General features: G+C 39.6%; 2 protein-coding genes and 1 long non-coding RNA gene across 5 annotated transcripts in view; 1 reads left to right on the top strand and 2 right to left on the bottom strand.

The window, feature by feature from the left end:
- Window positions 1-122782: 122782 nt before the first annotated feature.
- Window positions 122783-236807, top strand: SLC24A2 (solute carrier family 24 member 2). Of its 3 annotated transcripts, none has more exons than XM_018080958.2 (11): window positions 122783-122843; window positions 124687-125754; window positions 181871-181909; window positions 182975-183083; window positions 199151-199201; window positions 204837-204932; window positions 206602-206690; window positions 219740-219868; window positions 227008-227097; window positions 227545-227711; window positions 229755-236807. In XM_018080958.2, the coding sequence occupies exons 2-11, from the start codon at window positions 124822-124824 to the stop codon at window positions 230002-230004; spliced, it is 1953 nt and encodes a 650-aa protein (XP_017936447.1). In that variant the 5' UTR covers window positions 122783-122843; window positions 124687-124821; the 3' UTR covers window positions 230005-236807. The 3 variants fall into 3 exon arrangements, with proteins under 3 accessions (XP_017936447.1, XP_017936446.1, XP_017936448.1); XM_018080957.2 differs by lacking the exon at window positions 122783-122843 and adding an exon at window positions 122936-123049; XM_018080959.2 differs by lacking the exons at window positions 122783-122843; window positions 199151-199201 and adding an exon at window positions 122936-123049.
- Window positions 129297-133958, bottom strand: LOC108641093. The gene is made up of 3 exons (XR_001921752.2): window positions 133889-133958; window positions 133266-133384; window positions 129297-129397 (listed from the first exon to the last, which is right to left on the bottom strand). It is a non-coding gene; the product is annotated as an uncharacterized LOC108641093 (long non-coding RNA).
- Window positions 236808-259309: 22502 nt separating the features above from the next.
- ACER2 (alkaline ceramidase 2) overlaps window positions 259310-272746 on the bottom strand; it is a 16568-nt gene continuing 3131 nt past the window's right edge. Inside the window, exons 2-6 of the mRNA XM_029962932.1 lie at window positions 268969-269083; window positions 267943-268084; window positions 263877-264014; window positions 260612-260749; window positions 259310-259794 (exon numbers count right to left, since the gene is read on the bottom strand). Coding sequence (XP_029818792.1) covers window positions 259608-259794; window positions 260612-260749; window positions 263877-264014; window positions 267943-268084; window positions 268969-269044 — 681 coding nt within the window. The 5' untranslated portion in view covers window positions 269045-269083 and the 3' untranslated portion in view covers window positions 259310-259607. The remainder of the gene's footprint in view (window positions 259795-260611; window positions 260750-263876; window positions 264015-267942; window positions 268085-268968; window positions 269084-272746) is intronic.

Genomic DNA, 272746 nt, shown 5'->3' with positions numbered 1-272746 from the left:
CAAACCTTCCCAAACCTTCCCTTCCCAAACCTTCCCTTCTCTTCCCTTCCCAAACCTTCCCTTCCCAAACCTTCCTAAACCTCCCCTTCCCAAACCCTCCCTTCCTTTCCCAAACCTTCTCTTCTCTTCCCCCCCCCTCATGTCTTTTTTTGGGCAAAAACCTGTTCTCTGTTCTTTTTGCCTGTTTACTGGAAGGTCCCACTTTCCTGCTCAATTTTTATTGATTCTGTTTATTCTTCAAAGAAAACCAACTTCTGCAATAATTATTTGTTTGAGGTGCTTTTGGCTGTTAGCATTTTCTACTCAAAGTTGCCTTATTCTTTGAAGCTGACAAAACAATACAGTATTGGGAAAACCTGCTTCAAAAGAAATAGCTGGAAATCATACCTTTCTGGTTTTATGTGGTACTTTTGGTATGCATCTACCACTGGAGAAGAGCGGGCACAGACAAGTGAAAATGTTCTGTTCATGACCTCCTGCCAGGCTGATGGCAGAGCATCAACAATCAAAGAGCTTTTTGAGTAACAGACCAGCCCTGTTCATGCTGCTTCAAGGAACTTTATAACTGACCTCTTATCTAAGAACCTCTAAAGTCAGAGCATTAGTGAATTGAGACTGGATTTAATTCTAAAACTCATTAAATTTCATGAAACAGTGACCTTTACCAGAAGATGTCTGAGAAGATGAGAATAGCACACCAGTGTATATATTACTGAAAGAAGTACTGTATACTGGACTACGGAGCCTAAGTACATCTTTCCCTGTTGTCCAACCAAGCACATAACTTCTTATGTGCTGCCTAGATATTTCCTAAAGTCTTGCAAGGTCATGCCTCTGTGCTTAAAAATCTGGTCCCCATTAACTGGTTGTCACTCAGATCTGGGACTGCCTTGCTTAAAGGGCTGTTACCTTGTCTTGTAACTAGTCATCCCTAAAGAATACAACCAAAAAGTTATTGATGTTGAATTGCTCTTGCTGCTCTCACATTAATGACAGTGCTTTTATTTAGATATATTTTACACAGTATAATTACTTTGACTTGTAATTATCTTTCTGTTGTCATGAATTATTGTTTATTAGTTATCAAGAGGACAAATGCCAGTATTCATTAGAAGGAGCCATGACTGACCTGGTGGGAAGGCCCAGGGCTGACAAACCCATAATCATCTGTAACTTCACTTCAGTAACAGGCTTTGTGTCATCAGATGGACCACATAAATGTGTACAAAGCATTTCCCTTTCTAGGAGAATGAATGAGCTGTTACATTTATAATGCAACTTCTAATCCAGGTATTTTTAATAAAAAGACAGAGCATTTTACTGAGCAGCTTTATGCAGTCGTGTGCAACAGACAGCCTTGGGCATCAGGCTGGGTCACCAGGTGATGGTGCATTTTAGAGGCATGCATGAAGCTGGTGTACTGGGGCTGTCGTGCTGTGGCCAACTGAAAGGAGGAACACTCAGGAAAGGATGATTGCTGAGGTGAAAGACACAGGAGACACTGTATTCTAATGGCCTCTGGAGAGAGGGGGCAACGGTGGCATTTCCAAGCGTATCATGTGGCATCCGCCCAGGTCTCAAAAGGCGTGGTGGGCTTCAGGAGGCATAATGGGCTGCAGTAATGAATCCAAACTTCAGGAGAGGGCAGGCTGAGGTGACCAAAAGTGGTTGTGAGGAGTACTTGGGAACCGCAGTGGTGGTGAAACAAGCAATCTGTCTTTGGAAAGAAGGCAAAATTACTTCTGCTGAGGTCTTAACTTCTGAAGAGAGACCACCAAGGGGCAAGTCAGTTAGTGCTGTGAATGTTTTATTGTGTGATCCCTCACAATTTCAGATAAATAGTGCTTATGTAGGTTGGAATCTAGCAAATGGATTATTTATGTCCTTCTCATGCCAGCTGAAATTTGGAGCAACTCTGTCTTCCCAGGAACTCTTTATTCCTCACCCCTCTCTCTGAGTGTTGGCTAATGAGGTGTCAATCAAGAGTTGCAGTCTATTTATTTTCTTGTAGTTTCTTGAAATGCTTTGCCTAAAGAAGCAGGTATACCAGTTCCACATGGCATCATGTACCTATTAGACAACTCTGGCCCAAAAGTCTCTCCTCCACATCTGCTGGATTTGTCTTCTCTTACAATGAAATTTACCCATGTTACCTTTTGGCCTTAGGTATCTGGCAGTAGAAAGGAGCTTTCTTCTTAGTAGTTTCTGACTCTGGAAAATATTAGGCACTGTTCAGGATACTCACCTCCATAACAAACTCATTTGTATCTAGAAAGGAATAGGAATATTGGATTGCTTGTCTAGTGTATACAGTTCTGGTGTATACTGGCTTTGGACTAATAACCCCCTTCCAAATCTCTTGAACAATTTTTCAGATAATCCATCAGCTACTACTGTGAGCTTGAGTATATCCCAAGCTGCACTGGTCAGCATGGGCTTGCAAACAGAGGAGCTAATGTGCAAATAGTTGAGTCATGCTACATCTCTGCTGGTGAACCTTGTGAAGAAACTGCAGACAAATTTAGGAATATCCCTTCAGTCTTCCATGAACTCATCTTGTCAGGGCATGTGCTGCTGCAGGAATCATGAGGTAAGAGGCTGGACTCACCACCAAGACTGTCCGTTCTGCTGAATTCAGCCACGTAACACACTCTGAATGTGATATCAAGAGCTGTTTTGTTTTCTTTGTAATGTATGTTGTGTGGCCACATGGCCTGCAAGTCCAGACTGAAAAAAGATCTTTAAATATATGAGACAAACCACTTGCAAGCAGGCTGCAATTTAAAGCTCTGTATAAATAAGTGTAACTTATTGAAACAACTTCACATACCCATTACAATGAGAAAACTGTTGTCTTATAGACAGAAGTTCAAAACAGGTAGAGATTGAATGAATATTGTTACGGGTTAGTCACTTTGTCTTATTGCAGACACATTTAGTAACTAGAAATAGAAGAGGCTTTGACATGTCACACACAGAGGCAGTATCTTGAAATAACTCTCAAAATAATACTTTAGCTTTGATGCTGCCAATATGAAACAACTCCAACTCATTTCCTAAAATATTGGACACTGCATGACCTTGTTTATGTAAGCCACAAAACATAACTCTAATAAGTCCCGTGGGCAACAAAAGTAATTTTGTTACGATTTACAGATTTACAGACATTTGTCATGGCTTTTATTGGAGAAAATTAGGATGATTTATGGAGATAATTCCACATGCCCTATGTGTCAGCTGCATGTATTAGTGTATTAGCAAACTTTTTGAAGCCTTACCTAATGATAGAAAGACCACCTGAAGTGCAGTGCAAGCAAACACTTTCCTGCCCTCTCCTGCTGAGTCAGTGCACAGCATTTGTTTGCATATTTGGAGTGTGTCATGGTTTAACAGCAACTAAGCATCATAAAGCCACTTGTTTAGTCCTCCCTAGTGGAATGGGTAAAGTGAAAGAACTCCTGAGTTAAGAACAGTTTAATAGGTAGAGCGGAGTCTTCCCATAAAGCAAAGCAAAACAAGTAATTCAGTCCATTCCCGTGGACAGGCAGGTGTTCAGCCATGCCAAGAAAGCAGTACACCATCATGTGTAACTGTGACTTGGAAGACAAATACCCTCATTTCAAATGCCCCCTTTACTCCTTCTTCCCCTCTCTTTATATACTGAGCACAGTATCATATGGTCTGGGATATCCTTTGGGCCAGTTGGGGTCAGCTGTTCTGGCTGTGTCCCCTCCCAACTCCTTGTGCACCCTCTGCCCATTCTCTGGTGCAGTGGTATGAGTAGCAGTAAAGGCCCTCACACTGCTCAGCAGTAATAAGAACATCCCTGAGTTATCAACACACTTTCCAGCATGAGTCTAAAACATTAACGCTATCCCAGCCAAAACCAGCACAGGAGAAGAACCTGACCTAAACACGAAGCACTAATCTTAAGAGTTTTATGTTCTCACTGCAAATGGGGCTGTGGTGAGAAGTCTCTGCAGTGGCTGAATCTTAAACATTCTTACTTGGCAACATCTTTGGGAGAGATTGTCACAAATATTGTCCAAGATGCCACTTTTTTTTAAAAGTATATTTGGGTAGATAGAGGAGGCCCTTGAATTCTGGAGAAGAATTATGGCTTTGAAGATGCTTCTTGAGATGTAGGAGATATAATGAGAAATTTTTGACATGCAGCATGGCCCGAAGTGCCTACTGGTCTGGGCAACAAATCCTGTTTTAAAATAATTCTTCTCCTGACTCAGGTCTGAGAAGCTCTATCAACAGTAGCAACATTGGGAGCTCATTAGTGCTATCTATTATTATTCTTTCAATATTTGACAAATAAAAGGGTTCAACAAGAAATTTTGTTGTGTGTGTCTTGTAATTCCTACAATAGAAACAAATGAATAATAAATGAATAATAATAAATAAATGAAGCAGAAAAAAAATTTGTTCTCACTTGAGCCCTTAATGCTTTGCATAATGCTTGAATAAGGAAAAATATTTTAAAAAATTGTAGCTCTAAGTGAAACAAATATGTTCACTAACAGAAATACTTGATAGTTAAGGGCTGAATCAGAACTTCTGAATCACTATCAAGGGCTTGAATAACACTTGTGACAATTTAGGGGCTACTCCTTCCCAATTTAAACAAATTAAAAGCCAAATCTTTTCTTTGAGTGAGGAAAGTCTGGCCTGTAAAGCAAGCCATTACTTTTAGATAAAGTGTGACATGAGAAATTCAGATCTTTAATGAAAAAAAAATGTGACTTTTATTTGTTCTTGTCTGGTTTAAGTTTGAGACTGCTTACACATTGGTTCTTGCACTTCATTTTAAGCAAAGAGGCTGAAGTTTATATGCTAGCCTACATAACAGTAGCAGGTCAGTCAGATGATTTGCTGAGAATCATTAAGCAAACATTCATGAGTAATAAATAAATTGTTTCTTCCAGTAATAGCACTAAAATTCACAGTGTGAAGCTAGAAGGAAGCACCATATTCTCAGCAAAGCATGACACGTGTCATGCTTTTTAGGAGTTCTGGCTTCATGGTTTAGTGAAATTATTTAATGAAGGGAGAATGGAGAAGTCTTCTGGCCTCTGGGCATCTGGACAACTACAGACTTGGCAGTGCAAGGTTAATGGTTGTACTTGATCATCTTAAAGGTCTTTTCCAATGTAAATGATTCTTATTGCATGATACTCTGCATCATCTGTTTGAAGAAAAGATACACATAACCATTACAAACACCATCTTCATCTGCCATTTTCACAACATGACTTGAAGTCTCTCTGCCACTGTTGATTTTCTATAAAGCACAAAGATCTGAGCCAAAACTGTGTCTGAAGCCAGAGCTTAAACAGAGGATACTTGAGGCCACTGCCTCTAGCTTAAGTCTGTGACTCACAAAGGCATGGCTGACCCCTCAGTCAGAGGAAGCTGATCCTCATAAGCCACACCTCTGCCTGGAGCCCAAGAGCTTAGCTTCAGAAAGGTCTCCAATTTCTGAGAGAATTTCTGGGGAGAGATGCCCAGGAGGAGGCCATATCCTTGGATAGCACTGCTTCCACAGTCAGGGTCTGGTTTTGGCTGGGAAAAGGCTATCCCAGGCTCAGGTGCAATGAAGCTGCCCTACGGTTTGTACCTTCTCAGCCATGTTGTCCAGATGTGAGCAGCAGGTGCAATGGACAGATCCTGAGAGCTCAGTGACGTGTATGGAAGTTTCCATAAGGTTGGACGTGAGCTGTGGCTGTCTATGGAGCACAGGCAGGATGGGTGTTGCATGCTTAGGAGGACCTGCTTGTCAATTGGGCTGTTCCCAGGCAGGTCTGTGAGGGTTGAACTTGAAGTGCTGGGGTAAGGTGAGAGCTGTAGGGAAGGTCTCTGCATGGTTGTACTGCAGAGCAGAAGCCTTACCACCATTTAAACCCTTAGGGAGATTTTGCACCTACTTATGGGAAAATGCAGCAACTAACTCTGAAATTGCCTAACATCTCTATTGTCAGGGATGAACTGCAAAGTCCAACAAAAAGGGGTGATGTATTCTGGAGGGCAGTCTTGGGAAAGATGCTTCTCACTCAGAGGAGCTGTAAGGAGGCCATGTGTGGTGGGGGAAAACAGTTTTCCCCCTGAAGTTCTATAATGGTAAACCCCCAGAGGGGGTGGTGACCCTTGAGGTTTGAGCCAATGAGCGCTTCTGCAAAATATAAACATATCACAAGCAGACCGGAAGAGAAGGTGATGTTGTAATAGTTAGTTGGAGAGGTGGTCATGTTGTAGAGCCACGAGGAAGGGGCTCAGAGCCCTGCGGGGGGGGGCTGCAGGGTCTTGGAACAGCGTAAGACTGGGCTAAGTACCTGTAGCTATGAGCTGGAGGAAGTTTTCTCCACCGTGAGCAGCATAAGCGGCAGCAAGAACAGCACGGAGGGAAGGTGGCAGAGAGCCAACAGATAAGAACTGAAGAAGCAGCAGAAACAGCACGTAACCAAGGAAGAGAGACACAGAGTTGTCTGAAGGAAAGAGAGCCAGCAGCAGAGAGAGCAGAACTAAGCTCTACAGAGAGAGAGTTCTGGGGTAAGAACTGAACCAAAACCCCCCAGACTCCTTGGAGACCCCTCCTAGAGAGAGGAGGATGATGGACTCTTACTTGAAAGAGTCTTGGAGTGCTACAGCACTGCCGAAAGGAGCTGAAAAGCTCAGAGAAGGAATGCAGAGGGGGTGACCTTGCTACTGCCCGCTACTGCCAAGCTGGCAGTTTTGAGTCAGAGCACGGGAGCTCTGCAAAGGGGGCTTGAATCCCCTGAAGATACAGACCGTCACAAAGGCTTCTGTACTTTGTTAATACGACCGTGGTGAAGTGACCTTTGTCCCGGTGAACACAGCCCATGGGAGAGAAGACCCTCGCTTGGAGACAAAGGGCCAAGAGGGACTTGGATACCCCCCTCGTGTGTACTGGCAGAGATCCAGCTACAGCTGCTGCATGAAGTGAGACAGGCTGCTGCCCTGAAGACACTGCTGCTCTGAGAGTGGAAAGAATCTTTTCCTTCTTCCCTCCTGGACTTTTATTTGGAAGGGAGAAGAGATTTGATCCATTGTAAATACTGTTTTGTCATGGTAGAGATAGTTAAGATTGTGTGTGTAATGTATTGTAATATTTATTTTGTACAGTCATTGTATATATATATATATATATATAATATATATATATATATTCCCTTCCCCCCATTTTGAGTCTCGTGTGGTGTCTGGAAAACCCATCTCACACTGGGTTGAGATGTGGGAGAGGGGCTAGGATACAGAACTGGATTTTGGGGCACTCAAACCATGACACCATGGGAATCTTGAGCACTGGGCCAGCTGAGTGCAGAAGCTTTCATGGCAGTGCTATGTGAGAAATGATGAGATCTGCAGAGTGCTGCGCTTTCCCACCAGCATCAGTTCAATCTCATGATGATTCAGCTTAGTCAGGGCTCTCTGTGTTTGGGAACAGTGCTGCTGCTAAACAAAATAAACCTAATAAAACACAGGCATTGTCTGAACAGATCAAACTTCAGGTCCATCTATTCCAGACTCTTCTCTCTCACATCAGTGAGACCATTCAAAGACAGTGGTGGAAAATAACAGCAAGCAGATGTGAAATAAGCTGCCCTGTTCCTTCCTTGCCACTGTATTAGGTCTCATTTTGGCCCATAGTAAATATTGGCCTGAGCACTAAAGTATGAGTTTTAATATTCCTTTCAAAATATTTTTCACAGATTATAACTCCAGCTGTTGTTAGAATTTCTTTATAAAAGTCCACTCTTCTATTTAAGGCTTAATTTGATTCTTCTAGGTGATTTAAAAACAAATTTCACAGTGATCTTACTATAATTTATTTTTATATTTTTGTAACATTTTGACAAAATGCTATATGTGGCCTTGACATAGGAGCAGTAGCTAATACACACAAAAATCTTTCTACTGTCCCCACAAAATTAGTTTTGAATCCAAATTATAAACAGTAAGTAATAGAAAAGAGTGACAGCAAAGCAGAGGGAATACAAGTCTCACTAACTCTGTCATACAGACAGCATTCTAGGTCACTTTTTTTTTTTTGCTTCTAAGACATAGCTTACTTTTTTGCTGTTTTGCTTCTCTGAGTCCCTGAGTGTTTTAGGGGATTGCAGGACTTTTTAGTTTCCTGTTGGTGGATACTATAGCGTGAAAAGTACAGAACAGTTTGAAAAATACAAGAACATTTACAGAAAGCATGATTTTTAATTGTTCTTTGTGGCTTTACTGCTCCCTTTTGTCTGCCACCATGTTAGAGGTATACTATTGTCAGGCTTTCCACCAAAAAATTCAGTTTTTCCACATTTTTTATTTATCTATGCAATAACCTAGCAAAGCTGACTTCTTGTCTTGCTTGCTTGCTTGCTTTCTTGCTTGCTTGCTTGCTTTTCTGTATTCCTTCTTCTCTCCCCAACTTTCCAACCACAAAATCTCTCTCTATGCCTACATTACATTCATTCCCCCGATGGTAAATTCACATACAGAATTCTGCGTGGCAGGTTCTGACCAGGGCTGCATACAAATTAGCTTGTAGAATATTGCATCAAGTTAGGTAAAGAACAAAAGCAAACTGACTTCAAAGGGAATGCACCAAGTGGAATCTACAGTTACTATACACCAGCGGTTTAACAGACCCCATGTTAACAAAAACAGAAACCACCTACGAAACAAGCAGTAATCAGACTCTCCTTTCTTTCTGTGATACATAGAAATTCCTTTTAGAACAAATCACAATGAAAAAGTAGCTCTTTAATATGTGTTTGGGTTGCAAACATTGCTAACAGTGCTTTCTTCTTCCTGGTATTCCACAGTAATTCACTGTGACTCCCTGACTCACCATGTCTGGACCAGTTTACAGACACAGAGAGGGAGAGAGTCTCAGCTGGCAAATCTGAATTGACTGGCTATAAATGAAATTTGGCTAGCATCCCAAGGATTAGGTGCCTGGACAGTCTTCCTCTTACTGTTTTTGGGGTTTTGTGCTTTTTTTTCCCCCTTTCCTCTTTTCTAGTCAGTCACTGATGTGTGTATATCTAGAAAAGACACAGTGAACTCACAAACTGTCTAGCATGTTCTCATGCTTGTTCTTCCTGTTTCTTTTTCTTCCTTTCTTTTGAGAGAATGCAAAGGAGTTTCAAAACAGAGAAAGGGTTAACAAGACTTTTAAAGTCATTTCCCCTCTCTTATGCTCATCAGCTTAGTTGATTACAATAAGAAAGATCTTATTAAAACCATGTCCACTCTTCTTTATGAGATGGCGTGTATTAAAATGCTATTGCCACTTCAATGAGGTCTGTCCACTTGCGAGTTTTATTATAATTTATAAGATTCTTCCCTTTTGAAGGCAAAACAGCTTTACAGACTGGAATTCAGAGGCAGCCGTTACTTGTGGATGGGTCTTGCTGGCTCTTTTAACCAGAGGGGTCATGCACAGCAAGTCAAACCTGTATCAGACAACGGGAAAGCAACTACTCTTGCATACTGAAAGTTCTAGGAGAGAAGTAAGAGGAGATGGAGGAAACAAAAGGAAACAAAGGACAATTTATATCCTAAATATGGAAAGGAGTGTTCACAATGTATGCCCTAGATCTGAAAAAGGCAACCATCGAGCAAGTTTGGACTTGAGTGCCTGAGCTATATCACCATCACTTCATCTTATTTTACTTTTACTATTTTACACAGGCATTCTCCTGTGTGCAGGGTATTAAGCCAAATTGCTAATATGTTAGTCACAGCTTTTATAATAACATTTTAGGGGAACTTTTTTCTCTCTCCCTCCCTCTTTACTCCGTCCACAAAACCCATTAAAATAGTTGATTGTCCCAGGCTTGTCAGGTGCAAAAGAAATGAGTTGTATTGCTCTGGGAGATGAAAGGAACTCAGTTGTTTGATGTGGGACTCTGCGAGGGGTACCTCACTGTCTGCATGAGGTGCAAACACAAAACACTGTTCCCAATACAGGTTGAATATCCATTCTCTGCCCTATGTGCAGCAAATGACAGTTTTTTAGACTCCTGTTTGTAGCATGGAGATGTGAGGGAACATATGTCCGTTGCAAAAACCCTCTCATGTAAGTATGTAGCCACAGGAATATCAAATAATTCCCTCTTTGTCCACTGTCTGCCTTTTTCAGCTTTCCCAGATGAGTCTGCCAAACCTTGCTTTGGATACTTGTTAATGAGTACAGAGTAAGCAGGGAGAAAAGATTAAAGGAAGAATACAATCTGTGTGAAACAGTGGCCCTGACTCTAAAGAAGCAGATGATCTCAGGGAAGGAAGAGCTTCCCTTTAAACAAGAGACTCACATGCAATGCAAATGATCCCATATGCAGCTGCCACTGGCAGGCAGCCACCCGTCCACAGAAGAATAAAGTCAAAGCAACAATTCCCCTGAACCTTGAAGCTCAGTGACTTCAAACAAGAGAAAAAGTGACATGTTTTTTTCCAGTGAACTCTTTCCATCTCTAAACTGTATTGATGACCTCATCAGCTACAGCTGTCAACTTGGAGCTCAGCTTCTTTCTATCCAATGGTCAACATCTGATACCATCTATATATTTGTAGCTAGGATGGGAAACATGTGGACCATTCTACCTCAAAAATATGTAATAGGATCTTAAAAACAAACCTTAGCTTTTGGTCACAGCAGCAAGCACATGCAAATCCATTGACTTAGTGGGAACTACATACAGAGGGGTACATTGACACAGATAATTCAGGAACTATTGGCTCATTAGGCAAATTTTACTGACAGCTAGCTGTGATCATCTCAGGTTTATGTACTTGTGTAATCCCTACACAAAGTCATAATGATAAGGAGTCTCTCAGTAAATGAGGTAAGCTTACCATCCCTACTGGACCCATCTATCCTCAAGAAGACTGAGAGGTCTTGGTAGTGCATCTAGATGTTTTCATGGACATGTTGTCCACCTTGAAAATGTGAACCTTGCCTTCCTTTGGAGGCAATTTTTCAAATCCAACAGTGTACTCCAGTTTGTAATGTCTCTTGCTCCCCAGACATGAAGATACAGATGCTTGGAATAAGCTGGGACTGTAATACCCCCGGTGCTGGGAGCACGGTAGGCTGCAGGGGGCCTTCTCTGTACCATATACCAATGTTTATTTAAATGTGCCATATTAGACTTCATGACTCCCCAGCAAATGTCTTCAATGTATAAAGACATCGTTGGATGCCCCCTTAGTTGCATGTGGCTGCCAAAATATGAAGGTTGGTAGCTCCTGTCACTTTGATTGCTGTTTGCTGAGGAGCACCTTCAAGTGTCCACACAGGCTTATGTCTTTGTGCCAAGTACTTTGCAAATTCATGGAAAGAGTGGTGCCTCCTCAGAAAACTTACAGTGCAACATCCCAGTTTGGCAGAAGACATTTTACCGTGCACTCATACACATGTGCGTTCGTGATGGGGAGGAGGCCACTTGAGGATTAAAACCACATATTAAAGTCAATGGCAAGTTTCAGTGCTTTGCTGAATCAAAATTTAATGGGATACAAGGAAAAGGAATAAGAGAGAGAAAGTGAGAAGCCATGTGGCAAATTTAAAAGCTGCTTGTGTGTTGTGTCTTGCTAGTGTGCAGCTAGAAAGCACAATTTGTGATATCTGTCTGCTAGGTGCTTGGTTTTTATAGTACATGAAAATGCATTTAATGGTTGGATTTGAGTTCTGGAAAAATACACCCTGTGGAAGCAGCTGATAAGCTCACAGCTGAGACTGATACTACAAAGTGGAGTAGTAGAAATTGACTTCTGAAAATACAGAAGTGGATAAAAGGCACACAAAGCTGTGGAAGCAGCTTGGGAATGAAAAACACTACTGGATTTTTCTCTCCATCTGTTGTGGGACATGTGATGCCATCTTCCAGAGGAGTTAAGTCTTTGGAAGTATCTTTGCAAAATAATTTAAATATTATCACATTAGTTAGTGTATCTAGCTGTGAATACCACCCTTCTTCCTCACTCTCTTTGTAGTGAGTGACCCTGGCTGAATGCCAGATGCCCACTAAAGGCACTTTATCACTTCCCTCTGCAACTGGACAGAGAAGAGAAAATGTAACAAAGGATTCATGAATTGAGATAAGGATCGGGAGAGATCACTCACCAACCACTGTCACAGGCAAAGCACTCAAAGTGGGGATATTAATTAAATTAATTACTGACAGAATTAGAGCAGGTGAATGTGAAGTAAAATAAATCTTAAAAACACCTTCCTCCCACCCCTCCTTCCCTTGCAGCAGCTCAGGAAGATGGGAATTGGGGTTACGGTCACTTCACTGCGGGTTGTCTTCTGCTGCTGCTCAGGGAGAGGAGTCCCTCACCTACTCTCTATGGGCTCCTTCCTATGGGAGAGAGTCCTGCATGAACTTCTCCAGCGTGAGTTCACCACGCTGAAAACAGTTCTTCACAAACTGCAGCAATGTCTGTCATTTTTCCACAGGGTGCAGTCCTTCAGGCACAGCCTGCTCCAGTGTGGGTCCCCCACAGGGCCACAAGGTCTACCAGGAAAACCTGCTCCAATGTTGGCTCATCTCTCTATGGGTCAGCAGGTCCCTGCCAAGACCCTGCTCCAATACAGGCCCCCCACAGGGTCACAGGCTCCTTCAGGCATCCACCCGCTCCGGTGTGAGTCTCCTCCACTGGCTGCTTGTGGATCTATGCATCCCTGTTCTTCACATCCATGGGCTGCAGGGGCACAGCTGCTTCACCATGGGCTGCACCAGGGGCTGCAGGGGAACCTCAGCTCTGGCACCTGGACCACCTCCACTCCTTCCTTCTCCAGTGACCTTGGTGTCTGCAGAGTTCACATGTTCTCCTTCTGCTCTTCTCAGCCTGCAGCTTTCATCTGACCAACAACTTCCCCCCCCAAGTCTTAAATAGGTGATCACAGGCATTACTGCAATTCCTGATTGGCTTGACCTTGGCCAGCAGCAGGTCTGTCCTGGAGCCAACTGGCATTGGCTCTACCAGACATGAGGGAAGCTTCTGGCAGCTTCTCACAGAAGCCACCCCTTTAGCTTCCCTGCTACCAAAACCTGGCCATGCAAACCCACTACATTTGTCTTTTCAAAGATCTGGATTTCAAGCATTTCGGATGAATGAAAAATCAGCACTAAAAATAAGTGAGATAAGCAATAAAGTGAAGGAAGGACATCTGATAACTTTGTACCTCCTTAATATTCCTAATCTATAAAATCTATAAGTGGAGCAAGGAGCCTTCAGTTTGTGAGGATGGAATTTGTTTGAAATGGTGGATGAAGAACAACTGAAAATTATTATATCAAGATTTACTCATTTACTCTTCTCTACCGTTTGTCTTATATCATGGACCCTCTGTTAGACTGCTGAAAAAAAAAATAGCAGAAACAGGTATAGCCACAAACACAACCCCAGAATCTCTAATTGCTATCCTTGCTCACAAAAAATGAAACCAAATGTGAGCACAGATAATCTCAGACTTTCTGGCCTGCTTTGTTTTTCACAGGCCTTCATTTGGACATCAACAGACTTCAGTGGACGTTCTGTTGTCTATGAGACTATTTCACTGCTCTCCACACGAGGATCCAATGCATTAAGTCTGGGAAGTGAAGGGAATTCATGAATGCAGCTGAAGACAGAATTTGGTCCAAAAGCCAAAAATATAAGTCTGGATTCAATCACTCTTAATTTTTCCCATTTTTAGTTCCTACAATTACAAGGAAAAAAGTAGTGTCTCATAAAAAGAAAATTCAATGCCAAGAGCACCATTATCAGTTTATCAACTGTTTAGAAATTGTGTATCTCATCTTAAATTTTGTGAGATGTTGGTCAAGATGACAAACAGCTAGTTGAATTCAGCAGAACAGAACTGACCCTAGAAGTGTCTAAATTATACTAATTTCTGTAGAAATTTTTTCTATTTTGTCTTAGATTTCTAGGATTTTCTCATCTCATCTCATAGCTGGGCTTTGCGAACGAAGATTTGGGAAGGCTCTATCCACATTTGTTACAGGCACACTGGTGGCTTATGAGGCCAATACGTGACAGACATATCTGATTGCAAAAGGCACAGCAGAAAGACTCCTTAGATGGTATATTCTGCAAGACGCGGTTCTTTCTGCGTTGCCTTTTCTCCTCGAGAGTGATCCTGCGTGTGTTCTCAAAGGAGACAGCAGCGTTATAGATGGTGTGTCTCCAGACCTCCCAACTGGAGGCCAGAGTAGACCAGTTATGGTGGTCAGTATGGCCAAGGCTGAGATGTTGTTTCAGGGAGTCCTTGTATCTTTTCTTCCGGGCTCCTCTGTTGCGGCAGCCAGTGGCAAGTTCACCATAAAGCAAGATCTTAGGGAGGCAGTGGTCCTTCATCCTGGAGACGTGCCCTGCCCAACGCAGCTGTGTTCTTGTCAACATGACCTCTATACTTGTGACTGCTGCTTGTTCTAGAACAGATGTATTGGTCACATAATCTGACCAGTGGATGTTTAGGATTGTACGGAGGCAGCGTTGATGGAAGCATTCTAGGAGACGCAGGTGGTGGCAGTAGATGACCCATGATTCAGATCCATATAGGAGAGTAGACAGCACTATGGCTCTGTAAACACTGATCTTTGTACTTTTCTTCAAGTATTTATTACACCATACTCTTTTGTGGAGTTTTCCAAAAGCACTACATGCCTTTGCTAACCTGTTGTCTATCTCTCCGTCAATCTTACCATCTGAGGAGATGAGGCTGCCTAGGTAATTAAACTGCTGGACTGATTTGAGCTCTGATTGGCCAATGGTGATGTGGGGATGATGGAAGACTTCCTGAGGTGCTGGTTGATGGAGGACCTCTGTCTTCTTTAAGCTGACTTCCGGCCCAAAGAGCTCAGCAGCATCTGCAAAGCAGGATGTTAAATGCTGCAGAGCTGCTTCTGTGTGGGCAACAAGGGCGGCATCATCAGCATAAAGCAGCTCCTGGACAAGGTGGTTTAAGGTCTTGGTGTGGGCCTTCAGTCGCCTTAGGTTGAACAGACTTCCATCAGTATGATATCAAATATAGATACCATCCTGATCCTCGAGGTCTGCTGTGGCCCTTTGGAGCATCATGCTAAAAAAGACTGTGAATAGGATTTTCTAGACATATTAGAAAATAGGAGTAAGGTCACAGTTGCTACTCATGCTAATACGCAACTTGCTAAGTATGTCTTCTGTGGCACAGATGAAATAGTCCACTGAATGTTTTCCTCAGCAATGTTAAGAACTACTTAGCTTTGAAGTTGTTCAGTACATGTATGTGTTCTTGCTGTTCTATGTAAATCCTGCCTAACTAAATTCAGTCATTAACCTACCTGTATATATTTTCAGTTCAGTTCACAAACTGAATTAGTTTCAGCTCATACGCTAACACACATAATCTGTAAGTATGATCTGTTTTGTATAGATGAGTGCAAGTTCCGTGCTTTTACTGTATACCCTGGGAAAGTGTGCAATGATATTCTGAAATTTAGAGTAGTGACTTGACATTTGTTTTCACAGCTTTGCCAAAAAACTCTCATATCTTTGTCCAAGAGGAACGTCTAGGGTCAAGAGCTCAGTTTAAGTCTTTTTCAGGTGAAAATGTCTAGCTTCCAATGGAATTGTGGGGTCATCATACAGACTTGTGTTTAAAACGTGCAATCAATCAGACATGCTAATATGTTTATCAAGAATGATGGGAATTACTTCTGTGCTGATATTCTTATTTGCCTACAGTGCCTCATTTGAAATGTTATTCTGCTCCTACTACCTCTTTCTACTCATAGCATTGCCACAAAGGAACCTGCTTTCCAGTGTGTCTGTAGATTTCCAGCTACGATTTTATGCTCAGTATTAAAAACATATATCAAAGGAGCTATATTTTCTAGGAGGAGCAGATGAGATTCAAAGACTATCTGCAGATGTGCGCCTCATCACAAACTGAGACAGCTGTGAGCAACTTATCTGTGATCTGAGGTAGAGCGGAAATGCAAAACCCAAGTCTTGGGGTTTTTTTTCCATAGATGGAAAGGATGTAGAGGTCTTTTTATCTTCTAAAGATAAATAAAAAGTTCAGATGGGAACAACGGTATTTGTTCCTTAGTGAATTTTTTACTGGAGTCTCTGGGAAATTTGCTATATGTTATACCAGTCTGATAGAGAAAATACAGTGTTAATCAACTGTATGGGAAATAGCCCTCAATACCAACCCTGGTAAGAAGAAACAGTTTTTCAAAGAGGAGCTAGAAATATGTATACATAACACAGTCTGGTTTCAAGAACTGGGCTTTTGAATTTCAAGAATGATTTAGGAAGAAATGTGAATATAATGTTAATTATACTGATTTGGTCAAAAGACTGAAGTACTGATCTTTCCACAAGATGTGTCATGCTGTCTTGTTATGGACAATATCTTGACACACAGATTTTATTATTATTTTCTGTCATGTGAGTTTATGAGCCAAGTCCACAGTTTTAGGGCTAACTTGTGCCCTAGACTGTGCTATAGACTTCATTGATGTGTATTTTTGTTTCACAGCAAAACAAAGTCTAGTAATGGAGTGTAATTTCACGCAAATTCCCTAAATCACAAGAGAACAAATAGCATTTTCTTTCTGAAAATGTCTTTGAGTTCCTATTTGAATGTTATTTATTACCCTATTTGCTTGGGCTTTTAAAATTTATTCTTCTGTTTACCAGGAAACACCAGTTTAGGTTCTTCTTCATCCTTCTGCAAGATTACTGGTTGTTTTGTGCTACCAGTAAATTGTATTTCGTCCTTCAGTGGAGATGGTCAGCAGATTAGGGAGACAGAGGGTGGTAGCACACTGCATTTGGACACTGCAGTCTACACTGCCCCTCTGGACCAGCAATGTCTAGTACATGCACTGGTGGAAGACTGTTTGTGTGATCATTCTTGTAGAGCAGTAAAAGCACGTTCCAACTCTCTCTGGCTTATAACCTGGTAATAATAGTTGTAGAACTCACAAGGCCCACAAGTTCAGTCTCAGAATATATATTTGAGTGCTGTAAGTAAGTTATGAAGGCGAGGACAAGGTAAACTATTTATGAGCACCATGTAGTGCTTCTCTGTGTGTGATGTCTGAATGGTGTCATTAGGCTGATGAAAGGTTTTGACCAGTGTCACGCACTAAAGTCAAAAGGATTGGATTTTTTGTAAGTCTTTCTAGACCAAATGCCCACTATCCCACACTGTGGCTATCTGTGATGAGGTTGCAAGAGAAGTTGCTCTAGGAGTTCCTCTTGGTCTTGCTTCTCCTACATGTTATCATAGAAATATAGAATCATGGAAAGATGTGGGTTGGAAGGGGCCTTAAAGATCATCTGTTCCAAGCTCTCTGCCATGGGCAGGGACGCCTCCCACTAGACCATGTTGCTCAGGGCCCCATCCAATGTGGTACTGACCACTTCCGTTCAACTTCTCTTGGACAACCTGTTCCCGAGCCTCACCACCCTCACAGTAAAGAATTTCTCCCTAATATCTAATTTAAACCCACTGTCTTTTAGTTTGAAGATATTCCCCCTTGTCCTATCACTACATGCACTTGTAAATAATCTGTCTCTATCTTTATTGTAGGCTCCCCTTAGGTACTGTAAGGCTTCAATCAGGTCACTAGAAAGCTTTCTCTTTTCCAGGCTGTACAATCCCAAGTCTCTCAGCCTTTCCTCATAGAAGAGGTGTTCCATCCCTCATCATTTTCATGTGTATGGGTGAGACTGATTCTGAGAAAGGTGAGATACGATTCTGAACTCCTTTAGTGTTAAGTGGGGTAATCATACTAAAAAATTGGAATTAAAGCAGTGTGAGATGGTTTGCCTTACAGTTATGATGAGTGACAGACACATAAGTTGATTTCATTCCCTGCATGAGATCTAATGCTGGATATACTGTGTTTTAGTGCAGCTGTGAGCCACCTGAAGATCTCATAGGAAGTTGCATTGCTGTGAGATTTGTTAACCTGTATCACTGCTGCACAGCAGGGGCTGTGATTAAGTGTAATTCTTCCGAAACAATTTCATACATCTCCTTTTGCAACCATCATTAATTCTAAGGCATGGCTTTTCTGACCTTAACCCTCTCTAGACCCACAGAGACTCCACTGGGTAGGACTTTAGTATTTTAAAAAATCCGAGACTTCTTTTCCTAGTCAATCAGTCCTTCTCGAGGCACAATTTTAGGGTAAACTGAGCACAGGACTTGCACTGGAAAATGAAGAGGAGTTTTTAAGGGTATGTCACTTGTATGAAAAGCTGAATTATATAACAGCTTTACTTGGGGAGATAAAAGAGGTTTTGACTGTGGATGCAAAGGAGAATATGTCATATTCAAACACTTTAGGACTCTGGTCAAGCTCATTGTTAGCTATTCAAAGGAAGTATCATGCTATGTTAAATGTAAAGCCTTTAAAAGCTTTTCTTTTGATGAGATCTTTCAAAATGGGTAAGTCAAACAATCTGTAAGATTCATAATGTCAAATGAATTTCGTGGTAGAGATAGATCTAACATCACTTGTTAAAGCTTCCCCATAAATCAAGACTACTGAAAAGTTCTGAATTTCTCATGGGAGGGGACTGACTTTTGTATTTTTATATTTTTTTTAGTGCTTTAGTGCTTTGAAGATAGCAGTATGTTTACTGAAGTGGTGGATTACCAGTATTTCCACAGCCTGGCTCATTGGAGAAGATGCTTAAATTCAGATACCTGCTGCTAACAAACAGCAATAGTCCAGACCACAGGACTAAATCCAGACTTGGTGACAGGTTGTTTTTCACATAATTTCCCAAAGAGAAGAATAGTTGCCTTGGTATGGTAAGCATACCTATTTTCATTGGCATGAATACAGAGATTTGTATGTTCTTGAAATATTTCCTGATTTTACTTTCAAGTATCACTTAGAAAATTAACTGTTTTTCGTGCACAAATAGATGGTTTATTGCTCTGCTAGTAGTGAGAGGTCTTCCTTCAATACCATGAGTCTTCAGGACTCTGGAACAGGTCTACAGAGGGACTGTTAGCTGTTTAACTAACCCTCAGGAAGGGAGACTATTCTCCCCAGGGTGAGCCACACAGATAAGTTTGTGCTGTCAAATATGTGAGACTTGGTACTAAAAAGTTGCATCTAGGTTATGACTTGTGACTGTTTGTCTCTTTAAACTCTTTCCGGGTGCTGGGAGTAAATCAGTCACAAATGATGCTGGGAGCCTTGTGATGAGCTCACTGGAAAGAGAACATGGTTAACTGTAATCTCTCCTAGTCACCTAGATAATTGTGCTCAAAGTAAGATGAAGCCTTGTGCATCTTCTCTATATTACTGGATCTTAAGGACACACAGATATGGACAAATAGGGAAAGAGGAGAATTTATGTTGTTCAAACTGTAATTCCCTAGGCTAAACAGAGAAGTTTATTCAATAAATATTGTTCATGTCTCAGTTCTGTGTTCACTGGTTACCAAGATGTTGTCAATAATTTGCTGAAATTTTTGCCTGGGTGTTTGCAATCAGAAAAGTTTTTTCAGTGATACGAACACATAATAAATTACTTAAGAGTATTTGACAATTTCCAAGGAAATTTCAACTGGATATAAAAAAAGTTTTGACCATTTTAGAGTACAAATGAAACATTCAGTGAGTGCGTAGAAGAGAAGAAAGGCATTCTTATGCCTTTCTGACAGTAAGAAGCATAAGTGTACAGATGTCTCAGTGCATTGGGGAGACTAGAGAGGAAAACAAAAAGGGTTTTGGTAGTCAGGAACTGCAGGAAAAAAAATTAATTACTTTTATGGAAATTACTGAAAGTGTACTGTGGTACCTATGTTTTCACAACACTACCCTGGAGTTTTACCCTGTAGTCCTATTCCAGGTACCATGCTGGAGAGAAAGTCAGTATGACTCTTCCCTCAACTAAAAATAATCAGGAAAAAAAACTACTTACCTTTCCATGAGATGGAGGATTATAAAAAGACAAAGATTTCCAGCTAAGTCAGTTTTATCCCGTCTATGAATTTCCTGCAAAGAGAATAGTGTCAGCACACAGGGTCTACCACATGTAAATACAGCAAGGACCATATCTTGGGGATCTCCTTGTGGGCATTTAATATGCTATTGGTCACTGGGAAGGACCTCAAGTTCAAAATAAATTTTCGTCAGAGTGCTTTGAGTTTTTCCAGAACCTGTTTTCAGAAGGCATTTGGACTAAATTCTCTGACCTCTTTCTCTATATATATACATATAGGTAGAATTAGGATGATTATATAGTCTCAGCTTTATCAAGCATTGTCAATAACACTTACCTGTTGTTTTTCTTGCTATTTGAAATGGAATAATTGAATTCTTCAAAGAATAATTTGTGTCTTCAAGACAAAATGCTTTTTAGGTGTCTATACTGGGACTTCCATAAGTACCAAAATTTGACTTCTGAGACAACAAGGCCAGTTCACACTGAGCCTCCTCAAACATTTTTACTGTCCTAAATGAAGGATCAGATTAGTAGACAAGGAGGGAAAGGCAGGAGATCTCGAGTGAGGGAAAAATCTTTTGTTAGATTTGCCATGAAAAGAAATGAACCTGATACAGAGAATATAGGATTTAGGGAATCCTAATCCTATGCTCCATACATTGATTGAGTAGTTTGTCTGTTGAGCTCTTTCCCTTCTTTGTACACATGTGAGAACCAAGCACTCTTTAAAAAAAAAAGCATGGTAAGAACTTAATAACTTCAATTTTCTAGAAAGTAGTTCCACAGTAATCTTAATACACCTCCTATAGGAACTCTGAATAACTGAACATATTTTATGATTTGAACTGTGACAGATGTACTGCCTTTCACTGTCTTACAGAATAATGTCACGTTATAGATGGTGTCAGCAATGTGGGGACAGACTCCTTTAGCTTACTAATACTGTACTTATGATCTCTTTTTTTCCAGAATTTTAAGGCAAATACAGATTTTTCTCTCTACATCTTTCCTACTGTGTTATTTCAGGACCAACTAGTCCTTGTATTAGCAAAGCATAGCTAGTCTCACTTGGTGATGGTCCTGGAAAACCACAGATATGTAAAAGAACACTCAGATAATGACACTAATAAAGAGTGAATGTGGTGGCACATTTTGTGCTTTTGTTCTTACTTTTTGACATCCACAGCAATTTGATTATCCTTTTTGTTTTCTTGACATAAACTGTCAAAGGGTGATGTAATGCAACTAATGCACCCACTTTTAATATGTCCATTTGTACTCAGCTAGCAGTAGAGATTATGAAGATTTTCTTTTTATGCAAACTATGAATTAATAGTCTTTTGATATTTCTACTTTCTTTTCACCAATATTGTGGTGTTTTCATGAAATTATTTACTGATTATAACAATAAAAATCTTATTTTTATTTCCCAAAATAGGAAGCCATGTCGTCAGCCTAATCAAAATTTCATTTTCAATATGAAAATGTCTGATAGCATCCCTTAGAAATGGGAAGTCTTTTATGTTCTGAAAGTGGAAACCAGAAAAATGTAAGGGAAATATTTTCTATTTCTTTAGATTTTTTTTTCCTCCAGATTTCTTGTTTGTTAGATTTGGTAGGCAGTTGAACACATTTGCTGAAGTTTCTAACAATCACTAAGACTTACCTAGCCCTAGAGAGGGATGGCATGTATTCGTAAGATCTGTTAGGCTAGACAGAACAGCAGCAGATGTTGTTTTTTTTTAATCCATGGTCATTTAAACCACCTGAGTTCTAGTTTCTGTAATAAATATGCTTCCAGAGCAAAACTGAAATTTACAGAAGTCCGAATTTTTTCTGTTTCCCATGTTCTGAAGTTAATTATCTGGTGAAACAAATGAAATCTGTTCCTCACATTCTGGAGGTCTAACAGAAATAGTCATAGAATCATAGAGTGAAAGAAAATGCTGTGTTGGAAGGGACCCACAAAGATCATCAAGTCCAAGTACTGGCCCTAAGCAAGATACCCAAAGAATTACACCATGTGCCTGAGAGCATTGTTCAAATGCTTCTTGAACTCAGGCTTGCTGCTGTGACCACTTCCCTGGGCAGCCTGTTCCAGTGCCCAACCATCCTCTGGGAGAAAAAATTTTTCCTGATATACAACCTAAACCTCCCCTGACTTCACTTCATGCCATTTCCTTGAGTCTTATTTCACATCAAGAGAGTGAAGAGATTGGTACCTGCCCCTCTGCTTGCTTTCACAATAAAGTTGTAACTGCAATGAGGTCTCCCCTCGGTCTCCTCCAGGCTGAACACATCAAGTGGCATCAGCCACTCTTCATACAGCTTCCCCTCAAGGCCCTGAACCATCTTCCTCGTCCTCCTTTGGACACTCTCTAAGAGCTTAATATCTTTCTTATATTGTGGTGCCCAAAACTGCACACAATATTCAAGGTGAGGCCACCCCAGAGCAGAGCAGAGCAGGACAATCCCCTCACTTGACCATCTGGCGATGCTGTGGCTGATGCTCCCCAGGCTGCCAGGGCACTGTTGACTCATGTTTAACTTGTTGACCAGGAACCCCAGGTCCCTTTCCATTCTGCTGCTTTCCAGCATCTCATTCCCCAGTCTGTATGAACATCCAGGCTTGCCCCAACCCAGGTGCAGAATCCAGCACTTGCCCTTGTTGAACTTCATCTGGTTGGTGATTGCCCATCTCTCTAATTGTGGCTCTGCAGAGCCACCAGCTCTGCAGGTTTCTCTGCAGAGCTTCTCTGCCCTCGAAGGATTTGACAGCTCTTCCCAATTTAGTGTCATTGGCAAATTTACTTAATATCCTTCGATTCCTGCATCCAAGTCATTTATGAAGATGTTGGAGAGAACTGAGCAGAGGATGGAGCCCTGTGAAACCCAAGCAGTGATTGGACACCAGCCTGATGTTATCCCATTCGCTGTAGCTCTGTCTTCTGTGATTTTTCTGTAATTGTTTTGTGTTTCTTTTATAGATAGATTTTAGAAACTGGATTATTATCTTTCCTGGTGTGTGCTGGAAAGCTGCCAAAGAAAATAGGTGCAGATGCAGTGCGATTACATCACTAGGCTCCAGATGCCTATGCACCTGATGTGAAGGTGTAGTCAGGCAATTTAATGACTGTATTACCTGAACTGTGTCCAGATATATCAGCCCTTGCTGGGTTAGGGGAGGGAATACCGATTACAAAGAATGATTCTGTCATGCTTTAACTCCAGCAGACAGCTGAGCCCCACACAGCCATTTGCTCCCTCCCTTGTCATGTAATGGGGGAGAGAACTGGAAAGGTAGAAGTGGGAAAACTCACAGATTGAGACGAAGACAGCCTAATAGGTAAAGCAAAAGCTGCATGTGTAAGCAAAGCTAATTAGGTAATTCATTCACTACTTTCCATAGGTAGGCAGGTGTTTGGCTGTCCTGAGGAAAGCAAAAGAGCAAAGCAAATTAAATGATTACCTGTACAAATACAAAAGTAGATTTATTTCTTGCATGCAGCATTAGTTTCATTGGGGATTTGCAAAATACATTGGCTGGGTATTTCAGAGCAGCCATTCTCATAACATGAATCCATAACAAATACCTAAAATTATTACATGTGTGGAATAAATGGCATTGCATTTTTCTCACAAACACCCACTAAAACAATAGTAATTTGTTGTTCAGGGAGACATACTGAATCGCACTTGAGGCAGCTACCTTGGCTTTTCATGTGCTGCCTGTCATTATTATGAATTGTTGACCAATTGTTGAAATTGTTCACATTTCTTGCTAGTGTGTGAATTTTTTTGTTTTTATAGGTGTGTGCATATATATTTATATTTACTAGAGAAGTCCATGGTAACATTCTGTTACTGGAATGGAAAATTTGAATAGTCTGTATTTGATTGACTGATTTGAATGACTCTGTACAGCCTGTGTTGGATGAGCAAGACCCTTGCATGTTAGCACTTTCAGTCTAAATAGCATAGCACTGTATTCAGACTAAACACTATAACAAGGGAAAGCTACCACATCCTTTATAAGAAACCAGCACAACTGGCTGTCTGTCAGAAGTGTCTGTCCTCCCATAGGGTGGGGTACACATAGGTGGAATTAGAGGTCTGTCTGCCTCTGCAGGTTATGGTTTTATTGGAGTCAAAAAGATGTGGTGGGATAGTCCACATGACAGGATCATTGCCATGGGTGAATACAGGCTTTTTAGAGGGACAAGCCAGGAAGATTTTGTGTAAGAAGTTTGTGTAAGCCCTTTTTGTGAGACAGTGGTGGGAATGAGTGGAACTCTGCCTTTACAGATGGGTGGTGGATGGGCAGTGAGCCAGCTGGGAGCTTGTGATTCGAGGTTATCGAGCGCACCAACACATGAGCTGTGTTGCAGCTCCAGATTGCTTGATTAGGAAGTGTAAGTAAATGAGGCCTTCAGAGACACCTGCAAGAAGCCTCACATTCATAGGTCCTGGTCCTCACTGAGGACTTCAACCGCCCTGGTAACTGCTGGAAAGACAGCCCAATAGGGCACAAGCAATCCAGGAAGTCTCTTTCTGACAGGTGATCAAGAAGTGGTGAAGGAACATTGTCTGCCTAGCAGCTGACCTTGGGGAACCTTTTGTGTCCTTCTACCTCAACAGCACTTTGGTTATCATTTCTATTCTGCCTGGTGTACCAACTCCTTCTAGGGACATCAGTGTCCAAGCATTGGCTTTTACCTGAGAATACATTTCATGTCGTGGTGACTCTAAGTGCCACAGCTACAACATGCACAAAATAACTTTCTTACAGTCTTTCTTTTGCAGCCACTTATATTTCCTCCCTGTCTCACAACATCTTATCCAGAGCAGATGGTACTTTGTCTCATCAGTGAAGGGGCCATCTTATGACATTGGCTTTTTAAGCAGCTGGAGCTCTCAACTGCCTGTGATGAGCTCCCTGCTGAGATGATGACTGATATAATCTCAGGTCTGTCAGGAGTGGACTGAGATCTTCTGTTGTTCCAGAATGTAGCAGGAAAGAGAAGCAGCTGTGCAATGAGCCATTGCAATTTACCTTCACTGCGTTTCATTAAGCTTCCTCTGTAGTAACGTAGTAACAGATTCAAAAAATGGTTTAGTCAAAAGACGAGAAGAATTCCTTTTCAGTTCAAATCCACTTCTTGTAACCTTTATTTATTTCCCAATTACCTGCAAGCTTAAATTTCCCAGATGCTACTAGAAATCAGCTTCTACTGGACTTACCAATGGCTTATAAGACTCTCAATAGCTTGAAAGCTCACCCACACAATTGGAATGTCATTGTGGAAAGTAGATTTCTGTCTTACATTGCATGTAAAAAACAAAGGTACAATTGATTATTCTCATTTCTTTTATAATGCTCTGCTGTGTATTATGTGAAACAGATAAACTGTATGCAGAAACACTGTTTACTTTTCCTTATTAGAAATTTGGGATTTCCAGCTAGGCAATGTTATTTACATGGTGTTCTCCAGCATCAATCTGTACTGCTTATCTGAGTTTAAAGGCTGAGTGTGTATTTTATATTGTGAACTGAATAATCGGGTTTGCAAAATAAGGATTGTCCCTTGTGCCTCATTAAAATGAGGATACCTAATTAAAATGCTCAGTGAAGACATCACTTGGCTTTGCTAGTATGGTTCATATAACTCCTGTTGGGTCCTCTGACAGAAAGTGAAAACTACACTCTCTGAGGTTTCCAACCTGCCACCTGCCTTTTGGGACATCATCCTACTATATTGTCTGTATTATTCTTGGAGAAAGAATTCTGCCCATTGTATTTAAAAAGTAAAACAAAACAAAAAAATAGTTTCATCTAAAATTGAAACTTAGGAGGGTTTTTAAGTAGGCCAGGTAAACACTGTGAGAGGAAAGCTGTGCAGAGGAACAAGGTTTCAGGCTATGCTGTTACACCTAATTTCATGGCAATCTTGGTATGAGAGGCTCTGTTCTGCCTGCTCCAGCTCAAGCAAACGGAATGCATTGTCTTGTATTGACTTTTCATTGCTTATAATTTCTGTTCTGCATAATGAAATATATAAAAATATTACCAAAAATTTTAATTCCTTCTGGAACTGGATGTGTTCATTCTCTGAAGCTGTTCGGAGAAAGGAGCTTTGGCAGTGTATCAGTTGTGTTCAATGTTTGATGAAATATGTCTTGAGAAGGCAGACAAAAGTGTCCTTCATCCTCTTTGTTTGGGCTCTGTCCTGTCGTGAGGTGGACTGATACAGATGGCTGTACTGAAGTGTTACCCAGGTTTGGGAAAGGCCCATGGAAGTGCTGCATTATTCCAGCATGTTTTATGGAAAGACGGATTCAGATTACTTGTACCATAAGTCAGCACCACATACAAAGCTTTGAGAAGCTGCTGCCTAGCTACGTAGAGGGCTTTGCCCAGGGATCTCAGCCATTGAGAGGGAGTAAATCACCTCCCTCATCTCCCTTCAGTACAGGCTAAAATAGTAATAATGAGACTGGAGTACAGTAATAAAGAGGATTTCTTTCCTCAGCACTTTCCAAGTGCTTGGTAGACAATGGTGCGGGACTGGCTGTGATTTCCAAGTGTGTGCACAGGCATCAATTTTAAACTTAATTCTTTTTTTGAAATTATGATGACTTTTAGCAAATGTACATGAGATAACACTAAAATTAATTGATGTATTATTTCTTAATTTAAGCATGTAACAGGTCTCTTGCTTGGAAGAAAAGTGCACTGTAGACCCCAGGGTTGTCACATTTCCAGCCTCCTGAATGTGCAATGGCCAGTCGGTTTTTGTCTCCCTCAGCTGCAGTTCTGCATGAGGTCCTGCAAATCATCACCTGAGATGCATGAGCCCCAGTAGTGGAGCTACCCTCAGAGATATCAGAGGCTCCACCTCAGTGGGTCCCAGTTTTCAGTGGGTAAAAAACAAAACCAGCAGCAGGCAAAATTGATTCTTCTGGGCCCACATTTTTATTGCCCTGAGGGGTAGTGGTATGTAACTTTCAGACAGAGGGAGTAATGTTGTTCTTTACCTCTAGGACCCCCTTAGTCACTTGCATGACTGGATAAAAAGTTTTCTGTCACTTGGGTGAGGAGGGGTTTCACTGGTTTCAGAAACAGAAAATTTTCTATTCATGCTATACTTCTATTTTTGCTTGGTTTTGCTTAATTTATTTGCTTTGGAACATTTTTCATCTGGGACAGTTAATGAACATGAAAGAGATTGTATCTGTGTTGATTCAACCAGTCCCTTTATAAAGTGATCAAGACAGCTTTAATAGCTAAAAATGCAGCTGTTTTTCTTCAACTACAAATGGTATCATAGCTGATAAGTCAAATTAAACCTGAACAAGAAACTCTAGACTACATCTCATCTAGTTTAAAAATCAGTTTTAGAGACTTAGGATACCACAGTGGGTACTATTCTGTATTATCTTGATGTGCCATGATTTACACATTTACTAACTATTTACCATTAATAACATAGACACAGAAAATCCCAGTGAAATACAAAGTATGCAGAGTTCTCAGTAGTGTCATGGGGCCTCCACATAGAAAGGAAAGAAACTGAAGAAACTAGTTTTGCATGTGTATAACTGTGCAATGGCAGTCCTTCTAAAATTTTTTGAATATAGGAGGTTTCCATTATGAAGCCATCAGTATGGCGGAGGACAAGGACAAGCACAGATAAACAGAATTTGCCACTGTTTAATATAGTCAGCTTCTCAGTTACCTCCATTCTACTGTTCACATCAGGAACAGTGTGATGTGAGCTTGCCTGTTTTTCTATGCTTAACAGATTATTTGGTTGCTTATAAGCACAAGAAAACTGCATTTGATGCACAGATAAGCTGAAATTTAGAGACTCTTAAGCTTTAATTGCACTAAGCATGCTCTGTATACAGACACATATCTGCAGGTAGCATAGTTAGGCTGCGAAACTGTGTGTTGCCTCAAGAAAGGGAAGGACTCTCCCCAACAGAAATTTTACATGAGTTCATTCAGTGTACTGGCTGCCACTGTAGCAGAAGCAGCCACTCCTGTGCACTGCTCTGCAAAGGATTGGCTTACTGCTCAGGAGGACCACTGAACACACACAACCCCTCTCCATCACAGGGGAAACCCACCTGGAAATTTTGGAGCTCAGTGGTTTGAATGGTAATGTGTTTGGAGAAAGGAAGTAACTGCTATTCACCTTGTTCCCCCCTTGCCTCCCACAAATGAGCCTCAACATATATTTAAATTATTTAAAGAATTATTACTCTTGAATGAAGGGGATGGGGAAAGGCTTCATTTTCTGTTGGTCACATTATTTGCATATTTTTTTCTATAACTTGGTACACTGGATAGCTAAAACTTCTAAAAATAATTTTTACAATTATTAAAAAATGTTTATAATTTTTCTAATTTTGGGTAGTACGAATGCACCCTTTCATTTTCACATTATTTTCTCAATACTTTCTGCACCCTTTCATTTTCACATTGTTTTCTCAATACTTTCTACACTAGAAAACATTGCCTGTATGACATAAATGTGTTCTCTACTATGCCTTTTTGCAGTTATTTACTCTAATCCTGTAAAACACAATCTATCAAAGATTTTAAGGGTTTTAAACTCAATTTCACGGGGATATAAAAAAAGAGAAACTCCCGTCTGCCCATTCACCACCTCAGTAGCTTACAACACATAGGTAACACAAAGAATGTCCACAGAGGACATGTGTGTACTCCAGAGTGGAGCAAAGCTCTGCAGGGTTCAAAGGGAGCTGGTGCAGTCATGTGCTGCAGACATGTTTGTCTGTGTCCTAACAACATGAAAACTGAATTGATGTGGGGTTTTGCTTGGTCTTGTTAAGCCTGCCACAGACACTGGACAGTGTCTATTCAAAATTGCATATAAGTAGTACATGGAAATTCACTGACGAAAGCAGATACAGGCATAAGTGAAGATTTCTAATTTTGTGACTGAGAAAGGAGCCACACTGAAGAAAAATCTGGTCAGTATATCAGAGGCAGACAAGATAGACTGTGCTGTTTTATGAGAGTTTTGAGCATACAGTTCCAGCAGCAGGTTGCACAAATATCTGAGAAAACAGTTATAAGGTTTTTTTACAGGTCTGTTCAGTACCTTTTAATCTACTGATTTTTATTAGTCTTACATTGTGTCCCAGTACTATCTCTGCCAAAATGTGCAATGACACTTGCTTTACAGATTCCTTTCTAGCCCTAAGACAAACAGGTTTTCAGCAGCTAGTGATGTCCCCTGAATAGGGAAGGAGCTGTAGGACACTGTGTGTAAGCCTAGCCATTAACTAGGGCACCTTTTTTTCTCTCCAGGAGTCTGTTTGTGCTGTAGTTTTTCCCTTGGAAAATTTATGGTAATGTTACTTAACCACAGACCTAGTAACCTGGGAATGCCTAATAGGAGAGGTGGGAGCTGAATAGCAGTAATACCACCCTTGGGCATAATCAGTTGCTTCTGTTTTAATGAGGAGTACAGAGAAGTAAAATGCTTTATTAATGTGCAGAAATATGCCAGTTTTATGAAAAGAGTGTTCAAAAAAGGCTGAATGCTTATATAAATAACCCCAACTAGGGTCTTGCCCTACACATTGTCATAAAGGGCTGGCTTTTTCAGGCCTCTTCTCCCTCATATCAGTATTTTACCTGAGGACAAAACTCTAGAGAATATTCTTGTCACTATAATGAATTTCTAAACATAACACTCTTTCACTCTGCAATCAACTGTAAAAACTAACACCGTGCTGCTCACAAACCAAACTTCATCAATTTAAATAAAGGAATTAGGAATAAATGATACTCCAAGGGCATGGAAATGCCTTATATGATGCAAGATGGTCCACTGAGGGATTTCAACTCAGCATGGAGCAGACCTGGCAATTGTATCTAGCTTATTCCTTTGCATTGTAATTCATCTCTTATTTCTTCATTAATTGTAATGAGGACAATGAAATGAAAGAAGCTGGAGGCTTGATCTAGAGCAAAAGTATATTTGTCGCATTATGCTGTAACTAATTGCCTATAAAATACAAGCCATGTCTGGTCACTGTTATGAAACTGTTGTAGGCTTCTTTACAGCAGATTTGTGACTTTACAGCTTATGCTTACTTAACAGCATGCGTATACCTGTAGTATTCATTCTTAAACAGTTATAAACCATTTTAAGCCATTCCTCAGTGGTTTGCTAAATCTACTAAAATTCAGATTGAATTTCTTTCTGCTATTGTTTAATGCAAGTCCACAACATTGCCCTCTCATCCTGTATTTTTAAGAACACTTTAGAAAAGAACTGATCATTACCTTGAAGCATATATTTTATTATATATATTTGTTTTCAGAATAGCTTTTGAAATTGACCATCAACAGAAATAGGCCTGCAATGTTCCTGTGTCCTAGAGTATAGCTGGGCTGTTCGCTCCCACTGAACATTCACAATCTTATTTATATGGGTTTTTTTTAAACTGTCAGGAGACAGAGAAATAAACCAGTTGTGCTGTTCCCTTACAAGCTGCTGTTCAGCAGTGCATATGAGACCTTTAGAGATCCCATGCTGCAAGTTCTAATATGTGTGCTGCTCTTTGTTCTAGCTCCACATCGAAAACCTGGTTAACTTCCAATAAAAGGTACTTGAGTAAAAGAAGTGTAGGTGCTGTTAAGAAATATTAAGCAACATGTGAGTGATTAGAATGGCCCTTTTATTCTTTCAATCTTATCAACTGGCCTGAACTTCCTATCATGTGTTCCTTCCTCTGTAAATCTATGCCCTCTTACAGTCCACATACATCTCTGATTGCCTGGACAAGAACAATGAAGAGGAAGGCCTCCTGGCATAATAACCATCAAAGTGATAAGGTGATTTTTTTTTTTCATTTTATATAGCAGGGAAGATCAAACAAAGGCAGTTTCATTTCCAGCACTGGTGCCTGATTTTAAAAATAAATCCTCTTACTCAGAATTATGTTAATTTCACGTAGCTCTACCTTAAATCCCCTGCTTTTTGTAGATCTATAAAATAATTTCCTTTTTTTTACATGCTGTTGGTTGTGAAAGGTGAATATTTTGATGTGAAAAACTCCCTTTTTTATTCTTAGTAAACAGAAAGCTACAGAAAACCAAATTTTTACTTTTCTGTAGAATTTCTGTAGAACTAAATATTGCCTATCAATCACACAAAGCTACATTAGAACAAATGTAAGGACACATGCTCAAAATCCTTTCTAAACCTTTCTTCACTCAGTTATATTAATAAACATTGTTTTCCATTAGTCATAGTCAAGCTCTGAATAAAGCTTCTCATCACTGAAGAAGGAAGAATACTCCTTTTCACAGCAGTGGTCAAGGAAGTGAAGGACTTGGGAAATAAGATAGGGAAGCTGTAACAGGAAGATGAAATTAGAGACTTGAGAAAAGAAGAAATTGAATAAAAAACAATCTGCTCTTAATTTGTGTCAATTGGCAAGTAACAACCATGAAAGCTATTTTGGGGATGAATATTCCTTCTATAAGTCAAGTAACTGGAATCAATCCAGCATGGTTTTCCCATATTCTAAATTCTGAAAACATGTTCTACTTGCGGGCAGGAACACCAAAAAATATTATTTTTCTCCCTTTGCTTTTTTTCCTTCCTTAAGGCCAAATTTAATTAGAAGAAGGACAGATTAAAAAAGAAAGGAAATCTGCCTCGTAGCTGCCTTGAAGAGCTATTTGAGAATGGGAGGAAAATGTGAGACACAAAACAACAACACCTAAACATTGAAGCAAATTCTGCTGGTGTGGCATGAATAGATGACATCAGTGTCCCAACTCTAATCATTAGTGTGCATACTATTATGGTTGGCCTTTCCTGAAGAAAACCAACATATTTCTCAAATAAAGACAAACTTAGGTATTAACCTATATCAGTTAAAGTCTATTCCCATTTATGGAAAGAAACTGGGATAATTTTATCCTTTAAATGGAAGGGAAAATTATCTGTTACTCTTTCAACTAAATGAACCTTTTCAATTGAAGTATCAAACAAATCCTCAGTATGAAAATGCTATTCCATATTATCAGGTAAATCAGGTATTACCAGGTAAATTTCATATTATCAGTTATTACCAAGTGTGAAATGGAAAGTAATCCTTAATGAAAGTAGTTTAAAGAGAGGTGGTCAACATTTCACTGAAAAGAAAGAGTACAAACAGCACCTTACATATGTACCTGCCACAGTGTTAAAATGCAAATAACATCAAATTTGAAATAAAATATAAAATATAAAATTATAAATATAATTGGATTCCATGTCACCATTTTCTGGCTATCAAAACAAGTTATATGAATATATATATATGAATTCAGGGCACCCTTGGGTCCAGACAGCTTTAATAGTGTCATTAGATTTCACAATCACTTCTTAACTAGCTAAAAATCGCCTTTACAAAATTTCACCTCTTGGTTTCTTCCTACTACACTAGTATAGTCAGCTTCTTTTCACATATTGGCAAACAATAACAGGTTTTTTATTAATTTCAGGTTGCTGAATGAGCATTTGTCACTTTTTGTGTTAGTGGTTGGCAATATTAGACCTTAAAACCTTTGTAACATTAATGAAATGTCATGCTAACTGCATGTCATCCATGGCAAACTGTGCTTTGCTCAGTTGTAACAATATCAGACAAGACTGCCTATCAGTCATAAGAGCCCAGTGGATTGGGATCCTATCTAGTCTGATACAGAGTATTGCCTGTGGTTCATGGGGTTCAATGGCTGTTACTGGAGGCAGTAATGACCCCTCCAAACCTAAAAATAACCCCACAGGGCCAAAGTAGCAATGTCTGAGTAAACAACAGTTGGCATCAAAACCTGGGACTGCTTCCTTAGTCACGGTATGTCAATTGCCATCCACTACAGGTTTGGGTTTCCTGGGGGTCTTTTGATTGTGTTAAATCTAAGTGCACATTCCTGTGCATTAGTGCCTCTTCTAAACTCCTTCTTGGAAACTCTTCAGATTGTCTGTATTGGTATAATTTCAACAGAAATAGCAGAGTCTGTGTACCAGGAAGAAGGTATTTAAAAGGAGTAGGGTCTTGTGTTAGCTGTGTATTTACATTGTCCTGTGGGACCACATTTGCCTTGCTTTTATTATATGCAATTTGTGGGGAAAAGAACCCCACTTCACTACTTGTTTGAGAAGTTTTGGGAAGGGGGAAAGTCTAGCACTTGTAACGTGCATTTCAGTAACTATGAAAAATTAAACTTCTCTGCGAAAAGCCTTATGTCAGGATTCATTTCATCTGATACATTAAAAAAAGTGTAATGCAATATTAAAATTGTATTACAAATCATAGACACACTGTAATATTTATTTCAGGGGTAAAATGTAGGAGGTTTTTTCCAGGAAAACTAACTCAGACTTTTACAGGAGATCAGAACCCCTCCATCTCCAAATGCACATTTTTGTCTTGTATACACGTGGTGACTCTTTGTCTGACCAGCTAAGTTGAGCTCTATCAAATACTTGTTGACATCAAAGAAACTGAATCCATTACTTTTCAGCAGGCATGTGTGTCAGAGCTGTTAGGTTGTCCCTTCCCTTCCCCCAGTCTCTTCAAACAGCAGTACTGGTGGTCTGCATCAGCACAGCTGGTCATTGCTCAGAAGCAAATTAACCATAAGCTCCAGGCTTACATTAATGTCAATGTTTGCTGTGTGTTTAGAGGTTCAGAATGATTTTAATGTCATAGCACTGGGGAACTTATCCCAAAGCAGTGCTTTTGCAACAGCAGTTTAATCACATGAGCTTCCCTGAACTTGGAAACAATTGTTTTAATGAACATGGGTAAAGAAATACCTAGTCTTTTCTCCTGGGGGGCAGCCAAGTGAGAGTAAATTCTGTAGCACAGCTGACTACAGTATTATGAATTTGATTATTAGAGTCAGTGAGATGTGTTATGCATGTCTGTTTATCTTCATTAATGCACTTAGTTCTTTCGAAAGACTTTTCATTTTTTTCTGCCTATTATCTAGTGTAAGCCTCTGTAAAGGTAAACAGCATATAGTGTCACCAGTTCCACCATTCCCCACTATACACCAAGTGTCAGGTGTGCACACCCACACATAATACAATTCTCTGGCAACTACAGTGCAGTGCTTCCTTTGCAATTTTGACGAAGTGGCTTGCAAAGTCAGAGCGATTTCCATCATGAATTTCAGACGACAACTCACGTCACTCTGCCTTTATAGGTGGAAGCACATACAGCTTTGCTTTTTTGCTCAGTGTTGCTTTGGAGTGGAATGTGGAACAACCTGTGCCTCACAGTGACTTTAGCTTCATGGCTGAAATTAACAATAATGCTCCTAGCAACATGGTTTTTGCTATAGCAGTGGTAGACTATCTGTTTTGCAAAGTGTATTGAGAGCTGACAGTGACTATCTGGAATTGCCATGAGAGAAAAGCAGTGCAAAAAGATGACCAAAACTGTCCTCTCTACTGCTTCAGCTCAGCCTTTTCTTTCTAATCTAGTAAAGTTTGTGATGTACTATTCACAGCCATGAACACAGCACTCCCTGAATTGATGATAACCAGCTAGTGCCACTGGAGTAGGGATGGCAAGAGAGGCTTAAAAATTAAGTCTCCATCTGCCCCTTATCTGCCAGGGCTGCTGCTGTCATGTAAACAGAACCTCTGATGCCCTTGAAACCTTGAGCTGAAACTGAAGGAATCCCAGCTCCTATATCCCTGTTGAAGCCCTGCTTTCTCAAATATTCTGATTGCCAAACCAGTAAAATCAGTAAAGAGTGGCAGTTGTTCTGTTATTCCAGTCCAAAATCTAATGTAACCTCATGACAATTCTATTGTTTTGTGCCACTTTCTCCTGAAAGAAGCTCACATGAGTCCAGTTCAAAAATAGTTTCTTATCTTTCTGTATGCCTTGTCATTATCACCAACAATTATAAAATTTTACAGTTTTTCCCACTTTTAAAACTTTGAATGTCTGCTGATCCTGAACTAAGAGTCTTCATTACCAAGTCTTGGAAAAATGTTTTTCTCTTTTTTTAATCTTTATGGTTCTGTCTACTTTTGGAATCTTTTAATTTTCCTGCTTTTAATCAGGTTTGTGCAATCAAAATGATGTTCTGCCTGCTGGCCTGGATTTCTTTTCTAGGTCTGGTCTTCCACAGAGTTGACAAGAGATAAAAAAGCTTAAATGATGAATTGTTCATGGAAATTAAAGAAAATAGCATCAGGTTTTCCTGCATACAAAAAGCAATCTTCTGTTTCTCTTCCCCACCCTCTGCTGAATGGCCTTTTAAAGGCTATTCCTTTGTTTTCCTTTAATCTAAAATAAGTTTCCATGACCAGTTTAGCATCTTCTTTTGTAGCTGATTGCATTAACCCAGTTTCACAGTCCCAGCTGCCGAACAGATCCTTTAGTACACAGCAACATAATCACCTCATGTGTTTCAAATAGGTAGACATTTTGGAGGAGATACCAACACTCTGCTCACCTCTAATTAATTCAGATATAAACCATTAATGGTTTGTAAGTCTGGACCAAAATCTATGACCTTTGTGAAGTAAACCAAACCATCCTTTCAGTGAGAGATTTGAAAGAGTTTGAACTGCAAGATTTGGGATGAAAGAGGACTTCTGTAAGTTAGAAAGAATAATTGTGGACTATTCTCATAGTGAGCTGGATGGGGAAAGCATGTGGATGGGACTGTTGCAATGTCTTTTCACAAAATTTCATTGGATAGCATTTTATGCAGGTTAGTTAAAAGATGCACAATGAGTAGACATAGGTAGATCTCTTACATGCTGTAGGCAATTTAAATTATTGTACTATAGTACACCTAAACCTGTCAAAGTTAGACTTATCTAGTCATGGTTAAGATGTAAGGCAGGTCCCAGTAGCATTAGGGACTGATATGTTGTCAATATTTCAGTAGTATTGGCTCTAACCCATGCTGATAGGATTTAATATGTTTCCTGCCCTTTGAAGCAAAGGTGATCTTTTAGGGACAGGGAAGGAGGCTTTTCTACTTAGCAAACAAACTTCTAGGAAAGAAGTCTGGTTCGCAGTGTTTCTCCTTTGCTCTTGAAAACCAACAGTGGCTTGTTAGATCTGCATGTTTGAAATGGATGAAAGAGCAACCATGGCCAGGGAGAAGAGAGGAGGGGAGTAACACTGAGAGTTTGGGACTTGAGTTCGATTTGGGAAGTTCTGTCAATTAACAAATCATTGGTCTGAGTGTGAGTTTCCTCAAGTCACTGGTTTCCGTACAGTCACCTGGAAATATCAGATGTGGATGTATAGGTATGGCCGGGGGTAGCTGGATTTTGCACACCTTTTGTTACCCATGGAGAAGAGGCTTTTTCTGCCCACAGATGGCTGCTTCAACTCTCCTCCTCTTGTAGTGCAGGCTCAGCTGAAAGGGTGGCTGTTTGGCAAGCCCATTGCCCTCACCCAGGAGTCAAGATGGTGGGGTATCATAGTGCAGGTCCACCCAGGAATAAGGTGCAGCCCTTAACTGAGGGTTTGCCTTCTGCACCCTTACCCTTGTTCTGTGTGAAGTCCACCATGTTCAAATCAGACAGAAGAAAATTGTTACTCTGGGCTAGCTGGCTGAAAAAGTTCCTACTTATTCTTCTTAGGAAAAATCCTACTAAACTTTTCCTCAAGAGCCAGACAGGTGATGAGTTAAAGATATCTGTATCTGGGGCACTTTGTATTTCTCATCCTAAGAAGTCAGCATGTCTCATTAAAATGAGACAGTCTCAGCAAGGTATCTGTCATTAGACAGCCTGGCAAGAAAACATTTGCGTTTCAAGTTTCTCATCTATTATCACTGCTGAGGTCAAGTTCTACCTTTGTGTCATTGTACCCTCAAGAAATATGCCATTTCTTCTCACGCTCACGAAGGTATTTTGATGGTGTGCAGTTTTGGTGCTGACCTTGTTAGGAATAAATTCTCTTGTGGAGCATAAGTAACACATTTCTTAAAGAGTGAAACACTTTAACAGCAAGTGATAATTCTTATATTAGTTGGCAGCTTTTGAGAAAAATTATGTGTGCTTCCAGCACCTTCATCAGTTTTGGGTACAGTGGGAGAATATTTGTTCTTGTAACTGAAGCGATATACTGTTTGGAGTTTCAGGTTCAAAAGACTTTCCCTGTGACCTTGTGCAGCCATTTGCCTTCTCTGTTACTCACTTCCGTTCTGCAAATGGATTGCATACTGTATTCTCTACAAGGTATATTTTTTTCCAAAAAACTAATTCTTTTTTAAAAGCACAAACATTTTTGCACCTGTCATTTATGATCAGATGTTCAACAGAAACAATTTTGACATGCTGGTCCTATCAGTACTTTGTAATGAGAGAAAAAGAAGCAAAGGACTTAAATTAAACACTTGTTATTTTCTATCTGAAAATGCAGCTTTCTTTACCATTGTGTTTCACAGAAGCTTTTGAAAGCTGTTACTTTTGTGTCAATTAAGAAAAATAGCTTTTGAAACATGGTGACTTACACAGAACCAAATTGTCATCCTCTAATTCATTCTTAATATGGTATTTTTTTCCCACTTAGTCCGTCTTGATATTCTTGAGTGGGAGATTTTCTCCCTAAATCAGTCCTTGTCTTTTATCATAGTCCAGATTCTGATAAACTGGCATGACCATTTCCATGTCTCTTCCAATTATCCCATTTCCTTCAACTTTCACCTTACTTGTGGAGTCAGATCATTTAACATGACTGAAAATGTTTGGAAATATACTTCTGTTGTGCATATGGAGTATGTCAGTATGAGGATAGTATTATAATAAAACTCATAAAATTTTAGAAGTCTTTAAACCTGATTGCTTTTCTTTGAATTTGGTAACTATATTTTTATACTGGTTTTAACATCACTTTTATTTGTGTTTTAACATTCAATGTTATTTGCCAACACTTCTACCTTCCTCTGTGTATGTTTACAAAACACAATTGTTATATTAGGTCATCTTTAATGCTTCTCTTTAAACTCCAGAAAATATGAGATAAAAATTAAAACCACATTTCTGAACAAATAAAATCAAAACAGCCTATTCTGAGAGGAGTATTTCTGAAAATGCAACATCTGTAAAGAATGCAAAGGAAAAAGAAGCAATACAAGCCATGTATGTTTATGTCTGGAATTTGAAGAAAAGATGATGTTGTGCGATAGATAGTACCCATTCCTTCTGATATTTTATTGGAATGCTATGAGACAAAAACTGCTACGAGTTTTCCACTAAGAGGCTTCACAGGGTAGACAGTCATTCTCTACGTCCTCCTTCCTTGAAGTGGTACAGGTGAATGTCTACATGAGGTTGCAGAAATAGTGTTAGTGAAATAGTTCCTTTCTCTTATGGCCCATTCGTTGAGCTGAAAAGGATTTTGAAATATAGGAGAATCTCAGAGTTTCAAAACCTGATTTGGGTAGTAAAATTTTTTTCTCAAAGGTTTCTTATGGAGTGAGGAAAAAAAGGTAGAATTTGTCCACCTACACCATTCATATTGGAATGTGTTTTCAGAACTATATGTTTCGCTTTATTTTTATAAAGGTTTTCCAAAGGTGTCTACTGAAGTATTGTCTTTAAAGTTTATCTATTTTTCTGTTCTGCAGATATCTATGTTTCTGTTCTGTTTTGTGCATGATATAGTGCTTTTATATCAGACAAAAATCCTTTCTTTTTTTTCTTAATGATAATGTTTTCAGCTCACTGATTGACAGTGCCCATGCCACGTGCATGAAAACACTACTACGAGTTCATATTCATGGGTGTTGAATGTCTGAAACATATAAACTACCTAAAAAACAAAGCCAGGGCTGAAAAACAGACAAGCAGCTTCTTTGGATGATGGACTTGAGATCCACCTAAAGACATCCATATTTACTACAAAATCTCTTGAAATATCAGGGTGGGCTCTCAACTGTTATAAAACTTATGTGCTAACTCACAATCTGACCAACCGCAGTTTTTCTGTTTGTGTGTGGTCAGGATGTACTTTTAAAATATATATGCCACTAACTGACTGCAGTTGTAGGTTCTTTGCTCAGCATGTTTAAAAGTCAGTTGTGGGGTTTTTTTAATGCCTAAATATAACCTTGGATATCAACTATGAGGCACCTGGGTTTTCAAAAACTTTGCCAATTGTTTAAAACCATAAATAGAACTCAAGATTGTGTATATACTTCTGCCAGTGAAGATAGCATAGCTTCTACCAAGAACCCTCACAGTCTGCTTTTGTTGGACACAGAATATGGGTGACAATATTAGTGATGCATTCCTGACCAAATTACCCTATTAACATAGAAGTGTTTTCTCTGTGATCAGTTTCAGTGGGAAAGTGATTGCATTTCCTGTCTCAATTTTTAGACAAAAATTACTGTATACTGTTACTTAGTCAGAACCATACTTCAAACCTAGTTTATTGCACTGTTGATGGATACTTGAATTATTTAACTCTCCACTCATAAAATTCTTGCACAGTACAGTCTAGACATGTGAAACTCCTATTCTCTCTAATATAGGCTTAGAAGAGCAGCTCTGCCACTGGAGTGAAGCTTAAGGAAGCTTAAGGAAGTGTAGGCTTTTCTGCTGAGATCTTTTATTAATAACAGATTATAATAATGTAATTATATCCATTTGCATAGAAATAGCAAGATGATTCTCATTTGCTGGTGAAGTAGCCTGCAGAATGCTGCCACCATATTCACGGTTCCATATGAAAAGAGGACCTTAAAAGTAGTAATGCAAAGGTAAGCTAATGTTTGGGACAAACTCAGATCTGTTAAAAAGGGTATTAGGAGAGAGAGGTTTGTTACCCATGTTCTTCACCCAGTCTTTCTGTGGTCAATGCACTGGAAGAAAGCTTGTTCAAAAACTTCCTGATGTACAGTGCAGAAGATGTGCTCAAAGAGTTCAGACTGGAAACTCCTCAAAATGCTTGCTTGTTCTCAGTCTGGGAGTCAACTGACAGCTATAAAGTTCCAGTGGAAATTAATAATAAATAAATACAAACAAAATAAAGATAAACATAGATAAACAGGATAGAAAGTCCATCTCCCTCATCCTAATTGCTTAGTCTGTTTATAATGCTGTGTAGTGAGAAAAATGTTTCAAACAGGTTGGGCAGGCTGTAAGTGACCAAAGGAGCTTGCACTCAAGGGAGGAATGTGAAGAAGAGGTGAGTAAGACAAACACTAGTAGTAGCGGGCAGCTCAACTGACTTCCAGGTTGTGTGGGCAAATGATTTTGGTAGGAAATCTTGGGAATGAGAGGGAAAAGACCACTTCAGGAAGGCCATAAAAGACTTGAAGGCTGGGCCGAGACAGACAGGAAGGTGGTTGTGTGAGAAGGGAACAGAGAAGCAGTCAATGCTCTTGTCCTTTCCCTCTTCTGGAAATGTAGGGGTGAAAAAAGGACTGCTTCTGTTGAGAAAGAGTTTTTCGTCCCCATTTTCTCTTCAGAAAAAAAACTCTGCTGAATTAGTAGCAGAGGTAGCACATCTCCTTCTTAACTAAAAAGAGACGTGAATGAAGCTCTCACTTAAAGATCTCAGGCATCTGGACGTAAGTGCCAGCCTTGTGAGCGCTCAGACTGCACCCTGGTGTATTGGCGAGCAGTATCTGGAGACTGCCAGCAACCTCTGAAGCCTAGTCTTAAAAACTCTCCACTGGCTGGTGTACAGAACAAAATCATACTGTAAAAATTCTCTGTGGTGTAATGGAGAATTACCATGGCTGGACTTGAGGTGCTTCAGCGTGGGACTTGGCAGTACCATTTATAAAGATTTGGGAACCAATATACGATGCAAGTTGCTTTTATGTAATCCTGACATTTTAATAAAACTGAGTGCTTACTCCCCATTGTAACATTTTAACACCGTTTCTACCAGAAGCATTATTGGATGCATTTGCTCATTATCAAGAAAAACAGACTGGAGATTCATTCTAAAAGGATTAAGAGGTAACTGAGAAAGAAAGGAACTTACTTCTGCATCACAGCAAATATTTGAATAATGTCACTCTCCTTAAGGAATTAACCACACATTGCCATGTGTGAACAAAAACCTTCCCAATCAAAGAGGATATAATGATAGTCTGAACTACTCAATGTTCAGTTCTCAATAGAGTCCAAATTAGTTAACACAAATTTATTTGATGGTTTAGTGCACAACACGTTGCTCCTAAGTGAATAATTGCTAATGGAACAATCACAAGCATCATCTTTTGCAGAAGATTACTGTTCTTTCTTCACAAGTCTCTGCAAGTATGAGTTTAATAATAATTTGAATGGGTACCATACTATCATAAAGCCATCAACATGCCAAATTAAACTTAAAATTCTTCCTAGACAATGGGATGCTTGAATTAATTACAGATTTGCTGTTAATGCATCTATAATCATGCATTAGAGAAGGAATAATAACAAAAGCAGCCTAGAGCAAAGTATTCTGGTAAGAAAGAGTAAATTTTTACCCTGCTCTCTCTGCCAGCATTTCCCAGAAGGGTCGTGATTCAAGACCAAGTTGGATGGGGCTCTGAGCTGCTTGGTCTAGTGGAAGGTCTCCCTGTGCATGGCAAGGGGGTGGAACTAGACAATCTTTAAGGTCCTTTCCAACACAAACCATTCTAAGTTTCTATTGTTCTATGATTAATGTTCTATGTCTCCAGAATGAAATTTTTATCTGTAAGTAAATTGGCGGTAACCGTTTGGTGGTTCTCTCTGGCTTACTGCCTTTATGGAGTCCTCTTTTCCTATGAGTTATTAGCTACAGTTCTGAATGCTCATACTGTGTTTTCTGGGCCTGCCAAGATTATTACTGAGAGTGCTACATAAAGGAACTGTTAAGTATGGTGCTAGTGATAACATTGGTTCAAAACTCTGAAATCAGGAATAAATTGCTTTTCAGAACATTTTCTCCTGTCCTCAACTAACTTACCTGGAGTTTTACTAACATTAGCAAGCCTGATCTGACAAGAGTTTCCTTTAGATTCTACATCCTAGTAGTGAATCCCACCCTTTACCCTACCAAAAGAGATAAAAACGTGCAAGGTGATTGGAAGGATAAAATTAAAAGAGATTTGACTGTTGATCTCACACTCTTCTGATACCTACACAATCTCTCCTTTCTTTCTTTTTTTTTCCCCTCCACATCTCTATGTATCGGGAGCTCCTGAAAAGCTACAGGGGTCAAATGTTCCAGTTAGGAGCTGCATGTGGGGTCTCACGAAAGACTCAATCACCTGAATATTGAACAAGTCCTTTGGCATACCAGCAATTAGTACAAAGACAAAGCCATCCAGCTCAGAGTAGCTATCCATGAGAAGATTTTGATGTTGCAGAAGGATGAATATATCAAAAGAAAATATCTTTAACACCCATGCCCTTTCTGGGTTTATGCTTCCTGATGAAGAGTGAAGTGCAAGCAATGGAAGAATATGTGCTGAAACCTGAATTATGTTATCAGTGATGCTGACGGAAGAAGTCTGCAGCCCCTTCCCTAGAATGTGTTCCTGGCACCAAAACTCAGCTGCAGCTCCAAAGAAACCTTGCTGAGAAGGAGTGTGGTGAAAATGTGAATGAACACTGTCAGAGAGGAGAGCAAGCCCAATGCTTTGAGTTCTGGTCAGTCTGATTCTTTCCTGCTCACAGCTACTGAATGTATCTCTTGTCCAGGGCTTTTTTCATACAGGAATTTCCTGAGTATTGTTCCTTCCAAGCAGCTGGGTCCTTTACAACTGCTTTTACATGCAACACTACCAAGAAAACTACAAAACTACAAAACTGCATTCTCATATATGACAGATAGTTGTTCAGTATGTGGATTTGCCACAGAATGAATTCCTCTGATATTAAATGATATCCATTCACAGCTCATCTATAATGAAATAGTTGGTTCCGGTAATGCTGTTTAGGAGGTGACAGGAACAGCAGTGCGTGAAAAACCAACAGTGCTTGAAGAAGCTATCTGATGGATTAATTTTTGTTCTCTGAGAGGTGGGTGGAAAATAAATATTAGTCTTGAGAGGAGATCAACTCAAGCTCAGTTTGTAATGTACACATAAAACAGGTAGCAGTGCACTGCAACTATCTATAACTGCAGTCAGAAGGATAATTTCAGCCCTTATAGGCTTGGCATTACTTGTTTTTCTGTAGGCAGTATGGATTGTACAGCGTCACAGACATGAGTGCAAGCTAGTAACGTAAATAACCACTCACAGTCTCTAGATGACTTGTATCGCATTTGCTGAAGTTCATCATAGTGTTCCTATACCTCTTAACCAGACTAAAGTGAATCTGTGTGTTTCTATTTCTGCTGCAATCATACCTTTGAGTGCAAAGCAGCCTTAATGATCTGTCTCTAGGGGACTGCAGAGCCAGCCAAGAGACTACAGGTTTTGTTTTCAGCTCCATCATGATTTTATATAGTGAGTTGGGGCACATCCTGTATCTCAATGTCTTTACTTCAGTGATTAGGGGAATACTGTAATTACTTCCCTGATTCTTTGGAGTGGTGTAAAGTAAGTGCTGTTGAGATGCTCAGAGAAATGTTTGATAGTGCATATAAAAAAGACACAGATTATGTCCCAGTACAGTAGTATAGAAATGAGAGTTCTGAACTAAATTCCCTTTGAGAGTAAGTATTGAAGCAACAATGACACATTGTTGTCCAAGAACTATTGAGGGAAGTTGATAGCTGAATAAAAGCGATATCGGTTATGATTGGGCATTTAGAATCATGTTTCTAAGTAGAAGAATCATGTTGTGTCTGATTTTTTAGATAGGCATCTTGAGCAAAATCTATGTGCCAAAGAACTTGTCTGTAGTTCATATTCTTCCTCAGCTATTTTGGTGTATCCAATAAAAGATGCTATCTTTTGTCTGTAAACCATGCCTTACTAGGACAGAGTATGTTATTTTAGCAAAAGCCAAAGGGACTTCAGGGTTAGAGTGCCTGTAAGAATTGGAGCAGTGGGGTGTTCATAAGCAAGAATGTTGAACAGAACCTTTTTCCAAGACAAACTGTGTGTGGTGGAGATGAGTCTTGTTAGAATTTATAACATCTGTGATTATTAGAGATAATAAAATGTAAAGCTACCAAGCCAAAGAGCCAGAAGTTGGAGAAGGACTCTTTTTTCAGTGATAACAGTTAGCCTAACAAAATACTTACCTAAAATCCTATTTTTGCATGTTTCTTTGGATCATTAAGTCTACAGCACAGCTATAACTGAGATTTATTCTCATTACTGATTAAACCACAGAGATTGACTTAGTGAGTGTTAATTGCCACAACAGTCTTGGTTTTATGTGCTGCAGTGAGCAATTGCAGTAGGTGCAAAAGGTAAGTGCAACCTACTGTAAGAAGCAGCCTTGTTAATAATGCTATACCACTCTACATTCAATGACATTGTGTGTCTTTCTTTGAGAAAATACTTAAAAACTGAAATATCCCACCTACTCTGACCTGGACTGCTGGATGTACTACTTAAAGCATGAGTCACTTGAAACATAATGCAGCAGACTGCTGAGGGAGCAGCAATCCTTCAGTGGAATGGATTCTTTCAGGACAAAGTAACTGGGGCAGTCTAAATGGCTGCACACTCTTTTGAAGACAAGACTGTCCTCTCATGGTGGAAAGTGCCTCCTATTGCCAGCTTAAAGAAAGGAAAAGCTGGCAAGTCAAAGGTCACAAAAACTAAGAAGACGAAGTTGTAAACCGATTTCAGCTTACAGAATCACAGAATGTTCTGAGCTAGAAGTAACTTATAAAGTTCGTCTTAGGCATGATCACCTTAAGTGCTGTCATTATCTGACACCAGAAGAAGATTCTTTTATGAAAGTAGTAACAAGATTTTAATTTTTTTTCTATTGAAAGAGTGGACTAAAGTGTAACATCAAAGATGGTAAAATATAATAATGAAATGATATACCTGTATGTGTTTCTGTAATGTTTTATGGCACTTCTGTGATTTGTTATCTGCCTATCTCCTTAATACTTTATCTAAGTTAGCATTCCCACTTACCTATTAATTTTGTGTTGCTGTTTTTAAACATCTAACACCCTGATACCAGTTCCACTGAAAGAAATCAAGACAGGTTGGATACTGTGCCAGGCAGGTAGGACTTGGACACTGTACCACAGTGTGCCTATGGATGCAGATTAATAAAAACGTATATTGTTTGTCAGGATAACGTATGCTTTTCCAGTTATATAAAACTCTGAGGGTGGTAAAAGCCTCCAGATTTAGAGCCTTCTGAACTGATAATTTTTTCTAGCAGCTGTGGAGCAGAGCAAGCACCCTTTAAAGGCACAGTGTGAGTATTTTTCTAGAGCATCGTCAAGAAGAATGTTAGGTCTCAGTGCATCATCAGCATGCAACACTGCTTGTGAGGTACAGTATATACATACTGAAATGTTGCTATTGACTCCTCTCAGAAATATCTAATTACATTTGAATGATATCTTTGTCAAATCTCTTTTAATTGGACATTACTATAGTGCTGAATATATCCACATTGCCATCCGTGCGCCTATGAAATCATGTAATTCTTGCTGTGGTGAATAAACACAAAGCTTTGTATTAGTTTGGTTTCACAAGAAACTTTGTCCTTCCCCACTAGAATTTGTAACTCCTTTTTCACTGTTCTACCTATCTGGAGCTTTTTTCTCTACTCATATTGGTGTCTTTGAGTGCTATTATGTGGAATGCTGCACCAAAATTAATTCAATTGGTTCATTTTCAAAAATGCTCTAAACTCATTTACTTAGAGACTGGTTGCCAAAAGTCAAGAAAAAAAATCTTTCTACTATTTCTGGCATGTAAATATAACTTTTTTATTTGTAGGATACTGAAATGAACCAAGATAAGGCAGCTCAAAACGACATCAGGATAATCTTATATTCCTCAAGAGAAAGTATAAAATTTATGTCCTTTTTGTCCCTTTGTTCTCATATGCTGTGTTTTGATCCAAAACCCTCTGCTCTATTTCTCCAACAAACTTGCTTATCAAAGAAAAATGTTAAATACTACTCCACACAGATGCAGGCATAGAAGTGATTTATGATTCTTAGATTTCCAAAGTGCTTTAGAAAGCAAAATTGTCCAAAGGACAGTTGAAGAACTGTTTGAACAAAGAACTGCTCCATAGAACAGTTAAACTTAGAAATCCTTCAGTTCAGCAGTATCCACACAAACCAGAATGAAATGTTAATATTTATGTGGCCTGAAAGTCTGCCTATTGGGGAATGTCATCAGCAATAGTCCCATTCAGATACATTTCAGGGTTCTTTTCATGTACCTGCCAGGTACCTTAAGTGCCTTTGTAGTTGCATATTTGTCACTCTTTATCCTGTTTTTGTTCAGGTCATATGTTCCTTAATGAATTTTTTTGGTGTAATTCTGAAACTCTGGAAACACTTAGGCATAGTCTGATATTCTGCATTCTGACTTGTTATACCAACTAGAGACGTACCTTCCTGAAACTTAGGCTATATTACCAGACTCGGTTTTGGTGGAATAAATCTAACAGACTTTCTCATTCAATAGTTAATGTTGAATATGAACAACAATATCAACTGAATACAACTCACCTTTTTCTTTTTGTTTTTTGTTTGTTTGTTTTGTCCCATGGTATGCATTTCTGCAAGGTAGGAGCATGTGTATGTCTCTGTGTGTGTGTATTCTTGACGGAGCACAAAGACTTCCATAAATTTTATTAACTTCTCTTTGAGGCATTAGAATCTCTGTCATTCTGAAAAATATCTTGAAAATTGTTCAAAAGCCAAGAGCTAACTTGTTTTTGAAATATCACTAGAGACACCAATGATACCTCTTTCTCTGAGAAGAAAGGAATATATATATATAAGCTGACAGAATTCCCCCAAACTGCACTTTTCCAAAGTATAGAATTTTAGAGTGAAGAATAATTGGAAGGTCAAGTGTCACAGCAGGTCTCAGTCAATTCTGAATATTTCAGAATAAATATACATGCATTTTAAACAAACATGTTGATTTGCTTTTCTCCTCCTTTTATGTACTCCTTCCTTCTTGTCTTGCAAAACTCCTTATTCATTTCCTAGGAAAAGCCCTTCTTACAAAAACGCATTGGGAAGCAGGTAGTCATTCTTAGAGCTGTCAGCAGCTGCAACTCTGAAACCAGAGCTGAGAAATTCAAAGGAGAGAACAAGGAAAGGAAAGGAACCCTATAAACAATTAATGTGAAATTATTTTTTTTTTTAAATTTGCTTGTGCAAAGTCAAAAACATCCTTTTTTTTCCCAGGACAGCACTGTATTTCCAACTGCGATTCATGACATTTCTCACTGTACACAGGTTTATTTATTTCCCTTTTCTTCAGTAATATGTGCCCAGTGTTTTTTCCTCCCACATGTTCACCAGCTATGAACAGCAGCCTGAGAGACTCTGCAGCATCCCTCACCTTCTCACTTGCTAAGGCCATCAACCACATTCTCAAAAGGCAAAGAAGTTGTTGTCAAGGCTACCTGTGATAAGATGTTGTTTTTCTTTCCCTGCCTGGTTTTCTGTGTGTAATGTGTTAATTTGAAGGAGGATTTGTGCCCTGTATTTATCAAAAATATTACAGCAGGGAGCCTAGATGAGCTGTCACATGTCTGCTGCGTTTGGGTTATGTGAGGGAGTAAGCAGCTGGAAGTCACAGTGTGCAGGCTGGTCCCTAACCCCTATTTCCATTCTTACTGTCTCTGCCTCTCCCAGATATTGAGGAGGTGCTCAAATGTGTCATAAATAGCATACAGGTGCTGCACAGTGTGCAGGCTGGTCCCTAACCCCTATTTCCATTCTTACTGTCTCTGCCTCTCCCAGATATTGAGGAGGTGCTCAAATGTGTCATAAATAGCATACAGGTGCTGCACAGAGAAAGAATTTTGCATACATTTAGGGTTTGGTTGGATAGATCATTCCCAAATCTGGTTAGAGCTTTAGATACTCTTATTTTTGGTCGTGGTTCTCCTGTTACCTTTGAGATGCAGCACAATGTGACCTTATAGTGATAAGAGCTCACTGTGGCTTTTACTTAGAAGCTGAGCTGGTGGGCTGTGTGTGACCTTTAAAACAATGAAAAAAGGTTTTTCCCTCATTTCTTTGGAAAGACATACCTGTTGTTGATGTCAATATCAACTTAGGTTTGGGCTAACTGCAGTTCCACGGATAAGTACAGGAAGGCCAGTTCCTACTTTTTGGAATCATGCTGGCAAACCTGTGATGAAATGGGCTCATTTTCGTTCTTCAGTTTGACTAATCGGCAAACTATTTATCTGTTGTTTTTCCTTTAATCATTCCTCATTCTTCTCAAGACCAATCTAATAAATTCCAGTCTTCATTTTTGTTTCAGGTTGTTGGGCTTATTTTGAACTAAGACTTGGGCTGAAAATTTGCAATAATATGGGTGGAGAAATTGCAAAGAAAACTCTGTAAAGCTAAAAACCTCTTTTACTCTCAGTTTTTCATTAAACTAACACTTCTGTCAGTATTCAGCAACTAGATATCACTTCTGTAGGTGCTTAAGTAGAAGAAAAAAGAAATCTGGTTTACTTTATCTCCTCTCGCACATGATTCTTCTAAATTTCAGTGGTTTTAATTGTTTATTTAAGATAGAAAGGTTTTTTATTACTGAAACTGCATTTATTTCTTACTGATCCTGGGGGAAAGAAGGAAGGATTGTTTACATGTTCACTTGCTTCATTCTATACACAAATTAGGTTTCACTTCAGAGATGCAAGTTCCCTGCAGTTAGTGTGCATATCTTTCTACTCTTGCTATTTAAGAGATGAAAAAATAGTGGCAAACCTTCTCCCACAATAAGAAATTAAAAACAATCCATGTCCTTAATCTTCTGTTCAATTTCCAGGAGTTAATGCAATCCAAAGGCTACAATTGTAACAGAATTTTAACAGAGACACCTTGTTCTCGCATTAAGTTTTTCTGTTTCTATTTACTTTCCTTTATGTAAACTCAGGTTCTCTATTGTGTTCTGCCAGCCAAACAGTGTAATGCACCTGGAAAACAGTCAGTCATCATATGGGGAGCTTTCGTTCTAGTTCCACTTCCTGTACTTGGTCCCAGTGCGGGAGCAAGTTGTGTTAGCACAGGAACCTCCTCTTACCACACAGAGGCAACTGCTGCCATGCAATGTGCCATGTAGTGGAAAATGGCACACACATGACACAGGGCAGAATTTCCCAGCTGAAGCAGAGAGTAAAATGCAGTAAAATTGTGTTTAATGAAGCATGTTCTTTGCAGGTAGATAAATGGCTTTTAGCACAGAATCATAGAATTCTTTACATTTGAAATGACCCTTACGATCTTTAGTCCAATCATTGACCTAACACAGCCAGGTCCACCACTAAATCATGTCCCTAAGTGCCACATCTACATGTCTTTTAAATACCTCTGACTCTACCACTTCCCTGGACAGTGTGTTCCAATGTTTGTTAACTCTTTCCATGAAGAAATTTTTTCTAGTATCCACCTTGAGCCCATTTTCTCTTATCCTACCTAGCTACCTGGGAGAAGAGACTGACTCTCGCCTTGCTACATCCTCCTTTCAGGTGGTTGTAGAGATCATTAAGATCCCCCTGAGCCTCCTTTTCTCCAGGCTAAACAAGTCCAGCTCCCTCAGTTGCTCCTCATCAGACTTATGCTCCAGATCTTTCACCGGCTTATCTTTTCCAAAGATGATGACAAAATTTTATGAACTAGAAGATTTTATAAATCAAAACTCACAATGACCATGTCTTATGCAAAACCCATAAAAAGACTCGGAAATGCTTAAACTAAAATTGTTAGTTTTTCAGAACTTCTGAGCGCCCTCTTCTATCATAATTTTTTTTCTTGTTTCAAGAACCACAAATCATAACAAAGGAAACTAAAGAACATGAAGTAAGATCAAGTTTGCAGAGTCCACAAACTTCCTCAAAAAATGATTTGCTGTGCAAAACCAACAAGGAATTGAAAATCACTGTTCTAATTCTACCACAGATTGTGACAAAAAAATCTGTCTGTGCAGGAAGTCCTTCAAAGAAGGAGGAAATTTTTGCATTTTCCTAGTCTTTTTTATTTCTTCTTTTAATTGATACTGTGAGTTGATTGGGTGAAAATTCAGATATGTGGATCTTTCCCATGTAGATGATGTTCTTAAAGATAGACTTTTCCTCTTCAGAAGACCCATATTGGTATTCCTTGTTGATTTTGTTTGTTCCAACTTTCCTGGGGTACCCAGCAACCTACAGAGATAAACAGAAAGCTAGAGCCTGCAATCCCAGCTTTCTTTCTTTCAGAGCGCTTGAACTCAGTAATGTCCAAAGTCCTGCCAACCTCTTCTGACACCTCTTCTCTCAGGTGGGCTGCAAAAGGCCTGGAAGCATAGAAAACTGACAATTTGATTTTCTAACACCAGACAGTGAACAAATAGCTACAATGGAAATAACTGCAAGAGAAACAGCTAAGATATTTTCATGCAGATTCTTGTTTTTTTTCATTGTATCTTTGGTAGTGCCAGTGCTATCTTTTCCTAATGGGTGAAACACAACACCCTAAAAGCTTTGTTCAGATTTGAGACTTTCTTTGTGTCTCTAAAACAGCTGTTTCAAAGTGTTTTAAACCATTGGGCTGCTGCCAGTCCTCAGTGTTTTTCTGGTTTCAAACACAGTTTTTACAAATTTAAAATTGAATGCCATTTCATACATTTCTGTGAACAGCTCACCATGACCTTAGACTAATGTTTTAGTGGAAATGTCAAACAGGAAAGGATTGTACTCTATGAATCTCTGCATTGAAATGCTCTTGGCACATATAGTAAATAATAGGGAAACAAATTATTTGCAGCATAATCACTTATCCTTTGTAGGAGACAGACTGGATTACAGTTTGTCTGTATAACTGTGATAGTGTAGTTGATTCAGTTAGTAGAATCGGCATGAATATTACTGATTTACATGGATATAAAATTATCGCTGATCAATACTCTGTGTGTTCCATAAATTACTCTAAAATCTACTCCCAGGACAATTATGAAACTTGAATGCTATGATGTTTTTTAACAAGCAGCTTTTTAATGACTTTGTCCAAGAAAAGCAAGTGTCTAGCACCTGGATGACCAGTATATTGCAGGATGGCAACGTCTTTAGAAAATCTCTGCACTACTTCACACTTAAGAGTGCAGAAGAGTTCAGACTTTGTGGTTGTTCTCCTCCTGCAGGTAGTTAAAATCAAAAACTAAAAATACTAGTTTTTATTTGCAGATGCCTGAATTCATTAGTGAAGAGGGAAATACAAGAAGGTGCGGCATTTTAATACTGTTAACAGGGTCTGTGATCCCAAGTCATTTTAACTGAATTGTACCAGCACAAGCCCTGACCTGCTGAAAGAAAAGTGTCTATTTTATGTGTTGGAGCAGTCTGAGGTGTATTTTAGGTGGTGATGTTTAGAAACTGTCTGTAAAAGCAAGCAGTGCTAATTGCACAGTGAAGTTTGCCAAGGTTGCAAGGAAATTCCCAGTGCATGTTACAGCAAATACCATCAAGACAATTAATCAGTGACTGGATGACAAGCACAAATAGGGTAACATTTTGTTATGTTAGTAATGCCATTTGCCAGAACCAAAATGGTCTGTCTGTTTGCTTCTCCCTGTTCTTGTGTAGAACACCCACACTTATAGTGGGAAACATTATATAGAAACTGAGAATGTTCACCACTCATGTTAGTGTGCAATCCCTTCTTCCCTATTTCAGTATCTGCCTCTGTGCTTTGTGCTCCCTTTCATTGTCCCCGTCAACTTAAAGAAATACATGCAGCCTTTGTCCTCTGTGCAGCTCTGTATGAAGTGCAAGTATGATACGGAACAGTTTTTCTGATTAAAAGAACAGAGTGTAAAAAGAGTTTAGGGAGGTAAACAAAAAGACCTGAAACAATCTCTACCCCTGATGACTTTATCAAAAGGCTTAAGTTCAGTTTTCTCACCCTTGCCAGGGATTGCAGCCCTGTGTAGAAGAAAGATCTTTGTCCAGTGATGTATGAGCAAGTCACCTGATTCATTTAGTTCGAGATTCTTTCTCTGTAAAACTAACTCAACACGATATGGGCAACACTATGAATCCTTTGTGCACTGTGACTGAGGGAGAGTAGAGTCAAGTAATAAATCACTTCTCCAGTGTTTACCTAAATCATATGATAAGTCAATGCAAATAGAAGCATAAAAATAAATTAAAGATTTTAATTTTAAAATAAGAGCAACAACAACAATAAGTAATAATAATATCATCATATGTTCAATACCAAAAAACCTATGGTGTCCTAGTTCCAGCCAGGGCAGGGTTAATTTTTGCAGTAGCTGGGAGAGAACATGGCCAGGACATGGAGGTTATTCTATACTACCTCACATCATTGCTGGGGGGAGGGGGAAAGGACTCTCACCCAGGTAAAAGGAGTTCCTTCTGGTAGAGAAAATGTGGTGAAGGGAGACGAACAGTATTGTCTGTTATCAGGTTTTTTCTCCATGTGAATTGTTTCTCTTCTTATACCCTCTATTATTAGTATTGTTGCTGTTACTGTTCATTTTCTTACCTCATTGCTATTTCCAGTAAATTGGTCTTGTCTCAACCCATGATCTTTGCCTTTTGTGCCTCCAATTCTCAGCTGCAGCAGGAAGGGGTAGCGGAAGGGAGAGCAAGAGAGTGTGGCGTGATTTTGTAGAGTCTCAGTGGTGGCTCTGAACTGGGGAATACCATTCCTAAACCACAACACACTGTAATTCTGACATTTGAATTATATTACCTTCAGATCTTATTTGATTTGTCATACTAGTTGTCTACTGGTCTTCTCTATACCTTATTTGAATATGTGTCACATGTCTGTCTCTGTTTTATCTGTATATCAGCTGTGGTGCTTCATGGTGAACACTGTTGTTCAGCATGGTTTGTCATTATAATATTTCCAGTAAATAATATTTTATTTTGCTTACAGATTAAATTAGCCTTTCTGTCTTGGCATTTCTACTTTTGGAATTCTGCACTGTAAGCCATCCATCTAATTATTTTAAATAAAATGAGCCAGAATAGCCTCATTCTGTCCTTTCCTAAATGACAGACATAATGATTGAAGAGTAACCAGGTAATTATGATTTGAAATTAAAAAAGCTAATAATTTTTATCCTCTGTGATTATTATTACTTACCATCAGCCCACCTCATTTTCATTGTAACACTTCTGTTTCCATAGAGCCATCCTCTAGAGAAGTAGTAGAATTCCAAGAGACAGAAAAGGCAGGACAGGGAGTGGAATTAAACCTGACAACATTATGCTTCATGTCTTTACTTAATTTAGAAGATTAAAGTGAGTACTTTTAAAAATAAATTGACAAATTCAGTGTGTTCGTCCCAAAAGAAATAGTTTGTATTGATCTCTTTGGAGTCTACTAGACAAGAACCTGGAACTGTGTCCGAGAAATACTGTTGCCTACAAATCAGGAGGAAAAAAACTCCAGGTAAATTTAGTATAGATAAGATATAGAGCAGGTCTTTAATGAAGGCCTTCTGGCGCAAGGAGTACAAAGGTGCACACGTGTCCAGTGGTTTTACAATTTTGTGTATTATCCATCCAATCTGAGAACTCTCTGCTCTGAAATCTGCCCCCCTGGCACTCTGCCCCTGAATTGAATTGGAGGTCCTAAGACACTTTTCTTCCTCATCTTCACATCACGTACTGTCTTTGGAGCTTCTCCAAGATTCCAGGCTTGCAGGTTGCTTTGACTGTGATGGTATCTGGTTGTTCAGGCCTGGGGTGAAAATGTTCTTAAAGAGAAGGTGTTTACTACAGTCATACCTTGAAAGAAGCCTAAACGAGCCTAAAGAATTTAGAAAATTCAATATGAAATGGGAGAATAGGGTTTGGTAAGTGTTGACTACTATTCTAAAAATGTGAAAGACTATACAATTATACTAATAATCTATATTTACTATACCACTACTTTAAAATCTACAAAAAGCTAAAAATCCTAAACATTCTGAGCCATCAATACAAAATAAAGCTCAGCAACTGAACTTACACTCCTTTTTCCATTCTTGATGATGATACCAATGCCGTAATAAAAATGCAGGAGGAGATCTAGTTAGGATCTCTTCTGTCGATTCAACACAGCCCATGATAACAACTCTTTCTAGGCAGAAAAAGATGGGAGACAAAAGGCTTATGAGGACCTATGTTTGAATCTGGGACCTTTTGCTGATGAGACAAAGTCTCAATACCTTGCACCACCAGCAACTTCAAGCCAGGGTGGGCTATAAAGGAGAGATATTAGAGAGAGGGCATCTCCTTTCTCTTTCAGTCATACCAAGCCAATCCAAAAAATCCCTAGCAACAGGTAGTGGTGCAGCCCATGGCTACTGCACCATCCCTTGCCTTACAGAAGTTGCAGGGGAGCCCCCAGCCCCCCTTTACACCAAGGATGGGCCAGATTTCTCTGCCTGCCTAGGTGAAACACCAAGTGGAGGAAAACCCTCTGACATTTAGCCACTCCACAAAAGTGGAAAGCTTCCCAAGCCCTCCACCAAACAGATCCTCATACTGGCCTGCCTAGCCACTTCGGGGTCACATTTTTGCCCACGACTGGGGAAAAACAACTGACTTTCACAACACCAAGGGATCCCACAAGACAGTTGCACCCCAGTCTTAAACAAGTACTTCCTATTTCCGGAAAAAGACTTTTTACAGTTGCTAGCAAAATTAACCAAAAAGAGCTGCTCTTTAGCTTGCCTCAGTGAGTTGTTCCCAGAAACTGGGCTTCTCAGGATCGGTGTGCAAGGAATTCTCCAAAATATGGAGGCATAAGAAGAATTTCTAGCAGGATGAAATTTCCTGATCTGAAGAAATCGCAGGTCCCGGGTTTTCCACCTTTTGGGTGACAGCTGTTGCCTTAAGATTGGGAACCAAAAAAAGACTCACCATCTAAACTGGGTAGAGATAAGACAAGAAGCATGTCTTTAATGAAGGCCTTCTGGTGCAAGGAGTATGAATGGTATGCACACCCTGTCTCCAGGGGTTCCACAATTTATGGTATTATCCATCCAATCCCAGAACTATCCACTTAGGGTGCAAATGTTCTCAAACAGAATGAAGGCCTGCCTTAAAAAGAAGTCTAAACAAACTTAAGGAATTATACTGGTTTAAAGGTAAACCGACAGGGGAAATGAACCCAACTCAAAAGAGAGATTATAAATCAGAATAACAATTTAATAAAGTAATACAATAAGTATGATTATACAGACAAACAATTGGTTTTAATCCACAAAACCCAAATGTATAACCCAGCACCCTGGGGCATGAACAGAGTGGTGTTCGTTGGGCCCTCTGAGTCCACCGTAAAAGGAGAGGGAAAAACCTGTTGGTGAGAGTGCTGTTGCAGTTTGCTCAAGAGTGGTGATTGCAGTCCGGTCGAGAGTGGTGGTCTCAGTCTGGTTGAGAGTGGAGGTCGCAGTCCTTCTCTGGATCCCACAAGTGGTTAAAAAAGGTCCTAAGACTCCAAGATTATATATATCCTCTGGTTCAGGCAGGAATGCCCAGTACCTCCCTCAGGGCGGGGAGTTCCACAATGGGTATGAGGACGGGAGCATCCTCTTATCTCGCAGGCCTCTTAACACCCAGTTTATAGCCTGAGGAGTCAGGCCTGCTCTGGGCAGATGGTGTAAATGGTCTATTGATAACAGTTTCTGGGAAATGGCATGGAAGGCTATAGAATACACAGTTTTGGGTTACACCCATCCAGTGAGGAAATGGTCCCAGCTGTTCTAACTAGGAGAGGAATTTAGAAAATTCTGTATGAAATGAGGAAATAGGGCTTAGTGAATGCAAACTACTATTCCAAAGTGTGTGAGACTATACAATTATATTAAAAATCTATATTTACTACACAGGTACTTTTAAAATCTACAAAAAAATTCCTAAAAATCCAAAGGCATAACTTGTGATGGACTCTGGATTTATTACATCACTTGGATCACATACAGTCCTCTGGTGGTGGAAGGCCTCAGGAAGGAGTCTGGGAGGCACTTTGAGGGTCTTTAATGGTTTATGACCTCTTCTCACCTGGCTCTCACATGAATGTCCTGTGTGTATGTGGTCTTCCCAAGGGGTGCGGGGTTTAGTCCTTCTGTTTTGTGTGGAGAGATTTTGCCATCACACCCCCAAAACCCTACTCCTCCACGACCTCCTGAGCTCAGCTAGGGCCAATTCTTAGCACAGCTGCTGAGTTTGGCTTTATTTGTAGGTATATTTTTCTTCCCTGAGCCTTGTTTACTTCTCCTTAGATCTGAGATAATTGGACAATAGTCTTATCCTAAGTTGTTGTCACAGTCCAAATTCCAGGCAGGAGGTGTATTTGGGGTGGGAAGTGGGAGGAGGATGGGAAGAGGGAGGATGCATTTCAGTGGTCACAGAAGGGCAGTTGTTCCTGTGCAGTTTGACAAAAGGTCTTTCTATAATTTTGACAATTTTTAAGACATTCACAATATTTCAGTCTCTTACAAGGATGAGGATGGTCACTTCACAAACAGGGACAGAGACAAGGCAGAGGGGTTTAATACTTTCTTTACCTCTGTCTTCAACATGGATGATGGACTAAGGGTGTCTCAGTGCCCTGAACTGGAGGACCATTACTGTGAGAATGATCAACTCCCAGTCGACCCCGAAATTGTGTGGAATCTGCTGCTCCAGCTGGATCCCTACAAATCTATGGGGCCTAATGGGATTCATCCCAGAACCCTCAAAGAGTTGCTGATGTCATCTCTCAATGATTTTTGAGCAACCTTGGGAACCTGGAGAGGACCCAGCTGACTGGAAGCTGGTGAATGTTGTCCCAGTTTTCAAGAAAAGCAAGAAAGAGGACCCCAGAAGCTAGGGGCCTGTCAGTCTCACTTCAGTGCCTGGTGAAGTTATGGTAAAGATTATTACAGGTGGTATTGAAAAACACCTGAAAGACAGCACAGTCATTGGTCACAGCCAGTACAGCCTCATGAGAGGAAAAGTCCTACTTAACCAACCTGCTTTCCTTCTATGACAAGGTAATCCACCTAGCTGATCAAGGGAAGTCAGTTTGTGTGATCTTTTTGGATTTCAGTGAGGCTTTTGACATTGTCTCTCACAGGATCCTGCTGGACAAAATGTCCAGCACACAGCTGAATAAACATATCATGCAGTGGGTGAGCAATTGGCTCATGGGTCGAGCACAGAGGGTAACAGTGAATGGGGTGACATCAGACTGGTGACCTGTCACTAGTGGGATTCCACAGGGCTCCATCCTGGGCCCTGTGCTCTTCAACAATCTTCATAAATGGCTTGGACGCAGGACTGGAAGGGATACTGAGCAAGTTTGCAGGTGACAGAAAACCGGGAGGAGCTGTTGACTCCCTTGAAGATGGGGAGGCCCTGCAGGGAGATCTCAAAAAATCAGAGGACTGTGCAATTACCAACCAGATGAATTTCAACAAGGGCACGTGGTGGATTCTGCACCTGGGTTGGGGCAAGCCTGGATGTTCATACAGACTGGGGAATGAGATGCTGGAAGGCAGGGCTGTGGAAAGGGACCTGGGGATTGTGGTCAACGGCAAGTTGAATATGAGTCAGCAGTGCCCTGGCATCCAGGAGGGCCAACTGTGTCCTGGGGGGCATCAGGCAAAGCATCACTAGATGGTCGAGGGAGGGGATTGTCCCACTCTGCTCTGCACTGGGGCGGCATTATCTTGAACACTGTGTGCAGTTTTGGGCACCTCAATATAGGCAAGATATTAAGCTCTTAGAGAGTGTCCAAAGGAGGGCAACAAAGATGGTGAAGGGCCTTGAGGGGAAACTGCATGAGGAGCAGCTGAGGTCACTTGGTGTGTTCAGCCTGGAGAAGAGAAGACTGAGGGGAGACCTCACTGCAGTCACAACTTCCTTGTGAGGGGAAGAGGAGGGGCAGGCACTGATCTCTTCTATGTGGTGATCAGTGACAGGACCTGAGCAAACAACCTGAAGTTCTGTCAGGGCAGGTTTAGGTTGGATATTAGGAAAAGATTCTTCACCCTGAGGGTGGTTGGGCACTGGAACAGGCTCCCCAGGGAAATGGTCACAGCACCAAGCCTGACAGAGTTCAAGAAGCATTTGGACAATGCTCTCAGGCACATGGTGTTACTCTTGGGGATACTCCTGTGCAGGGCTAAGGGTTGGACTTGATGATCCTTGTGGGTCCCTTCCAACTCAGCATATTCTCTGATTCTGTGATTCTGTATCATAGAGAGTGGTATCAATCCAGTACCAGACAACTGCTTATACTCTCTGTTTTTGTTACAAGATTCTCCCAGCACTGCAGAAGTCATCCTCTGGCAGATTGTGAGCCCTTTGTCATCTCTGTGATCACTGCCTTGCCTCAGGGGCACACTGCAGCTGCATTGCAGTCAAAGGTGATCCAGAAGTGGCTGTTGGTGAGGAGGAGCTCTACAGTATGAGAAACAAGGGGAGGTAAAAAGGCTAGGAGTTACAAAAATCTGGATTAGGAGAGGTGTGAGGAGTATGTCAAGATACTCATCTAGTTTCTAACTTTTTATCCATTAGTCTCCTGATTTTCCCCTTCCTGTGATTCCATGAATAACTATGAACCTTTGTTCTGGTTACATGTTGGCTCTGGCCCACACTTTTTTCCCTCTTCATAGGTGTTTTCATGCTTCTTAGAAACCAGTAGAGGCAACTACAATAACTTTATTATCATGTACAAACATTTCATAGAATCATAGGGCATCCTGATTTGGAAGGGACCCACAACAATCATCAAGTCAAACTCCTGGCCCTGCACAGCACCACCCCAAGAATCACATCATGTCCCTGAGAGCACTGTCCAAATGCTTCTTGAACTTTTGCAGGATTGGTGCTGTGACCACTTCCCTGGGGAACCTGTTCCAGTGCCCAACCACCCTCTGGGTGAAGAACCTTTTCCTAATATTCAGCCTTAACCTTCCCTAACATAGCTTCATGCTATTCCCTCAGGTTCTGGTCACCCAACAGAAGAGACCAGTGCCTGCCCCACCTGCTTCCCCTCTTGAGGAAGTTGTAGATTGCTATGAGGTCTCCCTTCAGTCTCTTCTTCTCTAGGCTGGAAAAATCAAGTGACCTCAGGGGCTCCTCATACAGCTTCTCCTCAAGGCCCTTCAGCATCTTTGTTGCCCTTCTTTTCCTTATTTCCCTCATTGCAAAGATGATCAACACCTCTGGACTGTAATGCAGCCTTGCTGCTGTGATAATCCAGGGCGGGCCTTCCACAGTCCATCTTTCCACAGTGCCTTGTGAAGACTTGTCCTCACCCAGTCTTTGAGTGGATTATCCAAAAGCCGGTAAGGTAAACAGGGTTGGGAGGACATATCATTTCAGGGCTGTTCTATCCCCAAATTCACACTGGTGGAGGTAAGGACCAGCCCTGATATTCCTGTGCAATGACTCCTACAGTGCTCCAGATGGTTTACATAGAACCAACTCAATGATGAAGACTCCCCAGGCCTGTATTTGTATAGGATTCCTCAGCAAATGTTTTCTCTGACTGTTAATGTGAGATCAGATCCATTCCTACCTCACTCAGCACAAGCACTCACTGTAATAGCATATGAGCAATTCTTTAACTACAGCAGATCCTCTTTCTGTCTGAATCAGGCTAATGTTGATTATAGTTCATACCTAAATAGTTTTCCACAATTGACAGTGATGACCAACTAACAAAGAAAACTAACGCAAAAAGAGATGATGTGAAACATGTCACTGAAGGTGACCATGTCTCCTGTGTCATAAGGAGACTAAATGCATAGCTTCCTGGTACAGCTGCATTCACTTCAGACAATGATAGCCACTCCAGCATGTGCTTTGGTGTAGCAGATACTGAACACTGCAGGTCTGATCACAAGACAGACAGAAATTCATGGGAAAACCTCCCATTGATTTCCAGAGCTTTTAAACAAGTCACAGCAAGCAAGGCGGGGGTGGAAATTAAGCTGCTGTACATGCAGCTCTCACTTGTTTCATTAGGAAGGGCAGGAGTGTATCGGAGGTAGAGTTTGACAGATAGCATCAACACTGCAACAATGTTTATTTTACTATGTCAATATAAATCTTATTGCTCCATTTAGAGAATGAAGTGCAAACTGCCTGATGGCTGATTCAAACACTACAATTTTCCGTTGCTTTTACATTGCACGGAGGACAGGGGAGAGCACATTTTCTTATATCTTCCCATAGGGCCTACTTAAAACAAGCAGTTGATTTAAACTGTGTCTTGAAGTCTTCCTCTGGGGCTTACAGACGCAAAATAACTCATCTTTGTGGGACACTCTGTCTTGAGAAAAGAGGTTCAGTGCTCTTGTTCAGTAGTGACACATTGCCACGGAGTTTAATTAAAACCAAATGCTTTCTCATTGTAGTCAACAGTCTGACTGCACCTGTCTATGTGCAAGAGAGTTCCTGGTAATTATCAGAATGTTACAGTATTCCTGTTACACCTGTATGAGCACAAGATAGTATCAGAGAAAAACCAGAGCATAAAATGTCTTCAATTCCTTTTTTTCTGTGCTTGTGAAAAACTCAGGGATCTGTACAATGTCTGTCCTGATAGCACAATTTAATCTCTGAAAAAGGAGTGCTTTTTTTCCCACCACTCCTGATAAGGTATAATTAGCTTGTGGTACTCACTGCAGCAAGATATGATTAAGAGTACACACTTTAGTAAATGGACAATGAGAAAGTCTCTAGTTTCAGAAGATAGGAAATGCATGCATGTATATATGTGTTAAGAGGGAGAAAAACCTGCTTTCCTTGATAAATTTTAGCATAAAATCTTACCCATATAGGTTATGCTCCAAAATTATTTCTATCTGCCTTCAGGATAGCCAGTGCCATCTGCAATCAAAAATATTCTATAGGAGATGGAATGTATAATATAGTCCTCTGTATTACGTTATACCTGAGCAGTTAGAAAAAACCTACAGTCCTAATAAAATAAGTCCAGAAAAAATATGCTATGAATACTTTACTATTTGGCAGTATAAGTAGGCTAATTGTAGGCTAAATTAAACAGACTTAAACAACTTGCAGTTGACTCAGATAAGCTTCATACAGAAAATTACAAAGCAGTCGCCACAACCGATGTAGAATCACAGCCCAGTTGTCCTAATTCTCTAGAGAGAAGATACAATTTCAGGAGACTGCTTTGCAAGCATTATGCAGGTAAGACATACAGTTCCACAGACTGGTATAGTTAAAGAAGAAATTGAAGCAAAGGAGACTGAAGGAGAGGACTATAAAATGGCAAAGGGATGAGGATGGTGCAGGTTTCACCACGACAAGATAGCATATAATGAATGTGTGCATGGAGGTAGAGGGTGAGAGGACGTGTGCTGATCAAAGCAAGGGTGAACTTGAGAACTGGGTCATGTCCAACTGTTAAACACTGAGTCTCAGGTCAAAGTTATGAAAATTCTTTTCCAGCCCCACTTCTTTCCCTTCACACACCCTGTAATTGTTGGCCACCTCTGCCATTCCAACACTCAAGTGCCTGACAGAAGGTTGTAGTCATACAGACCTCGCTTTCATTGTAGTGAAACAGCAGCTGTTGGTAGCCCAATATTTTACACTTCCTCTTCCTTTCCGTTAAATCACGGACCTTAGTTAGAGGAATAGTTCAGGAAAAAAAAGTGGAAATAGCCATATTCTCTGTATATGGTCTGTTTTGGCTCAGTTTTATTCAATCCTATTTATAATTCTGGAGTTCAGAGGCTCCAGCTGGGAGTGGTTTATCTCTGACTCCTGTGAGCTTTATTCAGTCTGTTGAGCTGTATATGAAAAATGACTTTAAAATTAAACCTTTGAAGGAGAAACCCCTTTGCCTCATATGGCATTACCAAGACAAGAAAAGCATGCCAAAATAATTCTTAGAGAATCTTATTTCCTCTTGTCAAATATGGTGTCATGGGTTTATTTGTTCTAAAACACCAAAAGGGAATTTTTCTTTCCCCTGCTGCATGTGGGGGAGGGATGCTGAATGGAGGGGACAGTTTTCTGCCTTGGTGATTGCCTACACAAAGGAGCTGGCTGGCAGAACTGATAGCCTGATAGCCCTCTCTGGGGCTGGGTAGAGGGTGGGGAATTTTTCTCCCCTCCTCTCCTTGGAAAGCCTTAACGGAGGCGGGGTGTGTGTGTGTGTGTGTGTGTTGGAAAAAGCTCTGAGGCCATTTTGCTCTCGACCTGGTCATCTGGCTGCTCTCTGGCCTTGGCTTGCCTGTGCGCTGCCCTGTCTCCAGCCCAAATCTGCCCAGAATTCATCGGAGAGTTTGTGCTCATCAATGAAAAAAGGGGAGTCCTAATCACAGTGAGCCGCAGCCAACGTGAGTTTAGTGGGAAGGAAACCACCCTTCTTTCCCCTTTTTCCCCTTCCCCTCCTCGGTGCGGGGGAAATCTCCACTTTCGGCTTCTCCCGCTCCAGGCCCTCACGCAGCGACCGCCAGAGCCCAACAGCGCCCCCTGCCGACCAACGCCGAGCACTGCGGGCTCTGCTCCTCCGTGACCCAACAGCGCCCCCTGCCGGCCGTGGTTAGGATCGCGCCAGAGGACAGAGAAGTGTCGAACTGTTTCCTTCTGAAGGGGACTTTTGGGTACGGGATTATTGTTTAGTTGTTTTTGTGTTCCTTCGCTGTTTTTGCCAATGCACTTATATCCTTTAATGAAGGGTTGTTATTTTTCCTTTTTTCCATGCTTTCTCAATTGGAGCCTCTTAATTTCGGATTGACAGTTGCTGAGAGGGAGAAGTTTGGTCTACCTCATAACTCACTCTCCTTACAAAACACTTTCAGTCTTATTAAACTGAGACATATGGGAAATAAAGACATCCTGGCATGAGTCTTGGAACATCAGACCTGTACCATGGAGATGTCTGCCTATATAACTGGATTAACAAAGAGGTCTGTTAGAGAGAGCTGCATGCTGATAGATCTTCTGCTTATCAAGGTGGGAAAAAGCTTTGCTCCTATTTCAAAAGTGCTTGGAAAAGCATCTCATAAGTGATCTCTACCAGTCAGGATAAAGTTTCTGCAGGAATTCATGCTCACCCTTTCTTAGTTTGGAAGCTTTTATGGAGCAGCTATGGATCAGTCAGTATTACTGCTGGTTTAACACTGCATGTAGAATGCAATGACAGCTAAGAACTTTCCTGTGAGAAGGAATTGCCCAGACATACAAATCTATTTAGACCACATCCTTCTCGTATAAAACCATCAATTGATTTAGTCTTTTGTAGATTGCTGCCAGTAAAATGATATAAGTAGTTTACCCTGACTTTTCTTCCCTGAAGTATTTATTGTAAAGCATTAGATGCTATGGGTTACCCCCTATATATCAAGTTATCACTGCACAGCTCTCTAACAGCTAATATAATTCTCTGTGCTGTCCTAAAAAGACATATCAACTGCCTAAGAATGTAATTACTACTGAACTCTCTTGCCTGCGTTTTTGATGTATAAAAAAATCACCCCTAAGAAGACCACAGAAACCACTCAACAGATCAAAGATTGATCATAATATTTCACATGAAATCACAAACCGATATGGGCTGATTTTCAGTTTACAGATATCCCCATGTTCCCTAAAAGCTCTGGGTCTGTAGTGGTCAGGAATACATACCTCACAGTGGCTGAACATGTATAGATGGTGAAGATGGCTTGATTTGGGACAAGGGGTGGGATGTTTTGGTTCTTTCTCTTTCTTTCTCTCTTTTTTTTTTTTTTTTTTTTTGACTGTTTTTGGTTTCTGTTTTTATCTTCACTTGTTGTGAAGGAGAAACTCTAAGCACACTGGACTCCCTGTTGAAATTAACTGAATCTCTCTCTTGCTGGTGGTAGGTTACATGGATGGCTATATGTTACAAATCAAGTTTCTGAGGTCATGGAAAAGCAGTGCCATTACTGTTAAACAAAAATGATAGTCACTATTTAAAAGCAAATATTTCCAGCTTGTCATCAACAAAGGTCAAGAACACGAAATTTGAATTTGGAAAGTAACTGGAAAAGATCTGAGGGGCCTGGGAACTGACAATTAAAAATGGAAAAGAGGAAGTAAGTGTAAATTACATTTTAAGTAAGGCACAAAAGTTTCTAATCCTGTGTTTTTAGTATAGTCTGTATAATATGATTTATAACAACTTGTACTGCATGAGATATCTTGCTTTGTAATTTTCAAGACACAAGATGGTGCATGATTAGGTAGCTTAAACATAACTGAAACTGTGCCACTTTTGGTCTACCAGCTAAGCAGACTGGCAGAACATTGTCCACACAAGGCCTCAGCTAGGTAGGACAATATGACAGACTAGGAACATTAACCCAAGAGCAGGATGGAGATGGGATGTGAAAATGCCATGCATTAACCTGCACCTGTTGACGCTGATGGGATTTTTGCCTTAGGTTCTACAGAAGCAGAAACAAGTACTTAGCATAAGCTTGACATCAATTTCTTCAGTGCTTTTGAGAGCTAAGATGAGCTCTGAGAGCAATTTGTAAACATAATTTCATTTTACATTCATATCAGTTTCCTTTAATGAGATTCCACTGTGTCAGGAACCAGATGTGTATATCACAGCTGCATGGCAATGTAGGCTTTTCTAAAGATTGTTTCATTGGGAAATTTGGGATGCAGATATTTAAACTGAAACCAGAAAACCAAGGCAACTTGATGGATTGAAAAACTACTTCTGGTCCCAAAGTCTTTTCTGATGTTGTTTCCACAGGGCTTTCCTCAGTGCAAGGCTGTCAGTAGCTCTGACCTGGAGGTGTCGAACAGAAGTGAATGGATATCTCTGAGTTCCCCAGGATCAGAGAAGGATTGTCAAGTGACCACAGCATTGGTGGGGGCTCTACACCTGGTTTCTACTTGGCCAAAACCTTATATTCAGAAAATGTGACCAGAGCCCAGCTCTGGATTTCAGTGGGACTCACAAGCTCAGTTCCTCAGATCTCAGCTCTCATCTCTCCAGTTCCAACACATGCTGTGGCTGTGCTTAAGCACTTTGAGATAGATTTTTGGGCATTAAAGTGAGGTATCAGTGGCTGAATTCAGACAACTCTGGTAAAATTGCTAATAGAAGAGAATATGGCGTCTTAGCTTTAAATATACCAAGTGATAATTTTGTTTCAGTGCAGGCACAGCTGCATAGTATAAATAGGAAAAAATGCTCCCGCTGAAAATGCAAAATTTTATTATTCAGCACAAGCAGTTTCTTATCTTTTTTCCTTCCAGATATAGAAAATTTCATTCCTTATTAAAATGCATGAATTTCATCTTCAAATGAGCCTGTGGGTAACCAAAGGCCTTGATTTGCTCAGTCAGGTCTGTTTAGCTGTCTTTGGAAGTCTCCATAAAATGTGAATACATTCGGTCAGAGGATCACACAAGAAGACTTGTTATTTCATTTCCATTTTCCCCATATTTTACACCAGAACATTATTGGCATTAAATAGATTATCCTGAGTCCTGCAAAAAGCTGTACTTAGGAAGATTAATGATAGCTACTATTATTACATCCATCATTAAGTCACTTTCTTCCTCATTCCAGAGGCCAGTCTCGAGTAAAATGTGGCCCACATCAGCTCTGTGCCTAGTATATTCGGGAGTCTGGACAGCAGGGATTTCAATTTTTACCTGCAATGAAAATCAGAGCTTCCTGAGAATTGGGATTACAAAAGGTGGTCTACGTTTTGAAACCTTGCCAGGGTTCATTGGGTGGAGAGTCACTCTAGAAGTTCAGCTTGGATTCATATTCTGAGAAAATTCAAGACCTTTTAAGTATAACCAAAGCCTTTTTCAGTCCATCTAATTCTTCTCATTCACTAAATGAGCAATTAAAAGCCTATTACTGGTTCCTGTGGGGGACCGAACAAGAATTGAAGTGGAACTCAATATTCAAATGGAAACAAGATCTCATGGAATCATGGAAAAAGCAGCAAGAGCTCAACATGACCAAGAGTTATGGGGAGAAAGATAGGAGCTCTAACCCCATCATGGAACCTGCTGAGAAGCAGTATTGCTTTTCTTTGTGCTGCTAATTCTTTCTCCTCTTCAGTCAGTGCAATTTGCTTGTGCAAATTGGCCCCTCCATCAGAAAACAGAAGCATTTTTCTGGCAGTTATCCCTGCTTCTGCTGCACCCAGGCAGAGGCCTCTCCTCCAGTCCTGCTTATACAGGGTTTGTAGAAGGCAGTGATCTTGTTTGTTTGTTTCCACTATGCAGCTTTAATGTCTGCACATTTTTTAGAACATTTCAGATGAGATCATAAAAAATTTGGAAGAGGCATGTTTGACAACTGAGGACAAAAGATGCTGAAATAGGGATAACTTACATGTTCACAGAGTTGACATACGCGTGATATGCACCTAACATCTGCTGTGTGTAGAAGTTGGTAGAGCAGTTGTGGATCCGTTTAAACAGGATGACACTAAAGAAAAAGCAGACATGCTTGGATTTCAAGGGAGTTTGCCAGACCACAAAAACTGCTAAATGCCCTTGTTAAAGACCATTCTAAATCACACTGAGGAATAGTAACATTTTGTGGTATGTATTAGAACGACAGATATCTCACCAACTGCAGGAAATTCTTTAAGGCTTCTCTGCATATGGAGCAACATTATTTGATTGTCACCTTTGGTCTACTAACAGCGTGTGAGCAACAGAAAAGAGCCTGGACTGCACCTGAAGGAGGAAACTGCACCTGAAGGAGGAAAGCACTTAATTGTTGAACTGTAAGTCATCATTTTTCTAGTATAACTAAATTCTCAGCAGGGATTGTCTGATCAAAGCTGCTAATGAAAGCAATTTGTTCTGTACTTATTCTGCAAATATTGAAATTAACGAGCCCTCTTTTTCAGTGGATTGATATCTTATCCCCTTGCCACAATAAGTTTAATTCCTTTGCAAGCTTCCTTTGACCTCAAAGGCCCTGTTTCTCCTACCATGGCCAATTCCTTCGCCTGTGTCCTCTGCATTAAATGCTGATTAAGGGTGCTGGTAGTCTGGACCAGTGCAACAGCAACAGCATTGAAATCTGTCCTCCCTCAGTGGAGGCATTTAATCGATTCTTTCTAATTTTAACAACTGCTGATCTTCATGGTATTTGTAAATACTTGATATTCCTGAGCCTAGTATACCTCTGTCACATTGGTCAATGGACTTTTAAGGAGAAAGTATATCTGTGCATATCTCATTTTTTAAGGAAATGTGGTTGAAAAACCATACTCCACAGAAAGAAAATATTGAAGTTTAAAGATTTCTTGGTACTATACCTTAATTTCTCATCAAATACTTTTGCTGCATTCCAATTTTCCTACACACTCACCATTACATTGCCTATTTTAGTGTGCTGTAAAAATGCTCCATTTTTGAAACAAAGGAATAGATGTTGATATTCTTGAATTTTTGTCACCATTTTGTTTTGTAATTGTCCCTCTCCTACCCCCTTCCCCCCACACCCCTTTCCCTCCCTGCCCCAGCAGAGAAAATATATACTAAGATGAAATTATTGTTTGGCACTACTTATATAGTGAATATCTTCTGCTTTTAATTAAAAGCATAAAACTTTTCAATATGATACTAGAAAAAACAATCCAACCTCAATCCACGTAGTATCATTTCATATTCCTATAATTGCAGCCCTCGGGGGGAAGTTATTTAGTGATTTGCTTCCATAAGCATTAAAGAATTTCACATACTGTGTAATATTTTTTTTCTTTTTATTTATTTCTTTTTTTAACTCGTGACTACGAGTTACAGAAAACTGACTACACGTTCAGAACTAACAATGCTTCAGTTTTGATATTGCCACAAAACTATCTTGTTTTGAGGTCAAATCTCCCTTTCTTTCATTTTCTCAACTTCAAGAGCATAAATTAGATGCAGATACCTATTTGCCTACATAGTACTAAAACTACCAAGTCAGAATGAGCAATAAAATAACAAAGATGGACTTCCTACTGGTATATATCTATATCTACATCTTCTATATCTAAAAAATATATATATTTTAAAGAAATATCTGTAAGACAGTTGTGCACAGTCAAGACAGTCAGTACCTTGCAGTATACCTACACTTCCTCTGTGCCGAGCTTATACTATCTCTTTAGTTTCTATATTTTGCACAAAGGCAGAAAGGGGTGATGAATTTTGCTGTTGTTGGCATAGACTAAAATATCCAGGAGTACTTTCATCACTTTTCTCTTTCTTAGACCTTGTCGTAAGCATGTCCGCTTTCTTTCTTCATCTCCTTTCATACCACTTCCTATTCACATATGATTCTCCCTCCCTTGTCTAGTTCTCAGTCAAGCATAACATGGCCAGCTGGCTTTATCTGTGCTGCAAACAATGGTACCAGACTCTGCTGAATGATATTCTCCCAATGCCAGCCATGGTTCCCTGTGTCCTTAGCTGGTTTCAAGTTGTGGCCCAACTTTCTTCCCATATTTAAATACTATGTTTATTGGGGATTAAAATCTGTGAATGAGTGGTGATGGGGGTAGTGGGAGGAGAAGGTCAGTCTGAGTCCAAAGGGAATCAACACAGTCTCTTTGAAAACATCCGTGTCTGTTTCCCAGACTGACCATCTGGAACACTGTGTGGCACTAAATCAACTACAAAGACGAAAAGGGAAACAGGAAAATGTAATTAAATTAGAAAAGGGAAAAAATTCCCAGGAACTGCCATCCAATGAACCTCATTAAAGAGAGAAGATGGTACATATATGTTTCAGGATAGTGAAAAAGGATGGCACTAATGGAAGTCCACTTCCATCAGTAAACAAATATCCCTTTTACTGTGAATGTGTCTCTTCTTTCATTTCTAATTACTCCTCTATTTTAAAGCACTTCCCAGTGGCCATGATGTCAAGAAAAAGAAATATGCCTACAAACACAGAAAGTAGTGGAAACATACTAGGTTCAATATCTCTTCATGAACCCTGGCAAACTCTGCCACTTGTGATGTGTCGTGTTGTCATTTGAGAACATCAGATTTTTCTGGTTTGGTATTTCTCAGAGAATAATGGCAAATTCACAGGATGGGTTATCTGAGACACTCAGGTTTCAATCCATGTGGAATTCTGTGTTCTGTGTTTGGAAACTAGTTGGGTGATATACTTGCTTCTTCAAGTGACAACAAAATCTATCCATTTCCAGCACTAATCCAAGACGATAATAAACATCAACTTCCGAAGTCAAACATCTTCTATCTGCAGGAACTAACTTGATTACTCCCAAGAGTTTCGAAGCAATGTTGCTGAGGAGCTGTCTAATCTACTGAAGGTGCAATGTAATACATCTTGAGTCATTAGGGAAGATTCAGAGTATGGGGAAAAAGCCAATATTGTACCAGTATATAAAATGGGGTTTAGAGTCTTGCATAAAATGATGAAAAACCTCAGAAAGGACGCTGTCAATAATTAATTTCCATTTTGTGCAATTACTGAGGGCAACAAAATGATTTTATGGAAAGTAAGTATTGTCTGGCAAACTTGAAATCTTGGATAAGAGTGCAAAAATAAGCTTCCTCTAATACATACAGAAGATCATGTCGTGTTACAGGAGATTTATCAAAATAAAAGAACTATGTCAAATGAATGTAGTGTATTAAATATATTAAATAAAATCTATTGATAAATTGTAAAAGTTACTTGTAGGTGTTTAGTTATTTGTCATTTTTCTTATGGATGAAAATGCAAAAAATGTCACTTTTAAATTTGGAAGATTACACCAACATAGAGATTACTCATCAAGCAATTCCCTGCAACTGTTGTTTCTTACTCCTTTTTTTTGCATAAATTTATGCAAAATTTAGCTACAGATGTAGCTTCTTTAGGGCTTTGATCTTCACAGCTCTAATGAGAAGACTATTCCCAGAGACTTGTTACTCAGATTATTAGGACTACTGTAATTCCCAAATGACTTGAGGGAAATGACTCATAGCATTTTTTTCCTCTGAGCTCTTCTCCCTCAGATTATGTATACACCAGCTACATCCCTCTCAGCTTTGTTCTCATATTCTTGCCTACTTCTGTTAGAACCCTTCTCTCTGAACCTTTTCCAGTGTGAATTCCCCTCAAAATAGAAATTCTAGATGAGGTTTTATCAGTGATTACCCCTGAAAACTATGTGTCATGAGGAACATATACTGCAACACAGCAAACATGAAGGAGTGAGGTGTTTTGTTACAGAAGTAAGGAGTTGTAGTGGGTTGACCCTGATTGGATGCCAGGTACCCGCTAAAGCCTCTCTCTCCCTGCCCTCTGCAACGGGACAAAGGAGAGAAAATACAACGAGGGATTCATGAGTTGAGATAAGAGCTGGGAGAGGTCACTTACTGATCATCATTGTGAGCAAAACAGAGTCAAAGTGAGGATATTAATTAAATTTATTACTGACAGGATCAGAGCAAAAGGGTGAGAAGTAAAATAACCTTAAAAACACCTCCCCCCGACCCTCCTTCCTTCCAAGTTGTACCTCCTCCCCCCCAGCAGTGCAGGGACACAGGAATGAGCGTTATGGTAGGTTGATGTTTCTGCCACTGTTGAGAAGTCCTTCCCCTGCTCCCATGGGATCCCTCCCGTGGAAGACAGTCCTGCACAAACCTCTCTGGCGTGAGTCCATCTCTCAGGCAGCAGTTCTTCATGAAACTGCTGTCCCGTGGGTCAGTTCTTCATGGGGTGCAGTCCTTTAAGAACAAGCTGCTCCAGGGTGGGTTCCCCACAGATTCACAAGTCCTACCAGGAAAATTTGCTCCAGCATGGGCTCCTCTCTCCACAGGCTGCAGGTCCCTGGCAGGAGTCTGCTGCAGTGTGGGCCTCCCACAAAGTCACAGCCTCTTTAGGGAATCCATCTGCTCCAATGTGGGCTCCTCCATGAGCTGCAGGTGAATCTTTGCACCCCCATCAACCTCCATAGGCTGCAGAGGCAGAGATGCTTCACTACGGTCTTCACCACGGGCTGCTGGGGAACCTCAGCTCTGGCATCTGGAGCACTTCCTCCCCCTCCTTCTCCACTGACCTTGGTGTCTACACTGCTTTTCCACATGTTCTCACTCCGCTCTTACCTTGCTGCAATTTTCATCTGTGCAATAACTTTCTTTCTGTTCTTAAATATGTTGTGACAGAGATGTTACTATTATGCCTAGTTGGCTCGGTCTTGGCCAGTGCAGGAAGCCTGTCCTGGGGCCAGCTGGCATTGGCTTCACCAGACATAGGGGAAGCTTCTATCAGCTTCTAACAGAAGCCTCCCCTATAGCCCCCCCTTGTTACCCAATATCCACAGAAACCCAATACAGGAGTGAATACTGGAGGACTAAGGGATTGTTGGCATGTGATAAAGTAATGCAGTATGGAGGCTCAGAGTGCAGGCAGAGCCTCCAGACGTGGAAGCAGGAGGAGAGGTTAGTCTGGTGAGAGCAGGAGGTGCCAGCAGCTGGTGTAACTTTTTTTGAATAGTTCAAGGATAGATTTAACTTGACTAAAAAATGTATGGGCTCAGGGGCTGAAAATTGACAATTCCTTGTAGACATTTGTCTTTGCTTAGGACTACAGCGGTAATCTTGGATGTATGTAAGTTTGTAAAGCATGCCTTATAACAAAAGCTTTTGTATTACACTTCTTTGCCTCTGCCTTTACCCTCCCTCTCTCTTCCAATGAAGTACAGTCTGGGATTCATCCACTCAATATTGATAGAAAATCCTTTCCTAGCTATACCACCTATGCTTGACATCGAAATCTGACCCTCTCTCCATCTCTCTTTCAGCTTTCACTGTACCTTTCCATATTTTTCCTTGTGCCTTCTCAGTTTCATTCTAACTTCTCTTCCCCTTCTCTATCATTTTTTACTGCAATTCATCACAAGAAGAGGAAGTCAGAAACATTTAAACATAACATTTAAACCTTTCAAATGTCTGATTTGTAAGATTGTTTTCAAAAGTAGACAAATCAAACTCATCTATCCTCAAATACCATCTGGAAAAATCAGACCAATTTTCATAAACTTTTGGCATCAGCAGTTTGCCTGCGGGGTTTGAAAAAAAAGCATTCTCCACACAAATTATTAGGTAGAAAGCAAAGCAAGCCCACAGGGTCTTTGTGTCAGGCTGAGACTACAGTCACGTTGCAGAGGAAGGAGTGGAGAAGAAATGGCCAGGGGGAAAAGAGGGCCACCTCTGAGTAGAGGAACTGTTCTGTTTAGAAGGCTCAGTCTGAGAAGAGACAGCTTGCTTTACCAGCACACCTAGATAATAGGAAAGTACTTTGCCCTACAGCATAATAGAATTATGAGTTTGTGCATTAAGGGACAGACTATAATTTTGAGGCTCTTGTTTCACTTGTTCGTAAACTTATTGTCACTATGCTGACCAATACTCCTTGCTAGATTTCATCAGAAAAGTAATCTTGGTAAAAACACAAAGAACTTTAGAACTTCAGAATTTTGGCTCCTGTAGCTAACACTTCTAATGTATGATTATCTGGGAAAATTCATATTTGAATGCCTCATTGAGTTAAAAACTTTCCCTACAGACAAATGATAGATATATCTGTCCTACTTTTTGGTTTTGGTTGGGCTAATTTTGATTTCCCAAATGACTTTTCAACATTTTAACATGTTGCCCATACTGACTTCTTCCAATTGAAGGCAGGAAACTTCATGCTCATCCTTTGATCATGCTGGAAATAATTTGAATTGTTATTTCGTTTAAAAAAAATTCTAAGTGTCAATCATTTGATGATGGCAACATTCCTCTGAAAATCCATTTTGAACATGAATATTTACTGACAAAATAAAAGTGATGCAATATACTTCAAAGCCAAATACAGCTTTGGCTTGGGTTTGTCTCTTTCTTAAGGTAACTTAAAGTACTTAAGACTATAGTACAAGCATAGGTGTTCTCCATATGAGCATGCATAGAAAGTGGATATAAATGCTGTGCTGAATTAGGCTAGAGAAGTTCTGTACCAATTTATTTCTGAGTATTTCATACCCCTTACCTGTTTATCTTGCCTTTTGAACATGTATATGAATGGTGGACTTGTCCTGTTATGAAACTGCAGATGGAGGAAGCTGACATGAGAGACCCCTAGAGCAGAAAAGGTGAATTAACAAAAACTGCTGTATTTTTAAGAAAAAAAAGAAAACAAAAAAATGAAACAAAAAGCATACCAAAAAAAACCCCTTCACCCCAAACTCACCAAAAGGCATCTCTGCTCCTCAATTCTAGCAGCAAACCTACTGCTACTTAGTGCACTTGGAAGCATTTCAGATGTGCAAAACATATAGATTCATGAGTTTTGTTTTTCATGAGGTGCTCAAACGCGCTAGTTAATACCAGATTGTCCAACCTCACTGAAACAGAGCTATAACCAAAATGGCAAGGCTTCAAATGGATTGTAAATTGGATGCATATTTCTAGATTTGCTTTAGGTAATGTTCATCCCTTGGGACAGGACAGTTAAAAAGGGATGCTGTCCATAACAAGAAATTGCATGATGCAAAGCTGTCTCTTCCTTACAGGGTCAAGAACAGTACAGTTATCCTAGCCTCCAACAGCTTTTATGCCTCTCCTGCTTCTTTCTGCTACCCTTACCTCCCCTTTCCTATGTCAGGAATGCCCCAGACTTTCTTTCTGGGATCAATCATAGAATCAAAGATTATGCAGAATTGGAAGGGACCCATCAAGATCATTGAGTCCAACTCCTAGCACTGCACAGAACAGCCTCAAGGATCACACCATGTGCCTGAGAGCATTGTCCAAATGCTTCTTGAACTCTGTCAGGCTTGGTGCTGTGACCACTTCTCTCAGGATTCTGTTCCAGTTCCCAATCACCCTCTGGGAGAAAAAGTTTTCCTGATATCTGACTCAGCTTCCCCTGACTCAACTTCATGCTGTTTGCTTGAGTCCTGTCACTGATCATGAGAGTGAAGAGATTGGTACCTGCCCATCCTCTGCTTCTTTTGAGGATATTGAAACTGCAATGAGGTCTCCCCACAATCTCCTCTTCTCCAGGCTGAACACACCAAGTGACCTCAGCTGCTCCTCATACGGCTTTGCCTCAAGGCCCTTCACCATCCTCGTACCCTTCCTTTGGACATTCTCTAAGAGCTTAATATCTTTCCTATATTGAGGTGTCCAAAACTGCACACAATATTCAAGGTGAGGCCACCCCAGTGCAGAGCAGAGTGGGACAATCCCCTCCCTCGACCATCTAGTGATTCTTTACCTGATGCCCCCCAGGACACAGTTGGCCCTCCTGGCTGCCAGGGCACTGCTGACTCATATTCAACTTGCTGTTGACCACAATCCCCAGGTCCCTTTCCACAGCCCTGCCTTCCAGCATCTCATTCTTCAGTCTGTGTGAACAAGCAGGGTTGCCCCATCCCAGATGCAGAGTCTGTCACTTGCTCATGTTAAACTTCAGATATGGTTCGTGATTGCCAAGTTCTCTTATTTGCTGTCTCTATGCAGGGTCTCCCTACCCTAGACGGAGTTGACAGCTCCTCTCAATTCAGTGTCATCAGCAAACTTAGAATTTCAGTGTTTCCTGTATTGCAAAGGAGCCTGAAGTAGCCTGATTTCTTAAGTGGCCTGATTTCCTACTACCCAAGGGTAGTATTTCTGACATTTTTAAAGAGGAGATTGTTTCTTTGTATTTTTATTCAACCATCACCTTCTAGTTGGCCTCAATTAGTCAAGCTGAACACATCTCACACACTACCTCCCTCAGCAATGCTGACTTGAATTCAAGTAGGAAAACTTTGTGTTTCACAAATACAGTTCAACTATCAGAGACAGTTCAGTCAGGGTTGGAATGTTATTTTTTTTTAATCTAAAATTTATTTGATATCTCCTAGTGGGAGTGTGCTGGTTTAAAAGTTAACCAGCAGGGGGAATGAACCCAACTCAAAGGAGAGATTATAAGTCAGAATAACAATTTATTAAAATGATACAGTAAGTACAATAATACAAACCAACAATTGGTCTCAACCCACAAAAACCCAAATGTATAACCCAGTGCCCTGGGGCCTGAACAAAGTGGTGTTCCTTGGGCCCTGTTTGAGTCCAAAGTAAAGGGAGAGGGGAAGAACCTGCTGGTGGGAGAGCTGCTGCAGTCTGGGCAGAACTGGTGATCGCAGTCCAGTGGTGGGCTAAGTCTGGTTGAGAGCGATGAGATGCAGCCGTCCTCTGGATCCCACGAGTGGGTTGAAAAATGTTCCAAAACTCCAAGATTATATATCCTCCAGTTCAGGCAGGAATGTTCAGTGCTCCCCTCAGGGCGGGGAGTTTCACAAAGGGTGTGAGGACAAAAGCATCCTCCTATCTCACAGGCCTCTTAACACCTAGTTTATAGCCTGAGGAGTCAGGCTCTATGGGCAGAGGGTGTGAATAGTCTATTGACAACAATAGTCTAGTTTCTGGGAAATGACATGGAAGGCTATAGAATACAGTTTTGGGTTACACCCACCATGATGAACTGATCTCAGCTGTCCTAACTAGGACATTATCCACCCCTTATTCTATGCCATCCATGTCATGCCCAAATTAACCCCCTTTAAAAACTATATCCCTTTAAAACTATATACACCTATCTATCTATCTATATATATACAATGAAACATTACAGACCATTCTCACTCAAAATTAGGTCCCCTTGTGGTACACAACGTGTCTCCCCATCTTTTTGCATTATCCACCAGGTGGAACCAGGTCCTTGAGCAAAAACAATCCCTCGGATGGGTTTGCCTTTGCTTGAGGTGGGACTAATCCAAACAGTCTTCCCTAACATTCCTCTCATATGTACCACGGGGACTTTATCTCCATCTACAGTATGCAAAAGTTCTGATTGGGCAGGGCCAGCTCGATTGATGGAACCTCGGGTGTTGACCAACCAGGTGGCCTTTGCTAAATGCAGCTCCCAGTGTTTGAGAGTCTCCCCACACAGTGCCTTCAGGGTGGTTTTCAGCAGTCCGTTGCACCGCTCAACTTTTCCAGCAGCTGGTGCATGGTAGGGGATATGATACACCCACTCAATGCCGTGCTCTTTGGCCCAGGTGTCTACGAGGCCATTCTTGAAATGGGTCCCATTATCAGACTCAATTCTCTCCGGGGTGCCGTGTCGCCACAGGACTTGTTTTTCAAGGCCCAGGATGGTATTCCGGGCAGTGGCATGAGGCACGGGGTATGTCTCCAACCATCCAGTGCTTCCTTCTACCATGGTCAGTACGTAGTGCTTGCCTTGGCGGGTTTTGGGAAGCGTGATGTAGTCAACTTGCCAGGCTTCCCCATACCTGTACTTCGACCACCGTCCACCATACCATAGAGGCTTCACCCGCTTGGCCTGCTTGATGGCAGCACATGTCTCACAGTCATGGATGACCTGTGAGACAATGTCCTTGGTTAAGTCCACCCCTCGGTCACGAGCCCATCTGTATGTTGCATCTCTCCCCTGGTGACCGGAGGCGTCATGGGCCCATCGAGCCAGAAATAATTCTCCTTTGTGCTGCCAATCCAGATCTACCTGAGAGACTTTAATCCTGGCAGCTCGGTCCGCCTGCTCGTTGTTACGATGCTCCTCATTAGCCCGTTTCTTGCCTACATGAGCGTCTACGTGACGGACCTTCACACTCAGTTTCTCTACCCGGCCAGCGATGTCCCGCCACATCTCCGCCGCCCAGATGGGTTTCCCTTGGCGCTGCCAGTTGGCCTTTTTCCATCGCTCCAGCCATCCCCACAGAGCATTGGCCACCATCCATGAGTCAGTGTAGAGATAGAGTCTTGGCCACTTCTCTCGTTCAGCTATATCCAAAGCCAACTGAACGGCTTTAAGCTCTGCAAACTGACTTGACCCACCTTGTCCTTCGGTCGCTTCTGCAACTCGCCGTGTGGGACTCCATACAGCTGCCTTCCATTTTCGGTTTGTCCCTACAATGCGGCAGGAGCCATCCGTGAAGAGCACATATCGCCTTTCATCTGCGGGTAGCTTGTCATATGGTGGGGCCTCCTCAGCCCGTGTCACCTTCTCCTCCTCTTCTTCAGAGGATAGTCCGAAACTCTCACCTTCGGGCCAATTGGTGATAATTTCCAGAATCCCAGGGCGATTAGGATTCCCTATCCGGGTTCGCTGCGTGATCAGAGCGATCCACTTACTCCATGTGGCATCGGTGGCATGATGTGTGGAAGGAACTCTTCCCTTGAACATCCAGCCCAGCACTGGTAGTCGGGGTGCCAGGAGGAGCTGCGCTTCGGTGCCGATTACTTCTGAGGCAGCTCGAACTCCTTCATAGGCAGCCAGGATCTCTTTCTCAGTTGGTGTATAGCTGGCTTCAGATCCTTTGTATCCCCGACTCCAGAATCCCAGCGGTCGTCCTCGGGTCTCCCCAGGCACTTTCTGCCAGAGGCTCCAAGAAGGGCCATTCTCCCCGGCTGCGGTGTAGAGCACGTTCTTCACGTCCTGTCCTGTCCTTACTGGCCCAAGGGCTACCGCATGGGCAATCTCCTGTTTAATTTGTTCAAAGGCTTGTTTTTGTTCGGGGCCCCACTGGAAATCATTTTTCTTCCGTGTCACAAGGTAGAGAGGGCTTACAATCTGACTATACTCGGGGATATGCATCCTCCAAAAGCCCACAGCGCCTAGGAAAGCCTGTGTTTCCTTCTTGCTGGTTGGTGGGGACATGGCTGCTATTTTGTTAATCACCTCCATTGGAATTAGGCGGCGTCCATCTTGCCACTTCACTCCTAGGAACTGAATTTCCTGAGCAGGTCCCTTGACCTTACTCCGTTTAATGGCAAAACCGGCTCTTAGGAGAATCTGGATTATCTTCTCTCCTTTCTCGAAGACTTCGCCCGCTGTGTTCCCCCATACAATGATGTCATCAATGTACTGTAGGTGCTCTGGAGCCTCACCCTTTTCCAGTGCGGCCTGGATCAGTCCATGGCAAATGCTGGGACTGTGTTTCCACCCCTGAGGCAGTCGATTCCAGGTGTACTGCACACCTCTCCAAGTGAAAGCAAATTGTGGTCTGCACTCCGCTGCCAAAGGAATGGAGAAAAAGGCATTGGCTATGTCAATGGTGGCATACCACTTGGCTTCCTTGGACTCCAGCTCGTACTGGAGCTCCAGCATGTCCGGCACAGCAGCACTCAGGGGTGGTGTGACTTCATTGAGTCCACGGTAATCCACCGTCAGCCTCCACTCTCCGCTGGACTTACGCACTGGCCATATAGGGCTATTAAAGGGTGAGCGAGTCTTGCTGACCACCCCCTGGGTCTCCAGGTCACGGATCATCTTTTGTATAGGGGTCACAGAATCTCAGTCGGTGCGGTATTGCCGACGGTGCACTGTTGCTGTGGCTATCGGTACCAATTGGTCTTCAACCTTCAGCAGTCCCACAGCAGAGGGGTCCTCTGAGAGACCAGGCAAGGTGTTCAACTGTCTAATTTCCTCCGTCTCCACAGCAGCTATGCCAAAAGCCCAACGAAGTCCTTTTGGGTCTTTGAAATACCCACTCCTCAGGTAATCTATGCCAAGGATACACGGGGCCTCTGGACCAGTCACGATGGGGTGTCTGTGCCATTCCTTCCCAGTCAGGCTCACTTCAGCTTCCAGTACAGTCAGCTGTTGGGATCCCCCTGTCACCCCAGAAATGGAGATGGATTCTGCCCCTACGTATCTTGATGGCATTAATGTACATTGTGCGCCGGTGTCCACTAAGGCCTTATATCTTTGTGGCTCTGATGTGCCAGGCCACCGAATCCACACAGTCCAATAGACTCGATTGTCCCTCTCCTCTACCTGGCTAGAGGCAGGGCACCCCTAGTCCTGGTCATGGTACTCATTGTGCTCTTCTTGTGGGTATGACCTGGAGGTCCCTTCAAGAGGATCATTCCTGTACCGTCTGGAGTCTTGCCCACGAGAGACTGGAGCAACGTTTACTCTTGAAGAGTTCTTTATGGTATTTGTTCCTCTTTTCAGTTCACGTACCCGGGCTGCTAAGGAAGAGGTGGGTTTCCCATCCCACTTCCTCATATCTTCTCCGTGCTCACGGAGGTAAAACCATAGATCGCCACGTGGAGTGTACCTTCTCTCCTTAGCTGGGGGACGCTGGCTCCTGATAGCAGAGACTCTTGTTTGTCCTGGCGAGATATGGGAAATCCCTTCCTTAATTTCTTCTCTTAGCTTCTGGTGTCCCTCTTCAATTTTCTCTTCCAGGTTTCGGACGTGTTCAGCCAGTTTGGTTTCCACAGTTGAGACGTGGGCTCGTAATGGGGCGGTGACAGTGTCTTCATAAATCCTGAGTTTACTAACCAATGCTCCCACCTTGTCCTCTCCCTCCCTCCATTGCAGCGTTGCTAAGTAGCGGGAATACATTTCTGGCCCAAGTCGTGCAAACTTTAACCACATTTGGGAGGTGCACTGTACGCCATCTGGACTCTTAGGGAATCTTTCATCCTCTGAAAAGATTATCTCCAGTACAGCTAACTCCCTTAAGCACCGGATACCTTGTTCCATCGTGTTCCACTGTCCTTGCTGTACGTGGAGGTCCTCCTTGCAAAGGTATCTCTCCCTCACACTGGACAACAGTCGCCGCCAGAGGCTGAGAGTTTCCTGCCTCCTTCCAATCCCCTGATCAATGACTACATCTCGAGACAGGGATCCCAGCTGTCTGGCTTCACTCCCATCTAGGATCGTATCATTAGCTGCGGCATCCCAGATTCGGAGCAGCCAGGTCAGAATGGACTCGTTCACCTGTCGTGTGAACTCTCTCCGGAGCTCACGTAGCTCACCCAGGGATAGGGACCGAGTGATTATTTCTGGCTCTGTCTCCTCCGGTGGATGTGAAGGTCCCGCCTCTTCGTCATCATTTGCTATACGGACTGATTTAGTCTTTGATTTCCTTTTCTGGACAGAGGCGACTGCTATTGGTTTTGCTTGTTCTTCTGGCTCCTCGATGGTTTGTGTGGACACGGTGCCGGTTGGTTTATTTCTTTCTCCCTCTGACTCAGCTGTGGTTTGGGTGGACGTGGTGTCTGCGGATTTGCTCCTTCTCTCCTCGCCCTGACAGTGCTGTGCCATGTCAAGCAGTGCCCGGTAGGCAGTGGCCAGGGCCCAGCAGGTTGCTGTGAGCTGGCCGTCTCTGGAGCTGCCAGAGCATTTTTCCTTCACCAGTCTTATCATGCTAACAGGATCCTGCAGTTGTTCAGGGGTGAATTTCCAGATCATTGGAGGAGAAAACTTTTCCAAATACTGGCTGATGTCCTCCCACTTCCCGTGCCACTCAGCATTATCTGCTCCCAGGGCAGGTGTCCAACCAACCTCCCTAAAAGGCACTTTTCTGACCCTAAACATGGTGTACACAGTACAGAGCAGACAGAGCAACACTAACAATAACATTATGCTGTCCTTAACATCAAAAGGGAACTCAATATTTTCAAAAACTGTTGTAGCAGGTCTGAAGGGGAAGAAGGAGGTGGGAGGCTGGAAACCATCCACCCCTGTTCCTCCAAAAAGCTGGGTACGATTTTTAATGAGGCCCCAGAGGTAGCAACCCAAACCAGGACAGGCAAACAGGACTGAATACACATTTACAATGAAACTCATTGCTTCTGATGTTAGAATGACATAAACATAATATACTAATAAAACAATTTGGATCCCTCTCCCTGGTCTTAAAGAGAGCATCAAAACAGGCAAATAATACCCCATCTGTGGAAATATGAACAGGCTCAAATACAACATCCATGTGAGTGCATCAAACAACATGGTGATCAGGGAGTTTCTATATTCAAATAGACAAATGCTTAAAATGAAATTGTGATTCTGACTTCTCTCTCTCTGCCCGACGTTTGGGCGCCAAAATGTGCTGGTTTAAAAGTTAACCAGCAGGGGGCATGAACCCAACTCAAAGGAGAGATTATAAGTCAGAATAACAATTTATTAAAATAATACAGTAAGTACAATAATACAAACAAACAATTGGTCTCAACCCACAAAAACCCAAATGTATAACCCAGTGCCCTGGGGCCTGAACAAAGTGGTGTTCCTTGGGCCCTGTTTGAGTCCAAAGTAAAGGGAGAGGGGAAGAACCTGCTGGTGGGAGAGCTGCTGCAGTCTGGCCAAACTGGTGATCGCAGTCCAGTGGTGGTCTAAGTCTGGTTGAGAGCGATGAGATGCAGCCGTCCTCTGGATCCCACGAGTGGGTTGAAAAATGTTCCAAAACTCCAAGATTATATATCCTCCAGTTCAGGCAGGAATGTTCAGTGCTCCCCTCAGGGCGGGGAGTTTCACAAAGGGTGTGAGGACAGAAACATCCTCCTATCTCACAGGCCTCTTAACACCTAGTTTATAGCCTGAGGAGTCAGGCTCTATGGGCAGAGGGTGTGAATAGTCTATTGACAACAATAGTCTAGTTTCTGGGAAATGACATGGAAGGCTATAGAATACAGTTTTGGGTTACACCCACCATGATGAACTGATCTCAGCTGTCCTAACTAGGACAGGGAGAAATACTGAAGTCTCTCTATCCCAATTTTGAACAAGAGTGACTTCTTGAGATGCCACTTCTCTTGTTATATCACTGTCTGTGATACAGTTCTGCGGAGTGTTTGACCCATTGTCACTGAAGTACCTCAATTTTCCTGAGTTTTTGGTATGATTATTTATCCTTAGAATCTGTTCACAACTGTTTTAATTTGATTTTATTACAGAAAATGGAGCAATTCTGACATGTTCTTTTACAGATTTATAGTAAGGGTATTAGACCCTTCTTAGGAAGGATTTGCCAAATACTTGGCCACCAAATAATCTGTGATGACCAGATGTTTAGGAAGAAATTGGTAACTGCCTTATTTTATATTATTTTAATTGTGTTCATTAAAAGAGTTTCCATGTTTAATAATTGCAATACTACTTATCAAATCTCACTCATTTTACAGCTCTGGTTTTTGGCAATTATATTGTGAAAATAAAAACTATCCACAACAAATTGTGATGGGGTATTGTGTTGAACCATGTTTTAGAAAGAAACTGGAAGATAAAGAGATTGGAAATAGTGCCATACACCTTTTTATTTGTAGGTCTGAATCCACTCCAGAAGAGTTGCTGTGTTTTAATGCCTATAAATTTCCTTACACAAAAGCTGTTTGATCTCAGTCCCATTCCCAGTGGAAAAATATGTTTGTCACAAAAAAACTCTACGAGTATCACTAATTGGTGCCTTTGTTGCTAGTTTCACAAGGCTTAACAGACCCTGAATGGCTTTAGATATTCTCCCCAGACTGCAGAAACAAAGCAATTATTCCTATTCGTATTTGATACTTAGGTAAATGGAAACTCTTGCCCTATGAATTCAGTAGCTTTTATGTAGGTATGCTGAAAATACATACAAATGAGAAGAAAATGTGATTTTAATTTCATGCTATTGCAGAGGCACAATCTGTATTCTTCATTCAGAAATAATTCTTAGTACCATCGATAGGACTAATGAGGAAGGAATGAATTCCACGGCGCTTTGAGTTTGTACAATTATTTAAAATGCATTTATCTCAATAGCTTTCCTTGTACGTGATTTGTGATATATTCCCATACTCTATCATTTGGCTCCTAGATCTTCGTTCACGAAGCCTAGCCATGATCATTTGGCTTGATTGGCTAAGGCAACTTGCATATATCAGGCAATTACTAAAGAAATGTTTGGGTAGGTCTGTGGTAGCATCTGGTCTGGGCCTCAAAAAACCTCAGGCTGACTGTTTGCAGCATGACAAACTTCCTGTGAGTTACTGGACAAGGCAGTTTTGGTAGGACAAATATTGCCTATTTTATGTGTTTATAAATGAAATGTCCAGACTGAGTGAGCTGTCTTGGCTTGATTTTCAAGGAGGAGAGTGTGAAAAGCAGCTTCAGAGAGGAATTACTTCTACAGTACAAATGATTTGTACCATGAGTCTGAATTGAAACCTGAAAATGACAGTTACTTTCACTGGAATAGGACAACGCTAGTTTTTGTACAGCTGTTGTGAAGTGAATCCCACCTTAAGTTATGCCTGAGTCAGCTCCCAGGTGAGTGTAAGAGTACGTTTGTCACACACATGTGTTAAGAAGCATGCCAAACAGATAAATATGGGCCATATAGCTATGGTATGGCTGAGAATGATCATCTGATTGCAAAGCAGCTGGATGAAGTGATGAATACATGCATAGTATAAAATACTGCCCAAAAACTATTAATGGTCCTATCGCTCCCATGGCAGTGCATCCAAGTGCTTCCTCAGAACTGGACCCCAAACCACAGCTTTTATGGTCTGTGCCATCACCATTCTGTAGAGAGAGAGATCAGTTTCCATACTGTCTAGTATTTAATGCACTAAATTCATAAAGGAAAACCTTCCATGGAATAAATGGAACCCTCTACAAATAAATAAAGTAAATTAGATTATGGTCCAAGTTAAAGTGATATGAGGTAATCTTGCTGCATTTCTTTCTCCTGAAGATCTAGAAAGCAGAGCAAGTATCACCAGTTTGCAAAGGAAATCTGTGATCACCACAGTAACAGGTCTCACTTGAGCAGACGAAGCACCGTCCTCTGCTGGAAAAAGGAGGCAATATTGGCTTGGCTTTTTATGCAACACAATGTGATGGGGAGCCTGAAAACATTTGCTACCTTGCCTCCCCTGATTCTATTTCTGCGTATACATAATCTCATGGGGAGGTCACTGAAAAGATGCACTCTGCATACCTAATTTATGAAAGAAAATGAGAGCTACAATGGGCTGGGGGACAAAAGAGAAGTCTAAATGCAAAGATACAGGAGAATGCAATGGTTTCCATAGTTTTAATTCACTTCAGTGCTGATCTGGGGAGAATGCCTAAGTCTGTTTGGGGTTTGTTCAGTCTCAAGAAACTAGTAACAAAGGCACCAGTTAATGATAATTACAGTTTTTAAATTTTTAGCATTTTTTATTTGTTTGTTTCTTTGTGGTTTTTTGGTGGTAAAAACATTTTTCCGCTGGGAATGGGTCTGAGATTGGTGAGACAGTTATCTCTATGCATCATGCCATCACCAGTTTGTTTTGCACCTATACTTGCATTGTTTAAAGGCAGAGTGGTACACGGTTTTTGAGACATCTAACACTTACTTCCTTGATACAGAAGGGCTTGTAGTAGGCTTTGCTTTGCTACTGTGACACATCAAGCCAAACCATTGTCAAAATCAGCTGGGAAAGTGGAGATATGGAATTTAGCCCTGTCAGTGCATCCTGATGCACAAATGGGTGGAATACAGCTTTTTGCCGTTTTCTATCCAAAATCATGAATCAGTTTCTCAGGCCCCCCAGGTGCTTATATTTGTTCAACCGCTAAGTCCCATGGTTGGGGTTTCTCCCCTGTTGAAATTCAGCAAGAGACAAAGTTGGGCTTATTTTGTCCAAAAATATTCTGTGTTAGACTTTATGTGTTTATTGGCAAGTACATGCCACATGTAAGCGCTAAAAGTGTGGTGTGCATATAGTCATCACAATGAAGTATTTGGAAGGCAGCTTCCTGGGGGCTTTTCTAACAAAGAATACAAACCACTTTGTCAAAAACATAAAGCTATGGCATTGGTTAAAGTAATTTCTTATAATCATGCTTGCAGTATTCAAACCCAGTACTATTATATGAAAACAATTTCAGGCCCCAGCTTCAGAAGACCCTTTATAAAAGACAGATGACGGTGCAGTCAGATGTTGTGATGCAGCACAAGATGCCTGAGCGAGCATTGCACACATCAGTTCAGGACTGTGTAAAGCCGTGGAATTGTTACTGCATCCCTTTCGACTACAGCCATGAATCCTGATATGGTACTCATCAGGCTGAAAAAAAATCCATTACCAATGCCATCTTAGATCACATGAAGTGTCACTAGTTGTGGAAAAATGCTTATGAATTTTAAAGCTCTTGGGCCACAGTCATAGGTGGATACTAACACTTTGAAACTGTTGACTGCCTTTCCCCTTGCTTGTGAGCTTGCATTGGAAATTATACTTACCTGTTTCTATCACTGAGTTTGAAGCACTAATTTGAAATTGATTAATCATAGTTGTGCTGTGAGCCAGTGGTGTCCCCCTCAGCCTGTGGGGTCAAGGGGGGGGCGGAAATTGTCCTCTTCCAAATAGGAAGAATGCCCTCATCCATCCCAACAAAAAAATCTGTGACAACTGTCTTAACCTACAGCAGATGAGTACCAGGTGCATATGTATTCTCTTTCTGCTTGAAAATTTCCCAGTTGTGTCTCCAAACAAGGTCCTGGGAAGTACAGATTTTTTAAAATGTGTCCCAAATTTGCCATGTTATTCTGTGGTTTGCTCTTTCTCACTCATCATTTCCTCACTCTTGCTTCACCTCTGCAGCTAACGCTTGACCTTGTCAGAGAGCAATCCCAAATATTTTTAAATGTATATGGCTGATCTGGAAGAAACAAGCACTGGTCCTTGTACGTGTTGAGAAATCAAGAGGAAGCAAAGCAAAATTACAAGCCCAGAGATTTCACAAATATGAAATGACTGAAATGCTCCCTTGTAGGAACACATTCCTGTTATTTCTGAAGATGACTGAAACTTTGCAGATACCAGCTTCTGAAAAAATCAAAATCAAACATAGAAAATACAGATCAAGGTAGTGTATTTTCTTGTAATGCTAAGACTGGTTCCTAGAAAAGATACTGAGCAAGATTTATGGTATCCTTCTTTGACTGTTATGGTTTTTAAAGGGGCTTTTGCACAAGCTTGCAGGACTGGCTGATGAGCTGGTACTGACTTAAATGCATTTTTAAAGAGATCACAGATATTCTAGGAAAGTAAAAATTATCAAAATATAGGGCAGTGTCTGGTAGGATTAAATTGTTTGGGAATCTGAAAACCTGAGTTCAATTTCCTATTCTCTGTATTGTTTGAGTCAATTTTTGGAGAATCTCACAATTCTTTCTTAGACTCAGTTGTACAGTGAAAAATGGCAACCAAACTATTTTGGTGGCTAGCACTTCAGGATATAAGATGGAAAGTGTATTGGGCCCGCTCCATAGACCTTGAAGTAAAAAAAAAGGCTCTCCATCTCCTTGTGTACAAAATATTTCTGTTTTCATTGCAGTTCTTCAATATATATATTATTGCCTATACATATATAAATTAGTTTTAAATATCCAGTATTATTCCATGCATAGAGAAAAGATATAAATATTTTATTCTTGTATATCCAGGTGAGTTAGTCAATGTGGCTCATGGTCTGCCTTACTGTGTTGCTATAGAAAAGGGTCCCAAAGGGTTTTCTGACAGGAATAGTTTTATTAAAGGTAAGGAGTTAACACAGCCCGGCTAAGGGAAATGGGGAAGTCCACTCAAAAGGTCCAAAACAGGTTGTAGGTGAAACAGGAGTGAACACTTTATTAAAATGGCTCCCCCTTATATAGGGGAAACCAGAGAACTTTCTGGAATACTACAAATAGAAGGAGGAGCTTGCCATGGGAAGGATTACAATTGGACATGGATAAGAGGGGAGGGATTACAATTGCATATGTATAAGAGAGGAGGAGCAACAATCGTATAAGGGAATCAACCACTGTAAGGGTAGATTTTTTACCAACATTACAAAATACAACTTGACAACTCTAATTCAACATTAAACACCAACTTAATTCATAAAGTCCCTTATTGGAAGGTAAAGTCTTCTTCCTCTGTCGATTCTTTCAAAGATGTGATCCATCTCCAGTACTGTTCTTTTTCTTTTTGCTCATCTTCCATAAGGAATAACCTGATCTGGATTCATAGCTCATGAAATAGTACTTCTGTTCCTAAGCAGAATGAGACTATGTATTTCTTTGGGCCTGTGCCAACTTTGATTTGGAAGCAGAAAGTAAGGAACATCCGGAAAGGAAGTATGGTGGGAGTTTTCATCAACATGTCAGTGACAAAATGCCTCTTCTAAAGGCATTGCATCAAAATAGGTAGTGACAAAAGAGGAATAGGCATAGATGAAGAGGCTGAAAGAAAGTTTTTTCTTTTGCCTTGGTGGATCACTTGTATTCAATGCATTAATATCAAGTGGCCTTCTATGTATCCCTTCAATAAAATAAAATCCACATAGGCAAAATTCTTCCTCCATTGAGGAGACTGTACAGTCTCCTTAAAAACCCCTCATTTTTATGGGAGTTAATATTCTGTTCCCCTTTACAATTTAATATTTTTTATCTTTCTCCCTGCACAGGCAGAATACACCCAATCTCTAAATCTTCCTCACTCACCTTTGAAAGTTTATAGGGGCTTTCAGGTGGACTTGCCTGAGTGTCATTGACTTCTATGGCCTTTGTTATTGACAAGAACACAGACTCTTCTGCCCTCATAATATATGCCTCTTTATCTCCCTGAAAGACAAGGAAATGACTTTTAGAATGACCAGGACCACAGTAAAACTCAGAACTAGTTTTCCAGCTTGCCTTGCATTGCTGGACTTTGCAAGAATGCAATCACGTAAGGGATCAGCATGCTTATAAAGGAACACTTTGAACTTGCTGATTAGATGGTCATTACTTTCCTGATGATCAGCTTAAATAATAACACTACTGGCAGCGTAATCTACTTGCCTATTACCACAGTGAACACTGTTCTTGAAGAATAAGCCACATCATAAAACAGGCAATGGCAATGTCCAGATCACTAAAACAGTCCTTTGCAAGATGTGATCTGCTGTGAAGGTTTTCTAAACTAAGTTTGAAATAGATAAAGTCCCACATGTGCGATTACTAAGCTTTCAGAACCGTCAGCTAAATTGTTGTCTGATGGCTTCAATTTTCTCTTAACCTAAGGATTCATGTATATCCCTCAGAACTGTCATCGCCTGGGGTCTTCAAGAAAGAGCAGCTCTCAGTCAGTTTCAGCATTTGTTCAGGAAGTCAGCACCACAGAGACAAAAAAGACAACATAGACAGGTGTGGTGAAATACATGTTGGGCGTTCTAAGCAATTGTCATGAAAGGATGGAGATAAGTTAACCATGAATTGACTCTTCACAAGTTAATGTGGGTAAAATTTTCTTTTAAGAATTCATTTTCTAGCATAACAGAAAGCCTGCCTGAGTGTTGTCTTGATGTCAAAGCAGCGTTTGTAAGAGTGAGAATAATCATTAAGGAGTATATAAAATTGAAAAAAATATCGTGCCACTGAAATCATGCAAAGATTTTTCACACCCACGTATAAAGGATGAAGTTTACAATGAAGTTACTGAGACATTATTAGCATGGCAATACTTTTCAAGTAATGTGAAATATACATAAATACAAGATTTTAATCTTACTAACATGCGGTATGTATTTGTGGGTAGAGGTATGTGTGCACGCATTTCTGTACCTGTGTGTATGCATATAAGTGTCTGCTTATGTTTTCATGTAACTCCAAAATCTCTCTTGAATACTTGATTTTAGAATATCTTAAAACTGGTGGGAGAAAGTCAGATCCTGTCTTTTAGTATCTTAAGGGATCCTTTTGTTTAAATATAGAGAAAGCTTCATTGTCTCTCTTGCTTTATGTATGAAGCATAGGTACGCACAGAATGAAAACTGACACATAAGAAAGTGCTAAAATCACCATTTTTAAACCCCTACTTTTATTTTAAAAACATGGATTTTTCAACTTCTGCCAAAATCCAGTTTACAACAAAATGGGAAATTTCAAAGAAAGTGTAGTAGATTTTTGCTCTTTTTTAAAATGTCAGAATTGAAAGCATCATTGGTAACCATACTAGCAATAAATAAAATCTTGTAATTTGGTCCCAGTTGCACAAACAGTGAGATATTCAGAAACTTACAGTGGTAGGCACCATGGGTGGGCACAATGTACTGTTGTTCCTTCTTTCATGGTGTCCTGGTTTTGACCGAGGACAATGTAAATTTTTTGCAGTAAATGTAAGGGACTGGAGCCGGGAGCCATGTTGGTGTGGCCAAGACCCCAATGTTATTTGATACCACCTTACATCATTGCCAGGCTGGGCAGAAAGAGCCTCTCACTCACTTCTAAGAAGGGGGGCATCCTTTTCTAGTCAGGGAAGCAAGAGTGTTTGATGTAGGGTCTGTCCACCAGTGTTTCATTGTCCCAGGCTTGGTGAGCATTTTACGTGTAAATCACCCTTGCTTCACACACTTTTGTTACTATTATTGTTGCTGTTACCTTTTGTTTTCTTATCTCATTACTGTTTCCAGTAAAACTGTTCTTATCTCAACCAATGATTTTTGTCTTTTGTGCCTCAAATGTTCAACTCCATCTCCAGAGTAGGAAGGAAGAGGTGAAGGGGGGAGAGTGAAGACTGTCTAGTTTGGAGAATCTCAGTGGGGACACTGAATTGGGGAATATCAATCCTAAACGATGCCACATGATCACCATAAAAGAAACGAACTCTTAGTTTCAGGTATATGGCTGTAACTGCATCAAGCAATTGTGCAACTGCCTTACTTTTCTCCTGTCCCTGTCCTCTTCTCTGAAGAAGCCATTGCTCACTGAAGATTTTTACAGCCTTGTCCCCAGCCACCCTGACTGCTCCCCACTGCTGGATCACACCTCCCTTGTGAAAGCCCGTTTTATGTGTTTTTATGTTAACCTTGACACTTTCCCTGCAGACCTCTGAAGGTAGCTATCTGAAGGTGCTCTGGTAGACAGGGTTTGGTGGCCTTATGACACTCGGATGGCTCACAACAGGAGCTCACAAGTGCTCTTAAGGTAACAGGAGCTTTTTACCCTTCCTCTGACAGAGATAAGAGGAGAGTCACACTCCGACTCGCTTGTGATTTAAGTCAGGCACAGCCTTAATTGAATAACAAGCATGGTCCTTAACTCGATTACAGCTGCTCTAATCACCAAAGCTGTTAACCTTTGCACTTTAGGCAGGTCTGCATACCTCTGGGTAGCACAGGCCTACCTTATGAGGCTTTCCAAAAGTGATACGTTGTAATCAATGTGCCTACATCCCCCAGGCTGAGTGGGAGAAGATGCAACAGCTGTGGCAATAGGCCTTGGCACAGGCTATTCTGGTGACAGGTACCTCTGCCTTGCTCAGGTCTTATGCAACAAACGTAGCACTGGAGCTTCTTAGCTGGCATTAACAGCTCTGCTTTTTATCCTGCCTTCTCCTTTTGTTCAGAATACCCTGCTCTGGCATCTACTGACTTGCAGAGCCAACATGGGATTCCTGTGACACTTCTTGGGTCTTCATTGTGCTACACAGTGCTTCCTGGTAGGGTGTGCTGAGAAACATGAATAACTCACATAACATACCTTTTGTCTTTATTGTGCAGCTTCTGAACTATCAAGATGAAGGTCAATAAACGTCTTGTGCTGGGAGAGGAACTCATTCAAAATCTATATAACACCTGATCAGTTGGTGGCACTGAGGAACTGAGTTCACTTGCCCTTCAGTAATTATTATATATGTGTGCTACACTAGCTTGAGTCTTGGTGAAAAAATAGCAGTTAACAAATCTGTAGGGGTGAGTCCTTGGCTTACAATGGGGTTTATTTCTTCACCCCCAGCTGGCAATTCTTAAAACTTCAATCTGCCATGTACAGACCCCTGGAGATTTTGTTTGTGTTTTAGACAAGCAGAATCATATTTCAGGATACCCTTGAAGACAAAGATGAGGACATCTTTTACACAAAAATTCCTAAAGTAAGACAGCACAGAGAAGAGGGGGGATTTGGAAGTGCTCATAATGAACTTTTTTTAATGTCTTATTCTGTTTTATCTTTTGCCAGGTGCCGAGTGAAAAGATCCAAACTAAATTATCTTTTAAATCAGTCAGGATATACATTTGTTTGGCTGTAGACTCCCAGACAACATAAAGCTTCTTCCCCCTCCTTCCTCCTCCTGCCTAAAATGCGCTGAGTCTTCCCTAAACACCGGATAAGAACTGGATTAGGAAAGTTGCATAGCACAATTGCAAGTACAGGCTTATTTTGACATTCCTTTTATCCAGAACTTCAGAAATAAGTGTCTTAACATCATTACTTATGAATCAAAAAAAGTGAACTATATGCCCTGCCTGTACGGATAGTACCTTTACACATAGTGGTCTGTTTTGGTATAAGATGTTAAATTTTTTGAAAACCACTGTTTTAACACAGACAGTTAAGCATGCCAGCGATATTACCCATAGTACATCTAGCTTATTTATCAACTAGATTGAATACATTTAGATGAGTACTGGAATGAAAGCTAGAATTCTAACACCTTGCAGGCTTGACTGCCTATATGTATTTTATCATTTTTACATAATTTTTACTCTGTTAATTCTCCCACCTTTCCATGTGACTAACACAAATGCATTTTCGAGTTGGGAATGTTGATAATGGACATAAAGAGGTTAATCTGTAGTTTCAAAAGAGATCAGTTTCAACTCCCTAATTTTTCCCTGCACCCACAGAGCTTGCAAAATAAATCTTTCCATTTCCAGGCCAGCAGCTGGAATGCTACAAACACAGGAAGAAGTACCATCTTCTAGTTCTCTCCAGACAGAATGTGGCTTCTGTTCTTTGCTAGTGCTCCCCATGGCCTCACTAGAGTTCATAGCTCTTTGGCTGCATGGACTTCCTTCAAATAAACTTATTTAGTTCAAGGGAAATCAGTGAAAAGACTGAGAAAAAGATACACAGAAATCACTTTTCCATTCATGTCTCTGGGATGTATATATATAGATGTAGATATAGATATATATGCCCTTTCAACCACTCCTCTACCCTTTTTTATTTTATTTTTTATTTAAAATTACGTTGCTTTTTTTTTTTTTTGCAAGATGAGAACACTGAGAGTTTATTCTCCACACTGCAAAATGGTGGCAGTTGAAGTTATGACCCTGGATATTAGATGTGAGCTAGTCTTGACCTTCCACATGGTATTAAGGTTGTTTTATTATCTAACTCATCTCTCCAATACACTTCTGTGAAACAGCTTTTTCTGCAAGGTACCATGTTTCTTGTCAGTGGTGGTTTTTAGCTACTGTCTAGTTTCTATCTGTTTTCCCAATGATATTAAGTGCCTGTTTTCTTCCACACCGTCTCAAATCCCATAGTTAAGAAAATCATGTCTGCTTCTTCAAGCCCTTAATACCTTACCTCAAATACATCTTCTTATTAACTCTTTGAGCTCAGGTATTTAATTTCTTAGTAGAAAACATTTCTGAAGGGTGAGAAAAGGAAGGCAATCTTGTTATTTGGATATTTTTATAACAACCTTCCCTAAAGTCCCTGATTTTGCACATATGACTGTAGGAATTACAACCTTTCCTTGCAGATGTTAGAACGATGGAAACAGCATGTTGCTTCCAAAAGGCTAAATCATGTAGTGTAACACTGACATGTTGACAATATTAAGCAGGTTTCTTAAGCCAAAAGTAATATGTATAAGATGTCTTTCTTGAGTTACAGTCCAAGGCAATTACGCTCTTCCTTACATAGTAGAGGTCTACTTTTTCAGAATACAGTACTGATGCTTTAGCTGATGTTTCTTTTAATAAATAAAAGGAAGGAAATGTGTAGGCATAAGTGCAACTACCCCTGTAATTTGAATTTTCAAAGTGGGATATTGCTAGGTGCCTTGGTACCTATCAAGAAAAAAAAAGAGAACCATCTTTAGAAATAGCCAGTACTTAAGGAAAAACGGTTTCAATCTGTGCACAGACAAGTTCTTATCTCAAGAACTATGGTGCTCCATTTAAAAAAAAAATACCATGAAAAGAAAGAAGTTTTGAACTCATCTGCATAAAAAATAAGTAACTCCTGTCTGCTTCACTGTGTGTAACTATGTTCTGTCAGATGTTGTGGACCTGTAGATGTGTTAACCTGCTAAACCTGAAGTGGTGTCATAATGCAGGCTTGAGACATAAAGATAGCATTCCAGAAAATAGTTTTATTGTGTGTTTTACCTTCATTTTTCAGTAGAGAAATAATAGTAAAAAAATAAATATCTGTATTCTGTGTTTCTTCTACACTTACTTGTGAATTGGAGGCTTTAAGCCACTGTTACACCTTCCAACCTTAAGCTGTGGTTTAATATCTGGAATACTGGATTGGCCCCCATGTCAGTTTTTTTTCTTTTTTTATTCTTAACCCAGCACATTCTTTCATAAAGGAATAGGTTCCACTTTTTGCATGCAGCTCATTCATTTGGACATAGTCCTAATGACATTTCTGATCTGATCCAGAGACCCCAGCTCACAAAAAGGTATAGGAGAGCTAGGAAAATTAAAACAAAGTGTAGCAAGGGTGATCCCAGGTATGATGTGGAAAAGTTTTCCATGTGTGGAAAACTTTTTCCTTAGGTGCTTCACTTCATAAAGGAAGGAAAAAGGGAGTGTAAAAGAAATCTGTAATATCATCTGTGGCTGGAGAAGCAGCTGGTTTGATGTATTTTCTAAAAATGCAGCAGAGGGAGCATCAAATGCAAACAGGAACTAAAGGGCTTCAAAGAAAACAGAAAACAATCGAACTGGAACTCCATGATTCAGGCTGCAAGGGACATTAAAAGTTTACTCATGACAGAGAAGAGAAGCTGAAGTACAGAGGTCTACAAAATGCCAATGTGCTCAGTTAAGGTCAGAGATCAGTAAGATCTGTGGAGTACAAGATCTATGGAAAAGTAGCTGTACATTCTTGCTTTTTTATAGTCTGCTTGAGGCATCTGATATTAGTTCTACTTGGAAGCAGAATCACTAAACTGGATAGACCTTTGATCAGATGGGATATGATCATTCTCATGGTCCCCATATGCTGCTGTAACATCTGGCCAGCTGGATATCTGTTAGCTTCATTTTAAGAAGCCAGGAGAAATCTGGCTGATAGATTCTTCTATTGCTGCAGCTACCAAGCTTTACATACAGACTATGCAATGTCTTTGGCGCAGCCTACTGCGAGGTAGTACATCTCCTGGTTTCAGGGTTGAGGTGCTTCAGTGAAGGAGCAGTGTTTTGTGCAGACTTAGTATTGTGGGAGCTCTGTGCAGGATGCCCCAAGCTTATCACTGATTTTCACTGTTTGCTACAGCAAAAGAGCTGTTGTGGGTGCCTTAACCACCAGAGAATGACTGCAACCAAGCAGAAAATACAGTACACATGGCTTCCAGATGAGACAGTTGAAGCTGCTATTTTACAGTTTAGACTAAGAAGGGGCTAGAAAATGAATAACCATTAACACAAATTCAGTGCTGAATAACTGAAAATTTCAGAAATCTCTAGGCCAACTCACCATGTAAAGTTCCAAAGGCCAGTTACTTTTTCTGTGAGGAAGTACACAAGTTACCACCCAATCCCCATCCAAAAAACCCACCACAACCTAACCACAACCAAATCAAAATAAAAAAAAAAAAAAAAAAAAAAGAAACAACGAAAAACCGAAAAACCAAAACAAACCCCAAACAAACAGGTAATCTTTTTGGATTTCAGTAAAGTTTTTGATACTGTCTCTCACAGGATCCTGCTGGACAAAATGTCCAGCACACAGCTGAATAAACACATCATGCAGTGGGTGAGCAATTGGCTCACAGGTCAAGCACAGAGGGTAACAGTGAATGGGGTGACATCAGACTGGTGACCTGTCACTAGTGGGATTCCACAGGGCTCCATCCTGGGCCCTGTGCTCTTCAACATCTTCGTAAATGACTTGGACGCAGGACTGGAAGGGATACTGAGCAAGTTTGCAGGTGACACAAAACCGGGAGGAGCTGTTGACTCCCTTGAAGATGGGGAGGCCCTGCAGGGAGATCTCAAAAAATCAGAGGACTGTGCAATTACCAACCAGATGAATTTCAACAAGGGCACGTGATGGATTCTGCACCTGGGTTGGGGCAAGCCTGGATGTTCATACAGACTGGGGAATGAGATGCTGGAAGGCAGGGCTGTGGAAAGGGACCTGGGGATTGTGGTCAACAGCAAGTTGGATATGAGTCAGCAGTGCCCTGGCATCCAGGAGGGCCAACTGTGTCCTGGGGGGCATCAGGCAAAGCATCACTAGATGGTCGAGGGAGGGGATTGTCCCGCTCTGCTCTGCACTGGGGCGGCATTATCTTGAACACTGTGTGCAGTTTTGGGCACCTCAATATAGGAAAGATATTAAGCTCTTAGAGAGTGTCCAAAGGAGGGCAACGAAGATGGTGAAGGGCCTTGAGGGGAAACTGCATGAGGAGCAGCTGAGGTCACTTGGTGTGTTCAGCCTGGAGAAGAGGAGACTAAGGGGAGACCTCATTGCAGTCACAACTTCCTTGTGAGGGGAAGAGGAGGGGCAGGCACTGATCTCTTCTATGTGGTGATCAGTGACAGGACCTGAGCGAACAGCCTGAAGTTGTGTCAGGGCAGGTTTAGGCTGGATATTAGAAAAAGGTTCTTCACCCAGAGCACTGGAACAGGCTCCCCAGGGAAATGGTCACAGCACTAAGCCTGACAGATTTTGAGAAGCATTTGGATTATATTCTTGGGCACATTGTGTGACTCTTAGGGATGGTCTTGTGCAGGTGCAGGAGCTAGACTCATTGATCTTGATGGATCGCTTCCAATTTAGGAGATTCTGTGATTCTGTGAACATAAAACCAAACAAAACTCCCCACAAACAAAAATGTAGTATTATTATTGAAGTTGTTCTCATAATAATCGTCATCATTATTATTATTATTATCATTATTATACCAATAATAACAGTAACAATTGACAGTCAAAACTTGCATCATCAACTACTGCACATAAAAAAAATACATGGAAAACACATTTTCTAATTAAGAGCCCCCGTGCTCTCAAAGTGCGTGTACAACCAGTGAATACTGACGGGAGCTACGCGTTCCCAAGGCGGGTGAACAAACTCCTGGCTTCCGTTGAAGGGGGAGCTCTGCAGGGATGTACCCGGGCCAGTGGAAGGGGGCTCTGCAGCGTCTGAGGTCTGGGGCTGTCCCCACGATTCCCACTGGGTGGTGGTAAAACGCTGCAGATGATCTCGCTGCATGCTGCGGTCTGCAAAGTGTGCGTGTCTGAACAGAAAGTAGTTCACGAACAGAAAACTTTTCAAGCTTTTTTTAAATTCCGAAGAATTGGTACATCTTTACAGCCTGCAGTAACACCCTGCTTATATCCCTGGTGACTGAAGGACCTTGATGTCTACAATAGCTGTCCGCTCTGTACCCAGAGAAACCCTGGTGGTGGATGCTTTCTGGACACCTACATAGTGCTCCATAGAAACATAGAATAGCCTGGGTTGGAAGAGATTTTAAAGGTCACCTAGTTCTAAACCCCCTGCTGTGGACAGGGACACCTTCCACTAGACCAGGTTGCTCAGAGCTCCATCCAGCCTGGCCTTGAACACTCCCAGGGATGAGGCATCCACAGCTTCTCTGTGCAATTTGTTCCAGTGCCTCACCACCCTAACAGTAAAGAATTTCCTCCCAATATCTAATGTAAACACACTCTCTTTCAGTTAGAAGCCATTCTCCTTTGTCTTATCATTATGCTTTTGTAAATAGTATCTCTCCAGCTTTCTTGTAGGTTCCCTTCAGGTACTAGAAGGCTGCAAACAGGTCACCTGAAGCCTTCTCTTCTCCAGGCTGAACAAGCCCAATTTTCTCATCCTTTCCTTATAGGTGAGGTGCTCCAATTCTCTTATCATCTTGGTGACCATCCCCTGGACTCATTCCAACAGGTTGATGGCCTTCCTGTGCTGGGGACCCCAGAGCTGGATGCCACACTTCAGGGAGAGTCTCACCAGAACAGAGTAGAGGGGGAGAATCATCTCCCCCATCCTGTTGTCCATGCTGCTTTTGATGCAGCCCAGGATACATTTGGCTTTCGGGGCTGCAAGTGCACATTGCTGGGGCATGTCCAGTTTCTCAGCCACCAGCGTCTTCAAGTCCTTAGTGAAGCTAGAAAATTGCCAGTGCAGAAGGGATTTCCAGCTTGCACAACTGTCATCCCCATGCTCTACCCCAAAGCAGCCAGGAGGGTATGGTGGCTCTTCCTGTGTGAGGAAACAGCCCTTTTGTCATGCCAAGGGCTATATGTGCTGCCATTCTGCCACTGAAAGAGACAGACACACTTGGGCAGCCTGTATGCATGCAGAAATGGTGCAGCATTTGAAATGCTGCCTGGCAGAAGCATATACTGTCTCCCATTTCTATAGTTAAAGGATTAGATGAAGCATATTGTGGGACACATAACAACAAATTATTCAAAAGCACAATTTTAGTTTAAATCCTTAACTTTCAGACCTAAGAATGGAAATATGAACAAAAGTTTCCTGAAGTCTGAGAGAGTCAGGTGGAGGATTATCCAGATCCAGCTTAAAGCACGCAAAGATTTTTTTTAACCTGTACTTTTCTTGACACAGTTGGAATTTCTCAGCAATATTAATCAAAACCTAAAGATGTGTAAAACATACTTACACTTTCTCCTTCCTTATCTGTTCCTCATTTTCATCATTCTGGATTCCTCATACCTCCTTGGGAATGTAAGCTTTCACAGTGTGCCAAGAAATGGGTTGTTCAGTGGGAACTGGAGTGTGAATACCATGTGTGTAATGAATGCACACATTACTGTGCAAATATGTCAAACCAAAATAGCACACCAACAGCAATACTGCCTCTCTCTTTAAAAGTTACCATTTGATCTAGGAAATAATGTTAGAAGCATGTAACATGTAAATCTACAGACATAGAAAGAGAAAACAGTGAATGTGTGGCCAACATTTTTGTTACAAATAAATTTTCTTATGAACAACAAAGTACTTTTACTGTAGTTTCACAGAAATGCACTATGGATTTTGTGCCTGAAATTTTACTGATTTAAGCTGTAGACTTTCAGAAGGCCACAGTTTATGCCTTCTTGCAAGGTGCAGTGTAACTGAATGCTGATGGCAAATTTTGTTAGCAGCCTGATTTGTTTCCTGACTCATAGTTGATAAGTTATTTGCCAAATAAGCACTTTTAAACTATCACATCAATGGATTCAGTTCGGCCCAGAGGCAAGAATTGTTCTGCCTTCAGTCAAAGTATCATAGTACTGTAAGGTAACTGAAGTGCATGTTTTCTAACCACTACATCTGCATGAGACTGGCCATCACCTTGAGTAAAGAGTACAAGGTCAGTGATGAAATCTACAACAGCTTAGTACCAGAAGACTGAAGAAGAACACAAAGAGGAGCAACATCTCAGTATCAGGACACACTCCAGGTCCCTGTGAGCTGGACCAGATGTGAAAGACTAAGCTTGTAAATATGAAGCTGGTTCTAGACCAAGAGCATTCTCTTCTCCATATGCTCAGATTGTTATTTATATCCCTGGGATAAAACAGCTTGTCCCTGTGTGGTAACTGACACTTCCAGATCAATAGCACAGACTGAATTGTTGTTGTCTGAAAGCGGTGGGGTCTGTACTGTTGGAGAGGACAGGTCGTGTCCTTGTTAGCACCTCAGGAAGTGCAATCCCATCTGGCTCTGTTTAGCTGAAGCTTTACAGGAAAGAAACTGCCTTCTGGAGTTTGTCCTTCTGAAACAAGACTGAGAAAATACTGAAGACAACTTTGTCTAGCATTTTCAATTTTATCCTCTCATTGCATAAAGAGAAACTTTCCCTCTGCGAGATTGTTGAAGGTAATATCTTGTGCTTCAACCTGAAAAAGAGATGACTGGGGACACTGTGACAGGGTCTGCATCCTTGAGGGTGATACAAAAGGCAGGTATCTACTTCTCTTCTGTCTAAAGAGGCTGTGAAACAGGAGACGTAAAACTGAAACCTCACTTATACATTTTTTACCTGTCTTATGAATGAAGCTGTGTACAGCCACAGGGTAATTTTAATGGGTTTAGGGGAAGAATGCAGAAGTTCATGGAAAATAAAATCAGCAAGGCCCTTAAATGGGAAAAAAAAATCTCTGGTTAAGTCCTTGATCATGAAAACATTGCAGTCTGGGAAAGCATACTGGGGAAACACTGCTGTGAGCTGACTCTTCCTTGGGCAGCACCCTCCAGCTGCTTGGATCAATGAACCTTTAGTCTTTCATGTTGTGGTTGTTTTCTTCCTGTACCATGAGGGAATTTACTTTGGACTGTCTTGGCAGACTTCTCAGTTGCCTCTCTAGCAAATTGGTGTGATTATTAATCTCACTATGTGCTATTAGCAACTTTCTCACATTTATTGCCATTGATGAGAATCAGGTGTACTTTGTAAGGTTTCTGAAGCTTCAAAGAGTAAGACTGAGAAGAGAATGATGCCCCATCAGGCAAACCTAAGGTGCTGAATAAGATATAGGAGATGGAGTCTCTGTAGCATTCATAATAGTTTAAAAGCTTAGATGCAGTGTATGTCACCTACAATTATGTCTTTGTAGTATTACTTATTAACAATGATCATAAAAAAGTAATTGGCAAAATTAAAGCATCGTGCTTCCCAGTGGTGGAAGAGAGCTAGGGCTTCTGAGTTCAGCTGCTTAACACTGCAAAATGTTTTTTCCGCCAGTACTCTGCTGGCAAACTTTGAAGAGGCACAGGTGATAAATATCAACATTCCACCTGCAAATATTTTATCTACTTGCATTTCTACAAGTAGTTTGGGTCAACTGGGAACAAACATATACTAAAAAAAAAAAAATCTACATTTTTCTCCATTTCTTTAACCTTATGATTTTGGAAGCTCTTTGTGTATTTTGGGTTATTACCTTGAAACCATGCACAATGGTCACACTGCCAAAGGTCATGCCTCTGCACTACATCTGTTCTTCACATTTCCTGCATATTGCAAGGCTGCCTGCCTTATAAAAATGTTGTATATATGTGTGCTTTTAGCTGTAGAGGCTTGAAGAGAGCTGAGCTGATCTGACATTTAATCTTTAAACGTCAATGACATGAGTTTGTTCTGCACTGAATATATAGGTCCCACAGGAGTCAGAACCTCAGTGTAATCAGTTATGGGCTCAAAGCCCTGCAGTTTTTTCAGTAAATGACTTATCTACTGATTAAATGTCTTCCTGAAAATTTATGTGGCAGTGTTAGAGAGCAGAGTTTCATTTTCTCTTGTCCTGGCTTTCAGAGGTGAGTGTCTGAAATGCCAGCCCAGGCCCTGTCAAGGAAGTAGGATGCTCTTTCACAGTCAAGGTACACATCAGGTTAGACCCAGAGTCTTCTTCATCTTCATTGTCTTTTGCATCCTGCATCTTGCACCTTTGTGCTGCTAGAGGTGTTTGACTCTGTGATCTCCACTGAGCCAGCCCATACTAAATTGGAGGAAAAGACAAGGAGGCAAAAAATGAAATAAGTCAATTATTGGTTCCCCAGATGAGATGTAAAGTGCAAGTTCACATTAGCAAGTAAGAATTGATTAGCTTGAAGTAGCCTCTTGTGAGAATGCTTGTGCTATCTTCAGCCTGTACAGATGGGCTTCAGAAACAAAGCAAATCATATAGCAGCCTCTGTTCCTTCAGACGTATGAAGGGCTTAATCTCTTGATTAATAAACTAACTTTTTAATCAAGACCTTTGTAAACAAATGTATGTGGAAGACTGGGCGCTTTCATAAGAAATAGTCCACACAAAAAACTGCCTGGCATAAAGGAGGTATATTCCTAGCTGCTGTGCTAATCACCTCCCACGACTCACAGATGCACTTAAGAGTCCCAAACTTCCTCTATTACCTCAGCTGTGAGAATGCAGATGCCACTTGAGTGAGGAAGAAAGCAGCTAAATATACAGCTGCAGCATGAAATAATTGCTTCTCCAATTCTCTTCTCCATATTCCCTGAAGGTATTCCAAGAAAGGTATTCCAACCCCATTTTTAGCTCAGTCTTAAATTATTGAACATGCTACATACCAGGCTATTAACCAACAAAAAAAGTGTTTAAGAAAAAGACTTGCATGTATATAAGAACAGGATATTTGTTAGAAAAAAACAATGTATTTCCTCTTTTTTTATGCTTGCATGTTAAGACAGAAAAATCATCATTTAAAAAATAAAAGTTTTTTCATCCTCTGAGGATCTAGTTCTCAGTATGCGTAGAATCATTACAGGGATGGCAAACACTGTGAAATAAATATCTTTCTTTTAAGGTCTCTTTATCCTAAGAGGATCATCTAAAATTTAATGTTAATTCATGCAGTGCATGGAAATGCTAACAACTCTGATGCCTCTCACAGTAGAGATATGTCTGCACTGCAAATCCAAGGCATGACTGCTGTTCACAGAAGTATCTGTCTCACAGAGAAAGCAGTAAGGTACAACTGAGCAAGATGCATTCAGTGAGTACCCAAAAGCTGAGATGTATGGTAGAATAACTGCTGCTAGTGGTCTGCAAAACATTCAGTAAATCTACATCTAGATATACTGTAAAAACATCTCTGCATACATTATCCCTAGTGGTATTAGTGAGCTACTGATCTTAAATCATACTGGGCTAAAAGAAAGGAAAACAGACCGAAACCTGTGCCCATGAAAGTACTCCATGGCATAGCTGTCACAGGTGTACCACAGTACAGTGCCACAGTAACTACAGCATGGCATCTGCCCTGCCCTTCCTCCAGCCCACTCTGTCTGCTCCATGGTTTTCCTGGGAGCCCCAGGAGCTCCAGGAAGAATGGCAGGAAGTGGTGGGACACTGGGAGAGAGAGGTACCTCCACTTGAGGGTAAAGACTGAAACACCAGAATTAGTTTGCTTTAAAAGAGATTCAAACACGTGCAGCGGACATCTTTCCTAATGGTTAACATTCAGCTAACGGCAGCAAAAAGAGCAGTGAAGCAGCAAACTAGGACCTTAAAAAGCACAGCTAGTTCCCACCACTGCGAGCTGTGCTGATCTGCAACCAGATGAAGGTTGCTGGCAGCTCAAAATCCAGCCTGACCACCTGGACAATTAACCCACAGTACTCCCACATCACTTGCAAAAATGCCATGTCGTGTCAGTGCTGTCAGAGCTATGCATATGAGAGGATGAATGAATTATACAGGGCTTTTTGAATGCATCTGTGCAATCAGTGAGGAGGAGTTACCTAAGGCTCCTCTTTCTGATGAAGGAGAAAATACCTTTCTTCAGTACAGTTCATCCAGGGAGAGGCTCCACACAGGAGAGCACTGACAGGCTCCCTTGTAAAAGACACAGAAAGTAAGGTGACAGTTCTCTTTACAACTCTCAAAAATTTCTTAGAAGAGCCAAATCCTAGGTCCTGTGGCAAGTTTGAGCAAAACAGCTTTTAGGCAAAGGACCTCATCAGGCACAGGCAAGACTTTGAAAGCATTGCAACTGGAGGTCAACCTGCAGTTTGTGCAGTCCATAGGCCTTTTTGCAAACAAGAAAGCCTAAAAAATAGACATATATACTTACAGATCGCCAATCCCATATTTACATGATTTCCACTCTGGCAGGCAGTGTATGATCCCCTCTGGTATGCAGGAGTGGTGAGCCACAGCTCCTATGTTAAGCAATCTTCAGAAGATCCATTTTGGTACAGCTGCCCACAGAGCTTCCTGAATTCACAAACGAAACAAAACTTGTCTGATGGCTTGCAGACACAGGAGGGTAACTATAAAAGAGCACCTACAGTGTGAGGAGCATTTCAATGACTGCTTCCCAGTGCACAGTGCACAGAATAGTTGCTGATACCTCATGGCTAGTAGTGGGGACACATTTTTTCGAGTTGCTTTAAGAAGCTATGAACACATGGACAGAGAAGTGGGAGACCTCTCCTTAGGCCTCTCTTTAATATTTGGGGGAGAAGGGGAAGATGCCTCTCCCAGAGATGCTAGGGGGAACAGTTTTATCTTTGAGTGAAGAAGAGTCGCTAAAATAATTCCCATGCACACACTGAACTGCAGATAACAACATGCTGTTTATTAGAAGAAAATTAACTGCAAAGCATGCTGTCCCAGTGGAAGGCATTTTTTCCTTCATCTCTGCAGTGGATTAAGAGCACCAACATGGACAATTACCACAACTCAGATACTTGTGGCGGCTTGATTTAGGAAATCAGTTTGTGTTTTCCAAAGATAATCTGCAGAAGAAAAGTTCTTTCTTATTACGTGTGTGTGTGTGTACACTTTTTACGATACCTGTGTGACAAAAAAAATCATTACCTCCAAATTCCTACCTGAAAGTCAGTGTGGTTTCAGAGCCAACAGAAGTACCACAGACATGGTATTTGTTCTCAGACAACTGCAAGAGAAGTGTAGGGAACAGAACAAAGGTCTTTATGTAACCTTTGTTGATCTCACCAAGGCTTTTGATACTGTGAGCAGAAAAGGTCTGTGGTAAATTTTGGAATGTTTAGGTTGCCCCTCCAAGTTCCTTAAAATGATCATCTCACTCCATGAGGATCAGCATGGCCAAGTCAGATATGGCAACACACTTTCTGAGCCCTTTTTAATTAAGAATGGTGTGAAACAAGGCTGCGTTCTCACTCCTACCCTATTCACAGTCTTCTTTAGCATGATGCTCCAAAGGGCCATCGCAGACCTCGAGGATCAGGACGGTATCTACATTTGATATTGTACTGATGGAAGCCTTTTCAGCCTAAGGCGACTGAAGGCCCACATCAAGACCTTAAACCATCTTGTCCGGGAGCTGCTTTATGCTGATGACGCCGCCCTTGTTGCCCACACAGGAGCAGCTCTGCAGCGTTTAACATCCTGCTTTGCAGATGCTGCTGAGCTCTTTGGGCTGGAAGTCAGCTTAAAGAAGACAGAGGTCCTCCATCAACCTGCACCTCAGGAAGTCCCCCATCATCCCCACATCACCATTGGCCAATCAGAGCTCAAATCAGTCCATCAGTTTAATTACCTAGGTAGCCTCATCTCCTTGGATGGTAAGATTGACGGGGAGATAGACAACAGGTTAGCAAAGGCATATAGTGCTTTTGGAAAACTCCACAAAAGAGTATGGCATAATAAACACTTGAAGAAAAGTACAAAGATCAGTGTTTACAGAGCCATAGTGCTGTCTAATCTCTTGTATGGTTCCGAATCATGGGTCATCTACTGCCACCACCTGCGTCTCCTAGAACGCTTCCATCAACGCTGTCTCTGTACAATCCTAAACATCCACTGGTCAGATTATGTGACCAATACATCTGTTCTAGAGCAAGCAGCAATCACAAGTACTGAGGCCATGTTGATGAGAACACAGCTGCGATGGGCAGGGCACGTCTCCAGGATGAAGGACCACTAATCTTGTTTTATGGCGAACTTGCCACTGGCTACCGCAAGAGAGGAGCCCTGAAGAGAAGATTCAAGGACTCCCTGAAACAACATCTCAGCCTTGGCCATATTGATCATCATAACTGGTCTACTCTGGCCTCCAATCGGGAGGCCTGGAGACACACCATCTATAACGCTGCTCTTTCCTTTGAGAAAGCACGCAGAATCACTCTCGAGGAGAAAAGGCAACGCAGAAAGAACCGTGTCTTGCAGAATACACCATCTAAGGAGTCTTTCTGCTGTGCCTTTTGCAATCAGATATGTCTGTCACGTATTGGCCTCATAAGCCACCAGCGTGCCTGTAACAAATGTGGATAGAGCCTTCCCAAATCTTCATTCGCAAAGCCTAGCCATGATGACCTCCAAATGTTCCAGGTACTAGTTAGAAATTTCCTACACAAAACCTCTGGGATTGTCACTGCTCTTGCTGATTACGAGCCTTTGTTCTGATCCCTTTCTGTACCTGAATGCCTGCTTTAACCTGCAATAGCTCTTCTACCATATTCTGAATCAAGCTTGTAAGAAATCACATTTCAGTGTTTATTTACAGTGCTATTTAAAAATAAGAGATTGAGTAGAGATGACTCTGTTGCATGTGCCTTGTTGTAGATGGACTATCCAGCCACTGATCAGAAGCCATCTGAGCAGCAGATGTGGATTGCTAAACAGTCTATTCATATTTCATAACTGGGAAGATGCAGCTTTCTTCCTATGTGTTTGTAGCCTAAAAAGAAAGATCCAACAACAGCAGTAATAGTAATAGAAATACCCTAATATGAACCAGAGCCCTATTAAAAAAAAAGTTTTAAGTTACCTCTGTCTCACACCTTTCTTTCTGTCTTGAATTCCTTGTTTCTTTTTTTTTGTCTACTAACTAGACAATCATTATCACAACAATATCAAAAACCAATAAGAACCTAACTCACAGGGAGCAATAAGAATCCAGCCACAAGGAGTTTTATTGGTTGTTTTACATATTTCTAATTCTCTGGAAAGAAGACAGAAACATTTCTCTGTGTGATGCTCCTTTTCCCTTACTCTTCAACCATTGGCTCAGTGGATCCTAACCTGCAAAGCCACCCTGCTCATTGCACTGCTGATAGACTTACAATCAGCAGACCTGTTCTCAACAGAATTAATGCAGAGCAAGGGGCTTGTGCTGCTCACCTCTGAAAAGGCAATGCTCCCCCAGGTAGGCACAAGGCTGAGTACCCAAGGCACAGCTCAATGTGAAAAAAACACATCTGTCAATGATGAAATACCATTCTGAAGAGGTCATCTGGAATAACAAGCAATCTGAGCTTTTGAAAGGGTCAGAGAAGAACCAGATCTTTGAATTGCAGTTGCAAGCTGTAGCTTACACCCCACCACTCCAGAGAAGACATGCAGAGGCTGGGACAGCTTCTAGTTGAGCAGACTATCTCTGACATAAAATTGCAAGACAGTATCGCTGCAGCTCCTTGAAAAAGAGGTCAGACAAGCATATGAGCAGATAGGTAGATGGGATGAAAAAATACTGTCTATCTTGGATGAGTGTCTGCAGAGATAGGAACATGAGAAAATTCTTTTAATGTAGTAGGCTGACAGGACAAACCGTATTCTGGTTCACAGATATCAAAGTTATTTTATTTTTCCAGTTAGTCTAGTAAACCTTCTCTGTCTCTCTGTGTTGCTTTTTCAGCAGTGATACATCTCTCAAAGCTGCTAACACTGTAAACAGGCTAATAAATTTGCATGTGCAAAGACATTCTCATTAAAATAAGTGAAAGACTCATTAGTGAAATCAGCAGCAGTGAAGGACTTGAACACATAGTAGGCCTGACATTTTTCTATGCCTAAACTTCTAGGAAACGGACAGGACCTTACTGAAGAGATAAACATATGGAAAATCTGTAAGAGTGACAGAAAACATGAAATGAAAAGGGACGAGGGAAAAGGGGAAAGGGAAAAGGAAAAAGGAAGAGGAAGAGGAGGAGGATGAGGAAGAGGAGGAAAAGGAGGAAAAGAAATCTGCCAAACATGATTTATACTAGTCTGGTCAGTAACAAAATTAGAATTGCCAAAATTTGAAGTAAGTTTGAACTTTCAAAGAGAATTAAAGTTCATCTGCAGCTATATACAGAAAGAAAATAGCAACATCAAAAAGACACAGGGCATCTCTCTGCGAGGCTGAAGTAAAGATTAAGGTGATTCCACATATGTTCCAAAACAAAATGAGTATTTTTAAAAAAGATGATGATGTTGAACACAGAAACAGAGAATGCAAGTAAGAACAGAGAAAGGGAAACTATAGCCCAAGTGTTAAGGTTAGAGCTCAATACAGAGTATTTAATAAATATAATTTTGAAGATACTTATTATTTATTTACAAAACGTGCTTTTTGAGGTTGATACTATGCAACTAGAAAGTAGTATCAATAGTACCTGTATTTGAAATAAAAGAAAAATGCAGATCCAGCAACTAGGTTGTGGTTATATTATTATTAAAGTCATGTTTGCACAGTAGCAGATCATCTGGCAGAAAAAAGCTAAGTTGGACCAGAGGAAACACAGGATTCCCATTTCTGTTGAATTAGCCAGCATATGTGATACTGTGTTATGTCAACTACACTGTCTATAGAGGTCAGATCTGGTGGAGAGACCAAGTAAATTCTTTGCTTTCCATGGATAAGGTTTCGAACTAGTCCTTTGAAACTGTATTTATAAAATGACCACTGTGTAACAAAACCTTAATAACACAATTTTAAATAAGAGAATAGTTAAAAACTTGGTTGCAAATGGGACAAAATAAAGACCAGTTGTACAAACTGCAAATGAAATGAAAACATGGTATCTTTGTTTAACAGAGTACCTGAATTTTCCTGTTTCTCAGAAAAAATCTCGTAGAGCTTCTGTGAGTGAACTTTTAATAAGCTTTTAATATACTGCCATATGCAAAATTATGTGATAAAGCAGAGTATTGAACTGGAGTTTATCCACAGTCATATGTAGCAAGTTTTGCAGCAATAAAAATATAAATGATAACCAGATGATGAGTGGCTGCTTGAGAGAGTTTCTGCTGAACATCATCATTAGTCTACTGAGTTTTAAAAAAGTGTTATCCCTTATGCAGTCTATGATGGCATTATAGAGTTTTTACTCACTCTAAACACTTAGTCCTTTGCAGCCCTCACCTGAGCTTTCTGTCCTCACCCTTTCTTAATACCTACAGAAAGATATTTTTCTTCCTTAAAGAACAATAAGATATGTGGTAGAGAGAGGGGAGCTTACTGTGAGCTGTATGCTCTTCAGCACAATTTAGCAGTGCAGTGGTTGCTGTATTTTCTCATTTGCTCTGTAGTACAAGGAAGTTTTACTTTGTCCCTGTATCACTACCCACAATACATCATTAGAAGCCCTGGTTGATGGCAATTTATGTACACCTGATTACTTATTAAGTCTGATCTCACTGAGGTCAAGGCTAATCTGTTCTAACATCCAGACCTTCTGCTTTTGTTTAATATAGCCCACTGAGATTAAAATAGGATTAGAGCTCATCTGATTGGGAGAATAACCTCTGCAGATGAACTCTTCTACCGTTCTTCTGCAAAAATCATGACAATGTCTTGCAATGATTTCTATATATAAATAGACATAAGATATTTGTTAATTTTTTTTGTCTCTGTGACAGTCAAACTAGACTTTGAGTGTATTATTTCCTAATTGTTACTCTACATACAACATGCACAAATATGGATATCAGAATGGGTAATTTTCTCATTCATCTCAATTTTTTTTCAGCTTACTAAGCAACAAAACTAAACCAAATTTAATTAACTGGAAACTATCAAGAGGTACATTTAATAAAGTTTAATTTTTCACCTGCTTTATTAAAAAGTTTTCATTTAAAAAGTTTTTTTCTTCTTTAAACACATGCAAACATTAATTTTGCAGAACTAAGATATTTTCAATTCATCTTGGTTCAACATCTACATTATATATAAACACAGAAATAACCATGTCTATCTTATCCAAATGATATGCCTGCAACCTGATTCGTGACAAAGCCAAACATAAGGATTGCCAAATAAAACTAATAGTACTCTTCTATGTGGGGTTTTTTTGTCCCTAGTATTTTCAGTAAAGCCATTCTTCTGCAGTATTTCCAATCTTGACACATTATTTTTATGTTAAAGTATAAAATTTTTATATGAGCCTAAAAGTAAAGTAAAGCAAAACTAAAAAGAACAAAATTGTTTGGTCAATGTGTTCTCATTTTCCAGATTCTAAGAAATGCAAAAGAATGTAACAGTCAATGAACATCACAGGTAGCATGCAGTGAAAAGATCTACAGGGAGAGAGTTTTGAAAGTGTTATTTTTGCACAGATTGGCTGCTTGGCTATTGTCCTAGATTTCAGCCTGCTCTAGGTGAGGTCATGCTGTGGCTAAAGTGATCAGCAAGGTCAATCTGACCAGCTCAGTATAAACCTGGAATAACTTTACTCAAGTGTAAAACAAGAATAACTGAGAAGAAAACCTGGTATTTTTGTCCTTGGTTGCAGTACTCCCCATGTTAGCAATGATACCAGGTTAAGCTGCAAGCAGATTTCAGGACTTCTTGTCTTTGGGATGATCCTTGGCCATTTCACTCAACTGATGCAGGTGGATATCTTTTGGATGATGTTAGTTCCTAATAGCAGTCTGAGAATCATCTAACCACCAAGGTTTGATCCTTACCTTCACAAGCAGTTAAGGTTTGGTTCTGTTTGAGTATTGAAGAAAAACCCTCTTAAAAGACAAAAGTGCATGATAAAGAGTCGTTTGAATTCCTAAAAAATTTTCAGTGGGAGAAACAGAAGATACTTTTAGTAGTACGTGTAATTATGTTTTCTTAACTATATGGAATGAGCTCCCATGTGCTTTTTACTTCAAGAGATAGTACATCAATTGAGAGTATCATCTATGTCACTAAATGAGAATGTGTGAAGATATCAGTATCATTTCATAAACTTTCAGATTTTTATCTCATCAGCAAGTTCATAATTTATAATCTAAGAGCATGCAACTGCAAACACATGAAGATAAAAAAGCAGCATTATTGCAGATCTGGAAAACAGATCTGAGACTGCTACATGTTTGTTTATCAAAGTTTTTCTTGCCAAACACTGTGCAACTCACCTTATTCCTCTTGTCTATGTTTCTCATGTAGGTATAAGTTTGATTTCTTAATCATTAAGACAGAAGAGCACATGAGCATTGGATATGCATGTGTATGTAGGGAAAATACTGTTTTTTAAAGGCCAAAGTAGTAATCGCCTTTATGATCTGGTGCTGAAGATGCATTCTGTGTTGTACATTGCCTCTGAAATTATTTCCTAAATGTCATTTCCCTTTCTTGATTTCTTCCTGTGTGCTAGGTAAAGCAACACAGTTTTGTTGATTAAGAGGAAAATTGCTCTTCTAAGTTAACAAATACAGTCTTTATTTTTTTTCATACTCACAGAAAGAAAAATTTACTTTGCAAAAGCAAGGATTGATATGCAGATGATGTTGCACAACTACTACTAAAGTGAAAGATGTCATCCACAACTCCGTTTTCAGTTAAAAAGTTAAAATTTGTCCTGCGTGTCAGAGGTTCAGGCCAAGACAAAACCATGAAAGTTTACATTGCAGATCAGGAAAAATTTGGCCCCTTTACAAAACCTGAGTTTTGTTGACTGGGAATTGTATTATTATTCTAACATCTCAGAATCTACTTTTCTGGAAAACGGGTCACAGATCGTTACATAATTTTTACCAAAGTCTTTCTTGCCAGATACTATATAACTGATGATGTCTGACAGTGGGATATTGTGCAATAGTCATCAGTTTAGGTAATTTTCATGAAGGTATATTTTGTAATTGACAGACCCTGCAAAAACTGGTTCAAAAAGTTGGTGCAAAATGATATAATAATAATAATAATAATAATAATAATAATAATAATAATAATAAATTGACCAACTCAAATGGTATTTGATGTCAGACTTCGAGGATAGTTAGTACTGTTAAATGGTAAGATAGTATCACTAAATCAAAATTTGCCACTGCAGAGATTTTTTGGTGACAGCAATTTGAAAATGGGAATATGTTGCTAAACTGAGGGCAGGAATCTGACATGATGAAATGGGAAAAGCTGCACTTAAGAAAAAACAAACTATTTGGAGTTATGAGAGCTGACACATGTTTATCTACTTTTGATGCAAATTAATGATTGGAAACCATAGGAATGTCATGGTGTTTGAAAACGTGCAGCCCTCCTCTGGGACTTCACAGCAGTGGTATGGACGGGGAGACCTGGGTCCCTCTCTGCCTGTGGTAGCCTCCAACATATCATGCATCATCTGTGGGCCGGGGTACCTGTGAGGAGCAACTGGGAAGTAGGGCTGCTTTCTGCCTTGTGCCTCCCCTCTGCAAGACACGTGCCTGCAGGCTGCACCAAGCCGTGGCTGACCAGCTGCCTGCGGATCCTCACAACTGCCCCAACAGCAATGTCTGACAAGACTGTCCCAAGACCATCTGTGCAACACCATTTAGCAGGTCAGCCTAAGTTTCTATTTAACATTTCCTCCTTCCATCTTCAATTCATCCTTCACATGTTCATATGTGAAAACAGGTGCACCCTAGCCATCATCTCTCTCCTTGCAGTCTGCTTACTACATTTGTGTCTTTCATTCCCTCTAAAACTCATGGCACACCACTCTGCTTATTTATGGGAAACCAAAGTTTGCTGGAGAGCAGAGAGATACTGTTTGGCTCTGAAGTGTGTTGATTTATTTAAAAAAGCATTAATTTCTTTTCCAAATAAAGTTTCAGCAAAATACCTTTATAGCATCTGAGTTTAGTATGCCTACATGAAGAAGAGTGTATCCCATCTGCATATTTAATTTTGTTTTTTTAAAATGTATTAATCAGCAGTTCAACAAAATTACTGACAGAATGTGACTGGTGAGAAAACAAATAAAATAAATAATTACACTTCCAGTTTCTGCTGCCAGTGAAGTCCTTTGTTTTGAAGCAGCCAACCTCTTCCCTCTCGCACCCCCAAAGAAACCTCAAGTTGGAATAAAACTGAGTTATAACTAGACTGGTAGGATTTCAGATACCACACAAAACCTTGGCAATTCAGGTAAATCCCACAACTGATTCATCCACTTTGAACTCTTAGACTAGCTAGGCCACAGATTAAATAAAATATATTTCCAGCTTTAGGAGGTGGCAAAAATCACTTACAGATGGAACAATTTCACAAAAGTAGATTCAGTTTTCACAGTTTGCAGGCAAGCCCACACAAACCAGGTCAGTGGAGCTAGTTCCGTTCTGAAAGCACCTAATACACACATTTTTTATTTACTGTATAAACCCCTACACTGACCCAAGTGACTTCAACCCTGCATGTGTCCATCATAAGCTTACTTCCCACTCCCTGAAATGTTCCACTAGCAAGGTACAGCCTTTGACAAACTATGTTACTGCTAGTCCCAAACCTTTTTGCACTGGTGCGTCTCTACATTGATACAACACAACAAACAACCTGTATGCAAGGATAAGGTTTGGAGAAGTAAATATCCATGGAAACCATGCTCATACTAGCAAACGCCACACAGATCTCTGATACGCCTGTAGGGCAGCTACAAGTAATGACAGACCCAGTGCTTTATGCCTGAATGCCAGTTTTGAACTGCTTGATCCTATACCTTCTTGCTCTACTTGAGGAATGTCCCCTTAAAAGACGAAGAGAAGGAATCTTTCCAACAAGAATGGATTAACAATTTGGTCTTCTTTTACCATGGGGGATTTCCAGGCTTTCACTAGAGCTTAAACACACACAATGTTAGTATGCAGCCACCCTTTTCCTCGAATTATACAAAATTACCATTTAACGTGGTATTCCGTTCATTCACTGTTCTTCAGAGAATGTCTGACAATAAACCAATTGCAGAAAAAAAAGTCATATTGTCACAGGCTGGCCTGCTGGATCTGTGCTCAGTAGATGCATGAAAATCTGCAACACCGTTCTGAAATAGTTGTGTATCACCACACTGATTTCCAGGGCTGTTCTTCCTAAAGAAATATCAAAAGTGTGCATTACAGAAGGTGAGAAAACCTCAAGAAAGAGGTACAGCTTTCATCTCTAAACATCCTGTCATAGATCTGAATATGCTCTTTAAGGTTTTAGGTAGTTCTTCTCTTGCTCTGTGCCAAAAAGATCACTAGAACGAGCTTGAGGCCAGCAAGGGCTGTCAATCATGTGCTCTATATGTTTAGGGAGCATGAATAAGTTTAATGGACTCTCACTACCTGGGCTCTGCTGGAGCAGTTGCCAGGTGCACGGAGAGTACCACAAGGCATCAATTCCCTTTCTTGCCTCTGTGTTTCTCCCCAGGCACAGTCTGCAGAGGCAGACTTCTTTCTCCTTTTACAAGTAAAAAGATGCCCTCAGCTCTAAGCTTTTGTGTCTCAAACTGTTTATACAGCCCATACTGAGAAAAACTGCTGTTTCAAGCAGTTGAAAGCTTGCCCTTGTAGCATCAGCTGCAATATCACTGACAAAAAGGTTGTAAAGTCACTCTCCTTTCTCCCACTGTGTAGTCACCTTAGTTCAGCAATAGCATTGATAAGTCCCACTTTCATCTTGTCAGTGTTTTTACAAATTTAGCTAAAATGATGGACAAATCTGGATAAGAGGGAATCAACCTGCATTTTATACTATAGTTATAATGCTTGGTTTAATTTTAACTGTGTGTGTAAATGGTAAGTCTTCGTCGACCTGGGGCATGGTGCATACCATTTACTATTAGATATAAAGAAATCATTATAAGGCTACCCTTTTCCAGTGATTACAGAAATCAGTGATCTTTACTCATTTGTGGCATTAAAATAGAGTTATGTGGAATATAATTTGCCACACAGTAAGTATTTGAAAATACTGTTTATATTTATATGTAAATTTCATGTCTTTTAAACGCAGATAAAGAGATAAACTAAGATGCCATAAGTCAGTAAAAAGTCAATGAGACAGTCCAAAACTCTTTGAAAACACTGATAAGCCAAGTCTGAGCTGCACCTTCCCAGATCTTCTGGCATCAAGCACTGATCACTGGAGATCGCATTCAAGGTAGCCCTGGCCATTTGGTATTTGGAGGGAGACTTTAAGATTCTGCAGGAACTGATGCTGGTGGTCTAGCTGCAGAGAGCTGCAAAAGTCAACATTTAGATCTGACATAGAGCAGAGGTTCTTAGCATTAAGGATCACATATCTGGAAAAAAAAACCAGGTAAAGTAACTGCATCTGTCTTCTTGAATTGTTCTTAATGTAATGAACGTATTACAGTGACCTTTAGAATGTCTAATGGGTGATGCATTTAAGCTTTTTGAATATTTAAGCCACCTTCAGATTATGTCTCATTTGCTTATTTCTGTCTTAGTCTGCACAATAAACTGCACCATAATCAAGATGGATTAAAAAAAAGCACAGCCCAACACCTACATATGGATAGTTCCTGATTCCGTTATTGTATTTTCTCTTAAATCTCAACTATAGAAATAATTCTTTGCTGTTTCTCTTGAACTTCTGTGTTGGTCTGGTTCGTTTTTCTGATTCTTAGAAAAGTTACAATGGTACACTAAAAAGATAACTGCACTTCATCCGTGATTGGAATCATCTTACAGAATACAGGTTTGTAATCTCTGGAAATTTGACTAGGTTTTGGGATGTATTTCTCTAAAGAGCTCTTAATGAATGCATGAAGATTGCATACAGTTGAATTATTTAACTTGTGATAGAGAGTCTTCCATTTAAAAAACCTGAGAGTCTTGCCTTCTGAAAGCTTCTTAAATAATCAATTTATTTCAGTTCCAACTTCCCTTTTATGTTCTGGTACCAGATTCCCTAATTAGTTTGAAAGGTCTGGTTTTTTTTTTCTTTTCAGGGGACCTAATGCTTTCATGCTACTTTAAACCGCTCTTTTCATCTTATTCTAAAATTCAATATACCACAACTGAGTGCTGTGACTACTACCAAATACAAAGCCCAGTATGTCAGCTATTCTTTGAAAGATTTTTGTCTCTGTTGCAACCACTGCAAATTTTGAAATTCTGCTGATAGACGGGGTTTCTGGTCTACTGACCTGGACATATTTGAGCCCACGGTATAAGCACTTTCAGTGCACATGTACAGGACTCTTTAACTGAGCAATACTAATTGGTACTGAGCATGCAAGGACCTAGAAATGTTAGTGGGAAATGACTCATGAATTTCCTTTCCTTTTATTGGCAATGTCAAGGGGTTAGCATTGACTTCAGTCCTATATTTTTCTTATATTTTTCTCTTCCATTGTGCCTCCTCTGCACACCAGCTCTGTGTATAGTTAAGTGTAGTTCATAAATTCTCACCATTTCACATCTCACTATTTAAGGACAATTTTTACCTCATATTTATTTCCCTGAAAAATTCCACAAGGGTGGAGGAGTTTACTTGAAAACTAGGTTACAGCAGAGATGAAGACAAACAGCTTGTAATTCATCAAGTGCAAGAAATATAAGAAGACTGAACATAAGGATAGAGAAAAGGGAGAAAAAGGTAATTGCTGTGTGATGGTAAAGCAATAAAGACAATTTAGTTTGTGAGAGGAGTATGGTCATTGGGAGACACTGCATTCCACCTTTGTCTGGAAAATGGCCTAGTCAAAAAAAACTGTGTAAGAAATCCAAAGTTGTAGCTAATATCAAGTTCCTCTATCCCTGAGGAACTCCTTAGTGTTGCAAGTCACTGGGAGCAGAGGGTTTCGAGCTGAGGCTCCAAGCAATATGATGTGTGAAACTTCTGGACAATTGGCAAGGATGCTGGAGTTCATCCACCAAACCAACAACTGTTCCTAAGGCTGCTGACTTGCCAGCTTGCAGGTGTTCTTATAAATGAGGCTGGTAGGACATAGATTATGGTGAAATAAACATTCTCATTGACTTCAGGGCAGCTCACTGGGGTTACATTAGATACAAGGAGCTTCAGAGGAACAAGTTAGCACATCTGAAGGGGAAAGTAATGTGAAAGACATATTGCTCCATCCTGCTGGTTTTTTTGAAAGTGCAATTACATCAGTAAGTAAAAATAATTATCTGTTTATTTATAACATACCCAGACTTTTAAGTGGATTTCAGTAATGATATCCCATAGAGTATTTTCTTCTGCCATAGCACTAAATGTTAGGTTGTGATGGTTCTACTCTGATGTGGATTTCTCATGCCTAGCTCAAAAGAAGGAAGATTTGTACTGTCATTGAAGCAGACTGTCCTTTAAAGAGACTGGCATGCAATAATGACAACATTTATAACTGCCATATGTTTAATGACTATTGTAAACATTACATTAGAAAAACACGTTATTTAGTATTCTGTAAACATGGCCAAAAAAGCTTTTGTCTTTTAAAGGTATACTCAGTTTATATTTTCCCATCACTGTATTCACTAGCAGAAACTGGAATCAAAAAAGCAGTTAGCTTTAGCCTCCTTAGTAAAGGTGCTAACAATGCTCAGTGTAACTGAGGTAATCAGGTAATATAAGCAATTTCTGCTCCTCAAATACTATGATTATATGAAGTGTGATTGCTTATTAATACAAGTTAATGTTAAATACAAACAATTAAATGATTCAATATATTTTAATTATAAAGACCGTATCAGTGTCATGCTGGTTTTGTCTGGGATAGAGTTAATTTCTTCATGTAGCCAGTATGAGCTACCTTTTGAATATGTGCTAAAATCAGTGTTAATGACACAGGGAATCTTTCATCACTTTTGAGCGCCAAACAGTGCTCACACAGTGTCAGGGCCTTTTCCCCTCCTCACCCCACCTCCCCAGTGAGTGAGCTGCAGGTGCACAAGGAGTTGAGAGGGGACACAGCCAGGACAGCTGATCCCAACAGACCCAAGGGATATCCCAGACCATATGGTGTCACGCTCAGCTTACAGAGCTGGGGGTAGAAGAGGGTAGAAGAGGGGATGGTTCCTCACCCACAGCTACAGTCTCTTAAGGAGCAAACATGCTCCAACATGGCCTTACCCATAGCTGTAGTCTGTCCAGGGGCATATCTGCTCTGTTGTGTCTTATCCATGGCCACACATATTGAGGTGCTTTGGCATGACCTAGTGTACAGCCTCTGATGCTTCAAGTCCATGCTGCAGCATGGACTTATGCCTGGGCCACAATCCTTTCAGAGGTGTACCTGGAGTGGCACAGACATAACCACGGCCACAAATGCCTCGAGAAGTATGTGCTCTGGCACAGGCATATCCGTGGCCACCCCACTTTGGGGTGTCCTGCTCCTTCCTGCATGCATTCCACAGGTACTCCCTTTCAGTCAATTTCACACTGGAGTCCCAGCCTGCCCAGTACAGCAGCACAGAATGGGCAGTGATGCCCTGGCCATCTGCCAGCCCAGGCACATCACCACTGGCGTTATCAGAATGTTCCCAGGCCCAGCAGAATAAGAGGATCAGCAGTACAGCAATACGGCAAGCAGTGAAAGAGAAAAGCAGTCACTGACGAGCACTAGGCTCTAATAGTCTAGGCAGGCAAGTGAGCCCCATGGTAAGCACAGGAGCCGGCTAAACAGCATAACTTTTATAAATTTGATCTAGATAATCCCAATCAAATGTTATCTCAAATGCTTTAAGACCCCAAACTTTTTTGGGTGAAAAAAGGACTGTTGTGGTTTAATCCCATCCATCAGCTAGGCCCCTACATGCTCACTACCCCACAGCAGGATAGGGGACAGAATTGGAATATTAAAAGTGAGAAAACTCATGGGTTTCCAGTAAAACCAGTTTAAAAAGTAAAACAAAGGCCACACATGTAAGCAAAGCAAAACAAGGAATTCAGTCATCACTTCCCCTGGGAAGGCAAAAGCTCAGCCACCCCCAGAAAAGCAGAGTTCTATCATGTTTCACGGTGACTTGAGAAGACAAACCTAGTCACTAAGAACATTTTCCCTTCCTTGTTCTCCTCCCAGCTCTATATGCTGAGGGTGATGCCATATGGGCTGGGATATCCTTTGGGTCACTTGGGGTCAGTTGTTCTGGCTGTGTCCTCTCACAGCTCCTTGTGCACCTCTAGCCTTCTTGCTAGTGGGGTGCTGTTAGGAGTAGAAAAGGCCTTGCCCCTGTGTAAATGTTGCTCAGCAGTAGTAAAAACATCCCTGAGTTATAAATACTGCTTCCAACGCAAATCCAAAATATAACCCCATACTGTCTACTATGAAGAAAATGAGCTCCATCCCAGCTGAAACCAGCACCAGTGTTTTAATTTAACTCTATGTTGTCATCTTTTCCACACTGTTTCAGTTTTTATACATTGCAAAGTGTGAAATAATTTTGATGTTTCAAATGTCACCTGTTCCCAACTGCAATTAGCATTTAAAAGCTTAACATCCATTTTCATTCAAATATGCCGCCTCTGTAGTCATGGTAACCTCCTCATCAGCTTTATCTCCCAGCTTTAGAAGGTACTGCTGTGGTACTTGGAGGTGTTGTTATTTAGGATTTTTCATTTGACTCTCTCCTCCTTCCGTCTCCAGTGCAAAAGCCGCCTCTGTGCTTGCTTTTACCAAGTCAAAGGTCTACAACAAGAAAAGAGCTAAAATGAAAATACTGTTAGAAAAAAAAAGTTATATGTCATGGAGCTTCCTGGAAACAGGAATTGCTGAAGAATAGTGGCTTATGATTTCAGATGGCTCCTCACAGATGATGCAGTAAACTACAGATAAGGTATTAAAACCCACATATTCAGGATAAATATAAATAAATATAAATAAAAATTAAAGCCTAGTCATATATACAAATGTGTAGGTGTAGAATCCAAGTACTTAGCCAATGTGTCTTCTCTCTTAAGAGGAGAAATATTGAACTAGCTGTGAGCCAAATATTGTTTCATTTAAAGAATGTAATTATTCTGTACTTAACCAGGATATAATCTGGTGTTAAATTTTATGAGAAAAAATGGGATTTAATCTATTGTTAGTTATCCTTCTTATACTAGTTTAACTGTGGATTTTTTTGTTTCTGCCCTGTTTATTACATGGGATTTATATGACAGTGGGTCAGCTGATTCAAAGTGCTTAAGTTTGGTAGAGATACCTGTCTGTGAACCACATAATTCTTGTGACAGATAGTGTTGTCCTTGGCTTGTAACACATATTTATTGTCAGCAGAAAAATCATTGCAAGTACAGAGAAAAAGATGGTTATTAGAATTCAGATACATGGACTTTTGGCTAGTAGATAATGTAATTATAGGCACTAAAATAGCATAATTACATGGGATTTTCTACATATTCTCCCTATGGCCATTTGTAAAACTCACCTGCTTCCACTTTGAATTCAGAAATTGATAGAAACTGAAGTACTACACACATATTCCAGCCTGTCCCTGGACCATTTGTGAAGCTGTGGGATCATTTTTGGTATCTTTTTCAAGTGGCCACTTCTCAAAGACTACAAGCCAACAATTCAGCAGTCACAAGAAATGTATAAGCTTGCCTACCCTTAATCCCTATCACCACTGTACAACAGGCACAGATTGAATATTTAAGATGTAGGTGCTTCATTTAGGTCTTCCATATGTGGATATAGGCAGTAAATTTGCATTCTAACTAAATCTTATGTGGGGGCTTTAGAAGCATGGTTAAAAGCAATCTCCATGTCTCCTTGCATCATCCTGAGCCTGAATATGGAAGTCTTGATAATCAACAGGCACCCTCTATCAGCTGTCAGCCAGTAATGAGAACCTCCCAATACGTAATGTGAAATGAATGTACTCTGCCTGTGCAAACTCTGGCCTTGAAAGGCACTTTGTGTGTGTGTCTGCCATGGTTCTCATTGGAAATTATCGAAATTTTGTAAATATCTTCTTAACCTTTTTCATGGCCACATAGTCTCTAAGATGCCTGATCGTACTTTGGTGTATCTGGTTTTGCCATTTTATAAGTCTTTAGAGGAACTTATGGATTTGCAGTCAATGCTGAGGGCAATCCAAATTACTCAGGTGCTATAAACTGGCAGTGTGGAAATACAGAATATGAATCCCAGGCCTACCCCTACAATCCTTATTTTTCCTGTGATACCCTAATGATTCCTGCAATATCTCTGTTTTATCACTTAATAAAAACTCTTATAGTATTGTATTCTTCATGAAGCACCAAGTAACACTTATTTTCTCTTTGCCAAGGGATGAAGTCAGAGTTCAAAATGAAAAAGGTAGAAGTTGTAAAAAATCAAAGTTATTCTTTACGCCAAAGAGACTGAGAGTTCACCTCTTACTGTAGGATTTTTCAGAATGTGAAAAGAATGTCACTGAAAGCAGAGCAACGTTAGTGAGCTGTTTAACAAACTCTTCCCAGATCTCAAACACTGTCCCTCCCAAACCACCTGAATCTCTGTGCTCTCATCTGGGCTCTGCATTTTTTAAGGATTTCCACATGAAGGTCTTTCCTAAATGCCATGCACCAATGAGGGTCTTCCTGGGGTGTTAGTTCACCTACATCATCATCATCATCATCATGGCTAGGTTTTGTGAATGAAGATTTGGGAAGGGCTCTACCCACATTTGTTACAAGCACGTTGGGGGCTAAAAAGGCCAATACGAGATAGGCACGTCGGGTTGCAAAAGGCACAGCAGAAAGACTCCTTAGGTGGTATATTCTGCAAGGCACGAGTCTTTCTGCATTGTCTTTTCTCCTCGAGAGTGATCCTGCGTGCGTTCTCAAAGGCATCAGCAGTGTTATAAACAGTGTGTCTCCAGACCTCCCGATTGGAGGCCAGAGTAGACCAGTTATGTTGATCTCAGCCAAGGCTGTGATGTTGTTTCAGGGAGTCCTTGTATCTTCTCTTCGGGTCAGTGTAGAGTCGTGATGGCCGATAAAGATACAAGGAGTCAGTTATGTGCAGAAAAGATGTCTTCCTCTTCTTTATTTTCTCATCTGCTTTTTTATACCCCTTGCTAGCAGCAAGCAGTATCCTTATTTTTAGTAAGCAAGCAAGAACATTTCATTGGCTAGGTTCTACGGGTGATACATTTGGCAAAGCTCAAGGCCTTATTGCAGTTCCCACATCCTAGGCCTACCAACTTTACAGCCTGCCTTTGTTTTCTCCATTAGGGCTGCGTACTGACTTCCTTATCATCAAGGATACACCCGAAAGTTTTTCCAGTCGATATCTCCATCCTGGGAGCTAATAGACCTGCTATTAACCCCTTCAACTCCTCTCTTGCAGCAGCCAGTGGCAAGTTCACCATAAAGCAAGATCTTAGGGAGGCAGTAGTCCTGCATCCTTCAGACGTGTCCTGCCCAATGAAGCTGTGTTCTCAGCAACATGGCCTCAATACTCGTGGTTGCTGCTTGTTCTAGAACAGACGTATTGGTCACATAATCTGACCAGTGGATGTTTAGGATTGTGCGGAATCGGTGTTGATGGAAGTGTTCTAGGAGACGCAGGTGGTGGCAGTAGATGACCCATGATTCGGAACCATACAAGAGATTAGACAGCACTGTGGCTCTGTAAACACTGATCTTTGTACTTTTCTTCAAGTGTTTATTCTGCCAAACTCTTTTATGAAGCTTTCCGATGGCACTGTATGCCTTTGCTAACCTGTTGTCTGTCTCTCCATCAATCTTACCGTCCAAGGAAATGAGGCTACCTAGGTAATTAAACTGCTGGACTGATTTGAGCACTGACTGGCCAATGGTGATATGGGGATGATGGGGGACTTCCTGAGGTGCCAGTTGATAGAGAACTTCAGTCTTCTTTAAGCTGACTTCCAGCCCCAAAAGCTCAGCAGCATCTGCAAAGCAGGATGTTAAACACTGCAGAGCTGCTTCTGTGTGGGCAACAAGGGCGGCGTCATCAGCATAAAGCAGCTCCTGGACAAGATGGTTTAAGGTCTTGGTGTGGGCCTTCAGTCGCCTTAGGTTGAAAAGGCTTCCATCAGTACGGTATTGAATGTAGATACTGTCCCAGTCATCGAGGTCTGCTGTGGCCCTTTGGAGCATCATGCTGAAAAAGATTGTGAATAGGGCTGGTGCAAGAACGCAGCCTTGTTTCACACCATTAGTTATTAGAAAGGGCTCAGAAAGTGCATCACCATATCTGACTTGGCTGTGCTGATCCTCGTGGAGTGATATGATCATTTTAAGGAACTTGGGAGGATATCCTAAACATTCAAAAATCTTCCGCAGACCTTTCCTGCTCACAGTATCGAAAACCTTGGTGAGATCAACAAAGGTTACATAGAGACCTTTGTTCTGTTCCCTACACTTCTCTTGCAGTTGTCTGAGAACCAATACCATGTCTGTGGTACTTCTGTTGGCTCTGAAAACACACCAGCTTTCAGGTAGAATTCCTTCTGCTATAGTGGGTATTAGTCTGTTCAAGAGTATTCTTGCCAGGATTTTGCCAGCAATGGAAAGCAGAGTAATACCACAGTAATTTGAACAGTCTGACTTAACTACTTTCTTCTTATACAACGTGATGATGACTGCATCACGAAGGTCTGATGGTAGTTCACCTAGTTCCCAACAGCGTAGTAAGAACTCATGAAATTTAGCATGGAGTGCTTGGCCCCCATGTTTCCAGACTTCAGGTGCACCAGATTACTTAGTTTTATTCATGAATTACCATGCAGGTTTTTCTAACAACAGTATAGAGGATGAGTGCAAATATGATTTCAAAAAAGCATTACCTGTGTAACTCTTAACTGATCTCCAGCATGTGCCACCGGGAATTACCTTTGATAGAGTTGCATTGTAACAGTTCTAATGCATGTGAATTTTGAAGCAATTACTAAACAAAACGCAGTTTCTTGGAGAAATAATAATGCTGAAAGATGAAGACCAAAATAGAGGGGGATAGTTCTGGCTAAGAACTTAGCCTGTTTTCTTGTATGTTCAGTGCATCTTTATTGTTCTCTGTGGTGACTTTGAATTGCAGTTTGAAGAAATCTCTGTTCAGCAGTAAATGAATCATGATTAATAACTTTATCGTGGGCATGTCATCTTCCTTAAAATTAAAACCAAGACTAAATGTCTTTTTCTTTCATGTCCTGATTTCCCTTCAGAAAACATTTCACATAAAGGATATTTTAATCAGAAGGCCTTAAAATTACCTTACTCCTCGAGGCTTGTGACCTTTGCTAGAAACGCTGAATTTTACAAAAGTTAAACCGTACCTGCTAACTCACGATGAAGGTGAAAAGATAAAAAAAATAGATTCCTTGCCAGCCTTGCTTGGCCTCTGATCAAACTCTCGTGGGAAGCGCGGCGGGCGGGGGGCGGGGGGCGCCGCCTGCCCCGGCCTGCCTGGGGCGGACCGCTGCCGCGCCCGCCGCAGTCAGTGCCGCGAGGACGCGGTCGGATCGCCGATCCCTGTGCACATCCGGCCTTGTTCCCGCGCCCTGCCCAGCGCCCGCGGGCGGCGGCGCGCAGCGCAGCGCAGCTCCGGGTGAGCGCCGCCGCGGGTGCGCGGGGGGGTTGGGCTGCGGCGATGCGGGGACTCCCAGCCGCAAATTCCGCCTCCATGGGCGGGCACGGCTGCCGAGGGGTGACCGGTGCCCCGAACCGCCCGGTCGGTGTCTCCGGGGCTCTCCGCGTTTGGAAGTGGACCCACTGCCCTTTCAGAGGGGGAAAAAGTTTGTGCGGCTCGGATCGGTGCGAAGTTGGGCTGACTTAGGCGAGCGTCTGCGGCATCTCTGCGGGGGGACGAGGGAGAAGGCGGGGCGGCCGGGATGCTGCGCTGCGCTCCACCGGGGTCTGGGGTCCGCTGTATCGGGAGCGGTCTGGCACGGCAGGCCGTGCAAATTCCAAGGCAGGAGAGAGCCCAAGCGCTTTTCCCGTACCCCGTTCGTGTGATGGTCAGGAAGCGCGGTCATCCGCCCGTCGCCGCCGGCTGCGCACAGCAGCGACGGTGCCATTCCGGTGACTTTCCAGATTAATGTTTTTGTGGCAGTCCGTCGAGTAGTAACTCTGAGATGGAAAATAAAATATCTCTGCTGCGGTGCTGTATCTTGAGGATAGAGCTTAATGACATCTGCTTAATATGGAAACTGTTTGAAAAAAAAAATCAGGAGAAACTGCAAGTTACTTAATAACTTTTATGGAAATAACTGCATGTAATAGCTGAAATCCTGCATTTGAGAATACAAAATCAGTCTTCTACTGACTAATAGATTGTTCAGTATTCAGCTGTTGCTACAAATTACTTGAATAAGAGATGTAACAAAGTATTTTTTGGGCAGTAATACTAATAATCACTTCTATTAAGAGAGTATCTTTTATCTTGTTTCATATAAAATGCACACTACTGAACATGATGCATATGTAACTAATTTCTACATTACAAATATTCTTCCAAATATTTTGGAAGTTCAATAACCGAAGCACTTGTTATTGTCTAGAGGGTTTTTTTTCCTGTTTTAGAAGTGCCGTTGATCCAGTATGCTTCTCTCTGGCATACATGAATAGTCATTCTCACAGAATTTCTCACCATTTCGTTTGTTTCATTATCAACTCTTTTGTAAATCTAAACTATTTTCTTAAGGATCTGTAAGAGGAGTACTTTTAAAAGGTACCACATAGGTATTCTTAGTAACATTCTACATTTATAGCTGAATGCTTGACATAAACCCAAACGAAACCATGGGTGATTGAAAATTTTGTCTTGACTCATCCAAGCTAATGTCCTAGGTCTGATTAGAAGCAAGTTGAGTTCTCTATAAACCTGAGTCGATTTTACAGAGGAGCTGAAGACACTGCATTTCGATCCCGTTCCAACAGCATTGTGTTTTATGTACATATCAATGACTGTTGCTCTATGCATACATAATATTTCAATTAATGCTGCCTCAGCTGCCTAAAGGTCTGATGAGATGCTTGTTAGCATATTGCTTTTTTTTCAGACATTATTGCCCCTGCATTTGGGATTTGGACATTACATGATCATAGTAGAAAGTAATTACATGAGGTAATAATCTTTGGTAAATAGTAATTTCTTCATTTTTATGCAAGATCTGTGGACAGTTTTTACCTTCCACTAGGATTTTTTTTGTCAGCAACCGAGGAGGGCAGTGGCTCATAGGCATATGAGAGGCATAAAATGATCAGAGTATTGATAGACTGTTATCCACAGTTACTGCTTAAACAAAAATGTCATTGCTGTGTCTGGTGGGATGTGACAGGTCTTTATGCTACAGTTGGTAGTATTCTGCTTTAAATTTTAAATCAGTCTTTTAGAAGCTTCTAATTACATGCCCTTTCACTAATATTAATAATATGTTTGTCCTTTTAAGACTAATGAAGAAAATACATCCTGCGAAGAGTAAAAGTACTTGATTCTGGGAAGACTCTTAAAGCACCTCTAACTTCAAAGCTGGAGAAAAGTATGAAGGAACAGTTCATCTGACTCCTTCGGCATCTCACACAAAATGGCTCTTCAGAAAAAAACTCTTGCTGGTGTCTTGGAGGAATGGTGTTTGGAAGAACCACTGTTTGGTTGCAGACGGCACCAGAATGTTTGGAAAAAACTGAGACTGATACGAATCGTTGGGCTTCTTGTTAGTGTAGTGGCCATTAGTACTTTCTCACTTTCAATGAGTGCCTTTTTCAAGATGGAACCACATAGCATGGCACTGGTCAGCAACCTAGATAGCCAAAAGCTGGTGCGTGGGCACCAAAGAACTCTTTTGGATTTCACTGAACAGAATCAAAATGGCACTCTAGACCCACATGCTTCTATGAAATATGAAGCTGGGCATGACAATGAAACAGATGATCATTCAAAGGGAGAGTATCCCACAGACCTTTTCTCTCTTGAGGAGAGAAGACAGGGAGCAGTGATCCTGCATATAATTGGAATGATTTACATGTTTATAGCCTTAGCTATAGTCTGTGATGAGTTCTTTGTTCCTTCCTTGACTGTCATCACTGAAAAACTGGCCATTTCTGATGATGTGGCAGGGGCAACCTTCATGGCTGCTGGTGGGTCAGCCCCAGAACTCTTCACTTCTTTAATAGGAGTGTTTATATCCCACAGCAATGTTGGCATTGGTACAATAGTGGGATCTGCCGTGTTCAATATCCTATTTGTTATTGGAATGTGTGCTTTATTTTCTAAAGAGATCTTGAACCTTACATGGTGGCCACTCTTTCGAGATATGTCCTTTTACATCATTGACTTGATCTTGCTAATCATCTTTTTTCTGGATAACTTCATAATGTGGTGGGAAAGCATAACACTCCTGACAGCATATTTTTTCTATGTGACTTTCATGAAGTTCAATGTTCAAGTAGAAGAATGGGTGAAGAAATTTTTGAACAGGAACAAGGTTGAGAAGGTAACTACAGATGCTGAAGGAAAGGTTGGTCAATTTTTATTGAATTATATGTAATAATGTCCTTGTGAGTGCTGAGCCCTTTGATATCATAAGGATCCTAATATAGTACAGTAACCAATATAGTACAGTAACCAATATAAAATAGTTCCATATTTCACTCAAATGTCTTTTTGTTTAGTCAAAACTGACTGAAAATAAAAAACAAGAGTAGCCTTCTAGTGAATCAATTTAGCTTCAGAATTATCCCGATCACACAGAAAGAAGGAAAAAAAAGCCAGCAAAAAGACACAAACCTTTACTCAGCAGTTTGGCACATTGATGAGGTCTTAAATATAGCTACTTTTTTTTCCCTAAGCTTTTGGATAAAGCAGTAACAATATCTGGAGAGAATCTTGTGACAAAATTTGGGTTTTTAAAGACTTTTAATGCACTTTCTTACTGAAAACCCCCCAATTACTCAGAACAGTATATGAAGGTATTTTTAAATGCATTTTTCATCTACCGATGCTGATGATAAAATAATATCTTCCTGCTGTAATTAGTGGCAATTACATGAAAGAAATCTCTCGAAAAACAGTGACCACAATGGCAAAACTCATAGGTCCTCTGTTTAAGGAGGATGTTTCCCATTTATGGTATTTCCAACTATGCAAAGTAATTTTTGACCTCAAGTAGAGAATGAAAGTTATGCACAGAGGGCTTGGTGGGTCTTCAGCAAATATTATAATCTTTTAACAAGCTCTCTTTTTAGAGCAGGCAATATTTAAGGGACCTATGAAGCTGAAGTCATAAATACATATATATGTAGTAGTATTTTAATTGGATGCTTAATTCTGAAATTGAATTGCCTGTTTTTATATGACATTGGGGTTATTCATCAGATAAGGTTGTATTATGCAGTAATTACTCAAAGTATCAGGCAGTTAGCTGTTCACTGTTTTGTTTCTTTTGTTTAACAGTCCTGTATGAAGGGTTTGGAAGAGACACAATCCACTGATATAAATGCACAAGCATATAAACAGACCACATATAACTATAGAGAAGACCACTCGTTTGTGACTCATGGAAGCCTACTTTTGAAGAGAGAGCTGGATATTTTAGCAGTTATGACAGGTGCATTCAGTTTTAGGGCAAGACACAAAACAAGTCCACCAAAATTAAAATCCAGAAATTCTCATTTATTTATTTTATTTTCTAATTGGGCTTAACAGCTGTACACTTACTTGTAACTTTATTTTTTTCACTTTTGTTCTGTTTTTTTTTTTTTTTTTTCAAAAATTAGCATACTCATCTTTTTCTTTCTCAAAGTGCTCAATTGGGATTTTATAAGTAAATGAAAAGAAAGGTCAACAGCAACAAAGTACTTGCTATAATTAATGAAGGGCTTCTTTAATTATGTTATTTGGTTTCTAAGTAATGTAAGATTTCACAGGGCATTGTAAGTACTTTGACAGTTTGTGCTAAATGTGTGTAATGCTAGGAAGACTATGGTATATGAAGCAACCATTTAATGCACTTTCATCTGCCCATAAACTGGACAGAAAATGTAAATCTATAACTGGTCTTAAACAATTATCAATATGAAAAGCAACTGCCTCGTGTTGTTCAGGCTATAGGGTGAGGTAGAGTAGCTATATACCAAAGTAAACGCTCAATTATGAACAGAAGAATAAATCATTTGCAAGCCATTTTCAACATTATTTATATTTGAAGTACTCTAGATGGACTTGATTTTTAAAGATACCTTTAGGACCACTCATTGTTTCATATTTTAATTACTTAGAGTTTGTTCATAATATAGGTACACAATTTCAGATAGGGATGAAAAAAATAAGAAAACTGGCTACTTTTCCTAAAAACACAAGCTTTGCGTTGTATGTTTCATGAAAATGTTTTTCCTGAATTATCTTGAAGCTAATTAAAATGATAAAATAATGTGTTCACAAATCATTTAGGGGTAAAGGGAGATTAAAGATGCTCTAATTTTACTGCAATTTAGCTAAGAAATATTTTCTGCTTCCTGGTGAAAACAGCTTCTGAAGGTGTCAAACCATGGTTTTTCTCTTTAAGTCATGCTGTAAAGACATATTTTTGAATATTCCATTGACACTTTGAAATTATAAGTCATTATGAATTATTTTATTATTCGGTGGAACAGCATTTAGCAAGATGAATGAACTCATGATTTTCTCATAGCAAAAATTATGTTACAGATTATGCTCTTTGGAAAGAATCCCTGTGAAGTTCTGTGTTCATTTATTTACTATTATTAGACACTTGTTTTTCTTGCTTTTAAATTAAAAACAAACAAACAAAACAAAACAAAACAAAAAAAAACCACAAGGAAAAAACCCTATCACATATCCTAGGCCTGATAGAGATGTCTAGGTTTTTTAGCTTAAAAGTTACTGTCTAATGCAAAGGATAAAATCTTTTTATAGTCTGAGATCTGGTGCCTAGTACCAAATGCAATACACGTGTGTTTATTTCCTAAACACTGAGGGTTTTAAGTATCATGGAAGTAATACTCTTGGCTATTGGTGGCAAAGGATGCTTAATTTCTACAGTGTTAGCTGTTAGCTTAGAATGTTCCAAGTCATCAAGATTGTGATTTGTCAATGCAAAATAAAATTGTATATAATCAAGTTGGTATACTAAACACATAATTTGCATTCTCAGGGGCTTTCTCATAGAAGCTTTTTCACTCTCTTTTCCCCAGTTAGGGCAGAGAATTGCTAGGCAGCTCTCTGAAACTGGTGGGTTAGTGTGTCTTGGAATAATTTTATTTCAGGAGAGTGTAGAAAATTCTCTTTCCTCTAACCAATGCTCCCTCTGCCTATCTGTTGTTGATTCTGCTGCTGCCAAACTGGCAAGTGTTCTGCTAAAAAACTTATGTGTCGTATTTATCTTTAAGACTGTTGTAATCTGAAAGCAGCTCAAGAAATTTGAGAAGTCTAAATAAGGCATCATAAAGCTGGATAGTTGAAGGGTTAGGTTGCTTATTAGCAAGCAAGTATCAAAGAGTAAAAATCTGATCAGTTAAAAAACCTCTTGAGATAGTAAAATGTGTTTTAATGTTGAGTATTTTTATTATCAGTTGTCTTGAAGGGTTGAAGAAAGTTTTACATTCTCAAGGACAGTATTTCCCATGAGAAAAGGTCTTAGATATGAATGATTTTTCTACTTAGCTTTCACCTGCTCTAGATGTATTCATGAGGTTGCTCGAATGCACGTGTATCTCTATAGATGCCCTTCAGATTCCTTTCCCATTTTTAAGAATTAAAGCACTTTTTTTTTTTACTAGAAAAGTGTTACTATTTGAACTTAGCTAGTTTTTCTGATCTTATTTTCTTTAGTATGTTGGTTACTTGTGCAAATGTGAATGTAGACAGAGTACTCTATATGAATTTCATTGTACTCACTATTTTCCTTTACAAGCTTTCAAACAAATACAGTCTGGACTATTAAAGGGTCCACGCTGAGAAAATCTGGTAACTTGAATTTTCTGAACAATATTGTGACACCGATGAGAACAGACTACAAGCTTTGTGCATTTAGAGTTCATAGGGTGTATTGGCAAGATCCTGTTTGAACTGTGGAGAGTTGAAGTGTGGAGAGCCCCATGTAACCGTCAAGGAAGCCTGATACTGAGGAATGCCAGAGATCACTGTGAAAAGGATGAAAAAAAAGGAGAGTAGATGAAAAAGCAAGACAACATGAAAAGACAAAAAGCAGATTGTTTTTAAGTTGTACAATGTAGGATGGCATATGGCATATGCAGATCAAGATGTCTCAAGAGACACTGAGCCCTATGAGCTGCTCTGAATGTGCCATACAGTAGGTAGTATGATCCCACCATCAGATATACCCACAAGTTCCTTCCAGCCTAACTTATTCTGTGGCATGGTTTTTAGGTTTTATGTAGCTATCCTGCAAAGATGATTTTTTAGGACTGAGGTAGAAACTTTTAAATTAATTTTACATCTTCCTCAGCTGAATGAAGGTGTTTAAAAACAGAAGCCTGAAATTGAGTATGACAGACTGGAAGGGGAAAATGGGAAAAGCTGATGTTCAAAGTTCTTAAAAATTAGACTTTTTTGACCCTCTGCTAAGGTTTCAGCCTTTTCTTGTTATCTGTCCTGGTGAAGATACGTTGAATATATTATGTTGCAGTAAAACATCATGTGAAACTACATTTCAGTTGTTAAGTACTTTCTTTAATGTAGCATGGAGATCACAGCAGAAATGCTTGAATCTGATGATTCAGGAAATAACTCAAAACAGTTCTGTTTGGCAGCTAGAAGAACAGAATGTGGGTGGCACAAGGATATTGTGCAATGACATCTGTTTCACTGACAGTAGCATTTTAGATAAATAGCTTATGGTATAGTTAAGACAGTTTTTCTACATTTATGGAGAACTACATTTGTAAAATGAGCTTTTTTTACCAACAAGGCATAGTTAATATTTTATTGCCAATTTTGTTGTCTTAAAAGACTCAAATAGCTTGTGTGTGATATTTTAAGATCCACATTGATCTCAAGTGTTGCCACGTTGCATTTGATGGCAGTGTTTGCATTCTAAAGGAACGGTTGTTAACAGTATTTTTAGGTACTTCTCTGCTTAGTGGCTGTATTAACTCTACATATGCACAGTCACTATAGTAATGTATGATCTGTGTCTGTTACAGGGAAAATATGAATTATCTGCATGCATATAGGAAAAACTGAAACTCCTGAACCATTCTTTTTCAGGGCTTCTTAATGTTGAATCCACAGTAACTGTAACTCTATCTATAGAATAAGTTTTCTTCTCTCACTACCAACAAAAGATTTTTTTCATAGTTTTCATAGTTCATAGTGTTTCATGTTCTTAGGGAGATCAGAGTCTTATTCTACAGACATTTCACAGTTGGTCTACTTGTGCAAGCGTGTGTGTGAATATAGAGCTATGATATCTGGATCTTGCAAGATAGCTACATTGTTTAAAATACACGTTTGGAATGTGAGCATCATCATTGTCATTGTCCATCTTTTGCTTTGATAGAAGTCTGGTTTTGTGTCACATTTTATCTGTTTTTATTATATAAAAAATTTTTAAGCTACTTCTGTGTTAACTTAATGTTACTCTAGTAGCAGTAACTGTTAGTTTGCCTTGGGTTTTTATGATTGCTGTTTCAGTTTAGGGCTATAAAGTGACATAACCAAAGGCTGGCACTTTATATATGCAACTGTTAGTATAGTGAAATGGATACTATTCTTTGTTTCTTTTAGCACCTCTCAGTAATTTGTTGACTACAAAACAATGATTATAGTTTTCACTGCTGAGTCTCTTGTTTTGTACATTTGAACCCTGGTAATGAACAAAAGTGACAGCAGGCAAATGTAGTGTAGATTAAATGCTCTTAAATCATGGGCATCCACTAGGATTCATTAGTCAGCCCTTATTAATTATGCTGGGAAAAAGAAAGCTAAAACTGTGCCACCTTTAATTAATAGCAAAGGGAAAACATACTCATCAATATATTAGAAAAATAAAGAGCATAGGTAATTAAAAAGAAGTCAGATGATATTTCTTAGAGACTGCACAAAACCAGCTGTGTTGGCAACTGTTCGCCATGCTGTATTTCAGAACTGCAGACGTGATTGAATTTGTTGTGCCAGAAGCTGTACAAGGAGAGGAATATGAAGTCCCAAAGTCTTGAGAGTTTATAAATGTTTTTCTGTGCTTTAGTCCAGATTGTCAACAGAATGTGGGAGCTACAGAAGACTGTAGGTGGAATTTCAATCCCCAGATCAATATACCAGACCTCAAAATATCTGCTGATTTGGGGTGCTTAATCTCTGAAGGAGCTTTACTTTAAAACAGAGAAAAACAGAGAAGATGTTCAGATGCCATTGTTTTGCTTCCAGGCTTGTTCAGAAATGCCAGACCTAGGTACAGCAGCATAATACATCTGCTTTTCCATCTGACCCATATTCCTCTACTTTTTCCCCCAGTAGTTCTCCAGATTTACCTCACAAATAAAAGTTTAACAAAATCCAGTGGCTTTTACAAGTTCTTCAGATTTTGGTGATGAGAGGGCTCCACTTCTGTGCCATTACATACAGATCTCCCACATTCATTGCTCATTTTCAGTGGAGCTGCACTCATTATATTTTGAGTGGTAAGGCACAGCTGACTCTCCTATTTTTCTTGTCTTGTTTTGAGTGGCCGTAGTGAGCCTTCCACAACATGTGTTTTAAAGTGTGTGTATGGGATGGGAGTGGTGGAAGCTGCCCTACAGCAGTGCTTGTTGCAGTGTTGAGGGTGCCACACTTAGAGTGATGCTCTGGGCACTGCTGACTTTGGGGTGACCTTGGCCTTTCTGAGTGGTGACACTCCCCAGGCAGCCAAACAGTGCACTACCAGGGCCACAGTACAAAAAGATTAGATTTGATGAAGTGCTTCTTCCCTGCTGATGATCTGGGGTTTTTTTGGTTTTATTAGCAGGAGTCAGTTTTCCACTGCCAACTGCAGAGGTGAGAAAAGAGATTCTTTTTTGTCCTTTCTCCTCTGATTTTTTTCCCCCAAGAATTAATGGATTTTGCTTTTGCAACTGTAGAATAAGATTATAGCCAATTCAATTTTTTTACTGCATAATGGATATTATGTTCAGGCTGAAGAAAGTCCTACAACAAAAGAGATGTATAAGTGGAAGTCAGGAAAGTTCTGAAAAATAAGGTATGTGCCCCTACTTGTCTTAAAAAGATCTGTGTGAAATAAATGAATATTAAGTGTTTTATACACAGGATATAGAACAGATGGGAAAATATATTAGAGATGAGTGTAGGTAAACAGCTGTAACATCTGTAACAAGACATATCTATCTAGCAACCTCTTTTGCTCTTTATGAAATAATTTCAATATAAATAATATTTCCTAGTTTCTCCCTAGACATTTACCATGTTTTACCTAACCTGCAAACTCTGACCAGAGTGGTGTTCCTAAGTCTGTAGAATAAAGAATGGAGTTTCCTTTGCCTTAACCTAGATTAGCCATATTCCATTTTATTTCAGCCAACTTTTATTTAAACATTGTTTTTTATTATTTATTATTTAACTTAATGGCTGGTTCCATAAATCTGTGTGGCAGTAAGTATGCTATTGGCACAAACTAGAGATTCAAATTATGTCAGGGTGCTGACAATTATTTTAGAACCTACAATGACAAGATAGAGCAAATACTGGGTAATTGTAATGAATTTATTATGCACAGATATGCATCGTAAGAGGAGGCATAAGAGGTTTATAAAAAGAAAGGTGGCTGGTTTTGTGATTAATTTTTTTTTATTCAAAACCCCTTATTAAGTACTTATCTGAAAATCACTATCTTCCTTTATCAGTACAAACCAAATATCTTAGTAATACTTAGCTGTGCATTAAAAAATTCTGGAAATTTGGCCTGTGAAATAAAACTCCTTCTTATAGAATGCTCTTGACACCGTACTGTTCTAAGACAAGCATAAATGTTTTAACTATTATTAATTTTCTTACCAAAGTATTGAGATGATAATCTGGTCTCCATTAGACTAGGTCCTTAGACAATTGTATGAAATCACAGTTCCTCCTCTCAGTAACTCATGGTGTAAAAAGATAAATACTATTCAGAGTACCTGATGAGAAGAACATGATTTATCATGTATATAGTTTTATTTACATTGATATATGCTTACTCTTCTCTACAGTTAGCATACCATCAGTCTTCTCCTTCTCACCCAAGCTGTGACTGAGTTGTTGATTATTTATTAAACATAAATGTTCTAGAAATAATTTAAAGAAATAGTTTATTTCTCCATGTGATCTAGCAATAGATCTTTGCAAGTGTTAGTCAGCATCTTTTTGTATAACAGGACCTAAGTCAAAGTAGTACTATTGTTGCTCTGTTTTGCTTTTGGAGAAAACAGGCAGATCAGATGGTATGGGTTTAGTTTGGTTTTATTGTAAATTTGTGTGTGTGAAATTCTTGCAATTGTATTGTTAAGTGCAGGTCAGTGACACAGGCAAACTGAAAATCCCAAGTTACAGCAGCCTTAGGGCATGCTCTTGGCAAACAAATTACATCTAACAGACAATATATTGTACTATGTTACCACATTTCATTATTTTGCAGGCAATACCTGTATCTTAGAGGAAATACAGTTGGTATTTGCTGTCATTGGTCGTTCACTGGTTTACATGTGTTCCTATCTGAAAAAAGGAAACGAAAAAAAATGCAGTATTGGAAAAACATCATTGCCTTGCTGGGTCTTGGGTCTTGGGAAAGCAATGTGAATTTTATGTGTCGATCATGTACTTGTTTCTTCAGCAGGTGGAGGGTTCAGAGCTCATGTTGCCTCCAAAGCATCTCTATCTAGCAGTATAACTACTGCTCTGCCTTAACCAACAATGGCTCACTTTGGGTGATTTTACTGTCCCTGCCAGATGCAATTTCATCAGGGCAGTTCAAAGAACAGCTACTGCTCAGTTACTGTGTTTTGCACTATTCCATTACTATTCCTATGTTCGCCGTATCGTGATTTACATGAATAGCTATAAATAGCTATGTTCTTGGATGACTTCCTTTGTGCAATGATATTAAAATAGCTATGAAGCCCTACACTTAAGGGATTAATAAATTGGCACAAAATTTTTTCTTGTTTGAGGAAGAATAAAGATAGCAGGGAATTTGTACTACAAACTACACTGACAAATTAATAAAAAATTTTCCTCAGGAATTAATCCTGCTTTATCACTTCTTAACTGCTTAATGCTGAGAGTCTAGTCTGAAGTCAGCAGTAATACCAGTGACATTTATTGCATAACCAACTAGTGTAAACTTTTCACCCTCTCACATTACTGTAAAACAGCTCTAGTGGATATAGAACACTAAGGAAAAGGCACGTCTGCTGTCACAGCCTGTGTTGGGTGACCTTCAAGGCTTCATTCAAGACCTGTCCAGTTATGTAGACTTACCCAAGGGAGAAAGTTGAAGTTTGCAGGGTTTGTAACACTAGAGGATGAGCACCTCTTTTGGGATCAATCAGATGTTAATTTTGGTGTTTTGTGTTTTTTTAATTTGTGCTGCAAACTTTCATCAAGTTACTAATTGAAGTCCTTTTGCTGCTGCCATGCACAATCACCAAGTTAGCTAAAATTTATGACAATCAAGTGTTTGAGTGGAAAAAAATCAGATTTTGGAACTCCAAGAATTACTTTGTTCCGAAGTAGTTAGAAATAATTCATATTATTACTTACAGGTCATCTGAAGTAATTTGAAAGCATCAGGCTCTCTGGCAACTACTCTTTTCTGTATATTTTTATTTAAATATTCCAATTTTTCTACTTTATTCTTAAATTCATTGTCTTTATTTACTACACTTTTAATTTAGAATGTTTCTGGTAGAAACATATTCTGTTTGAAGTCTTGATCTGGGCTGGATTTGTAGTGCTGCAGTGATATACATAATTATTAAATACTCCGCAAAGCTTGGATTAAGAAGTTATTATATTCTCTCTATATTGGAAACCATGAAAAACTGTTAAATTCTCCAGTTCTGAATGAGTTTTTTGGAAGCAGACACAACAATCCTAGTTTCTCTCTAGAAGTCACAGACAGAATACCTGAGTCTCCTCTCAAAACCAGTGGCAAAATTCCTTTAAAATTTAGTCAGAGACTGATCATGGGCTGCATTTTGGAGGAATATTGCCACTGGTTTTTGTGTTCAGTTTTTGAAGTAAAATCACTACTTGCTGCCACTCAGAATCTTCTCTACACATTATAATGAAGTAGTTTTGTAACCTCTTGATTGTCTCATTCTCAGTCTGTACTGGAACCATTAACCATCTGTGTGTGTGTGTGTGTGTGTGTGTGTGTGTGTGTGTGTGTGTGTGTGTAGGCCCACCTGTGCATACATGTGCATATATGCACACATAATTGTCAGTCTGAAAAGGTAAGTGAGAAACAGTACAGATCCATAGGATGGTAATTTTGCATGCTTCCTACACCATTTTACCTGTCTTCTGCTTCATGACCCATTTCCATAAGACCTACTCAATTATTTAAAGTTTCTGAGCAGCACATTTCTCATAGGTTTTTTCCAAATTAGGTATTCAGAGAAAAATGTCTGTTTTTCTCCTTAAATTTGGACACCTAACAAACAAAAAATCATTCCTGCCTGAGGCCAAGGACATGATGTACTAAGCTATTGACATATTTTATTGTACCTTAGTGTATCATATTAGTAATTCCCTATCCTGTGTCTCTACAGAGAAAGAAACAGGAGGTCTTTTCACTGTAGTGGGTTGATTTCTTGCTTTCCAGTAAGGTAATGAGGACTTGATTCTATCATGGGAATGGCCCAGAGTGCTATTCTTTACAACATGACATTTCATGCAGAAAAAAAGGCCATTTCTTATACAGATGAAAGGCCAACAGCTGCAATTACAGTTACTAAAATTTGTTACATAAGCAAGAAACTGTGTAGTAAGTTGGGACATGAATTTAAGATATTACTTTCTTCACTTAAATTTACCCAGAAAGCATAAGTCTTTTTAAGCAAAGGATTAGAAAAATTGCCAAAACCATTCCCTACTTAGTTTACAATATATTCATACATATATTTGTGAATATATTAGTAATTATTTGCAAATATCAATATTGAAAATCAGTATTTTAAAATATATTACTATTGGAATTACTTATTTTATTGTTTGGATAACTTCCTGAGTCCTTTTTTTGCTTGCAAGCAATGCCATAAGGGTATTTAGAATGTAATATAGTGTATATGTATTTAGCATTTAAAAAAAAAAAAAGGGCATGCAGGCCCTTCTTTTTAGAGCTGTGGGAAATAAATGTTGATTTATAATCTCATACATGGACATGTCTGAAAAAATACAGACTTTCATTTTAAAATAACAGCAATAGGCTCAGTAACAGGCATGGACTGAACTGCAGACTCATGTCTTAGCTTTGGATTTAAGGGTCGAGATGTCGTTCTCTCTTTCATTTAATCGTCTTAAAAAACCTGTGGCTTTCAAGCCTTCTAGAAGATTGTACAGTGTGCTGTAGGAAAGTTTTATTTCTGCTTGCTTGATTGGATTACTGTGGGCAAGAAAAAAAAGGTCAGCGTATTGACAGCAAACCGGTCTTGAGGCAAGGTAAGAACATGTGACATCTGAGAGAAACATGGTCGGGCTTGGTGGAAACAAACCAGATAGCATACATGAGGCTGTCATTTAGTGGTGTGCTGTTTTTGAAGCATCTTGGTAAGCATAATCTTTCTGCCAAAGTTTAAATGTTAGTAAATTTTCTTTTTAACATTCTTCCCATGATTAACATTATTGCCCCTCCTTAAAATTTTAGGAGTAATAGTAAGGAAAAAAACTGAAATGAAACTTGAACAAACCTGTAGGTGTAGATTTTTATAATTACACTGAATAAAAGGTAGTTTTGAAGTGGATGACAAGTTTTGCTGTTGATTTTGTTGAAAGTGAAATTAAACCCAAAAGTTAGGGTATTGAGAGTTATGATTGTGCTGCTTCTCAAATCTCTATGTGCAACTATATAATTCCAAACCTCTGAGCTGCTCTTGTTCTCTATTAAATCACCCTTAGTAAACAAAGAAAACAATTTCTTTTGGACTTGTAGCAAGCAAAACGGGCATTATCAGTTTCCTGTGCCCTTGGACTCAAAGTGCAAAAGGGCACTCAGTGTTTCACAGCCTGATCTGTCCTGTCTGTGGTTAATTTTTGGATTATTGATAAATATCAAAGCAATTATTGTATGCTGGGACTATAATAGTATTTTCACGGACACATCATCCCTAGAAACCACAACTGCCTTAGTTGTTTTTAGGGAGTCTGTCTCTTAAGGGAAACACTGGATATGGGTAAAGTCAGTTAATTACTTTCTGAAAGGTAGGAAAAGCTAATGCTCTACAATTTGTTAATTAGTGCACATGCAGGCACATTTTTGTGACTGATACAGTGGAGGAAAACTTTTCTCTGGTCTTCCTATGGAGAAATACTATACAAAAATAAAAAGACTAATTTTCAGATTTGATTGATCTGCATTCAGAATTGCCAACGAGAAGCTCAAGATGTAGACAGTTGCAGAATCCAGTTCTTGGCCCCATATTCGTTTGGCTTAGCTGTGCTGCCTAACCTATGAACATAGCCTCCACTTTTGTGGAGGTTACTTTTGTGATCACTACAGAGAAATGGGCATTTTTATAAAATAGATTCATTGAGTTTGGAAAAGATACTTAAGATCATCAAGTCTAGCTGTTAGCCTAGCACCTCCAGCTCCACCACTAAACCATGTCCTTAAGTGCCACATCTATGCAGCTTTAAAGTACCTCCAGGGATAGTGACTCAAAGCACTTCCCTGGGCACGCTGTTCCAATGTTTGACCACCCTTTCAGTGAAGAAATTTTTCTTGATATCATAGCTAAACCTTCCCTGGTGCAACTTGAGGCCATTTCCTCTTGTTCTATCCCTTGTTACCTGGGAAAAGAGACCGACACCGACCTGATAACAACTTGCTTTCAGATAGTTTTAGAGAGCAATAAGGTGCCTCCTTAGCCTCCTTTTCTCCAGGCTAAGCAACCCGGGCTCCCTCAGCCTTTCCTCATAGTTCTTGGGCTCCAGACTCTTTACCAGCTCTATTGCCCTTCTCTGGACATGCTCCAGCACCGCCATATCTGTCCTGTACTCAGTGAGGGGCCTAGAACTGAAAATGGAATCTGAGGTGTGGCCTCACAATGGATGATCACTGTCCTTGTCCTGCTGCCCACATTATTGCTGAGAAAGGCCAGGATGCCACTGGCCTTCCTGGCAACCTGGGCCAACTGCTGGCTCATGTTTAACCGGCTGTCAACCAATACTCCACCAATAATTCTTTCTTGTAAGGATTAATCCTCTCCTGACCTGAAACTGGGCAAAATTAATCAGGGCTATCATCTGAAGCAATAGGCTGATAAAATTTGAAAAACCATCTCCTGTGCTTTTATTGCTATACCCTGAATACTTACCGCAGTGTTGCCTTTTCTAACACCTGGAATTACGTCAGGTTGTGTGAGAGTGACAACCTGATGTCATTTTGCACGGGGTCACCTTTCAGATAGAGGTAATTAAAAGTTACTCTTTTTCTATGCCACCAAGCAAAATGAAATGTGTATTCAACAGTTAATCTAATCTGTGAATATTTCATTTGCTCCCTCTCTGCTCAGGTCAGTATGTAGGTATCACGTGTGGTTCCAAAGCAGTACATAAGGCAAATAAGCTATTAAGTGAGGCTTACTGTTATTTATAGAAAAGTTACCGGCACTGCAGCCAGAGACACTGTTAACATATGTGATTCATAGCAGATTTTTCTGGGTTATCTTTTCAATAAGACAAGGTATAATTTTAACTTTCAGAGAATTACAATATTGGTTAACTACTTAACCCAATTGTTAATTAATTAATTTTTTACTAGCCTTCCGTGTGCACATCTGAACATTTACAACAAGTGAATTACATTGTTTAGAGCTCCTAAAATAACAAGGAAACCCTTGCTAGGATTCTGCAACTCCATCTTCCAAAGAAAAAAGAGTGATTAATTATGAAAATCCAGTTTTTCCTGCCCATCTGCTTTTAACTGTTTTTAGACGTTTGTTCTTCAGATTTAAATGGTAATTATTATTTTCAAAAATTTCACAACACAGTGAAGGAATAGAGCCTGCTGTAAGAACATACGTGTACACACAGGCCTTAACAAAAGGAAATCACTTTGCAGTCATGGCTCATTCAGAACTATTGGTTGAGTTTGGGCAAGTAATTTATTTTACAGTGTCTCAGATCTCCTCAGACTTGCAAAATCCTATGCCTGTTTTATTAATTTGTGGAAAAAAACCCAACCCCTGAATGCCCTTGGAAGTCACTCCATTAAAATAACCAGTGCTACAACATCTGTGTGTAGCATTTCACTCATTAAATATAGAGCATCATCTGTTTCTTCCTCTTTAGTAGTTCTGACCATCACCCTTTTTTGACACTGTCAATGAATTGCAAAGTAATGATTATCACATCATCATGTATCAACATAAGGGTAGAAGAATAAGGCCTAAGGGTAGGAAATTGATAATGAGAAATGTGTCTTTTTAAAAAGGCAAAATTCCTTCCATTGAGGATTTGATGCCACACCTCATTGTTATACCTATGTTACTTCATGTTAATCAGTGATTTGTACCAAAGATACCACTATCCATTTGCCATGGAAAATGAAAAATTTACTGTCTTGCCTTCACTGAGCACACCTCTGAGACATGAGTACATTCTTTCTAAGTGTAGAGGATGGGGTGTGGAGGATTGGCCACTGCTAAGCCTTAGTCCATGCTCCCTGACCTCTTCTAGGGCCAACTCTGGTTGCAGTTTGTTCACCAAGCCTCTTATATCAAAGGAAGAATAAGCAAACCCAGCAGGTTTTGGTTAAGGAGCTGACTTACCTGATTTCCTAATATCTAGACATTTCTGTTCTGATGTGTCGGATTTGTCAGATGCTGTCAGGGACTGAGATCATTGCATAACCGTTTCCTTAAGTATGGGCCAAGAAATCCTCTCTGGCAGCCTGTGAAAGACCACGTAGCAAAATACTTCCTGATATCAAGAGCAGAAGGATCTCTTCTTTCAACTCCAAACGTCAGCTTGGGATTGTGCGTTGCAGAGAGCTGACCACATGCGTGGGGCTGGCTTTCTATTTACAGTAGATGGATATTGGCATTGTTGGTTTTAATGAGTTTTGGATAGATTCAAAGAGCTAAAGAACTTTATGTAATTGCAGCATACTCTCTGCAGAAAGTGCTGACCATTATGATGTTGCTTGGTATCAAACATGGTAAAAAAGGGAAGCAGGACTTTGTAACTCTTGATGACATCCTGTACCTTGCTGACTTTTTGTATTAGAGAGGGGCTATATTGCCTGATATTAACCCCTCTAACAAGAAGAACTTTGACAGAAATATCAAAGCCTTTCTAGTTTTTCTAGGCTTGAGAAAAATAGAGCTGTTACTATAGGATGCCGATTGATAGAGAACTTCAGTCTTCTTTAAGCTGACTTCCAGCCCAAAGAGCTCAGCAGTCTCTGCAAAGCAGGATGTTAAACGCTGCAGAGCTGCTTCTGTGTGGGCAACAAGGGCAGCGTCATCAGCATAAAGCAGCTCCTGGACAAGATGGTTTAAGGTCTTAGTATGGGCCTTCAGTCGCCTTAGATTGAAAAGGCTTCCATCAGTACAGTATCGAATGTAGATACCGTCCTGATCACTGAGGTCTGCTGTGGCCCTTTGGAGCATCATGCTGAAAAAGACTGTGAATAGGGTTGGTGTGAGAACGCAGCCTTGTTTCACACCATTAGTTATTAGAAAGGGCTCAGAAAGTGCATCACCATATCTGACTTGACTGTGCTGATCCTCGTGGAGTGATATGATCATTTTAAGGAACTTGGGAGGATATCCAACATTCAAAAATCTTCCGCAGACCTTTCCTGCTCACAGTATCGAAAACCTTGGTGAGATCAACAAAGGTTACATAGAGACCTTTGTTCTGTTCCCTACACTTCTCTTGCGATTGTCTGAGAACCAATACGATGTCTGTGGTACTCCTGTTGGCTCTGAACCCACACTGGCTTTCAGGTAGGAATTTGGAGGTAATGACTTTTTTTGTCACACAGGTATGGCCACCTCCTCCGCATTCCGTCCTGGCTCAGCTCTCAGGACGTCTCCGGGGTTTTTTTCCTTTCTCTCTCTCTCTCTCTAGCTGCTGCTGCATTTTGGGACTCCCTAAGGGTTTAGAAGTCCACCCCTCCTCTTTCAGGGAGTCTCTGGGTTTTGGGAAAGTAATACAGTCTTACCCCAAACCAGCTCTGTTGAGTTTTCCTCTGTTTTGTTGCCAGCTCTCCCTCCTGCAGGAACATCTCTGCGTCTTTCAGCTGGCTTCACGTTATCTCGCTGCTACTGGCTATCTTTTGGCTTTTAGCCACCCTTGTCTCTGTTCAGGACTGCTCCGCTGCCACTTTCAATGTCTTCTGCTGCTGCTGCCAGTAAGGAAACTCTTCCAGCTCTTGATTATGGGACCTGGTCCAGCTTTGACACTATACTGGGTCTCCCATAGCCTCAGCTGGGGGCTGGGGGCCCTTGGCCCCCAGAGGGGCTCACTGGCCCCCTGCCTCCTTGTGGCTCAGATCATGGCTACCTCTCTTCTAAAAACTATCTTCACCACCTTCTCTTCTGTTTCTGTGGGCATGCAATTTCCGTAGGCGCACGTGGACTATTGATTGGTCCAGTATTATCAGTGGGGCAAACCATTACTACCTCAAAAAAAAAAAAGGTTTTTCAAACCACCACACCAGGATTTTGCCAGCAATGGAGAGCAGAGTAATACCACAGTAATTTGAGCAGTCTGATTTGAGCCTTCCATCATCCCCATATCACCATTGGCCAATCAGAGCTCAAATCAGTCCAGCAGTTTAATTACCTAGGTAGCCTCATCTCCTCGGATGGTAAGATTGATGGAGAGATAGACAACAGGTTGGCAAAGGTATATAGTGCCTTTGGAAAGCTTCATAAAAGAGTTTGGCGAAATAAACACTTGAAAAAAAGTACAAAGATCAGTGTTTACAGAGCTTCCATCAACGCTGTCTCTGTACAATCCTAAACATCCACTGGTCAGATTCTGTGACCAATACATCTGTTCTAGAACAAGCAGCAGTCACAAGTATCGAGACCATGTTACTGAGAACACAACTGCGCTGGGCAGGACACGTCTCCAGGATGAAGGACCACCGCCTCCCCAAGATCTTGCTTTATAGTGAACTTGCCACTGGCTGCCACAAGAGAGGAGCCCTGAAGAGAAGATTCAAGGACTCCCTGAAACAACATCTCAGCCTTGGCCATATTGATCACCATAACTGGTCTACTCTGGCCTCCAATCGGGAGGTCTGGAGACACATCATCTATAACGCTGCTGATGCTTTTGAGAAAGGACGCAGGATCACTCTTGAGGAAAAAAGACAACGCAGAAAGAATCGTGCCTTGCAGAATATACCACCTAAGGAGTCTTTCTGCTGTGCCTTTTGCAATCGGATATGTCTGTCTCATATTGGCCTTTTTAGGCACCAACGCACTTGTAACAAATGTGGGTAGAGCCCTTCCCAAATCTTTGTTCGCAAAGCCTAGCCATGACAGTGACTATAGGATACAGAACTATTACTATAGGTGCTGTGCTCCTGATGTAAGAAGCTTACTTAAGTTTATGAAATTACTTGGGATTAATATAAAGCTCAAAGTTGAGTGGAAGTGCTAATTTCTATGATCAGAAATATATATGGAATATATCTGTGTTTATGAATTCTACTTTTGGTAAAATACTGCACCATTTCCTGTGGAAAATGCTGGTGCCTTATTTGTTCTACTTCCAAAACACAGTGCTGCTATAGACAAAGTTGTTTGTCAGCTGGGTGAATTTATTCCTTGTAAAATACATGAAACCTTGAAAAAGAAATACAGGAGAAATATTTTCCATGTGATTGAACTGTGTGTCGTGACTTCTGGCAGTGCTCCCCTGGGCCTGTGCTGGTGTTCTGTTGGTTTTGAGTTCCACTTGGGTATGGGATGTCCAGGCCAGCATGAACTCTTCAAATTGGAATTTAGGAGGAAAACTTTTGTTTGGATCATAAGTAAGATTAGATACAATACTGAAAAGGGTCCTTGTCAGCAGAGGTAGTCATGTTTCTGATGTTAGCCATCTTTAGCAAGTTTGCTAGCATTTCCAATGCAGCATATATTTCAAAAATTCACTTGTCATGAAGTAAAACTCTTTTATTAATTCTGCCATCACATGGATCCCATTTAAGATTATGGAGGAGTGACTGCATTTTATCAGAGACAGATTTCGTCAACCATGTGTGGTTTAGGACTTTTTGTGACAATTGGGCATTTCAAAGTTTCCTCACCTGATTTTTTTCACTGTTTCAGCAGTTATGAGTTTATTGAATTATAAGATATAGTTAACAAAAAATGTGTATAATGGGATATGTGAAAACAAAATAATAATTTACTGATTCTATTTTTTTGTCCTGTGAGTCAGGAAAGAACTCATAGGCAATTTGTATAAGCTTTCAACAAAGCTGTATCTGAAGAAAGCTAAAACCCCCTACAACCTCGAAGCATTAGCAAGTCTAAATTACTACTCCGAATTACTTTTCTAACAAGCTATAGAATTAATCATGACACACATACCAGGGGGTCACAAATTAATAGCCACAGAAATGAACAATGGTTTACTATTGCTCAGGACATTTGTAAGTGTTGTGTCAATTAGGAATCTTGAGGTTAATATTTATTCTCATGTTGTTAAAAGACAAGCTGAGGACAACTGAGATAGATTCAAATGTCAGCTTTCATTGTATGCAGTATTTTTCTGATAGGAGTGCAGAGGCATTTTAATTGGGTCCAAGATGCAGCTTGGATATGCTAGCTGTCTGTTAGTGTAATTGAGAAAAGTACATATTAAAAGTATGCCTAGGGCTTTTAATCTCTGTATAATGATAGCAGAGGGTTTCTGCTTACCAAAGAGGAGAAATCAGCATAGGCAAATGTGTGTGCATTCCTGCTGTGATGTGTTCCCATTGCAGCTACATGCTAGTCCTTTAGCAGAGAAAGACATAAATAATGGAACAGTCCATCCCTTCACTCTTTTTATGTCTGTATTTAAGTCTGTGAAAGAACATCTGGTTTTCAGAGGACAACTCCTCTGGAAGAATTTGTTAAGGCTGCAGAGATTAAAACAGAGATACTACTCATCACACTTGTCCCAAATAAATGTAACGCTGCAGTAATAATACCACCAGTTCTTCCACAATTAAAAACTTGTGTGTATTAAGAGCCTGAAATCGGGATGACGATGTGTAATAGTGCCATCTGGTGACCTTCTTGTTATGTGATTCAACATAAGGCATCTCAGTTAGAAACACAAAAAACCTTGATGTTTAAGTGTTTTTAGATTCAAATTCCTTCAAAATTTACAGTTATCAGGAGAGGTTATTGTTTCAGCCTATTAGAGACAGATGAGGGCATGCTGTTTCAGTGTGGGTATAAAACACTGGAGTGTTTGTTTGTCTAGTGATACTGACATTGAAAAAAATACAACAATTTTTATATATCCTGATAGGCATATATGGTTTCTCATTTCATCTGAGAACTGCAGTACCCATTGTTTGATGAGGAAGTCAGGTCATTATCCCACTTGCTGGAGAAACACTGCTTCTCCAGTAAGGGGGATGACACCTTCTGTAACAGGCCAGCATTGCTGATGCTGATCAGAGCTGTTCTGTCATGCCATTTGTCATAAGGCGCTGTCTCCAGTGGGAGCAGCAGATTCTCCATGCTCCTGCAAGCTGTGGCTCTCAATCTCTTGCTTGATCCTGAGCTAATGGGGCTGGAGATCCTGTTCAACTTCTCAGCTGCAAAAAGGAGAAATAAAATATAAATATAGCCTCCTAGCTTTGCAGATGGATTGCTTTGAGGTCTCTGTGCCGCTGCTGGGTCTACTCAGAGATAAGACAAGAAACCTGTTAAGGTATCTTGCTCAAAAGCAACTGGATGATGAAAGATCATCTTAAACTATTTTTTCTAAATATGTCTTCCATTTTCTTCACCTTCTGGTGTTACAGCAGGGCAGGGATAAAGGAGATACAGCTGAGACCTCAAGTAAAAGAAAACTAATGCATGTACACTGTTGTAATCAGAAACACCGTTCACCTGACTATACAGTTGTTATCCACACTTTAGGCCATAAAGTAATAAATCTTGTCACAGGTCAGTCATCATATCATGTACAGCAAATATGTTCATGTAAAGGCCCAGATGTGTGTGGCATGATTTTCAGTAAGTTACCAATGTTACAAGTTTAAACATAAAAGTACAAATAAATAAGTACTTTTAACAGGCAAGACTATACTCACAAATACTATGATTTTTGTAACTGGCAGTAGTAAAAAGAAGGCACACATGAGCAAAAGGTTTTTGTCCTCCAAGTCCTTAAATTCTGGAAGTTAGTTGCCCACATTGTATTTTGTGAGCTAGAAAGACTAATGTAAGTTTTCAGCTTTCTTTTGTTATTGAAGAAACTTGATTGTATATATTGCTCCTCCGAGCACAGAGAATGTAAGCAAGCTTATTGAAATAAACAGCTTTCATTAAAGTACCTCTAATGAGGTTCTGCATTTAGGATCACACCAGGGCTGAGGCTTATGCTACCTCTGGAGATTGTCCAGTCTCACCCCACCTCAGGCAGCTCAGCTCCACAGGTCATGTCAGGGCCATTCATGGTTGGATTTAAGTATCTCCAAGGAGGGACACTCCACACTGCCCTGAGAAACCTGTACCTGTTTGACTACCCTCACAGTTCAAAAAGATTTTCTTCCAAAGGTTAAGAAGAAATGTCTTCTATTTCAGTTTGTGCTATTGCTCTGGGCACTACTGGGAAGGGTCTGGCCTCTTTATACCCTCCTGTCAGGTATTTATGCACATGTGAAAGCTATCCCTGAGCCTGCTCCAGACTGACCAGCCCCAGCTCAGCCTCTCCTCCTATGACATGATCTGGCCTGCATACTACCCTGAATGCTGAGAATGGTAACAGGCAATTATTTTTCTTTCCAATAGGCAAATTCAAGAGTTCACTGTATTTCCTGTGACTGAAAACTTTCAGTATTTTAGGTCATTATTTTCATGTTGATTATTAATTTTCTGTGGGTTTTCTGAGATCACCAAGAATTTTATGCAGAGCGCACTCACATCTGTTTTGTATATGAAATGAAAAGGAAGGAAGAAATGAGATTAAGCTCAGTCACATGCACAGTCCCTGCATCAAAGTACCTAATTGTGTATCAGGCAAAATTCTTGTTAATAGCCTCCGAGTCCGATTTTTAGCCAGGGCAATAAGTGTTTGTATGCTGTGTATTAAGCGTTATAGATACTTTTGTCCCAGATAAATGTTTTAGATTTTGCAGAATAAATTCTTTCTGATATGTTTCAGCTTAAATACTTGTTCAGAAGGGGTTACCTTGGCTCTACACAGAACTAGGTTTGATGGAATTATATGTAATTTGCTTTAATGTTGATTTCCTAGACTCCTTGCTGCCTATTTAAGATACCTTAGTGAAAGCAACAAAAAAAATGGATATATGGAGAGGAGATAAACTCATTAACTGATGTCCATGAAGAACATGATATAAACCAAAGGAGAACAACCTGTCGTTCTGGTGCAGATGGAATGTGAATGAGTAGGAAACAGGACACTTCTTATGGGGCTAAAAAGTAAAAGATGCTGGAGATATGCCACTTCATAATAGCACAAACCTGTTCCTACAGATCACGTTGCCTATCTTGCCCAGGACAGCCTCATGGCTTCCTCTTACTGGAAAAACCCTGAGTAGTGCAGAGCTGCCAGAAGAAATTAAGTTCAGGAGAACAAAAAGCAAGGTGCCCTAAAGCACCACTAAGACCAAGCTCTGGAAAGCTGGTGTACATTACAGAAATTCTGTCATCTCACTGATTTCTGTTGGTGCATGAGCTGATATCCTTGCAATTATGAAGAAACAAGTTTAATTGAGACAAAACCTACTTTTATTTTATGCGTGATTATATTTTAAACCAGGCAGCCTAGTGGTAACGTTTCTGAAATTTTGCTTTCTTAATTGTAGACTCATGTTTTAAAGACGGAAAGTTTTTGAGAAGTTTTGGTAACCTTGACTTATCAGGGCAGGTACATTGTCCATCACAGTAGGAGCTTTGTGATCTGGCAACAGAAACAGGAAGCTATACATAGTCACCTGTTTTGTGGTAAGTAATAGACATATGTAGTTTTAGTATATTGTTTTTGTTGTTGTTTCAATTCATATTAAGTCTCTTGTGCAAAGCATGTAGGATTTGTGTTTAAGTAAATGCGTTATTCCAATAAAACATAGGGAAAAGCAGTTTTAATGATAATAAAGTATGACACGTGAAAAATATTGATATGCAATGCAAACAGCTAAGATTTTGCCTGCAGAATCATACTTAGCTGTCCAGTTATACAAGAAAACAGATGAAACGATGTGACTGTGAGATTACTTTAAGCAATTTTTTTACGGACTGTCAAGTCATATAGAGAAATGTGCCAATTTCTGATGAACTTTTATCCGGGCACAACATGAAGAAGATCAAAATCAGTTGTTTGATTGCTTTAGACTGCCATGATGGGCTGTCAACACTAACTGGTCACAGCGGTAGCCAAAAGCCTTCAGTATGAGCAATCTCTGAAGTATTAACTAGTCCTACTGGAAAGACTCTGTTTACCATAGGAGTGACTGCTCATTGAGAACTTGGACTTCAAAGCAAGTCTAAAGAGCATTAAAATTCAGTTGTCTCCCTATTTTTTGTTGAAATTACTACTAACAGATACTGTTCCTGAGCAGCTGTTATCTCTTCTCATGAATTAAAATTAAGGTTATTATCACCTTTATTTTACCAACCGTTTTATCCTCAACACATTTATCCTGTGTGCCTCACAGATTAAAACCCCCCCCACCCTTGTATTTGCTTACAGATACACTAGCATTTAGTTCTGGAGGGCAATAAAATGCATAGAAAGTCATATCTGCTTTCTTGCATGTACAATGAGGTGACATTATCTGGCATAAGACTCTTCCAGTAGGGCTGTTGTGATCTGACTCTCTTTACAAAAAGGTGTAGATGCAGCTATAGAGGCTATCTAAGACAAAAATTCCTCTGTTGCACATCCTTGTGGTGTGCGGGGCGAAATTGTAGAACCCAATCAGAGTTAGATTCCTATATTTAGAGTGATGCACCCCATCTCAGTCACCTTAACAAAATTTGTCTTTAATTATGTAGTCACTGCAAGAAATAAGGTTTCTGTTAATTTTAGGGCTAATTTCAACTCATTAAACAACCCTTGTGTCAGCTGATTTTCTTCCAGGTATCAGATCATATCTGACAGTTCCTAAATGTGAAGATCTTTCTGAAAGAGAAAAGTAGCTGAGCAGGTATGTGAGACGTGAGGTGAGATACAGTGTGGGGCTGCACCCCACCATTTTAAGGTCCACCTTATTCACTACCCCAGTAAGACTCTTCACATATGGCAACACAGACAGTCCTCAGAAGATTGACTGATGTTGCTAGTACAGGATTGATCTCTATCTGGGAGCCTTTAGCTAGCAATCATGATGGGCAGGTAGGACATGGTTTTCTTCCTAATGTGTGGCAGGTACTAGGAGCGCTTTGCCACAAAGTACAAAATCAGACTGAATTTCAGTTATGTCAAAAAAGTGGTGAATACCTTCAGTATCAAAATGAGAGAGTCACAAAGATTTCGAGGATTCACAGAGATTTACCACCCTCTTCGTTCTCCCGCAGTAAGCACATCACCCCATCAGAAGTACAAAAGATTAAAACAATTGAATAATAATGAGTAACTGCCAAATGCGCTGTAAATGATCAAGAGGCAGAAGAGGAGTAGAAAAATCAGCTGGCAGATGTTGTAGCATTGCTATTTTCTATCTACCATGCACTGATGATAGAAAAATACCCTAAATCTTTATAAAAATAGAACTAATTTACTGAAGAGTTAAACAAGATGAATGGTAGCTGTGAGCAAAAGAGTTAATTGCAGTTTTTAGTGAGTTGCTTAGGAATAGGCAAGAACAGGGATTTGCAGCTGTGGGCTTTACTGAAATAGACATATGCAACTGTTTACTTATTTCAGGTTTCTCTACTCATAGTTTTATGCCCATGCGCTAAACATAGAAGTATTTATGAGAAATCCTCTTAAGATACAGCAGTGCTTAAACTTCCGTAGGTATCATTGCACACTCTGTCAGCACCAGGACATGGTGCAGAGGGCAGTGAAAGCTGTGGTTTGCTAATGTCTGCCACACCAATATTCACTGCCCTGTAGTGGTCTTAGCTGTCTGCAGGAGCTAATGTGGCATTGTGGTGTTCTTTGCATTCAGTAATCAAGGGGCAATTTTAAAGTAGTTGCATAGTTCAAATGTGATAAAATTTAAATTTTTCTTGCAAGGAGATTTACCTGTGTAGGAGTACTCACTGAATTGCAGTTAACTAGGCACTCTGCATAAATTACATTGGGAGTAAGTAGGGCTCTGTGGGGTTGTTATTCAACAAGAGTGGCAGAAATGTATAGTAATATGGTTTGTGAAGCTAGAACACTTTGTGACTAGACAGACTTGCTGTTTGTATGACCAAGTCCTTCTACTCTGGTGGTAATAGATGAGGGTAATATTCGGCTAAGACTATGTGATACCTGACTGGAAATGTCTGGGGAAAATTAAATCTTGGACAAGACCTAAATACTGCTGGATCCTATGTTTATTTCTTGTTTCATGAAAATGTGCAAAATGTCTGGGAAGCAGGTTCTTACAAATAGGATGGCTATTTTATGGTTCTCTGGGTAGAAAATAATCTTTGTCTTCAGAGGCAGAGAGTGGTCTTTCATGCTGTATACGGAAAAGAGATATGAAAACAGATACATTCAAAGGAATACTACAAAGCCTTCCATTTGTGACCCTAATACAGTCCCTCCTAGACTTTAATCTTTTTAGATTCTTATAGGATGTTATTAAGACTTGTGTGTGATAGCTTGGGTATAGAATGAAGAGAAATATAGCAGTGAAGACAGCTTCATTTTGAAAGTCCATAGGGAGTCCTCATCTCTTGGTACAGGAAAGAGTCCTCAAACCCTACCTGCATCATCCTATTCTATGCAAAAATCTGTGGAACAATTGTGAATAATATGCAATTAATTTTAAGGAAGCTAACCAACAAGAATAATGATCCCTCTGTCATATTAAAAGCTCAGAAAGCCTAGTAATTACTTGAAGTAAGTATTTACATGACAGCTAGAAATTCAGAGCTGATATGTTTTATTAACCAGCAGGTATCCGCATATCTATCAGGTACCTGCTGGTTAACAACACAGGGAAGGGAGAGAAAATCACATTACACAGAATGTTCAGTTCTAAACAGGTCGGTGGATCCTAGTGGTTCGAAGCAAAGCTGTCTTTTAACAAATGTGCCTGTATCTTTCTGTAAAAACACCATTTCTTCCAGCCATCCAGCAGGAAGCAGAAATACTTGATTCAGTATAATTCTGCTCTCTTCCTACTTCAGGCACTGTTCTTCACCTTACATAGACTTAGCATTCAGCAGCACTGTTATGTAAACTGAATTATATACCATTTTTTTTGAGTGGAGCTCAGCAAAATAACTTGCAGCCCCAGTTCCTGGTACCTAAACAAAGCATTCTGTAGGTTTAGCTTGGAATGGAGTTGTTGACACCATGAGGAGTGGTTATTTTTTTTTTAATTAAAGTCTATATGTAGCAGCACTGTTAATTGGCAAAGATGATTCTCTGATAAAGTCAACCATTTGTTGGGTAATTATCGAGTCTCTCAACAGAAACAATAAAGTTGTTAATTATTAAATTGCTACCTTACAGTATCCATCGTCTCATTTAGGTACTGTGCTGATTCTAGCCCTCAGATAAGCCAAGAACAGCACTATGATTCCTTTATATTCATGAGTTGATTTTTCTGAAAACTTTAATATAATTTGGTCATTCTTTGGTAAGTGACGTTAGCCAAGAGTGAATTTCTGAATTATAGTGTATATTGTTAAGAGAGTTATTTATGTAGAAGTGTCTGCACCCCGTCGAATGGGGACTAACTTGCATAAAGTGTAGAATTTTGATAATCTGGAAAATGTTTGCTAATCTTGGAAGGACCTAACACCAGCATTCCTGAAGTGTGAATCTGCACACATATGTAACACTTCTTTATTGGTAGCCTTTGATAGTTGAGCAGCTAGCTTGTACATGACATGATGTCTTACACATTTTTGTGAATAATATTGAAATGATTTTTGAATTCTTCATTGTCATGGACCTGGACTGTGCTGTTTGTGGGCAAGGGAGAGGCAGAGGAAGGGGAGAATCAGTGAGATGAACACAAGGTCAAGGGACTATACAGGCATTTTTACTGGAGACCTCAGCAGCAGCAGTGGTGGTTGCATGATGCTTGTAAACTCTAAAGTGGCTTGCTGCACCACAGTGTGGGTGCTTCTGCATGGAAATGTGGGCAGCAGTAAGAGAAGTGGCTTTTCAGCAGGCAGGAGCAATGCCTGCCCAGCTTTCTCAGAGCAATTGCTGACATTCAGGAGCCAACCATAAGCTGGGCACAGAAGCAAAAAGGTGCATCTTCTTGCCACCTGTGGTGAGGTACTAAAACTCTGTCTGTGTCACCATGCTCATCATGTCCTACTGTCTGTCTCAGTAGGTTCCCTGCTTGTGAACATGGGCTGAGCAGGATTCGATTTTGAAGCATTTGTTCCATGCACTGAATGGGAAGCTGGTGGGCCTCCATTAGGCATCTGATTCCAGGTTCCTGAACCTAAGATCCTCCGCTCTTGTGACACCTCACCTGTGGTTAGCTCTGGGGTCATCAGGGAGGACATGGACCTGTTGGAGTAAGTTCAGAAGAGGGCCACAGAGATGATCAGAGGGCTGGAGCACCTATGAGGAAAGGCTGACAGAGTTGGGATTCATCCTAGAGAAGAGAAGGCTATGAGAAGGCCTTTTTGCAGTCTGCCAGTGCCTGAAGGGGGCTTGTGAGAAAGATGGGGAGAGACATTTTAGCAGGGTCTGTTGTGACAGGACAAGGGTTAATGGTTTTAAACTAAAAGAAGGTAGATTCGGTTAGATATTAGGGAGAAGGTTTTTTTACAATGAGTATGGTGAAACACTGAAACAGGTTGCCCAGAGAGGTGGATGCCTTATCCCTGGAAACATTCAAGGTAAGGTTAGATAGGACTCTGAGCAACTTGATCTAGTTGAAAATGTCCCTGCTCATTGCAGGGGTGTTGGACTAGGAGATCTCTTAAAGGTCGCTTCCAACTAAGACTATCCTATAATTCTGAGATGTGTTCAGAGGCCTGAAGACTTTTCTTGGAGCTGTCCAAAGGTCTGTGTAGTCTCAGCTGTGTTTTTGCTCAGTGTGTATTGGAATATAGTTCCTCTGCTATGCCCTGTTAAGCAAGAAATATTGACAGGATGGTAAGGGAAGATGTAGAAACAGAGGTTACTGAGGGTTACATTACTTTCAGTGACTGATAAGCCTGCAGAGAAAGTGACAAACAGATTGTTTTTTATTCCTTATTCATTTCAAATAAGATGGTTTAATCAGGCCTCAAGGAGCTCACAGTGGCATTTTCTGCTACAGGGCTACTGGCAGGATGGTTTAAATGAATACTCCTGTTCCAAGAAAATAACAAGATGGCATGTTTAACTCCAGAAGTTCTTGGCTCACTTGTAGACTAGATTTTTAACTGAGGATTTTCCAAATTCTGGAAAGAATTATTGGTATGCATCTTTATGAGTAATTTCTGCACATCTGAAGTATAAGCAGAATTCTTTGTAAGATGTGGGGGAAAAGAAGCTATGCTTATAATCTGTTTATTGTTATAATTTGTCTGATTTTATAATGTTTATTTTATTTCTTGTGTCTTTAAGTTTTCACTTATAATTCATGAACTCAAAATTGCAATTGAAAAGATTTCAGTTATCTAATGTTACTGCATACTCACTTTTTATATATAGAATATTGTAGATGTTAAGTAAAATGATTTATTTCAAAATCAGGTTGCTCAGAGCCCCATCCAACCTTGCCTTAAACACTTTCAGAGATGGGGCATTCACAACTTGTCTGGGCAACCTGTGCCTCACTGTCCTCTAAATAAACAATTTCTTCTTAACATGTAATCAAAATCTCTCCATTGTTAGTTTAAAACCACCACCTTTGTACTACCACTATTTGCCTGTGTAAAAATTCACTCTCCTTCTTTTTTATTAACTTTATAAAATTGTAAAATATTGATGCTATTCATATTACAACCACAGGAGGGGAAATTATTTCCTATTAAATGTGACTAAGCTGTGTCTGTGCATTATCAGATAGTGCTTGGAAATGATCATGTTTCATCTCAATCCATGCTTTCTTACATTCAGATGCATTGATATGCAAGAGTTTTCATGACCACATTTTATATTCCTTTTATAAAATAACACTAATGAATGATTTGTTCCAGTGATGCAACATTCTGTGGGTTTAACAATATTAAGAAGTTGCTACAGGTGATATTGTGTGTCTGCCTGATCCCATATGAGGTCCTAGAGGAAGGGCCCAGAGCAGCATCAGAAAGCTATTGCACAACGGCTAATTTGTGTCTGAAGCTTGCTGTTAAAGTTATGAAATATGAAATAAGGATCTGTCTCCACACATTGAAAAAGAAAATGTCTTTGTAAAAAAATATTCATAGGACATAATTTCTGCCCTGGAGATTTAATTCCTTCTTTCTCCTTGCTCTAGAGAGATGACTATTCACTGCTACAAGCTATTCTAGCTTTTTTTCTTCCATCTCTGTAATAGCTCTGATACATGTTTCTTGGCATTTTGGAAGATTAAAATGAAGGTCACAGTTTTCTTGAAGTCCATGTCTCTGTCTTAGCCAAACATTAACTTACCACTGTGTCACATTATCATATTGCAATGCTATTGCTGGCAAAGGAATCTAGGGGCAGTAGTAGTGAAAGAAGTAAATTTGCTATGCTTTTTTCCCAAGACTCTATATATACATTTTAAGGAGATATTTAGTGGCTATTCTTGCTTAAAGTAATTTTCAGTCAAAGATTAAAAAGAAATTATGCATTGAAATAACTCCATAGGAATGCCATGAGCAAGTGAGTAGATGCCATCATCAGAAAAGATTTTTTACTCGTCAGTAACTCCCTCTTCAAAAAAAACCCAACCAAACAAAAAAAATTGGAAAAAAGAGGTAGACGCTGCTACACAGAGAAGCAGCGCAACAACTAATCTCTGAGTTGCAGGGACTGAACTTCTCCATCCCTCTGGGGCGGGGTGGAAGAGGGAAATAAAAAGGAAAATTTTAGTCATAGTTAATGTCTTTCCTGATAAAACTTAATCCTTATCTTCTTTTGGTCTGAGAGATAAGACCTAAGAGAACAGTCCTTGAAGAAGTGGACTGGGACAGAAGAACATTTGGCCAGTTTTTCCCAAAGCTACATCTGCTTGAACTTTCATTGATCCCATTTCTAAGGGTTTAAACTTCTGCCTTATCAGCAGTTTTAGGGGAAATTGAATGAAATATTTGGGAGATAGGAGGTTTTCTGAGTCAGTTTCCTAACCTGTCTACTTCTTAAATGATGAGAACCATGGATGAGACTGCACAAATGGCTGTGGAGGAGTTTAAGATCTCTGTTATGCAAGGCAAAATGGCACAATGGGTTTAAGGTATCTATAGCCACCCAGGCTCCTTAAGGAACATGAGCTATGTTTGTAGTTTTAAATGTCATTGGCTTCCACAGGTTGATGTCTGCCAGACCCCAGTGGTATGACTCAAAACAGTGCATCAAATGCTTGCTTTAAAATAGGAAATTGAAGTTGGGGGGTGATGATGGGATTTTCAAATGGAAAAAAAATATGAAGAAATGCTGATATCTTCATCTTTTAGCATTGTTTTAAGGTACATTTTCTTAGCATCACTTGGTCTTTAATCTGAACACTTTGTGTTCAGTTAAGCATAAAAAGGTGCTTCCATATTTTAGCATTAGTGGTTTTGAATGATGTTTCATAAAATCAGATAAAATTAATTGAAGTGGAGTTATGTGAGTTTGTTTTTTTGGCTTTGCTATTTCTTTTTAAAATTACAGACAGCAGTGTGCCACATGCCTGTGTATTACACCAGGAATAAGGGGTTGCTACATCAGACTTCCGGCTCTTAGAAGGGTTACCTAAATATTCTCATGTTCAAATATGGATATTCAAGGCAGTGTTCTCTCCTGTTGTTTTAGTAAAATATTTTAATTTTTATTGCATTAGAAGGTCATTATTTTGTATCACAACATATCATATCACTATGGTAATTTTGTTGTGTTCTTGAGTATTATAGGAACTAAATTTCTTTTTACAACCCAAATTAAATAATCTGGGTTTAGATTGAAGTGTTAGAGTAATATTTATTTGGACTTCCTGTCATATAATTTTTATTTCTTCCATGGGGGTTTATTTCACAAAATATGCTAAGTGGATTTCTCATTTGAAAAAAATAATTCAGTACTATATTGTCAAAGTATAATTTTTAAAGTAAATCAGATTTATCTTATTTTTTTTGTGATTTTGTAATATTTTATCAATATGGATAAGTATTTTAATGGATATATGTTCTGATAAATTAAATAGTCTATTAGATTTACATACTAGACTTAGTCAACCACATGATTTCCATGGAAATTAATGCCATTGCAACATATATGTAAACATATGTACTGCCCTTAATTTTAAGTGCTAGTATAACACAGTACAGGTGGCTTTTTACAATTGCTAGAATGGAAGGATTTGAAAGGCAGTGATATGAATATAGTCCCCTGCTGAGTCCTTGAAATTAGTTGCTATCTTCCATGGCTTAAGCACAAAATATCCCATCTCGGTAGCCATGAAATTACATATAATCTTGAATTAACTCTGACTATCACTTCACATCTTGTTCTAATTCGCTCATAGTAGTTCTGACTATAGTAAAAACCTGCAGAGGTGTTTGTTTCAAAATTTTCATTTAATATGCACATAGAAAGCAATTAAATGAACCTTCTTGCTCTTCCATGACAAAAATAAGCAGATTTCTCAAAGTGACACATGCGTATCACTGAGATGCAAAGATTTGCTCACTTTCTGTCATTGAGATTTATTTTTGTAGAACACTACAAAGCTTTCTAAAATATCTTTTCTGTCCAGAGTTTCTTCCTGGGAAATAATTTACCCTAGTTTTTCAATCTTCCCCATTCCCATGTTTGAAGTGGGGAACACTACCCACCCATCTTACCATGATTCTGCAGGAGTCTATCAACTGTTGAAGTGATGAATCACCAGTGAATCGTGTTGGCTAGAAGACAATTCAGAAAAAATACAGTTTCCTTATTAAAATAAAATAATGTAGTAGTAGAAGTAGTAGCAGTAATAATAATAGCAACAACTCTGACCACCACCACCACTATCATCATCAAAACAAAACCACAAGTTCTGCTTCACTCTAAAGTGTAGTACTTTTGGGGGTGGAGAGTATGTATTTGTGTGTGTTGAATTTGCTGCTATGAATATCAACCATTTTCATTTTATAATGAAGGAGAATTTATTACTTGCATATAATCACCAAATGGATGAAATACTGTTTTGATAGATCCCATTAAAATTAGAATCTCACTCTGGTTTTTCATCAGGATATGCTGCGAGTACTCATTGCAGAACCTGACAAGATAGCCCTGGAATGGGCTTCTTTGTCCTGGTGCTTGCAACCAGAGGCAATTACATTATGCCATCCTTTGTATACACTTGTCAAAGCCACAAGAAAAAAGCAGATATAGGTATGGATGCTCAGAATTTCACCATTCCCATATATTAAACACCTTCTTATTTCAAGAGTGATTGTTTCCATAACCAGTTAATAATCTTTTGTTCCATCCTTGTTTCAGTGATAAATTTTTTAAATGCCTTTGTGTTCCCATTCTCCTATTTTTCCTATATAGAGAAATCAATCTCTGAGGTCTTCTCTTTTCTCCTAATCACCTGTGGGTCCTTCCCAACACGTGTCCTAGTAAGAACCCATATTTCCTCTTCGCATTGGACTAGATCTGTTGAGCCTTTGTCAGTGCCTTTTTGAAGGGCTGCCAGTCTCTACTGAAAATACTTTTATTGGCACATCCTAGCATTTAGCTTTGCCACAGTGGAAACATGTACATGGCTCATCATCATCCCATTACAGAATATGACCTACCTCCCTTTTCATAATTTCTTACTGGTAGTTCCTTGAAGACGGACGAAACTATGGAACAGTTATGTTACTACTTAATGTACTGTGGGAAACATGAAAATTCCATCACCGTGGTAATGAATATCTTTATAAAGCACCTTTCTGTATATGGACATAATTGTAGAGACCTATGCAAAATATGCAAACTATTGCTTACTTATCAATGTAATGTCAGTGATTTTCACTGTTCAGTTATGGTAGGTGGCTTCTGAAATCAGATGGTAATCCTTATTTTAATAGCAAGCTTGTGAAGCTAATGAAGTTCGTCTATGGATCAGAATGTCATTAGAAATCATGCTAAAGGATTCCATTATAATTTTGTTAAATTTGAACAATGTTTTAAAACAAACAAGAATAGTGAGTTCACAGATTTGATTAGCATCATGTTTGGCTTCATCAGTTCAGAAGGGAGTAAAAATGCTTAGGCAGTGAGATAGGGACAATATACCTTGATTTGCAGCTTTCTGCTCCAGTAAGTGTCTAAGAGCAGACAGCTTGCACAGAATCATAGAATCATAGAATTAACTGAGTTGGAAAAGACTTCCGAGATCATCAAGTCCAACCCTTGACCCAACACCACCATGGTTACTAGACCATGGCACTAAGTACCACATCCAGTCTCACCTTCTAGGGATGGGGAATCCACCACCTCCCTGGGCAGCCCATTCCAATGCCTGATTACTCTCTTTGTAAAGAATTTCTTCCTAATATCCAACCTAAACCTCCCCTGGCACAGCTTAAGATCGTGCCCTCTTGTCCTACTGCTGGTTGCCTGAGAGAAGAGACTGATGCCTTCCTGGCTACAACTTCCTTTCAGGTAGTTGTAGAGAGTGATGAGGTCTCCCCTGAGCCTCCTCTTCTCCAGACTAAACAACCCCAGCTCCCTCAGCCTCTCCTCACAGGTCCTGTGCTCGAGTCCCTTCACCACCCTCGTTGCTCTTCTCTGGACCTGCTCCAGCACCTCAATATCCTTCTTGAACTGAGGGGCCCAGAACTGGACACAGTACTCCAGGGGTGGCCCCACCAGCACTGAGTAGAGGGGAATGTTAGATTTTTTTTCCATTGTCTTCTCATAGATATTGTTACTGCTGTGTATTTTGTAACTAACATATACTTTTTGTAAGATTGTAAATTAGATCCTATGAAATTATTGAAAACTTTACAAATAATAAAAAAACCTGAAGTCGTCTCTTAATTCTTATGCTCCCTTTATCATTGTCACAAAACAATTCAAGTGAAAGTACTAAAGTCTATCTCTTTCCAGGAAACATTCAGTCTCTTTCTTTGACCTTTTCATGACTGCTGGGGAACATCTGCACTGTTTTCATCAGACAAGAACAGACTGCAGTCAGTGTTGTCAGCCTGGCTGCCTTATCTGCACAGTAAGAACCATATTATAGCACATGCAGGGAAGGACATGGACTGATTTCCAGTGCATCATTCAGGAACTCATCAGTCAAATAACTCATATTACCAAATGCACTACTTAAGGCTCAACATTCTTCATGAAATCCAACAAACCACAAGATGATAAAAGATAGTTGAAAAAAACTTTGTCTGCCTTACACTATTTCTGAAGAATGCATAAAATATGTACTCAAAAAACCCAAACCAAAAGAAAAATAAAGAAACCGTTATTCCATTGCAACTAATGCAGTGGAAGATACTGCATCAATTAAAATTCTGACCACTGGGACTGAAATCAAGGACAAAAACAGTGGATGGGAAGGCTATATAAAAATGACAAGAAAATGACTGTTTTGAAGAAATCTTTCTCTGTAGGCTTCATAGACAAAAAACCCCCAACGTGTTGTATACATTAAGGTTTCATTTTCCTTTGAGCTGTATTTTGTATCTCCTTGTCTCAAAATTGGTCAATAAAGCCAAAGAGCCACTCAAACTATTGGAAGATACACTATGCATGCACCTGTAAGTGTAGCCATTTTGTGCAGAGCAAGAAGCAGCTGTGACAATGCACATACATTTTAGTAAATGAAAAGTATATATAAAAACTGCTGATACAGCAACATCAGATCTGGAAGAAAGATTTAATTAAAGGTAAAGACAGAACAAATCTTGAATTGAGATTAACAGAACCTACTACTTTGACGGTCTGGCCTCGTGTACAACAACTAAGAAAATTTAAGCTATTTGTGGCAAGGTTAATGCAATGTCAATATCTCTCCCTCACACCTCATAATGCCTGCAATGTCTGTGAAAATACAGGTCTGTACAAAAAAGTCTGTGTATTGGTAATGCTATTGTTGTAATGACTAAAAGTACCTGAAAGCAGTGCATTTTTAGAGCTCTGGTATATCACACAGTTTCAATGGTAACCACAGTGAAAACTGTGGTATCTGAGCTTAACCAGCATGTTTACTGTGGACTCATTTCCTTGTTTATCATTAATTGCATAAGCAACAAAGATCCAAGACTTTTAAAGGAACTGGTGTGTGACTTCTACTAAATCTGAGATGTATAACCGTCAAAAATAGTACATTGGCCCTGGTAGGCTGTTGAATGCCAAAACTCCTTCATGTAGTTTGTCAGTAAGATTTAATTCTTGTTAATTCTTAATTTTGTTCCAAAACTTCAGAAACAGTACCAGCAAATGTTTACCCAAAGGACAGAATCCTGCTCTTCTGCAGAATTCCTGAATGGGTACAGAGTGATATCAACTCTGGGAGGTCTGTCCCTACTCAAATCAGCGGATATTTTGCTGTTGATTCCAGAAACAACAAGTTCATGCCTTCAGTTTGACTGGAAGGTCTTGCTCATTTCATTATAGTTTTGCCAGTATCCGAATAAGAGTGCTCTGGCCAAGGACAGAATAGGAAAGAGTAGAAGCTAAGGGCTCTCACCATGGCCTAGGTGACTGACAGAGCCTCACTGACACAAGGACCCATCTAGATCAGTGGAAAAAAGTACACCAGAGAAGAGTTTTTGGGTGGACCTGATCCAGTTTGTCAGCAGACTTCCCTTTTGCTCTGCTTAGAAGATTCCTGCCTCATGGAGTATTAACTGTAAAATTTATTGGCCATAGCAGCAGAAACCTAGAAACTATGAAAGGAAAGTTTTACACATTCATTTCGCCACTCTTCTGATGGTGATTTGGTCCAAATCTGATACTGATTTGGTCCTTTCTTATTACAGGTTAACGTGTTGGTACATACTTGCTGCTGGGCTGACTTACAGTACAGTGTTGAAAGGATGTTCTGTTTTGCAAATCTCAAACATGAGAAGTAAATATTTCTGAAAATATTTCTAAGACATACTTTGAATCTCTTGTTTGAATTTATATATGCATTGCAACAATAAAAAGCATTCTGAGCATCACCTAGAAAGAGTAGCTCTTCAAATGTTTGTTTTCATCAATGACCAAAAAACATTGCCCAAGATGCATGGGGTTAAACTAGAAGGATATGGAAGTACAAATATCAGTTGGCAAGGGAATAGTGAAGATCCTGGGTGATAAAACCAAATATTTAGCTCATTCTTTGAATTTTCCATGTGTGACTAGCAAAGCACTTTGCAAAAAGTCCATATTATTATCTTAATTTTGCAGATGGGGAAACAAACAGCAATACAGTACATCAAAGGAAGTACCAAGAATACTTAATCTGACTGTTTGGTCTCAGTAAGTAGTGCTTATCTGTAGGAATTTAAAACTCTGGAGTTTGTTCTAAAGGTACAGTAATGGTGCAACTCTCTCTAGAAGGAAAATCATCATGGAAAAGACCATTTTATCTCTCTGTGGGTTGCTCTTGTTCTTTTCTTATTTTCTTTGGATAATCAAAAAGCTGCATATTCACTGCAGACCTGCTTAACAAAAGTTCTGAAGCACACATTTTAGTGGCATCAAAGATACACTTAATAAGATTTTCAGTTTCAAAATAGGCCCCTCAGTTTTCAGCATCTGAAGGAAGAATTCTGCATGGCTGCAGAACCTGCACAGGGGGAAAGGAATGTGCTGGTTATAGGCAGAAGGCATATGTGGCTTTAGCTTCAACTAACATTGTAAAATTTCAACACTAATGTCTTACTGTCTTTTGCTAGGTATGTCAAAGAAGCACTTGTAAACATCTCTGTTCTCTTTTCTCCTCCACCTCTACTAGGACTGTCCAGGTCATCCAAGTCTTACCTATCTTAATAAACAATAAAGATTTCAGTAATGCCAAGATTCTCCTACTTTAGGTCACCATTCACAGGACTAGAACAAGTGGCTAGAGAACATTTTTAAACCTGCCCTTTATTGGCAAATAAGAGTTTAGATCAGCTCCTGCCTTAAAGGAATACAACTATATTGCCTCACACAGTTATGATCATTGTTGGATCAATACTATTTTTCATATGTTGTATTTTAAATTATTAAATAAAGCAATATACAAATTCTACATTGGTGTCTGCTTAGCTACTTCCAAGCTATAACATGAGAACTTTCAATACCTTGTAGGACTGTTTCCTGCCCTTGGAATTGTGGAAATTCTGTCCCTGCTTTTAGTTATAAAGGTTGAGAAGTGATAGGACGTATAGGATTCAGCAGCACTAACTGGTGCTATGAGGGTCTGTTCCAGCGTTTAAACCAAGAATTCAGGCACAGTATAAATAATTCAATTTTCTGTCTAGAAATAGGAAAACTAGACCTAAATCTAGTTAAAGAAGTTGACACCTTCTTTGCTAGGACTCATGTTTCTTTCTAACTCTTCCTTTTTGTTCATAACTGAGATCATTTGCCTGTCCAAAATGAAGGAAATACTAAAACTCAAACCTACAAAGCACTGCTATGAAGTGCTGTGGCTGCAGGGCTTTTTCTGAGCACTCCCCTAGGTGACAAATCTGTGATTCTGCCTTCACTTGGAAACAGCTCTGACCAAAGTGTATAGATTGGCAGGTAAGTAACCCCATTGTAAAGAAAATGTCAATAAGATACAGTGTACTGAGCCAAATTCTGTAACTATTATGTGGGAAATCTGGAGCTGCTTTACTGAGGTAAATGGAGTTCCTCAGGTGTGCAATTGTTGATATCTAAGTAAACTTGTGATTTAACATTGTTTAAATAAAAATGTAGATATATTGAGGGAAAGAGACCTTTCTTCTTATGGAGCTAGGATTAGGCTATTTTTTCTCCTATCAGAGCAGAAATCTAGATACGTAGGGCCGTAAGTAATGGATATTCTCACACAGTGTGGGAATAATTTTTCTCATTAAAAAGTGTATGAATGAGTTCTGAGGCTTTTAAGAGAAAAGTGCTCTAGTACCCAGAGAGCTATGTTAGTGCAAGCAGGAACTGTCCAGGGAAGAATGCATGCTTGTTCCCAATAGAAGAAATGGAGGGAAGGTCTTGTTTCCTCTCTTCTGCTGGGCAAAGTTATGCCCCTGCTCTGTTCCAATAGATCGCAGGGAGGAAAGAGATGTCACAAATTTGTCTGGTCAAATGCCAGATCCTGATTATCCTTTCCATTTGCATAAGGGACAGCACAGCTGATCTAAGCTGACTGTAAAGCACCTCTGGTAAGAGCGATTTGGATAGCCTAAGGATCCTATATTTAAATGCGACTTAAGTCCAGTACTAATTTTATTCCATTTGAAGCAAAGATATTTCTGCAAAGTTACTTAGAATTTATCTAACTCATCAGGCACGGCAAATTCCATGTACAGATGGAAGTGAGATTTCATCATTGTTTCTGTAGATCCTTCAAAAGACTGTAAAGACAGTTTGCAGACATCTGCACTAACCTGCTGTTCCTCTTTGGTGCTTATCGTCTGTGTGGGATAAGCAGCATGTCAGTGTTTGCCCCAAATCCACAGAGGACTGCCCTTGTTCTCACTTCAGTGGTTTATAGTCAACTGCAATAGAAGGCCCAAGAAAATTTCTGGTATGTTAATCTAATCTGCTGATTTACGTGGACATTCATTGTATTAAGATGTAGGACAGGAGAACAGGACACAACAAGGAGAAGTCTTCAGAAATTATGGGACTCCTGCTTTTGGTTGTGTGTAGCTGTACAAGGGATGCTATGAGAATTGGTACACAGCAAGGAAAGAAGCCTCATTTATCACAGCACGGGTGTGGCCTTCCACTGAGATTTGGCTTAATCTTTCTGGGATTTATGTAAAATTCTTTTAATAATAAAACATTGGAAGGAGCAACTACTGTTACCTGTTATCCAGAAAAAGATTTTGGATGAAGAATACTATAAAATAGATGGACTACTTCACAAACCACTTGACAGATTTGTGAAATGCAGGTGAAACACAGCAGCCATGTGGTAACATACTACAACAGGCTGTTGCAATGTAAATAAAAATATAGAAAAATATCACACTCTTCAATAAATATTTGATATAAACCAAATAGCCCCAGTTTTCCCAAAAGGTTTCTTGACCTCTCCCTGTCTCAAATTAGTGTGTTGTTTTACAATGAACTGTCACTGTCTTTCAGCCAGAGAGAAATAAAGGGATTTTCTTTAGTAGACTGAGAGAACTAAAGGCATTAAAATCAATAGAGGTTTAATTTTAACACTTCAGGAGCAGACTTAGTCATTTTCAGTCCACTTTTTGAAAAATGCTTTGTAAAATAAATACACAACCATTACAGTTATTTACATAAGGGTTAAAATAAATGAAATTACTGAAATTTCAATGTAATAATCTTTCCTCCTGCAAGCCCTCTGACTGAAAAAAGCAAAGGCTTGGTGTTTGAATAAGGGTACTTAATTTTAGCTTGCACTGAAAAATATTTTTATTAATTTTGTGTCATTGAGACAAAACCCAGAGTATCTAATCTGAAAAAGGTGGAAAATCATGTAATTGTATACTTAACAAGTGCTTATAACATATTCTCTGGAAATTCAAGCTCACCGGGCTCTTTCATTTTGAATACTCCTCAAACATGCAGACAGTGAGCGCTGTTTGATGAGAACAAAAATTATAAGCATGGTGAAGATATTTCTGTATCCTCTGAATTCATCCTCCAAATGACTTTCTGAACCACCAGTTTTTGCAATCTAAGACTTTCTGACACGTATCTTCATTTGACGTGGTGTGTGGTAATTAAATAACAGCTAGCATGAAAAAGTAAAGGGGAAAAATAATAAAATCAGCATTACTTAAGATAAGCCCTGGCCTGTTGTTGGACTCGGGCAAAAGATGTCTTCAGTGCAGGTTCTGTTTATTGGTGCAGTGCCCATCTCTAATACAGTAGTTACATTTCACTATGGAAAAAGACTCATCTTTTTATTTCCTGTTATAATCACTGTTGTTTGGTTGGCTTATCTATCAAGCTTTTCTAATTGCTATATATATTATACATATATATTGTACATAGTCTTGCAAGTTAAACTCTTCCAAAGCTGGAAAAGGAAATAAAGTTAAAATTAAAGAAAATGCAAAGAAATAGTTTGTCAAAATGGGGACTTGGCAATTAAGTGAGAAACAGTACATAATCTTATTGAATGGCTTAATTTTAACCACATTTACTAGAAGGGCAAAAGAATGGTATTTTTGTGACTCTGGAATAGTAAAGTTTTGGAGATGAAAAATAACAAACACGAATGTTGGAGAAATTGACGAGTGTTGGAGAAATTGACGAGTGCCGCTACAGCATTATGAATACATGGTCATTTTTCCTGTCATTTGATTACGATTATTTTGAGATATGTATGTGAAACCTCATGTCTGAGAATACAATGCCACATTTATAAAACCAGTACTGTAAACTGTTTTCATTCTGAAGAAGGAAAGCTTGTTTTTCAACATAGATTAAATAGCCTGCTGTTGAGGGCAGCAAATGTGCACCTATTTGCTTATGGCAAAAAAGCTGGAATTATCTCTTGAGATGTTAGCACATGAGAAATATATTCTAAGCTAGCTATATATACACCTGTGTGTTTGGCCCTACTTGATGTACCAAAAGAATATAAAGTCTAAGGATATTACGACTTCACTGAGCTAAAACCATATAGCTAGGATGCAAAATGGCAACCTCCAAAGAACACTAGCTAAAAAGTTCTGTTAAATTTAATTTTGTTAGGTCATGAACTTGCCTGTTATGATGAGCAAAGAAATGTGTCCTTAAGCAGATTCTGAATGAAAGTGAAAAGAATAAAAAAGAAACAAATGTTTGTGGAGAACAAGCCAATTGCATGGAGCAGTAATAAAAAGTAGTAAGTGGAGCAGAGATGGCCATGGGAGTAGTGTGGTTGATGCATTTTGCCGCAGATGAAATACTGCAAACAAGTAAAAATATAAATAGGCTAGAGGAACCAGTGTATTTTAACCTATGTCTTAAAGAATGAAAAATCCTTTTACTAGAGAAGACATTTTCAATATTTAAAGCATGGCACTGATATAACATGTTGTAAGAGTGGAATAAGTTTCTGGGATTTATATTCTTTTCTAACAGAAGCTGAAGCATAGAACATTGTCTTATAGAGAATGATTTCTTTAGCCTTCTTTATATCACTAAGGAAGCTTCATGCTGAGCATTTAGACTGAAGACAGATCAAAATGCAGATGCTTTATTTGGTTACCTTAATAGCTTAATAGGCTTTACAGATTATTACTCTCACAAGCCTGTTTGAGCTTATAAAATCCTGATGTATTTGCTATTAGAAATTATGAGCTCAGTCCCAAAAACTCTTACTTGCATGAGCCTCTTGGTGAATTGCCTGGCCTTTAAGGGTTTGCAAGACTGCCATCCTGTGCTTACAAAAAGACGGAAGTGCAAGAAATTCCCAAGGAGAACCAGTTATTCCACTCCATTTAGTCCCTTCCTAAAGATTTTTACTCCATTTGCATTCATGCCATAGCTAACCAAAAAGTAAATGGATTGTATGTGGTAGACGTTAATCAAAACCGTATTTATTTAAAAACCGTGGGGTTGGATGACACTGGCAACGAACAGAAGCCCTCACTTAGAGCAGGCACAGGAGTTAGTTCTGTAGGAGTATCAGATTACAAAGTCTTTTCAGCTGCATTCAAATTCAGAAATCTAGCTCCTCATAAGCAGGCACAAATCTACTCAACAATACATCTCCTCTAGTTTGCCACAGTTTTCCCAGGGATTAAGTTACACTGCTGTTGTCCCCTAAACTGCTGGGTGACCATCCCCTTGGGTGTTCTAGCCTTGCTTTTTGTTTTGCTTTATGATGTTGATTTTTTCATATTAGACCAAGTCTTCTTGACCATTAAGCTGATATTAAGTCTCTTATGTTGTCATCCTTGGTCCAAAATTAATGCTGATGGAAATTTTGCTGTCTGACCACATTTCTGTCTGGAGCTGTTACAGCTATAGCCTTAAAACATCTGTAGTGTTACTTGAAAAGGTATAATGAGGAGTTTGTTACGAAAACTATGCATAGCCTGATAATTTTTCAGCATCCAGGGCTCTCTATTTGACAGGCTACTTTTTTTTTAACAGTGAAACTCTTTGTTCTTTTAATATTTCTATAGCTTTTCCTCCAGATGTTTCTCTCATTCAGTGGTGTAGTTCAGGGAAGAGATAATAACCAACTATTATTGCAAGAATTTCTATCTTAAGTAGCATAAATGTGTACAATTGGAGTGTATCGACAGGAGTCATAATTGCATCTCTCCATGATACTTACTCAAAACTGAGAGTATTTCATCTGCAGTAGACAAATTCACTGCCAGCATCATGTTTTTTAGTAGTTATGTTGATCTCTTGTGAAGAAGTGAGATTTGCACTGCATGGCATTTTCCACTGAGGTATTTAAAAATTCCGTCAGATGTTTCTGACCACAGCAAAGGTCATATGTAGCTTTTAGTCCTGAGATCAGTGACAGGCCTTTCAGAAAAACTGGCAGTTTTACAGAAAAATGCAAGATATGAATATGTTAGTGCTATAAATCTTTTCAAATTAAAAAAAAAAAAAAAAGAAAAAGAAATCAAGACTGATTCAGAAAGTGTTGGGGGAAAAAAATTGCACAATCAAATGGTCCTTCTGAGAGTATCAGTCTGAAGACCAGTACAGAACCAGAGTAAGAAACCATGATCAAACCTTTTCTACAGGACATTCTGAAACCTTGTTCATTAAGTGGGATTATTTCTGTTTAACATCCTGAAATTGTAATTACGTTTCAAGGACTATTATAAAGGCATAGGAAAAGGTTTATTTTTGTTCATATGCGTGAGTGAGTCACCTACCACTTAAAGCTGAAGTTTCACTTAGAAGAACCTAAGAAACTAAGAAAGAGCAATTATGAAGAAGTCAATACCTTCTACCTGTAACTTTATTAAACAACTCTTAGTCTTTCTGCAGCCATTGCTGAAAATTTTTGCTGATGCCTTGGGGAAGATAAATAAAAAAATATGGGGTATAATGTATAAGAAGAAGGTTTGGTTCTCACTGTATGCTAGACTAGCTCTTGCATGTGACTACACTACCACTCTCAGCTCTTTAATGCAGAAATGAAACTTGCTTACTTTAACTTCTTTAATCCTAATAAGTGGCTCATGTCACTCTACGTTTCAAGGTTTTCTTTACAAGGATAAAGCAGCGAAAATAGCATTTTATAAATAAAACTGAGATTCATCTTCATGGTTTAGTTTCCTTTTGGAATCAGAAGAATTTGTAGGTATTATACACTAGGCATTACTTTGCGTAAATAGTAAATAAGGCATATTTAGAGGAGATAAATAACCCAGGAGATGAAATCCTTTTTGTCATCAACAAAAAACAGTTCATAGAATTTAGATCACAGAGCAGATTTATCTTCAACTAATTAAAGAAGGGAGCAACTGAATTAAGAAAATCTAATGTATTTTTTCTAAAAAACTCAGATATACAGACATCACAATAAACTGTAAGGTCCTAGATAACAAAACAAAGTGCAGAGATTATTCTAATTCTCCTTTCCGTACAGGGCTACACATTTTGAGAGACAAAATACCTGAAATAATTAACCAAATTAGTACTCCAATTTACCTGTTGAAAGAATTACATGAAAATTGATGATGAATTTGCTGCAAAGGCTTTAAATCACTCTATTTCAATTAAATACCAAGCAGGGTGTGATTATAGGGAATTCATAGTGCAGTAATGCCAGTGAAGAAACTTGCCTTTCTAAGTAAATTTTATGTAAGTAGAATCCACATTGTCACATCAGATTTTCATAATTCTGTGCAACCCAACTTCTATTTGCAGAACTTGGGATGAAAGTGATTGAGTTTTGTTTGTTTGGAATATTGCTGCTTCTAGTTCTTTGGTGTTTTGAATTACTTAATTGTAAGATGCACTGTCTTTCTATCATTAGGTTTTCACAGTATCTTCATTAGAGACATATAAAAGTTGCTTTGTTGGGTATTCTTTCATGGTCCTGGAAGGCATGGTTAATTTGTGCCACAAATGTTTCATGATCACTATGATTTTTATAGAAGAAGATGTAGTCTTAGATCTAAAGATTAGTTTTACATGTTTAGTAGTTTAGACATGTTTAGACTACATGTCATAGTGGGAAAGATTCAGCCGACAGGTCTACATTTCTCTGGAAGATTTCTGTCCTGTTTTCCAAGAGGTGAATAACATATATTCAGTGTATTCCCCCAAAAAATCAATAGTTAGAATTCAGTCTGCCCCTGTAACTGCTTCTTGGGCAGAAAAGAAAGCCTTTATAGATAAAGTTTTCAGGCAATCATTTGATGTTTTATTTAATCAGAAGATAGAGAAGAGAAAATCATCACTGATTCTGTGAGTAGCACATTTTCTTCAGGCTCACAAAAATTTTTACTTTCTGTGTTTTGGTAGCATTTTTTCCTTTTTTAGTTTTACATTTCTTGACTTGTTTTCATCCAAGATATCATGTCATTGTCTGTGGTCTAAACCAAAGGATGGAACTTTTCTGTATTAATACAATTGTAAGTAAAGCTTTTATAGTTGTGTTAGCCAACTTACTTGCATCAGTGGAATTAATATATGTAGCTTTTCCACAGGACTGATAAGAATCTAGAGAGCAGTTTTTCCATAGGATATACGAAAACTTTGACTCTATGCTGGCTTTTTGGTCCAAGGCCTTTGATGAAATGGTTTTTGGTCTTTGCTAGGGATAGGCAATGCTGCGATAGATTCTATTAGTACACCAAAATCTGCTATGACACTGGTCAACTCTGCAGTCCTTTTTTTCACAGATGGCACTATTAATCCAGCAGACAGGAGCAGCTCTTGTTTATACCCAACTCGAACAAGCTTTCTTCTAGAAATGAAGCACGAAAGGGTTTGAATCCTATTATAGTTCCTGCTTTGCCATCCTTTAATGAGCTCAGAGAGTAGTTTATAATGTTGTCCTTACTTGCCTGTGACTGACTGTGGTGGAGTGAAAACAGTGAGTGGTGTGGCGCATGGCTGAGCCACAGCGTGACTGCTCTCGTGGTGTGTAAATCTGCTCTGGATACTGCTAAAACAAGAGTGGCCAGGCAGTCCTTTATCTGGCAGAAACAGTGGCACAACTTACCATGATTTACTATGGCATTAGGAAAGCAATTTTAAACATGTATTATTTTTTCAAACAGCTGTTCATGTGAGTGCTGACTAACATAGGTGGCATATGAAGTGACTTAAAGGCTTTTACAAAAATATTCAGGCAATTGATCTTGTTGGAGCTGTTGAACTCCCTAGATCATCAATGCAGTCTGATACGGTGTCAGGGTGAGTAGCTGGATCTCAAGCATCCATCTTCTCAGCTCTGAGTGTTGCGTGTCAGAGATATGTGACTTGAAACTGCACCAAAGTCTCGAAATCTTTGCATCTGGCTGTTTCCTGGGAGAGACTCCAGGCTGAGCTGGCAAAATCCTGTCAATTGTCAGGCTGGAGGTAGAACCTGACTGTATGACTGCAAAAGCCCCTGTCAGGAAAGGTCCAGGAGAAGGTGTAAAATAGAAGCACATCCTAAAGATAAATCATAACTCAATATGCAGTAACATCCAGAGAGAGACAATTTTTATTTAGTAGCTTATGATAGTTAGTACTTTAGTAACTCTTAGAGCTGCAAATGCAGTAGGATCTGTTAGCCAGTAGAGTCTTGAGAGTGGCAAACATTTGTATTGCAAAACACATTTTATTTTTACTGTATTTTGCTTTGTATGTAACAAATTAAGAGGTGGACACCTTGTTTGAGTGTGCTGTGGAATAAATATCACATCTCTTCCTACATGTGCACTTGTAGGAACTTGTGCACACTGTTTTACAAATGGAAAGAAACATTACAAGATTCAAATATGTTTATTCTTTTTACTCCCGTGGTCAGCATTGCAAGCATAAAAGCTCATTATCATAAAAGACCATATATATACATATAAACCCCATATAATAAAAAGTGACTTAAATTCATAAAATCCTGATTGGAGACTCACAAACTCCCACATGAAAGAACCATGTTTACTGACAATTTAGCTTGACAGAGATGCAGTTACTCGAATTTCAAGGGAATATTGTGAAGAGAATCATGTGCACATTGTTTACTGAAGTTTTTACATACTTGCAGAATGATTACAGAATCATGTTAAAATAGAAATGTGTAGATTCATAGCAATGGGAATTTTCTGGTTTATGGCTTACATCCAGACAGATTAAGGCTGCAAAGCATATTATGTTTTCTGGCTTACCTTGTCCTAAGGTTTTCTTTTTATGATTAATTTAGTTGTATATAAAGTTTATCTTAGGGAACTAGATTGTTCCCTCCTGGAGCAGCCAGATTTTTGTAGATCCAGCCATATGTGCATTACCTGAAAACAGGGATTTACTTTGAGATGTCATTAAAGCCAAAAACATGGCAACCTAGCAGGTAGGCACAGGAAATATTAAACAATCAGTAAATATTTATAATAAGGCACAGAAAGTATTCTTATTTGTTTTAATGGAATTAATACCCAGTATATTTCATTATGAGGGCCCAGCTTTGCTGTGCAATTCAAATCTTAGTTTCAAATCCCCTCCGTCTTGGTGACTTCACTTAATGCAACGGTGCAGTTTTTGTTAAAAACTTTCTCTGATCCTTCCATTTTCTGTACCTTTTACACTGAAGAAAGCCTAGCTGGGCTGAACGGTATTGAAAGCAGTGGGGTGTGACAGTGGTAAATGCAGAGTTATGACCACACTTCTTATTGAAAGTGGATAGCTGAAACACTAGGTGCATCCCTCTCAGATACAAAGGTGTGCCGGTTCCTGAAATAGAAGTGTCCTTGGTGGGCTGGGTTTCCATGGGCATTGTGTTATGTGCTTGCCAAACAGATAGGAGAAAAAAGGCCACAGGAAAGTCCAAGATGAAAGAACCACAGATTCTGGGAGAAAAGTCATGACAGGAAAAGACCTCATTGCAGACACAACTTCCTCGTGAGGGCAAGTGAAGGGGCAGGCACTGATCTCTTCTCTATGCTGACCAGTGACAGGACCTGAGGGAATGGTGTGAAGTTGTGTCAGGGCAGGTTTAGGTTGGATATTAGAAAAAGGTTCTTCACCCAGGGGGTGGTTGGGCACTGGAACAGTCTCCCCAGGGAAGTGGTCACAGCATCAAGCCTGCCAGAGTTCAAGAAGTGTTTGGATGATACGCTCAGGCACATGGTGTGACTCTTGGAGATGGTCCTGTGCAGGGCTGAGTTGCATTTGATGATCCTTGTAGGTCCTTCCAATTCAGGGTATTCTGTGATTCTATGATTCCATGACAGAGGCAGACTGCATTGGGGGAGTAACTATTTGCTAAAAGGAGGCTTACAGCTGAGTAAGGGCATAGTAATTGTGCTTGTGACTCCTGCAGTCCTTAGAGAAACCAGACTTTATTTTTATTGTAGTGGAACAGAATTACATAAAAGATGGATGGAGTTACTATGAGTTTCTCTTCTGTCTCTAATTGAAAGACCTTGAAGACTGTGATTTTGACTGGTGTCTAAAGTAACATTATTCAGCAAAAGTTTCAGAGAAATTTCATTTTTGCAATTAAGCTCTCCTGGCAGCTTAGAGGTGAAGAAATGCATTTGTCATAGGCTGTAAATAGGAGAGAGAGGTAGAAGGCAGATACAAGCCTGAGGTACAGCCACTAGCTGCTTAGGCTGCCACTCTCACTACTTCACCATGAACTGTCTCATGCTTTCTTGTAGCTATATTCTTCTATTACACCCTTCCATGATTCTGTCCTCCCTAGCTCTAGCACATCTGCTTCCCCCAAAGCCTTATTCTCTTTGATCACAAGGGGAATTATACTTGAAGCTGTACTTTTAACTTAAATATTAATTAGGAAGCTGTTCTTGGAGGATTGAGCTTTGCAGAGGAGAGCAATAGAGCTGCTGCTCCTGCATTGGCGTTAGGTTGCCTGCAGGCATCTGGTTCATAGCTGCAAGGACAAAGCAGCAATATGAAAGGCAGTGTGAGACAGCAGACTGATGGAGGAAAGTGACTGCAAAGATTTTCTGTCTATCCTTTGCTATGCCATGTAGGACATAATTTCTCAGATGAGGTGTCCAAACACTGAAAATCAAAGTGAGGAAGGTCTGGTTTAAGGTCTTAGTGTTGTAAGTTTGCATTTAGAACAGTGTTATTCAGGTCTTTCTGCCTCAGTTCCACCTTTTGGCTCCAAAGGAGTTAAAAGTAACATGGTATGCGTATACTGCAGATTCTCCAGAACATATGCCTGGTGGTCTCCAGAGTCCCAGCATGCAGGGATGCTCTTGATTTCAGAGCCACAAATCTTAGATCTCTTTCATCTCAATGCCAAGCAGAACATTATAGAAAAATAGTTAAAAGGCAGGAATAATCAGAATAAGATAGAAGCTGATGTAGTCCTCTTTTTCTTCACTTAGTTTGAAAAAAACTGTTTGGTTTAATTTATGGTTGCAGGTGAAAGTTGGAAATTCTGACTTGCTTTTCTGTCCACAGCTCTATCAGGCACACTGGCAATACAGTGCTGGTTTCCTATCTGCAGGTTGTTCTGTAAAATTTCTTTTCTGTTTCTTCTTAACAGATTTTCTCTCTACCATTTCTCACACCCCCAGCGGGTATAAGACAAACTCTTAGATGTAATTTCCATGTTTCATATGATAAAAAGGACCTAGGAGGCACTTGTAAAAACGCTGAAAATGGTTATCTGGAGGATGATTATGGAGGCAGATGGTATTCAATATCAGTTATAAGGACAGTCAGTCTGAAGTACTGTTGAGTCAAATAGGCAAAATTAAGGTATTTTCTTTTAGTAATACTTTGTTTTGCCTGGGACTTAATGTCTAGTTTTACAAGAGAGACAAGTAATATAATCCAGTTAGTGGGTGAATAAAAAAGATTAAGCCATCATATTTTATTGGTTATTCTTTTACAATGTTGAACAATTAGTCTAATATCCTGTGGGATGTAAAAAGCACAGATGTTCTGTGTGCTTTGGTTACATGAATTCTCATATAATCTTGTAAATCCATAGTCTCAGATCTGTTAGAAATATAATAGTCCAAAAATTATTTTAAAAATCTTTGATGTTTCTTAGCTAATTGAAACAGTGTCAGGGGTACTTTTCAATCCTTTACCTTCAGCTAATGAAGATACTGCTCTCAAAGAAGTTCTGCTTTGTAGCTTACTGGAGTGAACATCTATGTTGTTTTCAGTAGGAGATAAAAAGCCCAAAGAGCACAGTTAATTGCTGAGGAGCGGGCAACCGTACCCAGTAACCTGCCCCTAAAGCAGTCAGCCCTCTCCATAAGAACCAAGTTCTTTACAAACAGTGTCTCTATTCCTAGTTTACAAAGGGAAAATGAAGGAACAGAAGCCATCTGCCAGATTTTGCCTATGATGTAAAATTGACACCCATAATTCTGCAGCCTATAGCTACCAGTGTGCTCCCAGTGGATGAGGATTTTGTGTTTTGAAGCACAGTTATTTGAAACATTTGTACCTTAATCCTAACTGTATTTATGATGCCTTCCTTTATCCCTGCTTTCTTCTTTTTTAAAAAATATGTGAATTAGACCACCTTAAATGTTACTAGTGTTTCATGGAAAAGGCAGTCCCACAGGATAGATACAGCATGCCAAGGCTTTCCCTTTGTCTCATTTAAGGTACAGTATTCTACCTTCTATTCTCTGTTCCATTCTGACACTGTGGGAAACATCAACTCTTAGCAATGCTCAACTAGCTTTCTGGGTATTATTTATTATTTTATATGTCACTCACACATTTGATTATATTCTTCTTGCAGTCACTATCCTGAGAGCTAGATCAGGTGTGACTTTTTGCCACCTGACAATGAAGTCAGCAGAGATCCTGGTGACAAAAAAGGCACTTGGAGGGGAAAGGCAGCCACGACATAAGATAAGTGAGCAGAGCTTGGTGAAACAGAGACATGACCAGGATGGCTGAGGATGTGCTGTTTTGGCATTTCCTCCCTATGGGCAGTGCAGGCTGGTTTCTTCTCTGCAATGGAGCTGCCTCTCTCCTTCTGGATCTCCAGGGTGTTGGAGGTGGGAAGGCAGTGAAATTGCAGCCTTTTTGCCCTTGTGATGAGTCCTCTGCAGTATACAGCCAACTAACTGCAGTGAAATTTATTCAGGAGTTGCAAATCAGCATAGCAACAGCCACAGTTGAGATTTGTCAAACACCTTCCTCTCTGGGAATTGGTATGACTACTTTTAAGGCAAACTCTAAAACCTGTCCATAATCTGTAGTATATTTAGGTAAGCGGAAGTCCTAGGAAATGCTTTTTTTGCTAGCTTCTTACTACACCATTGACATTTCACTGAGTTGTAAAAAATTAAGAGCAGGCATCTCCTGTCAGTAGTCTCTAGGGTGTAGTTGGAATTCAGCTGAAAACCTTCCCAGCCCCCTCCATAGAATTTGCACCTTGTTTCATGGGTGATTTTAATGCCAAAATTTCTTAAATTTTGAGAACCTATTCTTGGAACACTCACTAATGCTTTCCCGTGTAATGCTGTTGATGAAGTAGCAGCATATTAAAGACTTAAAATCCAGGTGTTTTAAAGTTAGCCACATAAATCCATAATGAAACCGCCACTTATGAACAAATGTTTTGTGTGTATCTAATGACTACGAAGTACCTAGCTTTAGATTTTTTTTTAGTTTATTTTTTTAAGGATTCTTTTGTCCTTCTGAAAGTTACACAGGCATACAGACTGTGGTGAAAATTATATGACAAAAAATAGCAAAAGGTCACTTTGTTGGTAAGTCTTGAGGATAAGAGAACAACTTAAAACTGCATAATTACTTCTGACACTAAGGTGATTAAAAACTCATGAAGTCTTTAAGCTTGAGCTATTACATTGCCACCCTAAGCCAAAGATACCTGACTTTAAGCAAGTTCAGAGAAGGTAAGAGACATGGGACAAACTCTTTCTTACATATGTTGAATAACTAAATACCATATGATTGGTCCTACAGACTGACTGGGAAAGCCTTATTTCATACAATGGGATGTACAAATATCTGGAATTAAATCAATTGACCTGACTTTAGCATGTGATTTAGCAACTGATGGCTTAAACCATCTATTTGTCACTGCTTGAATCAGTTAAGACGCATCTCTTCTGAACACTTATGAGGATTCACTGTGTGTCTGCACATTAGGTAACAGCATGAACAGACTGACATAAAAGAGATAACTGATCTGAATTAACAAAGCTATTCTGCTTTATCTGGTGGTACAACTTTCGCACTCAGTGCCTGAAAACGAGCAGTTGTAAATGGAGCTGGATATTCCAATTTCATGGTCCAGGTTAATGTCTTTGGAAGTTCAAGTTCTAGTTTAATAAATTCTTCATTTTTGTGAGTAAAGCAAACTTACAACCTCAATTTCATTTTGGATGTGGTTCTTGTGAATCATATTTATTTCTTCAAGAATACAAAAATCTGTTTCTTTAGGTAGAACACTCTGTTGTATTTTACTTTTAGGAAAGAGGTAAAAGGAAGAAAGAGGGCAAAATGAACGAGAATTTTAGTTATTATTCTACAGTGTGCTTAATAAAGCTTTTTCTTCCCCTGTTTTAAGATCCAATATCCTGTGTTAGTTTGCAGTCTGGATTCAGGTAATGATCTACTAAGCAGTGATATCTAAGCTGAAATCCATACCATCAAGTTTACTATAGGTTAAATATAGAAATATACTCCTACAGTTACTTGCAGCCTTTCTACAAAAAGAATCTAGAGAGTGGGGTAATGAGGTACTTCACCTTCAGTTAGAAACCTGTACTGGCCCCATTGCAGCACCTGACAGAGCTTCTGTAGACTGTGATAGTGTTGGTCAACTTTTATTTCCGTGGATATCTAGAAGAATTTTAGTTTAAATATATTAAGACCACTAGGATTTGCTTTTTTCAGCCAACTATATAAGGTCTACACATCAAGTAGGCAAAGGTTACAACTTTGTATTGTTTTGGGATATTCAAAGAAGGGAGCTCTAAGGGATTCTAATTTGGAAAAATCTAAAGATGTATATATTAAGAGAACTAGATAAAATAATATCTTCATTTTTTGTTCCTTCTCTGAGCTTATTAGGCTTATTTCTGAAATCTGGCTGGATAAATTTATTGCTCAGATTTTAGTTATACCTTAATCTGATTTACCATATAATTTCAAATAAATGCAGAACAGTTCTATTCCATGTACATTACTAGCACTCTTTAGGATACTGCTTTTTAGAAATTACCTACATTGTTGTAGGTTAACTAGATTGACTTCAGTGGCTGTCCCTTGAAATGTATCTCATTCTTCTGTGGTTCAGTCTAACAAAAAAACCCCAAACCTTAAGTGTAAGGGTCTTTCAAAGATTAGATAATCCTAGAAAAATGCTCCAAGAAAACTTATCTCCTGTAATTTACTTCAGGACTGACGAGCAGTGACTCACTGTTAGGTATGAAGTTTCAGTGTCCAGATTCCACTTTTGAAAACAAGCAGAAGAGAGAGCAGCAGAAGTACTTCACTATAAAGCATCTTGAGACAATTAGGCAAATCCCTATCTGGTCTCGTATTATATGATAATTGGAGACACGATACTACATTCAACATTACACTGCCAGCCACCAAACATCATGAAATGCCATTATTCCCATAGAAGCATGTTGGTTTTTGTTTCGTTTTGGTTTGGTTTTTTAATATCTTTTAGTTATTATAGTTGGAAAATATTTGTCAAGCAGAAAAGATATGTGAACCACACTATAGAAAGGGTGTTGAAATCCCATTACACGTTTATCCACTGTTGTTTGACAACCTGCTTTTCTCATGTTAGGAGAAGAGAATGGGCAATCCAGTTCACTGATTATTTATGGCTATTGAATCTGTAACATGGAAGCTTCATCTAGAGCAACAAGTGCTAGACCTGCAGGCAGTCAGCTTTCCAGTTCTGGTTTTGGATACTCAGTCTAACAGATGATTCAAGTTGCTAGCTGTCTTTTACTAACAAAGATAATTCTCTATCAAATACCTAGAGTTGTTTATAGATTGTGCTCCTCCTTTGGCTGTCATGATGCCCTTTATTTCAAAGAAAAGCATGGGGAGACTCACCAGATAGTTGGTGAGGCCTCATCCCTTGCATGAATTACTTCATAAGCTTGTTTTTCAAGAACACATATTCCGAAACAAGGCAAGGAAGTTGTCAGGCTCAATCTCTGATGGACTTAGGTCACTAAGGAAAAGAAATGTGTGAAAAGGATACCAGAGACCATTTCTCCATAGCAAGTAGACATTTTTTTATTATTATTCCTGAAATAAAATGTTTCAAGAGTTTTAGCTCAGGTGAAGCAAACTTGAATACATGATTATCAATAGAGGCAGGGGGATGGACAAACTCTTATGTGCTATCATGGCATACAGAAGAAACAAAAAATACTTTGTTGAATTCTCTAAAAAAATTAGTGATCTGTCTAATGATTAATCATTTTATTATTCTGATAAAAATGTAATAGTGGATTGTGCCCCAGACACCTTTGAATATGAAAGTATACTAGAATGCATTATTTTCACTGTGCAGAATTATAATAAATGCCTGGTCTTAAAGAAATTATAACATGTAATTGCAAAAGATAATTTTTATTAATAAATCCTAGAAATATATGTACTGCATATATTGTATGGAAGTTTTATCTCTTTTTGATCCTGAGGGAACTAATATGCAACAGTTGCCATGATTTAAGAATAACCTTAACTTACAGGAAATGTGTATTTTCTTTAAAAAATCATTATTGAGTGTGTCCAAAAATATAGTATTCACTCCCAAAACAAAGAAACACCACTGTTGTAACCTTGGACCTGTTTTTAAGCGTTGTCTTAGATTAAAAAAACGAATAAAATGCCTGAATACTAAATGTTTCTGTAAGGGAAAAATTATACTTCAGAATACTTTTCCATGCAGTATATGATACCAAAATTAAATAGCAAAGACGATGTAAATTCAAAACTTGCTGTAAACAATAAGAAAATAATTTAATTTGCCATCAAATACAAAGTGTAAGCAGCAACACAACTGAATTTTTCACTGCTATAGTTTAAAACAGTATTTTAAGGTGTTATTATTCTTCTTCCAGAAAGTAATCCAGAAACTATAATTATTCAGCATCACAAAAATGTCAAACCATTGTTTACAATCCTGATTTTGAAATGATGGAGGCATTTCTATTTTTATTCCAGTCTTGAGCAGTTTTGCTATAATGTAACTTAACTGGCAGGTTAAACTCAGAAACAATTGCACTGCTAATATTATGTGGAAAAAAATATTTAAAAAATCCATTTCATGGTGTATACCCCATTCTGTACTGGCAAATAAATTATTTCACACTTTTATTTCCTTAATGTATATACAAAATGTATTTCATTATTCTTTATCTTTAGAATATAATTATCTTCTACTAAAGAAATGATATGTTAAACATTATTGTCTAGTTGTTTTTATACGTTCATGGTGCTTCCCCCCATTCCTTTTCAAGTAAATGTTTCAGCATGTTTCTTTTTCTTGGCCATATGAAAAGAGATATTCTTCAGCCCTTTGTCAGGTAGAAACTATAAATTAATCAGTTTTATCAATTATATATTCTCATATCTTTCAATATTAAAAATAAGAAATAGATTTCATATCTTCAGAAGTTTGAAGCCCTAAATAGTAATTTTTTAAAAACTTTTATTAAGGTTCCCTTTTTGCACATTTATGCAAGTATCACAGACTTTACTTCTGTAACTATAGCCACTGATGGTTAGGAATCTGCTGTACTAAACTGCTTCTTTGGAGACAAGAAAAGCTTTTCCTGGCTTGTCCTTTTTGCTTTCTTGCAAATTTTGCTACAAGATGATTTATGTTTCCTCTGAAGTTCCCTCAAAATATTCACAAATAAATCATGGATTTGCTAGTTTGTGTGGATTTGCATCTGAAAGATACATGAGTATGTATAATATATAAGTACATATACATATTATGCAAACACTTTTTAAGATGCATCTACTGTTTTAATGACATTTTAGAACACAGGTTTTGTATTTTCTGTTTCCCTTTTATTAATTTAAAAGTTCTTTCTGTGATACCTGTCTTCAGTAGAGGCATAAATTTTTTTTTTCTAGCATTTTCTCCCATGAGGGCAGATTTATTTTAGAGGTGACAGGTAGTTCCTTTATCAGAACAAGGATCTTTTTGACGTCTCATTATCTTTTCTTCAGGTTAATATTCACAGCTATGGCAGTACATTTTTGAAAAAAAGTTCAGTTCTCATTATTCTTTTCTTTATTACGGAACAGCAAGGATTCACTCTGTCATCAGTACTTGCTCATAACTGCTTGCCTTCCACTTAACCTTCAAGGTTAATTAACTCAAAAGGCATGTCCAAAAATTTAGCATTGATGTGTGTCAAAAACTAGGTTTCATTGAATGGGGGAGATTGTTCCATAGAACAGTTGTGTTGTAATTTGTTTTCTGTGTATTACACAGTGCTAAACAGGAGTCTTCGAGAGGGAGGAAATTATTTAAGAGCCGTTCAAAGTCTCATTTTCCTTCATGGCAGAGCAGTGTGTGCCATTGTGGTAGTTCAGTCTAGGCCTTCCTTGGTGACTAGTTTGTAACCAAGGAAGTGCCCAGATTTACCCGGTATTCCCTACAATTTTTACGTAAGACAGGGTGTAAGAAGAAAGGAGGAGAGGCCTTCTCCCTCTTTCCTTCCAACGGCTTTGAAGTGCGGGTTTCCCTGCTGTTGAGTCTGTTGTGTTGGGGAGTGAGGCCTGGTGAGGCCTCGCCAACCTTGGGAGACGGAGGTTGCTGGCAGTTGTTCCAGCGTGACTTTCTGTTGCCCCAAGGAGGGTAGTAAGATTTTTTTTTTTTTTTTTGCTAATTCTTTTAGTTACTAGATCTTGGGCTATTGATCGTGTATATTTTATTTTGTGTTCCTTTTTCCCTTTCCCCTTCCCTTTCCCTTTTCCTTTTGAAATTATACATATATTTTCAATTGTATATAAATGCAATATAAGTGTAAATATAATTACATGTATTGCTTAGCTGCCTCTCTCTCGTTTTGGTTCTCTTGTGGTTTTTTTTCCCCTCTTCTCCCTTGCTTTGGGGGGGAGAGGGGAAGTTCTTGTGGTGAGGTTTTGCAGAGTTGGCAGGGAACCAGCTTCAAACCATATCAGCTATGTTTCTTGCCCTTAACCAGAGCTGCCAGTCTGGGCTAAAGGTTGTTTGCAGGGAGTGGTTAAACTGAAAGACCTTTTTTCATTTCCTTGCTTAGTCTCTTCCTGCAAAATACCAAGGTTATGTTACTCCTTTTTAGGCTTCTCATGGAACAGTTAGTTGATCCTGAGTTTCTTACTGCCTTTTAGTCTTCAGTCCTCACTGTCTCAAACAGATTGGCACACAGGGAGTTTGCTTCCCTGCATAATTTGTATGAAGTGAACATTGTGATCTGCAGCCTAGCTGCTGTGTGCCAGGCCCTGAAATGACAACAGTTCCTGTCCAAGAAGCTGACAAGAATAAAAGACTTCTGCAACACTGCAGTGTGAATTTACTCTGATTTGTGTAATTACTAGGATGCTTTAATTTGAGTGGTTCAAAAACCTATCAAAACAGCATTCATAGGATCAGACACCTGTGATGTTCTACTGCCTTTCTATTCTATGTATGCTCCATCTGACATTTCTTTTTGTTCTTTTTCCCGTTCATGCAGTCACCTAATGCTGGAGACAAGGATGACCAAACATTGACGGTAGGCAGCAGTTATTATGCAACTGAGCATTTGTTTCTCTGGAGGGGGGTGAGGCAAACCTTACCTTGGTTTGGCACACATCAACATTTTTCTAAATTACTGGGATTTCTTTCCCTTCCTGTGCTGCTATAGAATTTAAATAATTTATTTCCAAAGATAAAGCATTGAAGTAATTTTTTTGTTCAGTTTCTATAATTTCTCATTTTGTATGTGTATGACACCACAGATTAATCCATGTGCCATGTATTATTGCAAAATATTATTTTCTTCAGTGTTGTTTTCTTCCCCTCTAATTGGATTTCAGGATCTTACTAGTCAGCAGTCTGTTGGCTCTCACTATCCTTTTTATTGGAACAAGCAGCCAGCCAGTCATGAAGCAGTCTTACTCTACGGCATATATCAACGGCATCGATTATTGTACTAGACAATTGCATGGGGAAAAGAACCTCAGAGTATATTTTACATTTCTTTAGAAGGAGAGAAAAGATACTTCTACATTAGATCCATTGCTGTAGATGTCTATACTGCCTTACCACACTCACAATCTGTTTTCGCAGTGAGTGCTTAATGGATTGAACCAAAGAAAGGAGCATATTTCACTCTGACTGCGTACTATTAAAAAAAAGTACTCTCTGCCTTTTTTCTCCATAATTCTGATCATATCCATATTTGCAATGTACTGAGGCAATAAAAATTATAACTTACTTCAGGGATTCAAACACAATGTTCTACAAAGAAACAAGTTATGCATTCTTCCTTATGCAAGTGTGAGGTTTTTATTTTCTTAATACTTTATGAGTTTTTACAAAGAAGGATTCTTTTTTCCTGAGTCCTGGGAGCTAATAACTAATCTGGTGATCCACCATGTCCAGAGAAATTGTCTATACCTATGGCAATGTTTGATACATTCTGTAGATTAATATAGATTAGTATAATCTGCTACAAGTGATAGTTGAAAATGTTTCACTGTGCAGTGTCATGTGAGATTAATTCATACTGTTTCAGACCTCTTTCGACACAAACAACAGAAAATGCCTAAATTCTTTCCCCTACTTTTCAACCTAGACCAAGCCACGTCTCCAGCGGGGAGGAAGCTCTGCGTCTCTCCACAACAGTTTAATGAGGAACAGTATCTTCCAGCTCATGATTCACACACTTGACCCACTTGCTGAAGGTATGCTTAGTTTTGGGAGGTTTTTTTGCTTTTCTGATGCAAAAGTAAATGTTTTCTTTTTCCCTTCTATCCATGGAACTGTTTTTTGCATTTCTCTTGCTTTCATGAGTTCTTTCTGAATGTGTCTGAATTTCCTGAGAGAGTTCTGCGCTCTTATGATGTGATATACATACTCCCACCAAGACTTTCAACTTAGGAAACTTGTTTGTTGCAGGGATAACTGAAACTGATTATTTGGTTGATGCATATTATAACTACTGTTTCTTTCAGCTTCTGGCTTCAGCAGCAATATAAAAGTTACAAAAACTCTATTTCCTTTTACTTTTGTGAAGTTTTTTTTTTGTTTTGTTTTCTTTCCTAGTTTTGATTTTAGTAAGTCAGAAAAAAAATGTCAAAATGTTGAATAATTTGTCATGTGGACTACTGAAAAGAATGAGACTCTGCTGGATTGACTTCAGGTGGTTTAACACTGACAAGAGAAAAAATGCAACAAACATCCCTGTGTGTTACATGTATGTTAACAGGTTGGTTGCTTTATCCAAGAGTGATGTAATTTATTTTTTTATTTGAGAAATTAACAGGAAGACCACGATTGCTTTGATGTGAGAAGCTGGCAGGAAAACCATGATAGTTTTGCATTTGTGCGGTGATTTGACTCTCCGCTTCTGGTAGAAGATCCAAAAAAATTGAAGGCCAGGTGTTTATTTGATGTCTGTGTGTCTGTAGGACTTTTCTTCCTGCTGTAATAAATGTCTTGAGAAATAGCACTTGTGAGGGAATTGGGAAGGACTAAAGAGACGCAAAATATTACTGACAGACCTTTCAAACTTCAGTGACCAAAAACTATATATAGCACTTCACAGAAACATTCATGGCAGATTGAAGACCACAATAAGGCTAGAATTGTTGACTTGAGCTCAATTTGAATCTAACAGAGATGGAGAAATAATATCATCTCTCAGGTATTTTTCTACTGCTCAAGCTATTTCACTTGTTTCCCAGATGTAACTCGTTCAGCATTAAGACCTCTTCTACTTTTCCCTGTAGCAAGCTTGCACCATGTAGTGTGATCCAGAGGCTTCCCCCTTCACTACAGTGCAGGACAAAAAGGGTTTGAAATCAGAAATTCATCCTGGGGATCAGCACTTATGAAAATTAAGTATTAATTATAAGTAAGTTTATAAGCTAACTCGATCCTGCTCTTCATTTTGCCAGTAAAATGCTTGAGATCAATATGGATTAAGAGAGATGTTTGCAATGCATACACTGTATTTAAATTACTCCAGTAGCATTTTCTTCAAGGTTTCTTTGTTCATAATACTTCACCATTTGTTTATGGCTTTTTTCCTTTCCAAACTTTTACATGTGTCCTGGAATTAATGTTCTTAAAAAAATGGAATATAAATATCTTGTGGCCTTTGAATAAGTGCAAGGCCATAGACATCTGTTCATCTGTACATTTCATTAAAACTGGCATACTGAGTGAAAATTTACAAAGGGAAAAAAATCTACCTACATTTACAGAAAATATTTTTTAAAATGAAAAACTTTCATGAAGAAATGGCCAAGAAAACACTGGAAAATAGCCTAGGTATGTTCAGACATTTAAGTTGGTGTTAATATCAAAGGTGCCAGTATTTCAAGCTTTTGCTGACTTCACGAAATTCAAATTATAGTTCATGGGAGTGTGTAAGTGCAATTCCATAAAGTTGTTTTGCACATGGAACTCTGATTTTAGCTTTTTATAAATAGGCCGAGATGTGTAGGAAAAATGTAAAAAAAAAAAATACACCCATGTTTCTCTCACACATTGTGGTTATTAACCTTTTCTGAGGCTCTTTTTACCTCATTTGTATACTTGGCTTTCAAGATGTTTTATGCTGTAGGCAGTTTGGGCAGACATGAGGAATACTGGATATCTCCACTGAACACTCACAGTGTTTCCCGAGATTTTGAGCTTTTAAGTGTCCATAGTCACTATTCAGTATTCAGCTAGTTCTGAAAACCTCTATAAAAATAAAGGTATTTTAGTTTGATGTAACTACTGTGGCTGGTCAAGGTAGGTAATACTAACTAATAAATTTGGATGGCATTGTACTTGAATCTTGCATTTAATTAAAAAAAATGTGTGATAATGGATATAGGTACCTGCTTTGTAAAATATTCATTATTTATTTGGCTCTATATTTACCTACCAAACTCTCACCATGTTTTTGTACTTTAATCTGCCTTTGTATAATGACATTGAACAACTGAATTGGTGTATCATTTTTATTTTAAGAGAGTTTTATCATGCTAGCTAAGTAAGTTTTTTAAGTTAATAGCATTTGTTACAAATTAAGAGATAGTATTTATTAAAAGTGTCTGAGAAGTGTAGTCCTTTGCTCTATAAACCTGTCATTTGAGGGGATGTAGAAATGTAAAGGATCCCCTGGTGCCTTCTCTGACCTGTGCAGCTTTGTCCACTTCACATGCCCTTTCATACTCCAAAAGAAAACCTTCAACAGTCTTGAGTTTTGTGTGGGACCATGGCACATGGCGCCATGGACCTGGCGCATGACCTGTGAGGTTAAAGGATTTCTTCCGAATCATTTGGTGTGAGTATGGATCAGACTTGGAATAGCAAAAAGAAGTTCTGAGCATTTTTCAGTCCTATTTTAGTCAGCTTAGATTTCCTCAGTATTTCTGCCAGATGATGTCTTAGATCAGTAGGTCAAAAACATTGCATCATTTGCTGTATTTGTTGGATTTGCAGAAAAAGAACAGTTTATGAGAACATTACAAAGTGCCATTCTCAAAGGAAGAAAGTTTGAAAGATGACACATACACAGCAACTCTGGCACCGCCTGCTCTTGGGCATACTCCTTCTGTCCTCCTCCCCCTCTCATTTCCTTTTTCCACATTTCACTAGCATATACTTCCTCATACTGCGTCTCAATCACCTGCACTCACTTTCTTTCAGCCTCTTTCCATAAGATGGCTTCTTCAGAGTTTGCTCTCTTTCTGGACTGTTGGGTCCATTAGTCCTATTACTTCCTGATAGATGCCAACAGTCCTACAGCTGTCATAGCCAAGTGAACTGGGTTTTCAGTCTCTGGAAAAGCATTCATAAAGTCTGGGAGCTCTGTGCTTGACTCTTCATAGCTTCCAGATCAAATATTGCCTTTAGAAGTTAAATTTCCAGTTGTTGCACTTTGCTGGGAGATCCAGCTTTTCTTTCTATTTAAGTCAGTAATAAAGTTCACTGTTACATTCTCTTGAATAATTGCAAGGGAAATGGGGACATAAAAGACAGAGTGCTCTGTCATTTGGAGTTCTGTGGGCTTTGCAAGGCTGACAGAGAAGTCCCATCTGTGTTCTCTTGATAGCATAAGCAATACAGAATGTATAAACAGGCTGTGAGACTATTAAAGGTCAGCTTGACCTACACACTGTTATTATTGCATTAGCATTCAATGTATTTATAGAAAACCAGCTCATCAAACTTACTTCTGAATAATTCATTTGTGAAGTCAGAACCAACCTCTACTGGAATTGAAAGCATCTTAAAAATGCATTTGATTGTAGGTAAGATAATATGAAATGAGAGAGTAAGATTTACCTTCCACAAAATGTGGATAAACAGAGCAATCCCAATATACAATTATACATTCATGAACCTGTCCTTCCTTTTCCCTTCCCACACAAGTGTTGTTTTGCATGGCTTGTGCCTGTCTTGTGAAAGCCAGCTTGTAAATGCTTCAGAATCAGTGGGCTTGCAAGATGTTCAGCCCACCTCTGACAGATGAGTAATATCTGAGATCAGTTGGAGCTGCTGGATATTTGGCACTTTGTATTCAGGCAGGTGTGCAGTAATGCTGTGGATTTAACAGTCTAGACAAGGAAGGCTTCTCTCCTTCAAAATCTTGGTCTCAGCATAAAGCTTCTAAGAAGATAAGAGTTCAGCCACTCTAACAGGCGAATGTGTAGGGTATTTGTTAACGGGACACGAACTTTACATTACAATTGAAAGCTCATAGTTCATTAAGAATATAAATATCTGTATGACATTAGGTTTTTGTTTGCTTTTATCTTATTACAGAAATAATGACCCTGATACAGATCATTTCCTGAGGATTAAGATTAATGACTGCCTGTGCATCAGGCTATCATCAACTCCCAGCCAGTCACTAATCCCCAGGAAATCCTATGCTGTATTTGCCTCTGCTTAAGCACTGGTCTGGCAATCCAGCTGAGTAGTCAGCTGGTCTGTTCATAACAACATTGCCCATATGAATAAGTTTGGCATCATCCAACCTGCTGTGTTGGTCAGGCCCAAATCCAAAATCCAGGTAACTTGAACATAAATCATGGCAATCATTGATCATTTCTGGCTGTTTTCTTCTGAGTCCTGTACCTCAGATACCTTTGTTCTGATTTTGAAAGGGACATTCTTGGATTATTAAAGTGTAGAATTTGCAAAGACCTCTTTACATTTTTTGATAGAAGAAGGCTGTTATGCAGTGAGAGCAGCGCAAGGAAAAGCATGGGAAGTATTTTGCATGAAAGTGTCTGCCATGCACAGTAATCCTACTTTCTCCCTACAAGCTGTAGGTTATTTTGAAGGGTGATTCCTTCAGGATTGTGGAGGGAGCATTTTCTCTCTGGAGACTTCTATAGGTACTCTGTTGAAAAGGGAGGATACCAGTGGTAAAGTGAGGACTCAGAGCACCAGTGCAACCAGAGGCTACCTTACTTTTCTTGCTCGGTTTTATCAGGGTACAGGAAGAATGACATTTTTTCATTATGGCACCCCGTTTCTGCCTGCTGATAAGGTGCCACAGGCCAACCAAACATCTCCCACAAGTGAGAATTTAGCTAGCTGCTGACTTTCTTACTCCTGTGTGACAAGGCTATAACTCATGCAAATGCCATTCTCTGTGTGAAAATGAGTGTGATATAAATCTCTGTCATGGCTCAGTCCCCAGTCAGAAGTAGGTATCTTTGGCAATTTTCTCCTATTCCCATTTTGGGTCTTATTTCCAAAGTGGAAAATAGGATGTACTTCTGCAGATAAGGTATTGTGTATCTTATATTCTGCACTTTTTTTTTTAAAATGTAAATATGGTGCATGTTATTTGTGAGAAAAGTAACTTTCTGTTACATAAAGCTGAGCTTACCATTCTGTCACTTTCTTCACTGAATGCAGAAAAATATAGTACTGTCACTGTTCTGACAAAAAATGAAACCTGCATTCATGCTTCTCAGGAAAATAAAGACAAACATGATCATTAAAGTTTCTGACATAGTAGTGAATTATTTAGAATTTAGAATTACTTGCTAGATCTTTTTGTGTTCCTAGATACCCATCTTAAGATGATATTAAGAATTTCCCAACTTTTTGATTCACCTAAACTGTTTTGCTTCTTTTACTGATGCTCCTAGGGTTCTTTTCTTATATGTCATGAAAAATGTCAGCTTGCCCCAAAGACAGCTGGCAGAGGCTGCGTAACCTTTGCCTGTCTGATCACTCAGCAGGCTCCCAGCTTTGGTCTCATTTTGCAAAAACCTTGTTCTTCCAGTGGCCTTGATGAACTGCATCATCATGTCTGTGCTCACTGACAATGGAAACCTTGTTTGACTGATACTGTTTATTTTTTATATCCTCAGAGAAGTAAGGCCAGGCAGCTCAGTTTACACCAACTCAGGGGTAATGCTCGGCTCCTGCATTGCCAAAGTAACCTGAGCACTTCCACTTTCCTCAGCTAAAGAGTGTGGATCTTAAATGTATTTTCCAGCCTTAACAATTCTTTGATTCTGTGATGCTGCAGGGCTTGAGTGCATTTCCTAGCACCATGACAGAGAAGAAAGAAAGAATTCTCTCTTCACAGCTTTTTAAGCACAACAGTATTTTATCTAACATGAGGAAATATACAAATCTAGGCCAAATTGGTAAAAATAATTATGTTATTAACTATCTCTGCTCCAAATCCTTCATCATTCTTGAGCATCCTCTGGGCATAGCTGTGGGCTTGCAAAGAAGCTCAGCATTCTTTTTCTTGCACTCTTGTTCTTACACAGCTTGTAACAGTTCCTCTTCAGGCCCACCAAGGAAAAACAGCCCTCTGAGCACAGTGCTTGGAGCATTTTGGTTTTCCTCTCTGCTGAAGACTGAAAAGTTATCAAGGGACTTCTGCCAGAGAAGATGGGGGCTCCCTGCTAGGCTCACATAACAAATGAGTAGCTGTTATTTATAATGTCTTCCCATTAACTCCATCCCATTATTTCAATCTGATATGAAAATGGGAAACCAATAAAAAGGACAATTAGGCTTACCTTCAATGTGGAGTGTCATGTCTTAGGCAGATACTCATACTCTATTTATGCAGCTAGCTTTCACAGAATTGGTGGGGTGGGTTTTTTTCATGTAGGTTGGAAGGGACTTCTTGAGTTACAGAATTCAGCTAGTCCAATCCCCTGCTCAAGCAGGATCATCAACTCAAGCAGGTTGCCCAGGCCAGTTTCCAGTCATGTTTTGAAAATCTCCACAAATGGAGACTCCACAGTCTTTCTGGGAGACCCATTTCAATGTTTGTCCATCATCCCAGTAAAAGCTGTTTTCTTGTGTCCAGATGGAATTCTCTGGCTTTTAGTTTGCATCTATTGACTCTTCCCCTGGCACTTCTGAGGAAAGTCTTGTTCCCTTTACTTCTTTCTCTTTCATCAGGTGGGTAAGGTCTCCCTGAGCCTTCTCTCCTCGAGGCTGAACCGTCCTAGCTCTCTCAGTCTCTCCTCTTGTGAGATATGCTCCAGTCCCTTAACGATCTTTGTGGCCCAGTGCTGGACTTGTTCTGGCATGTCTACAGCTGTCCTGAATTGCTGAGCCCAGGACTAGTCCCAGCACCCAGATACGTCTCATGACTACTGGTGGAAGGAAAGTATCACCTCCCTTGACCTGTTGGCAGTGCTTTCCCTAGTGGACCCAAGGGTGCTGTTAGTTGCCTTTGCTTCAAGGGCACTTTTCTAGCTCAGCTTTCAGTAGTGTGAATCTGTGCACAGTCATTAGCAAGAAGAAAGCTTTTTCCTGTGGAAGATTTCAAACGGCTAAATGGGATAGGTGAAGCAATGAGGCGCATCACTCTCCAGCAAGGTCTTCTTTCACCTTTCTGTACACTTCAGCTACAGTAGAGACCACCAAAATTGTGTTCCTAATTTAGATGCCTGAGATTGTCTGATAAATGTAGATGAGATGAATATTTTTAAAAATATCTCCAGTATCAAACTGAATTCAGAAACTGTAAGTAAAACACCCTGCACTGCCAGAGTAAGTAACAGCATAGATAGGGTAGAAACCTTTGGTTATGTGCATCTAAGGGCAGGTCTACTTAAATAGCCAGAGACAGTTTTTTAGATAGCCCAGTTAAAATCTGTCAGAAAGGTAAGAGAGGGAGAGAGAAATTATGTATCTGTTTCCCCCAGTATACTTTTGTAGGAGTAGCTAACGAAGAAGAAAATACTAAAGCAATAATATTGTGGTCCTGAGCTATCCAGAGCTAAGATTAGTGCGTGTGTGAAAGGAATCACAAGGTCAAGCTGGAAAGCCACTTGAAGCATGGTTGTTCTCTGTGACTGGAAGCAGTCACGTGAGTGTGTGTGGTATGTGTGAAGATTAGAAACACTTGGCCTGGCTAGAGAGCTCAGACTCAAGAGTCAGTCGAGAGTCTGTATATAGTTGTGGAGCAATAGTTACAGCAGAGTTCTATCTGGACTAAAGTCTGTCCCGCTTGAGTTCATTCACTGCAAATGGTGCAGAGTGAAGATCCTTTTTCGGCAAATGGTGACCCATGTGCCACATATCTTAAGACTTCAAAGCCGAAAGTGGATAGCAATTGTATTTAAAAACTTCCAGATAACACACAGAAGGTATAAATGTCACTGTAACAGCTGTGCAACCTGAGCTGTCTACCAAAACATATGATTTTGACATAGAGAAAATGATGTGTTAGCCTAATGAAGAGAATTTTATTATGAAGTTTTGGTTCAGCTGATTTTTCTGTACATCAGTCATCATCATCATCATCATGGCCAGTCTTTGCGAACGAAGATTTGGGAAAGGTCATTACCCTTTGAGCCTGCGCAGTGGATTTTTTAGGTGAGACACAGTGTGCGCTGAACTGAGCCCACCCTTTAATCCTGAGGTTCATCTGCCGGGGCCGAGCGAGCTTGGACGGTGGCAGCGAGGTCCTCAGGACGTAGGTTTGTTTAGAGTGACCTTCTCTTAGATGGGTGGCCTTACAGGGCTGACGAGCTCCATCTGCCTGGGGAAGTCCCCTGACTGGGAATCGAACCCGGGCCGTGGCGGTGAGAGCGCCGCATCCTAACCACTAGACCACCAGGGGGCCCCACGCCAATCATAAATGTATACTGACAGCCAAAGAAGTAGATTTTGAAGTCTATATTATTTTACTGAGTGGTTTAGCATACATACAGGAACTATTTCATTCTTGTCATATTTGAGGGACGTTGATCTTGCTTGTTGTGTTAGTTTTTGCAACAATTTACTTCTGCATGCCCTGTTTTGTTGTTTTAACTAGAACCTATGCAAGCTGCTCACTGCAGGCAAAACTCTTGTCTCTCTTCTCCATGATATTTTTCAGTGATGCCCTGTTCTTCAGACAGCATATTCTTCTTGAGTTTCCCTACCACGTACGGAAGGAAGATATGAATATTTAAACAAAAACTTGATCCCAGAGCAGGGTACAGCTGTCCTGACTATGTATTTACCAGCTTAATGGCTTTAGCTTCGATTTAAGTTTCTTCCTTACTCAGAATCTTCTTGTTAAAAATATGAACAATAAAGAACACGAATAATTTATAAACATGTAAATCAGGGAATAGTAGTTGCTGTGAGGGGCTTTCCATTGAAGCTGGAAGTGGGAGATTTCCTTCTATACAGTTTGCACATGACAGATAACTTCATTCTCCACAGATTGGTTGGATTTTACGACTGGATAGTGAGAGAAATGCATGCTGTTTCCTTTATTCTCCTCGGTCATGCTGAAAAACTGAACAACTGGAATTTACTTAGTTGGAGTTGTAGGTGTCTGGTACCCTACAGTCCCTAGCCCAACAGACACTCAGGAAAATCCTGATTCCATCAGAAGCAGTGGTAAAGCTCCCAGTGTCATCAGTGTGATGAGGTTTTCACTTCTACACCTTGGAATTCCTATTCTTTGAATATTTGAAAATTCTTTGAGGATAAATACCATCTTCAAAGGCAGCAGGAATTGTGTTTGATCCAGGCAGTTTGATGGCAGATGGCACAAAGGTAACTTATGAGTGAAAACTCTCAGGAATAAGCACTTTCATGTTTTTCTAAAATTTAAGAAAAATAAAATCTCCTAAAAATACCAAAATCTGTATCTGACACATACTAATAATGTAACTTAGTTTCTGCTCCATTGCATATTTTTGTAAATTACATGCCATTGATCGTCTCCTTAAAAATATTTGCTTTTCAACCCCTATCAACTAAAACCTTAACAAATTTCCTTTTGTTACCACAATTGAAAACAGTGGGTCATTTTAAAAGTTGCACTAAGAGCAAAATAACAGGCAGATCTAGCTTTCAGGTTTTGCGACTAACCTGAGCTGCCCAGAACTCTACTGATATGATTGTATAAAATTTTAATTATATTTCTATTCACACTCCAATTTGATAAAATTGCAATAAACCAATTATATAAAAGCAGAAAACTCTAATAAGATTATTATCAGGAAAAAAGTACGTACAATAAAAAACAGGGTAAGAAAAGTGAGGAGACAGAACAGGAACAGCAGGCTTGCAATTAAAAGACAAGATGAAAGGTGGCCATGTGTGTTTTTAGAGCTCAGATGCACAAAATAGTAAATAATTTAGTTACTTCTAATGTATTGCCTACTAGCCAAGTAACTGAGGGACTTCATTTACTTTTTTTTTTTAAGGAGTGTTAGTAAAGCAGTACTGGTAGTAGTATAATCAAAAAAAGATGTAATTCTGAAATGCAATGCAATATTTTACAGTATTACTCAGATGCAAAAGAGGTCCTTTTGTATTTTTCACAGCAACAGTTCAGTGGCAAAGCTTCCATTTTTGAAGAACTGGCAGTTGGAAGGTCTACAAGTAAAAATATGGGCTACAATATTTGATTATCTGGAGGTAGTAGGAGAAAAGGTATTTTGCTTTTTAAAAGAACATTTGTTTTTGCTCCTCTGCTTTCTGCGGTGATATTACATACAAACTCCCACAGCAGTTCCAGTCCATCCCAGATGGAATTTAAGTGCTCAGTAAGAAAGTTAAGCGGTTCATGAAGCCTATAAAAGGTGGGAGTCAGAATAAGATGAAACTTGCTCAAAGAAAATTATTTCAAATAATTCTTGCTTTTTAAAATTCACAATTCCTGATAGTTTTCAGTGGATGGTATTTTTGTGTGTTTTGCTTCAAATAGTGGATGGCATTATCTTTCATTAAAATTCTGCAAGGGGCTAGGACTCTTATTTTATACCAGTAATGTTCATCTTCACTAGGTTTTTCACAAGTTTATAGCACTGAGAGATCTTTGTTCCTAATCTAACATCATTGATGAAACTGAATCAAGCTTTGATTCAAATTTACTTTGGATAGCCACTACAACTTATTTAGCAAATCTTTTAAAGTATTCTCCTTTTTCTGTTTATGGATGAGACTCTGATCATCTAACTGAATTTTCTCAAGACCATGACCACTAATTCCTTTGGCCTATTTCCTTGGTCATCTTTTTATAAAAATACAAATGAAAAGAGGACATCCTGATAAGCATGATGCCAACAGTAAGTGCAAATTAGAGGTCATATCAGAAAAATGTAAAGGAGAAGAGTGGGTTATCAAAGTAATGCCTTTGATTGTCAGGAACTTGTTGATTTGCAGAATTATGTGTGCAACTTCTCACAGAAAAATTCTCTTCAGTCTCAAATATTCAGTTAGGCTTTATAAGTTTACAATCTTTTCATAATTATTTACTTGAAGTCCTTGGCTGCATGCATATTCTCAATTTCATTATGAATTGAGCCCTTACTTTCTCATTTCACTTCTCTCTTATGTCTTAGATATTCAGCCTTTCGGCAGTTTGAATTTATGGGTATGAAAACTCAGGAAAAAATGTATGGTCTCCATCTGCTTGTTCCAGAATGCCTAAAAATTTCTTTTAAGCCAAGCTCCCAGTGATGCTGACATCTTCACGACTGTGGAAGTCAAACATGAGGACTGTCTAGTAAATGCAATGGTGGAATTGTACTAAAAATTCAGGGATTGTCACCAGTAGTTTTGTTTTGAATAAAAGTTATATCAACTTTGAAGCTGTTTAATTGTGACATGAATTCTCATAGAAATATATTTTTATGCAAAGTGAAAGTCTTACGCATGTCACAGAAATCCACAATGCGTTTCTTTTCTTTGAGAGTCTGACTTCATATTTTTCATGAAGGGATACATAACCTTAGCAATGCAAGTTGCTATCTCTAAAATAGCTGTATGGCTTGTGACTAGTTTGAGAAACTCTGAGACAGGCTCATTTCTGACATAGCTATGGACAACTGCAGTCTGTATCAGAGATCTCAGTCGCAGGAGAGCAAAGAGAAATATTGGCTCTGCTTTCCTTCTGTGGCAGGCTATACAGTTAAGAGATAGAAATGAGTATTTCATCACAGACTGTATGTACATTACTTAGTGAGTAAACACTGAAAATAAACTGAGTAAATAGCCATATTATTTAATAAAACTGTGGAATAGCATAGGTTGGAAGAGACTTTTAAAGGTTATCTAATCCAACCGCCTGGCAATGAGCTTCAACCACCTCTCTCTCTGGGCAAACTGTCCCAGTGTTTCCTCATTCTCCATACAAAAAATGTCTTTTTTGTGTCTTGTCTGAATCTACCCTCTTCCTACCACAACAAGTCCTACTAAAAAGTTTGTTGCCATCTTTTATATAGTTCCCCTCTAGGTATTGACAGGCCGCTCCACAGTCTCTTCAGAGTCTTTTCTTCTACAGGTTGAACAAACCCAATGTTCTAAGCCTGTCTTCGTAGGAGAGGTGTTCCAGGCCTCTGACCATTTTTGTGGCCCTCCTCTGGACTTGTCCAATAGATCCATGCTCTTCTTGGGGACACCAGAGCTGGTGCAGTACTCCAGGCGGGGTCTCACCACAGCAGGAGTAGAATCACCTGCTTTGACCTTCTGGCCACTCTGCTTTTAATGCAGTCCAGAATACGAGTGACTTTCTGGACTGCAAGTGCACATTGCTGGGTCGTGTCCAGCTTCTCATTCACCAGCACTCTCAAGTCCTCCTCAGCAGGGCTGTTCTCAATCTGCTCATCTCTCAGCCTGTACTGATATTGGTGGCTGCCCCAACGCAGGTGCAGCACCTTGCACTTTGTCCTATTAAACCTCGTGAGATTCCAATAGGCCCACTTCTTGAGCTCGTCCACATCCGTCTGGATGGCATCCTGTCCTTCAGGTGTGTCAACAACACCACTCAGCTTGGTGTCATTTACAAAACTTGCTCAGGGTGCACTTGATCCATTCATCTATGTCATTAAAGAAGATATTAAATAATTAAATAACACTGGTCCCAAAACAGACCCCTGAGGGTCACCACTTGTCATGATGTCCATCAGGACTCTGAGCAGTTGACCGCTACCCTCTGGATGTGACTATCCAACCAGTTCCTTATTCACCCATCAAATTCATCTCTCTCCAATTTAGAGAGGAGCTTTAAGGGACCTTGCAGAAGTCCAGATAAATGACATCTGTAGCCCTTCCCTTGTCCACTGTTGTAATCATTCCACTGTAGGAGGCCACTGGATTGATCAGGCAGGACTTTCTCTTGTTGAAGCCGTGCTGGCTGTCTTGAATGTAATTTGAAATCACAAATAATGTAGCCCCATTGACTAGCAACATTATTCTTTCTGTTTGCTTTGATGTGGTGTGACACCTACAAACACAGCAAAGAACAGTAGGTAATAAGTCAAATGTTGTTGTAATCCTTCAGGAATGTTCGATAGGATTACCAGGAACCTTCTGTTCTCTTATAGTGTAAAAATATGCAGAAGGGAACAAATTATTAAATGACTCTCTAACTATTGAGGATCAGCTGTTAAGCTGCATCTCTGCATGCTCTTTGTTTCATGCAACCAGTAGGGATGCAGATACTGGCTGTCATCCAGTCTGTCTGCTATGACCTCACCATGGGAGTTGCATAGCACATTCACAAAAATGGAATTGTTGTTGAATTTGAGGATATTTTTTCAAGCACCCTTTATCACAATATTTTAGATTTTCAATTCCATTTAAAATAAGTTTATTTTAAAAGCTGTTAAATTTTTCCAAGACAGTATTTTTAAAAAAATACTCCATTTTGAGTTTACTTAAATTCATATTGAACAGAATATGTCTTATTATAACAGCAAAACTCTGAACCAGACACCGAAGAGCAGATTTAGTCCAAATCTTACAGCAGAAGCCAGTGCAATATATTGGAGGCAGACTATAGAGAGGCAGACCTGTCATGCTGCTGAGCAGCACTGGCCCAAGTAATCTTGAAACCCACAAAAGTAATTCAGGTGAATATGTACAGCTGATATTTTCTGGGGTCATTGTTGTGCATTGCAGTCAGTGGGCTGATGATTGTATAAAATGTTCCACTCTGAGTATAGGACCATAACCTTTGGATAATGTAATCTCACCAGCAGGATTAGAGTTTTCCAGGAAATAATTTTGCTAACTGCAGGAATTAACCTAGTTTAATCCTTGGTGTGTTGAATTGCTGAAGTGCCCAGTACATGATTATCATCAGCAACATGCACTGTCATTCGTCACCTTGTTTCTCTTCTTTTTTTGGTCTCTATAAGGTCAGATTCACCTTTTTTTCTTTCCTGTTTGTCTTTCATCTCACTTCAGATGTAAGCAAATAATCTAAACATGAGAGCCAATATGTGGTGGTTTGGTTTGGTTTGGTTTGGTTTTTTTACATTTGGAATCCACCACTTTTGTTGGTTTTCTCTGAAACCTCTTTTGCTTCATCCATTAGGTCAGAAGCCTCATGTCTGCTGTTCTGTTAATTTGGAAGTTTGTTCCTATGCTGCAACCTTCTTCTCTATTTATGCAGCTCCTCTCTGTCAGTGTTGTCTTCCCCATGTACCTCCATTTCCTTTTTTAGACTCCTTTTAGCATCTCTTTTCCAGTCCTGTGCTCAATCTCCAGTGGAAGCCTCAGCCCAGGTTCTAGCAAAGTGAACCCCAGGCACATCAAGGCAGAGATAAGTGAGAACAAGTATAAGCAAAGGTGCTGGCTAATTAAACAGGACAAGTGGTTCCAAATGCTGTATGCAGGGTAGTCAGTATTGAAGTTACTGGGGGCTCTTTCCGGGTAAGGAATTTAAATCTTTAGGACTAAGATCAAGATGGTAGAACAACAGCATCTTGTATGTACTAGCACCTACAAAGATTATGTTGCAACCCTAAAAACATTTTTACAAAACAGCACATGCAGTATATGCAATCTATATTATTATAAAACAATATATCAGATTCTGTCTTTAAATTACATCTTTCTTTACTTTGAGAGAGACTTAATGTCCCTATTCTATGGGACACACTTATGCACATACACTGCATTGTACAGCAAGAATATGTGAATAATTGTAACTGCTTTTGACAAACTATGAAAAATCATTACAATCCAATCATAGTCATTAAAAAATCAGCAATTAGAATATCCTATATTTTTTAGTTACATGGCGTATGGTGTCCTCTGTCTCTGCAAATGATTTAAGAAATGTTAATTTGGCATGTTCCAGTTTTTTGTTTAAAAAAGGGATCTTTCAAAAGGTTTGCATATGATCACAGTATTTTTCAGTAAAAAACTAATAGCCAGGCCTCTACTGAAATCCACCTCTGTGAAAAATTGTTGAAAGATCATGAGGTGCATCAGCTAAAATCAGAATAATTGGATATCATCTTTATGTTTAATTGCTTAAGCTGTTTCATAAATATGAAGAGAGAATATTTCCAAAGGAAAGAGCACTACCAAACTGTTAGGCATACATTTTTTAATGGTAATATTCTGTCAAAGGTTGGATGTTCAGATGCTCAGTTGTAAAATTTTAGGTAAAAACGATGAGTGAAATCATCCACAAATTCCTCAGCCAGATCATTTACAAATTCCTCCTTGGGCTTAATTTTTCATTGGCCTGTTTTGTAGACTTACATTATTTATTGTTGTTATACATATATTCACATATATGCTAAATTATAAGAAAAAAGCACTTAAAGAAAAGAAATGTAAAACAACATCTGCAGTAAAAAGGTGATTTCATGCAAGATTATATCACACACAAAAAAATAATAGTAGCCATAAAGATCTGGAGATCTCTGCATTCCATTCTTTTCTCTGCCCTGCTAGAATATAGTAATGCAATATGTACAGATCAATTTAATGATATAATAAATGTAGGTTTGATATCACCTGATGAAGTAAGTACTTTTTTTCTGATTACACAAGTGATAAGAGAGTGGTTAAAGTAAGTAACCCCTCTAAAGCAAGCCAACATCAGCACTGGTAACAAAACAATGTTTGTAGGACAACATTATGAACAGTTTCTTAAGTTATGTGTTTTGAGACTGTTTTTTTAATTTTTATTAGAAGTAGTTGAATGTCTGACTTGGGGAATGACAAAAAAGCTTAGTTTGCAAAATTACTGATGATTAGGTATTATCAAAGTTTATTATGTTTTCCCAAATGCAGAGGCGCCAAATCAGCAATAACTGTGAAAAGGCTGCGTTTTAGATGTAAGTGGTTCTCCTACATCTCACTAACAAGTTTAACATTTACCTAAAGTCAGTGACTTGTGAAATTTCTGGGAGGAAAGGCACTGCTATTTTTGTAACCTGTGTTTTGTTGTCCTGCAGAATGTTTTGCATAATCACTCCGAGTTTATGAAGCACATGCAAAAACATGTACATTTCTTGAATGTCTGCTGTTCCTTATCTTTGTGTCTTTTACTGTGATATTGTAGAGCTTGGATCATATGGAAACCTAAAATATTATGACACAATGACTGAAGAAGGTAAGAAATATTTTAGAATTGTTTGTATCAGCTTTTTTTGAAGCCCCTTGAGCTTCTGTTATGTATTAATTTTTCCTTTGTTTTTCTTAGTCCTATTTTCAGTTTCTCCATTTTTGAATAACTCCTTTTTGCATGTCTTCATTGACGACACAATCCATTATGACTCTTTTTTAAGGTTTTTATTTTCAGTTTTTCAGTTCTGCTATTTCAGATAAGGAAATACAATAGAATGCTTTTAGTGAAGAACATACATGCAGAACCATACTCTCAAATTATGTGGTACTGAATAATATAGATTGTAGATGCTTATTTGATGCCATGGTTTACAATACATTCAAGAAGATTGATTAATTTACGGGTGTTTAAATAAATCACTTGGAGAACAATTGCTAAGTGACTTCAGTTTACTGTATTATTCAAAAGTAATGAACAAACTTTAAAAACTAAGCATGCTTATTCCTGGAGTATGCTTAATTGCAATGCAAAAAATATGTGATTTTAAATCCTGATTCTAGCAATACAAGAAGGAAGTAATTAGGGCCTGAATCAGGGCTCAATGAAGTCTTGGGAGATTTTTCTGCTGACTCAAAAGCATTGCAGTTTTGTTATACTAATTCAGGAAAGCAGTTAAATGTGCACTAAATTTCCAACACATGCTTTTAGTCCTAGTGCAGTCAGCATTACTATAGTTTGGAATTATCCCTGAACTGAGACCTGATTGTCTGTAGGATCAAGGCCTCTTGTCCAGCTCTCTGATTATAATGCCAGACACATGTTTTCATTATGCTAAGTTTATAGTAATTAGCAGCATGTTTGCAGATGGGGATAAGTTTTAGCCCTGTAGAGAAGTTTAGCCACCTATTCCTACTTATTTTTAATATTGGGAATTTGAGGCAAATAGTTTAATTCTCTGTTTTTGAATACACTGTTAATAGATTAATCTTGAAGATTTTAAGAGAACCTTCATTACATGACTTAATCATTTCTTGTGTTGGAGTCGGAAGAGTGGGAAGTAATAACTTCTATTTCCCATCTTCTGTATCTGTTGTTGATACACCAATATAACCATACTATTCTGGGGCTGTCTGTGGAAGACAATTCCTTTTACCTTTGTGCCTGTTGTTGGAAGATGCTGTTTTCTCCTGAGGCAGGCCTGAGCTCATAGAGCAGTCTTGCCTCGCTGCCCTCCATTTTCCAGATTAAGTATCTAGTACATAGGGGTGGCACCAGTATAAGAAAAGATATCTGAGAGAAGATTTAACCAGGCAAACAGTGATGTCTATGTTGTTTAAATATACTTCTGGAGAACCTGAAATGAGCCATTATCCTGGGCCACTCAGATACGGCTACCAGAGTTAAAGCTTTTGCAGTATGTTTCATCTCAGTCTTCCCTTACAATCACGATGCAAAGGTAATTTCTCTTTGTAACCTTAAACCTGGATATTTTAAGATTTCTAATTTTTATGGTGAAGTATTAAATCTACTATTTCAAAAGTAGTCTTCTGAAATTCATAAATACCTATTGACAATTACATGTATTTATTTGTGAGGAAACACCTACCAAATTATGATACATACATATATATCTATTATTACTGTACCTATGCAGAAGTAATGCTGTTAATATTCAATATCATCTCAGAAAGCACTTCTCATGAATAAATAATTCAGGACCATACTGTAGCAACAGCAAAAATCAGGAAGCAAAAACAAATAGGAAGCTCTTTGTCTTTAGAAATACTAACACAAGAGTCTGTGATAGTTTACCTTCTCAAGAGCAACTATTTTCATCATTTTCACTTGTCTTTCATAGATTAAGTAGTGAATAGTGTATCCTAGAAGTTGTATTTCGATCAAAGTGTGCTACATTTTGTACTTTGTGTTTTGATTTTCAGAAGTATAATCGCTATTACTCTGCATCACGCTTATTTGCATTACCCCTTTTCTTCTTTCTCTTCCTTTTTGGACTGAGGTTTTTACGTATTTTGTACAGCAACTTAGTCACAGGAACACATAAATCCAGTTACAAACCCACTGGTTGTTTTTTTTCTAATAAAGTACATCCTGAAGTCCAGGTCCTCAAGCCCTGAGTGGAGATAGAGAGTAATCTTTCTGTCCTCCAGTAGAGAAACACAGGCTCATTTATTCTTGCTGCTATATCACAACAATCAGGGACAAAAATTAATGATTAGGCTGCAACATGCAATTAGATAACAGCCTAATGGCCAAGAGTAAATTTCTGAAGACTATTTTCTCATCAAATCAAAGACTTTTCTGACCCAGGGAATTTGCAGTCTGCAGTTTAGGCTGTAGTTAAAGGATTGGCTTTTTAATATATCCTTTATCAGAAGGAGAATCTCTGTCAACTGATGCCAGCTGGAGTTACTCATGCAAATCAAGGCATATCTACATTACACAATATTGATTTGTTTGTATATATTCAAATAAAATTAATTGAGTTTTAATTTACTTTCTTTGCTTATCACCTGGCCTTGATCTCCTCTTCCTTCCACTCCATTCTTTGCAAACCAAAATGAGCTGCAAAATCTGTTGGAGTTCAGCAAACCTAGATTAACTAAGAATTTTCTATAGCAATCTTTTCTACTTTAGGTCCATGGGATCCAGCATTTTCATGCACCTAAACTCTCACAGTAACAGCTACTATGAGAATTAGGTAGTCAAACCCATAGTACATAGGATTATTAAAGAAGACTGAAAATAAATTATTCTAGAGTTGTAAACTACAAAGTTCCTGTGGATTATTTTAGTTACCCCAGCTAAAGATAAGGAAAAAGACATGAGAGAAGATCTGTGCCTAAGATTGACCTTAGTGGCTTTCTGAAAATTTGAATTACTTAGAAATATCCTCAACTGGTCATTTCTCCTGGTGGCTCTGTGCTTCCCCTTCAGTCAACAAGTTTTGATTTGGTTTAAAGGAGGAAAATGGCCAAAAAAGGGAAGGAGAAAGCATAGCTCTGCTGTCTTTTTATATCTTGCTGTCTTCATGCAGGCTAGTACTATTACTTTCCTTAGTTTAATGTTTTTGATGGTCGATAATGTCTTTAAATCATTTCCTCTCACTTTTGTAACCTACACTGAGTGAAACAAATAGAAGGTAAGATATAAAGCAATGTAAACTGAACGATGCATGTACTGGGAAATAAAAATAAACCAAAATACATCTTCCATTTCAAATGTTGATGTTAATTTCCATGACAGTGACTTACAACTGTGCAACAGTGTCTTGAATGAAGTGGTGTAACTTACAATTGCTAAAAGTCAATGTAAGAAATTCTTCCTAAAGATGGTGAGAGGTCTTTGTAAATGTGAAAAAAATGGAGGACATATTCAATTAAGCTAATCTAAACCAGTGTGAATCTCTGTGGAGGCATTTTCTTTTCAGTTCAATAATGGCTAACCTAAACAGTTTCAAACAATCTCAAACAAAATACTAGAATATCCTTATAGAATTCTGCATCATATTAATTAACTTTTAAAATTCAACCTTTAATTGAAAGGTTCTACAGCATCTTGGAGTAGTTGGATAGCTCCACAGACATTGGATGACATGGATGGCTCCACAGACATTTCTTAGAAAATGTCTCAGTTGCATCATCTTCATTGTTTGCAAAAAATGCATTTGTGTATTTGGGGCATCACAAGCCGAATTCTCAAACATATGAAGCTGAGTTGGAGTCTAAAAGCACAATCCTTTAGCAAACTGACATTACAACAGGCACCTGTTAGTATTTACACACATTCTTATGGATAAGCACTTTTTAAATGCCCCCAGTATTTCAAAAGAAGTGAGGAGCAGCCGTGACTCTTAGCATTTTGGCTTCAAATATTTGGAAATAATGATGTGCATTTTTTCTGGTTTTTCTTTCTCTTATCTGATATCCCAAACAATTCCCTTTCTTTCTTCCTTTTCTTTTTCTTTCTTCCTTCCTTTCTTTCTCTTTCTTTGCTTCTTCCCTTCCTTCCTTCCTTCCCTCCTTCCCTTCCTTCCCTCTCTCCCTTCCTTCCTTCTCTTTTTCTCTCTTTAACCCTTTGTTTCTTCTTCACCTTCTAACTAAAACATCTGCCTCTGACCCTGTGTGCTGAAATAACGAGATGCCTTGCTATTTATGATTGTGCTTAGATATTCTTCTGCAAGTGTTTTACTCTAGGTGCCAAAGAAGATTAATATTTGCAAAATATTGTGAATGGCTAATTTATTTTTTTTTGGAGCACGATGTGTTTGTGAAAAGATAAGGACTGCAGAAAGGAAGTACTGCTTGTTAAATATTTGTGGTATTTTTATTACTTTCCAAGTGGTTTGCTGTTGAGAAATTAATTCCACTTCCCAGTGAATAATTCCTGGCTGCTAGTCCCTGGGTATATGCTTCTTCACACATACAAGTATGGGTATAGGGGTTTGAAACTTCCATTTGTGGGGAGGGATTTCTTTCATGACTAATGATTTATTCTTGTGTATCTTTCATTAGCTTGGAAACTAGTGACTGTTATCTGCATAACTGAATTCATTCATGACTTCTTACTTCTCCTTTCCAGTGTTAGTCTATTATATGATTCTACTGAAATATCTTTTGGTCCTCAGTCTGCGCTGGTTTTGCTGCAGGGACACCAACAGTTTTCAGGGCATTTTTGTACATGGAGATGAAGAATTAAAAGAGCCACAGACCCTGTGTTGTAATAGTGTTCTTAATTAGAAGCATACTGTATGATAGCCACCAGTCAAACTTTCGAAAAATATTTTAAAATATTAAAAGTACAATAGCAATGGGGATAACAATAAATGAAGGCAGATACATCATTTTTATACAAAATATAGGCTGTCATAAAGGTGTCCAAAGAGTCCTTACACAGAAAGATCAACCAATGCAGAGAAAGGATTCATTTCACTTAATATTTGACATCTTTGACATTGCTAAGTTTGAACATGTCATTTGGACTCAGTGGTCAATAGTTACAGAAGCTGGGACCTCTGTTATGATAGGATGTGTTGTCCTGGAGACAATGTAGAGGATGAGCTGCATGGTTAACCTCATGGAAGACAAAAAAACCCCTGGCAGGTTTAGAAGAAAGTTTACTTTTGAGAATCTGATATGAAAATCATGTATTGTGAAGGTTTGTTCTTCCTCTTCTGAAGTACCTGTAGAAATCACATAGAGGAGTACAAAGTGACAAATTTGACCACAGTCACTATGATGCAATATATGGGTTAATCTGAAATTTTGTGTTACTATCCTACTAATTGAGAAGTGAAACTTTGTGTTTGTTTATATCTTTATTCATCTGTATTCATCTTCTATTTGGACTGAATTCTTACACCAACATGTTTATAGGTGGAACTTTACTCACTTCTTCCAAAGAAAAATCATAGCTTTTGTTTTCAATTTCTTGTTCTACTTGTTACTGAATTCTAAGAAAAAAAAGACTAAATTTTTATTTCCACTTAAAAGAAAAAAAAAGCCTTTAGATGGGAACATGAGATAGTGTTTAATAGCATATTTGCTGTTTGAGGAGGAACTGAAATGGATTGTCAGCACTGATCTCTGGAGTCTACGCTATGGCAAAAAAACTTTGCTTCTCCAAATGGCTGCATTTTAATAATAACAATGCTTTCTTTTAGGAAAGTTCAAGGAAAGGGCCTCAATTCTGCATAAGATTGCCAAAAAGAAGTGCCAGGTGGAAGACAGTGAAAGGCAGAATGGAGCTGCTAATCATGGTGAGTGCAGCAGTAAAAATTTATCACCTGTTCCTGAGAATTGCTTTCACTGCTTTATTTTGTTTGAAAATCCTTAGTCATTAATTTCTCCTTCTACATCATTTGTGCTATTCTAGTAGAAATATTCTGATTCTCTGTCCCATTTATGGATGGGACAGGAGTTGAGTACAAGAAAAGAAAGTCAGTCAAGGCATATAGAAAGCCTCCTGGTAGGTTGAAAACAAAAAGCAATGCTGATTTTGGATATGTGTTGAAGTGACAGAAATAGACAGGCAAAACTTACTTGCAGTTTATATATGGAAGTTTAATCAATTTACTGAGCTGCTCTAGGAGAATATGTGTTTTATGTAGTACCAGCCTTCTGGTCACAAAAAGAATCAACCTTCATATTTAAGATTTGATTTAAGATACTGCTGGCTGGGAGTCATTTAGGCCCATCTTTGCTAATGGTGCAGAATTGGCTTAATGTGGTTTTCCATTAAGGTAAGAATTTGTATTTTAGTTCAGAAGTTCCTTGGCTAAAAGCAAATCTGTACTATGTCACATTTTCTCTACCTCAGCACAATCTCAGCCTTAGAAAACCACATACAAATGTGTCCAATAGAATCTGAATTATTTTATTACTTGACACTTTTTCTGACTTTGTGTGTTATGTTTACATACTATTTGCTTCCAAAATCAGGCAGTTGAATGGTACAGTCTGTTAATAAACCATAATGCTGACTGTGAGGTTAAGAGACAACACACATATACTGAAATAATTACAGATAGTCTGGCACTTCGCTGTGGCTGTAATCTCAGATTTTTAATTTAGAAGAATCTCAGGATAGCAGTAATGTAACTAGACAGCTTTTATGCACAAGAGCATACCATAAGGCATGTTGAACTTGAGTTAGAGATTTCATATTGCTATTCTGCTTTACTTTATATTGTCCAAGGGATTTTTGGCCATTGACATTTTTATGTAGTACCTACTTAAAGAGGTAATTATTGCTTAGAGAATTCCAAGATAGTCAAAGTAAGAATAAATTTGAATAAATTTGGCATCAGAAATCAAAGGCCCAACTTTATCCCTTTAATTCCAGTAGAAGTTTAGCACAAGGACTACAGGATTCTGCTTTAAAGATCATCCATTGTTATTGGATGTTATTATAGCATCTGTTTACTTTTTTCCCACATTTTTGTATGAGAGACAGCATGATTACAGCTTGGAAGTAACTTTACTAATTGCAGGGGTTAGTGTGTTACAGAAGTTATATCATTGAACGTATCCCCTCACCTGTAAATGCAACGTGTTGCATTCTAGAATGTCTGCGGTGAGTGCTATATGTCAGTTTTTACCTCAAGTATTAGGCTCAGTTAGTTTATGAATAAACAAAGAGCACTGAATATTGCAATGCATTTAAATATTTCTAGGGCACGAGTGAGTGCCAATAAAATAGTTTCTTCAAATGCTAGCTCACCCCTCATAAGATTTTTATTCAAAATGTGTACTAATCAAATGAAAGACAAAATTTTTGTCTCTCTCCTTTAAAAGCAGATGTTGGCCCACCTTTAGTATTTGATGATTTACTCAGACTAGACATATCACAGCTGTTTCACCAGCAGATTTGTTATTTAATATTCTGATCTCTTGTTTTCCCACTCTTATTTATGGACGATGCCACAGAAAAAGGTGCAAAAGTGGAAGTTGCAGTAACACCACCGAGTGATTCAGGACCAGTGCAGAATGGAATCGCCCATAATGTTGAAGAAGAGGTTAATGACTTTTTTTATTCTTTTTATTCTTGTATTGGTAAACATATTGCATGCTTGATTGTGCTTTTCACTGAAAGTAAACATCTTAATAGAAAGAGGCTGTTAGTATGAACTGTCTAAAATACATTTAATCTTCATTTACAACTGAACCAAATGTATGGTTTGCCATATATAAAAGTTCTTCTGCCCCTGCCCTTCAGTGTAAGGTAAGATGGTAATCTAGAATGCATTCTTTTAGGAAACGTATTTTTACTTATCAGATATGTCTGCAGTCCTAAATATAGCTAATAGAAATTGCACAAAACACACACATGGCAGAAAACATGTTCTTCTAAGAGAACCTATCATGATGTGCATCATGGGATGGTGAAAATTCATTGTAAAAGAGGAGCTGTAAACAAACTTCTCCATCGTGCCTTCTGTTATCTTGAGACAAATAAAAAATTAGGCCGAATGAAATAGCAGTATATTACTGTTTCTATGACTCGTATTGCATATAGTTAAAATGTGCAAAAGAAGTAATCAAACACTTAAATGTATTTATTTTAACATATATCTTTTGTAGATAATGAGTAACTATGTCTTGACTTGCACAATGGCTACTGAAATAGCTATACAGTTATCTTCTTTCTTAAGTAAGAAATAAGTTGTAATTCTCAAGAGTACCTGGCTGCAAAATTTGGTCTTGTCAGGCTCTTTTTAATGTCTTTTAACTTTAAAAAAAAATTATTAATACCACCTCCTGTAAGTGGAAAAAAAGGTAATGATTGATTTTTATAAACTTGACCACTGCTCTTTTAGACTCAGACATCAAAAGCTGCGTAGAGAGAGAAAGTTTTGTAAAAAGAATCCTTGACACATAAACTTTTATAACAGTTTAGTTTATACACTTTACTTCTTAGCCTTCTTTTTAGGCTATAATGACAAAAGACAGACTGCAGGAAATGGCTGAGCAGTGAACTATGACATAAAATGAGCTTCCCCTTTGATATGGTTTGAAGCTGGCTCCCTGCCAAGTCTCCAAACCTTACCACCCTTATCTGGTGTTTCCGCCTGGTTCGTAAGCTGCTGCAGTGCAGCTTATCAAGCATCTGTGCCCTGGAATGTTCATTCCTCCACGTCAGCTCTCAGCTGCCCCTGGTCAGCTTTGGCAGGCAACTCTCAAACTCTTGGTTCGCCTCCAATTTCACCCAGGACTCCTCTCCCGAGTGCCGGGCCTACTCCCACAGCCTGTCTTTTGGCTCAGCTTCAATGTTGAGCCTCTCCTCCACTGACAGTGGAGGGAAAGGAAAAGCCCCCCTCTACAGCTTCACTGCAGAAAAGGAGGGGGAAGAGGGCTTGGCTGCAAAGCCTACCTCTCTCCTCTTACCTCAGGTGCTGTGAATTCTTCTTCCACAGCACACACTCCAAATGCTGACTAACTCTAGCCAAAGGCTGAGCTGGGGGGTCGCAGGGCTCCCCTCTCCCTCCTGGAGGGGAAGAGAGGGAGCCCAGCCACCCCCTGGCCTTCTCCACCTACACACAGCAGACACCAACAGCAAAACAACCAAGACAGAACTGCCAACAGCTTCTGGTGCTGTGAGATATGATTTTGAGCAGAAGCGAACAACGTGAGTGGTGACTGGCTCTCCAGGGAACACTGTCCTGGCACCAAATCACCTCTGAGCCCCCCCAGCCTCTCAGGGGGGCCAATTTCAAACTATGACAACTTATTAAAAGTGGGATGAGCTGTGTAATGACCATGGTTTGTTTTGAATCATACCAGGGTTAGATTTTGATATTTTATTTAGTTTTGTTTATTTATGGTTTAACAATATTGTTAGTTCAAATCAGAGACCATATTGCCTTCTTCATGATCTGAGCAAGTAACTGAAATTTTTTTCTTGAAAGGTTCTGCAAAGGAAAAATCAGGTGTGTATAAGTAACAGAGTGTGTTTATGTCTTTTGGCTTCTTAAAGACAATTATTCCTCACCAGGAGCTTATTTTTTACTGAAACATGCTTAAAATAGGGAGAGGTTATCCATTTTTTTTCTGCAATACTGGGAAAAAATCACACAGCAATGTGTACTAGGGTGAATGTTTGGGAAAAGATTGTATTTGCTTTATACAGCTGGAGATGGGAGAAATGACAAGATGATTTTGGCCAACTGGTGTGTTAGTGCACCAAGTATTAGCAGATGGCGTTAATTCTTCACTGTTTGCAGTAATTTTGTCTCTGGAAATAGAAACTGAGAATCGGAATCAAGGATCTAAAAGAGATGGATAGGTTTTGATATCATGAATGATCAGTAATTATAATGAGTCACTCAAGGAAAGGAGGGCATAGTAGAACATTAAATTACCTTTTCTGTTAATCTAAATTTTGAGACTATCATGACACTTAAAGATCCTTGTCAGCCCAACAAAACATTACTCTCATATAAATGAAGTGAGTAAAATCTATATAATAGAAACTCCCAGCACTACACTTCAACATAACATTTTACAGTAAGGAAAGATCAAATTTCGGATCCATTTGGATCCTCTTTTGAGAGTCCTTCCTCATGGCTGGAGTGAAATAAGTCCTTAGACTATTTTTTAAATTCAGGGGGAAAAAAAAAAGAAAAATACACCAAAGTCCGAAGCAGAGTGGCTTTTAGACATTTGTTCTCAAAGGTCAGTAAGGGATGGCATAGCCTGGTGTAACCTATTATGTAGATCAGTCTATGAGATACATGAAAACTCTAATTGACTCTAATAGAGTTCAGTAGCTTAAGGAGGAAACCAGTCTTGCTCTGTAAGACTTTTTTCCACTGAGATAGTTCTGTGAAAACAATAAGAAAAGGCAATCTTAAGCAATTGCGTATCACAGCAGTGTCCACATACTATCATTTTACATTGTAATGAAGAATTTCCTAGGCTTATTCAGAAACCCACAAGGCCACAGAGCTTCATCATTTGAGACAATGGTTTCAATTTCAAGCAACAGCAGGGGAAGAAGGGAAAATTATTGCAAGAGTACATTACTCAGCAATATCTTCCTTTCATCTCCCTTTAGATATTTTAAACTTGCAGTGAGGCAGGTTTTGGAACTTCTATGTTAATTTCAGCAAGTATTAGGACGTTCTGAACAACTATTCTTATGTCTTAGAGGTGGGATACATTATTTATCCTTATCCAAATGACACAATAGGAGCAAGCAGGGAGGTTTTTTAACTGGTGGAGGAATGAGTCTGCAGATTTAGGTGCATCAATCTGAATGAAAGGATTACATGTGTCTGCTGTCACAATAAAAAATAACAATCCCCTAATACTATTTTGAGAAGTAATACTGGAGACACAGGATTGTATGGCAGCCAGTTCTTATCAGTAGTTTCTCCTTCTCTTTCAAAAACTCACTCATTAAAATTGGGCAACAAGAACGTGCTCATAACAGCTGAGTCTTGACCTACAAATGCCTTTCAGTTTTGATGTTTTTGTAACCAAGTGTTCTCCACTTTACACGGACAACATGGTTTGGCTCTGTTCCTAAGTAGAATTCAATCAGATGGCTCAAAGTTTTGGTGATTTTAGCTTACTCCAATGCAAAGGAGTAATGCTGTGGTGTCAGAATTTGGAAGTACAGTATAAATTTCCTTCTCTCCAATTTTCCACTTGTATAATCTCATGATGAGGTTTTGTGATCCATAAGCGCTGAATAAATCTCTGAAAAAAACTTACTGTTAGTGCCTTCATGTCACGGTAATGATAATTTATAACTGTGAAAATTGGAGACACTGTCAATCTAGATGAACAAAGCTTCAAATACACCTTTGGGGGAAAAAATTTTGTCCTAAAAACTGTGGTTTGTGCAATGGGTATACTCACATAGCAGGTCATCCCAAAAGATGTTTGCAGTGAGAATACAGAAGATCTGCATAAGGATCTAATTCTTTCTCCTCCATTATCAAGTTCCACTATGGTCTACATGCTTTTCCCTCTTGCAAAACAATCATAGTAATATTTCTGGGTTTTTTCTTATCTTTCACTGTTGCAGATTATAGTGCCTGGGTCTAAATTCCTAGACACAAGCATTTTAGAATATCGGTTTCTATATTGAAGTTAGAAATGTCAGAAAATAAGTACATTAAATGTTCTATGTTCTGCTAGTAAAAATAGAATATGCACATAAATGCTTATAAGCCCCTTATTATTTTAAAATTATGAAGCTGAGCTTGTAAAAAAGAAGGTCTCAGGCTAAGATTGCAAGAAAAGGAGAAAAAATAACTTTTATGTTGTATTTTTATTTTCCTATACTTGTAAAATAAACTTAATTTTAAAAGGTGTAGTACTCCAATTGCCACGATTTAGTTTTCCTTATACCTCTCCTGGCTTCTTTGTGGGCTTTTTTTGGTCATCTTTATATGTTTTTCCAGATTCTTTCCTCCTTTCCTTCTTTTCCACTTACACAAGGCTGAAACACCACGCAAGACAGTTGAGAACACTGTCAGTTAATGTCTTCTGCAAGGTACCATGAACTAGGTGTATTTCACCTAATTTGCAGGGGTTTTTTTGGTTTAATTTCTTTATTTGTCTCTTCCAAACTCCACTGTCTTCATTTTCCTTTTTTCCCAGGACCTTAACTCCATTCTTGTTATTCGACCCTCCTCCAGGGAAATTCAGCTGTCCTGAGCAACAAGAAAAAATCTGTCCTGATGCTGCTTGCAGAAATACAAAAAGGCTGCACAGAAAATGTGCCCAGCAGCCCAGTCATTTGTGCCAGACAGTAAGACATATCACCCCACTCCAACCGTAAGCAGCAGCCAATATCCTACACTTTGATAAAATAGGGATCATCAGCTTAGAAGGACAGACGACTGTGGCCTCTGTCCCATCCCCTAACCAGCACAGCAGGGAGTAATATCTCCTTCCACCATAAGGTCTTTAAGACATTACTACTTTACTTGCAGCCAGAAATTCCCTTCTGCTGAATATTGCATCTTCCTTGGGGATTTTGTTCTACTTATGGCATTCTGTCTCTTAACCTTTAGCAGGTTGCCACAAAGAAGACTCTTACATAAAACTTCAGAGTGGTACCAAGAATGTGTAAGAAAAGGAAAGAAGACTAAAAGGATACTTAGTGTCTCATTAAATGTATCTCATTTTATAGGGTGTCCTTCAGAGAATGATCCTTCTGAGAAGTCCAGTTGTGTCCCTTATCCCTGCCCCATCCCCACCACATTCTTAACAAGCATTTGATAGTAGTTTTAACCTGTGGCTTACCTAAAAATAGTTTCCAATCTGAAGATAACACCTTTTCCTCCCACCTACACACATGCACACACACATACACACATGCATATGTACACATGGGCACAGTTTTTCCTGTTTCCGTGGAAACCCCACTGGAAAATGTTTACATACCAACCATGTCAGAGATAACTTTTCCATGGAAATATAAGAAAATTTGTATGTTGTAGAAGGTTGCCACATAGGCTTCATTGTTTTCATTGGATTTAATCTGCGTACCGAAGCAACAGTCTGGTAGAGCATTTTTTGCCTTCCCCACCAAAGAGCAAGGACAGAGTGCTGGTAGGGACATAACTCCCCTGCCCTAGAGTACTAATTTTGTTTGCATCAAATTAGTATGGTGTGAGTGGGAATAACATTGCATTCTCCATCTCAGGGTATTTATTCTGGGCTATCTTAAACATTTCTATTTCATAGAGACAGAGTGGAGAAGATTAGAGCAGCATTTGTTGTAAGGCCATGATGTATTCTGGTATCCCTAATATTTGTTTGATTCATCATAAAAAAATTATTTTCCTAAACCCAAACATTTTTTCAGTTGCCACAGTCAGTCTAAAGTAAATGTCTGCATCTTGTTTGCTGGTATAGCTCTTTGTGACTTAAAGAGAATGGCGCTGCCATGAAAAGGAATTGATCTTTATATTTCCAAGGCTACTCAGCTGCCTATTCCACATTTTTTTCTGCTGTTTAGCAGTTTGACTTACTTGAAAACTAAGATATTGAAAAATGGCATGAAGACAAAGGCTTATTCTTCAAAATTATCTCCATCGTATCATAGCTGTTATATCTTCTGGTGGGCTGACTGCAGTTTTGACTATTACATTCTGAGTATTACTTTTCAAATTCCCCAAAGAGTGCTGGCAGTAACATGGGCATAAAAATTAGCATATAAGCTCTGGGAGCTGTGATTTTACCTATTTGTGCAAGATCCCAAGAGGACACAAGCAGCAATAGCAGATTCTGGATCAAATATCTACCTGAGCCTTTCTCCTTCCCATAAGGTTCACTCATAAGGTAGCTCCTTTCACTGAGTTCACAGTACAGCAAGGATTAGCACAAATTAGCTGCCCTAAGGAGAATATCCAGATATACCAAATGCATTCTGAAAGCTCAGAGATTTAACTTTACTCCCTGCTTGAATTTTACTCAAGAGTTCGTGAGGAAGGATGTTGCTTTCTATCTTAGTTACCCTGTAGAAATTACATACTGCTGTACTAGCTTACTATTTCACCTTTTTTCAAATAGTTTTTTCCAAATGAGAGGTAGGAGAAGATAAATTAGTGATTCAGCTTACAGAAAAGAAACATAAAGCAGAGATTTGAGGCTGTTCACAGTAGGGCTCCAATTACCTATACTCTCTGCCTTTCTAGTGAAATAAATTAGTGTGAGACTTGCCCTCCTAAATAAAACAGTCAACCTCAATTCTGAAAATCACCAAATACCTCTGGGACAGGGAACATTTGTGTACAGAGCTCATTTCCAACAAAAAAAAAAAAAAAAAAAAAAATCACCACCACCACCAACCAAACCAAACCAACAAAACCAAACACAAACAAACAAGGAAAAAAAAAAAAACCCTGCACAGTCTTTTGTAGCCCTATCAAGTAAAAGAAGAAATTGTCACTTTAGAGGTCGTGCAATATCTGTACTTTGACATAAGCAAATTGAACTGCAAATAGTCCCTGTCTTCAGTTTCCTTTCTTCTGGAGTCCTAATGCTAATTCTTTATTGATTAGTTGTATCAGCAGTCAGAATGCACAAGTCAGAATTTACAGATTAGCTCTTCATTTTAGTTGGACTAACAGAATAACAGAATATATGGTATTTATAGTTTATATGCTATGGCTGTTATACAGTACAGACTAGCTGGTGAACAGTGGCAGATTTGCTATTTCTGGTAAGTTTGAGGTGGTTTTTTGTACTTGTTTTCCATTTTGTCCTACCATCAGGAAAAAAAAGTGTAAAATTCTGTTTAACGTTGTGCCAGAAAAGCAATTGTTTTCCCTAAAGTAATGAGTGTAAACCTCCACGGAGACACTGATTTTCTGATGTTTGCTAGAAGGAGTGACTACCTTGTGACTTTGGCAGATGGAATTTGCTATAAGCTGTTGTTTATAAACAAAATAGTTGTGGATGAAAATGTCACCATATATTTGCACTCTATATATAATGTTAAACATGCCATCATTTCCTCTGTTTGGAAAAATTTACTGGGAAATTGGAAAATCGGATGGGTTTAGATTAGATATTTAGGAGGATATTGTTTACTGTGAGGTTGCTGAGGCACAGCTCTAATGCAGCTGTGTCTAAACCTTTAATGATTGGTTAAGTGATGAGGAACACAAGTTATCCTGTATTTTTCCAGTTGCAGGGAATGATGAGGGACAGAACAGGAAGACTCAGAAGATTAGTAACTGACTCCAAGAGTGGTCTCACCAGCAGAATTTAGGGGTTTTTATCATGCATTGGTTTAAACAACACTGGGCCTGCTGGTGAGAGACAGGATGTATCTGTTTCAAAGCGGCAAAAGGATCAGAGTTAGCAGGGCTCATTGAAAGAGCTTTAAACTGCATTTGAAGGAAGAAAGGGATAAAACCAGGCACGCTAGAGATAAGCATAAGGGTGGCACAGTAAGGTCCTTCAGTCTGCTAGTAAGGTCCTTCAGTCTGCTCCATGATGTGCTGAGTACACCAGAGCACATTTGAGATGTCCCTGTACTAATTCACACAGCATCTTAGCCATCTCAGTGGAGTTAGTGGATGAAGATCCACACATCATCAAAGACATAAGCATTGTCAATCCATAAAGAACAATGGAACAGACACATAGTAATTAAGACTTCTTCCTCCAAAAATGTGACAGGACTGATAGCCCAACTAAAGTGCATATAAAGCCATTTTGCAGATGGAAAACTGTGATATAATTGCAGTAACATAAAGATGGTGGGCTTGCTTACACAAACGGAGTGATGCAATAGATGGCTATAAACTCTTTGGAAGGGATAGGCAAGGAAGCAGAGCTGGTGGGGTAGCCCTGTATGTTAGGGAGTGTTTTGGCTTTCTAGAGTTTGATGATGATGATTAAAAGGTTAAGTATTTATGGATAAGGCCAACAAAACAGATATCCTGATGGGAGTCTAGTATAAACCATCCAACTAGGATGAAGAGGCAGACAAAAATATATTATAAGCAGCTGGGAAAATCTTACGATTGCTGGACCTTGTTTTTGTGGGGGACTTCATCTTACCAGATGTCTGCTGGAAAGACAACACAGCGGAGAGGGAACAGTGCAGGAGGTTTCTGGACTGTGTGAAAGATAGCTTTGTGACACACAAAGCCAGGGAAGGTGCCCTGCTGGACCTGCTGTTTGTGAACAGAGAAGAGTTAGTGGGAGATGTGGTGGTCAGAGGCCATCCTGGGCACAGAGACAAAGAAATGAATAGTTTTCCTTTTCAGAGCACTAAGGGGGAGGGGACCAGCAGAACTGCTGCCTGGACTTCCAGAGACCAGACTTTGGCCTGTTTAGGAGACTGGTTGCCAGAGTTCCTTGGAGGGCAGTCTTCATGGACAAAGGAGTCCAGGAATGCTGGACATTCTTCAAGAAGGAAACCTTAAAGGTACAGGAGCAATCTGCCCACATGTGCTGAAAGATGAGTTGGCTGGGAGGAAGACTGGCCTGGCTGAACAGAGCTTTGGTTGGAACTCAGGAGAAAAAGGAGAGTTTATGATCTTTGGACAAAGGGACAAGCTCAGGAGGACTACAAGGATTTTGTGAGGTTAGGCAGGTAGAAAATTAGAAGGACCAAAGCCCAGCTAGAACTTGATTTGGCTTCTAAAGTTAAAGACAATGAAAAATGTTTCTACAAATACATCAGCAACAGAAGTAAGGCTAAGGACCATGTCCATCCTTTATTGGATGCATGGGGAAACATAATGACAACAGATGAGGAAAAGGCTGAGGTACTGACTGCCTTTTGTGCCTTTAATAATAAGACCGGTTGTCCTCAGAGTACCCAGCCCCCTGAGCTGGAAGACAGAGATGGGGAGCAGAATGAAGCCCTCATAATCCAATTGGAAAAGGTTAGTGCTACACCACTTAGACACACACAAGTCTATGGGGCCGGATGGGATCCAACCAAGGGTACTGAGGGAGCTGGCAGAAGAGCTCGCTGAGGCACTTTTCATCATTTACCAGCAGTAGTGGCTAACTGTGGAGGTCCTAGTTGACTGGAAGTTGGCAAATGAGATGCTCATCTACAGGAAGGGCTGGAAGGAGGATCTGGAGAACTAAAGGCCTGGCAGTCTGACTTTGGTGCCAGGGAAGGTCATGGAGCAGATGATTTTGAGTGCGATAATATGGCATATGCAGGACAACTTGGGGATCAGGTCTAGCCAGTGTGGGTTTGTGAAAGGCAGGTACAATATGACCAACTCTTCTCTTTCTATGATGGATTGACACACTTGGTAGATGAGGGAAAGGCTATAGGTGTTGTCTGCCTGGACCTCAGCAACTATTGAATTTTCATCATACAGACTAAAATAAATCAAAACTATAGTTGAAGTATTAGTTTCTACAAATTGTGATAATGCATATTCAGGCTGAGCCGCTGACAGTGCACATAATCTCTGCCATAAATCTGTGCTGAGTCATTTTCTGCCACTGCTGCTTAGTCCACAGCATGACACTCACATTTGTGTGGTTTTAGACCTGCCAAAATTTTTCTCATTCATTTCTTAAACCTCAGTGGATAGTTCAATATTGCATTGAAATTCATGGAAGCTAGATCTACAAATACTTTGAACTTCCTTACTTCTACTGATTTTTGGAAGGTCAGCATTGAAAATTAGATGCCAAATCTAATTTACAAAATAGGAAATGAATATTGACTCTGTAGCATCTGTAATGCATCATGGAGTTAAACTAGCAAGAAAAAGGCTTTTGTCTGCACTATGAGCTTGAGTTTGGCCTTATATTTTGGGGATAGTTGTCTTGGGGAGAAGGATGAGGTAGGACAACTGGAAGGTGAAAAGATCTCAAAAGATGGATCAAGGTTTCTCAGGAGATATCTGGCAGTCTACAAAAGCAATTCTTTGTGGTCCTTTGCTACAGCCACTCATGTTGCCTGTGTGCTCATGCACACCCAATGGTATTTGACACAGCCACGAGACTAGAATGATACCCGGTGTTGAAGTAGAGTGAGTACTAGTAGAGTCCTACATGAACCAATGTAGACATTGCATTCTGTATATTTTTCAGACACACATGCAAGCTCAGATTAATGTAAAGTTGTGTTGTGATTAACTAGGGTTGTTAATCATGGCTAATCTCTAAAGATGGCAATTCGGGAAGTACTTTGCCACTCAGTGCTGTTTATGCAGCAGTCACTTACTGAACTTCATTCCAGCTGAGTTTGCTGCTTGAATTACACATGGGCCATTCAGAAAGAGTGACCTAGGCAACCCTTCAACTGTCCTTTTGTACCCCAGTTTTATCTCAGTCATCATATTTCAAAGCTGAGCCTCCATCTCAGGTTGATTTTCCCACCCTGGTAGCATCTACCAGAATGGAAAAGGAATGGATTTGTTTTTCAGGAAGAGGCCGCACAAACTCCTGCTCTAGCACAGTTCCCCAAAAGTCAGGCTTCAGTAGATTGCAGCAGTGAAGCATAGGTTGTCCTCTTCAGTGAAGAACTGAAAGCTAAAGGCAAAAGCTAGCCTCTTAAGCTGCTCAGGAGCCTTTAAAGTACTGTGTTGAGTGTGACAAATTGTGCCTATACACTTTTAAAAATCTTTTAATATTATAACCTTTATGACCTTTTCACTTTACTGTTGTCTTACAGTCATGCAAATTGGAAGTTTCACAAAGTATAGGGATTAACAACACATGGTTTTCTGTTGACATCAATGCATAACTCAAAAGTAGCTGCAACCTGTCAATGTGTCAATGTGTCAAGAGATAAATAGGGATTTATCTGACACCTGACACCATCAGTGTCAGGTGGTACCGTCAGAGTGGAAGATCCTGAGCTAAGAACGGGACTTGCTTTTCTAGGCACTGATCAGGTCAAGTAGCTGGGTATTTGAACAATTCAAGAGTTCATAATAGTGGAATAACTAAGACCAGTTCTTTAGTCAAAGTTAGCAGTAAGCAGAAAAAGTTATGAACAATACCAACATATGGTGACATTTCATCAATAACTCTTTTGCTTAGAAAAAAGTAACTGATGTGGTCATTCAAATGTTTGCTTCATATATCATTGTCATAAGGTTTATGTAAGCAATCTTAAGACAGAAGAAACCTATTGTAAGAAACTTATTATAAAAAACCTATTATAAATCTATAGGAAGAATAACATGCATATTGCAGAGCTGTCTCAATTGCTATCTTTTTTCAAAAGAAAAAAAACAAGAACACTACACGAAGAAATTGTTGTATACTTCTCATGCTTTCAAACAGTTTTCAGCAGGTGCTCTTTTTTGGACTTGTTTAGTTTTCACTGAACTCTCTAGAAATCTTTCCACAGGATTAACCATTTGCATTACAAACATTTATGTGAAAGAACCATTTAGGCCATTTTTTCAGTTGCCTTATACTGTGATATGTGTTAGATAGATGTGCAATTCTGGAGACATCAGCTACCTATATTAGAAGTTTAAAGTTATTTCAATACATACATGCAAAAGCTTGAGTCATGCCCACTTTTCTTGCTTCCTTGTCAGTCTGGGAGGGCTCCATTTTGTTAGGAGGAGCAGTTTAAGGAAAGAGAAGTGTGTGGCAGCCAAATGTTTTCTCACAGGAGAAGGTTCCTATCCATCTACTCTGTAACAGGTAGGCAGCTTACACATAAATAGAGACTAGAGATCAATGTGAAAATCAGCTACATCGATAGGAGAGGAATGTCTTTAGTTTTAGCACCAAGTTGTTAAGAACACTGCTGCATTGTGGCTGGTCTAAACACAAGAGTCTTTGGTTGGAGACAAGGAGAAGCCTATTCCTCATGTGGACAGCCCAGCGATGGTGTTGGGGCCCAGAGAGGCTGGGCTATCTCCATCATTGATGGTTTCACAGTTTGACTGGTCAGAGCCCTGAGCAGTCCAGCTTGACCACACCAGTTCAACAGTGAAGTTCCACAGGTGCCTGCCAACCTGAATTACCCAATGATCCTACGAACAAAACAATACGTACATATACAGACACATATTTATATAGTAACTTTTTAAGTTACTCACAAAAGCTTAAAAAGTTAGATATGTATACATCTATATGCACATTTAAATATTTATATGCATATCTATGCGTGTGGAAGTGTGTACATGTACCTATACACGCACACTGTCTCTTTTCCTCTCTCCCTCTCCCCCCCCCCTTTCTCTCTCTCTGTCTCTCTCTCTCTGTCTCTGTCTCTCTCTCTCTCTCTCTCTCTCATCTGTATGGCCAGGCTTGATGCTGCCTACAGATGTCTTAATCCCTTACTAGACTAGCCCACATCCCAAGGGAGAGCTGTGGGAACACTTGTCAGAAATATTCTGTGCATCCCAAGGGACCAGCCGCAAATGTACGTCCTTAGGTAGCCTGTGCTGCAGGGATACCTCACAGTCTGGCCAGATTAATTTTTACTGTGTTCTAAATAACGTTGTTAGGTAGATGTGGTGTTAATGCAATGTTTTCAGAGTCCATGGTTCTCACTGCAACACAACACCATTCTCAGAACTCCTTTTGGAAGAATCCCTAATCTCATTCATCCACTTTGATATTCTGCTCACTGCAGCTTTTCTTACAGAATGAAGAGGATGAGGAGCAGCCTCTCAGCCTGGCTTGGCCTGAAACCCGACGCAAGCAGCTCACCTATCTTTTTGTGTTTCCCATTGTTTTTCCACTGTGGGCTACCCTACCAGATGTTAGAAAACCTGTAAGTAACGGTTGTTGCATTATTGCCGTGTGTTCTACACAAAAGGGTAGATCCCTAGCTAAATGCTAAGAAAGTACTGTAGTGGATTTGTGTAAAAATAGAGCTAACAGGGTTTTTTTAAGAGTTTCTTCTTTGAAGAAGATGTAACAGTATCAGTCTTCAAACGGCAAATGGGTGCTTATGAGCAACTGGTTGATAATAGCTCTATAAAGATTGTAATTTATATTCATAATATTTTATAACATAAAGTGAAGGGTCTGAGAACTTCTTTGGGGCCTTCACATCTGTATTTCTGAATCTCTGCTGAATATCACATAAGTGCTGAATAAGTCTGTCCTTCTTCAGTGCCCTAAAGTATACAACTGGAAAGATTTTAGACTGCCTAAATTTTCTCCTTTTTTAAAATATAATGATATGCATTTCTTTAAAATTCATGTTCTACTAGACATTTGTCTTCTACTTATCATCTTGTAATTTTCATACTAGGACAATATCTGTAAGTCCCTTTCATGTGTAAAATACTTGCTAGTTTTGTCCCAAACACAGCTTTAAGTAATGTAAGACTGACAACAAAGGATTTACTGTGACAAGTTACCAAGTCCTATCGATTTTATACTCGCATATACAAAACATACACCTGACTAAGAAGGCTCATGGAAAGTAAAACAGAGAAATTCAAGAGCTAAAAAAAAAACTTTAGTAGTAGTGTTTTAATCTCTTTTCCTTTCTGGATCAAAAACAGGTTTAAAACTGCTGCAAGAGTGGGATGCACAGCATATAAGTCAACACCTTGAATTCTATTTTCCTCCTCATGCACAGTGAAAAACTTTCCATTCCTAAATGGAAATGCTAAAAACCTGCAATTCAGCGCAAGAAAGAAGCTAAAATAAGACCTCTGATTTGTTTTTACATAAAGGTTTTTTGAAGGCTATAAAGTGACATTTTCTCTTCCAATATTTAAGCTTCCTTTTCTTAAAGATTTCAAACAACTCTGCTAATCACTTTTGTTTGGTAACAGAGAGCATACTAAATGAATGTCAGTATTGTTTATTTCTGTATTTATGCCTTCCTTTTGTCATTCAAAACCACACCTGTAAGTTTTTTTTCATAATTTGGTCCAAAATGAATGAGAAATAGGTATGGGCATTATTTTGAAAATCTGAAGTTAACATCAGTAGACCTGTAGCTTTATCCAATATTCTGTACTGTACAAATGAGAACAGCTTTTTAAATAATTGTTTTGGAAAGTGACTATCTCAACAAGTTGCATGCAACTGTGTGATGCATGTGATTATTACTAGCACTAGTATTGTTCACAATAGAACTGGCATCCTGACATCCTGCAGCTAAAATACCCTGCCACAGCACAGAAAAATAAGCAAAGTTGTATATGCCAGATAGGCAAGTGGACAACAGAGCTTTAAAACTTCATTTGCTGAAAAGAGTAGTTTTTTATACAAAAAAAAATGCAGTTTGCAATTACATGTAGTATTAACAGAAGAGGTAAGAAGCTGTATGAGTATGACAAGCTGCTTACTTTGAACATGACTGTCAAAGAATTAACCAGATGATTGCATAAACTATGTAAAATTTCAAGTATGCTTCATTAGTGTGTCTTTAAAGTATTCTCACTTATGTCTGTGTGCTATCCCCACTGATTCCTTCCTAATAAAAACAAAGCCCAATATCACAGTTCAGCATGTGTATCACAAAACAACTTTCATTTAAATCTGTGAGGCAAAAGTTAAAACAAACCTAAAATAATACTTAAATAGGGTTTTTTTAGGTAGGTCTACCATCAGAGGCTTTATTTGCAAGTGTAGTAATTTTAGTCAGAAACCAAAAATTCTGCATCAGGATGCTCAGATTAGCATGAGGATATATAAAGTGAACACTTGTGTGATATATACTTATTGGAAAGACTGTATGGAGCCTTTGACATCCTCTGTGGATGTCCAGTTTTCAAAAAATGAGTTCTTCTTTCCTCGTAGAGTCTCTTTTTGAATGTATATTTTATCTCCACATAATGGAGATGGTTTGCTTGCATTTACTTGTACTATACCAAGCTATATGTAGCTCCATGAAACCTAGAAGCATTAGGAATTTTATTTCATCGACTAGGTCTCCAGTTCTAAAGTTAGCAAAATCCTGCTGCCTTATTATGCTCTGGTGTACACATATGCAAATTTTTATATACTTAGAGTAGATTATGCATTAGTTCAGCTAACTGTCAGCTGATTCACTAGCTGAGATGTTTTAATGTGTTTAGTGCCTTAATAACACCTGCTGACAATAAGCCAGTATGTATTAAAATCCTTACTATAACATCAACTATGTTGTTGACAGTATCCTGGGGGTACATATGCCCTTGGGGAATTTTGTACCTAAGTTTTTGTTCAGGTGTTTTGAACAGTAACAGGTATTTTTCCTGTACTAATAGCTTATTTCCCTCATGGCTCTGTAAAGGTCACATATGTAACTGTCCACCTCCTGCAGTAACAGATATTGAAAGATTGAAAGAAAAACTATGTGACCAAGGTGCCCCAAGGGGGTCAGGAGCAGATATTGAACACCATGTCTTTGGTTTATAACCTTACTCCACTGTCCAACCTTTGTGGTACAGGCCAGAAAAATGGCTATCGGGGCTCTGGTCCTGCTGTCAATCACTGGAGTATAGGGGAGTTCACTTTAACTCTGCAAATTCTCATTACAAACAAAGTGTTACAACTTCCATGAACTCTTGTTGCCATACAGAGATGCACTGTTACCAAGGGGACAAGGACAACATGTTCCTGTACAGATCCAGTTAGAGGAGCCGGTTCTGAGTAATCCATTAAGCACTGTTAAGTGTGAAAGAAAAATCAAACTTTTCAATGCAGATAAATTTATTAACATGACAAATATATTAATCATTCAGGTTGTTAAAGATGTTGGTAATAATACTGGCTAAAATTAAGACAGTTACCTTGCAAATTATTAAGTACTCACTACCTTTCAGGATCAAGCTCTTAGGAGAAAGCCTTCATATTTGGATCATTTTTTCTACTTATAGTCCTGTTTTTCAGACACTGGTGTGAAAGAAATACAGAAATGTATTAAAAAAAAGTGTCCTTAAGGTTACTTATGGACAGGAATAGTACTAATGCATCTAATCTACAATGAAACTAGAAAATACTTTCTCTTTTGTTAAAGGAAAATAGCATACAAACTGAATGAGCCATGGCTTTTCTTGTTTGTCTGCTACCAGGATCACAAAAGAACCAACTGGTAATAAGCTAGGTACTCTGTCTTTACAAGGCAACCATAACAACAGCTACCAAAAGAGGTAGAGAGAAATATTGCTATCTGCTGTCTCTGACCAGTTCTTCTAGGTAAATGCTTAGAACTGGCAGCTCTCTGTATTTCAGAGAGCTAGGGAGTTACAGTGAGATATATCTCAAAAGAATGCTGTTACTAGTTACAAAACGAGCATGATTATTATTATACTCTATAATAAAACCCAGCATACAGAAAACGAATCAGCATTCTCATTATGGCTTTTTAAAATTTTCATCTATCTGCAAATTAGATAGCAGCATCTATGGTGTTCACCTCCTTTGGGCGCTCTCTAAGACTTTAATATCTTTCCTATATTGTGGTGCCCAAAACTGCACACAATGTTCAAGATGAGGCCACACCAGTACCAAGCAGAGCAGGGACAATCACCTCTAGAAACAGGACCCCAGAAACTACAGGCCTGTCAGTCTCACTTCAGTGCCCGTTAAAGTTATGGAGAAGATTATTCAGAGAAGTATTGAAAAGCATCTGAAACACAACACAGGCACTGGTCAGAGCCAGCACGGCTTCACAAGATGAAAGTCCTACTTATCCAACCTGATTTCCTTTTATGACAAGGTCACCCACCTAGCTGATCAAGGGAAGCCAGTTGATGTAATCTTTTTGGATTTCAGTAAAGCTTTTGATATTGTCTCTCACAAGATCCTTTTGGACAAAATGTCCAGCATACAGCTGGATAAACACATGATAAATCATGCAGTGGGTGAGCAGTGGCTCACAGGTCGAGCACAGAGGGTAGCAATGAATGGGTTAACACCAGACTAGTGGGGTTCCACAGGGCTCCATCTTTGGCCCTGTGTTCTTCAACATCTTCATAATTTACTTGGACGCAGGACTGGAAGGGATACTGAGCAAATTTGCAGATGACACAAAACTGAGAGGAGCTGTTGACTCTCTCAAAGCCGGGGAGGCCCTGCAGGGAGACCTTAAAAAATTAGAAGAGTAGGTAATCACAAACCAGATGAAGATCAATGGGGAGAAAGTGCCAGATTCTGCACCAGGGATGGGGCAACCCTGAATGTTCATACAGACTGGGGAATGAGATTCTGGAAAGCAGTGCTGTGGAAAGGGACCTTGGGGGTCGTGGTCGATGGCAAGTTGAATATGAGTCAGCAGCGCCCTGGCAGCCAGGAGGATTTCACCATCTGTAAAATGTACAAGCTTCAAATTTTGCCCTTTTTGAGTTTAAATGTTCCCATTTTAAAATAGATAATTTAAGTGTTAAGCCTATTAAAGTACTCTTAGTCTCCTGAACTGCAGCTTAACAGTTAATTTTAGTGGGAGATGATTAGCTAAGACAGAAGAGGAGTACACATGCTGCAAAGTTACTGACTCATAATTCTTAGCCATCTGAATTACGTGGGTGTCTGATTCAGATAGGCAATGTCTTCTTGTTGGGCAAGAACCATTTGATATATATATAATCACAGTATCAGAGAGCTATTACTGCTCAGTACAACTCTTGTTGTATTAGTTTTGTGTAAGCCAGTGTCTGCTTGTATCTTGAGTGTTGTCAAGTGATCATTCAAATTGCATTGCTACAAGGTGCTCAGTGCAGATTTTATGATAAGTGTATTGCTTCATGTCATTCGCCATATATGTTCCCAAAAAATCCCGGTTTTTACAAGGAAGACAAAAAATGTTCTAAGTTGAAAGAGTTGGCTACTAAGAATGGTGAAAAAAAGAGAAGTGCTAGGTGTTTAGTTTTAAAAAAGGAAGTTGCTGTTTAGAATCATCCCTACCAGACTCAGTTCTACTCCCACTGATGTCAGATCACTATTTTAAAAGTCATCTTTGTGTTCATTTCAAATTATGTTCCTTTTCAGACTAAGGTCTTCTGTCCCCCAATGCATATAAAGTTTTCATTTTAAACTTAAAAGTCCATCTGAGTAGGTTTAAACATTATAAGCTCATTGTCTGTAACATTTTTAATATGTGTTCCTATGTATATTCACCTGTGGAGTACTACAGGCCATGTTAGTCAACGTTTACGTTCTCAGGTTTCAGGAGGACATTTAGCATTATGCAAAGTGCACACAGGGAATGAATAAATATTCTGTAGCACAAACTACAGCTGCATCTGCCTCTGGAGCAGATACAGACCTCCTATTTGTCCCATCCTGTAACTGAGTGTGCACAATTGCCATTGCTGACTTTATGTTTTTTCCCACCAGTAACGTCCTGATCTCATTCCAGTTACATCAGCAGAAAGAGTCTACACAGTTTCACTGAGCTGCAGACCAGCCTCAGTGTTTTCTGGTTCAGCTGACAAGACAGTGACATTCCTGCTTGACCAGCATTAATGGCCAGCCCAACTCACTGACCACCTCTTAGTCTACAGCCACCCTGTTCTGCCATGCTAATCAGTTCCTAAATGTGAGGCTGTTCTATATAAATGCCTCTTGTGTTTGTTATACAAGAAAAGCTGGCTGTGCAGTTCTGTAACTCCCTAAAAAAGATGTATTTGACATGGCTTGAGAAAGGTAAATTGGCAAAATCCAAATAGTATTTTTTCTCCAAAAGTCACATTCAGGGAAAACCCTGCAATGCTGTCTACTCCCACAGCACCTAGGAATGATCCCCAAGCTAATGAGTCTCCTGGTGCAGCAGTGGTGTGAACTGCAGTGAAGGCAGGCATAAAAATTCTGGAGTGGAAGTGAATTTATCAAGGACCTAAAGGAAGAAGTAGTGCAGGACTGAGCAACAGCTGGAACAGGTATTCAGAGTGGTATAACTTACTTCCACAGGCTGACTTAGTGCTTATTCATGAAAATCTGTAGATTCTGAGTGTCACATGTCAGAAATCATCTGGGGTAGGAATCTGTGTTCAGAAGGTCCATGATCATAAAGATAATGGTTTCATTCAAGACTGGTAGAATTCATTCACAGTACAAATGTAATTTTATATTGATTTAGATGGTGATCGCCTGATGCAGTACTGCAGTCCTGTTTCCTTTCTGTAGTAGTTAACTCGATCTGTTTTTGTTACATAGATCCTGTCATAACAGTTAGTTAGTCAACAGGAAATATGGAAAACCTAAAAGATTGGGAAGAACAGAAACCAAAATAAATCGTTAATCTGAATATAACCAATTCACTGGCTGGAAGAACACTACCTATTCAAAATTTGACATTAGTAAGGGAGACAATGAAAATGAAAATTAAGTTACTCAAGTGTTGCAGAATTTTTAATTCATTGAAGGGTCTCACTGTGTTTTGTATGTTTTTATAACAAATTTCTCTACAAAACAAAGCATGGAAAATATGTTTTTAGCAGATCTTCTATTGTAATAGAGAGAAGTAAATGCCATAATTTTCAATATGTATGTTTTTAGCTCTGCCATATGCATTCTTTGTTACACTGATTGTGAAAGGTGTTGCACAAAGTCACTAATGTGTGAGGGAAAGGTATGGATGCCTGTTTTATCAATTTGAAAACATTAATTCTGAATAAGTATGAAATTATTAATAAATTTAGAAGTCAAATCACTGTTCAGCTAAACACATATGCAAACTGCATCATAACAAATTATGATACAAATGATAACCCAAAATTTGCCATTTATCATACAAGTTGTTACTTGTATGGAAGAATGAGGCATAGGTAAATATATACCAGTGTAGGAATTCAGTTTCTTACCTTTCTTGAATGTATTTTGGTCATCTAATGATGACCAGAATACTTGCTCAGAACAGGTCATCAGAAGAAATGACAAGCCACTGTCATTTTGAGAAGCAAATAAGAGTATGGCATGTCATCCTTCAACATAGGTTTTTACTGTTTCTCTTTGTTTGTGTTTCAGACATCAAGAAAATTTTTTCCTCTCACATTTTTTGGCTCTATTAGCTGGATTGCCTTCTTTTCTTACTTAATGGTCTGGTGGGCACACCAGGTAAGAATGTGATACTGGTACAAAATAAAAGCCCCACGTTATGTTTTGCACTGTGAGAGATCATTTAGAATTAGAGTCCATCATCTCTGTCATGCTGAGTAGTGCCTTATTTTAGAAGTTGCAACTACGGATGAAGGAAATCACTACTCACAAAGTAGAAAGTAGTTCAGAGAGCTGTGGTTCTCCTGTCTACAGGACTTGATCATTCTCGTAACATGAGTGCTATCAGCAACTGTCTGTCAATAACTTATACTTCTATGTGACAGCCTTATCTCTCTCCTGATACATGTGGAGACGTGTGAAAATGAGTATTTCTTCAATCTTGCTGGGTATTCTTCAAGATAGTCGGCAAGTCCAGGATAATATTCCTGATTAAACAGGTTTACAGCAGAAAATGTTTGTTCACTGCAGGACACTTTTTTTCTGTTTTTCCTTAAACCCTTTTAGGTTGGAGAGACAATTGGTATTAGCGAAGAAATCATGGGATTGACTATTCTTGCTGCTGGCACATCCATTCCTGACCTTATTACCAGTGTTATTGTAGCACGCAAAGGTCTGGGGGACATGGCTGTGTCCAGTTCTGTTGGAAGCAACATATTTGACATCACAGTGGGGTAAGTCCTCCAGCAAGAAAATTGTGTCCATTTTAAACAAGTCTTTTGTTGTTAGAACATTGCCATGGTGTCACCCACAAGCAGCAATCCTTAAAAAGGAGAGTGATACAAATATTCTCTGAATGTTACTGTGGCAAGTGCTCTGAAGTTTATAGACATTTGCATGACAGAATTGTTATTAATATGTTCCCCGATTCTCGCTTTGATACATTCCAGAGGTGCCTAGGCAAGTGAATTGCATTTTAAAAAGTGAGCAAGAGCATTTTTCCGAGAAGGAATTTCAAAGCTTTTTATGCTTTTGTCAGATTGCTGTTTGCTTTCCATTACCATTCATTTTGCTTATACTAGAGCTTTCTTTACAAATGATGATCAGGAACAATTCATTGCCTCTGCAGTATTCAACATGTTTGCTGTAATAACAATGGAATGTCACTGTTTTGAGTAGCTTGTTTAGGCTGCTGTTGACATGTGATTTATTTTTTTATATATACCTGGCAAGTCCCAAATTACAAAGCAATTCTTTCTTAACAAAAAGCACTCTTTATATAGCTCTTGACAATGTGAAGCTGCATGAGACTGAAATTTGCTATTTACACTTCACTGATTCACTAAGATGTGTGGCATGAGGTACTGGAATTCAAAATCCTTTGAGACTAAGGTAGATCAGGTCCAGAAATAATGTCATCTATGCCTCAGTATTTGAAAAATGTGTGGGAGTACACAGATATATTCTGTCTTTATTGCCACATTCCCATCTTTAACACTAGAGGACAGAGGTACTGAGAATCATGTCCATACTGTCAGTTTCTCTGCCTTTGGTTGTTTCTTGCTATTACTCAAACAGAAGAGCAGATCTAGTCATAATCAAAGTGCCAAACAGCCTAATCATAGAAGAGATCATGGCTTTTGCTGCTGAAAATATACCAGCAACTGCACAGTGCAAAAAGGGATCCTGAAGTAGGAGTAGATAGTAAATGTCTGTTTTACTTCATCTGTAAGTGTCAGTACCTTAGACATAGGAAAACTGGGCTCCTTTTTTTCTATTAATCCAGAAGCATGAAGTGTTTGAAATAATATTTATATGCAGAAAACCTGCAAAATATATGAAAACCATGTGCTCCAACTTGGAGTACATAGGGTGCATTACAAAACTTTTCTCTTTTGCAATGCTTTCTTAACTTTAAAAAAAATGTTTAGCCTCTTCCTGCCAGTAGAGATGGTTTTGTCCTGCACCAGCCTGCTAGACTTGGTATATTTACAACAGAAATGGCACAGTTGAGCTGTAGACTGGTGTAGTTAGTACTGCAGCTCTAATAAATTATTCTCTCTTGAGCAGCTTATTTGAAGTTTTAAGGTTGTGAGCTTCTGACAACTCACTTCATGCTTTCTAAGCCTGCTAAGCTCCAGTCAGTCTTAAATATTTATTTCAGCTTGACATCTTTCAAAGGGATATTACCTCATACTGTGGTTTGAGAGATGAGAAATGCAATGACAGCAAACACAAAAATAAAAATTAAGCTGAAGTTCAACTGAAGTTCACATTTGAACACAGGTTTATAGAGTAAATGTGGATTTAAGGGCCAAATTTCAGGCATTTAAGGACCAAATTTTGTGGACAGTGTCTTGCAAGTGCCATTTCTTCATGGCAAGGACGTGTTTTTATGTAACCCATCCCCCTGTCATGCATACTCTTGGAAAGAGAGTGTGCATAGCTTCCCCCACAGATGGTGTGAAATCCAGAAACAAATGAAAGAGGTCTTCCTGCTCACAGATAGGATGCCGGTTGATTTGCAGCCAAGGGAAATACAGTTCACCAGTGTAACTAGTGGAAGAGTGGGGACTGTAAATCCCATGTGTTCTCCCCAAGAACTATGAGCAAGTTGACAGGTTAGATTTATGTACATATTAGAAGAGTTGAAACTCTTCCTGCCTCACTTTATGCAGGAAGCCTCTGGTTGTATTTTGAATTGTCTCCAGAAACTTTCTAGTGCCTCTTTCTGGTCTTCTGTAATTTTTTAAACTATTTTTTCTGTTTCTTAACAGCCTTCCTCTTCCATGGCTCCTGTATGCTGTGATTAACAGTTTTGCCCCAGTGGCAGTCAGCAGCAATGGTCTGTTCTGTGCAATTGTCCTCCTCTTCATCATGCTGCTCTTTGTCATCCTCTCCATTGCTTCCTGCAAGTGGAGGATGAATAAAATCCTGGGTTTCCTCATGTTTGGGCTTTATTTTGTATTCCTGATTGTCAGTGTCCTCCTGGAGGACAAAGTGATCCAGTGTCCTGTCTCCATCTAGTGGAAAGTGCTCGACAAAAAACCCCCAGAACATACATCTTTATCAAAGAAGAAATATGTGTACCAAAACAAGACACCAAAAAAAAACCACAGTGGAAAACTTCACTGAGAATAACCCATAGATCTGTAAATTTCCTCTTCCTTGATTTTAAAAGAGTGAAAGAAAGAAAATTACACAAAGGGTGGATCTAGGAGCTGAAGAATGACTGCGGCTGGACAGTGCAGTTACACATGAAGGGCTGAGTTCAGCTGCACTGAGGTTTTCTTTGCTGCACAACATTCTCGCTGCCCAGTACTGGACACACCACGCACGCACGGAAACAGCGACAGTTACTGCTTCTCCTCAGCCTGTGGTTCTCTGTAGTCGTATACACAGACACACAGTGTGCTCAGTTCTTAAGGCTCTCCTCTTCTAAGGAGAATACTGATACTAACTTTGTGGAGGCACCACCCCCCACATACCCTGGTAATGGGATTTTTCTGATGATCTGCTGAAACTCCTGAATGGAAAGTGTACACCGAGTACGAGTCACAGATGAGGAAGAGCTTGTATGTCTCTTCATATGGGTGGATTTGTATGATGTGATTTCAGCAAAGCCAGTGAATTCATCAGTGTTTTGATCATCTGCATCACAGGTCTGTAAAGGCAATCAGCAGGATGCTAATGGTGGTTTTTTACATCTTGCAAAACTCTTCAGGTTCCAGAAACTCTGTCTCTGGCACTGAAGGAGCCACGATGCCTGACCATTTTGTAACTGGTGCAGATTTTCATTGCATTCTCATGCAAAGACCAGAATGGGGATACTCTTTCTTCTCTAATAGCAATGCAGCATGCAGTGACATCATACAGCTATGTGAACACACCATTTTTTCTAATGCAGCAATATTAACAGTACCAATGGCTTTCAGATGCTGTTATGAGTTTGCCTTTTCATGCCAGAATAAAAAGGCTAATTTGCTTAGGCATAGTATATTATACAGAAAATAGAAGTAAGTAGTTTAAAAGTGGCAGCCTAATTGCTAAGTGAATATATATTTTACAGGCTTTCACTAATACTTGGAGTGTAAGGACCTTCACAGCTACATATAGTTATTGCTGGAAGAGATCCCCAGCTGTTGTACAAAGCTGGGGCAGTTCACATTTACTGTTATAAATCTTGAAACTAGGTAGGAGAAACACAATTTAATTACAGTGGAGCTGCAGGAAGCTTACATGAAAATTCTTCGGTATTGCTGGAAGTGTAAATGTCTAAAGAAGCCCAGGAATGAGTGAAAATGCAACATCCTTTTACTGAAATATTGAGGGAAGGAGAAGGTCCAAACCTAGAACAAAAGAATAAGAAGGGAGAAAACAACTAATGTTCATCTTCCTTGTAGTTTGGATGATTTTTTAAAAAATGGGAGGACTGGAATGGGTGTTAAGAAATTATTTCAAATAATCATTTGTTTGTTCAAGTCTTTTGTGCAGTTAGAGTTCATGAAGATTCAGTGCATTTCTGTGACCTGTTTCAGCATTGTTTTATATGCACATTGTGCTCACAATGGCAATGCCATGCTCACAACTGTGTAACAGAAGGCTCAGCACATTTTGTCTTGTCAGTTTTTCTCTGCTCCATGCTGTTTGTTTCTCACTCATCCTCTTTGTCCTTTACTGTTTTCCTGTTATATGTGTTTGTGTGTAATGGTATATGGTTAGCGAGTCAGGACTTGACAGAAAACAATGGTAGAGAAAAAAGTACAAAGTTCATATTAGGAATATTAATATTATGTGATATCATGAAGAAAAAAGTGAGATAACAATGAACAAAATGAAGGAAACTAGGAGTTACAATGGCTGCTACTCATATATTGTCCTAAGGTATTAAGTCCGACCTACATGCAGAATCAGTATTTAATCTTATCCAAACATTTGCAACGTCTCTCGCTTTTTTAGTGCTTTTTAGAGTGAGCGTCTCTCATTGTGAGCAAAAACTTGTCGTTGTATTTAAGATCCTTCATTGGTCCAGAATCCTTACCTGTCTTAACGATAGTGCTACCCACCTCTTTAACATTTGTTCCTGGGAGTGTACACTATGGAAAGTAGGTGTATTTACATACCTGCGGTGCCCTCTACTGACAGGAACAGCAACCTTGCTTAAGCAAATCTATAAACCAATATCTGAACTCAAAAGAAACATGTGTCTCAAAATACAGAGCTGACTCCACAGTATAATCTATTCCAGGGGAGTCAGCAATTGCTTTTATTTCTGATGACAATGCTCAAAACAGGCAATCCTTTCCCAAGTGAGCAGAATGAGAGTGATCTGAAGGAGTGTGTGCAGGATCATGAGAGGGCTGTGTATATGGGAGTGTACAAAATACTAAGATGCCCAGATTCACTGATCCAGATTCACTGATCACTTATTTCAAATAAAGAAACTAGTCCGAAGTCTGATCTCTGTTCAGGACATTACTCCATTACCCTTCCCTTCCCTTTTCTTTTTTTCTTTTTTTTTTACTGCATGCCAGTATGGTGTAACAACTCCCATACTGGAAAGGAAAAAGCCCTACCTGACCTTCAGAGCTGTAAGAGCACTCTGATGCACTCTGCAGAGTGGGGGCAGGTAGGGAGAAGAGAGTAACTAATTGAAAGCTATACGCAGTGGGAATATTTCAGTCCACAACAGGCATCAACAACTTAAAGGAAGACTTTTATGTATAGGGTTAAGAACTGGTATCCTGTAATGGCAGTTGTATACTGTCTTAAAATGTATCTCATTTCTTTCCCATTTCTGCTTGTCTCTATCAACATATTTATCTTGCAAGGTATTAAAAATAAGTTTTTCCCCTCCAGAATAAGACACCTCATGGCTCCCACTGCCTTGCATCTGTTGGGCAGCGCAGTCAGTGGTAGCTCAGCTCCAGAGGTAATAGGACAGATTTCAGTTGTGTGGTGCTTTCTATGGAAACAGGCTGTGAAAGATGGTTCCACTTACAAAGGCAGCTTTCTGCTGCTGTGGTAAAATGTTTAAAGATACTTGCATGCCAGTGTGCTCTGATAACAAAACAACAGCTGTGCTGGCTGGTAGAGAAAAGAGAGGAAGGGGATGGAGAGAGAGGCTTACTCCCTTATCCTGTGCAGGAGGTGTTCAATCTTTAGCTGGAATGCTGAGTGAACAGCCAAGAGCTGCTGCAACACTGGATGTCCATGAGCTGCCCAGGCTCAGTGCTGCCAGAAATGCACACCACCTGTTACGACACTCCTATTTTACAGTGGCAGCAAATTTCCCAGCATTAAGTGTTTCTCATTGTTCATAATTATTTCACTGTGAGATCATGAACATTTCTCAGCATTGCACACCTAGAAGTCAAAATTCAGTTTCTATTTTCTTCAGAGTTCTAAATGATTTCACTAGGGATCTGGTTCTGCACACTGCCCAAATTCTACAGTGAGTTCTTTGGTGTTGAAGCCTCTTCCACCTGCCTGTATGCCTGTACTCACTTATTCAATTGATGTTGCTGTCTGCATAATCCTTATCAAGAATAAATCAATAATTAAGAGAAAAATTGGTGTTATTATAAGGATCCTGTTCTAGCTTGGCAACACAGTAAGTAAGGTAAGAATGCAAGTTCAGATTAAATAGCCAACTCTCTGTGGCACCATTATCTCTGAACAGAACCAGTACTGGATGTGATTTTTGGAAAGGATTTCCAGTAGTATTTGAGTAGGATCATGGTTCAGATTGTAACATATTGTAAAGGTTTTCTGCACTAACTTCATTGGAATTAAATACGAGAATGGACCCCACTGGTACAAAATACCATTGGAATCCTACAACAGTTCTCTGTTTTACACTCACTCACTCACTCACACACACACACACACACACACACAAATAAAAAAAAGAAAAAGCTGCCTTCCCTCTGCAGAAGCCACCCTGGTCACATCTGTAGGGTAAATGCTATAAAAGTGTGATTGAAAGTGTGGTATGAGGATGTTCTCCTCATGAACTACACGTAGACATGCAAAAATCTTTCAGCAAAGCTCTGTGGTTTCTAAATTAACTTTTTTACTGAAAGCTAGTGCTTTCTTGTAGTGCAAACAGGCTCTTGTGTCTGTATGCTTCTGCTTATGTATCCAATTGATGTGGCTGACAACATAAACTTCATGAAGCATAAAACACAGCGGGTGACAAGGAATCTTATCTAGATGTCATTTAATGTCTGTAACGGCAGTGAATCTACCATGTAATTTCCACATATACTACTTCGAAGTAGTTTATGGTCACTGTCACTCATGGTACTGTTGTGTGTGGATATGAAGGTCCACAAAGCGGTAAGTTAAACATGTAGCTAATCTGAGTACAGTGAAAAAATAGATGCTTAGAAATATTATTAATGTTTGGGTGTTTTTTAAGGGATTATTTCTCTGGTTGTCTTTTACTTCATTATGTATTTTGCAAAAAAGGGGATATACAGTGTTTTCTAATTAGTATTCTTTCAGCAGTAATTCCTTAAAATAGCATCTTATGGTCCATATAACTTTTGTTCTGAATCAAGTATGAGTCTGTATCAGATGGTTTTATAACAAAGAAATAATCCCTTCTCCAACAACTGGCCCAACAAAATACAGATTTCTACCATTACCTGGACAAGATAGAGACATTTATCTTAGGATCCCATACTTCACAAATGCAGTTGCCTAACAAACCTAATTGTCCTGGGAGCTATGTACAAAGAGAAAAATTGCATTCACTTGTATTCTTGGAAACAATTTTACCTCTTGTAAAATACAATGACACAACTATCTGAGAAAGAGTCATAGTTTGAGCAGCTGATTCTCGTCTTCCTCCTATTCCTGGAAAGTGAAATTGAAGAGTTTGTACCAGGAAAAGTACTTGCAGAAAGTGCACTCAACAGTATAGAAAGGAGTCCTGCTCCAGTCCTCCAACAGGAATGGGTTTCATTCTTGGTTCATGTTAAAATTACCCTTCTTAGGTCTGTTGCCATCAGTTACAGGAATATCAGTATTTCCACTGGGACTGGGGAGACTAACTTCCAAATTGAAATTACACAATTCAGTGTAGCCATCAGATACAAAATTCATTTATGGATCACAGTTCCATAGTTCAGACAAGTCATCCTGTAGATCTGCTGTGTGTTGCTAGAGGTCAGTGTATGGCATCTCAGGACTTGTCTGCTTGGATGGGTGCAGCTAGTTTGCGCTTTCCCATGCCGATGCACCTGCCTGACTGGATGCAAGCCATATATTCTCCAGAAGCCATGTAATCACATTAGCATGGCGCTGAGCCCATGCTCCAGCCAGCCAGGTGCAGGTCAGCCCCAGCCTAGAAGCCACATAACCACTTGGAGTGTGGGTAGACCAGACACACACTTGGCCACATCGTTCCCACGTGAGCCATAAGTGAAGTGGCACAGGACAGGATTGAGTAATTCAAGACTGGTAAATGTACTGTACATTCATGTAGATTTATTGTAAATTTACCACTCATCAAAGACAAAACCAACCCCAACAAAGAAATTTGTACACATTTTTAAAGATCTTGCACTTTACTATTTTTTTTATTTTTATTTTATGTCACATAGTTGTCTTAATGCAAAAAGAAGCCATAAAAAACCCAGAAGACTAGTATGGGCTTTCTAAATAAGGGGATCATTAATTTTAAAGTAAAGAATCAATTTCATGTCTCTGTTTAAGGTCTAATGTAAAATACTGACAAATAAATGTACAGTAAAGCAGGATCTGGTTTTGCCTTAGTGAAGCTGTGAGTAAGTCAGGGGGAGTTTGCTCCTCATACTCTTGAGTTTTCCTGTGGGGCTGTACAAAATGCTGCACACTACCTTTGCAGCAGGGAATCAGTCCTGCCATGCTTGTTCACCCCAGGAAAAAGTCAGGCCCAATGAAACAATTAAATCATTCTACTACTCCAATGTTTTCTCCCACTGAGATCACAGTAAAGGAAGTTCCTTATGTTTTAGTACATTTATAAGAGATGAGTTAATTCTATCACTTTTTCCAGAAGTTTTCAGAGTCAGATTATCCAAGAAAAATCAACCATTTCATTTAATCCCCCGTTAAAATCACATAATGCCAAGGATTTCACTTGGGTTTGTGTTCATTTCCATTATCAAGATCTCTGTTGCACAGTTCTAATTTTGCAATCCTGACTCTGGGGAGTTGACTTAAGTGAGTTGAAATTATTTCTGTCACTTAAGATGGCAAGATCAGGACACTGTATTGTCATGTGAAAATGCTAATGTGTTATAACTGACAATCAGATGCTATTTTTCTAATACAGCTTTTTTAGCTTGTTTACTCCACTTTTTAGTTTTCATACTCCATAGTCTCTCATTTTCAACTTATTGTAAGAAAAATCTGAAGTCCCCCATCTTTACTCATTTCAAACTTTAAAAGAAAAAATACATTGCCATGTACTTTTTATTTTGCAAGTCCAGGCAACGCCCTGAAAATTCCAGTTTTTCTCATGTGTATGGATCATTATTCACTAGATGAAACTCTTTTATCTCTGAATCAGTATATGCTCTGTGAATATAAGTTTGTATATAGTATGGAAGTTACCTTTATTTGTACATAGACTCTTGGAAATAATCCCTTCTATCAAAGCTCCTACGTCATTGTATCTACAGAATATTTCACTGTGGTGTGTACACTTTCTCACCTTATGATAACAATACAGAGCTCTTCATATAAATCACTTTATGTAATTGAGTTGTCTAAGTGTGAATAACAATAACAACAATAAACACTAATAAAAAGACTGAAGAGTGTGTCCTTTTGCTCAGTATCTTTTGTCTTAATTGTCTTGGACTTGCTGGGGCTCTGAAAATAGTATGTTAACTACCTGCTCTGCGTTGAATGATGATCTGCGGTGCTACTCATCATTATCAGTGTTCAAGCAGTGCTAATTGCCTCTTGCCATTTCACTGCTACCTTCTGTGTATGCACAGAGTAAGGAAAACATCTGTGTTTCAGTGAGTTTAAAATTTAGTTAGACAAGGATTTTTCTTATACAGACGAATGGGAATCCAAACTTCCTGGAGCTGTGTATATCTGAAGCCCTGTGGTTCTGTCTGGGGCCAAGTTCCCTTACATTTCTTTACTGATATGTTTGATCACAAGTCATTTTGAATGCCATTCTTTAGTTTGACACCTTGTATAATCTTCAGGCTGCACAGTCTGTTGTGCTTGCCAGCTAGGCATTTTTTTAAGTCTGTCATTGGATGAATAATACTTTTAAACAAAATAATGATCTTCAGTAAATGAAAGCAAAAGAGAGTCAGTAATGCTAAAAATTTCCCATAATCAACCAACTTTTCCATCTTCACAAGTTTTAAAAGGTTGCAAATGGACATTATTACTTAATATTTCTCCCACAGTAGCTCTAGGAAGACATCCTCCACAATGAATTAAGGAATTTTTTGTGAGGCATTGTGTCAACCCTAAAGGTTTGATCTCAGGACAGAGATTTTTCATTCACCTTTAACCATTCTAGAGCTTTAAAATTTTAGATTGGAAACAACAAAAGAAATTTGCAGGTAGACTAGATGTTGAGAATGGTGATTGTCCTGAGAGATTCATGCCTGCCAAATGGGAAAAACAAGGTCAAGCACATCCTAAAAAAACCAAAGTTGGCAGATGCTCCAAGTTACAGAAGCATAGATGCTTTCAAAGAGATAGAGAGTTGGAGAAAAAGACAGGCTTTGTCTGAGAAGTGAACATGCATACGTACACACACATATACACACACAGCCATTCACAGCTCTGCTTTATGGGTGTGTGTTGTCTTACCCACTTCTTGCTAGCATTTGACCTCTTCCTCAACTTCAGCAACTTTTGACAGAAAGTAGAGTATATTAAAACCTTCAGTACCACAGCAGGCCTTAATGGTATATGACTGGTGTGAGCAGAGGAAAGAGAAAAAATATATTAAATATCCACCACAGTCTTGCCTGGAGGAATGAAGGCAAGTTGCCATGTGTTTCCTCATCCACAGGCAAGTACTTCACTGCCTTACCTGTAGTCCCTGAAAAAACATTCACTATTACTTTTTTCATTTACAAGTAGTTGTATCTGGAGTGTATATTGACAAGAAGAAAAGTGATATGTGTGTTTAAATTCAGTTAAAACTTCCCTTTCCTGGAAAGGCTTCAGAGCTTCCCTTTAAAACAGGGAATTCCCTTCAAATTAGGGAATTACCTTCCTGTTAACACCTATCTCAGAGAAATAAATATTTGTGCCAGAAACTTACAGAAAGTAAAGACAGATAGACTACAGATTATAGGCCTAAAGAGATGTTTTATCATCCTTTCATCTCTTTATTTATGCAGATTTTCTCATCATGGTTTGAAAAACATAATTTGTCGTGAACAAGGGTTTGGGTTTTTTTTCAGCAAGGTGATGAGGTACTAAGAAATTAGTTGTAAATCTACAATATTGCCTCTGAGGCATCAAACCCAAACCAGACCATTTCTTGCAAGCTAAATATGAGGCTCGTAGGCAGAGAAGCTACAGCAACCTGTAAGGTTAAAGTACACGAAACTGGATATTTAAGCAACAGTTTCACAAGGATCTTTAAATGAACAAGAGGCGTCCCACAAAGCTTTGGGTTAATTGCAAACACTTTTTTCCTGTTCACCAGCAATGAGGAGTAAATACCAGAGCTTTGCTACAACTTTCCACTAACTCTTGCTATAAATGTGTGAAATTGCATATGCTGATTCTGCAACACAGGAGGATTGCCTGCAGTTGGGCTGGGTCAGAGGAGGAGGAGGTCTGGCTTGGGTTTGCTGTCTGAGGCAGAGGACAAGGTGGGACGGTATGTTTGTGTGTACTGCCTAGCTTGGGAAAACACGTCACTTCACTGGACTTTGCATTTCATGCTGTGTTCCAGGGACCCCTCCAGGGCAGGAGGGGAAGACAATGAGGAAAACTGACAGAAAAATTGCCAGTTACAATTTATGTCTAAAAGGACACATAATAGAGTGTTTTCCTTCCTGTCTCTCTGCAGCCCAATATAATTGTATTGTAAAATGAAGGAATTACAACCCTGAGTAACATGTCCTAGAGGGCAGAGGCTGGACTAGATGACCCTAACAGTGGCCCCTTCCAACCCTACCCACACTGTGATTCTGTGATTCTGTGAATGGTGTAGTGCACTGTTCCATAACAGTGAAAACAATTGCTTCCACTGCCCCCTCCTTGCCCCTGCCTATTTCCTATTCTTTCTTACTAACTAGGTTGAAGAAAAAGGGAAACTACTTCCAGAATATTCAAAGTGTCTGTTAAGCTCTGGACCTACTCTTGTCTTCATGTACTGTCTGCCTGCTTTGATTATATGCCATATTGCTGGTCAGAATTTGCCTCTGACGGCAATGACCACCTCTTGCTAATTTGGTATCTGCATTTTCATGACTAAGGAACTGTAGCCTGATGCTCTGCAACCATGAAATACTGTTAGCTAAAACTAGCTCTGAAGAGTTTGACTTAATATCACAACATGCAACACTATTCAAGAAAAATCAGTTTGAGTGTTGAAAACATTAGCTTATTTCAGGCTAACATGCTGTATTGTTCATTTTTGCCTCTGTCAAAAGCGTTGATAAACCCATTTTCTGTTATATTTTATAGGCAATTTTAAAAAAATTATTCCCTAGAATCCAATGTACTCTCCACTCAGAACAATGATTTTCAGCAAAGCTCTTACCAGAACCTGACTGAAGAAGCAGTTCTTAAGGTTTGCAATTATTAAGATACAATTTTCCCAAAAATAAATTTCCTGAACAACTTTTCTTCACCACCATCACCTGTCCTGCTAAAAACCCATTTAAAACATGCCAGGGTATTGTCCTGAGAAGAGCCAGGACAAGCATGGTGGAGGCAAACCTTCCTTGTCCTCAGGCCTGTTTTTCCTCCCCTGGCCCCCTTCATACTCCTGTCCTCTCTCTTCCTCACACTGCCCAGCATCCCAAATAATTGCTGTCACAAGCAGTGACTCCACTCGTGGAGGCAGGTGATGTTCAGAGCTTCATGGTCTCAGGTCTTTTTTACCATCCTAAGGGCCAGGCAGCAGGAAGGACTCCCATTTGTAAGTAAATCCACAGCCCTAGTTGACCTAAGAAACAGTCCAGACATAACTCAGGTTCTCTGTTTGAAGTTTTGTTTTATATATTCCTGGGGTTTTCATCTTTTTTTCATCTTAATTAGTATCTCAGTAGGCCATTTGTGCTTTTGTAACTCATCATACCCCTGAGAGAAGTGTGGTTTTGCTTACAGAAAATAGCAGCCTAAAGGACTAACGCCAACATGATGCTCCCTCAGGTTCATTGCAGGCGCTGCCAGTTTGCCCCAGCTGGCAGCACAACTGACACCACTTTTAACCGTCTGTGGTATCATGTGGCAGCTGAACACAGAGTGGCAAGGTCAGCTCTGCAGGTACCACCAGGCATCATGGAAGGAGCAGAGAGCAACTGGCATAAGCAGGGCATCCTCAGTCATTTCCCAGTGGGTTTGTGCAAAGTCTGGACACCAAGAGAAAGGTGATGCTATGTACATGCACCCACTGCTGCACCTGCCCTGGCGAGCTCTACCACTCCTGCCTTACAGAGGGAAGTTGGAAAAATGTATTGGCATAAAGGTGCTTTGGCACCTATTCCAGATTGTCTAGAGCTGCTAAAGTCACAGACCTCAACATGCAGGCCTTGTGAGGTGACATTCTGGGAAGGGGCAAAAAAATTTAAATCTGCTAGCCACGAGGACTGCCACAAACTGCATCAGAAGTGGTGGGCACAGTGAACTCGCAGAAAGGCACTAGTCTTGGGAAGTATTAAGGGAGGTGGATGGATGGAAACACAAACAGGTCATGTCCTCAGTGCATGAAAGATGGCTTATGTGGATTAATAACTGGTGCTAGGATGGTTCCTAAAGTTCTTATTTTCTTGGAATTACATTAATACCGAGTATCTGGTAGCAGGTGTGCTTGTGGACATTTGCAGGCAATTATCTCTGCTGACAACTGGGAGATAATAATAAACCTCCTAATGCAGGAGAGAACAAGGCACAAGCAAGCAAGCACACACATCAAGCAGGGCAGTACAACTCATTGTGTCCTTGTTCCAAATATATACTTCTCTTAACATTACAGCAGCTGTTCTCCTCCCCAGCCAAAATCCCTGCTGTTCTTCCTTGAAAAAAAAGCATCCTCCTCTAGGCTGATTTCAATTCTGAATGTAAAGAAGAAGGGCATTAATAGAGATAATAAAGAGTGCAGAAAATACTGACTACACTTGCCAGTACAGGGCAGGTGCCTAAACAAAGCTCTAGGTTTCTCTAGGCTCCTGCACCAGTCCCAGGTAGAGCAGCTGGGCTTTGCCTTTCATAATGAACTACGTAGGGGGTGGCTTTTCACTTAGACTGGCACAGTGAACTTCCTCAGCCTCACCATATGCCTGTAAAGAGCTATGGATTGTGTTTTGCTTCTACACTAAGAATTCAACAGATTTCCTTCTACTGTTTACTATGTATCCTGGTTGCATGCCAAGTAACAGAACGTATCCCATCATTTCTGAGGAAGGGATGGTGCAGGTCTCTGCCCCTGCAGGAGGGCTTTGGGTGAAAGCACACATCTGCTCAGCATTCAGAGCTACACAAAATCACTGTGCAACCTGCAACCTGCCAGCAGGCTGCAGGGAGCAACTTGTCCAGACTGGTTGCATCTGAAGGCATAGGCCTTGCTGATTTTTCCTCTGTGGACCACCAATGAGTTGGTAGCACAGTGAAAGAGGCATTGATGTCTTTGAGAAGCTTGGAAGGGGATTATGTCAGGCTCCACAGAACTAGAAACAGCAAAGGGAGAAGGCTCAATGAAACTTTCTTTCTCCTAGGTTGGAGTCTGGTTTTAATCTCAGTTAATGTGCAGCTAATTTGAATGAAATAACAACAGGAAAGTTGAATTCATATAGGACAGGTCATTTTTCTAGCCTAAACTTTACTTCTTCCTCAACTTCTCATTTATTGTAGGCAGAGTTAATCTGAGAAGATAATACCTTTATTTGGCTCCAGAAAAAGCAGTCTAACCAGAACTAGGAGAAATCAAGTGAGTGCATTTAAACTGGAGTTTCTGTGGATTTGGGAGACAACATCAGGGCATGTGAATTTGTTGCTAGAATGGTTGGCTTTGCATGCAAGTATGGAGGTATTTGCTGTGGGATAAATGCAATCCATTTTGCAAAATTGCAAACACCAAAATGGCAAACAAAAAGGATCTCATCTATCTGGAATACTTTAAATAGTGAAAATCTATGTTTGTTTCCACCAGAATTAAAAATTAGTTATTAAAAATATTTCTGGCCTTTGTTGTATTTAGTGTCCTTCACTTGTAACAATGTCCCTTTAATTTACAGCCTCCCCTACCCGTGCCTCTCATAATAGAAGACACTGAGTTACAGGATGTCTGGCAACTTGTTTCACATACGGTACTGGAATATAGCTTATGCTGCAATTTTCAGGCATTCAGTGCTGATGTCTTTGCTTCCCTTGTATTACCTTCATCAGACTGATGCAGTAAATGTTCTGCTTGTGTAACTTGTCTTGCTTGCCTATTTTTTTAACATGTGAAGAGTAGCACAGTGAGTTCCTGAGGTTGAGGTTCCTCTTCTGCTTTTGTCCTCCACACTATGAAATCGTTAATCACTTGTTTTGTTCTATTAATAGTCATCCCCCAGGGATGCTCATCTTTATGAGTTATGAGCATTTGCTCTAGAGCAAAACCCTCCCCTGACATAAGGTGTCTGTTATCTGTGGGCTATGACAAGAAGAGATACAGAAACCTATGGGAGAGGCCCTGTTAACATCTTTTTGTCCTTACACCCTACTAACTGGGATGCGTTAGCTAACACAGGATGAAAATCCAGCAGAACAAACACACGTTTTAATTAGACTGAAACAGTTTTTAGACTGTAAAAATCAAATGCTACTGGAAACCAACATATATTTAATTTTCCACTGCAATATATGGTAAATAACAGATCTTACTTTGCCAAAACAGGTTTGAGGTAGGTGACTTGACTAATAGCATTCCTGCCACTGACTCATCTTTAATCTGATACCACATGCTCCAGCAAGCATTTCAGCTTTCTATTCACAGCAGCATGAATAAGAACACATGAGGACTGATGGTTTCTCCTCCCTGAGACACCTACCCAAAGCAATACATTGTACATTTCCATAATTCCCAGTGGTTTCACTTGGCTGTCTGAAGGAAGGTATTTCTGTTGCAGATAAATAATGTTCAGACCTTGAAGCTGAAGAAGTGCTGTGAGTTCTCCAAACTATTGGATGTTATCTGGGTCAAGGGCAATACTGATAATCATAGGATTCACAGAAGGAAGGGAAAAAATGATCCTTGAGTAGCTCTGAAGAACAATCTATTCACTTTACCTTCAGTGCATTTGTCAGGAGGACAATGGGGAAAAGTTCAGGCAGGAGACTTCAATGACAGAGCTCTCTATAGCCCTCAGATCAAAGCCACAGACAGCACAGCTCTGCTGCTTGAGTGATGATCACACTGTAGTTGCAAACAGAAGAGGTCAGGGAGAGAATACAAAAGGGAAAGAGATTTCTGCATGAAACAGTCCTTTGTTTTGTTTCTGTCAGGACTATACTTCTTTATCACCTTTGACTAGTCTGCCTTACTCCCACTGGAATCTCTATTCTCTTTAATTTTGTAGTGCAGCCTGAGTTAACAACCAAGCTAGCTTATTTCACATTCTAAGCAGCCTCTACAGGACTGGCCTTGCCCTCAGTGATAGCAAAATCTCCATGGGCTTCACACTAGGGGGTGAACTAGATACATGAAGAGTGAGCCTAAAGGAGTGACTTTGTGTCTTACTTATTGGACTGCTACTTTCAGAGATTGTATAAGAGATCTAAGAGCAAGACAAATGCATTAGTGCCAAGGGGAGATTAAAACTACACACAGATAGGTACAATTTGTGCAGTACTTCTTCATGAACAAAAGGTCTGGGGAGGCAGTACATTAAGTTCAAATTCATTATACTGCTGTAGGAAAAAAAAGGATAAAATGCATCCTGTGGAATGGTAATTACTGATTTTAGAAAATTACCTCAGTCTTCCAAGGTGTCATGAAGAAATATTGTGGAACTAGGAACTCTACTGTAGTCAAAACAACTGGGAATGACTAGCAAACACATTTCCAGTATTTCAGTTGTCCCTGTTTTCTTTAGAAGTCCAATATGATTTCCTTAGAAAACATGATAGGATGCCTGCCCTTGTGCCTCTCCCAGCCAGGACGTTTTCTTGTATTTTATTTATTGGCTAGTTTCGCTCAGGTTTGACAGAAAGGTGAAGATCACAAAAGCAATTCAGTTTCCATGAGCTTCAAGGAAGCAGCTACCTTAGTGAAGAGTGAATAGTTGCTATCAAGTGCCTCTCTTTAAAAGATGTAAATCACCTTCTGCACTTTTAGACATAGAGAATTCATGGGAGGAAGAGCCTGAGACATTACAAATACTTCAATGACATGAAGTCTTTCAATTTGTAAAGCAGAGAACTGTTCTAATTTCAACTTCTCCAGCTTGTGGAGCTCCATATGTCCACTTTCTGTGGTTGGCTGGCTTTTATAGTAATTAAAGCCTTTTCTGTATCAGCAGTCATAAAAGTAGTGTATGTGGGTTAGCAAAACTGTGGAGCACCGGAAGGTACCGTTCTGAAGACACAGGTTGCCTGCTACACGATCCTGCCCAGCATCCCCAGGCTGGGGCTGAGGCAGGCCTGGTGGAAACTGCCAGCCATAAGCCAGCAGCAAGGGGAGGAGGACTGCTAGTTTTGCCAGATGATCATTCCCCAGTAGGGCTAACAGTTTAGCAGTGCTGTGTATACAGTCAGTCTCCTGAGAGGAAGGATTGTAAGAACTTTTGAACAAGAAAAACCCAACCTGAATATCAGGGCAGCTTTCCAGCCACTCTGCCCCAAGCCTGTAGTACTGCATGGGGTTGTTGTGATCCAGGGGCAGGACCTGACATTTGGCCTTGTTGAACATCATACAACTGACCTCAGCCCACTGATCCAGCCTGTCCAGATCCCTCTGCAGAGCCTTCCTACCCTCCAGCAGATCAACGCTCCCACCCAACTTGGTGTCATCCATAAGTTTACTGAGGATACACTCGATCCCCTCCTCCAGATCATCAGTAAATATATTGAACAGGACTGGCTCCAGTACTGAGCCCTGGGGGACTCCAGTAGTGACTGGATGCCAGCTGGATGTAACACCGTTAGCCACCACTCTCTGGGACTGGTCATCCAGTTCTTAACCCAGTAAAGTCCAAGCTGTGGGATGCCAGCTTTTCCAGGAGAGTGCAGTGGGAGACAGTATCAAAGCCTTTGCTGAAGTCCAGGTGGACTACATCCACAGCCTTTCCCTCATCCACTAGTTGGGTCACCTACCTTTCCAAAATCCATGCTCCTGTATGTGCCACATGATCACCCTCAAGATTATTTGTTCCATAACCCATCATTGGTGACAATGTTCCCCTTTGTATTCAATACAGAATGGAGATTTTCCTTGGCCTTCCTTTTTATTGTTTATGTATTTTTGAAAACATTGTTTATTACCTTTTACAGCTGAAGGCAGATTTAGTTCTTGTTGTCTAGAGGTTTGAGTTCTAATTTTCTCTCTATGCATCATAATTCGTACTGATACCGTTCGTGTGAAGACAACACAGGCTTAAATGATGAAATATTTGAGTGATTTGGATGGAACTGGAATGTCTGTCGGACTGAACTATTCTCTCTTACTCTTACTCTCTGATGAACAACATCCATATGACAGTCATATGATTGATGATAAACATAGTGCAAATAGACTGTGCCAATGAAGAGGCAAAAGTACCATAACGATGACCTCCTCGTTGCTTGGATTCAACCCTCCACCGATCATGTGCCACTTAGTCAGAAACCCAAACCATTACGGTCTTTACAGCCTGTCTTTATCACATGGAAGGTCAAGTTCTCATGTTTGTCTGCTCTCTTCAGTGACATCTAATAGAACGTGAGTGATATTTGCAAGATCCCATTCTCAGAGAGCAACTCTCTTCTCCTGGAACTGTGGAGGGCAACAGTTAAGAAAAAGAGTTTTGGAACAGTAGATGGAGTGGCTGGGCTATGTGTAAAGTGTTCAGATGCTACAGCAATTAACAGCTATCAGTCCCATCCTTTCCCTCACCATACAGCTAATACAAAATGGACAGCTACCCCACACCTCCTCTGGTTTTCGTAAGGTGACATATTGAAAAAACACTTTTGAAGTCCTGCATCCTATATCAGGGTCCCTATCACTGGCTTTCATAGCTGAGTGATGAGAGGTACCGCAAGTACTTCTGTATCCATCAGGAGTGTAAAATCATCCAATTCTAAAAACCCCCCGAACCTCTGCTTTGAGAAACAAGGAAGTATCTATGTTACATGATAAAAATATCATAAAGAAGTTTCATCTTCTCTATCAGCTAGCATGAATTTTGATACTCAGACACTGTGGTACGTACAGAAAACAATGTCTCCCCATTTTTCTAAATGCTGTGACCTTATAAAATCTTTCTGCTTTTAGAGCAAGGTCCAGAACTGTACAACCTTTTCAGATGCACATTTATACAGTCGCAAATAATGCAATATATGCTTGCATTCACCTCAGACAGTTTTCTGTTGTATGAGTCATCCTTTTCTTAGTATGGACATTTGGAGTCAGATAAGGGAGGAACAATGGGAACAGTGAAAAAAATGAGTTCACTGCCGAATATTTAAAAGTTTTTTCCATTAGGATGTACAGTGTGATTAGTGCTAGGTACAGCTTAAGGGTCAATCACATATTCCATTATGCCAGTTTTTCATAAAAAAGGAACAAAGAGTTGGTTCCTCACAGAGAGAGCCTGATGTGAGCTCTCATGAAGTACCTAAACTGGCATTCAGCTGCAAACCTGTCATTTGATTTCAAGGTTGTTTACACAGTCATTTTTTCATACTATCAAGATGCTATCATCCCCCCATTATAGTTAAATGACATAGAAAAAAAGGCAGTTCTTACTGCAGTTCTGTCCTTTCCATTTTTGATTCCAGCTGAGATACTAAAGAGGCTGAAATTCCAAGGTTGCAATTACTTCCTAAACGCTGTTTAGCTTCTAGAAATAACAGCATATGGGGCCTTTTCTCTGATACAATACTTTTGTCTGTGACAAATGCCAGTCAGGCATGGCAGATGAAAACATTTTCATGATTTTCCCTGGTCTGTCTTTCTCTCTATGTTATCTTTGTCAATGCCCTGCCTAGGATAAGGTTTGATCACTGCAGTGACCAGCAAGATCACAGACAATAAACTGTATTAATAATGCCATATCTAAGCTTCCCAAAAGGAAGCAGTAATATTAACAGATTCTCTACTGCAAATAAGTTGTGGTTAATTAAAATTGTAAGAATTATTTGCTTATCTAAATGCTCAGCTTTATTAGAAAAAAGTCATAGAGCTTTAGAGCAGAAACCAATCCTTGCAACCAATTGCTGGGCAGGATAAAACATGCATTTTTAAATCATCTTTATTATTCTTCATTATTGTAGATAATTCTCAGCTATAAAACAGTAAGCTACAGTCCGAGGATAGACAGATCTTAAGTTGTATTCCTCAGTTTTCCGAGTATAAAAATACTATAAAAAAACCAAACTCTCACGCTTTACAATTAAATTCTGAAGCTCCCAGCTACAAGGCATATTTGAGGTCAGGCATCCATCACAGTTTGATGGAGGACTGGTCCTTCATATAAATGACAGCAACGTGCAGCATTAAGATAACACAGTCTTTACGAAGATGCTGATCCCCCTTCATGTTAGGCAAAGCACCCCCTGTGAAAGGGTCTTTATATGATGGCTTACATTAAAATTTATTATCTTTTGTATATTCAGGTCCAATGTATATTAGTGTCTTTAGGCATTTCTATGCTGCTGAACACTGCAGCCACCAAGTACCACCAGGTATCAGCAGGTTAGAAGGTATTGTGTAGCTCTGCTGTCTTTATCAGTTTTCAGTGCTGCAATCACTGACACAGTGGTTGCACAGAAAGAGAACTTAAGATTGAATAACTGCTAGCATAGGTATTAGTTTGAAAGCCAGGACACAGCAGTTTTATTTGCTGCAGTGATTAAGAGAGAGAGGAAAAGAGGAGAAATACAAAGATATCAAATTGTGAAAGTACCTATCAGGTTAACAAGCAAAATAGATAACCAGCATGGAAAGATTTGAAGAAAAGGCACCAAGCAGTGAAATCAAAGCACAGGGCTGTTATGCCACATGGTTTCTGATTGCAAAATACCACAAAAGTGCTCACCAACATTAGTTATGATTTTCCTTTCCTATGTATTTTACTCCTTGCAGCACTTCTCCCTTTCTGCAGACAAGCTAAAAGTGGTATTGTCAACACACATCATAGCTCTTTTCTGGTGTACCAGGCTTCATTCCTCCTCAGGCTAATTATCCCTTTTCCCTCAGAGGTAATACACACTACTGTCCATCACAGTTCAGGAAGTGAACACAGACCATGAAAAAAAGAAGAAAGCACTTGTTAGAAGATGATGTAGCCTTGGTGCTCTGTAAGGTGCTGCAGTGTTATTAAACCTCTTCCCCTCCCTTGAGCCTGTGGAGAAGACATGAGCCACTCATCCAGTTTGCTCCTCATGATCTTAACTGAGCAAAGACTTCCTGTGGTAGAAAGCCAGTGCAATGATCTTTGTCTTTAAACCCTTTATAAGTGCACCTTTATTTGACAAAGGCATAGCACTACAGCATGAAAAGAAACATGCACTATCTGGGAATCGACATCATGCTACAGTTCAGAGACCAGAATACCCAAGCCAGAGAGGCTCTGGCCTCCTCATTCATTATCCTGAATGGATGAATGATAGGTCACTCAAACTTCTTGATGGCATACCTCTATTCCGTGATTGTGATATCTGGTTTCATAAAAATAACATGGACTATTGACTTCGGGCTCAAAGGTGTAGCGCTTATTTTAAAGCAAGGAATGGAAACATTACAAGAGTACGTGAGCTAACACCAGAAAGAAGTCTCATCTTCCAAAGTTTAAAATAGTGTAGCATTTTGACACAAACCCCTTCATGATCTTGGGCATAGACTCTCAGTAACCCATATAGTTCCTGCCTGTCTTGACTTCATACCTGGTCCTCAGATATCTAACACACAGGAGAGTGTTGCTGTCACCTGCAAGCAGTGAGCCAAAGCTGGAGAGCAGCACATCAGCAAGACTCTGCAAGTATGGGATATGGTTACAGTAGCATTTCAGAGGATTCACACAAACACATATTTGAGTATGCCAGAGCAGTCCTTGGTATGTGGTATTGTGGTATGCTTTTAAAGGCATTGGAACCCTCTCCCTAACTACATGCTACCAGAGGCAGGATTTCCATTGACTTTCAAAAGTCAGACAGCACTTTAACACAGTCACAAAAATCGATTCAGCAGCTCTTCATAACAGTGCAGCTTCATGAATACCAGGAAAAAATACAAGTTAGGGCATCTAGAGATAGAGACTTTCTGTCATAGGTTTACTTGTTCTAAAAAAAAAAAAAGGGGAAATATTTTTTTTCTTTCCCCTGCATCGCTGTAAAAGAAAGATGTTGAATGGGGGAGGGTGGTTTGCCTCGGATGATTGATCTACACAAAAGAACTAACCAGCAAATCCACATTCTGAGTTGACGGCCCTCCAAAGACTGTGGGGAGGGGTGATGAGTTGTTTTTATTTTTCCCTCTCCTCGGAAACAGGAGGCACTTCACTTTTGCCCTTACTCAGGGAAAGGTGTGTGTTGGAGGGGTCCAAGGTTCACTTTTGTTTTCGGCCTGGTCATCTGGCTGTTCTCTGTTCCCGGCTTGCCTCCGCCTTCCTGCGCCTTGCTTTGCCCCCAGCCCAGATCTGCTCAGACTTCATCGGAGAGGCTTGACCCACCTGCAGAGGAACCTTTTGGGGAGCAGATTGCCCTTTCTCTCCTCTGCTCCCATGTTAGCAGCAGTATGTGTCCATCAACGAAAGGTGGGGGACTCCCGGCCACAGTCAGCTGCAGACAGCATGAGTTTTGTGGGGAAGGGCCCCCTTTTTCCCCTTTCCCCTTTCCCCTTCCCCTTCTCGGTGTGTGTGGGGGAAATTTCCATTCTTGGCTTCTCCCACACAGGGGCCTCACACAGCGACCTCCTGAGCCCCCTGCCGACCGTGGTTAGAATTGTGCTAAAAAGCAGAAATTGCTGAACTGTTTCCTTGTTGAAGGGGACTTTTGGGTACAGGATCATTGTTTAGTTGTTTTTGTGTTCTTTTGTTGTTCTCCCAATACACATATATCCTTTAATAAATGGCTGTTATTTTTTTTTCTTTCTCCATACTTCCTCAATTGGAGCCTCTTAATTTCAGATTTACAATTGCTTAGAGGAAGGAGTTTGGTCTTCCTCATAACTCATCCTCCTTAGCAAAACGCTTCAGTCTCATTAAACTGCGACACTTCGGGACACGGTATAATGACATCACAAGTAACAAAGCTAAAGATTTCTGAGAAAAGTCAGAAGTATTAAAACCAGTGCATATGAGGGGCAAACAGCAGGGCAGGGCAAGTTATGATCCTGTTCATGGGTTTAACATTTCAGTCTTTCAGTGGCCCTAATAACATCCAAGAGTTTACAGAAACCAAGATAAACCATCGCATTTTATAAAACTGTCAAGGGCAGGTTCTGGAAACAGATTGCTTCAGTCCAAATTTTGATTTAAACTACTTTTTATGTCACGACCTCTTTATTTTTTCCAAATAACATAATGGGACTTCAAAGATAGCTACCAGATAGCCCTTTTTCTAGATCAGGGCTTATTCACATTACAGAAGTGGATTAGTAAAATCATGTGATTACACTTGTTTTTACAGTAAGATATAATATGCATCACTAATTTAATGAGTCACTTTTGGTTTTGGTTTTTTGTTTGCTTGGTTTTCAGGTTTCTTTTATGGCTTAATTCAGAAGGGAAGGCTAAGGTAGCATCTTACCACCCTTTGTCTGCAGTTCACAAAGGTGGCAGTTAGCTGGCATGTTACTAGGATGCTTCTGTGCTGTTAAAGCCCTGGCTCAGCCAGACATGTGAGTGCAGGACCAGCAGGGAGCCTTCCCCTACTGCATCTTTCTTCATCATACTGTACCAATGTGCTGGTAGTAAAAGGATTGCGGTTTGTTTACCCACTGGTCCCTTCTGCTTGTGTGACAGAACAGAGGGAAAATGTGGGTATTGGAGCACTGGAAGTTTTGAACAATAGGCTAGACAAAAATCTTCCTCAGATATTTTTGAAGGGCTGAGCCTACTTTTGAGCTGCTAGTGATTTACATGACTTCCTGAGAACCTTTCTAGCCTTGTTTTGCTATAGTTTCATGAGAGAAAACTTTATACATTGCTTTTGCTGTCTTGATCAACTTCTTTAGTTTTAGAAAACAGATTAGCAATTACCAAAGGCAGTTCAGGCACTGGGGTCAGTATGATAGACTACATCACACTTCTCTATAGAGATACATGCAGCTGTGACAGTACGATATGAAACACTGAGTTATCTGTTTGCCTAGGACACTGCAGTTCTTGTTCAGCGCACTGCAAGCTGAGAAGCAGACCATAGTCCTGCAGACAGACATATAAGGAGTGCATCACTCCAAAATGTGTTCACATGGAGAATCACACCGCAGCATAACAAAAAAGTAGGTCATCTTCCCTTCTCTGCAGTCCTCTTGCAACTCCCACTTTTGGTTTGAGGTTTTTCCCTTCCCAGTCTCTCCCTAAGCAGCTGTCTGCTCTTGTCAATAGAACATCTTCCCTGAACTGATCTCACAGCCCTTTTTTTGCCACAGATGTCTAGCAAGGCAACTTGTTTAGCAACTCATCTTTTAAGTAATTTCTCCAAGTAGTCGTTAATGTCAGTAATGGGTATCCTTTCTGTGCAAACACAATATCCATCCTTGTGCAAATTTTGTCCTCTGGTTCATTGTTTAAATACGCACTCCTTTCTTTCTTTCAGAAACAGTTTCTTACAGGCCATGTCACTCACTTGGCACTGTAAACTAGCATCTGCAAGGGTTGTAGCTTCCTTCTCCATGGAGAAAGAGCACTTGACACAATGTGTTGTAGCTTCCTTCTCCATGGAGAAAGAGCATCTGACACAATGTGCCTCTCCTTGAATGCTGTGTACAGTTTTGGGCACCGCAATACAGGAAAGATATTAAGCTCTTAGAAAGAGTCTAAAGGAGGGCAATAAAGATGGTGAAGGGCCTTGAGGAGAAGCTGTATGAAGAGAGGTCACTTGGTCTGTTCAGCCCAGAGAAGAACAGACGGAAGGCAGACCTCACTGCAGTTACAACTTCCTCGTGAGGGGTAGAGGAGGGGCAGACACTGATCTCTTCTCCCTGGTGACCAGTGACAGGACCTGAGGGAATGGCCTGATGCCATGTCAGGGAAGGTTTAAGTTGGATATTAGGAACATGTTTTTCACCCAGGGGGTGGTTGGGCACTGGAACAGGCTCCCCAGGGAAGTGATCACAGCACCAAGCCTGACAGAGTTCAAGAAGTGTTTGGACAATGCTCTCAGGCACATGGCATGACTTCTGGGGATGGTCCTGTGTAGCACTAAGAGTTGGATTCAATGAACCTTGTGGGTCCCTTCCAATTTAGCATAATCTGTGATTCTGTGAAATGATACATTACATAGTGAAGTCCTACAGCAAATAATGTAAATATTGAGTGTATTTAGTATTTTAGAGCAATCTTTATCTTTTCACAATAATGTCTACTTTTTTATCTAATTGCTTTTGCTTTCATTTTTTACCTAATGTGGTTGCTTAGGATGTTTCTTTCAACACTTGAATTGTTCAGGCCATGACAGTATTGCACCGCTTTTTCTTGACCAAAATATGTTTTATCTTTTATCCAGTCCCACGAAAGTCGTTCAGAGACAACTTCCAGATTCTTTAGCTTGCTTGAACTCTCCATGTTCGCCACTAATTCCAAGGTTATTGTCTCAGTTTAACGAGACAGACGTGTTCGCTAAGGAGAGTGAGTTATGAAGAAGACTAAGCTCCTCCCTCTAAGCAACTGTAAATTCAAAATTAAAATTCAAACTGTAAATTCAAAATTAAGGGGCTTCAGTTGAGGAAATGTGGAGAAAAGAAAAAAAATAACAGCCAATAATTAAAAAAAAATATTTTTAAAAATATAGGTAACACAACAAAAGAATTAAAACAAACAAATAAACAAACACAATCCTGCAACGAAATTCCCACCAAAAAGAGTTAAGTACTCTCCGTCTTTTGGCACAATTCTAACCACGACTGGCAGGGGGTGCTGTTGGATCTCCAGAGGAGCAGAGCCTGCAGTGCTCCCCAGCGGCCCCAGAGCTCCGGGCACCACCATGCGGGACCCGGTGTGCAGGAGCAGCCGAATGCGGACCCCTCGCCAACAGAAGGGGAAAGGAGACGGGGAGAAGATAGTCTTCCTGTTGACTCACACTGTTATTGGTGACTGGAAACTCCTCTTCCTCGTCAATGGACACAAACTCCCTGCTATCAAAGGCTGGCTCTGGCTGGGATCCCATTTTTTCATCGATGGGTGCAAGCTGCTGCTGACTCGGGGAAGGAGGAGCTTTTCCCCTCAAAGGTTCCTCTGCAGGTGGCACTGGCTTTCTGATTAATCTGAGGCAAGTCCAGCCAGAGCAGGACCTGAGGAACTGGAGATGAACTGGGATATCCCTTGGGGCCAGAAGAAGCCAGTCACTCAGGGGAAAAAAAAAAAAAAAAAAAAAATCCCTGAGCTCTTTCTCTACAGACACACCCTCCCAGAGTCGGAGCAAAAGTAAAAAAAATTGCCATCTCCAGAGGAAAAAAAACTTACCTCCTCCCACAGTCTTCTCTGGCCCATTAGCTTGGAATGTGGGCCCATTATCCAGTCCTTTTGTGTGTGTGTTCACTCTAGCCACCTCCTCCCCCTCCCTTGATCAACACTTTTCTTTCACAGTGGTAAAGGGAAAAAATTCCAAGCAGGGATTTTTTCCCCTTCTTTTTTACAAACAAGAAAACCTATGACATTATCCACCCCTAATTTTTTCCCATACTGCCACACTTTATCAAATTAAACCTTTGAACTATATACATACATACATTACCTCAACTATATACATATTACAAATATTTACATACAAATACAGGCACAGTGTTATGGACAGTTCACCCAAAGATAAGGTCCCCTTGAGGTTTCTCCATCTTCCTGCATTATCCACCAAGTGGAGCCTGGTCCTTGAGCAAACACTATCCCATGAATGGGTTTGCCTCTGCTTTGTGTGTGTTATAGCAAGTGATTCCTCTATCCCTGGAACAGAAGCCTGTGAAATTTCTTCCAAGTGTAAGTAGCTCCTGATGCTTCAGCTGGTACAAACCACAAGACAATCCAGAACTTGGGCATTGCTTGCATTTCCTTCCTGGGTAAGTTCTCCATTATTTTAACAACAGCTCGTTTCAGTGGCCTGGCTTCCCTATCTGACCATCTTTTGCACAGCTGGTAGGAAATTGTCTCCAAGGCCTTCCCTATGTCAGATTTCATCAAAATGAGCCTGGAGCTCTGAAATTACCAGAGAAACGCCGTGGTTTAATGATGTTTCCCTAGCCTCCATGGGAAACCAGTCAATAAAACTCCAGATAAGAGCAGACTAAGTGACAGGATAGTATATGAGCTAAGCCACTAGCTGGTTTTGACTCTTAAACAGAAACAGACATTAATTTGGAGTGAGTAACACTCTTGAATTACAGCTGTGCTTTCACACAACAGCTATTTCAAGCTTGATTATAATTGCTTATGAGGACCCATGAATGTCTCAAAAATTGTCTTTTACATGAAGCGAGAGGAACCATGGTAAAAGGGAAATAGGAGGGGAGGGGCAATTGCAAGGCTACTATGCAGCCATCATCTCACTCCTTTAAATTGGGAGCACAGTCTTATACTGAAGATCCACACTTTGTTCTCCCAGATGTACTCACTCTGACCCAGTTTCCTGTATTTGTGGAAATACAGGGGTGGCAGTTTGAGCCACATTAGAAATCCAAAATCCAATTTCCAGGCTTCCCCCCACCCCTTCCCGCAATTTATCCCAACACCAGAGAGAAACTTTCAGGCCAGAGGCTTCTATAGGGGAAGGGGGAAGTATATACGTTTTACACAAATAAATACTATACAAACTAAAGGCAACTATATATATATTACATTTTTATCAGTCCTTTTAAGCCCCTCCCTTTAACTTTAGTCCAGGAGAAGCCTTTTCAGGCTGGGAAGTAACCAGTTTCTCCCTCGTGGGAGTGTTCTGGGCCCCTGAACACTCCTAAACCAACCTTCAGCTGTTTACTGAAGTCTTTCTCCTCATGAAGTCCAAGAAAGTAGCTTTGAGTCCTTTCTCCTTGGTCTGCTGCGTGATCTGTCTTTCTCAGTCTCATACCTCGGTTCCTAGGCTGTTGTAGTGTAGCTTATCAATGTACACGTCCTGGAATATTGATTCCTCCTCCGGGTTTTTGGCTGTCCTGAGTTTAAATCATGGCAGAGACATCCTCCAGGCCTCTCTCTTCGGTCTGTCTCCAATTGCACCTGGGATTCCTTTCCCTGGCTCCGAGCTATATTTAGACTGTCCACTTTGGCTCTGCTCCAATGCTGAGCCTTAAAATCCACCCCCCACCAGCCTCAATGCAGTGGGGGGGTAAAAGCCCCCTAGCCTTGGCCACAGACAGCTCGGTCCAGTTATACACTGTCCCAAGTGTCCTGCAGCTGCAGGGGGGGGGCAGAGGGCCTGGCCTCCTCCCTCTTACCTCAGGTGCTGTGAATCTCTTCCTTCACAGCACACACTCCAAATGCTGCCTCTAACTCTGGCCTAGGCAGAGCTGGGGAGCTGCAGGGCTCCCTTCCCCACCCGGAGGAGGGGGAAAGAAGGAGCCCAGCCACCCCCTGGCCTTCTCCACCTACACGCAGCAGACACCAACAGAAAAACTGCCAACAGCTTCAGGTGCTGTGTTTATATGATTTTGAGCAGAAGCGAACAACGTGAATGGTGACTGGCTCTCCAGGGAACACTGCCCTGGCACCCAATCACCTCTGAGCCCCCGACTCTTGGGGGGGGGCAATCTCAAAGTATGACAACAGGCCATTCATTTTTAGCCATTTCTTGCTACTCATCCCTGTTGTTTCATGGGCTTGGAGTTTCCCAAGTATTTGTTCCGGTTGCAAAAACCAGTTTGTTAAGCAAAGTAATCTCCATCTCACTAATTAATGGCCTTATATCTAATGCAGTCTCCCTCCTCCTTCATGAGTCAGAACTGCTGTTATCTGTGTAAGGGAGAAGTTATCCTTACTATATTTCAAGGAATTATACTAGCAGCTGCATTTTTTCTCCAGAAACATCATGTATGAAAAAGCAAACAATATTTACTCCAAATGCAGATTAATGCTGCAAAGTGTTACATGCTTTTCACAAACATTTAGCATACAGACTTCAACAGAGACAGGAAGAAAACCCAGCCCAACACCATTCCTTACATACTATTTATTGAGTTTTTAATGACTGTGAATTGGGAAAGTGTTTGCCACCATGGAAAGTTAACCATCCTGTCTTAAAAAACATGAAGTTTAACATTAAAGGAATGATGGATATCACATGCCAGTATCTACAATATGCTCAACTGCATCCCACTAAATAAACTTCTAACTGAACCTAAAGACTATGAACCAACTCACTTCCTGCTGGTGGGGAAGAAAGCATTCTGAGGCTTTAAAACGTGCAGGTGCATACACATCACTTTATACTGCCGCAACATGATACAGCTACTTCAGCTGATATATATTCATCTGTATGAGCCAGTGCACAAACCCCTCTGTATGCCATACACACACTTTTTTGGGCACCAATGTTAACCTGAAGCTGCAATCCGTGAAGATGTAAAAACTGCATGTTTTTTACTCTTTGAAATAAATTTAGCTATTTTCAGAACATAGAAGTTAATACTAATGTAATGTAAAGTGCAGTAGCTACATTTAAAAGTGGTGAGCTGCTGCTACAGTGGAATATGCCAACTAGTTCTACAATGAAGCTTTGAATAACACATAGTGATCTTTGTTCACAGAATCTCCTATCAAGAATACGAAGGCTAGAGGTTAGTTACTAAAAATACAGATGATTCTTGGCCTGTATCTGTATTCATTTACCTCTTCAATAGCTGAATGCACTGAGATTTTTTAAATTATGAAATTACTTCTTTGTGAGCAGTTAGACTCTGCAGAGCAGAACAGCAGTTAATAGCAGACTGATCAGAGCCCTTTAAGTCAGAGGTTGCTATCAAACAAAATATTGCATAAGAAGGCTCCAGTCATTTTGAATAGTACATTATGTCTGCAGTTATTACATTCCCAAGCAATACTGAAAATAACTTACTTATTGTTATATAATAATTTAGCAAAAAAATCAAAAAATCTTACTCAAAGTAGGGCCATATTAGGCATCAGAAACCTTAGCTGGGTTCCAGCCAGCAATCCTATCTGCATAATAATATAACTTTTAATACCTGAGAAGTGTTTGAAACTGAACATTTCATAATCAGGGAGAGAGAAAGGAAAAGGACAAAGCAGCTGCGTTTCAAAGAGTAACAAACATTCCAACATGAATTTTTACAAACAGGTTACATGCAAAAATTGTATCACTTTGTGTTAAAAAAGACGTTTCAAATCTACTAGCAAGTGGTATAAATATGCACTGTTCCACTGGAAAGATTTCGCTGCTTTTATGATCAGGCAGTCATCTGACAGTAGTCTACTTACCCACTCTGAAGGTCTCAAGAAGGCAGTCATATTTTCCACTAGCAATCTGCTTTAAGTGGATCAGCATACAACATAGTTGTTGCTTTCTAAGCATAAACTTGAGTACAAAAGCTTTTAAAAATGCTTTGAAAGTTAATTCACCACAAAGTTATTGCTAAAAGTCACTTTCATAAAGATCACACTGTATAGAGTACATTTTCACATTGATAAAAAACAAGTACAGCTTTAGATGTACAGCTTCAGATTTCTTCTTTTAGAAGAAATCGTATTTCCTGGTCTAATACAAAAAAGAAAATAACACTTATTAATAACACTGTACATTTAAAGCCTTAACCCACTTACAGTTCTGATATTACAGTTTGATGGAATGTGAGTAGACCCTTTTTTCTCCAAAACTGCAGCTATTAGCAGCTACAATGGCTAATATTTGAAAAACATGCCTGCACTTCGCATTGTTTTCTAAACAGGCCTAGCACAAATTGCTTACAAGAACCATAGTCATTCCTAAATGTCAACCCCACTAATCTTAGAACTAAATCAACCTAGACATCCCTTATCTTTACAAAACAGGCTGAAAATAAACAGAAAATCTGTCCTTTCCTAAGAATGCGAGATGCAATATCCCATTTCACTGCTCACTGAAATCTAGGTCTTCAGCTTGGTTTTTAAGCAGTTACCCACTTTCTTCCTAAGTATAATCAGTGGAGCACTGGACTATTTTTTACATCACTTTGCAATGCATTGGTAAGAAGCAACCTCTCAAATGACATGTGCAGCCAGGCACAAAACTACAAGTTTTTGCAGTTTAATCACACTGTCAATCCATGCTGACCTAAGATCTTACTGAAGTTAGTATCTACACTTCTGTGTGTGCTTCAATGCCAAATTCAAGACCAAAAGTGTCCGCAGAGGTAGAGGGATTTCTGTGGCATTTCTGAAAAAGGGAAATATGCAGCATCTAAATGTTCACAGGTCAGTGGAAACACAGTAGAGCCTTGAACTCCTATTTAGTTTTAGGGACTTGTGTCAGCTACTTCTGCATCTACACTGCCTAACTGCACTTACACAGTTACCCAGCTGCAAACACTAGTTTCCTGTTGTACTTGGGGAAGCAGTCATGTACCCTGTGATCCACTGTGATGCTCAGCCACACTTCCCGTGTGCCACACCAGGCTGGGAGTAGCAAGGGCTTCAAGCACACTCTTGTGGCTATCAGCAAAATCAGAGCCTATGAAGGACACAGGATGACACGTAAGCTTCTTGGACTGGCTTCTTTCACAAAGAAGGCCTTAATCCACCAGAGAAGTGACTCAAGCACCACAGGTGACTTACTGCAGAAACATCATTCCTTGACGCTGGTATTTGGAAAGAGCTTTTATCAAGAGAAATGCTACATCAAAAACATTCAGTGCAAAACAGAGCGAACTAGAGAAGCCATTTGTGAACATTTAGTGTTCAAGTGCCTCCACGTTCCTGCTTCCTCTCTCCTCTTAAGAGAGGAAAGAACACACTTCCCTCCTCTTCCTATGACATCTGAAGTGCTGCCTATCTTAGCAAGAAGAGAAAACACAACACTGGTCATTTATCGTTATTTAAATATTGTCTATGCCTGAATGTAAATTGAAAATCGGTCCCCAATTGTCAATTCCATTGTCAACTTCATGTAATCTTCACAGGTGACTTCTTCTGTGCGCAGAGGAGGGTGACATAGGGAACTCCAATGAATGCCCATCTTTCACTGGGCCAGAACTTTATGATAGGGCCCTGTTCAGGTATCTCAGAGGCAGCATCAAAGTAAGCAAAGCAGACACAGCCCAGGTATGCCGCAAGGCAGATCAAAATGTGCCTGAGAACAGACAACCACACATCAAAAAAAACCCCCAAAAAACCCCCCCAAAAACAAACAAGCAAAACATTGAAAACCAAACAAAAACCAAAAACAAACCAAAACAAACCAAAACAAACAAACAAAAAAAGAGAAGAAAGAAAAAAAATCAGTAACATAACTTCAGTAAAGTAGTCAACTAGATCACTATAAAATCAGTCTGTCCTTCACCATATTCCCCCAATTCCCCATAGGGTTGCTGCCTGTCCTTTGCATGGAAGGAAAGAAATATAGAGAATACAGAAAACTACAAAGCTGTAGCCTATCCCTGGTTTAAACAAGCTCCTGCTTTTTGGCTTCTCTGCACCTGACAGACCTGTGCAGAAATACTGACATATAGCCCCCTGAGTAAGCGACCACAATTTGCTGGGTAGTAAAAGAGAAAAGGCGTCAAAGCCCTTCACCGTTCCTCTACTTCACCATCATTAATTAATCATTAATCCTCATTCACCATGAGGATTACCATCACTGTTATTGATGGAAATCTAAGTTTTCATAATCACAGCTTCAGCTGAGCAGCGCTGTGGGATTTTTACTAATCAGTATGGCAAGGAATTCAGTTACAATTAATGAACTTAGTGTCTGAAGAATTTGATCAGGGCAAAGAGACTCCTAAATCTGCCACATTGAATAGTGTGAGACTTCCTCTGGGTTTATAATTTTACCAGTAATTCTGTCTAGAACTAACCACAAATAGCCACCAAGCAGCACAGAACGGTAATGTGGTGAGTTTGATTTACATTTGAATCAAACTTTGGACTTTATACACAACACTTACCATACGCAATGCAAATAGGGGAAATTAAACGAGGACCAGATCTCACAAAATGCTTTGTCACTGATCCAGCAGAAAAGTGCTAGCATCCACCAAAGACCTGAAAAGAGACCCAGTTTGTATACACGGAGGTTTTCACACCTGAGAAGAAAAACATAAGTTATAAAACAATGCCAAACACCCATCTTTAAAATGACTCCACCACAAATGTCCTTAACAGATGAACTTCACATACAGTAAATCTGGCTTTGATGCAAGGCAGTGGTGAGGTAACAAAACAAACAAACTTTTTATCAGTAGCTGTGTTTTGGGTATTGTCTGTAACACCAATGTGCAAATGGTGGGCACACATCAAACCATTCCCATACCTAGGGAGGGGTACTCAGGACAACTAGTGATTAATTACACATGCTGTCAGTTAACAACCAGCCATTCAGCAAGTGCTCAGATTTGTTCATAGATGGCACTTTATATAGATTCCCACTAATGCTAAGGCACATTTACAGTCTTCACTGAGACGTACAACTGTTTGTAAGAGCGCAACACTAAACCATGTACCTAAGCAGATACATGTATGGATCAACTTCGTACATTTGACAGACAAAACTACACTACTGAGATGAGTACTTGTGCATTCTGACAGAGGAAAGGGTGTGTGCATGGAGAACATGAAGGCTTTCCTGGACATGTCTGAAGTACATAAACAAACACATGCCACTGCATTCCATTTAAGATAAGAGGTTTGGCCTCAAACGCATAGCTCAAATACCAAGAGCAGAGTGCAATTAATCTGCACAGTTCAAAGAATTCAAGGCTTCAAAGGAAAAGTGAACGCTTAGTTCCCAACACAAGATCAGCCATAGAAATGGTACAGACTGTTATGAGAAGTTTGCTCAGTACCATCACCAGGAACTGCAATATATTTTTATAAACATAGGAGTAGATGCTGCAGGGTGTTCTGCAAAGGACTATCTTAGGGCAAAAAGAGTCTGATCTGTTTAATACTCCTGGGTTTTCTGTGATCATCCATCATGGAGTCTTCAGCTCCTGCAGTAACTGTGCTTCAGAGGGCTGGGGACATGCTTGCTGAGGAGGCAGGGGATTGCAAAGCAACTACTTCTAATACAATGAAGAGACGTAATGCAAATACCATCTGGAAACGAAGCCTTCCTTTATTTATCAATAGACACGGGCTCTGATCACTCAAACTATCACTGAAAGAGGTCCCTGTTAACAGAGGGCTGTTAGCAGAAGGTCTGAAAGACATGTTCCCACTGCTGTGCACAGATCTGCGACATGCTCCTATCCTACACTCTAATATGAAAGATACTGGATCCCACAAACATTTCACTTCCATTTGCACCTTTTTTCTACACAATGCACAGTGTTCCCTATTTAACACAAACGGCAGTTATTTAAATATCAGAGTTCCTGCAGACACTGGTGTGCTCCAGTCATTTGCTATTTCAGGGACTGGGCAGGTATACAGCAGCATTATCTTCCAACATCTTGGAACCTGTGACAATATTACCTCCTCATCAAAGACAAACGTGAGGAAGAAAATACTCATTTGAAAACACACCAGAATTCTGTAAAAGATTGACACAAGACTAGGACAGGAATAACAAGAGTGAGTTTTGGTCTAAAACACCAAAAACTTCAGTGTGGAACAGAATAAACTTCTCCTTTCTTCCCCAAATACCTGTTTCAAAGATAAATTTTCACTGCAGCCTGACAAGACTTGTCTGTGTGGTCCCCTCCTGGCTATAGCAGAATAGAATGGAAAAACAGCAAGCATTTTAAGTAATGCTTAAATTAATTTTTCTCCTGCAAAGGGAGATGAGATGACTCCCTCACCTCGGGATTTAAAAGAATGTATCTTATTTAAATTTCCAAGGGATCAGCATAGCTTAAAATAAAGGTATTACATCATCCCAATGTGCAATTAGAGAGGGCTACAATTTCACTTCAGGTCCCTTTTAAATCACCAATTCAAAAAGGTCTATCTTCTTTTAATTCTCTAAAAAAAAGACACATTTTAATAACACATGACCTTTCAGAAGGAGTTTTAAAAAACAAGTACCTGTAGGCATAACAATTCCTAGATTTAACACAACAGTATTTACACTAGCTACTTGTCTTTTTAAGTTTCTCAGGAGCTCATGCCTGCAAAACTCACATGGAACTGACAGAAAATTCACACGGATCATCCAGTGCCATAACCAGATGTCCCTAGGCCCTGTCAGTAGTTCCTTTGTGCTGTCATTAAAATGAGACACCACCAACATTCTTCAGCTACTGACCTTCTTGTCTACAGCTAATTTTGGTGCTGTTTCCCAAGTGTCTTTGACCACAGAAATACATAGTAGGATGTCTGATGAGAAAAGACTCATGAACACCTTTACGAAACATTGTTAGCAGAGGCGTCTACTGTAGAGTGAAGCAGTGGCAGAACAGGGTAATGCAGCAAACATTAAAATCTTTGTTCTAACAGAAGCATTTGGTCTTAACTCATTTCTTTTGATGGACATATGCAATATGTAAGAGCCAACATAAGTTGTGAAATCCTTCTCAGACACTGGAGAAGAGGTGAAAAAGGACAAGTTTGAATGCTAGCACTCCTCTAGTCCTTTTTGCAGTGGCTGAAGAGATGAAAAAAACACTTCTGGACAGTTTCTGGTATCAGTGTTATGGAAGATCTCTTTAAAATGTGAAGATTAGTCTCAGGTTCTTTTCTATTTGCATTCTGGTTTTATGGTTTCTAAGGTACTGATTGATAGCTATCCTCCAAAACTTGGTGATTAACCTTATCTTTGTCAGTCTGACTCCATCATATTCTCCATAGCAGAAGATGAAGTGCTGTAAGACTCACAGTACAACTTCGAGAGCTGGAACATCATCTACACACGCTTAGGCTTTGCTCCACATTCTCACTAGTATTCAGACTGCAATCATGCCACCACCTCACCCTTATGCACACTGTACAAAAGAAATGCTGTCTATGAAGTGAAACCCTTGCTCTGATTCTACAATAAACAAACAGATTTGCATTAGATCAGTTTGCAGCTTGAGGTATGTTGCAAGACAGAAGACTGACCTAGTGTAATGGCCTAGGGGAAAAAAAAATCTTTGACAAAAATGTCTGAACTGCTAAACAAGTTTATACTAGATCTGCTCTTGCATGTGGAAGCATTTCTGATCTGCTATCACAAGCACTGAAGCCAGATCTAGTGTATCATCATGCTGCATTCAGGAGAAATATACTCACCTCTTCAACTCAGCAATAAGCAAAGCTGTGCAGGGAACACCCAGACTCATTAGCAAGATGTTGTTGATGGCAGGTTTAATGAAGGCAAGGCAGGTGGTAACTCCAGACAGGACACCCACAGCAGCTTTAAAACAGCTCCTGAATAGGGTTTTTATGGGGCAGAAAGACTGCTCTTAATTCAAAGCTTATAATTGCTAAAACCAGAAACCTTAAAATTATCTTAATAATGTAACAAAATTTAGATTTCTCTAGTTGTGCTTAGGAGATGCAATGACAACATGCATAGAGTGGATGTGGATCTTACACAGGCTTGCATGTGAATGCAGTTAATCATATACACAAACCTTTGCTGGGCAGTGGTCTTCTACACACGTGTGCACACACACACTCATCACTGGCTTCAAAACAAAGACCACAGTCCAGTCTTCCTCTTCCCACAATAAGTTATGAACAAATCCATCTCTGCACACAGCACTACACTTCCTCAAAAAGTTCTGTGTCATCATTCTTCAAGCTTTTAACATGGATTTTTAGAATATTTTGTTACTGTTAATGCCCCAACTTCTACAGTCATCTTACAGTCTGCTTTCCTTTATCCCTTTTAAGCCTTAAAATATACTGAAAACACATGGTAAGTATGAACATTTCTTTTAATCAAATTCAACAGTAGGTAAGCAATTCCCAAAATGCTCTTTTATAAGACTAGGATTTGGTATATTCTTAGCATAAATGAAATCAGAATTGGGCCCTGTGCAGACAGCCTAACAACTTTTAAGTTAAATATATGTAAACTGTTGTTTAAACTTCAAGTTTGGACTTTAAGCAACCCATTTCCAGTCTGTGGGGGGATTATGGCAGACAGAGGATCATCACATTGCCCTTCCAACTACTGGCCCATAGCTTTATAAAAGAGTTGCTGTCCCAAAATGGCTCTTCTATGTCTGAAGTAGGGTCTCAATATACTTCTGCAGTATCATTCCATGGACACAAGTGTTAACACCTTCACCTAGCTCATTCCATTTGCCTTCTGCTATAATGTTTTTCTTTCTCCTGGAAGGCAACAAGATACTTAAGTAGGAAGCTCTGATCTGACATGAATGTCTTAATGAATAAAGACATCATCAGTTGGTCATGATAGATAATAACATTTGCAGCACTGAAAATCCAAAGTGTGATGAGGATGAAGTGAAGACCACAGCACTGAGCACAGGATAGACATAATAATAGCTAGGCAACACAAAACCCCCAAAAATATTAACCAAACGTGTTCTAGGTTAGGGCTTCTTGCACAGTATGTCTCTCTCTTGTATCCTTCAAAAAGTAATTAAGACCTTAACAAGTAACTGTCTTGACAGATTCTCTGGAAGAGACATGTCCTGAAATGTTAAAGGATAGGGGACATCCTTCACCTCATCTCAGTATTTTTATGGATCAGTTATAACCTGGGAGATTTAGTATTTATAGTTTTAACATGAAGTTCAACAGTATTCCACCCCAAAAGTGCTGTTATTCCTTTAAAAAAGAATATAGTTTAACATCTTGGTCCATTCTACATACATACCCAGTGTGAGGGACTGAAAAAAGTTATGAAAAAGTTATTACTGGCTGGAAACAACTCTGTGGGGAGGGGAGGGGGGCAGATCGGGTTCTGCCATGGTGGGATTGTGCTCTGCTCCCTCCATAACCCCACCTCCTTGAGAACCACTGGTGCAGCTGCCAGCCACTGGCACACCAGGAGCAGCGCTCCATACTTCTGCCCATCCCTGGAGCCTTTAGTCCAGCCCACACCACACCCCCTGGAGCCCCTAATCCAGCCCCAGAATGCCTGGTACAACGGAAGCCCCACCTGGGGTGGATGGTCACAGAAGTCCAAAACAATAAAAGCAGCATCATGTAGCCAGCACATACTTGTGGCCCTGCTGCTTCCTGGACTTCTGGTAGCTGGATCTAGGGTGGTAGCTATACCTCTCTTTTCCTCCCCTTCTTTCTTTCTTCTTCTTCTTCTCCTAATTTCCTTTCCTTGAGATTTGGGTAACTGAAACCTGGATGGGTTGGAATTTGCTAACTCAATGCTTCGTGAAATGCTCTATGTTGATTGAACACTTCTTCGAAATTTTTGTCAAGTTCCTTTATTTTCCAAAATTTGCCAGTAAAAGTGTATTATTTTGACCCCCTGAGAAGCATCGTAGTGTTTCTCCTGTTATAAAAGAACTGAAGGCCCCTTTTAATAAATCTGTGAGGTGGGGTTTTTTTAACATAAAACCCCTACAACGAGCTTGTGGGCCAAGACTGTGGTGTTACACTCAGCACAACCAGAAGGTAGTGATAGATGAAATAAAACAGCCCCTTTAGGCTTCTGAGAGATAATTTACAGAGTTTACATAAATTACACATAAATTCAAGATTCTGAATCCTTCTTCACTTGAACTAAACATCTAACAGTCACACCATAAACCAAAAGATCCCAGTAAAGCCTGTTTGCTTGTTAAGTTGATGGTATTCTATAACAGCACTGTGCTGCAATATGCAGATATACTAAATGACAAAGCCATTAAACCACATAAAATTATAGAACAGGCTGAGTTGAAAAGGACCCATCAGGATCAAGTCCAACTCCTGGCCCTGCACGTGACACTCCAAGAATCATAATAGGTACCTGAGAGCATTGTCCATATACTTCTTGAACTCAGACAGGCTTAGTGCTGCGACCACTTCCCTGGGGAGTCTGTTCCAGTGCCCAGCCAGTCTTCGGGTGAAAAACTTTTTCCTGATATCTAATCTAAACCTCACTCTGACTCAGCTTCACACTGTTTCCTCAAGTCCTGTCACAGATCTCTAGAGTGAAGACATTGGCACCTGTCTTCCTGCTTCCCCTCATGAGGATTTTGAAGATTGCAAAGAGGTCTCCCCTCAGACTCCTCCAGGCTGAACAGACCAAACGACCTCAGCCGCTCCTCATGCAGCTTCCTCTCAAGGGCCTTCACCATCTTCGTTGCCCTCCTTTGGATGCTAAGAGCTTAATATCTTCCTTATATTGCAGTGCCCAAAACTGCACACAACATTCACCTCCCTCAACCAGCTGGCGATGCCCCCCAGGACACGGTTGGCCCTCCTGGCTGCCAGGGCACTAATGACTCATATCCAACTTGCCATCAACCATGACCCTCAGGTCCCTTTCCATGGCACTGCTTTCCAGCATCTCATTCCCCAGTCTGTATGAACATCCTGGGTTGCTACAGGTGCAGAATACAGCACTTTCTCTTGTTAAATTTAATCTAATTGGTGATTGCCCACTCCTCTAATTTGTTGAGGTCTCTCTGCAGGACCTCCCTGCCTTCGAGGGAGTCAGCAGCAACTCCCAGTTTTGTGTCAACAGCAAATTTACTTAGTTTTCCTTCAAGTCCTATGTCCAAGTTGTTAATGAAGTTGTTGAAGAGAACTGGGCCATACACATATGCTCTACAGAGTAATTAAAAGTACACTCTTCCCAGTGCAAGCTATTTTGAGGAATGGTCAATCTAGGTAACAAACTTCTCTTCACCCACCCTCCATTAGCAGCTTCTAACAAGGCACATGTCAAGGAAAAAAACAAAAAAACAAACCAGTCTTAGCAATCTTCAGAGAGAACAATCACTGCCTTAACCACTGCCTTAAATATTCAGATGAACATTGAGCTGACTTCCATAAGTCCACTTGTATTTACACTTCAGGATACACAAAAGGAAGAGTGAAAGCTGGCTTCTCTTACATTAGCTGTAACTTATATAAACTACTCATTGTCAAGGTCTCCCTGGAATAAACAAGAATAGACTCTTCCAGAGGCAAGTCACCTCATCCCAATACCTGAAGTTACAGGGTACAAACCCTGCCATCAGCAACTGTAGACTCAGGAATTAAAAAAAAAACGGGCTGAAATATAAGCAACCATAAGAGAACGGAGTGAGAAAAGACAGCAGCAGCGGTGGTAAGGCTGGATGATAACTCAGTGCCATTATGTGCAGGTTTAGGTGTTAGCACAACAAGTTTCAAGAAACTTGAAAGCGTACATGCACGATTGTATGATTACCTGTCATTTCGAAAAACCCTGGGCAGGTATCTCCTAGGGAACCACATGGCAAAAGCACACATCAGGACCCAGAGAATAGCCAGTTCATCCAGCATCTGGCCCAGGAAACTGAGTGTGGCATGAAAATAAACAGATCCAATTCCTGGAAGAATTAATCAAAAGACAATATAAATAGTTGCAGTACCATAATAGACCAAAACACACTGCTCATGCTCAGAACTTCATAGAAAATAGTGGATACTATTTGGTCGAGAAAAGATTATTAAAAAATAAAACCAGAAAACAAATGCCAACTTTCCTAAGATGCAATCCAGGTCATCGGCCTCTCATTAATTATAAAGCAAACACTTCACAAAAGTAGCGGCTGAAGATGTCAGCTCCTACTAAAAACGCAGATGTATATGAAGAGACATCATGTGGAAAAGTATAATGCAAAATCAATTAAGAAACACAAGCCAAATGCTGCTTCTGAATTTTCTCAATAGCAGAAGAATAGGTAAGACAAAGATAAAAAGCAGCATCTCTTGACTACTCGATCATGTAGGTTTACAGGTGGAAAGTGTCACAGTGCCCCAGAGCGCTCTGGTTATTCCTTTAAAGTGCCCCCAGGAATGAACACACTTCAGAATCTCACATCTACAAAACAGCTCAGCTTTTGGCCCTTCTCAATACAACGCAAAACCTATTACCCTCTTCAGTTGCACTGGCTCTTTCAGCTCTCGTTTAAACGACAACATAGGAAGGAGGGTCAGCACTGCTGTAGAGTAAGCCCAAACATGAAAAAAGAAAAGTGTGCAAAAAGATAGGAAGGGAACAGAACTATGGCCAAAGTTCTCACCAACCTCAAATTGCAAAAGGCATCTTCCTTTCAGAAACTATGGCTGTTTCAGCTTTATGCAGGTACAGGCAAACTCTTCTGTACATGTCAAGATTGCTTTATTTTGCAAAACAATGAAATGCAAGCAATAAGAACTGATTTCCTCTCTCAATTCACACATGAGTTGGCAAACAGACTAATCAACTTACCAACCACGACTAGCAGAGTCCATATTAAATACATTCCACTGTTGAAGCAGATTGCATATTGACGGAACAAGCACATACATATGGGCGGTAAAATGAAAAACAAGACGTTGCTTATCTAGGAAAAAAAATAACACAGTCTCACAAAGACAGAAACCTTAAATATCCATAGGGTTTCTAAGACATCTATAATAACAACATTTTGGCATCCAGTGAAGCCCTAGCTCGGTAAACTACAGCCCTCTGTTTTTTCCAATGCTTAGCTGTTTTTGCAAAAGCATCATTTTGTTCTGTTTAACATCACTAACAAATAACAGCATAAAAACTTTAATCAACATAAAATGCGGCTACTCATCTGTAAACTACATTTCAAGCTGATTCCCAGAGGAATTTTATTAAGAATCTACAAATATTCAAGACTGCTGCAATTCAGATGGCATACAAGAGCAAGCAGTTGAGGAACAGGATGCACAGACCAGTGACTTGTCCTCTCAACGGCTGTCAAGCCTAGCATGGAAAAAGCACTAGAAGAACTGGCACTAGACAGAGCTAGTCAAGCTGGAAGTCAATTTACTGAGCAACAGCTATTATGAGGAAGGTCTGAAATACGACACTAAGCTAACAATTAGAACCCTTTTTGTGCAGGGCAAAGAGAGCCTGGAGCTTTAAGTCCTTTTACATTTCATTTTTTTACTCTTGGTTCTCCATTACAGAAACAACTGAATATGAATTGAAACTAGTTACAGGAAGGTGAAAAAGCTGATAATTCAGACCATTGCTAGAGGTTTTTGTAATTTAATATGTAAAATTTGAACACGTTTTATGTTTTGTCTTGCCTACCAACAGCCTAAAGCACGATTCTCTAGTTAAAGACTGGAAATACTTTACTGGCAATTAGCAGGAGCTGTCACACTGGTAGTGATCACTTGGTTCTCCCCAGAACTGCTAAGTACTGACTTTGCTAACAACAGGAGAAAAATACTGGTTTCAGGTGTTTAAAACACAATAGCTTTTTTTGTAGATATTTCTTCAGAGAGTAAACTATTTTGATCATGAGGAAGCATTTGTTTATGTTCTGGAGTAGGGTTATACTGCATCAGGACACATTACTTTATTCCTTTCAGAAAGAAAAGGGGAAAAAAAAGATAGTTTTCCTATAACTATACTTTCAATTAGAGCTAGACTGTTTTGTGGCCTCTTTACTGAAAAAGTACGTCCTCAATCACTCTAGCTAGACAAAATCACATCAGTCTATGTGTATGTTTTAAAAAATTAGTCTGATCAATTTGTTCAAAACCTATAAACAGATACTCTACTACTGATTTAAGTGTGTTGAGTGCTTTGGTTTTCAGTCCCACCAGAATAAATAAATGTTTTACAAATACACTACAGATAAGCTACTCTAGTTTTGTGCTTACAGGAATATTGCGTGAGACCTTAAACACAACTCTGACCTCGACTGTGACAGCTTAAAATGTGGATTAGGAAGGTTTTAATCTAAAGCTTAACGACCCAGATACCAGATTCAGGTTTGCTGAAGAATGGTTCCTGACACTTCAAGAGGTTTGGTTGAGTCAGTCAGAACTGAACCATCCTAAAAGGAATAAAATTTAGGTGTCACCTAAGATCCCTGTTAGAGTAGGGCCAAAATTTCCCAACTGTCTTGTGAGCATCAGTTTTTATGCAGATACAGTTGCACAACTGCATCAATCCACTTCAAGTCACTGCTTTAATTTTCAGAAGTTGCTAATACAAAAATCAAACCCTTATAATGACTCTGTACTATTGAAGAGAGGCTAAACACGACTACCCTCAACACGGCCTCTTTTTTCCCACTGGCTTCAGGGCAAACCTTTTTCTGTGTCTGTCTGGAACCTCAGTTATTCATCTGGACACAGCTGCAGCTTCTAGCATTTTGCAAACTTCTATACCAGGGCTAATCAGCTCAGTACAGCGTTGTGGTTTAATCCCTGCCAGCAACTTTTTAGTGGTTTAATCACTGCCCAGCCACTCGCTCACGTTCTTCGCAGCAGGATGGGGGAGAGAATTGGAAGGGTAAATGTGAGAAAATTGGGTGGGTTGAGAAACTGTGGGTTGAGAAAAAGACACTTTAATAGGTAAAGCAAAAGCTGCACACATACATACGCAAAGGGAGACAGGGAATTCATTCAGCACTTCCCATGGGCAGGCAGGAGTTGAGCCATTGCTAGGAAAGCAGGACCCCATCACGTGTAACAGTGACTTGGGAAGACAACCATCATCACTCCAAACTGTTCCCTTCTTTTTCCCCCAGTTCTATATGCTGACCACAATGCCATATGGCCTGGGATATCCCCTGGGTCAGCTGGAATCAGCTGTCCCAGCTGTGTCCTCTCCCAATTCCTTGCGCACCCCCAGGCCACTCACTAGTGGGGTGCGGTGAGCAGCAGAAAAGGCCTTGACCCGAGGAGCGCTGCTGAGCAGTAAACAAAAACATTCCCGAATTATTTCCAGCACAAAACATCACCCCACAGAAGTGACTATGAAGAAAATTAACTGTACTTTAGACTGAACAAGCACATACAGTCAGATGGATACCCATCCCCCTGCATAGCTGGCTCCCAAACACATTTGCTGTCTTCAAATAACCTTTTTTATCCTGACATTTTCCTCCCTTTGTTTTTGGTTCTTACACAGTGACATCAGACACACGAAAAAAGCTGACAGTTTCCCTCACACACCCTCAGAATTCTCCCACAGCCACCACACACAGGTCCTTGGCAGCAAAGTAAAAGAAAAAACCAATGTACACCATGCACCATGGAATTATGTGCTCTGTATGTGCAGTATCTCCCATTATACAGACTCCAGTAAATGAAGACAGACACCTAATTCTTTCTTCATTAGACATTGGCTTGAAAGAGAAAAATCAGAAAAGGATGGAATATGAGAGAAAAACCTACACATTTTAAAGTAGAAGAGACAAAGCATCTATAGAACAGAAAAGACACTGGACATTTGCAGGTTTGCTCCTGGACACCTGTTTTTCATGGAAAGACAAAGTACTTGAAAGCCCAATGGGTTACCTTACTGTCATGTACCTATTTGTCACTCCAATTCTTTACATCAACAGGTTGTCAGGAGCATTGCTCCCTTTCCAAGACGTGTGGTACAGGGCAGCCCAGCTCTGTTGCTGGGACTGGGCTTTTTTAAGTTATTTCCAGCAGCTGAAATGTATTGAGAAGGTGCAACAGGATTCAGGGGTAAACCACAGCTTATTAGAATGAAGCAAAAGTTACATTATTCCTCTTCCCTCTCCTTCCTTTCTTCACCTACTTCCCTAAACAGTCATCTCTTCTCCCAAAAGTATACTCTTGACTTCATCCTGCAACCTTAAGGCAAACCGTTCCTGAAAACTCACATACCTGGGTGAAATCCAGTTTTGCCTCCAAAGACCAAGGTGTTTTTATCTTGACCCATCACAGTGTTGCAGCTGTCAAGGGGCTGCCACCTGTCTAGCAGACGGGTACCAGACGTGGGCAATCCAGCACCAAAAATTCTGGGCTTGGCCACCACAAGGCTCGGTACAGACGAGGAGGGGGGCCTGCTGCACATTAGTTACTAGTAGTAGTATGGCTAGTATGACTAGTAAACCTTCCCATTTTATACGTGCAACACCAAATCTCTTCTTTTTCTTTAATTTTAGGCATGTCAGAGAGTGGAGAAGCAAAAGGAGGAGGCAGCCATAGAAGGACAAGCTACAATTCCACGAAAAGCCTGTAGGAGACGGAGGTGGCAGGCA

This window comes from Manacus vitellinus, unplaced genomic scaffold, assembly GCF_001715985.3.
Source record: "Manacus vitellinus isolate BGI_N305 unplaced genomic scaffold, ASM171598v3 scaffold_50_pilon, whole genome shotgun sequence".
NCBI lineage: Eukaryota > Metazoa > Chordata > Aves > Passeriformes > Pipridae > Manacus > Manacus vitellinus.
This window is presented reverse-complemented; position numbering and strand designations above follow the sequence as displayed.

Bases quoted from the DNA above. Each gene is read 5' to 3' on its own strand.
- SLC24A2 (XM_018080958.2), top strand. From the start codon at position 124,822: ATGGCTCTTCAGAAAAAAACTCTTGCTGGTGTCTTGGAGGAATGGTGT. The intron at 125,755-181,870 runs GTTGGTCAATTT...CCGTTCATGCAG, and splicing joins CTACAGATGCTGAAGGAAAG to TCACCTAATGCTGGAGACAA. The intron at 206,691-219,739 runs GTTAATGACTTT...CTTTTCTTACAG, and splicing joins CCCATAATGTTGAAGAAGAG to AATGAAGAGGATGAGGAGCA.